Here is a 282623-nt window from a genome sequence, read left to right as displayed (position 1 = left end):
CTTAGCGAAGTCGGAGCCGTCGGCCTTCAGGTTCTGCAGGATTCCCTCCACGCTGCTGGAGCCGAACATCCTGGGAGGAGAACCAGTTCACACCAACCAGTGAGGGTTTCCACCAGTTCACCTACTGGTTCAATGCAACAGGTCAGTTTTCACACTGTAAAAAACTCACCTGTCAATATCAGAGGTATGTTTGTCCAAGACGAACGGTTTATCAGAGTCCAGATCACTCTGTGGACAAAAACACAACTTTAGATACAAAACTGCCTGATGGTAAAACATATTTTAAAATCCATTAAATAAATGTATTAATGACTGAAAACAGCATAACAGCATCTTTAACCCTCTGACCTGCGCCTGGAAGGACTCCAGCAGTCGGGACACGTCTGAGTCCGATGGAGACTTCAGGCCAACGAGTCGCTGCTCCAGCTCTGGGATCTACCACACAAAACTCCACATTTTACCTTGTTGCTGGAATGTGCTATGCAAATAAAATTTGACTGATTGATTTTTATTAGGACCTAATCTGATCGGGTGTTTCATAGAAGACGTACAGATGAAACCAGATATTTACATTAAGCAGAAAACAGAACTAGGCTAACAGCGCTGACATTAAAGTGTTTTAGCTCAGTTAGGATTAAGAAAATTTGATTTTTAAAAACTTTTAGACGTTTGCACCAAGGTTACCGTGACTTTAAACTGTTCTGGAGAATCTATGTCTAAGTGCAAACATCCTGGGAACGGGTCAGGACGGAGACCGGTGTAGCTGGTGTAGCTTTTAGTGTTAGCATTAGTGCTTTAGCCCTCTAATCTAAAGCACTAATCATCAACATTAGCGCCGCTAAAGTAAAAGCGCTACACCAACACAATATTTAGTCCTCAGAGACAAAGACCTGAATGTTCTGGTCTGATGAGACTAAAACTGTTTGGACTTTATGGCCATCAGAGACGCTGGTCTTGTACCATCCCAACTGTAACGGGTCCAAATGGGAGTCCAGATGGACGATGTCCCCCAACATTTAGCCAGGTGGTTCCAAGATGACTTCCAGACCTAAAACTTTCTCTGAATTATTATTCCAACATTTATCAAATAAAACTCACTCAGAGCTCAAACAGGAAGCGTTCAGTCTGGATAAAAATGTTCTTCTTATGGGATGTAAATATGAAGTGACAGAGTGGAGAGTCAGATCTGCTTCAACACTTCGTCCTGTGATTCATTTTAACAGGCTTGGTTCTGATCCAGAGCTCCAGCAGAACCATCCGGCGGATGGTGTGTCCTTTGCCGCCCGCTGCTCTGACCCACACCTGGCCGCCGGGCCTGTCAGGACCAGTCGGCACGACTAAAATAAAAATCCTGATTCACCCACTGACTCAACATCTGGCCCAAACCGCAGCAGCGCCGGTCCGACTCAGACCCGTTGGCCCTCGTTAGCTGGAGCTGCTTCACCTTCTTAGACTCTACGAAGTGAGTGGCGACGCCGGCGCGCTGGACGTCCCGTCCTTTGAGCCGGAAGCCCGTCAAGGCGAGGAACAGCCCCAGTTTCCCCCGCAGCCTCGGCAGGAAGTAGCCGCCTCCCACATCAGGGAAAAGCCCTGTCAAAATAAAACAACCACAGCTGAGGTGAGTCTGAGGTCATATCATAAGTTTATCAAACTCCTGATGATCCAACACATGGCGGGTTATTTATCCGTTTCCAGCTGTGTGTTGGTGTGTGTCGGTGTGTGTCGGTGTGTGTCGATGTGTGTCGGTGTGTGTCGATGTGTGTGTCGATGTGTGTCGGTGTGTGTCGGTGTGTGTCGGTGTGTGTCGGTGTGTGTCGATGTGTGTCGATGTGTGTCGATGTGTGTCGGTGTGTGTCGATGTGTGTCGGTGTGTGTCGATGTGTGTCGGTGTGTGTCGGTGGGATCTGGACCTTTCATGATGTCAAACAGTTTTCATTGTCTGAGACTCGTCCGTCAGCCGGACTCCGTTCAGCTCAGGAGGTCCAGTCCAGTGACTCCACTCAGCCAATCAGAGTCTCCTGGACTACTTCCTGTGGCTGGGCCACCGACTACTTCCTGTTGGTTGGTTGGATGTTTTCATGTTGACTGGTTGTTTTCCTTAATTAGCTGGATGTGCTGGTTGTTTTTTAGTTGGATGTTTGGGTTGTTTCTCAATGAGGTCTCTGATAATATTATACATTTTCTTTATTCATTTCAGTTGTTTTAAAGAACTAAAAACTGCTGAGCCTGCAGTTTGTGGTGGTTTCTACTTCCTGTTCTGTTTTCGTGGATGATGTTCAGGTTTGTATTCTTTACAGGATGGAGTTTCTCCTGGTCGCTCTTGGTTTTCACAGCCTTCGGCTCAGAAAGCGCCGGACATGGAAGGAAGCAGCATGGATTAGATGAGCTGACCCGATTTACGACTGGAATATTAGAAATGTGTCAGATTATAGCTTTTGTTCAGGATGCTGAAGGGGGTCAGAATAAATCTGATAATCCGGTTACAGGAAGACTTGATGTTTACACAAGAGGCCAACCGTTTGCAGCGTAATCGAGTGTAAATAAAGCGGAAACAGAGAGGAAGGCCTGAAAGGTTTGGTCTGTTAGTCTGGAGACGCTGCGGTGAGACTTTCAGGGTAATCAGGGAAAAACAAATTACATCGTCTGAACCAGCAGCAGATTCACCTCCGTTTCTATGACAACAGCCTGATCCACAGCAACCAGATCAAAGTCACATTTCCTCAGAAAAACTGAAGACAACAACCTGAAAACATCGACAAGTTCAACTGAGACGTTCAGCATTCAGCCACATTGTTGCTGAATGGAGCATTTAGCTGCAGGCCGGTTCTTAAGAGGTCCAGTCGGTCCGGTACCGGTACCAAGGTAAAAGTTTTAAGAGCTCTGGGTCTTTAAACCATGAAACGTTTCCATCATGATGATTAAAGTCGTCTTCTTGAAGTCCCAGACAACACGGGCTGCCTGAACTAAACACACTACAGCAACTAGTTGGTTTTCTTTAAATCCAGTTCGTCCAATGGGATTATAATCTAGATTAAATCACTGACTGACTGTAAATGTACCTGTTAATATGTCGGGACTGAACCGATTAATTGATTACTGGAAGCATCGTCTTCTAGTTTAGTAATCGATTAATCGTTAATTGGAGTATTCAGAATAAAAGTTCAGAGCAAAAATCAATCAAAACTGTAAAACAATATAAACATTTAAATTTAAGATCAAAAAACATCTTTGTCTGTAAATCTGTTCAACGCAGAACTCTGGTTCTGATTCACCTGGTTCTGATTCACCTGGTTCTGATTCACCTGGTTCTGATTCACCTGGTTCAGTGAATATCTTTAATAAATGTATTTTCCAGGTCTAATTGTCTCGATTTTCACTAATTCATCTCTGAATCATCTCCTTTTCTTTTAGGATTATTTTAGTAATCAATTATTCTGACGAATAATCGGATAAAAAATGTGCCATACTCTGCAGATGTTTTTCTTAAGCCTTTTTTACACATTAGAATTATAAATAGATGCAAATAAACAAATAATTAAATTCATTTTTTAAATATGAAAATGAAAATAGGCTTCCCTAAAATTGCCAAACGATCAATCATTTATTTAAAACGATGCGTCTGCAGCTCAGAAATAATCAACATGTGAAAATCTCAGACCTTCTGCTGGACTTCAGATCAATGCAGAGCAGAGATGAACTATGGAAACCAACTGTGGTGGAGAAAATCCACATTTTCCAAAAGTTTAATCTACAAAAACAAAAATGTAATAAATCTGAAAATCTTCTGGAATCTCCTCCGTAAGCGGTTGGTGGTGAGGCCGGGCTGCAGCGCGGCGTCTTACCGATGGCGGTCTCCGGCATGGCGAACAGCGTCTTCTCAGTGGCGACCCGAAAGCGTCCGTGGACCGACAGACCGACGCCCTGCAGGAGGAAAACAGAACCAATCAAAATGAAAAGCCAACCAGAGGCTCAGAGAACAGTCCAATAAAAACAGGACAAACTTTGACTAGACCAGAAAAACAGAAGCTTTCCTGGTGACAGAACCAGAACCACAGCTTCCACCAGGAAAACAGAACCGGAGCTGAACATCACCTCATCTGAACCAGGCAGGCTGAAACCCAAAGCCGGCCCAAGGCATAATCAAACTGAGCACAGATGAAGTTAAGCCCCGTCCAGCAGGGGGCAGCCAAGAGCACTGAGGCTTCATGCATGAAATGATCCAGACATGAAACTGTATTCGATTCTCAGCAAAAAAACTATTAAAAAATATGTTTTACACAAGTTTTAATGTTTCAATTTAGACATTTTAAGACAAATTTACTAATTGTGAACATTTGTAGAATAATTATCTTTGGTAAAAACAAGATATATCGTCAGTATCGGCTCATATGTAACATATCGTATCGGTTCGATTACTAAACCTGGATTGATACTAATAACTGATTTATTTCCATCTATTTCCTGTTTGTGTTTCTATAGATGAGTGGAGCGATGGGTTCCACAATATATTGGTAAATATCGGTTATCGGCTCACATATCGGTGCATTCCTAATCATCTTAGTTTGATATTTACGTTAATAGTTTTCAATTGACTTGTAAAGTTGTTTCCATTTCTTGCAGATAAAATCACATTCATATCCAGAATGTAAATGTTTTCAGATGAATTTGGAGAAAAAAACCTGAAATTTGCTTCAGTCTGTTAAAAGTTACCAACTGAACTCATCTGACTTCCGCAAGGATTCGATTTATTCAATAACGTGACGTTCAAGGAATTAGGGAAAAAATCTCTCAAAAGGTGCAAATAAAATTTTAAAATAAAACACCAGGGTTGCCATGGCAACCAAATTTCAAACCCAGGTGTGTCTCCAGCAAAGCAGGTTCAACATGAGATCCATGTTGATCCAAATGAGATTCAAATCAATCAGAGTATTGATCCCAGATCTGGAGTCTGAAAATGATCTGATTTGTTTGTTTTTGGGAATTTCTCCATGATTTTAAAAGTTTTTATGAAATAATATTTGAATATTTGAATAAAAACAGTTCCAGGTTTTCTGGGGGAGTTGTGAGTTAAACACCGGCGCCGAGCCAAGCAGCAGCAGCAGGACGTTCTGGTACCAAATAAGGCGTGTCTGGTCCGCCTGATGTAAACAGACAATCCTCCGATTTACAACCTGCAGGCTGGAAACCTGGAACAGAACCAGAACCAGAACCAGAACCAGGGAGCTGGGACATCTGCCTGAAAACTGCTTCCTCTCAGCAGGACTCAGACCGCAGCCGGCGGCGACCTCTCTGTCCCTCAGAGGTCAAAGTTCACAGCCCACCCTGTTATGTCAGAGGGAACAGGTCTGACTGAGACCCGGACTCCGATGACTCAGCCTCCGCTCTGACAGTCCACAGACCCGGAACTGATCCGGTTCTGATCCAGGACCTGGTCCAGAAAATAATCCAAGACCTGATCCAGGACCAGATCCAGAAAGGATCAGGATCCAGGACCTGATCCAAAAAGGATCAGGATCCTGATTCCTGATCCTGGACTTCACAGACTTCCTGATCTGTGAACAGGAAGTCTTTCCATATTTGGAGCCGGTCCGTTTCACCCTGCGGAGCGTTGCGTCATCATCATGGTCGGTTCTGCCCGACCTCAGGCTCAGAACCTCTGAACTACAAATAATAATCACTGCGGATGTTTCCAGAGCTTCGTCACATTCAGCAGATATAAATGTCTGCTGCCGCTTCGGACCAGTCAAAGTCCGAGTTCTAACAGTCCGGAACCCGTCTGGGTCAACGGTTCCGCTCCAGCAGCAGCTCAATCGCCTCAGGTTTCCTCCAATCAGAGGCCAGCTTCCAGGTACCACAGGAACAAAGCTCTCTACTGACACCTGCTGGCCCGTTTTATCATCGCAGCTCATTAAGAAAAAATAAAACATTTTAAGCCTGATATGAAACTAATCTATAATGGAGCATTATGGAAAAACTGAAAGGCTTTTTAGTATTAAAACTAACTCCAAATATTATCAGAAAAATGTTGTAAAATTAAGAAAAAAACAAAGTTGTTTTAATGAGAAAAAAATCTTCAATAAATTCAGCGAGGCCTGATTCTTTCTCCTAAACGTTCTGTTATTTCCACAATCATTTCAAAGCTCTGCTACTGATAATAATTTGATGTTTATGAGTTTAAAAATGAAGAATTTCTTTAAGATGCTCAACTCATTTTAATTTTTTTAAATTATTTTTAGTGTAGGAGTCTCAATAAAAATCCCACTTCATTTGTCTAGTATTACAATTTTATTCTAGTATTAATATGACTTTATTTTAGTATTATTAAACTTCATTGTTGTGTTATTATGTCTTTTGTGACTTTGTTCTGGTAATTAAACAGTTTTTTCTTAGCAGTAATACTCCATCATTTTAATCAGGATGAATTAAATTAAGCTGAATTATACAACGTTAATCTCACCCCTCCCATTGTTATTCCATCAATAATGGCGACATACGGCTTCCTGTAGGATCCTGGAAAGACAGAAAACCTCTTAGAGGCAGCAAATCACATTGAATCCCAATAAAACCCTGAATCTTGTGGTTTTGACGGGACATGGAGACGTTCAGCAGCTGGATGTAAACGTTAGTGGAACCTATGGAGTTGTTCAGCATGTATTCCTCCCGGAAAAAGTCCTGCGCGAGGGAATCCCCGACCTTCCCTGCTTCTGTCACGGCTGGGAACGAAAACAAACAGCAATGAAGGAGAAACCTGAGGAAGGAGCAGGAAGTGACCCTGAGGTTGACCTTTCACCTCTGATGTCGCCTCCAGCACAGAACGCTTTCCCTCCTGCTGCCTTGATGATCACCATGTCCGTCTCAGGGTCACTTTCCCATTTCTGGAAACAAAAGTAACTCAATAAATCATAAACATCCATCAGTTAATTACAAAGAACTGAATCAGTTCTAATTGGATCAAAACAACAAAATGAAAGTAATTTGAGTAAATTAGTCTGACAGCAACAGGAGCTGAATCAGCCAATCAGAAAGCTGCTCATGATATTAAATAAACTTTAATTTTACCTTCAGTGTGGAGCTGCAGGTCATGAACGGTTTAAACGTTACAAACATCTCAGTTTTCTCCAGAGCTGCACTGATGGATGTTTTCTGTCCGATCTGTAAAACCCTGACCTGTTGTGATCCGAGTTTCTCTGTGTCCCTGAGTCTCCATGTTGTCCCGTCTCCCCTTGATTATTCCCAGGTGTGTCTCATTCCCTGATTACCTCCTGTGTATTTAGTGTCACCTGTGTTTTTGTCGGGTCCTTGTCACACTTGGCGTCTAGTCGTCCGTTTCTGCATGCTCTGTCAGTCTGATCCTTGGTTTAACCGGTTTCTACCGGCGTCGAGCCCTGGTTTCTGCCCGGCATTTTGGATTATATTGGACTGAGTTATTTTCTGGATTTACTTTATTAAAACCATAATTTCTCCTCTCATCCTGAGCCTGCTGCGTTTTCCCTCACCACCACATGACCTGCTAACTTCACTTTGTTCATCTGAAAAGAGCTTCTGAGAGAATTGTTCAGTGTTTCGATTTGATTCTGATCTTTAGGGTCACGATTTGATTCAGACACGATTTTTCTATTCAAACATTTAATGATTCTGTTTAAATTATGAGTGTGAAAATAAAAAAATACAATGTAAACAAATAAAATGTGTTTAAATCACTTCCATCAGGTTGCATCAGTTTATATTTAAACAAAAATAGGTTTGTGCATAAAATTCTGTATCTTGAATCAGCAGCATCAGGTCAGCTTGGCTGCCTGTCGGAATAAAAACATGAAAGGATTCATCAAAATTCACGCGGTGGCGAGTGGGTGCAGGATGCGATAAGCAGTTATAACTTAAACGCGTTTTGAAATCGATATTTGATCATTTCCAGGAGTAGAAATTGTGATTTTCTCATTTTTCTCTACAGAAAAAAAAAGTTTTGCCAAGTTTTCAGGAATTTAGCAAAAACAGGATCAATTTTGTCTGATTTAATTCAGTGAGTAAAAAAGATGGACGTGTGTTTTTACTGGTGTGTGTTAACTTGTGGATCGGCAGAGTGGCTCCGCCCACCTGCAGCTGCGGGTGGATCCGCCGGATCATGCTCAGGTTGAGTGCGTTCAGGACTTTGGGTCGGTTCATGGTGATCACTGCGGCCCGGCCCGCTTTCTCCAGCAGAACCTCTGGTTCCACGTGACTCGACATCTGGGGGGGAAGCAGAAACATTTAGTGCTAAACAGAACTGATGAAAATATCAGAGGAAATAATTCAGTAATTATCATAAATCACTGAGGTCCAATAGCTGCAGAACTTTACATCTAAACTGATTATTTCACACGTTTAACTGACTCAGACGTTTTTCTCTTTAAGTGAATCTGTCGCATAAATCTCAGTGATGGAGGAAGAGCAGATTTATTAATATAATATCTGTGTAACTGAGCTCCATCCAGAGGCATCAGTGGTTTAATCAGCTGAACTTCACCGTCTGGATGGAAACTAAAACCTTCCAGACGCTGAAATTCTCAGTTCTGTTTCTGTCTTCAGTTTCTCACTGGTTCTGATCCTGATGGAGGTTTTTACTTCTGTTAAAGGAAACTTGTTCTTCTCTACTGTCGCCACATGCTTGCTCAGTGTGACGAGTCGCTGCAAACTCCACTGACTGGGCCTCCTTAAATCATTTTTAGCATTTTATATTTATGATAAAATGCTAAAATATAAATAGTAAATATATTTACTACTTATTATTTGTATCCCACTTGTTTTTATTCCTATTTTTTATTTTAATCTGTCATTTTATTTATTTTTATGCCTATTTTTAATTAATTTTTAAATTAATTTGTTTTTCTTTTTTCTATAATTATTTATTATCATACACAATTTAATTTTGACCAGTTATTATAAATAAATAAAGGTTGTGGGTTTGAATCCCAGCCTGGGGTCTTTCTGCATGGAGTTTGCATATTCTCCCTGTGGATGTGTGTGTGTGTGTGTGTGTGTGTGTGTGTGTGTGTGTGTGTGTGTGTGTGTGTGTGTGTGTGTGTTCTCTCCAGGTACTCTGGAGGTTAATGGTTTGTCTGAATTGTCTATAAATGTCTAAACAGTTTGTGTCCAGAATGTGTCTGATCTGCAGATGTCATCCTCCACCCAGCAGGGTGGTTATTGTTAAATTTAAATGGTGAATTAAGCTTTGAACAAATGAGAACCTTGAAAATCAATTTTTACAGAAATCTGGTAATCGGTTCAGTGAAGGTCAATCGGTACGTGGTCAGCTGATACTCACCAGGTGAGCCTGGATTCGCTCCAGTCTGCAGAGAGGCTTCAGTCTGAAAGACAATTAATGATAAACAAGCTGAACATAAATCATATTTAATGTTGTTTTATTTTATTACGTCGCCAGGCGGCGATATCAGGCCTGTCTGTGATTCTAACCTAACCTTTAACCTGGTCCTGAAATAAACTGGTTAACTTTATTATCTGTTACACTCCGTGATCAGCCAGAACATTATGACCTCTAATTATCTTCCAGCATCAACGCCTGGTGGTGATATTAATGGATAGTGAAGAGCATGTTAGCTTTGGTGTTAAAAAATGATGTTATTAGAAAAGAGAGAAGATTTGAGGCGGTTAGATCAGTCAGTTTGGGGGAATGACGTTTTGAATAACATTTTCAGTGGCTGTTGGCTCCACAATGACTCTAACTGACACAACCTACACGTTAAACTTTTAAAACAACAGTTTCTCTGTTGTTACAAGTAAAAATGTCTCGACTAACGGCTACAGCAGCTCCACTTCCTGTACAGTTACACCAGCTTCCGGTGACAACACATACCTGCAGGCAGAAGTTAGAACCGTTAGTGGCATTATTACTAATATTATAATAAAGATGATCTGATCAGCTCTCCGCAGAGCTCCCGGTTCCTGTTTACTTCCTGTTAGAAGGAAAAACTGCCGCTGATTGGCGGGTGCTCACTTCCGCGACACTGCCACCTACTGGTCAGCGGAAAGAATGCACCTGGCTTCAGAATAGTGGTGATAAGAGGTTTATATTATACTTTCCGTGGCATATGTGCTATTTACTTTATTAAAAATGTAACCCTTTCCATGCATAGTGGTCACTGCAGCGGACACCGAAGTGGACACACATCATGCAATACAATATCAACTACTGGTCATCCACTAAAGCGCAAAAATGTTTTTGTTAAATCTATTATTCCAGACAGACGGAAAAGCCTGCCGACCAGCCAGCCCCTCCTGTACAAAACTCTTGCAGATAAAAAAAAATATGATGACATCAAGTAACCTAAAGACCAATAATAGTGATATACTTTAAAAAATACCATCTTTGTATTTGGAGAAAATTACACTTAGAGTCACTTAGGAAAAGAAATCCTAGATTTTTATTTTATTTTATTTTCCCACCTTTTATTTTACCTTAAGGAAACACTTTGGAAAAAAATCCTGACATATAGGATCATAATTTATGCATGAAAGGGTTAAATATGTTTATAAAAGCGTATAACTTATTTAAAACCAGTTGAACTTTATTGACCCCCAAGGAAAATTAAATGTTGAGTAAAAAAAGTGTAAAAAAGCAAAAAAGGTGAAACAGCAGCTCAAGTACTGAGTAACTGATTAACAGATTAATCATCTAATATTTCAAAATTATGTAATTAAAAGGACAACATTTTAAAGTTTTCTGGAAATTTTGGTATTTTAAAGACTAAACTGAAAAATAATTTATATAAATAATAATTGCAAACATATTTAATCAATCAATCAATCAAATTTTATTTGTACAGCACATTTCAGCAGCAAGGCATTTCAAAGTGCTTTACATCATTACAAACACAGAAACACAATACAATATAGAATCAATAATCAAAACACGACATTAATTCAGGTTAAATTTGTAATTTATTACGTTTCCAATACAATCCTAACCAGGTGGGTTTTTAGTTGAGATTTAAAAGAAGTCAGTGTTTCAGCTGTTTTACAGTTTTCTGGAAGTTTGTTCCAAATTTGTGGTGCATAGATGCTGAAAGCTGCTTCTCCTCGTTTGGTTCTGGTTCTGGGGATGCAGAGCATTTAAAAGCAATTTACTTCATATAAACCTGTACAGTAGGTAATGTGTATAAATGTTAAGCAGGGTAAAGACAACACACACAGTCATCCTTTGGCCTCCAGGTGGCACAAAAGACTCAACAGAGACAAAATAACTTTAGAAAACTGAAACTTTTTTATTAACAGGTTGTCTCACAAAACCTGCAAGTGTTTTTCTGTCTGGTGATTTTAAATCAAGCTGAAGTTACTCACTGATTAAAGTGGGAAGAGGATCCAGAAATGTTATTCAAGTAAGAGAAATTATACTTTATAATAATATTACTCAAGTAACGTAAAAAGTACAGCAGAGTAAAACTCCTAAAAGGAATTGGTTCCAAAAAGTTACTCAAGTAAATGCAACTGAGTGACTGGGGGAACAGAACCTTGTGTCATTTGAACACTTTACAAACTGATTCCACTGTTGAAACTTTTCTCACTGAAAATCTGATTTGAGTCAGCAGTGAAACCTGCTCAGCCTTCAGAAACATTCCCATAATCAGGCGTTAACCGGAATAACAAAGACTTGAACTTTGCCACTTAAAGCATGACTGCAAAGGCATTTCATCAGAAAATGTTTGAACTGATTTGTGTTTCTGATAACATCATGGAAATGAGCCAAAAGAAGTTTGTCTAACAAGTTGCACCAGGTGGACGCTGTGAAGTGTTGATAGAAACGTGAAGTTAAGTGTTGCTTTATTCTGCAGCACAAACGTTCTGGGTTTGGATCCCGGTCCGGCTCTTCCTGCTGCAGTCAGCCTGCTCTCCCAGTGCATGTGAAGGTTTTCTCTGGGAACTCTGGTTTCCTCCCACAGTCCAACAACATGAAAGTTGGGTTTATTGGTTTCTCTCAACTGGCCTTAACAATGAGTGTGTCTGGCTGCCCTGACCCTCTGCTGTAGACCAAAAACAACGAGTTCCTGTAATTACAGTGATTTTAGAGCAACAAAGTCCAAATATTTCAGTTTTTTAAATTGTACCTCTTTGAAAACGCAGGAGCTTCGATGGAATAATGGATCATGATGCATTTCAAAGAAATGTGAAAGTTATGATGATGAAGTGACATGGAGTTGATGTTTTGTTTTGTGTTTGTTGTTTATTTTCTGTGTATTTGAAATATGTTTGTAACAGTGTTCTGAGATCAGAAGCTAATTTTATTTTTATTTTGAATAGGAAGAAAATATTATAAGTTTGTATCTTTTTCTGATTGTTTTCTGATTCTTATGTGTTTTTGAGTGAATGAAATAAAAATAAAACGAAGGTAAAACCAATTTTCCTGATGCAGTGAATGAAGATCTGCTGACTTTAAGGTGAACCAGGAAAGCTTCTTACTGCCAACTATTCACAGATTGTGAAAGTTATCAAAACAAGTTCATATCAGCAGGAACAGGGTGCGACTCTGGACAAACAGGATGGAGGAGCTTTAAGTAAATGACAGACAAGCTGTAGTTTGTGTATTCACATTTATTATGCACTGCAACCACTTTTTTCCACTCAGAAAGCAACAGGCATCAGGACTAACATCATGATAAAAGCTGACACAAGTTCTGACATTCAGGTTTTCTGACCGATTATTTGTGTTTACTGGGTTTAATTGTGCATTTACTGTTAAATGCAAAACAACTGAGATTAAAATCAGAAGGATTCCAAGAACTGATGGTAGTTCATTCAGTCGGAGTCGCTGCTGCTGCTGCTGCTGCTGCTGCTGCTGCTGCTGCTGCTGCAGGAGCTGCTGGACGCCTGAAAAAACACACAAAATAAGTTCAGGAACCAAGTTACTCATCTTTAAATGTTCTCAGGTCTGTTAGCTAGATCTTAAAACATTTTACTGAACATTTCTTGACATTTTGGTCTTAACTTTCTGCAAAACCTTTAAATTGACAGTGAGATTATTTATTTTGGGTCCAATCTGAGCAGCAGGACGATCGTCTCACCCCGTGGCTGTCCTTCCCTTTCTTGTGGCAGTGGCCGTGTTTGTGGCCTTGCTTGTGCTTGTGCTTGTCCTTATCCTTGTCCTTGTGCTTGTGCTTATCCTTGTCCTTGTGCATGTGCTTATCCTTGTCCTTGTGCATGTGCTTGTCCTTGTGCTTGTGTTTTTTCTTGTCTTTGTGTCCATGTCCATGGCACTGACCCTTGCACTGACCCTTGCACTGACCCTGGCACTGACCATGACCGTGTCCAGGACCGTGTGGATGTCCGGCGTGCCCTGGAGGTCCAGGTGCAGGAGGGCAGTTTGACATTGGTGGAGGGAAAGCAGGGTTACCTCCTGGGTTCCCTAAAGACAAAGGAAGCCCAGAGTTAGTCAATGAAAGCTACAAAATGAAATGATTTTCATCAGAGGGCGATGTACCTTGGTTCTGGCCGTACATTCTCAGAAATCCTCTGAAAGCTCTGAAAGAGAGAAAACGTTTCAATAAGCTCTGCAGAGTTTTCCATGCAGACGGGATCCAGTCAGAGTTTCATACCTGGTTCCAGAGGATCTCCTGATTCAGCTCAACCTGCAGCCTCTTTTATGCTCTGCTGCACCTTTAATCAAACTATCAATGTAGAGCTTTACTGCCCACATGACCTACATTAACCAGGCTGTAATAATTAACTCTAACTGTCTCTGAGGTGGATGTTGACACTCCTCTACTCTCTGTCCATTTTATTAGCGTTCCAAGCCTGCAGACATGAACCAAAGGGCCGATTGAGGCGTTGCCACAGCAGCGCAGAATTTTGCTCAGCTAAAAGATGTTGGGCAGACATTAGTACCTGAGAATGTTTTGGTAATTTGTTGATGAATCTTGGATTTTGATGATTTAACTGATTTGAGCGAATATCCCGTATAAACATCCTAAACATGAGAAACCGTTAAACCTGGAGTCACTTAGCCTGAGCGGGTTGAGTTGGTTCTGTTGGTTCTGTATTATGAAATACCTGTCAACTCGAAATTGATACAGAGACGCATGTGATTGAGAAAACATTTAATAAAACCTCAGTGGGAGTGTTAGTATGCACTTGAACCTGTAAGTATAATTTTGACCCTCTGTGGATTAAAGAATAAAAAAAATCAATCCATAAATCTATAAAATCTCCAAATTAACATGAAATTCCATATGAATCTGCAGACTCAGCAGTCAACGCCTTCAGTTAATGTTTAGTCCAACAGTTTTATGTTTCCAACCTAAAACATTGATCCACCCAGTTCTGATCCAGATCAAAGTTCTTAGATTAGGACTGAAGTGCAACGTTTTAAAATGCGTCTCTGCAACAGTTGCTCCTTATTCCTAGAAAATATGTTACCAATAAAAGATATAAAGGTGGTAAAAGCTTTAGTCAAGAGGTGAGCAGTAGGGTGTTTTGGTGTTTGGTGAACAAAGGTCACAGTTCAACCATCCATAGAAACCAAAACACCCAAAAAAAACATCAAACCTTCAGATAAGACAAACAGAGAAATCAGGATCAGACGAGATCAGAGGGAGTGAAGAGGGAATATTTCAGGAATCGGTGCTTTGTGTCATGAATTGTAGTGGAGTTGGTGAGGACAGAAGCGGAGGAACCAGGTTGCTGAATAATGACGATGGTTTTAATGAAGAAGAAAACACAATCCAGGCAGCACAGGTGAGCAGAAAGCTAGGAGCTCAGAAACCAGTAGCAACTGGAATAACTGGAAACACAGGCTGACAAACAAACAGCAGAAGAGACGAGGACCCGAAAGGAACCAAGAGACACGGGAGCTGGGTATCTCCACACCTACCAACAGAAAAACATTCAACTTTAAACACTGTTTAACAGAATAGATTCAAACAAAATACAACTGAAACTGATCATGTGTTTGAATTTCATATACTTTATTTGAAATCCAGTCAGTACAAAGCAGCAATTTCTCATCATACCTTTAGTTAAAATCAAAATTCCCAGAACCTCAGATGTATTTTTATTAAGCCTTTATTCATTTTGAGTTCAGCCTTTAATCGCTGAATGTAACTGATCACTGCCGGCTTTTAGAGATGAAGATCTGTGAGACGTCTCCAGAGTTGCTGCTGCAGGAGCTGCAGAGGAAACAGAAACGATTATCAGACATCTACTCTTCACTAACAGTATTTGTAATATTTAGCAAAAAAACATAGTGAAGACGTGAAAGTTTCCATTTTGAGCAGTTAAAGTGAGGAACAGGTTCTCCCCTTTCTTGTGGCCCCATGTGTTTGTGACCGTGTACGTGTCTGTGTCTCGGCGGAGAAAATCCTCTCCTCCTCCTCCAGGTCCAGGTCCTTCCCACCACAGCCTCCTTGTCCTTGTCCTCCTGAGAACAGATGTAAAATATAATTAAAAGCTACTTTTAGGGAGGTGGTAATTGGCACGTAAAAGCCCAAAATCTAAAATAATCTGAACCCAAACAGACATAATCTCCTAAACCAGGTGAAGAGAGAATCTGTCCTGCAACCTTTTAACTTTTTGATCCAGGTGATGCATTGAAACGTTGCTGGTCAGCGACACTGGAGAGCCGGAGCTGCAGACGTCTGTCATGAATCGTCCTGATCACCGATTCACTGAACTGGTTCATAGGAACTTAACTCTGCCTACAATCAAAACATAAACCATTTAGTTTCCTTCAGAGAGACATTGAGCTGCTTTGATAGATGGCTCTGGTTTGAACGAGAATCTGGTTCTTTGTAAAAAGTTGGAGATCAATATTTCAGATTTACCCTTTCCGTGTCGATCCATCTCACAGCTTCAGCCTCTGGCCGTTTCTCTTCAGAGAAATCTGTTTAAAAGAAGCAGCTGATCATCAAGCCTCAGAGGAACCAAAATAACACCCTGACCTGCTCTGATGTGCCGGTCTGACCTGTCAAGATGACGTTCTGGACCGTTGATTTGATTGATGTCAGTTGATAGAAGGCCGACTTTGGAACCGTCTTTATGTGTCTCTGAAGGTTCAGGTCAGAGGTCATCACCACACCCAGATTTCAGGCTTGACCTCTAGTTTATGATAACTGTTACGGCCCTGGGCCTTATGGGCTGGGTTGCAGGTGTCTTTGTGCTCCTCCCCTTTACAGGTGCTGCTGATTTTATTCATTTGGAGCACAGAGCATTTAAACCCGACTGTCTCCACCTTCTGGGTCGCCAGCGGCGTCCACTCTGCCTTGATGCTTGCAGTGTTTTGTTGCCAGGCCTCAACTCCCCTCCTTTTGGCACATTTGAGTTTGTCTTTGTTTTTGCACTTCAACACTTCCATATGCACTCATACATCACATCCAAGCATTTGCATTACACCACTGATACTGACATCCTCAATTCATTGTTGTTTGTGTTAATAAACATTTCTTTTTATGCACTTTAATCCCTGCATGGTCTCCCGTTATTGTTATGACCTTGAGCCAGTCGTAACAATAACTTCAGTTCTGTTTCTGTATACCATAATACATAACACTATAGCATTTATAGCCTAAGCTAATTTGCAATGCAAACACGGCGCAATGCAAATAAAACCGTATCAAACGCGCCGTGTTCTGACTGGATGTCGGACTCTCTTTGGTTTCTCCTCATGCTGGACTAGTAGCACTGACTGTCCAGACCCAGAACATCAGTGTGGATGAAATGAAAAACTGAACACAGTTATTTGTTTGGATTTCACATGCTTTATTTAAAATCGAACAAAGAAACAAATCCAGTATCTCAGTCCTCTGTTGGTTTTTATAGTGAGTACGGTGGAACAGGTTCTTGTTTTCTGGAGATGAAGATGTTTGAGGCGTCTCCATCTAATCAGAGTCGCTGCTGCAGGAGCTGCTGGAGGACTGAGAGGAAACAAAAACATGGTTAATGTTCAGTCTGACGGTGGAAATAATATTCAGGCAGAAAACATCGAGAAGATCAAGAAGTGGAGAACAGGCTCTCACCCCGTGGCAGCTCTTCCCTTTCTTGTGGCATTTCTTGTGTTTGTGACCAAGCTTGAACCTCCGTCTCTGCTTGTCCTTCCCACACCCACCATGTCCATGTCCATGTCCATGTTCGGGTCCATGTCCATGTCCATGTCCATGGTCTGTCTCACCGCAACCACCATGTCCATGTCCATGTTCGGGTCCATGTCCATGTCCATGGTCTGTCTCACCGCAACCACCATGACCATGTCCATGTCCATGTCCATGTCCATGTCCATGTCCATGTTCGGGTCCATGTCCATGTCCATGTCCATGTCCATGTCCATGTCCATGACCATGACCATGACCATGTTCGGGTCCATGTCCCTGTCCATGTCCATGTCCGTGTCCTCCTGAGAACATATATAAAAGACAATTAAAAGCTAGTTTTTTGGGTGGTAGTAAAGCCACAAATCTGGTTCTGAGAATTTGGTTCTTTGTAAAAAGTTGGAGATCAATATTTCAGATTTACCCTTTCCGTGTCGATCCATCTCACAGCTTCAGCCTCTGGCCGTTTCTCTTCAGAAAAATCTGTTTAAAAGAAGCAGCTGATCATCAAGCCTCAGAGGAACCAAAATAACACCCTGACCTGCTGTGATGTGCAGCTCTGACCTGTGGAGATGCAGAATCCTCAGCAGAGTTCTGTCCAGGTGAGCCGATCCTCTGATTCCTCTGTCACTCGTTGCTGTTTTTATGTGACTCCACGCCTCCAGCCTGAATCCTTTCTGCATCACTGAGTCTGAACTGCTGCCATCTTGTGTTTGGGTTAAAGAATTTCGTCACCAGTTTTAATCCGCTCCGTTCATCATCTTTATGTTCAAAGTCATGTCAGACCTGAGAAACTGTTGCTTTGTGTTGTTATTTCTAAAACACAGTTTAATCTGTGACTCAGCCTCCGTATCAATAAGTGAGTCTTTGTTTGATCTTTCTGCTCAGCGTGATGGATGGACTTCACTTGCCAACATGTTTGCACAGTTTGGACGCTCCAACCAGATCTTATTGCGCAAACAGACAGATCTTTCAGTATTTCAAAATTTACAGTTATGCTTTAAAAACTGAAGGCTATGTTACGGTAAGCTGTTACACAACTACAGAAAAATAATTCAACAACAAGCTTTGACTGATACTTGAGTCTGATGACAAACAGTTTCCAGTTTGGTCAGCTCTTCAGAAACCGAGAATGAAGGAATCTAAAAAACACAAAACCTTTCAAACATCTAGTTTAACTGCAGATTTTATTTTTTTATTTTTTGCCAAGTTGGTCCTCATGGGAATGTTTACAGGACAGGTATTTTGCCGTGGTTGAGTAAAACGCAGTTATTATTCCTGTATTCTTGCTGTTTGAGACTTGATTTGATCTCATTTTGACCTTATCAAGTTATTCCAACACATAGATATTTCCAAGCATATTTTCTGTTGCAGCGTTTTGCTCTTTGGGAATCCTTCGTGTCCCACTTTGTGTTTCCCCACATGGAAAAGACTCGTTAGCTCAGTTAGCTTAGCGCTTAGCGCTTAGCGCTAGCTTAGTATCGGCTCTACTGCGGCTTGTCCTCAAATGAAATAAAGATAAATACTCTGAACAGAAACATAAAATAATTACAGGCCCTTACTCATTTCTAGACGATATGAACATAAACATAATTTATTGCTAAATACTGACAAGGTGATAATGATGAGGGACTTTAACATTTATGTTAACACTGACAGTGAACGCATCAGTCCGGACTCAGTTGACTTTACTCAAAGTATCCAGTCCTGCTCTCCTCCTTTGACTTTAGACCTTGTTCAGCTCTGAGTCTGAAGAAATAACAGTTCCTTCCCTGCCCACCTGTCCAAAAACTCAAAATTCAAAAATCAAAAACTTAAGACTTCAAGGTGATCAAAGTAAAAGTGAATTAAACTCAAATAGCCACTTGATGCACCAGGTTTCTGGCTTTGTTGCTTTATTCACAGTTACAGGCAGTGATAGGATTCTGCTGCTTCTCCTGCTCTGATTCCTGCACCTGTTCACTGACTGACTGGTGGACTGACTGACTGACTGACTGACTGAGTGACTGACTGACTGACTGACTGACTGACTGACTGACTGACTGACTGAGTGACTGAGTGACTGACTGACTGACTGACTGACTGACTGACTGAATGAATGAATGACTGACTGAGTGACTGACTGACTGACTGACTGAGTGACTGAGTGACTGACTGACTGACTGACTGACTGACTGACTGACTGACTGACTGACTGACTGACTGGTACAAAACCATGCGACCACCCATGTGCATAAAGAGCTACCTAATCCCTACATATCTATATGTGAAACACTCATATCCCAAACTGAAATTAATTAACTAATTAAGTGAACTACTAGCCAAAAACTTATTCTAAATAACTAGAATTAAACAAAATTTCCAATTATAAATTAACCAGAAAATAAGGCAATAAAAATAAAGTAAATAATCTAAATTCTAAGATTTAACTCAGAATAGAGAAATAGCTCCTACAATTATTATTGATTTTATATCTTATATTATATTCTTAACTGGTTATTGACTGAACTTAAATGATTAAACTAGAATCAGCATTCTCTTGTTAGTCAGATTTAAAGTATTTTTTGAAAACGCCAACCATTAAGCAGGTCTTTAACACGTTTATTATTGAACCCAGTCTTCTGTATTGTTGTTTTTATTAGTCTCATGTAATATTCTAGTCCTAAATTCATTCAATGTAAACAGAATATAACTAAGAGACCTAAACGCTTTGATAATATGTTCATTTACAATATTAGACTGTACTTTGTGCCTTCATCGGGTCCACAATGAGCACATGTGTTGTGTTTACCTCACGAGGAATCCCATTGGTCAAACTCGACATAGTCCCGCCCTCTCTCCGCCCAGCCCGCCTGTGATTGGCCAGCTGCGTCTCTGCTCATGTCTCTCCACATTCACCAAGCAGCAAACGCCTCAGAGGCCGCTTCCCGCAGGGGTTCATGGGAAATGTGGTGTTAACTTGTGTTGATTGAACCAGTGAGCGGCGCTGTGGGAACTACAACTCCCACGAAACGAGCAACAGGTGGACTTTCAGCACCGGGTGACGAACTTCATTCACATCCTTCAGAAGAATCCAGTTTCTGAGTTTATCAGCAGAAATGTCTGAAGGAACGTGAGTATTTGTTTTACTTTCTGTTTAAATGAAGTTTGTGACTCTGGAGTTTAACTGTAACATAAAAAACTTAAAACCAAACAACTTACATCAGTTTCACCATAACGAGGTTAATTTGATAGATTATATTTAAAAATCTGTCCATAAAGTGTCAATATGTGACTTTATAAAGTGTAGTGATGCAGAAACTGTTAAGAGCTTAATCACCGGAGACAGGGAGGGCTTTGACTAGGCCATCAGAATTAGGCATGGGTCTGTTTCTGGTCCAGAACCTGTGAATAATCCAGGTAGAACAACTTCCTGGTTGTTCACTTTTCTCCATGAAAGTAGTGAGGCTGAAACGGGCCCACCGATGCTGAGTCCTAATCTGTCCTTTTAATTTGGACTTTTTGGAAAGTGGAGCCGGACAGATTCTGTTTTCTCCCATTTATAGATCCAGCATTAGTAACATATTTACCTGATAGTCAGATGCATTTCTGTTGCAACAAATCGGACCTATCATGTCACAAAGTTAAACATAACTTTGTATAAATGCTGTTTAAAAGCTGAAAGTTTTAAACTAAAGAGAAGACTGGCCCAGTCTTTAATGGGCCAGCTGGAATCAAAGGGACTGAATATCTTGTTAGCATGGAAAACATAGGACAACAGTCCCTTAATAATATCACACACATTATTCATGCACTGATGATACATAAGCAGTACCTGGAGCAGAACTATTTCCTGCTATTGTTAATGTTTCTGTAGAAACTCTTTATTTTCTGAGGTAAAATCTGACCTGCAGTTTGGTTGTTTCTGTGGCAGGCAGCTGCGGAGGCGAGGCGGGCCGTTTAAGACGGAGCCGGCCACAGACCTGAGCCGCTGGAGGCTGAGAAACGCAGAGGGCAGGCAGACCTGGAGCTACGTGGACGACCAGGAGACGCCCAGCAGGGAGCAGACCATGCTGGAAGCTCATTCTCTGGGTCTGGACATCGTAGGTCTTCAGTCTTTTTCTCTTTCTCCACATTTCACTCTATTAACTGTTCTGTAAAACTCAGGGCCTCGGTTGTCAATGCTTTAGGAAATTAGAGCTTAGTTTCTATCTCTGGTTCCTGAAAGTTTAGCTTTTTAACTGAGTGAAGGGAAACTGGACTGTTGATTGTAAATGCAACACAATCTAAATAAAACCCTGAGAAACCCAAAGAACTGGAGCAAGTCTGGCTGCTTTAGGTGTGTTGTAAAGAAATAAGGTCTGATCCTAATTTCTGTCCACAGAGTCAGTTTGTGTCAGACTCCTCGGCCTCTGAAACGGCTCTGGATGCTGCAGTTAAAGGTATGAACTTCTACAGACGGCTCCAGGCTGAGGACGGCCACTGGGCCGGGGACTACGGTGGACCCCTCTTCCTGCTCCCAGGTGAACCAGCTCACCTGGAGCCTAGCATTTACAGTTTCCACATCTGATAGTTCAGTAGACTCTGTTCGGTTGGGAACCAAAACTTCAACTTTACTACATTTCCAGCTGATACGGTTTGCTGTGTAAAACGATCCAAACCCTTTGAGCAACCTGTTCCCCTCCTAGCCTGTGGGGGCGCTGCACAACAAATTACTAAAGGAAAAAACATGAAAAACTGTGAAGGAGACATGAAAACAACTTCCTCCTTCACAAGCTAAACAAAAATGGAGGCGTCTGATTTTAGCGTTTGGAGAATTTCACTTTTGTCTTCGGCTAAAGACCACGAGCCATTTCTACTGCTAGCACCAGGCTAGCATGTTTGTTTTGGTTGTATTTACCCAGAATGCCCTGCGCTGCAATCCCCTTCCTGCTTTAATCCACATATCCATTCGAACCCAGACTGAGGGTTTAAGGCAGAACAGTTTGATTTTTTGGTTCGATCCTCATTCACAGGACAAACGAACCGGACTTTCTAAGCAAACTAAGTCCAGTTTGATAAAAGCAGATTAAACAGAGCTGATGTGAATGAAGCCTTAACTTCTGCCTGTGTTTGTTTCCCAGGTCTCCTTATCACATGTCATGTTGCTAAGATTCCTCTGCATGAGGCCTGGAAGAAGGAGATGGTGAGATACCTGCGCTCCGTTCAGCTGCCAGACGGAGGCTGGGGGCTGTGAGTCAACACCAGGCTTTTATCTTGGGAAACAGCGCCATCTAGTGGCCATTTAACTGCAGAACCGCCTAACAAAGGAAGTCAAAGTTTCAGAACTAAAGGCCATTCAGGCATTGAGGATGAAGAGACATAGAGTTATTTTGTCCTTTGAACTCAAAAAGTTTTTAAAAACTCGTGTTTCTGCCTCAGACACATTGAAGATAAATCCACAGTGTTTGGAACGGCGCTGAGCTACACGTCTCTGAGGATTCTGGGAGTTGATCCTGATGATCCAGATCTGGTTCGTGCTCGGAACAACCTGCACAGCAAAGGTTTGGATCAGATCCAGTCGCTCACAGTCGCTGCTTCCCTTGAACATGTGAACGTTGTAACGAACCGTTGGTGTTTTCCGTGTGTCTTTTTCAAGGCGGCGCCGTCGGGATCCCATCGTGGGGGAAGTTCTGGTTGGCTGTTCTGAACGTCTACAGCTGGGAGGGACTGAACACGTTGCTGCCAGAGATGTGGTGGGTCACACTCAGCTCTGGGTTTTAAAGGCAGACACAGTTTTACTTTGCATTTTGGCTGCTTGGTTGCTGATGTCTTCTCCAGTGTCGGGTCATTTTCAGTCGGTTCCTGCTTGTTTCAGGCTCTTCCCCGCCTGGATGCCAGCCCACCCATCCACCCTGTGGTGCCACTGCCGCCAGGTCTACCTGCCGATGAGCTACTGCTACGCTGTCAGGATGTCGGCAGAGGAAGACCCTCTAATTCTCAGCCTTCGACAGGTGACACCATATATTTTATTTGGACTACCTTAGATAGAGTCTTGTTTTGAACTGCAGCATTTGGAGACATTAAATCTGGGGTGAATTTTCATCATTCCTCTTTAAAACAGTTTGTGATTCATTAAACCTTTAATTTATCTCTCAAAACAAAAACAAAAACTTCAGTTTTTCCCCCAAAGTCCAAATTGAACTCATTAACATCCTAAACATGTGATTGTCATGTCTGAATTGAACTCCTTTCAGAGTTGAATAACTTGTTTCTAGTTATGCTTCTGGTAAAAAGTGACCAGGTGAAAATGTGCAACGAACGATGAAACGCTGCAGAAACATGAAAGATGCAAATTACAAAACACACAAAAACCAAAAAACACGGCAAGCAAAACTGCTCCACTACAACTAACAGAAGCAGGAGGGAAGATGCTGCAAACAGCAACAGGCGGTTAAATCGCTCCACAAACCGAATCTTCTGTTTGTCCTGCAGGAGCTTTTCGTCCAGGATTTCGCCTCCATTGACTGGATTGCTCAGCGGAACAACGTGGCCGCCTGCGACCTGTACACTCCTCACAGCTCGCTGCTCTCTGTCGCCTACAGTAAGAACCGTCTGACTATAACTCATAACCATGTGGAGTGGTACCGCTGAGGTTCTGGTTCTAGTAGAAAATCAGAATCCATCCTAAGAGTCACTGATGCGACACCAGGAAGTCTGGAGACGTTCTGACCAAAGCCGTGAACCAGCCTGAACCTGGCTTACTTGTCGTGCTAATCCGCTAACAGCAAAGCTAATTTTTATTAGTTTATAAATGTTTATCGCACTTAGCTTTCCCTAATAAACTTTAAAGGGCAAATTTACTTGGTTATTTTACAAACTTTCAGTTTAATAAAGTACAATATCTGTTTTAAAGTTAAAATTCTTCAAGTAGTTAAACGTTTATATTCATGCTTTTATTTTGAAGTGGGTAAAGAATCTTAAGCAGCAGTTCCACTTCCTCTCCTCACTTTCTCTCTATTTTAAAGAAATCTTATTGGGCAAATAGCAAAAATACAGCAAACGAACAAAAGAGGTTTGTGGAAGAATTCATCATGAACAACCAACCAGGGAGGCTAATAAAACAAATTCATGTAAAAATTCACATAAACTGTTTTAAGAGTCTCATCATGTTCGGGTGAAAGCAAATGACGTTGATTCTGTACCCAGAATGCAATGCTGCAGAATACAAACACTTTAAAATCTATGGCTGTTCTTCATGGCTGAAGCCCTTCAGTCGTCAGTTCGGCTAAAACAGCAACAGAGTTAACAAAACTGGAACTGAGTGAAAAGTTTGTCCAGAGAATCACTTCCTGAAGTGGAAACATGAAAGTCTGTCATGGAAAATTTGACCCTGTTGAGAGACATACTCTATGTTGGAACATATTTTGTCATTTATATATGGAGCGTGTAAACATTAGCGCTACATCATTAGCTCCCATTAAACACCATTAGTTTGGTGCTTTTCAGTTAGCGGTGCTGCTGCTTCTCATTAAAATGTCTTGTTTTTAAAATGTCTTGTTTTATCCTCATCTGTAAGTCACTGTGGATAAAATTATCTACCAAAACAGAAAATATAGAAACTGCTAGAAAGTGGGTATGTACAAATATCTGTCATTAGTTTGGGGAATCCAGGTGAACTAGCAGCAAGTTAGAGGTACAAAATATAAAAATAAAAAGGTAGAAATAAGGATCTAACAGTAACAGACTGGGAAAAAAGGGAAAAATATTAAATATCATCAGAAATTTGAACAAATTAATAGAAAGTCTACCAGCTGCTGGGAGGAAGGATCTGTGATTACGCTCCTTTGTGCACAGAGGATGCAGCAGCCTGCTACTGAAGGAGTTTCATGCATGGGAAGGAAATGTCCACATTATTATTATTATTTTAGCCAGAATCCATCTGTCTCCCACTTCCTGCATCGGGTCAAGGGTCATCCTGGCACTGAGCTGTTCCAGATGTTTCCTTCATAATGTCGTTTTTCTCCCAGCTGTTTGGACTCACGGTGTTCCTGTCTGCAGTGGTGCTGAACCTGTATGAAGCTCATCACAGCGTCGCGCTGAGGAAGATGGCCGTCAGAGAGCTGTATGACCACATCCAGGCCGACGACCGCTTCACCAAGTGCATCAGCATCGGGCCGGTGAGGACCAATCATTTCCCCAGGAACTCGTCGGACCTCTGAGGAAACGGTTTTCATGTTTCGGTGCAGATCTCGAAGACGATCAACATGCTGGTTCGCTGGTACGTGGACGGCCCCACGTCGGCCGTGTTTCAGGAACACGTCTCCAGGATCCCAGACTACCTGTGGTCAGTTGGAACCAGACTCACAGAAACGTTCTGATCAGGAACGTAGAACATAGAAAGTATGGAGGAGAACCGCCCAGTTCAGCAGCTGTTTGTGTTTCTTACAGGCTGGGACTGGATGGGATGAAAATGCAGGTGAGAATTTAGCCCTCAACAGTTTCTCCTGTTTTTATTTTCAGATCTTTCACTTTCATTTTGAGAAAATAAATAATTTACTTTAACATTCCTGCCTGGTTTTGGCAATTGTTTTAGTGATTTATTTTTTGCAGTCAGAATTACTGATTATTTGGTGCTACTTTAAAAATATTTACGAGAAATTTTGTGATTTTTTTTCACATCAGTGTAGTTAAAGAAATACTGCCACCTGCAGGTGGGAGTTAGCATCACTTCAACACAAGGTTTTTGTGCTGAAGTGATTATTTGTAATTTGTAATAAAATCACAATCATGCATCATCTCATTACTCACTGCTTTGGGTTCAACACAACTAAACTGAGAAATGTTGACGGGGTGTGAAAACTTACAGAGCAGTAAAATCTGTGGATTCAGTTCTGCAGAACATCAGACATTTAGCTTCTTTACTGCTGAAATCAATCCCTCCAGATTTTTGCAGTTCCACTAAAGAAGGAAATAAATTTTCCTTCTTCTTGTTGCTCAGTCACATCAATGACTCAATAAACTCACTGTAGTTTGTAGTTGGAACATAAATAAACCTGTGAAGCAGGAATGAGCTTCAGATGTTTCCTCTCATTGTGTTTGTCAGTAAAGTTTCTTCGTGTCGTTTCGTCCTCAGGGAACCAACGGCTCTCAGCTCTGGGACACGTGTTTCGCCGTTCAGGCTTTCCTGGAGGTGACATGAAAACGCGTCTCCATCTTTTCCCTCCATGTTTCTCTGCTGCTTGTTGACGTTGTTTCTGTGTGGAAACCCTCAGGCTGGAGCGCAGGACGACCCCAACCTGGTCGGATGTCTCCATGACGCCCATGACTTCCTCAGGGTCACGCAGGTTGTGGCTCGCTAGCGCCTCCTCCTGTAAGCTAACATGGACATCTGAACATGTTTTCTGATGGTTAGTCTCTTCCTCCACCTCAACAGATTCCTGAGAATCCACCTGAATACCAGAAATACTACAGACAGATGAACAAGGTGCAAGAAAAATCACATTACAACAGCAAATAGCTCAGAAATGATTCAAATTTACTCCAAACTCAAAGAAACAAACTTGGATATTTTTATCTGTGTGGAAATATTTACCATGAACGTCTCTGTGTGTGTGTCAGGGCGGCTTCCCGTTCAGCACGCGGGACTGTGGCTGGATCGTGGCCGACTGCACGGCGGAGGGCCTGAAGTCGGTGATGCTGCTGCAGGAGCTCTGTCCCTCCATCAGACAGCCAATCAGCTCGCAGCGTTTGTACGACGCCGTTAATGTGGTGAGTTGGATTATTATGGTGCTTTTATAGATTCTGTGATGCATGCTGGGAAATTTCCTCCATCTGACTAGATTCTGTGTGGATTCACCGTCCTGACAGTTTGTTGTCTCACTCTGATCGTCTGTCGTCATGTCGCATTTTATCTGAAACACGTTAAAATTCAGCAGCAGAAAAATCCAGACGGTAAATCTATGTCTCTATATCTATGTCTAAACAATGTCTGAAAATGACAACGAAAGCAGCTTGAGTCAGTGAACGCACCACCGCTCAACACTTCAGTCCAATCCAAACAGAACCGGGTCAGAACCAGATCAGAGCCAGATTAGAACCGGTTCAGAACTGGGTCAGAACCAGATCAGAGCCAGATTAGAACCGGGTCAGAACTGGGTCAGAATCGGATCAGAACCGGGTCAGAAGCTGCAGTTCCACTGAAGGCTGTTGCTGTTAGCCGTTAGCTTTCTGTTTATCAGCTTCTGTTTATTCATCTGCTGTCGCTCTCAATAACTTTACAATCCATCCAGAGATGGCGGCCATCTTTGCTACCGTAAACAGAGCGCTGCTGGTGGCGGCTACGTTTTTCGTCTGGACATGCAGAAAACCGTTCACACAGGAGTCGTAACATTTAGTAACAAAAATAAATCAGATTTCAGCAAAACCCAGAGCCGAGCATGAAGACCTGCAGTGAGCGAAGCCTGAATCTCTGGACCTTTGACCGTCCCAGTGGCTCCATGATGGCAGGACTGGGACGGCTGTGTCTCCACTCAGAGCTGCAGCTGAAGGCCTCTCTGCTCCGCCTGCTTTAATCTGAGTTTTTCCAGCCTGTTGCTGTCTTGTAGCTGCTGAGCCTGAGGAACAGAGACGGAGGATTTGCTACGTATGAAACTAAACGAGGAGGAAAACTCCTGGAGCTGCTCAACCCGTCTGAAGTGTTTGGTAAATGTCATCAAGCCTCAGAGCAAATCGCTGCTTCTAAAGATGTTTACAAATCTGACTGTTGCAGTAACATAAAATTAAATATAGTTTTATTTTCCCCTTCATGCAGTTTAGGCTCCATGAAAAGAGAATTGAATCTTCAGATTGTTCACAGGTTCAGGGCTGATGTGGTTTTCCAGTTTTTAACTCGGAGCTCTGCTCATCTGCACCAGGTGACATCATGATAGACTACACCTATGTGGAGTGCACGTCTGCAGCCATGCAGGCGCTGAGGCATTTCCTCCAGGTTCACCCCGATCACCGCGCCGCAGAGATCAGGTAGAGAAACATCCGTCTGCGTCACCGTCATCTGGCTTCACTACAACAGACTTTAAGACACGCAGGGCGCATGGTTTACTTTTCACTTACATTCAGGCTTCCAGGTCTCGGTAGTTACAATTATTACATATTTAAAATGAAGAAATGTTCATGGAAAAAATTATAATGCAGCTGAGTTTACAGTTGGGAGTTCAGCTGAACATTTCATATCAGTTTGTTCAGTGAGGATCAAAAACCAGCAGGACAGAGACCCAACAACCCAGCACTCCACTGCAGTTTTAAGAGCTCAGTGTACCTTAGTATTTAATTTGTATTTTGTATTCTTTTGCACTTTTGCTTACTGTGTGTTATCTTTGTTTTTTGCCTGGGAGCTGCTGGTAACTTCAATTTCCTGAGGGAGTCTTCCCAAGGGATCAATAAAGTACAAGTCTAAGTCTAAGTGTCACACATGCTCACTGTAACCCAGAGCTAACAGTGAAATTCAAATTCAAATGTTAAGAAGTCCTGAATTCTGCTCAGGTTCTGACCGGCATCTTTATTCTGATACAGAATCAGCCGGTTTCTCCCAAAAACAGTTGGAAGAGAAAACTTCCTGTTAGTGAGCCAATCAGTAACTGTTTAAAGGATGTGTGTAGTGAAAGGAAGCAGCTGAAAGTCTGACTTTCCTGCAGTATTTTACTCATGTAGTTTATCATCACTACATGCTGATCTTCTGTAGGACAAAGTTCAGAGAATGTTTTTGTTTTTGCATCATAAAAATGATTTTTCCTTTAAATTCTTGGATTTTACGTGTTTAGTTTGAGTTTTTGAAATGAGATTAAACTTTCACAGGTTTTTCACTCAGGTTTAATAACAGCAGGAAATCTGTGGAGTGTTTTTGAGGTTAGAATAAAATAATTTTATAAACAGATTATTATGAAGTGAAGGAGAAAGCAACTAAAACTCAGAGAGTTTCAGAAAGCTGAAGTTGTGCCTGTTGCTCAGATCCACCCTGAGAGACGGGCTGGAGTTCTGCCGGCGGGTTCAGAGGACCGACGGATCCTGGGAGGGGTGAGCCTGTTTTTCTCTCCTGGTGGATCCACCAGACGTAACTCGGTGTTGTTCTGCTTGTTCCTCAGATCCTGGGGAGTTTGCTTCACATATGGAACCTGGTTTGGTCTGGAAGCCTTCGCCTGCATGGGTCACACCTACCAGGCCGAGTAAGACGGACGAACTCACCTCTGCTGCCTCTTAGGGACTCTGACTCTAAACGTCGTCCTCTTTGTGACCAGAGACGTCCCGGTGGAGGTGCAGAAAGCGTGCCGGTTCCTGCTGCAGCAGCAGATGACTGACGGAGGCTGGGGGGAGGACTTTGAGTCGTGTGAGCAGCGGCGCTACGTCCAGAGCGCCGCGGCTCAGATCCACAACACCTGCTGGGCTTTGCTGGGACTCATGGCCGTCAGGTGAGGCACTGAGCTGGACTTCAGGGAAGAGCTCAGAAGGTTCCTGACGGTTTCCTGGTGTTTCTGCAGACATCCTGACCAGCAGGCCATCGAGAGAGGAGTCCAGCTGCTGGTCCAGAAGCAGCTTCTCAACGGAGACTGGCCTCAGGTGAATCGACGCCTCTTTGATTCTGATCATCGTTCTGCTAAAACCAAATCCAGCGACGGTGAGAAAACATTTGTTTTTGCGTTTCAGGAAAACATTTCTGGTGTGTTCAACAAGAGCTGCGCCATCAGCTACACCTGCTACAGAAACGTCTTCCCCATCTGGACCCTGGGCCGATTCTCCAGGCTCTATCCCAGCAGCCCGCTGGCCGGGAAGCTGAAGCTCTGACGTCCTGACCTCTGACCCCACTGACATGTTTTCTTTCTTATTCCATCAGCTGTAGCAGATACCACAGCAATCAGTCAGAGACACTAATATCAGTGAAAGAGGAGGAATCTTGTGCCACAAGCTGCTAAGTGGAATCACTGATGACTGAATCCTGAAGAGTTTATTGATCCATCATTTACTGAATATTAGAGTTTAGTTTCTGATTTTATCCCAGACCTGTAATGGTTTGCTCCACTGGTTAGGCTGCTTAGAAACATCATAAATGAAACATTGATCAACATATTTGATGTGTATTGATGATTTTGATAACGGTATTTGACAGAATATAAGGTTTGAATACGGTCTGATGTTTTTATGATGTAAAGCACATTTAACTGAAATGATGCTATACCAATAAACGTGACTTGACTATGAGTCGTACATAAAGTACAATCTGTATAAAATATGCATGTATTAACAAAAAAAGGAAAATGTTTGGGGTCCCAAACAAACCCTGGCTCTGGCCCAGTCCTTCCTAATCTGGCCCAGAGTGAAGGATTGTGGGAGTTTTAGTGAAGCTCGTCAGCAGTGTGGTAATTTTTTTATGACATGGAAAGCTTTGGGAAATACATAAGAAAATATTGGTTCTCAGCCATAACAGTAATGTAAATATTGGATGCTGATACCGGCCCAAACTGTTATGTTGGTGTATTAATAATTTCATTGTTTGTCTTGACATATTGTCCATTTTCAGGAAACAGTAAACAAACATGATCTCATTAGAGCTTGAGGAATCTGTTCAGTTCGTTTAAATCAAACTGCAAATGTTCAAATCAGTGGCATAAAATCTACATGTGTTTTAATAATGTATGTACAAGATTACATTTATGGAAATCAGATCAATTTAATCTGTTAGTGTAGTTATAAATCTATAGGATTCCCAAATATGAACAAGATTACTGAACAATAGCTCCATGTGATAAACAGTTTCATTAACCAGCTGATGAAACTGTAGGCGGTGAGCGTCAGTCATGTGAAGGTCAGGCTCATTCCAGGCACAGATCCACCGGGTTGATGAGGAACGGTTCGGACCTCAGGGCGAAGCTTCGCTGGCTCAATCAGAAACATCTAAACTTCTGTAGCTCTCAGATAAATAACCATTCAGTTTTAATTAACAGAAATCATTTTAATCCGGTATAAAGTAGAACAGCACAGTAGTGGCAATGTGGAGGAACAGATATCTAGGAACTGCTTAACAGGCCATTGTGTTGATTTTCCAGAATCAGTGATTAACTTATTGATTGATTTATTTTATGAAACCTCCATACTGGAAACCCCTGAACTAGACCCATAAAACCATTTTAGAAAGAAATAAATAGGGACTGGCTGAAGTTGTTTTTAAGATGAAACTAGTTTTATGAACATGAATCAGTTTTTTAACCTGATTGAGCCAAACTAGCTGTTAATGATCAACTGGTACAACACTGGCTGCAGGTCTACAAAATAAAGCTTTTTGTTACAAAGACTGAAAAAAAGAATTTATTTACCTTCCTGTCAAGCTGAATTAGTTTCCATTAAAATGTATTTATTTATTCTGGAAGAAAAGAAGTGTAAGCCAGTGGGTGTGACTCCTCTGTGTGGACTGGTTAGTCATGTACTGACCATAAAAGCTCTCCTCATGACTTCCTCATGTTCTCTCCTCTCCTCTCCTCTCTGCAGTTCAGCGTCTGGTTTCTGTCGTCAGTCTGACTTGTTGGTAAATCGCTCAGCATCAAACTCTGACCTTCTCTGAGTCGGTAAGTTATATAATTTTATGGAAACTAACTAAAAAACATGTTACCTGTTTCACAAAAAGATTCAAAATTTAATTCTCTTGACTCTCCTTTGTAACATTATGTGCTGAATGAACATGTCAGTCATTTCCTGGTTTCATAATGACCATATTAGGGCAGCAGACATTTTACTATTACCTGATAACTTTTACTGCTTTAACCAATTTAAACTAATTTAAAATAGTTTAAATTAGTAAATTCACTAGATTCACTTTAATTTTCATCATTGTGGATTAAAAGAAACTGTTGAAGAGTTGATGAAACCAGTGGGTGTGACTCCTCTGTGTGGACTGGTTAGGTTTCATTTACTGGGAACCACAAGAATGTTGACTAACATGATTTACAATCGCTGCCCTCTGTAAATTCCAGCAAAATCTCAGGCTTTGGTTTTCTTGTGTGAATGCCCCACATAAAAAACAGACATTGAGGAGTAATTTATTCATTACATGGCATCCCCAAATAATGCTTAATAGGAGTTTGAGAAAAGATGAATATAACCATATTTAATCTGGGGGGAAACTGCGTATATATAACACAAACGCATACATCAACACACACAGTGACTTATCTTGTGCCGAATCGCTGCCTCTGTTCTCGGCCTGTTCCCTTTGCAGTGAATTTCCTCCCGCATTATTTTCCTCCAACAAATTATTCCAGTGAACGAAGCACGAACATCTGTCCCTTTTAATGTCCGTCTTCCTATTTCTGACGCTGGATCTTCAATATCCTCAAGTTTGAAATACCAGGCAGCTACAAACCGTGTGTTAGCTTTAGTGGCTAAGTTTTGCTACGGTCCTCTGTCGCCTTGATATCAGCAGGAAAATGAAAAAACTAAGCACTGGAAGGTACAGGCTAATTACTGAACACAACGGCACACAACAAAACTCAGTTGTTGTACCAGTAGCTCGCAAATATTTTAACTTTTGCATCTTGTTCATGGTACAGCTCTTGCAGCTATGGTTAAAAACAATGGGAGTAAGAGGTACCTGGAAACAATCTTTGTGGAGAAAATTTTAATGTTAGTAGGCCTGTCGCGATAAACGATAAATCGATTAATCGTACAATAAATTAAAACTATGACGTAATTTTAATTATCGGCATTATCGTCTCTTCCAGCCTTTTTCTCTTTCTGTTAATGACACTGAATGAAAAAAGGCTCAACTCCGGTGCTCTCCGCTGACCCCCCCTTCCTCATTTCCTCAGTGTAAAGCCCAGCGCAGAGACACGATCTTAGAGCTGTAGGCTGATTGTGGCCCATTTTAAAAACCTGACAGATCACACATTAGCCGACAGAAATCCTAGGTATAACGGTTCCATCGGGTTCGGTCCTGCCGTGTGGTGTCCAACAATGGGCACAAAATAATGGCTACAAGTTCAGTTAACTAATTTTAAAACCAGGCATTAATCAATGCTTTACTACAATCTACCTGCAATGCATGTGGCTAGTGTCAGCGTAAAGTCCTGACTGAATGAAAATCATTAGAACCTGTTTACGTCACGTTAACGAAGAACAGCTGAAAAGTTACCGGGTTTATCAACTGCGGTAGCAATTTCGCTCCAACTCCTCCTCTTGTCATTTCTATATTCTTTGCATGTTGAATAAACATTAATGTTGTTTCCACATATCATCTCCAATGTCCGCTGGACTTCGGGTTGCGCCGTGTCAGCTGTTAGAGATTCCCCTCCGTAATTTACCCTCAGAAAACACTGAGGAGAATCCACGCTTTCTGATTGGCTGCCTGTCACATTCAACAGGTGTAGTTAAAGCTCCCAGTCGGGGAAAACCCTGATTTAGATCGGAGCGGCAACGAGGATCTACTGTAACACACCACACAATCTTAGAAAGACCAACATGCTAAGATTGTTGTAAGGGGAAAAATAGGAGCAAAAAATCATGTAGTGTGAATTATTGCATCAGGTAGGCGATGTGCCCATTTTCTCTATTTAAATCTAATTATTACTGAAGGGCAACATAATATACAGACTTCATAATCTTTTGGTTGAATGCAGTATTTATTTCCACTTTGGCTTTATGTTGTTTAGTTTTTTTTTCCAAGTGAGTTTTTTGTTAATGGAGACTGAGAATCCATTTTATTTTTGTTTTTGGTTGTTTTGTTTATTTTGTTTATCAGCTCCAGTGTTTAGTGTTCTTTTGAAAATAAAGTGTATCTAACTTTGGCAGGAAATCACATCATTATTACGTCATTTCCATTAAATCAGTGTAAAAAGATCTTCAAACAATATTATCGTTTATCGCAATAATTTTTGAGACAATTAATTGTTCAGCAAAATTTGTTATTGTGACAGGCCTAGTACGTCACCACTACTCATGGCATATTGTCCATGGACCTTATAACAGGGCCGCGTTTCATTGGCTGATGCCCATTCTACCTGGTCTCACAAACACCCTTAGCTTCCCGTTAGCTAAGTGCAGCATAAAGGCAGAACTGATACAACTTCTACACCCTGAAGCCTGTCTGCTACACAGTCTGATGTTAGCTAAACAGATCAACATGCAATGTGTCTGTATCTGACATACACTAAAGATTTTATTTTAGCAGAAAAGGCTTTGGACTAAACTGTTACTCCTGTTAGCCACGTTAGCACCAAGTACAGCTAGTCAGTCAACCATCGCTGTGTTCAGGGAAGCTCTGATTAATAATCGATAAATAAATATCAAGCCTGGAAACTTGATATCGTAACGAACTGAATGTTATGTTTTTAACTAATCTTTGCTCGTCTTGCGGGGTGCAGGCGGTTGCCATGGTAACAGGTGTGCTTAAACTACAAAGAGAGAGAGAGTAAAAAGGTAGGAGTGGTTTTGAGTTGATCACCTGTTCAGGTTATTTTACCTTTGTTTCCCTTTGCTGTGGCTCATTACAGCCGCTGTAGTTTCTAACCGTTGGACTAATTACCTCGTTGTTTGTGAGTTTACGTCATTCACAACAAACATCAAATAGAACAAATATATTTCATAAAATTTTAACAAACAAATGGCTTCTACCGCGGTAATTATGTGAAATTAAATGAATTATATCCCAACTTCAGAAGATTTGCCTTTACCTTTACAGAGCTCTTTGGTTCCTCCTATCAGTCTGTAGCTTCTCATATTGAGGTCAAAGTTCAGATCTACCATAACGGACTGACACCTGCTGGCCTCAGGTTTGCAACCAGTTTGTGACTGAGAAACCAGTAACCTCCTCCCAGATGATGACATGAACTTGTTAGTTCCTCTGTCCATTTAGTAGCTGATTTATTGTGAAAATCTGCTAGAAATGATTCACTAATCAGTCATGTTTACAGAGAAACAACCAGGCTTTGTTTGTGAGACTTGCGGTCAGGTGGGTCGATTGTGGGCGGAGCTTGGTAAGGTCCATTGTTTGACTCATGAGCTGAGGCGCGCAGAGCTTCATTTGCTCTCCTGCGACATCAAGTGGACAAAATATGTAAAACGGGCAACATGAAAACAATATGAAGCCTTCCAATGAATGTAAATGATGTTTGTTTTTTTGAGCACTAAGCGAAGCTCGACGTCAGCAACAGGTAATATATTAACTTGACATTAACAAAGACACAGCGGGACAGATCATCTGGGAAATGATGGAGAGGGAGAGCCTGACTAAAACTAACTGGATGTCAAATTCGGGGGTTTATGTCTACTTATTTCCAAGCCCAAAAACTGCAGCCCGCGACTCATTAAATGTGCAAGTGACTTTAGAAAAAACAAGCCGAAAGCTGCTTATAATAGTCGGACTTGGCGAGCGAAACTCAAAGTAGTTCCTGTTTTTCCAGTAACAAAATGCTCGTCTCCCTCCATTGTTCACGTTTCTGTCACTGCTGATACTGTCGCATAGAAACGGTGGTCACTCCCCAAGACGCGTAGAGGAAATAAAATTAAATTACAAAAGAAAATAGTAACGCAAAGTGATTTCGATAAGTAACTGTAGTCTGACTACTGGATTTGAAATAGTAACGCGTTAGATTACTGGTTACTGAAAAAAGTGATCTGACATCACTGGATGTAAACAATTTAACTTACTTTGAAAGTTTAAAACTAAAACGACAAATATTCAAATCAGTGATGTAAAATGTATCTTAGCTTCTATTAAGAGTCTAGAATAAAGACAAAAAACAAACCAAAAGAAAGACTAAAAGAAGAAAAAGCTAATAATGTTGATCCAAAGTAAATAAACTAGATACTCCCATTCAGGGTTGCTAAATAATATAAGTAAGTATCCTCTGGTCTAATTCCTTTTCTGGTTTAGGAGAAATGGAGTTTAAAAAGTAGTTGCTAAAGTAGTTTTTCTGGGTTCCAAGTTCTCATCCCTGTTCTGGGTTGCTAGAATGGAATGTCCTTGGGAGCGCTCAGCTCCACAGCTGCATGGATAACAGGAGGTGGGAAGGAGCGTTATGTTTACATATCTTCAAGGAGATTAGAAATCTGCAGCCCTGCCAAGGCAACACGGGGAAAGCCAATTCAGATATAGAATGTCTTAGGTTGGGTAGATTATAAATTTCAATCTTCCCTAAAGTCTCTCCGATACATCTCAGTTCCCAATTATCTAAATTAGTTTGGTTGTTCCACTGATCCAAAACTAGCAACTTTTCCTAGATGGATTCCTTTCCATTAGTGAGTTTTAGAGTCCTCAGCTGGGCTGCGAGTCTCAGACTCACATCCAACTTGCTTCTCTGTCCACACCAACAGTCTGAATGTTCACTAGTTCGGCCAAGAACGTCACAAATTTGTCAATAAGCCAGGAATCTGCAAACGGCAGAAATCCTGTTATCATGAATAAATCCAGGGTGAATCCCTGCAGGACAAGAGGGCTCTCCTGTGCCCAGACTTCTCATCGAGAAAATTTGATCAATTGCACTGAGAGACTAGTTAACCAGATCCATAATTTGTAGATTCGGAGGATGTGCAAAGAAAGTCTCCAAAAATATAGAAAAAGACAAAAAGATGTTGAATCTGAAGTACCACCAAAAACGGTGAGCTATTTGGAAAACAATACCTTTAAGCAAATATTGAAGGTTATTTTAAATTACACACATACAAGTATAAACCATTAAACTTCTAATTTTAAGAAGAAATACAGAATTCATGCATAATTAATAAATAATTAATTAATCTAGATTTATTTTAAAATGCAGAAATTTAATTTGGAGAACAGAAAGACTTAAGTTTTTATTTATATTTCAGGATGAAGATCTGCTCCTGGACATCGACAACTGGATTAAATTCAGACTGGGCCCTCAGACAGAAGGATGTGGACGACTGTTTGAAAAACAAATCTATGATTTTAGTCCTTTTTTTTAAGGTATCAGATTTAAGTGAACAGGTTGTGAAACTTGTACCAGGTGAAATTATTTATCTTATAAATCAGTTAATCATGTTAATAAGCGATGAGCAGACATTTTGCTCGATTGAGCCGTATCCATTCGGTAGATACCATGATCCTTACAGATACATAAAGGACAGCATTCTTAGTGTCCCAGAATCAGGCGCCTCAGACCTTATTGAACCCTGTCATGAATTTAAAGCTTTTATCAATACACCTGATGAAAATCAACTGGAGAAGTTCACCACTGAGGTCATTCGGTTTGCAGCTGCCTGCATGAATAGTCGTACCAATGGTACCATACATTTTGGAATAATAGACAAACCTCATGGTAAGATAGTGGGGGTCGCTGTTAATAGCAAAGAAAAGTACCTAAAAGCCCTAAAATTAGCCATTGATTATTACTTTGAAAACAAGAACAGAGATGCTGCTCATAAATGTATTAAAACTCCTCGATTTGTTGAGGTTCTAAACAGAAATACAGCATCTTCTGACAAGTTTGTGATTGAAGTGGACATTAAGCCTCAGTTTGCCATCTGTGGAGAAAACGAATACCAAACCGTTAACATGAAGCATCGCAAGACAAAGACTAGAGAGAAAAAGTTCTACATCAGAGATGGTGCTAGCTGTAGGAGCCTTTTTGCCCGAACTACATTTGCTAAGCCTATGGTTGAGTACAGGCGGTTTGTTAAGAAAATACCTGAACTAGCACAGCGACGTAAGAATGCAGAGGAGGAGCACTCTAAACCAATAAAAACCACAACTCAAGGCTCCAGCTTGATTAACATGATTACAGGTGGAGCCTTTTCAATGGATAAGTCCAATTTTGAACATTATGTCATCGTGACAAACAAATCTCATCCAAGCCGTAGAGAAGTGCTAAACAAGAGGTTCCTTGTCATTTTCTTACTTTTATCAACAGTCAGTGAAGTAATGGATCCCCTTGTTGAGACCTTCAGTATGTTCCTGCAGGAGCTCGGAGGGTCAGGACAAATCCTCTGTATATGTGACGATGAGAGCACATTTATTTCATGGAGGGATCTCATTCAGGCTAAGTGTGGAGTCGACATCTCTGACAGATGTATCTCTGAGCTCAGTTTTGCTGAAGTCAATGGAACCGTCCTCAGTCTCTGGTCAGAAAACCGCAGAGCCAAACGGTTCCTACCGTGTGGGGGTGAGAGCAAGGTTGGTCTTGAAAGAAAATTTGAGCAAACCTTGAATACTTTGGAGATCCTGTGTGTGAATCAGTGTGAAGGAGAAAACGAGGACAGAGTTGCCATAGAGGAGAACTTCTATAGAGGTGGGAAGGTATCATGGTGGAATTTCCATTTCTCTGAATTACCTGGATTAACACCATTCATTAAACGGGACCAGTTTGATTACATCATGAATACTGTTATACCTGATTTATGCTCCCGACCAACAGCTTGTGTCCTGTTCAATCTCCTCCACCTGCCTGGTTGTGGTGGGACGACCTTGGCCATGCATGTGCTGTGGGCCCTTAGGGACAAATATCGCTGTGCCGTCCTCAGGGAAAAGTCAGACTTTGTTAATGTGGCTGATCAGGTGATCAAATTATTAATGTATCAATATGATGAACAAACACCGAGGGTTCCTGTACTGCTGATGATTGATGACTTTGATGACATGGAGAAGGTTGAAGAATTACAGTTTGCAATTGAAACGCAGTTTATTGAAAAAGACCTCCAGGCTGCAAAGGTCATCCTTCTGAACTGTATGAGGTCAGAGTTCAATACAGTGACAGGACTAACTCCAGACACTGTGTTCATTGGGAACAACCTCTCTGACGAGGAATTAAGATCTAGAAAGAGGACACCAGAATAATAATCATGGTTAATAAAATAATTTTATTATTTTTAATTAAATTTAAATAATTAATTACATTTAAATAATTAATTAATTAGAAATTAATTAATAGTTAATAAAATAAAATGTATTTATTTATGTTTTAGCCACACTAATAAATAAATTAAATAATTTATTTAATTAATTATTTTGATTTGAAAATATATTTGTTATATTTGTCATGAATTGGTGCGGTGAGGGGTGGTGAGGCAGACGCTGTAGACCCAGGTAGGAGGAATAGTTGAATTTAATAAAGAAAAACACAGTCCAGCACGGCCGAGCAGAAGCGAGGGCTTGACGCTGGTAGCAACCGTTGACACGAATGACACGAATGGCAGCACGCACGTTAGACAACTGCAAGACAAGGACCCTACGAGGAACAAGGAACACAGGTGGAGTTAAATACACAGCGGGTAATCACAGAACGAGACACACCTGGGAACAATCAAGGGGAAGACAGGACAACAAGAAGACTCGGAGACACAGAAAACTCTAAATAAATACACAGAAAACACAGAACATGACAGTATTTTCAAATCAAAATCTTCGAACTGGTCTCAAGAACTTCAACGTAGAATATATTAAAAAGTTTTTCCGGGACTTCCGGTGGATGCGGAGCAAGATGGCAGCATAAGTTCGAGCTCTCTTGTCGAGGAAAAAAAAACCTCCCTAATCCAAGGAAATTAGTCAAAATACAACTTTAACCAGACACGAAATGAGTGGAGGACGCAAGCAGAGAAGCATAAGGAAGAAAATGGCAGAAGTATGCGACCCCGACGTTGAGCAAATGGAAGAAGAAAGCGGCAACTCGAGTCAGCTACAGGCCGTGTTGGAGGGGCTACATAACATCACGGCGGAAATCCGAGACTTTAAAAAGGAGGTGAAGGAGAATCTCACAAAATTCAAAGACGAATTCAAAGAGGAGGTGAAGCGAGAATTTATGGGCTTTAAAGAAGAAATTAAGAAAAAAGTGGCACAGAATGATGCGGAAATACAGAAACAACAAGAAGACATGACTGAGGCGCAGGGCCGCATAGCAGAGCTGGAAGAGCAACATGGAAGCGAAGGACGCCATTTTGAACCTTTTAAAACAGCAGAGAAAACTACAAGAGAAGCTAACGGAATTGGAAGGACACGGCAGGCGCTGCAACATGAGAATCTACAACGTGGCTGAACAAGACAACGAGTTAGTCCAAGAAAGGGTGGAGAAGCTGCTACACCGTGAGCTAGCCCTACCGGTCGGAACCGAGTTACAGATCCAGCGGGCTCATAGAAGCCTTGGAAAGAGACCTCCACCCGAAGCTAACCCAGGTCCATAGTGGTTAACTTTCTTAAATACAAAACCAAAGAAGAAATCCTGACAAAAGCATGGAAAAAGAAAATCCAAGTCGAGGGGAAGCGGATATTTTTCGACCATGATTACCGCACTGAGGTAATAGAAAAACGCAAATCCTACTCCGAGATTAAAAAGGCTCTGAAAGACCGAAAGATCCGCTTCCAGACGCCAATGACTAAAATACGGATTCACTGTAGTGATGTGTCGGTCGCTAACGATCCGGCTCTAAGAGCCGGCTCTTTGAAGTGAACGATTGGAACCGGCTCCACAATGGGAGCCGTTTTAGGATCCTATTTGGGAGCCGGTTTTTTTCTACAGTACATCGCTGTCTCTCCGCCTCCCTGTCGTTGTGCTTGTGCTCTGCAAGTGCCACAGCCGATAGTTTTTCCCCACATCGTTTTTTTTTTGTCCTGCGGTGCCTCGCTGTCTCTCCCCTCCTTCTCCCTCTCCTTGCGCGTTTTGCTCTTCTGCCAGTGCTACAGCGGAGAGTTTTTTTCCCTCGGTCGGTCCACTGCCCTCATGTCAAGCGTGTGCTCCACACATCTGACCAATCACACATAGTTTCAATTAATTATGTGGCGGGAAAACACTGAAAAAAAAGTTTATCTCCACTTTTTTTGTGGAAACGGCAGGCAGTTGGCCAAGCTGTATAGCGTTCGTCGGCAGGTGTTTATGTACAGACACTCACTGAGCGTCAAGAAGCACAGAAAGAAGGGGAGTCAGTGTGAGAACTGAATAGGTGAAAATAAATGAGTGACAGAAAACGGAGCAAGATTTGGACTCATTTTAATGCTACATCAAGCTCCAGGGCAGAGTGCAGACTGAGCAAAGTCAGCATTTTCTATCGTGCAGGCTCGACAGACAACCTGCACATGTGGACATCACACGCATCGGTATTGCTATAGCATTGTTATGCGGCATTTTTACTCATCGTAAGTGCTTAACAATGTCAATAATGAAACAAAGTATTATAAAATTAGGTTTAAGCTATTAATTAATTAATAATGTCAAAAATATATATGGGGAGCCGAAAGAGCCGGCTTTCCACAGTAAGAAGAGCCATTAGAGCCGCATCTCGAAAAGGAGCCGAAAATCCCATCACTAATTCACTGGTCAGACGGGATCAAGATTTACAACAACGCAGAGGAAGCTGCAATAGACATGAGGAGACGAGGACTGGAGATGGAGAACAAGAACGACACCGGACCTTCACCCGAGGAGAGGAGCCAGACGGCAGTATCCTGGCAGGAGGACAAGTTTGTTGCTAAATGGGAAAAATGGAGCGACTACAGACGCAAGGAGAATTCTTGTATCCAGCTAAATATGGACACGGTTGTCCAACATTGTATATGAAGTTGAATGTATTGATACCTCTCCACTGTATGTGTTCAGAAATGTTCAATAAAAAATAAGTATTAAAAAAAAAAGGTTTTTCCAGAACATGCTGAGTTTAACTGAATGATAAACTTTTCTTGATGCATCGTTTGATTAGGTTCAGTTGGAATGTATGTACGATTAGATTGAATTGACTTTTTTGTAAAGTGCCTTGAGATGACATGTCAATTGATTCTATATGAATAAACACAATTTCAACAATTGAATTGAATTTAATTAATCCAATGTTTGAAGGTTATACAAACACAGTTTACCACTTATGGAGGACCAAAATTGACATAATTAAATATAAAAGCAGAAATATAGATTTTTTATTTTGCCTGTTTGTTATAAATATACTTTGTCAAAATATGTATTTTTGTTTTTCCTATATAGATATATTTTTTGTTTCTGATTTATTTTCTCCAGGAAGTACTTTTTATTTCCATGGGTTGTTTTTTACATTTATTTGTCTTTTTACTTCCAGCCGCTTCGTCTAAACTATGAAAAACCTGACGGTCGACATCTGAAACAGTTTCTGAGTGTCTACAGAAAAAAAGTCAGGAGTTATATTATTATTTTCTAATAAAGTTGCTAGGCTTCAGCTCACTGATAAACTGGTCGTAGGCCGACATCTTTAATCTAAACGGCCAGCTTAGATGAAATTAGATTCAGCTGTGCAGTGCAACACCATCCAATGGGCAGAAGTTGAAGCTTTAAGACACCCACCACCCTTCTCATTTGCATACTGAGGCAGAAATGCATTCTATAAAATAAAAAGAGGAGACCAGGAAATATACACTGCTCAAAAAAATAAAGGGAACAGTGTGTCTACATGGTTGTTTCCCCTGTGTGTCTCTTTGTTGTTGTTTTTACACGAACCTGATCATTAATTCATGTATCTCTTCTTAATCCATAATTACTTCACCAATCGCTCACTTGGCTCATTTGATTTTTTGGCCCAAAAAAGTTTTGGTGATTTTTATTTTTTTTTGTAGCCAAAATCACTTTTGGTAAAAATATTACTGAGGGCATTATTTTTGGAAGGTCACCATTTTATTTTCAGCATAAAAAATATTTATGAATAATTTGTATAAGAAATATTTATTATTCTGAAAATAAAATGGTGACCTTCCAAAAATAATGCCCCAAGTAAATTTTTTACAAAAATTGTTTTTTGAAAAAAAAAAAAATCAGCCAAGTGAGCGATTGGTGACCTGTCCAGTGTGTACCCTTCCTCTTGCCCTTTGACCCCTGGAGATGGGAACCAGCACCCTCTGAACCTGAAGTGTTCTAGTTAAAGTATGGATGGAAATAAAAATCACTTTTGTTAAAAAGTGATTTCCTCTGCTGCTGCCAGCTGGAGAGGAACTGCTTTAGAGTCCAGCACAAAATATTAAAACGCCTGAAATAATTTAATAAAAACTGTAAATTGGAGGCTTCAGTTTTCTCTGCATTCATGTTATATAGTTAAGTTGAAATTGTTTTCCTCTGTCATCTTGAAGTTCTTGTTCAGCAATAAACCTTTACATTTCAACTCAGATTTGTTTTTCCTCTTTAAACTATACAGAGCCCTGATTGAAGTTATTAGATATTTATGAATTTAATTAAAAACAAATCGACAATAGATAAAGAGGAAAAAACTAATTAATGAGATGAAAGGCAGCAGAAAGAAGAAAAAAAATCTCATATCTGCCCTTTGAACCAGAAATATATTCAAACAATAAGGATTAACAAAAACAAAAACATGAACTCAAACTGTTTTTATGGATTCACATTATGCCATTTCATATTTCTTTAAAAAAAACTTTTGTCAATCTCTTAAATATGTATATGAATCTGTTTTGGCTGGAGGCAGATCGTTCCTTCAAACTGGAACAAAACAACCAAAACTGACTGGGATGTCAGAAAATAACATGTTTTATTGAGTCTTAAACATAAACAATAAAATATTAAAGTCAACGATGTCATAGACTTTAAATATTTTGAAATGATAAAATAATGTATTTAATGACTGTAATGTTTTCTAGTAATAATTATTACAGCTTTTTTCTGTAAAACAAAACAGGATCTCAGTCCAATAGATCAAGTTTTCCTTTTGTTGAACTAAAATATTTTAAATAACAATTAAAACCAAGTTTTAATTTAAATGGCTTTAAAACATTATTACAATATTCAGTCTTATGTCAAATCTGAATCATTTACATAAGATTATAGAAACAATATTTCTTCAAATTAAATTTACTTCCTGCCTGAGGGAACCACATGACCCGGTTCTGGTCCAGAACAGTCAAGTTCAGAGTAAAATGTGAAATACTCACTGCAGAACCGGACTCTCCAGAACCAGAACACCGGTCGGCTCCTGCTCTGCAGATGAAACCGCATCTCCCAGCAGCCTTCAGCTGCTCGGGGGCGGGGCTACAGCCGAGCCGTCCAATCAGATCCTCGACCTCCTCCAGGATTTAATCACAAACAAGCTGAAGGTTTTACATGAAAATATTTATTTAATATTTGAACAGAATGAAAATAAAACGATTCCAACACATTATTTATCATCGGAGTCCAAGACAAGAAGAACCCGACTCTACAAAACTAAATATTTATAAAAGTCCTGATTTTAGTTCTTCTGATAATAAAAATCCATCTTCATCATCTTCAGTCGTCCACGATGCTCAGCAGGGCGCTGAGCTTCAGCCTGCAGGTCTGTTCTTCTTCTCTGCTCGCCACAATCTGCTGCTGCAGCGCCTGCAGCCTCCGGGCCAGAGGGACGGGTGGCGTCGCGGACCGGGACGCTCCGGACCCGGACACCCCGGACCGGGACGCTCCGGACCCAGACGCTCTGGACCGGGACGTTCCGTCCACTCGCTCCTCCGTCTCCAGTTTCTGGGAAACCAAAACGACAACAAACTTAAAAATCAACCATGAAATATTAAAGATGTGTGCAACGTGACCAGAGAAGAAGAAGAGGGAACCTGCGCGGCGGCGGGCGCAGAAACCCGCATGGTGGACGGAGAGGACAGCAGGGTGGAGGACGGGATGAAGAGCGGGGTCGCCAGGTGGTCCAACGGGTCGCCGTCCAGCCAGCGCTGCAGCTGCTCCAGACTCCTGCGGAGAGAGAGCGTTACCATGACGACAGAACGGATAACATGGAGGAGATCAGAGGAAATACAGGAATAAACGTTTTAATCCACGGATCAATCCGACCAGATTAGAACCAGAAAACCCAAACAGAACCTCCTGGAAGGTCTCGCTGAAAACTAAAGAGTCAACCGAACCAGAACCAGAACCAGAGTGTCATCATGACTACCTCCTGCTCTCGGCCTTCTCCTCCTCCAGGTTCTGCAGAACTCTGTGGGCCAGCAGCTCCTCTGCGCTGGGAGTGTGTGTGATATCCAGGCGAGGCGCTGGGGCCCCGGGGTCCTCAGGGGCCCCAGGGGCCTCCACCTGGCTGTGGAACAACTTCTGCCTCAGGGCCGGAGCCGAACGCAGAGCGCTGGGGGCCGGAGCCCATCTGACAGCAAAAACACAGGAAAATTAAAGTTTAGCTTTAATTTTTATAAAAATAAAATCAATCAGCAGAATTAAAAACTTTTCTTTTCAGCAGCAGTGCTGTTCAAAAATGTTACTTTCTTTATTTTCTACCTAAACATTTAATATATTTACTTAATACTTTAATGAAATAAAGTCAGAAAGGGAAGCAGAAATCATAAATAAAAAGCTGAAGTTGTTTTGAGCTCAGTGAGAAATAAATATTTTTCCCAGCAGGATTTTGGTCTCAGGAAAATCATTTCCTGTTTCTTTACCAAGTTGAATCAAAACAGATTTTGGTGCTTCAGAGTTAAAGCCTGTTAAAAATGAATGGAATCATTTTCTACTGTAAGAAAATATTCATTTATAATTTAAAAATAAAACGTCTCCATCTGGACAAACGTTGACACTCCTGATGTTCAGAAACACTGAGGTCCAAACGACCGAGTCCAGATCAGATCAAACCAGCCGAGGAGTCAGGAGAGAAACCAGGAAACATCTTCCTCACCTCTCCTCTTCCTCCTGCTGCGTCTCCCTGTGGGTCCGATCCACGGCCAGAACCCACTCAGCTGGAGGCCGGAACCCGTCCAGGGAACCGCTGGGGAAGAAAACCAGAACCTCTCCGTCCACCGTCAGCGAGTCTGGAGCAGAGAGCAACAATTAGAGCAACAATTAGAGCAACAATTAGAGCAACAATTAGAGCAACAGTTAGAGCAACAGCAACAATTAGAGCAACAATTAGAGCAACAGTTAGAGCAACAGCAACAATTAGAGCAACAGTTAGAGCAACAGCAACAATTAGAGCAACAATTAGAGCAACAGCAACAATTAGAGCAACAATTAGAGCAACAGCAACAATTAGAGCAACAATTAGAGCAACAGTTAGAGCAACAGCAACAGTTAGAGCAACAATTAGAGCAACAGCAACAATTAGAGCAACAATTAGAGCAACAGCAACAATTAGAGCAACAATTAGAGCAACAGCAACAATTAGAGCAACAATTAGAGCAACAATTAGAGCAACAATTAGAGCAACAGCAACAATTAGAGCAACAATTAGAGCAACAATTAGAGCAACAGCAACAATTAGAGCAACAATTAGAGCAACAGCAACAATTAGAGCAACAATTAGAGCAACAGCAACAATTAGAGCAACAATTAGAGCAACAGCAACAATTAGAGCAACAGCAACAATTAGAGCAACAGTTAGAGCAACAATTAGAGCAACAGTTAGAGCAACAGCAACAATTAGAGCAACAATTAGAGCAACAGCAACAGTTAGAGCAACAGCAACAATTAGAGCAACAATTAGAGCAACAGCAACAGTTAGAGCAACAGCAACAATTAGAGCAACAGCAACAATTAGAGCAACAATTAGAGCAACAGCAACAATTAGAGCAACAATTAGAGCAACAGCAACAATTAGAGCAACAATTAGAGCAACAGCAACAATTAGAGCAACAATTAGAGCAACAGCAACAATTAGAGCAACAGCAACAGTTAGAGCAACAGTTAGAGCAACAGCAGAGGTTATGTTGGGAAACTCGCAGTAGGAAATATATCACTGATGAAACTTCCTGATTAATTTCTTGTCAGTTTAAGAGAGGAGGTGGGGTCAAAGGTCAGAGTTGAGGAGCATTAAAATATATTCCAGTAAAACCAGTTAACTCTGAAAGACCTTCAGAAAATCTGCAGGATTATTGATGAAGATGATGATGACTGGTTATTATCATTATTGATGGTTATTAGTGATGAAGACGATTGTGTCTAGAAGTAGAGTGGAGACAGAACCTCCAGGAGGTTCTGGTGGTTCTGGAAGTGGTACCTGGAGCAGCAGGCGGTCCAGTTGGCTGCCAGTCCTTCAGCTTGTGGTCGATGAAGATGAGGACGACGTCGTCCCAGGGAATCAGGCTGCAGGCCGCCCCCGGGCCGATGCCGCCCCGGGTCAGTCCGGGCCTGGGGCGCCGGCTGAGTGGAGGCGTCAGTCGGACCCGCTCCAGAAGGTTCTCCAGCCGGGACATGAGGAGCGGCTGACTGTGGCGTGAAGTTGGGATGTGAGCGGCGTAACGAAAGATGGAGGCGCAGAGATCAGGCCAGGAGTCTGACAGGAGGAGGAAGAGTTAGTGACCCTAAACCTGACCTCTGACCTCATCCACACTCTTCTGCAGATAATCATTATATTAGTAAACAATTAGACTATCAGTTATTCTGACAATCAATTGATTAATTGAATAAAAAAGCTGCCACATTCTGGAGATTTATCATGTAATTTTTTAAAATTATTTTATAGATACATAAGAATGTAAATAAAAATAAATGTTTATTTAAAGTCTAAAATCCTGAAACCAACATGTGAAACAGCAAACGGTTAATCTGGGATTATTGTTTATTAAGAGTTTGTATAATCCAGTTAACGATTCACTGATTACTGAACTAGTTGGCGATCACTTCAATAATCGATTAATCAGGATCAATGGTTCCAGTCTGGTCCCACCTGCAGCAGGAAGCTCCTCCCACTCCGGCAGCTGCAGGCCGAGCAGCGCCGTCCTCAGCCAGCCCAGCTGCAGCGGCGAGTTCCAGCCCAGGTGAGGGATGAACTCTCGGGTCTCCGGCTCGCTGAACTCGGCAGGCGGCCATGACAGGCAGCTCAGCTCCGGGGACGCCACTCTGTCCGCCACGTGGGTCAGGACGGCGTTGTACAGCCGGACCGCCGGCGCCGGGCCCTGGCAGGGCAGCCGGGCGGCGGCCCGGTTCTGCCGGTTGGAGTAAACTCTGGGGCAGAACTCCTGGCTCAGCGCGGCTTCGACCAGCTGGACCAGCGGCCGGCAGGACAGCGGCGGGGTCGGAGGGCGGCGGGCCAGCAGCCAGCGGACGGCCCGGGTCAGCTGCTCAGAGACAGAGAGAAGAACCGGTGGAGAAACGGTGCAGCCGGAGGTCCGGGTCCGAAACGCTGCAGGACTTTTAGGTTCTACCTGCTGGGATCCCTGCAGGTCGCTGGTGGAGTCTGGGATGAAGACGAGCAGGAAGTCTGAGATCAACTCTTCCTCCATCAGAGCCTGGAGCTGCAGGGCTGAGAGACACAGAACCGTGATGACAAGCAGGCAGGGACCGGACCGGACCGGACCAGAACCATGACGACAAGCAGGCCAATCAACCAGAACCGGACCAGAACAGGACCGGGACCAGAACCGGACCGGAACAGGACAGCAAACAAGCATTGATCTAGTTCAGGGGGTGCAAAGTGGGTCCTGGAGGCCCCTGAGGTTCTGGCGTCCTGCAGGTTCTAGTTCTCTCCCTGGTACCAACAACCTTTCAGCAGGTCCAAGTTCTCCTTCAGCCTCTAATGATCCATCATTGGATCCGGTGAGTTAAACCAGAGAGAGACCAGAACCTGCAGGATGCCGGGCCCTCAGGGGCCTCAGGGGCCTCAGGGCCCTCAGGGCCCTCAGGGGCCTCAGGGACCTCAGGGGCCTCAGGGACCTCAGGGCCCTCAGGGACCTCAGGGGCCTCAGGGACCTCAGGGGCCTCAGGGCCCTCAGGGACCTCAGGGACCCACGTTGGGGTCCACTGATTTAGTTATTAGTTTGACGAGAAAATAATTTCTCATTCTCCAAGTTTCTTTTTCACCACTTAACTTTTTTCCACACAATATTAGAAAAAACATTAAAAGACTAAAATAAATATTTAAATTCATTTTTTAAATAAGAAAATCAACATTTTATTGCCTAAAATGCAGCAACAGCCTCCTTTTATTAATTAATCATCAGAATAATTAATTAAATGTCAGAATTATTGATTATTCTGATAATGAGATAAAAAGATTCAAATGAATAAATAATTAATTTTCTTTAAACATTTAATGATCATCTGATCATTTGGAGAATCTGCAGTTAAAAAATCAACATGTGAAAAACAACAATACTGCAGGATTGATCTATTGATTATTTTTTGGATAAACTGATTAATAATTGATAATAAAAGGTGCCTAAAATTTTTTTAAGACAAATAATGTTTTTAAGTTTTGCTTATTGCTGCTCTCAGTGTTTTCATTTTTCCAGCAAAGTCTCCAATTAATTTATCGATTACTAAATTAGTTGATGATTATTTCAGTAACTGATTAATCACGATTAATCGTTTCAGCCCTGAACTGGACGGATCCCTGACTGTTGCAGACGGGTGAACAGATGGAGCGATGGCGGGTCATCTCCCAGGAATCACCTTCTTCCAGCCTCTCGGCGTCCGCAGCGCCCCGTTGCCATGGCACCAGGACCACCAGCGGCAGCGGGCAGTTCCAGCTGCTGATCTGCTGCAGCTGTTTGAGCTGCAGCAGGGCGGAGAGCAGAGGGACGTCCTGCTCCGCCTGCTCCGCCTGCAGGAGGGGCAGCAGCATCATGATGGCCGCGGCGCCGCGCAGCTCGCAGCGCTCCTCCGCTCCGGACAGGCCGGCATCGGTCAGCGGACCTCTGGATGCCTGGAGAGACGGAGGAAAGCTCAGCAGAGCCGGGTCGCTCCGATCACAGGAATCTGACACGACTACAATCTGCTGCTCTAAAGAGCAAAACCAGGTTTCATTCAGTTTTTCTTCTTTGGAATCAACTGAAAATAATCTATAAATCTAGAAAATGACTCTGGGAACAAAGTTGATCTCCACCTTCCAGCTCCTCCTCCCTGACCTTTAACCTGACCTTCACTGTGACGTGGACTTTGTGAGTTCTGTGTCCGTTGTCCTGCAGGCTGTTGGAGACACGCAGCGTCCTCAGCGTCCCGTCTCTCTGCTCCTCCGACTCCGAGTCGGCGCCGAGTTTCACCTCCAGCCAGTCCGACAGAACCCTGAGCACAGACAGCAGCAAACGGGTTCATTCAGAACGTCTGCTTTGATTTTAGCTTGATTTTAAAAACTGTTTGGATTGGTGGGATTTTTTCTCCTGTCTGGATAAACTGATGTTTTCAGTCCCAACACTGAAACACGGCGGTGGCAGCATTATGCTGAGGTTCTACAGCCTTAAGAGATTTTCTCTAAAGTATGTCACAATAAATGAATATTTAGACTATCGTGTACTGAAACAATCAATCATGATTAATGGATTCTTTAAATTATTGTCAAATAATTTAAGAAATTGATTAATTGTTGAGTTTACAGACGATACAAAAACAAGAACAGAGTCAGAGCAGCAATGAAACCAAATTATTCATCTTGATTAATCTTCATAATAATCGATTAATTAACAGAATACTTAATCATAATAAAAACTGATTGTCAGAATAATCAATAGAATATTAAATTTTAGCGACTGTCAAAACAATTGATAAAAAATCCATTAATTGTCTAAATAATCGATAGAATGATCATCGATTAATCATCAGAATTTAATAATCAATCATCAGAGTAATTGATAAAATAACCGATTAATCGTCCCGACTGATTGACAGATGAATCAATCACTAATCGGTCGGTTCCGCCTGGCCTGCTCACCGGTCCGCCGGGCCGGCCTCCCGTTCGCTGGGCAGCAGCAGCAGAACCTTCCAGAAGATCCGGTCCGTCGGGTTCGGGACGTTTTCCGTGGCCAGCGCCGGCAGATCCAACGGCTTCCAGCACGTCTCCCTGAGAGAAACACCAGAACCGGGTCAAAGTTCTGCTTCAGGACCCGACCCTCGGAGCGATTGGACCCGGACTCACTCCAGCAGCTGCTGGTAGAAAGACTGGACCCTCATCTGGTGGACGGCGCCGCGGCGCATCCGCAGCAACCTGAACAAACAGGAGACCCGTTTTAGCTTCGCCTCGCTCCGCGGCGCAGCAAGGCGAGGCCGGGACGGACCCACCTGGTGCTGGACACGGTCAACACGCCGGCGTTCCCCAGGTCCACCAGGCCCCGGGCCAGGTCTGCCATGGAGGGCCTCTGGGGGGCGCTGGGGGCCAGGGCCCGCAGCTTGAAGCGAGGATCCACGCAGCACGGCGCCGCAGGAAAACTCCTCATCTGACGCTTCAGCTGGCGGCGGACGGCGACCACATCGCTCCACCTGGAGGTTCACGCAAAACTTTAACTAGGCCCAAACTCATCCAGGTTCTACGCTGACGTTCTGATCCGTTTCAACCTTTTGATGAACTTATGGATCCGTTCCAGCTGAGCCTCCAGAACATCCTCTGCTAGCTGAGCGACGTCTGCAGCCAACGTCTCCTCGATCAGGCTGCTGCAGATCTGATCGCTGCATCGGGCCAGACGCTCGGCTTGCTCAGCCACAGCCACCCTGGAAAAACAAAACGGCTCAAAGATCCAACAAACGGAAAAGTGAAATCTGAGCGAGACGATTCTACCGCCGGTTCTAACGGCTCTAATCAGAACCTGATCAGTTATGATGGAAAGAAAGAAAATTTTGCATCTTTTAGGATCTAAATGGATGAAAACAAAGTTAAAAAGTGTAAAAAAAAAAAACTAAGTTGTACTAAAAGGAGTTAGCATATGAGCTAAGCTATTCAAGCCTGAAATAGCATCTCAACACGTAGCAGCTAACGCTAATGTGAGCCTCCACATTTCTACAGAAGCTCCATGAAGGACCAGAAAGATGAACGGATAGAAAAACTTTGATCCAATCTGATGGAGGAAGAACAGATAAAAACCTAGAAATATTCCTGCTGTTAATAATCCTCATATAACGTCGATTTATTCAGTCATTCAACAGAAAAACTGTTTTTGGATTGAAAATCCCACTGCTGGTCTTCAGATGTCCTAAAAACCTGAACTAAACCAGGGGTGTACTTCCTTTTCACCACGTCTTCAGTCTATCAAACGGGTTCAGGAAGTCTTACTGGATCTCGGCGGCGGCGGTTTCCCTCACGACTTCAGCAACGACCTGCTGGACGACCTCTGAGCAGAGAGAGCAGCTGAACTGGGCCAGGAAGGCTTGGCGCTCCTGACGGCGCCTGAGACGCAGAGGAAACGCAGAAACATGGACACAGAGCGGAAAACGTAGAAACATCCAGCGGGGTCCCCCTGTCCTGATGGAGGTCGGGTTGGGACCTGCAGTGCATTGTGGGAACCGACCTGGCCTCCTCCAGTCTGCGCCGCTCCTCAGCGAGCCGCTCCTGCTCCAGCTGGATCTCTGACGCTGAAACCTCCGTCATCATCTGCTCCAACACCTCCTGCACCACAACCTCCAGCTGCGCCTCGCTCTCCCTGCGTGAACACCATCACAGATCATCGAAGCGTCCGCCTGACGCGCAGAACCAAACGCTGAGCGCTAGCTTACCGCAGGGCTGCTCTGGCGTAGCTGGCGCCTCCGTCAGCGAGCGCTCTGACTTCGGCCTCCACCACTTCCTCCAGCAGCGCCTCCGCCGCCGCCAGGACATCCTGGAACACAACGCAGCAGAACGTCAGCACAGAACCAAGATGGCGGACGGCAGAGTCTGCCGGCTGCCTCCCACCTCCTCGCTGTAGAGCGGCTGGGGTTTGGGTGGAGGTGACGGAGGTTTGGTAGGTTCAGGCGGAGCGATCGGCTGGAAGATGGGAGCCGCCGGCGGGAACGGCTCTCCGGTCTCAGCCGGAGCGTCGGGAACGATGACCGGCGGTGGCGGCGGCACCTCGACGCGCGGCGGGGAGGAAACCACAACGCTGTCAGCTGGAACCAGAAAACATTCACGTGATTTACCGTTCTGAACCGATCAGCATTCATTTAATGCAGAATTATTTATGGAATTATGACAGAAAATATTAAACCGTCTTGAACTTATGAAGGTTTTCAAACTTTTTTTTTTTTTCCTGTTTCGTCCCAAAAAACTGATTTATTTGAAGAGGAAAAAAAAAACAAAAAAATGCTAAATTGTCTTAGACGAGCCATGAATCCAGTCGGATGGTGAACTTTCTTAAAGTCTTACTGGACTTCCTGACCCAGTTTCTGTTTCATCAGAAACACGAGCTGATAACGAATCGATGGGACCAAAACGGTGAATCAATAAATTAGAAAACCAAAATTAAAGAGCAAATCCTGGGAAAGTTCCATAGATGAACTTTTTGCCTGACTGAGATATTGATAATCAGAACCAGGAAGTGAGCAGGAAGTGAGCAGGAAGTACCAGTCTGTGCGGCCCCGGCGCCTCGGGGGTTAACGTATCCGTAGCCGGGCTCCGCCAGCAGCCCGTCTCCTCTGTATCTGTTGTAGGAGTCGAAGCTGCAGACGGGACGGTGCTGCGGCGGGTCGGGGACCCGACCTCCGTTTACCACCTCCCCGATCAGCGGCGCCTTCTTGGACAGGATGACCTCTGACCTCTTCAGGGACAGCGGGAGCTCCGGCTCCTGGAAGTTCCGACTCAGCTCCACCAGCCTGAGGAGAACCGCACAGAACGTTCCTCCGTCAAAGACTCACCGACCCGGACCGCGACCCAAACAGCCTCTGTGAAGGTCAAGCCGCCTCACCCGTCGTTGACGTTGAGGCCGTACTGCTGGACGAAGTCCGTTGCTTCAGACGCACTGCGGAACATCAACATGCGGACGATGTCGTCGACGGGGAACGGGGTGGATCGCGTGCCGAAGGTGTGAGCCGTGATCAGGGCCTTCAGGGCCTTCGATCGGACCTGCAAACAGAACCACAGCCCGGACGATTAAAACCCAAAAACCAGCACTGACTGAACGTCCTCTTGTCAGAGAATCAAACAGGAAGTGATGAGCAGCAGGTTTCCTGTTGGTTCCCCACCTGGTTGAAGTATCGGTGCAGCAGGCAGCTGGACAGGTAAGAAGCTCCTTTCACCAGCTTGAAGAAGCGCACAAAGTTGTTGCTGCTGACGGCCGCGAAGGCTTGAACCGCAAACTTCACCTCCGGAGATTTCCGGACCTCGTCGCGGAACTGCTGCACCTCCCTGTGGGGACAGGAAGTCGTCAAAACGCCGTGAGGAACGACGGCGTCCGGCCTGGACTTATCGGTCAGAATGGGGGGAAACCTGAAGGCGGTTCTGATCCAGTTGTTTCAGGAAACGATTAATTATGATTAATTAAATCATCAATTAAATTAGCAATCGATTAACAAAAACTAAAAAAGGCAATTTGGTGAAAAAACAACACAGAGCTTTAGTTATAAACATTATGGATTTAAGATTTAAAAAAGCTTTATAAATATTTTTTATTGAAGTTACAAAAAGTTTTTTAGCTGCGGATCCATCTTTGATTCAAAAGTTCAAGTGTTCACTAAAGGAGCGCTACTTAGGCAAAAAAAAATATTTTCTTATTTAAAAAAGAATTGTATTATTTGTTTATCTGAATCTTTAACGTATTTAAAATATTGCATAAAAAACACTGAAGTGGTTCAATAAAAACATGGCAGAAAATTTTTATAATCTTAATAGCCAATTAATCACCGTAGTAACTGATTGTCAGAATAACTGATTAATCCTAACCAACAGAGTAATGGATTACTAATATAACGGTTGGTTTCAGGCCGCGGCGCTGCAGCAGGCTGAGGTCTCAGAGCGACTGACCGCAGGATGTCGCCGTCGTTGAGCTTCAGCAGGACGCTGTACTGGCGGAACTCGGCCTCCAGGGGGCAGAACGTCTGCTGCGTCGCCAGATCCTCGTACATTTCCTTCAGACTCTGCAGACACTTGGTCATGTTCTCGTTGTTGATCTTGGCGTCGAAGGACGACATGTGCTGCTCGCAGAGGTGGTGGGCGCAGTGAACGTGGAACCTGGTGCATTTCTCGATCAGCGACACGGTGTGGGGGCAGCAGAGCCGCTGCTGGGTGATGTCCTGAGCACAGCGGGACCGTCAAACCGCCGCCGTGCGGGAATCTGCTGGACGTCGCCGCTCTGACGCTTACCTTGCGAATGCCTCGGGTTCGGTTCCACACAAAGTCGTACCAGTCTCTGTGGCTGTCCGGACCCCGGTCCATGATCTGGGTCACCAGGTAGTCCATGGTCATGCTGAGCACCGGGAGGGGCCGCAGCTCGTGAGGAAGAGGCTCCTCCTGGTCGGCCGAGGAGCGGCTGTACTCCTTTATAGCAGCTGCATGATCCACCTGGTGGGAGCAGAACAGACCAGTTCCTTCTGGATGAAGGTTTCCACAGGATCCCTGGACGTCTGGCTTCAACATCAACTCACATATGAATACAAACATTTCCATTACTGTGCAAATTAAACAGCTAAATGAGTCTGGAAACAAATGTTTAAGAGAAAGAGACAAAGTTCTTCACTGAAACATCTCCTGAATCTTCAAGAGATGATCAGAAACTATTTGGATCAGTTCGGACTGGGATCAGATGCCGGCCGGCAGAATGTTTCAGGTTCTTACCACCTCCGTGTTCTGGACCACCTCGTACACGCTGAGCTGGTTCCGTGTCTCCCTCATGTACCTCTCCTTCTCTGGACACATGTCCGGACACGTCCCCACAAACACCTTGGACAGGTCCAGGTCCGTCCTCTTGGGTCGTCCTGAGGGACACGAGGACGGGACGGTCAGGTTTTCAGAGGCGTTTGCAGCTGCAGCAGACAGACAGACATCGTCCTCACCTTGACGCAGGACTTTGTCTCTCTGCTCCAGGAGACGGTACTTGTCCTCTGCGGTCTCGGCGACCTGTCCGACCAGGTGGACCAGGGAGGACGGGACGAGACGCTCCGACCCCTGGGACTCGGCGACGTTCTCCTTATGAGGCTCCGAGTCAAACGGCAGCAGCTTGGCTGGAGACGGCCTCCTCACCGGAGAGCTGCAGGAGGCGAGACGCAGAGCTGCAGCCGAACCCAGACGGAACCGGTTCTGATCCGTTCAGACGAACCTACCTCTGCCTGAAGGAGGCGTGGCCGCCCAGCACCGGAGGCATCAGGGTCGGCCGTCTGAGAGGAGAACAACCCGGCTTCGGCTCCTCCGCTTTAGGACTTTCTGCTGCGGTTTGGTCGGGTTCTGCTGGCGCTCTGCTGCCTTTGTCTTCAGGACCTGAAGGAGACAAAAACTCTCCATAAACCCACTTTTATTCAAATTAATAACAATAATCTGATCTCTGAATGACCTCAATCCAAAACAAACCATCATCAAGGCCATTTTTAAATCGATGAAATTGAGCTCAACCATCAAACTAACAGATATTTTGGTGGAAAAGTTGTTAAAATGATGAATTAACAGACAGTTTTGTTCAGACCGAATAAATAAACAGCACAAGAATTTTAACAACCTAAAATTCAACGGATCATTAAATGGACTTTAAGCTTTAAATACTGAAGTTCTGCTCACTTTGTTTCTTCTTCTGCCAGAGCAGCAGCAGCTCGTGTCGGTGCAGAACCTTCCCTCTCCGCTTCGCTTTAGCAGCCGAAGCCTTAAAGACAAAACAAGATGAGATGAACTGCATGGCTGCTGTGGCTCGTCTTCACCACCAGGCTGCAGCACTGAGCAGTTTCCTGTTCCTGTCAGAAAACCATCACTACTCCCAACAAAACCAGTAAGATTTTTACTCAGTTTGTACAAAGAACGTTTAAAATAAATCATTAAGAGTAGGGCTACAACTAACGATTCTTCTATCGATTAATCACCAGAATAATCGATTAATCAATTGTTCTGGTGATTAATCTGTAAACATACCTGAAACATTCTGCAGATTTCTCATTTAATCATTTAAACTTATTTCATGCAATATTAGAAAAATATGACATGCAAATAAACAGAAAGTTAAACTCTTTTTTAAATAATAAACATGTTACTTCCTAGAATACAGAAACTATAAGCCTTTAGTGAACGTCTGAACGCCTGCAGCTCAGCAGGAACATCACAGTTTCTACTTTCTGCTTTGGCTTCATTACGGCTCTGAGTCTGTTGTTCTTTTAGAAATTGGCCTTTTTTAGAGTCAGTTAACAATTAATAAATCACTAATGTATTATTTCAACAATTGATTAATCATTTCTGTCCTAATTAAAACCCGATTCCACATACATGTCAGGAGGAAACGTCTGACTCGGATGTACGAGTCGACACAGAACCAGCTGAGACGAAGTGAGAGCAGCGACTCACGTGGTCGTCGAAGTGGACCACGGCCTGGTTCTTGTTGGGCCGGCAGACGATTTTACCCACTTTCCCGAAACGAGCGAAATGCTTCTGGATCACGTCCTTCTTGTTGAGGCTTGGAGGGACGTTCCTGACCATGATGGTGGTCAGATCGCTGGGAGACACTCCGCTCAGGCTGTCCATGCTGTCCCTGCGGGGCCCACGGCCCACAGGGGTCAACGCCTCGGAGGCTGAGGTCAAAGGGTCAGACGGGCCTGCAGAGGAGGGAGACGTTTTGTTTTAACTAGGCCACAGGAGACAGAGGAGCAGCAAAAGCAAAGGAGGTGGATGAGCAGCTTTATAAAGTACAGAACAGTAGAAAATATCGACAATAAAACAAAGAATTTGTTTTTAAATAACCAGGATTATTTCAATTGGTTAAAAACTGGACAGTTTTACAGAAAGAGCGTTTTAAATCCTGATTATTGTCTAAACATTATTATTGTTGTTGTTGTTGCTCATCCAACCAGGCGGTGGTTGGGAGGTAGAGCAGTTACTCATCCATTCATTAATCCATTCATTCATTCATCCATTCATTAATCCATTCATTCATTCATTCATTCATTCATTCATTCATCCATCCAGCGGTCTGTCGTGTGTTTGAGCTAAAAAATGTCTGAAGTTGACAGGAAATTTGAAAATATCACCGATAATTACAAAGTCTTAGAAAAAGTAAACATTTTAGAAAGATTTAAATAAATAAGTAACACTCAGCCTGGTGGCCCGCCAGGCTTATCCTGCCCTGAGGGAAAATCTGGAGTTATTGAGGCAGAAGTATTGATCCGTCCTATCAAGTATTGATCCGTCCTATCATGTATTGATCAATTCTGTTATTTTTATTAAATATTAATATTCTGACCTGAATCTTCTGGTTTCTCTGCAGTGTCTCTGCTCAGCGCCGGCGCTGTGAGAGTCTTGGCCGGCGGTTCGTCTCCCTGAGTTTCCTCTGACTCCTCCAGGACCAGGGACGGCCTCTCAACGGGGCCCCCAGCAGGGGGCCCCAGAGCGGCGGGGGGCCTCAGTGGCTCCTTCGGGGCCTCTCTCCTCACCGGGTTGCTCTGCTCCTTCCGGATCCCGATCATCGCCTGGCGAAACAGGCCCCCTGCGATGCCCCGGGCCCTCACCACCGGCCTCTTGGCGGGGTGTCTGGGCGAGTCGACGTCCGGCGGCACGGGGGCGTCGTCCTCGCCGCCCGGCTTCTCGGGGCCGCTGGCGGCCGGGTCGTCCTTCCTCTTGGCAGCTTTGCTGAGCCGAGCAAAGTTGGGCTCCGGGGCCACCTTATCTTCAGGGCCAAACTTGGACTTAGGGTTGCCGAAGGCGGGGGGGCTGATGAACGAGGGGAACGGCGAGGGCTGGGTCTGCATGGAGCTCGGGGTGAAGCTGAAGGAGGACGGCTCTGCCGTGGAGCTGGGGCCCGGCGGGGCCACCGGGTTGGTGAAGGAGAACCGAGGGCCGCCGCTGCCACCGCCTGATGGCGGGTTTGGGCCAGAGGGGGGTGCGGCCGGCTGGGAGAAGCCAGCAGAAGGGCCGGAGGGGGCCGGGCCCCGGCCACTGGGCGGCTCCGGGCTGCCGCTGAAGATGGGTTTGAACACGGCCTCGTTGGGCGGCTTGAAGCTAAACTCTGGAGGTCCAAACCCCCGGTTCTGGTTCACATTCTGAGGGGCGCTGAACAAGCTGGAGGCCGGCTGCACAAATGAGGGGTTGGAGGCGGTGGAGCTCGACGGTTTGAGAGGGCTCCCGAAAGCAGGAGGGGCCTTTCCCAAAGCTGAACGCTGACCGAACGCAGATGGTTGGACGAAGGAGGGGCTCTGTCCAAACACAGAGCTCTGGTTGAGTCCGAAAGCCGCAGCTGAGCTGCTGGTTACCACAGGAGGCTGCCCAAAGGCTGGAGCCTTGCTCATGGGAGGCTGGGTCTGGGCAGGCGGCTGTCCGAAAATGGAACCACTCTGAGTAGAAGGCTGATTAGTCGCGGATAGTTGTCCGAAAATGGAACCACTCTGAGTAGCAGGCTGGGTAGCCGTGGATGGCTGTCCGAAAATGGAACCACTCTGAGTAGCAGGCTGATTAGCCGCGGATAGTTGTCCGAAAATGGAACCACTCTGAGTAGCAGGCTGATTAGCCGCGGATAGTTGTCCGAAAATGGAACCACTCTGAGTAGCAGGCTGGGTAGCCGTGGATGGCTGTCCGAAAACGGAACCACTCTGATTAACAGGTTGCTGTCCGAAAACAGGACCAACCTGAGCTGCGGGCTGATTTGTTGCTGGTGGCTGTCCGAATATGGAACCACTCTGATTGCCGGGCTGATTAACAACAGACGTCTGTCCGAAAATGGATCCATTTGGAGCGGAAGGCTGATTTACCGTAGTCTGTCCGAAGATGGAACCACTTAGTCCTGAAGGATGATTAACAACAGAGTGCTGTCCGAAAACGGACCCACTCTGAGCTGATGCCTGATTCACCGCAGATGACTGTCCGAAGATGGAACCACTTTGCGCTGTTGGCTGATTTGATGGCTGTCCGAAGATGTAACCACCCTGACCTCCGGGCTGACTGACAACAGACGGCAGCCCAAAGATGGAGCCACCCTGAGGGGCAGGCTGGTTCACCACAGATTGTTGTCCGAAAATGGAACCACCCTGCACTGCAGGCTGAAGCGCAGCAGACTGCTGTCCGAAGGCAGGAGGTTGGAGAAAACTTTGTCCCTGGGATCCGCTGGGATTCTGCTGCCCGAATCCTTGGAACAGACCGGACTTCACGGAGCTGCTGGGGGCCTGGAAAGCTCCTCCATGCGGACTTCCAAACGGATTCATGGCGCAGATAAGCAACTTTATGGGATGTAACTGGATCCAACTGGTTCGATCTGAGCAACAGTTTGTAGCTCTACTGTTAGCATCGGCTAACTCCGACAAAAATCAATCTAAAAAAAAATGCCCCAGATGTTCATTTCTCCCGCTACTCCGGGTATCAGAAATACGAACCAAAGTCTTACATTTCATATGTATCCAATATATACAGGCTTGAAATAAAAATGATCCATCATTTTACTCGGGTTTATTGTGTTTTCGTTCAGGGTCCGCTCAAATAACTTCACACTTCCGGCTCCGGTCCGACGAAGTTTTCAGTCCCCGATTCTGCTGCCCTATACTCTGTTCCGTGACTCTAGAGCCAAAACAGCAAAGAGTAGAATATAACATATATATTTTTATTGTCCCACAATGTGAAAAGTGAGTGCTTTGTATCAAAAAATGAAGAAAATAGTTCTGTTTTTATTTAACATGTAAACTGAGAATTTTAAGCAATTAGAAAGCATGTTTAACCACACCGAAGTTTGCTTCAGATTCATTATATCTCATTTTGAAATCATAAAATAATAACTTTAACATATTGACCAACACAAATCAGTTAATGAGTAATATTGAAGTCTGTCAGATCTTGCATGATTCATTCTAATTTCTGTAGAATACTAAGATTCTGTACAATACTTTATTGAATTATCTAATAAATGTACTCAAACATTTAAAAATATGCAATTTAACTGTTTTTATGCCTGAAATCCTAAAGTCTTATAATGAAAACCAAAATATTTAGATGGATCAAACTTGAACTTTATCCCATTTTAGGCACAGATTCCTCCACGTACCATTTGAACCTTTAATGTAGCACCCTAAAGAATCATAAAACAGGGTTTATTCTGGTGTGGACAACCCGTGAGAACTGCGAAAGAATCTTATAAACTAGACAGACTTTGTGCTAAATAGAGGCTAAATAATCCTTATTGGTCTCACTCTCTTCTCCTCTATCGTTTCTCTGGAGTATTTCTCCTATTTATCTTCAGTTTTTACATTTCTATATGAGTCGCGTCTCTCAGCTCATATAGAGCTTAAATGTAAACAAATGTATCTTCTAACGACTCATATGAAACTTAAATACAAACAAATTCAACTGATAATTAACCACCAGGTGGTAGTTAATTATCTACCATGTATAGCTCAAAGGAACATTAAATCTAAAAATACTGTTACATTTAATGAAGTGCATTTTAAGACTAAATATTGTCAACATTTAGATTCTGAATTGGGGAAAATGTTGAACTAGCCCTTTAATCAAGTGTCAAACCGGAAGTTATAAGTCAGAAGCCAACTTCAGCACCGGCGTCACGGTGTCACCTTGAATTGTGTTCTGAATGACTGAATCTGAATGAGGCTGTTCTCTTTGACTGGGAGGCTCAGTGTTAGTTCCTATCAGAAGCTAAAGGCTCGGTTCGGGTTCGTCCATGCCGTGAGGCTCGGCGTCCGTCTCCTACTGGGTTTAAAATGGGAGTAGTCCTGCGGAACCTGCAGAAGGTGGTTCCTCTCCGCCGCGCCAGGCTGCGCAGGGACGTGGACACGCTGAGACACATCCTGGGCATCCAGAAGTTCGACCTGGGCATCATCTGCGTGGACAACCGCAGGATTCAGCAGATCAACAATCTTTACAGGAAGAAAAACGCGCCGACAGACGTCCTGTCCTTCCCTTTTTATGAGGTAACCGATTCCGTTAGTTATGAATATGACAGCAGTAACATTACCGATGGAGTTACTGTCAAACAAAGTCCATCTAATCTGGAATTAACTTTAAAATGATATTAACAACAATAATATATGACACAACCATAATTTAACTTTTGATTTTTTTAAATGAAATTTTAAGCCAACTTCCTGTGTGAGAGTTAAACCCGGAGTCTTCCGTTGCTACGATGATTCCCGCATTTTTCTGGGAAAAGGGATGAAGGAGCAACGGCCGTTAAAACCTTAAAAACTGTCGCTGCGTTTAAAACTCAAACTTTGTTGAACCAAGAGTGGCAGAACCTTGTAGCGACCACAGAAAGCAAAGTTTATGTGTGTGCGGTGTTTTATTCGAGATTAGCTTAAAGCTTAAATGAACGAAGTTGAAAAAAAAATAACACCTGAAATCAGTGGCGCTCCCAAAGGAGGGGCCCGGGGGCACACAGCCCTATTCTCATATGAAAACCCTTTAAAGACTCAAATACATAAAAATTTGTGTATTTTTGTGCCACTTTATATTTTTATGGGTGTGAGCTCACAGAATATGATACTGAATTGAAACACACTGTGGGAAAACAGACAAAAATCTGATTTCTATATCTGGATCATATGGAAGCCCATGTCTGCCTTGATATAAAACTATAAGAGCCTTACTAGAAGTTATCATTTCTAGCTGTAAAGACTTTTTTAAAGTTACGATTGTGTGATACTAGAGCAATACTCCTTAGAGAAATTATGTGACATTTTCTGTCAATTATGACTTTGAAAGTCAAAATTATGAAAGGACGAACCGACTCAGGTGCCAGGTAAAGGTTTTCCGTAGCGTTCAGGTGAAGTTATTTCCAGCTGTGTCCTTCCAGGACCTGAGGCCCGGTAAGCTGCCGTGTCCGCTGCACAGAGATGAGCTGAACCTGGGAGACGTCTTCCTGGGGGTCGAGTTCGTGATGAATCAGTGCCAAAAAGAATCACTAGACCTTCACGGTGCTCTTACTGTGAGTTATCAGTGTTTTCTATAGATTCATATGTTCAGCTGAAAAAATAATCTAAGAGCAAATTTACACCAATAAGCTGAGAAAATTAGAAACTAATTTCCCATATTTACAAGAAAAAAAACTGGAATTTTCTGACAAAAATTTATGGAGATTATAAAATCAGACATTTGTGGCAAACGATAGACTGAGGTGGTAAATCTATGAGACCAGCGTCTGGATATTTTCCAAACTGGAAGCGGTAATTCCGGGTTTTCTCCCGGATCAGAACATTTCTCAGGTTGAGACTTCAGCAGCTTCCTCCTCACAGCCTCAGGTGTTTTCTGGATCCAAGGTGAGTCCAGAGCTGGAAGATTTCGCTCAGCGCAGGAAAAGAGCCCAGATCTACCAACTACACTGGAAAATATCCAGATGTTAGAGGACTTTTGGCATTTCTCTTCACAAATGCACAAATTTATATTTTAGTAAATTTAAAGTGTTTTATTTCCTAATTTCTGACATTATAATGTCATAAATAATTCTACATTCAAGCTTTTAAGCTGAGAAAATGTTTTTTTCTTGCACATTTACATTCTTGTAATTATGTGAAATTAATGTAGAAATGTACTCGGCCAGTTTTCTTTTATCTATAAGACACTAATACTCTGCTGGTCCGCAGGCCGTCACTGCACACGGTATCTGCCACCTGCTGGGCTACCGACACGAGACGGAGGAGGAATGGGCCGAGGTGAGGCAGCAGCTTTAACCGCAACATCAGGCTTCACCAACCGGCGGCCATTTTGTTGTTTCCAGCCTTATTGATCGCTATAATCACTCCAGATCAGAAGTAAAGATCAGAACAGACGGTTCGGTTCTGTTCAGCTCAGAATTACATTCAAACTTTGATCCATATCATTTTTATTCAATTCAAAAATACTTTATTCCAAAGACAAGTTAAATATTATCTTCACAAAGTCGCTGTGAATGATGACGCAGTGAGCAGGAAGGATCTCCAGTAGCAGTCAGTCTTGCAACAAATGTGAAGAGGCCTCTGACTGAAGCCTGGTGCCAACAGCTCGCTGGATGAGACCAGCTCTGGTTCCAGAGATGCTGGAGTAGGAGATAAAATCCCATCAGGAGGAATGGAGGAGATGGGCTGAACTCTGCATCCTTTTCAACTCCTCTGGGATTTAGGGTCAAAGTTCAGCCGTTGCTTGAAATGGTAATGAACTGCTGAGTGATAAAAACGATACCTAGTTACCATGGTTACTCAGAAGTTCTGGAAGTTTCCAGAAGTTTTGGAACTTCTGTTTTAGTTCCAGAACCAAACTGAAACTAAAACAGAGAAATGTTTAAGGAGCGTGTTGCTTCCTGTGATCCGTGACAGAAATATTCCAGATGAGAATCTGTTCATTCCTGGATCTTCTTTAAGGAAGGAGAAATAATTAGGAATATTCTCCTAAATATGATTTTTAAATTGTTTTCATGTCCAAAATGTTTGTTTTTACCAACATTTTACGGGTAAATGCACCGATCAGCCGGCTGAAGGTTATTAATGATGATCTTTTGTTGCAGATGCTGCAGAGGGAGCGATACATCCTGAGCGAATACAACAGACTGACCGGCCGCCATCTTGAGCCGCTCATGAAGGCGTTCAGCCCAGAAACGTGACGGCTGCGGATCGGCGCCGCGGATCGGCGCCACGCTAAATGTTTTGCACCAATTCAACCACTGCTGATGTTTGATGGTTTTATGTAAAAACTGCTGGAAGGACATTTACAGCAGAACAAAAACTGAAACAGTTATTTAAAAAAGAACTAATCCAGTTTGTGTTTTGACTATAATTTTATTAAAATCTGCTTTCAGGAAGAATCAGTCGAGTATGAAGGGTAGAAAAAGCTTCTCACTCTCACTGCATAAATACATCTCAGCCTCTCGACGCCGCAGGGTTTCACTCAGACGGCAGGAAGTCCGGCTGGACTTCATCTCTGCCCAAACTGACAATATTAAAAAAAATCATCTGATCGGGTAAATTATGACCGTTTCATTTTACAGTGGATTAAAAACTATAAGCAAGGATTCTCCTCTAGATCGGGTCGATAAATACTGAAGAAACGGGAACAGTTTCTTCTGGGCCGCTACGCTGCAAACACCAGAACCATCTGCTAGCTTTATACAAACAAAGGTCCAAACATCCAGAACCAAACAAAGCTGTCAAGATAAAACTCATAAACACATTTAGAAAAGTTCTTTTAGGAGGCACAAGTTCAAAACCCAATAATGCCGAGTCCAACTCAGAAGCTCAGTAACTAACAGACAGAACCGAACACAAAGCAGCACAAAAGCAACGGAAAGCATCCGACCAGAACCGAGCCAGAACCTACGTATTGCACCAAACGGACCCGCTAAACACAGCAAGCCTCTAGCTCTGCCACAGATTTACTCCAACATAGAATTTCTTTATTTAGTAGAGAACTAAAGGATCTGCAAACATAGAACCAGAACCAGCAGCGTCTGCTGAAACCCGGACAAAAAAAACAACAAAAAACAGAAGAAAAAAACAAAATGGCCTCAGACATGGAGGCAAAGTTCAATCCGCTGAACGTTCCAGTCGTAACGCTTCCCCATCTGAGTAGAGGAACCAACGGAGGAGGACAGCGCCACCTAGCAGGAAGCAGCAGGACCTGCAGAGCTCAGAGCGGCTGCAGGACGTTCCTTCCTGCTTCAGAGGCGCCGCTGGATCCGGACCGCTCCATCTCTGACAGCTGCTCGAAAACATCCCTGAAACACAGACAGACGGACGGACGGCCTCTGATCAGCCCGGCTGACACGCAGCTGAGGAACAGCTGGAGGTTCTGGGTCAGTGACTGAGCCTCCCGGTTCTGGTCCAGCAGTTCTCCAGGGTTCTGAAGGTTTTGGACCGTTTTCAGTTTCTCGACCCGTTGCCTTTAAATAAACCGTTCCGAACTTCTCACAGTTTGAGTAGTTAAGTTTAGTGAATTTAAAGATAACTAAACTTTTTGTGAAGACTGTATTTCCTTAAAGGGCCGGCGTGTTTCCAGCCACACAGTGATATTTTACACCATCACTGTGACCTTCAGATGTTATAACAATGCTTTAAATATCAAATATGACTTGAAATAAAAGTTATTTAATAATTTAGGCCTGAAATCAGGCCTCAGTCTCTCTGAGGCGGAGCTGCGCCTTGAGGGCGGGGCTAGGTCCACTCAGGCGTTTTGCACGGTTGAATAGTTGCCATGGAGATGAAAGGATTTCTCAAATGCATGAAAGTGTCAAGGCAACTCCATGTATGTTTTATATGAGGGAATAAACTTCTAAGGCTAAAAAGAGAGTTGATTTTAGGAAACTACCCTTTAATCTGGAAGCATTTAACTGCCAGGGGTTGGAAATAAATCCTGTCTAATTAAAACAAACTTTCTCATCATCACATCCCAAAAATAAAAAAAGGTTCTTTTTAATACGATAAGCGGATTACAGCTTCTTAAAAACGTTCTCCCACTGACTCGCTCTTCACCGACCCGACAGACCTGAGGGGCGACGGACTGAATGACCCACTTGTGCATGTAGAAGAAGATGTATCCGCTGCGGTCGCGGTCCCGCTGGACGGCCGCCTCCTGCGTGCGCGACACGTCAAGGTCGTTGTAGGTCAACCACGACTGTTTCTTCATGTCGTAGACGTCGCTGATGTAATGTCCTGGGATGAGAACAGAACCCGGCTTTAATAGAGGAACAGCAGTGAGAACAGGGAGGAGGAGGAAGAGGAGCGCACCAGAAGAAGAGCTGCTCCCGATGTGGCTGACGACGCTGATGAGTCTGTAGGAGTTGGCCAGGTCTCCGGCCTGCGGATCGGAGACCAAACGCTCAGAATTTCAGATTTCAGGCAGATTTCCGGGGACGGCCGGACGCCCGTTACCTCGGCGTTCCTCTTCAGGGTCTCGGCCTCGGCCTCGGTGTACTCCATGTCCAGGACGTCCTCGTTCCCGGAGTCGTCGTCCGAACACAGCAGCTCCGGCAGCGAGTTGTTGAACTCTGTGGGGGCGACAGAAACGCTCCAGTTCCCTCTGAGCGCAGCGCAGACAGGCGTGGAGAAGTTCTGCCTACCTTGGAGGCTGAGCTCAGTGGCTCTCTTCAGGTCGTCGTCTTCCCTCATCTCCTGGGCTTCCTGCAGGAGAACGGCCGGGTTCAGAACGGGTCAGAACCGGCACCTGGAGGGTCACCTGAGTGAAGCTGACCCCCCCACATTCTTCAAGTCTAACAAAACTAGCGTCAATCAACTAGGCTGTTTTGCAGCAATTTGTTTAGTTTGTGCTGCTTCTGCTTTAAAATACCTCTGTACCTCTGTCTTCGTTCATATTTATTCATATTTATTTAGTGACAGCGGCACAAAGGAAAAGTTTTGCTTTGTTTTGTGTTGCTGGGGTCCAGCTGGTTCTGGTCTTACGTGTTCCTGCAGGCTCTGGGCCAGCGCCTGCTGCAGCTCCTGCTCCTCCCGCTCCTGGTCCAGGTTGTACTGCTGGACCCAGTCCAGCTCGCCCGGCTGCTGCGGGCCCTCAGGGGTCTGGTTCTCCTTGTTCTCATCCATGGTCAGATCCAGGGAGTCCAGAACGTCTGAACAGCACCAGAACATGCAGAGACAAACCCAGACATGTCGGTGTGAAGTTCTGCTGTTCTGGGCCGAAAACGACTTTTATTTCTTACTGGTTTCTCACTGAATGACGTCATTAGACTGACGTGGCTCTTTAAAGGGGCAGTTTGATGTTTTCCAGGCACAAGTTGCCGTTTCAAAGCAAAGTCAACTAACAATGTTAAAATGAGTTGCTATAAATTACTGTTCATATCAAACACGACTTAAAACAAATTCTGCTTTCTGCGTCTCCACCAGCTGGTTGCTAATTGCTGCTGGCTAGTCTGAAGGAGCTGAGTGGGGGAGGAGCTGAGCCTCGTAGGCGGGGCTAGGTCCATCCAGGCGTTTTGCTTAGTTGAACGGTTGCCATGGAGATTAAAAATTTTTTCAAACATACATTAAAGAATCAAAGCAACCCTCCAGGTTTGTGTTTGATAAGAGAATAACAGAACATAACGGAAAGATCAAAAAAGTGGATTTTACATGGTACTGCCCCTTTAAAGCAGAACCTGCTGCATTAAAGCTAGCGCCACCTGCAGGCTGCTTGCTGTCCGTTTCCAGCAGCTCCGTGTGATAAGCCAGGTCGTGAACGTCTGAGTCTCCGAACCCGGTGTCAGGGCTGCTGGTCGGTTCGTCCTCCAGCGGCGCCGCTGCAGGAAGCCCGGCTTCCTGTCGGCTCATCTCCAGCACGGCGGCTAACATCTCGTCGTCGTTTATGCCGCTGAATTCTGTCGAATCCATCGCCGCCGCCGCCGGCTTCTGAAAACACATCAAACTTCAAAGACGACACGACCAGAAGAAGAGAGCGAGACGAGCAGCGCTGAGGCGCCGAGCTGGACCCGACCTCCTCTGGACGGTCGTCCTCTTCAGGCAAGCAGATGCTGAGGCGCCGCCTGCGGCTCATGTTCACCTTCCTGGTGGGTTCGTCTTCGTAGTCTGAATCCAGCAGGGCGGAGCTGCAGCTGGAGGATTTCCCTCCAATCCGCCTTCACAGAAATCACAGAAACCTTTAAAACTCATCGCTTCCTGTTACAGCAGAAGTCGATCTCACGTTCCAAACACTTATTTGATATAATTTTAGTGATTGTGGCTTACAGAGAATAGAAACTTAAAATCCAGTGCATCAGAAAACTAGAATATTCAGAAATTGTTCTAGTATAGTAGTAGAAAGTTGAGTGGAAGGACAAAAAGTGCAAAAGCAAAAAGGATAACTGCAGAATCAATTCAAGACTGAGGCTGAGTCAGAATATCTAAGTCCGCTCCAACTGGACTTCAGTCATCTTATCTGGGCTGAGGAGAACCAGAACCGGGCTGGTGCTCAGAGGGGAAAGTAAAAATCAAGATACCAGATTCTGAAAAGAAACAGAACCTTCATCAGCAGACCAAGAACCTGGAGGTTCTGCTCTGTAGGCCCACTTTGTTTTATTGGCTTGATGAATCATTAAATCGGTTTTAACGCTTTGAAATCCTGACATAAGTTAGTACACCCTGGACCTCTGGTTCTGGTTCGGGTTCTGGTGAAACTCACCTCTGAGGAGTCGTGGAGGAGTTGATCGCCTGCGACGCTTTCAGGGTTCTGGACCTTTAGGAACGGAGCAGAAACATCATCAGCTGGTGAAACAGGAAGTGGAGGTGAAGCGGCGTGCAGCGGGTCGTACATGGCGGGTTGGGGGGTCCAGTTCAGGCTGACGGGGGGCCGGGTGCCGTCGGTGCAGTGGGACAGCAGCGTCAGGTACCGCGGGATCAGAACCTGCTGGCCCAGCTTGCTGTTCAGGGACAGCTGGGCGTTGAAGCTGTACCTCTTCAGGTGGAGGATGAGGACTCTGAGAGGAAGAGACGGGTCAGCTGGTTCTGTTCAGGTCCTTCACTGGGTCGGGTCAGACAGCGATATATACCACTGGACAGGACCGTGACGTTAGCCGCTGCGGCTAGCGTCCTAGTCGCTACATCTAGCAGCCGCCATTACCACATTACTATACACCCGTTACCGTGGCAACCGACTAACAGCTCCACAAGCCGACAGAAGAAATTACGTCTGAATGTATCAAACACCAAAAACATGCAAATGTTTCCCAGAAAGATCAGAACATTCAGTCTGTTAGTTTTATGTTTTCAGGCTTGATGTTTGTTTTGTGATCAATAAGTGATCGTCTGAACACAGTGCTGATTGATTAGATATTTAAACATCCACTGATGATCTTTTTACTGACCTGTTAAAAGTTACACATTGAGCCTTGTTATCTAGTTTTTGTAGTGCTGACAATGGACCTTACCAAGCTCCGCCCACAACCGACCCACCTGACCGCAAGTCTCACAAACAAAGCCTGGTTGTTTCTCTGTAAACATGACTGATTAGTGAATCATTTCTAGCAGATTTTCACAATAAATCAGCTACTAAATGGACAGAGGAACTAACAAGTTCATGTCATCATCTGGGAGGAGGTTACTGGTTTCTCAGTCACAAGCTGGTTGCAAACCTGAGGCCAGCAGGTGTCAGTCAGTTATGGTAGATCTGAACTTTGACCTCAATATGAGAAGCTACAGACTGATAGGAGGACTCTGAGTTCTGGACTCTGTGGTACCTGGGCAGTTTGCTGAACTTGTGAGTAACGGTTGCAGATTTCCCGCTGCACTTTTCACACGAATATTCAATCTCCTCCATCTGGAAACAAACAGAGCACCCAGCAGGCATTAGGTTGGGTCAAAGCTAACATGATAGCTAGCATCTTTAGCTAAAGAGATGAGGAAGAGGAGGAGGACTGACCCTGAAGAAGAGGTCCAGGGAGTCCTGGATGGAGCGCAGCGGCAGCGTTTTCTTCCTGCGCGGCAGGTCGATGGAAAGATCGTTGAACTGTTCACGTTTGTTCACCACCTCACCACAGCTGCAACACCAACGACAAGCATCACAGCCTCAGAACCGGCTGGCTAACGCAGAAACCAGGAGCAAGAGGAGGAAGAGGAGCAAGAGGAGCAAGAGGAGGAAGCGGTCTCACCATTTGCAGGTGATGGTGTGCTGCACCTCGAACTCCATGTTGACGGCCACGGGGCAGGTGTAGATGCGGGAGGTGTCGGCCTCATCGCCGGGCGTCGCCGCCGCCTCCGGAGGGCTGTCACACGTCACCGAGGAGGAAGAGGAAGCAGCCGTGTCGCTCGCCAGGCTTTTGTTCATCTTCTCTACATCGTCCTTCAGCTGATCCAAACACTGACTCAGGAACTCGTGAGCGTCCTGACCAACAGGACAGGTTCAGGTCACGGTTTGCTCATTTTCTGGTTGAATCGTTTGGACAATTATTGATGTATGTATGACCAATACATCAACGAGGTATTGGTTTTAAAACTGGGAGCAGCTGATTAACATTTCCAAACCCTCGAATTATCCCTGAACTACCTGACAGTCCATTAAACTCGGTTTGATTATTTCTCTGCTCTGACCCAAACCAACCTGTTCCCCTCCTGGCCTGCGGGGGCGCTGCACCAACAACCACTGAAGGAAACGACACAAAAACCTCTGACCTCCATTAGAAGACCTTTGGATATTGTAGTTTCCAGTTGGTTCAGCTGACTTCTCGGTGTGGGTCTAGTTAAAGTCTCTGCAGAAATGTGTTAACGCCACAGAAAGGAAGCAGGAAGTCTTACATTCTGCACGTTTCCAGAGAAGCGTTCGGCCGTGGAGGAGATGGCGTTCTTCACCTTCCTCAGCAGGTCCTTCTTGGTTTCTGGACAGGCCACATCCTTCTTCACCATCAGGTGGGCGAAGCGCCTGCAGACGGACACGTGGGGTCAAGAGATCAGGTCAAAGCTTCAGTGAAGCGGCCAGCGGGCGGCGTTAGGCCTCACCTGAGCAAGGCGTTGACAGGAACCTTCTTCCAGGTGATGCTCTGCTTCAGCATGTCGTTGGAGAACGAAGGGAGGCTGAACAGCGACTGCAGGATGGCGTTCATGTAGCAGGTGTTGCCCAGGTTGGAGAACCTGCAGAAAATCACAGTTATTTTGACGTTGGGTCAGGCTTGTGCTTCGGTTTGCTCCAGGACGGCAGGGTGCCTTACCCCTGCAGGGGCGGCTGCGGCTGCGCCAGGCTGGATGGCCTCTGCTTGTTCCAGCCGTAATCCAGAGACGGACGGACTTTCTTAAAGGGAGTGGAGTGGTTGGGCAGCATCAGGCTTCTCTTGGTGGTGGAGGTCTGAGCGGCGCCGGAGGCCCTGAGGACCGTCCATAAACGTCACGCTCTCCGCTAGCAGCTAGCCAAATCGTCTCACCTGAGAGCAACTCACCTGTCCAGGAACGAGTGGCTCTGAGCGTAGTCTTTGGTTCCAGATCGGCTGCCGTAGAACGACGTCGGCTGAAGAGGAGCGGAGGCCAGCGGGGCTGCAGACGGAGGAGAGGAGGAGGAGAGATGGAGGGAAACAGGAAGCCAGAGGAGAAACACAACTGAAGACGGGAACTTCTAAAGCAGCAGTTGGTTTAAAAAAGTCAGAGGATTTGTTGCTTGTTTGAAAAAACATTGCGAGATTTATCAATATCCGCTTAAAAAAAAAGAAAAATGTTTTTTGAAAGAAAGTCAAAAGATTTGTTGTTACTCGCTTATTTGGAAAAGAAAAAGTTGATTAATCTTTTATGCATCTTTAATATTGCATGACGTAACCTGAGGAGGTTACATGAAACATCTGTAGAACAAGCCAGCCTTTTTATTCAATTAATCTTCAGAATAATAATCATGAGCTGCAGACCGGCTGAAACACATTTGGGGCGTCATCATTAACGTGACTCACGGTCCTCACAGTGCTGCGGTTTAAACAGCAGGTGAGGCGTTGGGGGCGGAGTCTACCTGAGCTCCGGTTCTCCTCAGTCTGCTTCAGTTTTTCTTTGCAGCTCAGCAGAAACTTCCTGGACGGGTCCGAAGTGGCCTTGTTGTTGCTGAAATCACAAGTGATAAAGTGTTTTTGTTCACCTTCTGTTGGTAAAACATCAATGTGTCGACGCGTCTGCGGCGCAGCAGCAGCCGCCGCAGCATCGCCGCAGCTCTCACCTGGAGGAGTCGTTCTCCTTGGGGTAATCCTCCGTCAGGTCGCTTTCAGAGTTCAGCAGCCTCTTCCTCTTCTCCCCCCTGAAACAAGCAGCAACAACAAGCTGCACCAAACTGACCTGAACATGGCCGGGTTTTCAAAGGGACGTTGGCGCCCCTCCCCCACCTGTTTTCAGAGAGTCCGCTGCGTGTCGGCGTGGAGGCCGCTCTGCTCGGGCTGCTCAGAGGTTTCCGCGGGGTGGAGTCGTCCCGGCTGTCGGCGCTCTGCCGCCTCGGCGTCGTCTGAGTGTTTGAGTCAAACGTTCAGCCTTCGTCTCTCTGACTGAGCTCAGCGCTCAGGTAAACACCGATGCTCACCTGTCTGTCCCCAGACGGGCTGTTCTCGTTCTTCATGGGTCGGTTGCCGAGCACGCCGAAGTTGGCACTTCCATGGGACGATTTCAAGACTGAGGGACGACAGGAAGCACAGCTGCTCAAATTACAGAGCATTAAAAACAGATATTTCCATCATTTATTTATTTTTCTGCCTTCTCAACTTGCTGGATTTTACTCTTAATAAAACAAGTTTATTTAACTTCATTTTAAAATTTTTATTAAAACATCTTAATAAATTATTTGTTTAGAAAAAGTTATAATTATCTCCAGCAGCTTAAAACTGGTTGAACACTAATAAATGGAGAAACTCTGCCACCTGCTGGTAGAAACTGCACCTGCAGGCATCGTAAACATTGTTTACAATTAAAAACAAACATTTTTAGCTGTAAACAATCCAAGAACTGCATTAACTTTGTGATCAAAATTCAGCTGAATGTTTCAGAACCTTATGACTTGCAGCAGAGACGAGTCTTAACTTTCATACTGTCTGAAACTCCAAGTTCTCATTTATATCAAACAAAAAGTTTATCATTTTTAAGTTCCAAGTTCAACACCTTATTATTTGAAACTTATTGAGAAGACCCCAAACTGACCATCTAAGTTCTGGACATTGAAGTTATTCATTCGTTTGTTCTGTCAAATTAATTCTGTAATTTCACATTTTTAAAATGAAGCCATATTTTTTGCGAAACGTTTAAGTGGTAAATTCCATGTTTACTGAGTTTCCTGAGGGTCATGGCGTTCTCTCGCAGTAATGTCCTGATCAGTTCATGCGCCATAATTGAATCCTGTCTTACGGTGGCCATCGTACTGTCTGCTATAATCTGAGGCTTTAGGTTTTTCCAGGTATCTTAATATCTCACTGTGAAATATCTGAAGTTTTGTGTATTTTTCTTTAGGACAGAAATGAACCACAAACCTACAATATAAACAGAAACTTTATATAAATAGGAAAAGAAAAGAAAAATACATTAAAACTCTGTGGACTATTTCTGAGTTATTATCACAGGTAGGCCTGTCGCGATAAACGATAAATTGATTAATCATACGATAAATTAAAACTATCGACGTCATTTTAATTATCGGCATTATCGTCTCTTCTGACCTTTTTCTCTTTCTGTTGATGACACCAAATGACAAAAGGCTCAACTCCGGTGCTCTCCACTGACCTCTGACCTCATTTCCTCAGTGTAAAGCCCAGGCACACTACACGATCTTAGAGCTGTCGGCCGATTGTGGCCCATTTTCAAACCCTGACAGATCACACATTAGCCGACAGAAATCCTAGGTATAACGGTTCCATCGGGTTCGGTCCTGCCGTGTGGTGTCCAACAATGGGCACAAAATAATGGCTACAAGTTCAGTTAACTAATTTTAAAACCAGGCATTAATCAATGCTTTACTACAATCTACCTGCAATGCATGTGGCTAGTGTCAGAGTAAAGTCCTGACTGAATGAAAATCATTAGAACCTGTTTACGTCACGTTAACGAAGAACAGCTGAAAAGTTACCGGGTTTATCAACTGCGGTAGCAATTTCGCTCCAACTCCTCCTCTTGTCATTTCTATATTCTTTGCATGTTGAATAAACATTAATGTTGTTTCCACATATCATCTCCAATGTCCGCTGGACTTCGGGTTGCGCCGTGTCAGCTGTTAGAGATTCCCCTCCATAATTTCCCCTCAGAAAACACTGAGGAGAATCCACGCTTTCTGATTGGCTGCCTGTCACATTCAACAGGTGTAGTTAAAGCTCCCAGTCAGGGAAAACCCTGATTTAGATCGGAGCGGCAACGATGATCTACTGTAACACACCACACAATCTTAGAAAGACCAACATGCTAAGATTGTTGTAAGGGGAAAAATAGGAGCAAAAAATCATGTAGTGTGAATTATTGCATCAGGTAGGCGATGTGCCCATCTTCTCTATTTAAATCTAATTATTACTGAAGGGCAACATAATATACAGACTTCATAATCTTTTGGTTGAATGCAGTATTTATTTCCACTTTGGCTTTATGTTGTTTAGTTTTTTTTTCCAAGTGAGTTTTTTGTTAATGGAGACTGAGAATCCATTTTATTTTTGTTTTTGGTTGTTTTGTTTATTTTGTTTATCAGCTCCAGTGTTAAATGTTCTATTGAAAATAAAGTGTATCTAACTTTGGCAGGAAATCGCCTGCATTATTACATCATTTCCATTAAATCAGTGTAAAAAGATCTTCAAACAATATTATCGTTTATCGCAATAATTTTTGAGACAATTAATCGCTCAGCAAAATTTGCTATCGTGACAGGCCTAATCACAGGTAATCAGTCATCTGACAGTTTGATTGCGTCTCTGTTTTGTTGCTCTGAGTGGTTAAAGGGCCGTTTCCATCTCAGCCTTACACAAACAGACATAAACATGCAAGGAATAAATCGATTTTCAATCAGTTTTTTGCATCAAATAGTTAATAATAATAAACACGTTTCCACTGAGGCTCTTTAAATGTGTTTATATTTGAAATGTTAAATTGACATTCATGACTGTATACAAAATAGACCAACAAATATGACAGTGAACTTATTGTGAGGGAACGCAAAAGAAACATTTTTCCCCATGTCCCATTTGGGGCTCCGTAGATGTTACATGTAAAAAGAAATAATGGATAAAAACAGTTGCGAACCTTCACTGGAATTTCATTAAAACTAAGTTAACATGTTGATGCCCCCAACCCTGTAAACACAGTTTAACCTTTTATACGACTGATGTAAAGTCACCTGGATTTCCTGTGATGATGTAATAGATTTTACACAAACTTTTTCTGTTACTTTTTAAAACCTAATTTGCATTAGCATACCCCCCCCCCCCCCGAAAACTGGACTATTACAAATTATGCCTAATGTTGCTAATTTGCAACATACCTAGATTATATACACATCGTGTTGTTTGTGATATATGTAAATTTTGAATGTTTACTTAATTTTGACATTAAAATGATGTTTATTTTAAGATCGATAATAAAACCAACCAGTAGGGGGAGTTAGAGCTCAAAGTGTTTAAATTCAAGGTTCCCCTTGTCAGGGTTCCTGTGTGTGTGTGTAAGAAAGAAAGTGTGAGTAATGCATCTTTTCCAGCGAGGATCTTGGTGGAGAACCTGGGCAGCCTACACAGGTGGAGCTCATCATAGCAGCAGATCCTCCACTCAGTCCTGGATGATCAACGTTTACTGGTCGTCTCTCTGGCCTCCTGTTGTGGTTACCTGTCACAAGCTGTTCACTATCTCCTGTGCATTTGCTAGAAGTTGTTTAGTCCTTGTGTTTGCTGCCTCTAGGTTGTCTCATTGAATTTCCAAGAAGGATCAGTTCTGCTGTTTCCCCTCCTGTGGATTCACCTGCAAGTTACCTGCCTGCCTGTTCAGCCGTTCATCATTTCTCCACCCATCTCCATCAGACCCCTGGTTCTCTGTCTAACCATCCACCTCGCACTAATCTGAGGATTCACCATCAACCATTCTCCACATGGCCATCTTTCCTTCCTCGCCTCACTCTGAATCATTCTAAAGTAAGCTCTTTCTCTCTTATTTCACCCCTGATCAATCGTTTCTGGCCACCATTAACTCCACTCTCATTCCAGACGCCTGAAGGATCAGGATCTGACAGTTTATTTCTTTGAAAATAAAACCAATTCCTTATTTTAACTCTGATTCTGCATGTGGGTCAGAAGGTTAAATCTGAGCGTGACACCCGCAGAGGCTGAAGCACAACAAAAAGAACAAATCTGTAACTTAATGATTTCCTGCCATCATTCTGAGTTCAATTATTTAAAACATTTTGATTGAAGTTTTTCCAGATCTGACTGGATGAGCGGCGCAGTAATTACCCGGTTTTCCTTGCTTCAGCTTCTCCAGGTACTCCTTGGTCCTCTGAACCAGCTGGGCGGGCATTTTATCCAGGGTGATGACGCTGTTGTCCTTCAGGGTCAGCATGATCCGGTTCAGGTTCTGGGTAAAACTCTTCACGTTCTGATTCAGCTGCAGGCAGCAAAATAAATTCACTTCAGTCAAATTCATCCTCTGTTTCCACTCTCTGCATCACTTCACCATGAGCAAAGAAATCAATAAAAAACATGTAAAAAATTAATGAAAATAGATCAAAACAAATAGAAAAACATAAATACAATAATACATTTAAAATTATATAAAAGTAATTAAGGTAAAAAAAGTAAAAATATCTAAAAATAGATTAAAAACAGAAATAAGTGAATGAAAAAACAAAAAATTTGAATAAATAAAAAATTAATCAAAATAAAGCAAATAAACAAATCTAATAAGGAAAAAATATAAAAGAAAAAATTTAATAGTAAAAACATAACTAAATATAATAAAAACAAATGTAAAATATATGAATGATTTAAAAGAATAAATGTAAATAAACCCAGCAGTCTACCTGGAAGGTCCTGGTTGCTCCACCGCTGCTGTATCTCAAGCTCAGGCTGACTTTGTTGTCTTTCTCCAGGATCTCAAACGTTCCCTCTTTCCACTTGGTGGTGCCCAGGTCCATGCTGTTGAATCGGATCTTTACTGTACCACCACTGGAGAGTTTGGGCACGAAGGCTGCCATGGCTTATTGTCCCAACGCCGCACCGCCAGAAGGTTCCTAGAAGCAGAGGAAGGTTTGTGTCAGCATGAAGTTATTTATGACCAGCAGTCAGACTTGGCAACATGGTAAAAATCAAAGAATCTCGTTTCTAATGCCTGGATGCTGCGCTGTTAGCACGCCATGCCAGTCTGGAGGCTGTTATAAATATATACTCTGCAGTCAGAGGCTTCTTGAGCTTTGATGCAACAACAGATATGGATAACAGCATTTAACTTCCTTTGCAGTCAGGGATAGCGCGGTAGGTCCAATAACCCAGCGTTAAATTAAGGTTCTAGCAGGAGCTCTCTGCTTTATTCAATGACAACAAAGTCCATGTCGACCGGAACCAATCCAAGAGGTTACAACCCAAACATATTCTCCTCAGAGGAGACCCAATCAAAAAAGATGAGGAAATTCCTCCTGTTTTCTGTTTGCCCATCATTAGTTTAGCCTGCGGTTCGCTTCAGCTAACACAACTCTCTGCCGCTGCGTTTAATGGCGACGACTTGAATTAGTCTAACCGAACAGAACACAGAGGTTCCGGTCCGGACGAGCGCCGGGAAGAACAGCGAAGCCCAGTTAAACGTCTGGGAGGCAGGCTCCGTCTTATTCTCCGTGGGCGCTGAATGGATGGAGGAGGCCGACATTAGCAGAGCTGCTAGCAGCAGCCGCTAGCTGAGTGGCTAATTACTGCTTGTAACTTGGTGATGGAAACAGAGTCACGGCGACATTAACTCGTCGGTTCTTTACCTGAAGACGGCGGAGCACGCGCCTTCGGATGCGCAGAATGTGGTTCGGTGTATTGTCGGTTGTCCTCCGGGAACAGAAAGTTAGTTTCGCCGGCATTCACCTGCTCTCCGGTGGGTCTCTTGTTGACAGTGAACGCGACGCTTCGCAGCAACGCGCGATGATGGCGGGAATGTGAACGTTTACAACGGAAAGGAGATGGTGATGGGACTTCCGGCTCTCTTCCGGGATCCATGTCATTTTGCTTCATGTAGTAAGAATTTCTTGATTTTTTTAGTTAAACAGTTTGAACATTTGTACAAAATAACATGGCATGTAATAATAAAGAGAGAAAAATACGTCCGTTTGTAAAAGTTTCCAAGCTTTATTAAAGACACGGAATCCTGGTCCATGTAAATAAAAATAGTTTTTTGTTGTAGTTTTCTTATTATTCCTATTGTTATTATTAGGAAAAAGAGTTTACTAACAAAACAAGGCAACAGTGTATGGCCAGCCCTAGGTCGTTTGGGAGCTTATGACATGCATATGTTAAATACTAACCCATCCATCCATCCATCCATCCATCCATCTTCTTCCGCTTATCCGGGGTCGGGTCGCGGGGGTAGCAGCTTCAGAAGGGAGGCCCAGACTTCCCTCTCCCCGGCCACTTCTTCCAGCTCTTCCGGGGGAAGGCGTTCCCAGGCCAGCCGAGAGACATAGTCCCTCCAGCGTGTCCTGGGTCTTCCCCGGGGCCTCCTCCCGGTGGGACGTGCCCGGAACACCTCACCAGGGAGGCGTCCAGGAGGCATCCTGACCAGATGCTCCTCAACTGGCTCCTCTTGATGTGAAGGAGCAGCGGCTCTACTCTGAGTCTCTCCCAGATGACTGAGCTTCTCTCTCTAAGGGAGAGCCCAGACACCCTACGGAGAAAACCCATTTCGGCCGCTTGTATCCGCGATCTCGTTCTTTCGATCACGACCCAAAGCTCATGACCATAGATGAGGGTGGGAACGTAGATCGACCGGTAAATCGAGAGCTTCGCTTTTTGGCTCAGCTCTGTCTTCACCACAACAGACCGGTACAGCGCCGCTTCACGGCAGATGCTGCACCAATCCGCCTGTCGATCTCCCGCTCCCTTCTTCCCCCATTCGTGAACAAGATCCCGAGATACTTGAACTCCTCCACTTGGGGCAGGACACCCCCCCTGACCCGGAGAAGGCACTCTACCCTTTTCCGGCTCAAGACCATGGCCTCGGATTTGGAGGCACTGATCCCCATCCCGGCCGCTTCACACTTGGCTGTGAACCGCTCCAGCGAGAGCTGCAGATCACGACCTGATGAAGCCAAAAGGACCACATCGTCTGCAAAAAGCAGAGACGAGATCCTAAGGCCACCAAATCGGATCCCCTCAACACCTTGGCTGCGCCTAGAGATTCTGTCCATGAAAGTAATGAACAGAATCGGTGACAAAGGGCAGCCCTGGCGGAGTCCAACTCTCACCGGAAACGAGCCCGACTTACTGCCGGCAATGCGGACCAGACTCTGACACCGGTCATACAGGGACCTGACAGCCCGTATCAAAGGGCCCGGTACCCCATACACCCGGAGAACCCCCCACATTACGTTCGGCCTGTAAGCACAAACGACAGTCAGGACTCGTCTCCCCACCCATAGGCGGAGGGATGCTACCCTCTCGTTCACCGGGGTAAACCCCAACGTACAGGCGCCGAGATGGGGAGCAACAAGTATGCCCACTCCTGCCCGACGCCTCTCACCTTGGGCAACTCCAGAGTGGAAGTATGTCCAGCCCCTCTCAAGGAGGCTGGTTCCAGAACCAGAGCCGTGCGTCGAGGTGAGATAGACTATTTCTAGCCGGAACCTCTCGACCTCACACACTAGCTCCGGCTCCTTCCCCACCAGAGAGGTGACATTCCACGTCCCAAGAGCTTCTGCAACCGAGGATCGGACCGCCAAGGTCCCCTCCCTCGGCTGCCACCCATCACACAATGCACCCGACCCCTTTGGCCCCTCCCACGAGTGGTGGGCCCATGGGAGGGGGGACCCATGTTTCCTCTTTGGGCTGAGCCCGGCCGGGCTCCATGGGTAAAAGCCCGGCCACCAGACGCTCGCCATCGTGCTCCCCCTCCAGGCCTGGCTCCAGAGTGGGGCCCAGGTGACCCACATCCGGGCGAGGGAACACGAAGTCCAATGGTGCCGTTCATCATTGGGGTCTTCAGGCTGTGCTTTGTCTGGTCCCTCACCTAGGACCTGTCTGCATTGGGTGACCCTACCAGGGGCATGAAGCCCCAGACAGCATAGCTCCTAGGATCATTGGGGCCCTCAAACCCCTCCACCACGATAAGATGGCAGCCCAAGGAGAAAACCCAATTCTAGAAAATCATTTTTGATCAATCAACTGGCCAATTTTAACGTAATCTATCCCTGTTTTGACGAGTAGCATAGAATGCCTTTATTGCCCCTGAAGCGGAGCTTACTACAAAATGTGCGCCTTCATCCAGGTGCAAAGCCATTTAACTGTCACACATTTCCACCTGTACATATTTTATACAACTTATTTATTTACTACTGCAACTCCTCTTCCTTTCGACTTTTAAACAATTCTGGTTTGGCCTTGCTGTCAAATGATGTCTTCAAAATAAGAGCGAAACGGTTCGCAACAGTGAAGCGGAGTTGCACATAAATTTGTCAATGAACCGGCATTTTGAGCTGGATCGGTCACGATCAACACATCCACAACACGAGAACGGGGCTTTTCTGCCCTCTCGCGATATTTGTCACGTCCGCATCTCGTTAGCTTCCATTGCTGAACAAAAACAGAAAGATTGTGTTTACTGAACGAGGAGCAGACAGTTTAAAAGTGCATATCGTATTTGAAATAGATACAAGTGAAAAGTTTAGAGTTTTATTGTTTAGCTGATACGCAGAGTTTCAGAGTAATAAGTGGAAAACAGGGAGAGGTCCGGAGAATGCTGACGACGGGAGCGGTGAGTGTTTAACACGAGCGGGTTTTAACTCGCTGTTTTGCTCCAACAAACTCTCATTCTGGTGGATTAGCATCATTATAAACTCTGGTTGGACCCATTTTACACATAGGAAACGACTCTATGCTTGTGTTATGACTGATTTACTCTATCTGATGGAATCATAGCTCCACGTTTTATTTTTCATTTTAAAATAACGATTAATGCTTCAGGTAATTCGGGTCGGGTTTAATTTAAATAGGCAATAATTGGCAATAACACGTTGTTCTAATCATGTAAAAGTTAATGTGTAGTTTTTGAAGGGTTTACTCATTTTCACTTAACTGTTTTTGAACCAGTTTCAGAAAAAACCCCGCAAAGAATCTATTTTAGTTGGTATTACAGCATCTTGTACCAAAGACGATCTTTGTCATGTCCAATTAGGAGTGGTTTTTACTGAGGAAGAGAAGAAGAAGAAGAAATGGACACTTGGTTAAAACTGCTTCTAATAGACCAAAATAAAGCAATAAAGAGAAAGGTTTCTGTAAATGTGGAGGACTCTTAGCCATGGTTCTCAAGCTGTGGTCAGCGTGCCACTGGTGGTCCGTTCAGTGACAGATTCATTAAAAAGCAACAAGCCAGTTTATCAATTAACCAACTGTAAATGTGATTAAATAAGCAGAGATTTAAACCTTGGCTGTGTCTGGAATGAAGTTTGGCTGATTGAGTTTAATAAGTTGCCCTCATGGAGTGAATGGCAGCTTCAGCCGCACAAACTAAGTGGATCTGTCAACAACAAAAGCTGCAGAAATAGTAAGAACTTTTATTCAAATCTGGATTTATGTGCTGTGGGCCTGATGGAGACTGAACACTACAGTGACAACATTCGTCTCAGTGCATGAATGAAACCATCATTCCTAAAATGAAATATAGTGATCATCAGTGGACAAAGGCGTTGAGTTCTTTTTTTAAACGAAATAACTGGAAAAGACTAAAACTTTTAATTTATTCAGGAGTTTTCATTTGTTTTCAACAATTTTGTGTTAATATTTTAGCTTTTGCTTACTTCTAGTAAAGGGCAGTATTATGTAAAATCAACCTTTTTAAGTTTTACATCATTTTATCGTGTTATTCCCTCTTCAAAAACATACCTGAAGTGTTGCCTTAATTCTTTAATGCATGTTTGAGAAATCATTTAATCTCCATGGTAACCATTCAGCTGTGCAAAAACCGTGTTTGGACCTAGCTCCGCCTTCCAGGCGAAGCCCCTCCCCCATTCAGCTCCTTCAGACTAGCCAGCAGCAATTAGCAAACTGCTGAGCTCGTCATAGGAGCTGCTGCTCAGAACAACACTGTTAAAAATGTTAAAGGGTTAATAGAGGAGCCATATTGGGATGACGTCTTGGAGGCGGAACTTCAGAAACAGCAGAAGTTTTTAAAGAGACAGAGACCCAATTTCTTTTAAGTCATATTTGATATCTACAGCGTTTTTATGGCAACTGAATTTACATAGTTACTTGATTGTGCTGTGAGCGGCAGTATGGACCTGGAAGCAGAAAATAATACTGCTCTTTTCAAGACTTTTGCTAAATTTGCTGCCAAATTCAAGCAAAATTCTCTTCTGGTGGAGGATTGGAACACGAGGCTGTGAGGTGAGGACGATCCGGTAAATGTCTCTGTTTGGTTCCAGGCCGTCACCAACGTCACGGCGCTGGCCCAGGTGGACCGGGAGAAGATCTACCAGTGGATCAATGAGCTGTCCAGCCCAGAGACCAGGGAGAACGCCCTGCTGGAGCTGAGCAAGAAGCGGGAGTCGGTGCCGGACCTGGCCCCCATGCTCTGGCACTCCTTCGGCACCATCGCTGCGCTGCTGCAGGTCAGAGCCTCGGCCCGCTCCGGCCCGGTTCCGGTCCAGACTCTGGCTGATTTCTCTGTCTGGTTGCAGGAAATAGTGAACATCTACCCGTCCATCAACCCTCCCACCCTCACCGCTCACCAGTCCAACAGGGTGTGCAACGCGCTGGCGCTGCTGCAGTGCGTCGCCTCGCACCCTGAGACGCGGTAAAACCCAAACCAGCGCCGGGTTCAGTTTCTGCTCCTCAACCTCAGAAATGTTCTACAGAAACCAGACATTCTGAAAAGTTTAAAAAAGCTGAGCTGGAAAAGAATCAAATTTTTAGATTAAGCTCAAATATTTCTGAAATTCAAAAGTCAAAACTTTTCCCACCATCAGGTCGGCGTTCCTGGCGGCTCACATTCCCCTCTTCCTGTATCCGTTCCTGCACACCGTCAGCAAAACGCGGCCCTTCGAGTACCTGCGCCTCACCAGCCTGGGGGTCATCGGTGCGTCTCTTCAGGAGCTCTGCTGGTTTACCTCAGTGTTTACGAGCAGATCATGAAATGTTTGTCTTTATAGGAGCTTTGGTGAAAACAGACGAACAGGAAGTGATTAACTTCCTCCTAACGACTGAAATCATCCCGCTGTGTCTGCGCATCATGGAGTCAGGGAGCGAACTCTCCAAAACGGTGAAGTTTTTAAAACTTTGCAGTTCCCAAACCCTCAGAAATGAATTTGGAAACATTTGAGTCGGCCAGTTTATTAAACCTAACTACTAGCTGCGTTTCCTCCGGCCCAGTTTTGGTTCCAGTAGAACCGAGTCGACCGGACTGTCAGCTGTTGAACTGCCTGAAGCTCTCTAATGTCCAAGCTAATGGAAGAATGGTCGATTATGGCCTATTTCTTATTTTGATTTATTTACTGCAACAAAGACTGAAGATTCCCAGCATCACAATCCTACTTTTTTAATTGTTTTCATTATATTTTATACTAAGAAAGATACCTGGCAGTTTTGGATGTAAACAAGAAGTTTGTGTTGTTGAGGCTGGATCGATGTTTAGAACGTTTTTATTTCTCTAAAGTAACTTCTGGCTATTTTTCTGCCTGGTTACTTTGCTTTGAAATGATGAAACATTTCACAATTATTTTTGTATATTTTGTTCCAAATCGTGCTTCATGTTCCTCGATGTGGAGGAAAATCTTTCAGAAAGATCTAAAACTCATCTGATTTCAGTTTTTAGTGTTTTTATTATTATGTAAAAACTGCAGCAGCAGAATCAGACGTTCTCCATTTCAGAATCTAAACTGACTTTTAAAAAGACCCAAATGTTCTTTTAGTTGAGTAGTTCAGTTGAGTTTTCCTGACTTTATCCCATAATTCCCGTTTTCCTGTCAGGTCGCGACCTTCATCCTGCAGAAGATCCTGCTGGACGACACCGGCCTGGCTTACATCTGCCAGACCTACGAGCGTTTCTCCCATGTGGCCATGATTCTGGTGGGTTTCTCTGCCGGGATTTGGCCCGGGTGTTCGCACCGCTGCAGCGTTCCCATCATGCTCTCTGTCTCCTCAGGGGAAGATGGTGCTGCAGCTCTCCAAGGAGCCGTCGGCCCGGCTGCTGAAGCACGTCGTCCGCTGCTACCTGCGCCTCTCGGATAACCTCAGGTAGACGGGAGGAAAACTCAGCATTTCTGATCATTTCAGGTTGTGTTTATAGTGTGGGGTGAGTTGTCACCACTAGAGGGCGCCGTTCTGACTCCAGGATGCAGCCGGTAACAGCCGTTTATTTTCTCATCTTGACGTTTTTGTTGCTGTTTGGAAATGAAAACGACTAAATCAGACCCGCTCGGTGTTTAGAGAATCAGATTTCAGGATTTATTTGATGAATCTCAGCAGAGGAAAGCTTCTAGCTGCGTCTTTAAGGCCTGGAAACATTGAATTTAATCCAGAGATTTTCCTGTTTGGAAAAAGGAAACAAATTATTGATACGTTTTTGTATTTTCACATCATTTTCGTGTAAAGTTGTTTGTTTCTTCATCCATCCAGCAGCAGGAACTTTATTAAGTCTTTTGTATTCATAGCTAAATGATGAGCTTTGCTAACAGTCGGAGTCTCTAATTGTTGGAAAGGAGGAACATGGAGGAACCCTGGTTTAGTTTGTAACGCATAATATTTAGTAATGCCACCTTAAAAACCAGTTTCCAGCAGGGAACCCAGTTTGTTCTAAAGATTCTGACCAGTATGGTTCTGTTCCTGGACATTTCCTCTGGACGCATCTCAGTGGAATAGGTCAGGGGTTGAGATCGACGGCTGGCTCAGCGCCCCCTGCTGGGCTCTTCAGTCACTATTAAGCAGCGATTATTGTTTTCATTCACTCAGATATCTTTGTTTGGTTCTGCTTTTACTTCCTGAACCTCCTTCTGCACAAAATCCACAGTTTTCATACATAACGTAAAACAGTGTCCAATCTTCTGTTAAAATATCCAACATTAAAAATAAGATGAATAACTTCAAACTTTTGCACCTTTAATGTGACAAAAGAATCAGAGACAAAAGGTAACAGCTAAAATATTGTAATCCCTTATTGGATCATTTTCACCTCATCACAGTCGGATGTCATCCTTTGTAAATCTTTACTGCAGCTGCACTGATTCCTGTTTTCCAACCGATCACTAAAAGACAAAGTAACACAATTTATTATTATTTTTAATAACTGTCTAGTGGTGGGATTTGATTCAGAATTTTAATCACGTTAATTTTAGGGTCTGTAATGAATTAATCCAGGAATTTATTTATTTGCAGCCTTTTAGCTGAAGCCTTAGTTTTCAGTAGAGACGCACCAATCAGAAAATGTAGTATTAATACTGCTGTAATGGCCAATAAATGATATTTACCGACATTTTGTGCTGCATTGCCATCGCTGTCACAACCAACAGCAACAAAATGAGAATAAACATGGGTTCTTTACATCAGCCAGTTTTACATCTAGAAAAATTGTCTCTATCTGCCAATGCTGACATTAATGCAGATAAATTTCCCATCACCTGTTTGCAGAACATGATTAGTATCAGTCAGGAGCAGGATGCAATAAAAAGCTTCAAAAACAAAACAAACAAAGAAATTTGAAGAAACTGCAAAACATTTTTTAGGACATGATATGTCTGCATTCATACCGACTGATGTTTGTCATTTTTTAATTTAGTGGTGGGGAAAGTTATATAATATCTTCAAACATTGATTATTGCAGCAGTATTAATATCGGATATTGATATTTCCCAGATTTTTTATCAGTTCATTCTGAAAATGTTCATTTGAAGTTGGATGAAGTTCTGAGCCGTTCCAGATGAAACCGATCCGACACCTTCAGGTTTCCCCCAGGAAACTGAAAATATGAGTTGATGTTTGAAATGTTTCGGCCTCAGAGTCCAAACAAACGGATCAGCACTTTACGAGAGGAAAATGGACTGAAAGCCGAAATCAAACCGATGTGAACTTGTAGAAACTGCAAACTGAAGGAAGGTGGAAAATGGCTTCAGACTCAAACGGCCTGTTTCAACGTCGTGTTTCCGTCGGTCTCACCTGGTTCTGATTGTTTTGGATCGGTTCGTGTTTCACCGCCTCTCTGCAGACAGACTCCTCCTGTTTTATAGTCGGTTTCTCCATCAGAGCGTCAGGAATGCTTCCTCTGGAAGAACGGCTGCAACTGAACCAGCCGCTCCGATAAGACAGAACCGGAGATCAGCAGTGATTTTAGTTTCTCCTGTTCGTTTCACTGAAACATCCAGAAAGCTGCAGCTGAAGTTTTCATCCGGTCCAGTTTAGCTTTAGATTAGCAATGTTTGATATTAATACGTACAAGTCGTGGAAAAAGACACTTTTAAAGTATTTATTGGTGTCAAAACACACTTTTTATCTACTGGAGGATGTTTCTTCTAGTGATGGGCAGATGAGGCCTGACTGGATGTGCGGCTTCGTCCCAAACTGTCGACTTTGTGCTGAGACTGTTGCTTTGTCTGGATTTAGAAAGTCAAAATCCAGGCAGGCCAATCAAATAAAGTGGGGAGTTTTAACCGGTTCCTCCTCCTCATGCCGGGACGGTGATGCCTCAGCATTGTGGAGCAAATCTACGATGTATAAAAGTTAATCCATGGAAACTAACTCAAATATCCTATGGGAAGGAAATGGAATAATCCGAAACAAAAATAATCAAAAGTGGAAGTGAGAACAGAATAATTATTTTCCGTTATAAGACCAAAATGATCCCACATGGAAGAAAACTTCCTCTTCCTTGGTTGATCCATGCCGGTGAGTCAAATACGAGCCGAGACCCAAAGAACATAAAGTTTCTCCATCCAACAAAACCCAAACGTGTCGACACAGTTTTGGCGCGCTGACATCTAAACGACAGGAACTGCATCGGTCTCGTGGTTTTCCTTAAAGAGATCGACGCACCGACACAGGCTTTGCTCCGCGCATGTGCCGAGGTTTCTGTGTCATCTGGTTTCTTCCAATAAATAAATTTGGCATCAATATTACTTATTAATCAATAGATGTAAACAAGCCAAAGTTTTTTGTTGTTTTAGTTTTGCAGCATCGTATGACATCTGAGAGTGACATCGTCTTGCTCTTAGTTTGAGAATCTGCCTGATTTTTATCTCTTCATCATCAAAAGTCCTTTTTCTTCATCCTGGTTTCGTGTCGGTTCCTCAGAGCCAGAGAGGCGCTGCGTCAGTGTCTGCCGGACCAGCTGAAGGACAGCACCTTCGCCCAGGTGCTGAAGGACGACACCACCACCAAGCGCTGGCTCGCTCAGCTCGTCAAGAACCTGCAGGAGGGCCAGGTGACGGACGCCCGCGGCATCCCGCTCGCCCCGCAGTGACGCCCCGACTGCCACCAGCCCTGGTGCTAGAACTGTCCTCAGAGCGGCGAACCGACCACGGACAGACAGAGGGCTTTGGGGGTCTGGGGGTTTTTCGATTACGAACTCTTGAATTTCAGAAACGGTAGATTTTCAAACCTGGAAAGAATACGTCTTTTCCTGAGACATAATATTTTTTCTGAACTGTTTAGGTGAGACATTTCACAGATAAATGAACAAACAGGAACTACATCAGGTGAAGCGTTGCAAAAAATGAGAGAATGTGATGATCAACAATAACCAGAAGTTCATGATGACATCACTTCCCTCTGATGGTCTCATGAGTTGCTGCTGATACTTCCCTTAGCAACCTGTCGCCCCCAGCAACACGCTCTTGCTACGTCTGATGGGTGAACTGTGTTCTGTGTCGTAGGCAGCAGTTCCTGTCATGCAGTGGTTGGACTGGTCGACTCTTTTGTACAGAGATGATTTCCTGCCTCTGATGTTTCTAAATAAACAATTTTTCAACATATTCAGGAAATTATGACTTAATATGTTAATGAAGCTAATGAGATGCTAAGGGGGGAAAATGTTGACACATTCCTCTCATACTAAAGATACCATGAGAAATCCTTTGGTACCATCTAGTGGTCGGAGTGTGAACTGCACGTGGTTCATGTCTCCACCACATTCAATTTCGCCAATAAACTCAGTAAATCTTAACCTTGATGTTGTGCAATAAAAATAAACTGAGACTTACTAATGTCTCCTACATGTATTAAAATAGAAATGTAACCAAATTATTCTAATTTTAGGTGTGAAGCTCTTTAGCGACTCCAGTCAACTAAGGAATGGAAATGATTATTATTAACAAGCAATAAGGAAAGGTATAACTGTAGAATAATAAATTATGTGAATGTATGTCGATTATGCATCTTAATGAAAGAAAAATATAAATATATTGTTAATGTTTACCCCAATAAAATGTTTTATAGTCAAAGTGATAAAGAAGGCTAGTAAGTTATACAGTGAAATCATTTAAAAAATATATTTAACTATTTAAAAGACTAACAATAAAAACAGTATTTGCTGAAAAATACATGTTGAAATTTATTTTGTTAAACTGATTTCATGTTGCAAAAAAGAGCTAGGAGCTCCTGAGACAATAAAACAGCATAATGATAAAGAGTTATTCAAAAACATTTTGTCTCTAAAGTCTAAATAAATACTGAAATTGAACAGCATTTCATTCCTTAAGTGCCTGATGTTGCTAATTAGCATCACAGCAAAATTCTCACTAATGGTGCTGCAGTGTTCCAGTTTTTAATCTTTCCGTAAACAGCAAGAAAACTAGACCGCAACATTTATTTCTGTTACTTTTAGTGTTTTTGGTTTATGGAAATTTAATGCAGTGGCTTGAAAGTTCAAAACAAAAATCAGGTAAAATCTAAATGTGTTATCAGATTTATATTTAGTTTTGTCTTACGTTTTGGGGAAGGTAATGAGAGACACGGTGGAAAGTCCAGGTTGTGGTTGGGAAGCTCTGGAGCCTCACCGCCTTAACAGGCTCATTTCCTGCAGCATCAACACATCATGGACTCCATTAACGCCGCAGACCAGGATGGATGGACAGGAAGCATCACGGAGGAAAAACACCTGAGTCGAATCCCGGTGGGAGACGATCCGGCGTTTAAAAGCTGCAGCGGCTCAAATGGAGCAGAGCGATCAGGCCGAGTTTCCATCTGCGATCTGCTGAGGGAGACGGGTTCTTTACCCTGGGCTTCATCAACACGGCTCCACTTTAACACTTCATGAAGACATGAAGGAGAGTCAATTATTACTGTGGTGAAATGTCATTCAGAAAATAATGATATTTTAATGCAACTTTGAATTAAAAATGTCATTATTGGGGTGCTGTGGTGGCGCAGGGGCAAAGCATGACCCACGTTGAGGCCTTAGTCCTTGTAGCGGTGGTCGTAGGTTCGATTCCCGGCCTGGCGACTTTTGCCGCATGTCTTCCCCCTCTCTGATTACCCTGTTTCCTGTCAAACTACTTTCCAATAAAGGCCACTAGAGCCAACAAATCCTTTATAAAAAAAAAGTCATTATTTACAGAATGACAACAACAAAGTGTCACCATTTATTGATGACATCATCTCCTCGGTACAGCAACATATTAAGAACATTACAGATGAGGGGAAAAGCAGATTGTCAGATTTCTCACAAAAGAAAGTCAGAAATTTAGAGACTAATCTCAAATTTTCTAGAAAATCATAAAAAGTAAAAGATTTGTGACTTTTTGAGTTTTTCAAGAAAATTTCTGGTGTGTTGAATGAACCTGTGTGATCTGGAGAAGATGGTTTACTGGGAGGAAAATACAGATTTGCAGCCTGAGATCAGGACTCACTGTTTGGTTTGGTTAGATTTAAATGCAGTTTTATCAGGAAGATCTCTCTCTCTACAATCAGAGGAACTGCTTTAATGGAGCTTATTGTTCTCATGCATGGTTTAATGGCGGCTCAGTTTCCTATAATCAGGAAGCTGAAGTCCTGCAGCGCGGCGCTGATGCGAGAGGAGGGAGTGGCCGGGCAGGAAGGCAGCGGGACGAGGCGGTGCTGGAGGAGGGAGCGCTGCGGAGCCGCTGGGGAATCAGGTTTCTCACATCCAGCAGCAGCAGCATGACTGGAGGAAAGGGAAGGGAGGAGTCAGACTGGGACTCACTTCCCCTCCAGTACTCCCAGTTCTTAAAGCCTCAGACTCTCCTGGAGTCGCTCTGAATCCGAGGAGCACATCCTTCAGGTAAGCATCAGGCTGCCGTTTCCCTGAGTCATTCTGGCCTCTCTGAGCTGCACATGCATGAAAACTTTCTTTCTGCTTCTGCTTCTAATTTACTCTGAAAATCCTGCTGGAGTTTCACATTCCTGTCATAGATGCATTAAGGAAATCCAGGATTACAGCTCCAGCTCTGACTGGGGCTTCAGCATTCCTGAGCTGCATAAACTCCCAGAAAACTTGAGAGCCGTCAGATGCTGCTGGTCCTCATGGCGCCTCCGAGTCACGCGCGTGTGTTTGTGTGTGATCAGTGAACTCCCTCATGAAGTGACTCACTGCCCCCAAAATAAAGCAACGGCAGCAGCTGAAGGTCGGGCTGCTGGGAAGAGCAGAGTGATGCTGCCGCGCTGCAGCAGCGGCCGGGCGCTGATGATACACGCAAACGTGGCGATGCTCTGTGGAAAGTATGCATCACTGTGACCAGCTCCAAACTCAAACAGTTTGCTGAAGGAATCTGGAGCTTACAGACAATGAAAGGAAGAGATAGTTATTACACGGCAACCTGGGAAAGCGTTTGCTTTCCGGGTCGGTTTGTCAGCAGGCAGAATGCAGAGGCCAGGCTGGCGGTTCACCGGGTCGACTGTAACCTGGTCAGAGGGATTAAAGTCTTGATCGTTCTGCAGGTCATCAGTGACCAATGAACAGATTTGATGCAATGATTCCACCAAACGCCTGCTGGCAGCACCAGCGACGTACTGCGCTGATGCTGGGTTCTGCCTCCAGCAGGTTTGCTGCCTCTCAGTGTTTTGCAGATGAGCCTGGAGAGAATAAGATGTTTTTCCTCGTTGACTTTGCTCCCTTGCTTTACCTTCCTCCAACTCTCAGCAGACCGTTATCCAAAACTGGATCCAGTTTGTAGCTGGAACTTTGTCTGCTTACTGTTCCTGTTGTACAGTAAGCAGAGGAAATAGCAAGGAGGAAATGGTGTTTTCAAACTCTTGCTGCTGATAATAGCATCTGATGGCTAACTCTAGATAAACAGCTTTCTTTTAAAAATCACATAGCAAATTTGTTACAAACATTGAAAATGAAGATTGGGTTTTATTACTGAAATGGATCTTGTTTCTCTTAAAGCTGGAAGTAAATTGGTAGCAGCAACTTTCCTGCCACTCCTGGATTATGGAGACGTTTTATATATGAATGCTTTGACCAAAAGCCTTCAAGCATTGAATACTGTGTATCATTGAGCTTTAAGGTTTGTAAACGGTAGCAGACGTCTGAGTTGTATGCAGAAGCTGATTGGCTCCTTTAAGCGAACGGAGAAACAATCACCTGATGATCCTGATCTATAAATCTCTACTCGGCTCGGCTCCAGCATACTTTAGCTCTCTTACATAGATCTGTTATTTCCCATTCTTTACGCTCTAATAACATTTTTCTTTTGCATGTTCCACGTGTTCAAACTGAAAACAAACAGTCGGTGTTTTGGCTCCTATAGCCTGAATCAGCTCCAGTCTGAAGTCAAGATATCAGAACTGATTTCATTGGATTTATTTAGAGTTGTTCTTAAAAACAGGCAACGAGATCCTATTAACCAGTGTCACTGCTTTTAAATTGTTTTCTATTGTCTTACACTTGTGCATATGTATTAATTAGTTTGATTTTGTAACCAGGTTGCTGTATTGCAGACTTTCTGCTCAGGTCCCTCTTGAAAATGAGATCCAGATCTCAACGGGGTTTACCTGGTTAAATAAAGGAAATGAATAAAATAAAAACTCAGCTTCCAGAAACTCTTTGGGCTTTAGGGTTTCTGTGCTTCCACTAGCCCATCATTCAGATCAGGGTCCTGCAGACGATTTGCCTGTCGACTGAACTGCAGTAAATGTGTTTTCTGTCAGGATCTGTGTTTTTATCTGTGTTTATTTTGAGTTTTCTGTGTCCCTGAGTCTCCGTGCTGTCCTGTTCTCCCCTGGATCATTCCCAGGTGTGTCTCGTTTCTGTGATTACCCTCTGTGTATTTAATGCCACCTGTGTGTCTGCGTCCTGGTCGGGTCCTAGTCGTTTGTGCGTGCTGTCTCTGTCTTCATGTCCATTCGTGTAGCTAGTGCTACCTGTGTTGAGCCCTGGTCTCTGCTCTGCAGTGCTGCCTGGTTTTGGACTTTGTGTTGGCTTTTTCGTCATTAAATCATCATTATTCATCTAACCTGGTTCCATCGCGTCTGCCTCACCACTCATCCACACTGCACCGCATGACATTTTCAGCCTGAGAAACCAGGAAATCTTAAGTTTCCTCCATTCCGTGACAATCAGTGGCCTTGATTGAAACAGCAGCAGTGGAGTTCACCAGAACCTCCTTTGGATCACTGGAGTCCATCTTTTCATCAACAGGATTTTCTGGCCAGAATTCCTCAGACTTCCAAAGAAAACTTACAATCCAGCTGCGGTTTGAAGGAAAGCTGGTCACTTTCATTCCCCTCAGTGCAGAATCAGCCGGGTTGCTGTTGGAACCAACATGCCTCCACTGGAAGGGCTTGAAATCTCTCTAATGGTGCAGATCCGATTTGCCACAAACGTATGGAAACGTTTATCCTGATAGTTGATTCAGAACTGATGAACTGTCTGTCCGACTCATCCAGCTGCAGCTCTGCGTTTAGCATGGTGACCGCCCTGGCAGCCCAGGCTGCAGCTGGACGTTCCAGTCATCGGATCGTCGCAGCTTGTAAAGGCGTGACTGCGGCCAGGAAGAAAGCAAAGTGAATACGATCTCTGTTGTCTTTCAGCCAGATGCATGTTGCAGTACATAACAGCTTGTACTTTTATATCACCAAAAGTATATAAATGGCTTTAATCCAACTATCTTCATCTTTACTGTTTTGATTTAACCCACCTTTTCACATTTTCAATAAATTCATCAGTGAACATTATTTTTGCTTTAAACCATGTTTTATGTTTTTCTTTTTCCTCGACTTGCAATAAATCCATTCAGGGATCAAGCATGCGTCTTATTTTAATGAGACTGTTGTACTTCTGAAACCAAACCATTTTGGATTAAACCTCGGATCCTTTTCTTTAAACAGCTTCATTTAGTCTTTCTACCACTTTATTGACGCTGTAGAGGCCAACCCAAAGCCTTAACCCAAAGCTTTAACCCAAAGCTTTAACCCAAAGCCTTAACCCAAAGCCTTAACCCAAAGCTTTAACCCAAAGCCTTAACCCAAAGCTTTAACCCAAAGCTTTAACCCAAAGCTTTAACCCAAAGCAAAGACACATCTGGAGAAACACTAGCAGCAGCTACAGTGAAGCACGGTGGTGGCAGTGTGGTGATCTGGGACCTGGACGTCTCTGTAACTGTTGGAGCCATAATTACAACTGAAGGAGAGGATTTGACCAGCATTTTATCTCTGAAGGATTTGGAGTGTCCCAGTCAAAGTTTGGCCTTAAACCAGGCAGTTTACGCTGGGAAAACCGAACTTAAGCAATTCTGCCCAGCAGAGTGGGTCAGACATCTTCTGCAGTGACAGAAAACACTCACTGCCAGTTTTCAGCAAGTTTTCAAGTGAAGGTTGAGGTACTGGTTCCTACTGGATCAGGTTTGGTGGCTTTATTTTCTCTTAAGAAATTAAATCATTGAACAAAAAGGATTTAATTTATTTGATTAGAGAAAAAACTATAACAGAAGACTTTTTCCTTTTCAATCAAAACGTCTGGATTTGTTTAGAGAGAAAACTGCAATACAGGCAATAAATCAGAGGGAAGTCGTTCCGGTGCGGTCCGGTCCGGTCCGGTCCGGGTCGGTTCTGATTCCTCCTCGTCAGCACTGAGCTGCTCTCTGCTTCCAGATAAGCAAAGATTCAGAAAGTCTCCCATGCTGTTAAATGCCGTTTGTCCAGCGAACAAAGAGGAGCTGCTGCTTTCTTCACGCCGTGCTGGGAACGATGGTTTATTTCAACCAACAGACCAGTTCAGAAATGGCACCAGCCTGGTGGACAAACACAAATCTGAGCTGAGCTGTGAGGTCCAGAGAAAATCCTAAGAAAGTTTGAAAACCCTTCAGACAATCTGACTGAATGTGATTCTTTTTAGTTTGGATTTTCAGACCAGAGAAATTCACCAACATGTTTCTTTTACAGGAAAATATTCCCACTCATGTTCCAGAGATAAAGATGGAGCCTGAAGGTTCATGTGAGTATTTTACCTCCTCAAACTGAAGACTTTCAGTTTAATGAACACCGAGTCAAAATCATGAACTTTGACCTAATGGTTGTCATAACAACCAGAACCTCAGTAAATACAGTGAACCGTCGCTACATCGCGGTTCACCTGTCACGTCTCGCTGCTTCACGGATTTGCACCTGCATTGTGTTCTGCATTCTGATTGGCTAAACAGTCTCTCCGCTTCTTCTCTACCTGTGTGTCAACAACGTTGTGGTTTAATATGTACACGTATGTAAAACAGCTTTCCAGATTTAACATTATCGATGGTGGCATGTCGGTTTATAAGAATCTTTTTGCCCAGAAGAACAAAGAGCGACAACAACAACCGATAACTATGTTCTTCTGTCGATAAAACCCACCTGCACCGCGGGCTTTAGAAGAAAAACCGCTACAGAGCGGAGTCAGGATGCAGCGGCTCAGTCAGAAGAGCAGTGAAATACATGATAGTCACTATTTGTCCTACTGTACTTTGTTTTGTTTTTCATAATCATTTTTTATTTTCTCCCGTTCTAATCCAATGACTCGGGTCGCGGTGGGGCGGCGCTGATCTCCGCAATTTGAAGCGTTCAGTTCATATTGATGAATAAAATTATTATTTTACAGTACAGTAGTTATTTGTAAAAACAAAACGTTTATACAGTACTTTTATTTGTTAAACAAATGTTTGGGCCTGTAAAAAGGTTTTGTTCTTTGGTTTCAATGTATTATGGAGTATTTTATTGTATAATAATTGTAAAAACAATAAAGGTTCCTACTTCGCGGATTTCACCTGCGGGTTCTTTTCAGAATGTAACACCGCGAAAAATGAGGGTTCACTGCATCAGGTTTTTACTCATCAGCATCCTGTTTATGTCATCAAAACAAGAAAATCCCTTGGAAATATATTGGTTAAAGGTTAAATTGTGGGTTCAAGTTTGTATTAGAATTTGACATTTCCAATTTTGGAGTGAAAAAATTAATAAAAATGTTTCTAAAAGCAGAAACATTTAAACTTTTATAAAATGTTCTTGCTTTGCATCTTATCAAAGCACGAACACAGCAGCTCTGATAAAAATAAAATCTGTTTGTTCTGATACCTTTTATCTCGTTTCACCTTTCAGATAGAGGAGAGAAAACCTTCAGTGGTTTAAAGCACAAAACACAGAGAAACGTTAGCATAGCAAACGGTGTTAGCTTGTTTGCTAACAATTAGCTATAGCACGATTATTGTGGGTTGGATCCAACTCTGATCAAAGTTGGGACTTCAGAGAGCGACAGTCACCTCCAGCGCTTCTTCCTGGTTCCAGTTCATACTGGGAGTTCTCAAAATGTTGCTAACTGGTTCTATCTTTTGAGAAGTTCCTGATGAAGTGTTCCCACCACTATTGAAATCGATGGTTTGTAGTTTTGGTCCTGACTATGTCAATAATTCCCCTCAGACGTCCAGGACGACCCGCATGTCAGGCTGATGATGGCGGGTTCGACCCTGAGGAAGGTCAAGTCCCGCTCCTGGAAGAAGCAGCGTCATTTCCGCCTCCTGGAGGACGGCCTGACGATCTGGTACAAATCCAGATGGGCGGGGAAGGGCCACTCCACCTGTGAGTGCAGAAACACCGTCAGATCACATATGATCCGTCAGGAGGGAGAGGAAAACTCACATTATAGCCTTTGGCAGCATTTCTAACTAACTGGCGCCTGAAGGGAATGTAGCAACAAAAAGAAAATGTCCAACAGAACCAGGCCAGACGCTTAATGCAAGTAATGCATGAAGCTCCTTTGGTAATAAAAATTAATGTGATCCTGGAACTCTGAATACTTTCATCCTCATAAACATTGTCTTGATCTTGTTTCTCCTTTTTTGACATTTTTCAAAATGGCCACCAAGATGCGACATAAAGTTATGAAAATGGGTAACATTTTATGGCAATAATTGGTTCAAAAGGCTCAAAAACGGCGGCCATCTTGGAAAATGGTCATTATCCTGACTATTGGGAAATCTGAAAAACATACAACCTGAGGGGTTAGCATGCTAATCCTTATGCTTACCCACACTTGGAAGGTTTTTACAGGCGCAAGCTGCACCAGAAGAAATGACAGTTTAGCTGAGATATGTGCACCGCTTTTTAAAAACAATGGAGGTAAACTGGTTGTAGATCAGCGACTGGGAATCAGACAGTTTGATGCAGCAGAAGTAAAGGCGGTTGCCATTCAGACGAAGCTGTGTTGTGCAGAGGTGAAGGACCAGAGGTAGCCTGGGCTAGCTAACGGTGCTAACGACTGTCTCAGTCTCAGTGATGGACGTGGAGGTGGTGCGTGAGGGCCATCAGTCTGAGGTCATGCTGAGCATCGCCGAGGAGTTTCCTGCTGAGCTCTGCTTCACCCTGGTGTTTCACGGTCGCCAAGGAAACCTGGACCTGGTGGCCGACTCCCCAGAGGAGGCCCAGGCCTGGATCCAGGGGGTCCGGAAGCTGATCCACAAAGCCCAGACCATGGATGAGCAGGAGAGGCAGGACCAGTATCCCGCATCTGCCTTAACTCCCTCCAGCAGCTTCCCTTTCACTGTCTCCAAACCTCTGAGTAAAAAATACCAAATTAAAGTTTAAATATGAGAGTTGATTCTATGACTTGAGGTTTTCCTCAGCGTTTCTCAGATGGGTGCGAGACTGGTTCCAGAAAGCCGATAAGAACAAAGACGGGAAGATGAACTTCAAAGAAGTGAAGAAGCTGCTGAAGATGATGAACGTGGAGATGAACGAAGACAACGCTCTGCATCTGTTTACGGTACGGATCTGACCTGATCGCAGCAGAAACTGGAGACTATCAGCCAATAATGACTTTGTTTTAAGACCTGGGCTGATTAACTAACTGATTGCAGGTGTGAGGAGCGAGAGATGAGGGAGATGAATCTAACAGTAAAACAAACTAAACATAGGAAACATAATTAAACTAGAGAAAGAAAAACTAGACACAAGAAATAAGATAGATTCATTAAGAAAGAACTGAACTGCAGAAAACCAGGAACAAGACTGATCTAACCTAGAAACTATCACCGAATAATTATGAGACTCCAAAACAACCCAAGATCCCAACAGACGTTTTCTGTTGTTGTAAAGATATTTTCTAAAAACCAGTTCCTTTGTTTCCAGATGGCCGACAAGTGTGAAAGCGGCTCCCTGGAAATCGAGCAGTTTGTCCACTTCTACCAGATGCTGACCCAGAGAGACGAGGTGTGGAAGGTTTTCCAGGACTACTCTGGAGACGGAGAGCGGCTGACGCTGGAGGAGCTGGAGACCTTCCTGAGGCTGGAGCAGGGCGAAGGGGACCAGAGCTCCCAGCATGCCCAGCAGCTGATCCAGCGCTACGAACCCTCTGAGACGGGTAGCTGGATGCATGAGAATCCCCCGTTCAGATCAGGAGTTATTCACACATTCACAGGATCGTGTTCAGGGTTGTTTTACCAGTAAGACGACTATTTATAGAGCAGAAAAGGTTTCGTTGGACGTAACTCCATGCAGTGTCTCTACTGGTTTCACCAACTCAAATTTAAGACTTTTAAAGACCATTATGAATTAAATTTAAGACCTATATCACAACAGATTTGTACAATTAAAATTGCAGCCAAACTTTTTATGCAAAATGCACGTCGAGTTACGTCGTCCAGCCAACTGGAAATAAACTTATACTTAATCCTAACTACTAGGTAGCAAGAGCAAATTAGCAGCTAGCTTTAGCCTCGACTGCTTCAAGTCTCTGACTGCAATGAAGATGTCGAACTTTGCCTGACAGAAAAGTCCAGCAAAAAAACATGAACTACATAGATTATAAGAGATTAAATAATTATGCGTGGTGGGCAACATGGATTTAAAATTTTATTACAATATTTTGTGGTTCTATTGTGATAATAAAAGTGGCAATAAGAATTATTTAATACTTATTTTTTAGGCGACTGTGACTGCATGGCAGAGCAATCACAGACCCACAAACACAAATAATGTCCTGGGAAAACATTCCTATGTGTAAAACATTTATAGGACACCAGTCACACAAAACACTGTGATTTATTTCACTAAAATAAATCTGTGAATAAAATGCACATTAAATGTACATTTAATCACGTTTTCACCTCTACTGAACAAATATTGGAGAAAAATAGTAAATACATCCATGTCAACAATACAGACAACTTCAGGGTTTATTACAATATTTTGGAATTTATTGTGACAATAATAATAAAAATATTATTATGACAAGAAATGTATCATGATTAATGATAAGCAACATGATAAATCCTCGCCCTTATTCCTGCCACCACAAAATTTAAGACTTGTGATTCATGTATTTAAGGCCAATGTAAGAAATAATAAGGCCTTTATTTTAAATACATGAATTTAAGACTTTTTAAAGATGTACAGGAAAATAGAAACAATCATAAATTATTCTTATTTTCTAAATATGACGGGTTAGAGATTTAAACGTCGTCACTGAGCAGCAGAGTAAAAACCTGTGATGTGTTTCGTGTCTCTGCCTCCGTCCAGCCGTGAAGGAAAGCTCCATGTCGCTGGAGGGTTTCCAGATGTACCTGTGTTCCCAGGAGGGCTCCGTATTCAACCCGGCGCTCCTGGAGCTTCAGCAGGACATGAACCAGCCGCTCAGCCACTACTTCATCTCCTCCTCACACAACACCTACCTGCTGGAGGACCAGCTGAGAGGCCAGAGCAGCCTGGAGGCATACATCCAGTGAGCACTGCACCAACTGCACCAAAACCACGTTTTCATGCTAAAAAGGCAGAAAGGAAAATGTCTGACTGTCTTTATGACTCTTGAGTCAACCTTGAGTTGGTAATAATGTGTCTCTGACTGCAGGGCGCTGAAGAGAGGCTGCCGCTGTGTGGAGGTGGACTGCTGGGACGGCAGCGACGGGGAACCCGTTGTCTACCACGGCCACACGCTAACATCAAAAATCCTCTTCAGAGACATTATCTCAACTCTCAAAGAGTACGCCTTCAAGGTGAGCACCAAACTTTGAGTTTTTCCAGCTGCTGTGGTTCTTTTCCTCTCTGCTCTGAGTCAAACCAACCTGTTCCCCTCCTGGCCTGTGGGGGCGCTGCACCAAGAATCACTGAAGGAAACGACACAGAAACCTCTGAAGACACTGAGAGCAACTTCCTTCTTCACCAGGTGGAAACACAAATGAAGTAGCGCCAGATTTGAACTCTTTAGTCTTTGGCTAAAGACCACAGTCATTTCTCCCATGAGTTCTCCTGCTAGCGCTAAGCTAGCACATTTGTTTTGGTTGTATTTACCCAGAATGCCCTGCGCTGTAGTCCGCTTCCTGATTTTGGAGCAGTCTGCACTCCACTTGGCGTTCACAATGCATTCGAACTGAACCAGAGTTCACTTCAACTGAACCCAGACGGAGGTTTGGAGGACCGGAGTTTCTGGACAAACGGACTGGAGTTGGATTAAAGCGGACTGAACAGGGAATGCACCCTTAGATTTATGATGGTTTTTACAATTATTTAACATAGTTTTTATATTTTAAACTTTATCAATCAATCAAGGTTATTTGTATAACACATTTCAGCAACAATGCCATTCAAAATGCTTCACATCATAAAAATACAAAGTCATAGAAATGCAGTCAACACCTGAGCGTTTTGCCAAGTCCCATCATCATAACGTTTACTGCACATCAGTCACTTCAGCTGAACCTGCTGGGACTGGTCCTGAAACTCAGGAAGCGTCACCATGGGAACCGTTCTCCTGACGATGTGCCTATTTGTTGTCACGGGAAATGCCACTAATGAATTTGCAATAACCTCTAATATATTTGAGTGGCTGCAGAAGAGCCTTGACATAATTATCTTATAATGAACCCAAGTGAAAACAACTCAATCCGTCCTCAGAGGAGGCAGCGCGGTGAGAAGAGCTGAATGTTTTCATCACCGCAGGCAAAGCAGAGGCGTTTAACTGAGCTGAAATTGACCAAAAACAACAAGAACTGGTGTTAAAGCAACATCAATCTGGGAGGCAGATATGAGAATAAAGGTACAAGTTTATTAAAACAATTGCAATTGGAGAACGGTCATTTAACACACAGTGGTCATCAACACACATGAGTGTCAAAGGAGTCTCTCTGAGTCCGTCGCTTCAGGAGCCTCCTCTTATACAGACTCAAACACGTAGCCAGTGGAGAGATCATTAACCACACAAAGAAAGAAAAAAACAATAAAACAAGAAGTACAGACAGTTTCTTGACAAACAGGTCATCGTTGGAAACATCTGCAGTCTCGAAGCTTTGACACCTTAACCACAAACGGCTCTGCATATGACACTTTTATTGACCTTTTGTTGTACGTTTTTTACTGCAGAATCAACAAGTCTATTCTTAGACAGTTAAGTGGGAAAAAAACTATCTATTGTCCTTTTGTTCAACTCACAAGTCTTGCACTGGTGCAGCTCAGGGGCCCCAATTAACGGTCGGCCTTTGAGTGAGCTCAGTTGTGGTCAGGAAGTTCCCTGTTAAAACAAATCTCCGGAAAGCAGACAACTTATCACCCTTCAACTGCAACAGGTGTCAGAAACTGTGACCTTTAACACATTTAAACATACAATAAAATGAATGAGGAATAAAATGAGTAATAAGATGAGTAAAGCAATCAATAGTAAGGTAATCAATAAACTCAAATAATAAAACTAATCAATAAGAGTAAATAATAAAAGTAATTGATAATAAAAAGTATTCAAAACCTTTATGAAATAATAGTCATTAATAATTTACTTCAACACTGGTTACAATATTTGTGCTTAACGAGTTTTTCCCCTTCAGGTATCGGACTTCCCCGTCATCGTGTCCCTGGAGAATCACTGCGGCGTGGAGCAGCAGACCGTCATGGCAACACACCTTCGCCAAATTTTGGGCGAGATGCTGCTGACGGCCCCGCTGGACGGACAGATCCCCCACATGCTTCCCTCGCCTCAGGTCACAGGTTTCACTTTAAAGTTATTATGCTGTATAAACCCACGATGTTTAACTGTTTTGTTCAGAGTTTGTTCTTTCAACACTTGAATGATTAAAGATCTCAGACTTGAAAGGTTTCTGTAGGTTGTCCAGCGGTGCAGGGTTTTGAAAAAGTTTCTGTCTAAGGAAAACCAGCGGAGCATCAAGTCACTGACCTGCAGAACCAGAACCAGAAAACTGCAAAACAGCTGAAACACTGATCACTTTGGGACAAACGCCCATTTACATTTACAAGCGCCTGGTGCTGACCTCATTCAGAGACGGTTCTGTTCAGACGGATCGATATTCCGGGTCTTTGTTGGAAGAAATGGAGCAAATAGAAGCTGAGGTCAGCAGCCAGACTGAGACGATGCATCGCAGTTTAACCTGCAAGTTCAAGTTTCCCATTTAAGCAGCTGAAAGTGCTTCAAATATAAAAACACCAAACAGTCACCAACTGTGAATATTGATGAATGTTTCATGTAAAGTGAAGAAGGCTGATTTGTGACTGTGTTCATGTGGCTCCAGGATCGTTTAGTTCAGATGGGACTAGAGTTTCTGGAGTCGGCTTCTGGTCACTGTTTGCTTCTTATCTAGTTTTTTTCCAGACTCTTCAGGTATTTATCGTCATTCTGTCAATAAAAAAAGTTTTTTCCAGACGTTGACCTGAACAATAAACCCTTTAGATCCAAAAATCTCGTTTTAAAAATTAATCAGCCTCCCTGTTGTTCTCCATTTAGCACTAATACTAAAAGCAGTAGTAACTCTAACTTATGAACTCCTCTCCATTAGAGCACTCACAGCAATCAATGCTAAATGAAGTAATGGTGAGGAACGCCGTGAGAGGCTCCACTGAGGGTTTAGTCGATGCTTTGCTTCCTTCAGTTAGGAGACAATGCAGGGAAATAAAATCTGGTTCCTGCAGAGACAAACTTATTTTTGTGATTCTTCACTACAGGAGCTGAGAGGAAAGATTTTGCTGAAAGCCAAGAAAATTGGCGGGTTGGAAACTCACCTGGACGAAACGTTGACTGATGAAGTCAGCGACGAAGACGAGACGGCGAACGGTGACGCAGAGAGTCCGAGCGCAGAGGATCCACCGGCGGAAACGACAAACAAAGTGGGTCAGACGCATCGAACGCAAAAGTCAAGATAAAGATGATTTACTGTAGAGTTAGTTTCTAATCTTATTGGTTCTCTGAAGTTCAGTCAGAAAGTCATCAAGTATCCATAATTAAAATATTTCTCCTGGTTTTCTGAACCAAAACAGATTCTGGTTCCAACGGATGAAGTGCAGCGTTATGAACGCAAAAATAAAAATCTCAATATTTTCCACCTGAAGCTGTAAATTTGTTAGTGAGGACAGATCTGGCTCCCCCGGTGGTGGCTGAAAGACCAGCATGTCCACAGATGTATATGTTAAATTAAGGCCTTAAAATGTCTTAAATTCATAAAAAAAAATGTACGTTTGCCTTAAATACGTAAATCACAGCAGGACTATTTAGTTATTTATATTATATGTTTTCTGTCTTGCAGAAGGTTGAGTTGTATACAGACATCTTCACTTCGTTCTGTGACTTGAGGCGGTTGCAGCTATCGCTAACTAGCTGCTAATATACACCTGTTAGCTAGCTGGCTAGCTGTTTTGAATCTGTTATGGGTTAAGTCCAAATTTATCTCTGTTTGCTGGATGATGTTTGTCTTCAACATTGGCTAACGTAATAAAACTTAAGTTAGTTAATAAAACTTAATAATTAAATTTAAGTTGGTGAACCCTGAAGATGCAGCAATCTACGGGCTGGTTGACTTCAACCCTCCTTCTCCACATTGTTCCTTCATAAAAGCTCATGGAAACGGCTAAATGGCAAATTAATTATGAGACTACTGTTACCTAAGTTGTTTTTTGTTTCTAATTTTTGTAGATTGTTTTCCTCCAGAAATCTGAATAAAAGTGTGACCCAAAGATTGATTTAAAAAGTACAGCTGGAGCTAAATCCTAACTCGCTCTGATTTAAACTGCTGAAGCACAGATGAAGGAAAACAGTCGTTTTGTGTCTCTGAGGCGAAGGCTGCTTGAGGTTTAGACATGATTTGTTGTCTGTTTGCTCTGACAGGATGTTGATGATGAGTCAACAGTCCCAGTGTTCATATTTATCCACATTTATTAAAACTGTTTAGCAAACCAGCGAAATCTGACTTTCCTATCATTTACCAAGCCACTGCTGGTCTAACCGGATGTTTCTGTAACCCTGAAGAATCAGGCGTTCAAGCAGAAAATGCAACCATGAATCCAGTAGTTTGTTTTTTAAATATTTGATGTGTGTTTTGCAGAAGTCCAAACTGTCCAGGGAGCTGTCAGACCTGGTGGTCTACTGCAAGAGCGTCCACTTTCACGGCTTTGAGCACGCTCGCTCTCAGGCTAAGTGCTATGAGATGTCGTCCTTCTCTGAATCCAAAGCAAAGAAACTCGCTAAGGACGCAGGTAAAAAGGATTTATTGTGGAAGTTATGACTTTTTAGACAGAACGTAGCGCAGTCTGTGCAGGAGCTCAGTGTTCAGGCTACAGGAGCTGCTGTGTGTTCCTCTGTAGGGTCAGAGTTCGTTCGGTGCAACGCTCGGCAGCTGTGCAGGACTTACCCCAGCGGCCTGAGGACCGACTCGTCCAACTACAACCCTCAGGACATGTGGAACGTGGGCTGCCAGATCGGTATGAGAAACACCGCCGCCTGCTGATGTCAGATAAATACTGAACATTTCCTGTGTAATTTACATGAACATGACTTTGACTTTCAGCTGAAGGTTTGCATAATGCATCATTTAAATGTGCGTAAAGATTTTAAAAGCTAATCTTTGTTTGTGTGCCGTTTGAGAATCAGATTCACAAACTGTTTTGCACAGATTTCATCCTTCTGAGCTCTGCACAGATCGGCCATTTCTAACGCTGCAGTCCAAAACTCACAGCAAGAGTTTTGTTAATTCAGCATAATTAGCAAGTTAGCCGAGCAGCTAAATATTTAATTGGATAAATAAATATTTCGCATGCTAACTAAACATTAAGTTTACAAACTAAATATTTAGTTAGCAAGTTAAATATTTAACTTCTAAATAAATATTTAACTTACTAACTAAATAATTAATTAGGAAGTTTAATTTGTTGCTGCTAACAAGCTGAATATTTTGCTTCACACTAAATATTTAGTGAGCTAAATATTTATCTCTGTTTAATGTTTATCTAAATGTGACATTTATAAATGAATGAATTTATCTAAAAATGAACCACATTGTAGAAAGAATAATCCAAATTATTGCTGTTGATTTTTGACTTGCAGCTTTACAAACAGAACTGCTTAACAAACGATTGGTTCAGGATGTAAAACGTTGAAATGTTCAAAGAAAGTCAGACAGGGATAAAGCGGCGAGTGTTTATTGAGGAGATGGATCAAAATCATCTCGTCTCTTTCTGATTCATTTTTATGTCTGGAAAAATGAAAGTTAATGAATTTATTTTCCTCTCTGTCTCAAAGTGGCTCTGAACTTCCAGACGGCCGGCCTGGAAATGGACCTGAACGACGGACGCTTCAGGCAGAACGGTTGCTGCGGTTACGTCCTCAAGCCCGACTTCATGAGAGACGCCGACAGCAGCTTCAGCCCGGACCGACCCGAGGACCGGCCGGGCTACAAGCCGGCCCGCCTGTCCATCCAGGTCCAGCTGCCCTCCAGAGCGGGTCAGAGGGTGTTTGGTGGGGTCAGGTGAGTCTCCAGGTGAATGTGTGTGTGTGTGTGTGTCGCGGCAGGTGATCAGCGCGCAGCAGCTGCCCAAGGTCAACCAGAAGGAGGGATCCATCGTGGACCCGCTGGTCAGAGTGGAGATCTACGGCGTCCCTCAGGACCAAACCAAGGAGGAGACCGGCCACATCAACAACAACGGTACAAAACTGCAAAGCGGCGGGGTGTTCACCTGGCTGCTGACCTCTGACCTCTGACCTCCAGGGTTCAACCCCGTCTGGAACGAGACTCTGAACTTCATCGTCCACTCGCCTGAGCTGGCGCTGGTCCGCTTCGTGGTGGAGGACCACGACAAAACGTCCAGGAACGACTTCATCGGACAGTTCACGCTTCCCTTCACCTGCATCCAGCCAGGTGAGGCTACGGCAAGCCGATATCACATAAAATCAGTTTCATCTGGAACGTCGTTAGAGACGTTTTGACCAGACACATCCATAATTTACGCGCCATACAAAGAAAAAGTAAAATAAAATTACAAGAATAAACCTGTAAAGTCATAATATTAACAGAATAAAGTTATATTATGACATTATTCTCCTAATATTTCAACTTTATTCTCATAATTTTACAATTATTTTTTCTAAGTGTTGCCCTAATAATATGTTGTAACAGTTTGAACATCCTGCATAATAACTTAATATATCTGCATTCACATTCTGACTAAGAGGAAGAAGTCAAAATAAATGTAATCTCTCCTCATCTGAAGAGTCGACATCTGTAATTACAGTTCAATGTATCTCAAATGTAACTATAATTTGTCAAAATTTCATGTTTATGTATCTGAATGAAGAGCCTTTGTGTAAACTGGAGGTGCTGCCACTAAGCTGTCCAAATAGATGCCTGTAGACTTTTGGATTTTCTGCACAAAATAGTCAGATGATGCCACAATAGAGAAAGAAACCAGCTTTATGGGACATAAAGAGAATGCAAATGCAGAAATATGATAATAATTTCCCCTTTTATTCTCTTCCAAAACTTAAACAATTCACTTAAAACGGCTTTGAGGAGCTGCTGAAAATTAAGCTTTTCAAAATGTATTTTTTCTCCCCTTTTTTAAATTTTAATATCAAAATGCTACATAAATCTGGGATGTTTTGATAAACAGAATACTTATTAAAAAATATCAACGATGTCATTCGGACTTTCCGATATCTGGAGTGTGATTACACATACTCAGATGAAACCGATTTTATGTCAAAACTGTTTGCCGTAAATTTTGCAGCGTCATTATTTGCTTTCAAGATATCTGCAATTTAATTTAACTTTACTTGGCATCATTAATAACAGTCGGAATGTGATTTCAGATATCTGGAATGTAAATGTGTTGGAGCTGATTTTATGTTAAACCGGCCTGCCATACATTCATTTTGTCCATCCAGGCTACCGTCACATCCACCTGCTGTCTAAAGACGGGACGGCCATCCCTCCGTCCTCCGTCTTCGTTAACGTCAGCGTCTCAGAGCTCACATGAAGGTCACGGCGCCTCTGACCTCACAGCTTCACTCCACTGTTCATGTTTTAGTGTTTTAGTTGCTTCTAAACTCATAGAAAACTTTCGAATGTTTACTGATTCCAGGAACGTCGTTTTACATTTTTATCTGGACTCTAAAGAATCACCTGCTGGCCAAAATGAGATGAAGGAAAACTCCAGTGTTACTTATTATTTAAGAACAAACAGGAAAAGTGATGAGACTGAATCATTCCAGTCAGACTGAAGCTTAAATTTAGACTTTGACTAGGACATTGCAGCACTTTGGTCCTCATCTTTTTCTGCCATTTCATTGTAGATTGCTGAGGTGTAAAATGAACAACGAAGGACTCAACGTCTGCATTTTATTCTTTTTCTCTGAGAATATTTTGAAGCTTAAAGATCCACAGATTTTATTGTTTATTTCACATGTAAAAACCACAGGACAGATACTGTTTTTATCAATTTAAATGAAATATTGTTACAGGAACATTGCCATGTTGTTAACACTGCAATGCATGCTGGGTAGATTACGTATGCTAAGTGCTACAGCGCTAGCTCCGTCCAGCCAGAAAAGTTTTTTTTGTGACTTTAGTGACATTAAACTCTTTGAATTTGAACCTGAGCGCATTGAAATGTAAAGGGAATGAAGATGAGGAGGACCAAGCGGAGGAAGAGCAGAAAGTCGTCTGAAAAAACTGGAGTTTGTGCTGCTGCTGCTAGGAATGCTAACCAAGAAGGAGAGCGTTAGCTGCTGAGGTTCCTGGCTCAATCTGTTTACGGTTAGCATCAGGATCAAAACATTTTCTCAAGAATGATTTTTACAAAGTTTAACCATCCACTCATATTTCAATTTGTTTTGATTTAGAATTAGCATCTGCTAATGTTTTTAGCTCTTGCTAATGGTGTTAGCTCTAGCTAAAGTAATAAACAGTAGGTCACAAGCCATCTGGTGTTTAGTAGCAGTTTGTCTCAGTTTCGACGTTTCTGTGTTTTGACTATAAACTTTGCGTCACCGGCCCAGCATGCATTGCAGGTGGTAACAAAGATGTTCAATATTTTAATTCTGAGTTTTTATTCATCACAGTTTGTAGGTCAGTAGGAAAATGACTGTATATTCAGTGGTAGATGTCTGAACATGAAGGATTTCTGCATGTTAAACCTGCCTGAACTAACAGCAACATAACTGGACGACTGTTGGAAACAAACGTCCAAACTGCCAGATATCAGTATTATACATATAAAAACAGACCTTATTAAAAACAGTGTGAACTGATGATGTTCTACCTTATGGCTCATTTCTTTGTTCATAAACACGTTTACAGTTTTTTTCTCAAATGGAACCAAGAGTCCATAAATATTCATACATCTCAGAATCTTCACTGGGTTTCGGTGTTTTGTTTTGCTGCTGCGTCTCCTTCAGAAACAGCTTCTTCGTTCCTGGCTGGAGGACGCTGCTCCCTGACCGCCGCGGCGTGCGGCGCCCCCTGCAGGGCCTCCTTCAGGGTGAGGATGCTCCGGTCTGAGTCCCGCACCACGCCCTGCTCCGCCGACTCCTCGGGATGGTGCCGCCTCAGATGTTTGACCACCTGGAACCGCTGCTTGGCTCTGTAGGCGCAGTGGCGGCAGGAAAATGGCCGCCGCTCCGTGTGGGACAGGAAATGATGTCGGAGACCCGCCGGCCACCGGAACGATTTCTGGCACAGTCCGCAGGCGTACGCTCGGTCGTCCGTGTGCTTCTTCTGGTGGGTCTTCAGGATGAAGCTGGTCTTAAAGGCTTTGCCGCATTTCTCGCAGATGTAAGGTCGAAGGTCGCGGTGCTGCGTGTCCCGGTGTGCGCGCAGGGCGTCTGCTCGGTTGGTGCGGTACCCACACTCATCACAGGGGTATGGTTTCTCCCCTGGAGGATTAAAGAATTCAGCAGATAAGTCAGATTGCCACTTGATTCTGGTGTTATTGCTGCGTTCTGACGTTCGTGCCTGTGTGCCGCATCATGTGGTACTTCAGCTGCGTCGCCCATTTGCATTTGTAGCCGCACTCTGGGCAAAGGTACTTCTTCTCTTCTTGGTGAACTCTCATATGCAGCTTTGGTAGAAATGAATGGAAAGTTAGATGATTCTTATTTTATTTACAACAAAGCAAATAAATTCAGCTTAAACACACGGCTGACATATTAGTGAGGTGAAAACCCGAATGCTGACCTCAGGACAGCGAAGCAACCAGAGAAACTTCCACATATCATAATGCTAATGCTAACGTGCAACACCAAAATGCTAACTAGGTAACTAGGTTAGATACAACTCAAAGTACCCAGATTGCTGAGGTGATGCATTCTGGGTACAGAAAAAAACTGAAATTTCTAAACCACATCCTGCATGGAGAACGTGAGGAGAGGAAACAAGTGCTGCGTAAACCGTCTTCACCTACTTCAAAATAAGAGCGTGAATATTAATGTCTAACTACTTAAAGAAGAGTAGTGCTTTAGAATTTATCTGGAAGAATTAATTTATGAGAAGCTGAGTGCACTAAATGTTTTCAATGTTAGTAAAAATGCTAAAGCGTAAATTGATAAACTAGCTCCGTTATTGTCGTTTTAGCTCAGGGGTGTCCAAAGTGGGTCCTGGAGGACCAGCATCCTGCATGTTTTAGTTCTCTCACTATGGTACCAACAACCTTTTCAGCAGGTCAGTGTTCTTCTTAGGCCATTTGACGATCCATCATTTGATCCAGGTGCGTTAAACCAGGGAGAAAACTAAAACACGCAGGATGCCGGCCCTCCAGGGCCCACTTTGGACACTCCTGTTTTAGCGGATTGAGGACGCAGAGTGCAAATCAATGATGAGGGACAATTGGGCAGAACTTCAACCACTAGACAGCAGCAAACTGCTTCCAACATGATCCTTGGTATGTGTAGAATTTGCATCAGTAGGCATTAGCGTAACATAACCAACTCTGGCAGGATTAAGACCAGAAGTGGTTTGAGGAAATTTCACAATGACAATCTAAAACCTATACAACAAGAAAGTTGCATTAATTTTGATATCTGGGTTGGTCACCCAGGTGTCTACCTTCAGCCTGGACGGGTCTGAGCAGGCGTAGCTGCACTGCTCACAGCTGTACGGTTTCTCCCCGGTGTGAATGCGAATGTGCCACGTGATCTTCTGCTTGTTCCGGGTTGCGTACTCGCAGTCTGTGCATTTGTACATGCGCTTGGTCCCATGTGACCGGAGGTGCTGCTCCAACACCAGCTGATGCCGACAGGTGAACTCGCATGTGCTGCAGCGCAGAGGCTTGTCCTCTGATGACCCGTCCTCATGTTGGCTCAGAAGGTGCTGCGCCAGCAACGGCCTTGTTTTGGCTGCGAAGGGGCAGAGCTGACACGGGTGTGCCAGGTGAGTCCTCTGATGAAGGCCGAGGCTTTCTTTACTCTGAAACTCCTCCTGGCAGGTGCTGCATTTCACCTCAGGGTGTCTGCTCTGCTGGTGCTGCTTCAGTGTCCCTTCGCTGCTGCCTGTAAAGTCACATTTCTTACATGAAAAGCAGGCCTGAAGTTGATGCGCCCGTTTGCAGTGGTTCCTCAAGGCAATCTCAGAACTAAACCGAGCGTTGCAGTGACTGCAGATGTGCTGCAACTCCCCCGAGTGACACCGGCGGCCGTGACGTCTGACGTCGTCGAGGGCGTAGCCGGCAAAGTCGCACAGCGGGCAGAAGTGTGTGGGCTGTTTGTCGTGGATGCGTCGCTTATGCTGGCGCAGTTTGGACACTGAGCCGAAGGTTTTGTGGCAGGCGTCGCAGCTGTGACGGCCGACACCCGTGTGCAGAGACTCGTGCTCCTCCAGGCGATAGCGCCTGGAGGAGCTGAAGGAACAGTGGCTGCAGAAATACATCCGAGCGCCTTCACGCTGCTGGCAGTGAAACCGATCCTCTACTGGATCCTGAAGCTTTTCCTCCTTATGATCAGAAAGAATGTGACGGGATAGAGAACGTTTGGATCTGGTTGAATAAGGGCAGCTGGGAGACCGGACCTCAAATGGCTTCAGACGGCCTTTCTTTTCGGTCACAGCTTTTCTCTGACTACATCTTAATGCACAGTTTGGTCGGTTTTCTCCTGAACTACCATCATTGGTCTTTCCTACATGCTCCTCCATACTTTTGAGTTTTTCACTCCCTTCTTTGTCCGTTTCAGAAACGATCTGACCTGAAGTCTCTTGGCAGGCCTGGAGGTGTTTTTTAAAAGTTGCCAGCTTGGCTGAGGAAAAGCTGCACAGCTCACATTCAAATTTACCGTCTTTTTTAACATAAAGGGCTTTGCTCTGTGCTAATTTAGATGTTTTAGTTAACTCTTCCTTCGTATTTGCCATGATTTGACCAGCCTGAGGTTCTGACACGGTGGGTGTTTGGTTGTGGGCGGTGCATGGTTCTTGTTGTTGATGTTTCAGTTCTGTGGACGTCTCGTTTGCAGAGGACAGAAGTTCAGTCTGATGTGAACTTGTTTCTCTGTGTGATCGTCCGGATTCTGCCGGCGCAGCAGCAGGATTTTCTGGTGAAGCCTTGTTGGGTGGAGGAGCAGGATGCTGATGTTTAAGGTGGTGATCAAACCTTCGCCTCTGTTTGAATCGCTCCCCACACGACGGGCACTCGTGTCCCTTCGTCCTGCGGTGACACCGATTTCTGTAGTGCTGGTCCAAAGCCGTCTCCTTGCTGGTTACGTAGGAACATTTGTCACAACGGTAAACGGCTTCAGATGGCACCGCCAGCATCTGGACCCGTCCCTCTAGAACCATGGCGTCTGCTTGGTCCTTGTCGTGTTTCCTCAAAGCTTTCAGTCGGACCTCAGAGTGTGACGGGTCGGTTTCCTCGGTTGGGAAAGCAGAACCGATAGTTGAAACTTTATTTTCCCCCTCGGGTGTGAAGGTCCGACCGTCCATAGACTCAACGGATCGACTCGGGTTGGTCGGAGGCTCACTGGCATCTTCTACGTCACTTTGCTCACCAGGTCCGTCTTGCAGTCCCAGATTGTCTTCCTCCAATGAGCTGGCAGGTGTGGACGGGTCTGGCGCGGTTAAAGGCGGTGTGCTTCGGCAGATTTCGTTCTCATTTCTTAAAGCTGTGTTTTGGTCCTCGACGGTCGGTAGAGTGGTCAACAGCAGGGTACAGTACTGCTCCGGACTGCTGGCGGATCTTTCAGAAACTTCTTGGGCGAGAACCGAACCGTCGGCTTGAGAAGCGGCAGAGCTTTCTGTGCAGGCACCGGTTCCTGACTGGTTCTGCTGTGTACCGGCAGCTGGTGGTTTGGACTTCCTGTAAAAGTCCTCCATGAACTCTGCTGACTTCCTCTCCTGTTCCTTGGCTGCATAGTTCTCCAGCCAGGCTGCGTCTCCAGGGACGTAGCCGTGGACCTTCCTCTTGTGCAGGAAGAGGCTGATGCTGCTGTAGGACGAGTAGGAGCAGAGCGCACAGCGAAACTCCTTCAGCTTGGTATGTTTGCAGTTCTCGTGGTTCTGGAGTGCCTGCCGGTACCAGGTGGTGTATGAGCAGTACTTGCACTTATAAGCAGCAGATTTCTTCTCCTCTCCAGAATGTTTGGCCAGCATGTGGTTGCGGAGCTCATACTTGCGCTTGCAGGCGTAAGCGCAGATCTCACACATGAGCGATTTAGCTTGATGCCGTAATTTGTGACTCTTCAGCTGATCCATTCGGTGGCATCGGTAGGAGCATTGATCACAGGAATATCTAGGAGAGACAGGCGGGTCATTTGGGTCATCTGACCTTTTACCAGAGAAAAACAGGGTGGTTCGTTTTCCAAGTCATATTTTGAACATGCATTTATAATGCTACAGTTTCAAACTAAATACTTAAATTACAGCTAAATATTTACTTTACAAACTAAATATTTAGCTCCAAGCTAAATATTTAGCTTGGAGCTAAAGTCCAAGCTAAATATTTAGCCAGTCCTGTTATTTGCTAATAATTTAGTTAGCAAATAGTTTATTTGCAAACTAAATATCGCTAACTCATTATTTAGTTAGCAAGCTAAATATTTAGCTTCAAAATAAATATTTGCGAAAGGATATTTTTAGGTGGTTAAATGATTTTTGTTTCCACAATAAACACAGGGACCATTTGAAAAGTGTGTTTTGTACCTGAGCTCTCCGGCGTGTTTCCTCATGTGGACGGTGAGGTAATGCTTCCACTTGGTGACGTAGCCACACTCAGCACACATGAAGTTCTTGTGCTCAGTGTGAACCAGCATGTGTTTGGACAGGTAGGACTCGTCTCTGCACCTGAACTCACACAAGCTGCACTTGTGAGGTTTCTCACCTGGAGAGCAAACAGACGGTTCAGCCACAGCCAGAGAAACTCGTCAGTTGGTGAAGTTAGTCAGTCAGAAATGAACAGCAATAATTTGGATTATTCATTTATTATTCATTTTTCACCATGTTATTCATTCATTTATAAATGTCACAATTTCAAGCTATATAGTTACTTAAAAAACTAAATATTTAGCTTGATATTTTGGCCAGAGCTAAGTATTTAGTTCAGAGATAAACTTCAGCTGCAAAGTAAATATTTAGTTAGCAAGCTAAATGTTTAGCTCAAAGCTAATTTGAAGCTAAATATTTAGTTTGGTGACTAAATATTTAGTTTCAAATTGTGATATTTAGAGGTGAATGAGTAACACGGTGGCAGTGTGAATGAAAACCAGCCCAGGTTTAGTTTTTCTGAAGAACCCGGATCGTTTCTGTTCCTCCTCACCGCTGTGCATCAGGATGTGTCGCTTCAAGCCGCGTTTATGCGCCGTGACGTAGCTGCACCGAGAGCAGCGGTGGATCTTCTCGTTGGCGTGCAGACGCGCAACGTGCTGCTCGTGCTCCACGGGGTTAAAGGTCACAAAGGGGCAAAAGTCACAGCAGAGCTTTTGTTGGCCGGTGTGGCCGAGTCGCCGGTGCTGCAGGAAGACGTTCTTATTGGAGCAGGAGAAGCTGCAGTCTGAGCAGTGGTAGGCCAGGTGGGTCCGGTAGTGATCCTCCATGTCTGCAGCGCATTTGAAGACGGCGCTGCAGGCGTGATGACGACACTCCGCCGCTCTGACCCCGTGCTCCTCAGCGGCGTGTCTGAGCAGGTCTTTGCTCTGGGAACTCTGGAAGGAGCAGCCGTCCTGGAAGCAGGACACCAGCGCCCCGTCCCTCCGGATGTTGTGTGTCTTCATGTGAGCCTTCAGGGTCCGGCTGTGGTGGAAGCTCTGACTGCAGGCGGGACAGAGGAAGCTCTGGCTGCTGCCAGCGTCCTCTGGATGCACGCTGGCCAGGTGGCGCCGGACGGCGTTTCTCTCCACGGCTGAATAATCACACAGGTGGCAGCGGTGGGCCTTCTCCCCGGCCTCCCGGAGGCGGTGTATGCGCAGCTTGCTCTGGCTGGTGAAGAATCGGTCGCAGGTGGGGCACTGGAGGCTCGGGTCGGGGAAGTGCAACCGAAGGTGCTCCTGCAGGTGGGAGCGCATCTTGAAGCAGCGGCGACATTTGGGACAGGCGTGGGTCCGATAAACGTCCTCTGATCCCTCAGAAAGGTACGCTGGAGGACAAGAACAAACAACCCCTCCTTCTTAGAAAGCACGTGGCGACAGTGGAGAGAAACGACTCCTTTAAATGTGAAGACACCTCCAGCAGAACCAGGGTCAATATGAGTGACCCCACCTCCTGAGGTTTACCTGCAGGTGGCGCTGAAGTGTTGGGGTTGTTTTCTGGTTGTTTCCCTGCTGGTGACCGGCTCCGGCTCCCTAAACACACGGGACGTTTTCAGGATGAAGAAGAAGAAGAACAATCAGCTTCTGCTGTTCTACATTGGGTTCTGATGTCTCCTCCAGGTGTTTACCTGGACCCGTCCGGACCGGCAGCTTTGGACAGCGGTGGGAGACGGACATGTATGTGTTTGAGAAGTTCTGTCCACATTCACCACATGATGGTTGCACCGCCTCCATCATGCCTGAAAAATACAAGAAGCTTCAACAAATCCTGATTTCCTTACAATTTAACCTCCTGAGACCCGGGCTTTTATTTGATGTGCATTTTTTATGTCTCCTTACTATTTGGGATTAGTATGACCTAATTTTAGTTGAAATTAAATTTTAGCTTTCTATGTGCTCTTGAACTATGTCAAAACCAATGCCCTCATATGAGGACAATGGGTCTGTTTTTGCATATACATTTCTCCTTGTCATTTGGGATCATAAGGACCCAATTGGCCTAAAAATGAAATTTCAGCTTTCTACAATAAGTGGTTATCTCAAAACCCAATGTCCTCAGACGAGGACATTGGGTCTATCTGTGTGACGATAAGACCATTCAATCAATGTTATTATTTATATCTGTGTTTACAAAAATGTAATGTCCTCGTATGAGGATGCAGGGTCTCAGGAGGTTAAATTAATAATCTAAATTTGGAAAAATATCTTTGAATCTTTTTGAAAATGAATCTTTTTGATCCAGCTAATTTATCATTTATTTTCAGCACCGCCCCTGATGTCTTGTTTACTCCAGCCTTTTATCAGTGACAGAGAAGATTTGATGCTCTTTTTAACCAGGTTCATGAATCCACTTTAGCAGAAGAAAACTGGAAATTTGCCTCGGAGCAGTGATTCTCATGACCCAAAAGGGTATGGACTCAAAAAATAATAGACAAAAGTCCTAAAACATGATCTGCACAAAAAAAAAAACAGATTCCAGATTCTCCTTCTACTGTCTGATTGAAGTTTCATTTGAAATAAGAGGAAGTATGAAGGAAAGGGCCGAGACGTGACCAATCATCAGTAAAGCAAGGTGGAGGCTGCGTCATGCTTTGGGCAGACATTTTCAGCCAGTAGTGTGGGGTTTCTAGGAAACAACTGAAATTTTAGCATGAGAGGAATCCCAAACTGTCGTGAACTCCCAAAATAAAGCCGTGTTTTATTGATCATATAAAGTTTTCTGGTTGCATGTTTGAATAAATTTATGCTTTTTTCTCCAGTTTTCTCTCTGGAAAAGAATCGAGACTTTTGCAAAGTTCTGCGTCATTATGAGTTACAACCCGCTGATAAACAAGGAGCAGATCTGTGTCACGGTAACAGAGCTGCTGCAACAACAGGTAATAAACAGATTTATAATCAAATACGTCGCCAGCCAGACCTCCTGCCTGAGATCTCACCCTCAGTCCGCCTGACAAACAAAAGATCAACATTCAGGTTTCGGTTCTCATCGCCTCCTCTCGTTTCTGGACTCGTTTCTGTTGTTGTTCTTCATCTGAATCCCTGGTTACACGCAGACGGGCCTGCTGCGAGCCTCCATTTACTCATTAATGTTGAGAGAGCGGAATAGATCGACTGTTATCGCTAGCTTAGCTTAGGTTAGCTAACTGCTAATCAGACGGTGCTGAAGTTAGCTTCCGATTAGTAACTTCAGAAACAGTAAATGTTCACACAGCGGGACAAATATAAAAATCAACATTTTGATTTTAATGTATTTATTTACTTAATATAATTTCAGCTCATATAACCTTTATTTACTTGCACTGATTACTTTTTTTATTAATTAAATAATTGGTATTTGAGTGGGAATAAAAATAGGTATTTTGCGTGAGATTTTCTTTTTGTGTTTTCATAGTTAGCAGACATTCTGCACAGATTAGAAACAGAATAATCTGGAACCAGGTTCAGTCCAGGTTTAAATTGTGTAAAAAGTTTATTTAAAGTTGGGTAAAAACCCAAAATAAGAAGTGAAATTTATCTTTGTTATTTTCACAAATGGAATAAAAGTTTGACAAATAACAAGGAATCGTTAAATAATCCAGGTGTTGTACTAGAATTGAAAATAATCCCGATTACATACAAAAGTGTAATAATCATTTAATGTAGCTTCGAATCAGAAGCTAACTTCAGTGCCGATTATCTGAACACCGGAACATACAATGATAGGTATTGGTGGAGAGTCGGAATGTTTTTCCGGTAACACAGGAAGTGTAGTAAAGGTCGCTGCATCACGTGGATCCTCCAGCTGCCGTGGATTTTACATTCATTGAGTTAAAACTGGTTCTAGGAGGGGGCGCGGGGCCAGCATCATGCCGCTGTCGGACTTCCTGGACGGCCTGAAGGACAACCCGTACTTTGGTGCTGGGTTCGGACTGGTCGGGGTCGGGACGGCGCTGGCCGTGGCCAGAAAGGGAGCCCAGGTGGGCATGGTGTTCTTCCGAAGGAACTACATGATCACCCTGGAGGTTCCCAGCAGGGACAAGAGCTACCACTGGCTGCTGAGCTGGATCACCAAGCACGCCACCCACACGCAGCACCTCAGCGTGGAAACCTCCTACATGGCCCACGAGAGCGGACGGGTCCACACGCAGTTCGACTTCCACCCGAGTCCAGGGAACCACATCATCTGGTGAGGAAAACCTCCAGTTCCGTTCAGTTAAACTTTGTTGCGCATCTAAACCGGATTTTACGACTCCATGCTGCCTTTACGTACACCTCGTTAATTTAATCATCGTATCATTTTAGAAACGTCGCAGATATCTTGTTCATATAGTATGTTGATGTGTACTAATTGTAGTAGATTTCAAATAGCTATTTCAGTATATTATCCACAATATATTATTTATTATAGTACATTTTATATACAAAGTGTCCTTGAATGCAAGCGCGACCGTAACAACTGCTATAGAAGCGCAACGATTTTAAAAGATATGTTTCTGAATTGTTGATTGTGTGACCACAGTGTTTTAATATGTGGTCACACAATATTTATTGACAACTTTTGTGTAGTTAAATCATGTTGACCTTGTTTTGTATAACCTCTATTTCTTTTAGCATGAAAAAAATTCCTTATTTTCCTTATTGACCAGGGACAGCGGAGGAAAAATAGGGTTTTGGCTAATTCTGGCCCATTTACAAAAATGTTAATTACTATGCAAATAAATGAACAAATTTCAAATAAACACACGCACAATCAGTATTTGATATAAAGAAGTCAGCTGGATGTGGTCCACCTGGTCTCCAGGTACGGCAGGAAGTGGATCCGGGTGGAGCGGACCAGGGAGAAGCAGATGCTGAATCTGCAGACCGGGGCTCCGTGGGAGTCCATCACCTTCACCGCTCTGGGCAGAGACCGGCAGATCTTCTTCAACATCCTGCAGGAAGGTACACAGGAAAACGCTCAGCCTTTGATTAAGGTTGTTGAAAACGATAATCTTAGTTATCTACCAATTATTGATGAAGCTAATTATATACCTGACATATATATATATATGAAATGTGGATGTTGTGATGGTGTCGTGCAGCGCGGGAGCTGGCGCTGAAGCAGGAGGAGGGACGCACCGTCATGTACACGGCCATGGGCGGCGAGTGGAGGCCCTTCGGGTTTCCACGGCGACGCCGGCCCCTCAGCTCCGTGGTGCTGGAGGCCGGCGTGGCCGAGCGCTTGGTGGACGACGTGAAGGATTTCATCGGGAACCCGCGCTGGTACACGGACAGAGGTGAAGGACCGGTTCTGGTGTCAGGTGGTGCCGGCCCGTCCAGGTCGGGTTGCTGGTTCTGATCCCGTCTGTGTGTGTTCAGGGATTCCCTACAGGAGAGGGTACCTGCTGTTCGGGCCTCCAGGATGCGGGAAGAGCAGCTTCATGTGAGTCGTCCTGCCGCGGCGTGTCGGTCTGAGCGTTCCCGCGGTTCTGACCCGGTCCGGTTCTATTGCAGTACGGCGCTGGCCGGCGAGTTGGGCTACAGCATCTGCCTGATGAGCCTGAGCGACCGGACGCTGTCGGACGACCGGCTCAACCACCTGCTGAGCGTGGCGCCGCAGCAGAGCATCATCCTGCTGGAGGACGTGGACGCCGCCTTCGTCAGCCGGGAGCTGCTGCCCACCGAGAGTGAGAGCCGAGCAGAACAGAACCGGCTGACCCGACCAGAACTGGAACGCTGACCGGTTCTCCTCTTCTCTTCCAGACCCGCTGGCCTACCAGGGAATGGGCCGCCTGACCTTCAGCGGCCTGCTGAACTCGCTGGACGGAGTCGCTTCGTCTGAGGCCAGAATCGTCTTCATGACCACCAACTTCATCGACAGGTGCAATATTGATTATTGATCATTAATCATTGATTATTGTCTCATAATTTGTTGATTAAATGTTAATTTTTTTCCATTTTCACCACAAAAACTGCTTCAGACCTAAACATAAAATGACAATAAAATCTTTTATTTTCTGTGTTTTATATCGTTTTTTCATGAGAAAACTTTTTCTAAACTATTAGCTGCAAAGGAGAGAATATGCAATGAGTTTATTACAGATCTGATTGATTTTATGCATTTACTTTTTAACCTTAATTATTTACATATAAAGGATGTTACATGTAGCTTCACATTTTATTCTTTTCAAATCGGTGGCATTTAATTGAACTAATTTAGTTTAATGTAAATTTTTGTTTCTTGTGATCCTGTTTAGTTACAATAAAACGTTTCATGGATTTCTTTTATCACTCTTCTATGGCGGCCCAAATGGGTCAAAAAATGCTACAGCTACAATGCAACAACCAAAAGCTACACTGCAAAAACAAAAACCACAACAGCAGTAAATAAATAGGAATAAACCTGCTAGCATAGCTTTCAATGTTGCCTTTGCTTCCATTGACCCTTCTGGGCCACCGTTCTCCCCAATACTTGTCATTTAAGAGTCATTTAAACCTGTATCTTTTGGTCTATTTTGCATAATGTGTGTGTGAGTGATGCATTCAGGAACACCAAGAGAAAAATAGACTCCAGATTACATAGACAGGCAACAGTTGCTATATAATATATATAATTGGTCGTCATAATGTTATTTTATACATCATCTGTGTCATAAAAACATTTCAGATGTGTGAGACGTTCTACTGACAAATTTTATAATTTAAATTTTAAGGAGATATTTGTACTTTGAAAAATAAAAATATCATCAGCATAACCGGAAACTGTGACTTCAGTTTGACTTTTCCCGATGTTCTGAAGAAACTCAGATTTAAATTTTTATCATTTTGATCCATAGATGTGCATCTAAAAGTTTGTTCAGAACCTTTTGGAAGCTTTTTATTGTGCATCGGGCTTTGTTCTGATTTTTATAACTTAGCCGACAGCCTCCGCCTACAGTCTGCTGATATCTCTGCTAAACCGCCTCTCTTGCTCTCCCAGGTTGGACCCGGCGCTGGTCCGGCCCGGCCGGGTCGACCTGAAGCAGTACATCGGTCACTGCACCGCCTGGCAGCTGGCCCAGATGTTCCGGCGGTTCTACCCGGACCAGCCGCCGTCGGAAGGAGATCGCTTCGCTAAGCTAGCGTTAGCCGCGCACACGGAGATCAGCGCCGCTCAGGTCCAAGGACACTTCCTGCTGCACAAAACGGATCCAGCAGGATCCATAGACAATGTGGCCCAAATACGAGGATGATGGATCAGAACCGGACTCAGACTGAACAGAATAAAGACGTTATTTAACAGAAAACCTCTGGTTTATTGTTTATTAAGTACAACAATAAACCAGACAAAGTTGATTAGATATGCAGTTTATTTTATGCGGTAATATTTATTTGTAAAAAGCTGCTTGTTTCCTGACCTGAAGTTTCTAAATATTGGAGTATAAAAGATATTTTTTGGTTATCTGGGAATGTTTTATTCCACCTGCAGTTGTCTCATAAAATATTTTGAAAAAAAGTTACATATTTTAAGATGTTTTGCTGCAGATTCTGTGCTGAAATCTTTCTTTAAATGCAAACAATGTGAATCAAAATGAAAAACAGCCGGACTTCCGGTTTGAACGTCATCGTGATGGCCGCGCTGTGAACGGGCTCCCGAGAGAACCTAAGAAATTGAAAACCCAACCCCACTTAAACGACGAAAACATACCTATAAAGGTGAAAAAGAACTGGGGTGAGCGAAATACTTCAAAACCGATGCTTTATAACGCCAATAAGCGGACGTTTAAAGTCGAGAAAATATTGCTAGCATTTTAGCTAATGCCAACTGCTATTCATCTCAAACCTCCGGTTTGAAAAATTACCGCTGCACTTTTTGACTTGAACTAAACAAACAACAGTGATACTATGGCTGAATGGGAGACGGTATTGCAGGAATTAAGAGGCTTCCGACAGGAAAATAATGCGCATTTGGGGGAAATAAAAGAAGAAATTCGAAAGATGAACACCAGACTAGACGAGGCTGAGGACCGGATTGAAAAAGCGGAGGAGAGGATTTTAACCACGGAGGACGCCGTCACTGAAATAATAAAGCTACAGATAAAGCTGGAGGATAAACTAATGGACCTAGAAAGCCGTACACGAAGAGAGAACATACGCATTTATGGCGTACCCGAGGCGGCAGAACGGGACTCGGCATCAATGGGTGACTTTGTGGAGAAGTTGCTCCGTGAGGGCTTGGCGCTGTCCCAAGACGAGCTCGACATACACATTGAACGGGCTCACCGCTCTCTAGGCCCTCCGCCTCCAAGCGACGCTCCCCCGCGATCTATTGTTGTGAAATTCCTCAGTTTTAAAACCAAAGAACTTCTCCTTCGCAAGGCATGGCAGAAAAGAGGATTTACCTGGAACGGCAAGCAAGTGAATTTGGACCATGACTATCCCCCTCTGATTTTGAAAAAACGAAGAGAATACGCAGACGTGCGCAAGATTCTGAAGGAGCAGCAAATCCCCTTTCAGACTCTCTTTCCTGCCCGGCTGAGGGTGAAATATGGAGATGAAACAAAGATCTACAATACAGTGGTGGAAGCTACTGAAGACATGTCCAGTAGAGGCTACGCTGTGCGGGTCGTTAAGTCACCAGAAACGGCCCTGGAACATCTGAAGCAGCTGACCTGGAGCAGAGTACGCGGCGGACCGGGGAGTGGGCCAGCAAACAAGAGGCGGGACCCCGCAGCCGGCTACAAAGAAAAACTTAGAGCCTTCAAGAGGTCTTCTCCCACGCACAAGGAAAATTAAGGTTTATCCACTCTGTTACTAATAATCAGGACTTGTATTTGGTTTATGAAGTACAATAAGTAAATAAGGCAGGTTTCTCGCGGTGCTCTTTACACTGAGGCCATAGCCACCAAGGGCCCCTTCACTAACTGATGAAGAAGCTGCCTCTGGAGGTGAAGCAGGGTTCTCATTTGAGACCCCCACCTTGGAAGTCAAGAGTTCAGTTTGAGTTTTGTTTGTTCTTAATGTTAACTTTTTTATATGTTCTATGTTCAGCGTTTTTAAGAGTGAGCGGGGAGCCCAATAATCTTTGTGATATAATTAAGAAATGTAAGTTAGATGAGTAGCAGGTTGATAAAATTGGTGTCAAACAACATTAATGGTTTACATAGTCCAGTAAAAAGGCAGAAAGTCCTATCTAAATTTAAGAGAGACAAAACCCAAATTGTTTTATTGCAGGAAACACATCTACCGGATAGCGAGCATGTTAAATTAAACAAGATGGGTTTTAAACATGTGTTTTTTTCTTCCCACAGTTCTGGGAGGCGAAGGGGAGTGGCAATTTTGTTATCTGGAACTCTTAACTATGAACACATATCAGAGTACAAAGATAAAGAAGGTCGCTACATAATGATTACGGGCAGGATTGATGGTACCATGACCACCATCCTGAATATATACATTCCACCGGGCAGTGATTGGTCCCTGTATAGACAGGTTCTCGAAATTGCAACAACGAGGAGTCAGGGAACTTTAATATGCGGTGGTGACTTCAATATTTTATTAAACACCAAATTTGATTCTTCTAGTGGGAAAGGCGATGGACGAAATATTGGTAAGAGGATGGGACACCTCATGGACGATTTAGGATTAGTTGATGTATGGCGAGAACATCACCCAACTAATAGAGAATACACCCACTTCTCTCACCCTCATAACTTATATTCTAGGTTAGATTACATTCTTACGTTCAAGAATGATTTGTCTAAAATTAAAACCTGTGAAATCGGTCCATGTACAATCTCTGACCATAATCCAGTTTATGCTGATATTTGTCTGAACAGGAAAAATAGGTCTACAGTATGGAGGATGAACACAAATATTTTAAACTACCCAAACATTAAAGAGAATTTAAAAAAAGAAATAGAAAATTATTTAGCTCAAAATGATAATGAGGAGGTGTCACCAGGAATATTATGGGATGCAATGAAGGCAGTGATTAGAGGGAAAATAATTAGTATATCCACCCACTTAAAAAAAGAAAACATACAAAAACGTAAATACCTGGAAGATAAATTGTTAAAACTGCAACACGAACACTCTGTGACTATGAACGACAGCATTAAATCGGATATGGTAAAATTTAAAAAAGAATTAGATGACCTAAACATGGTTGAAGTACAGAAAAAAATAATTTTTAACAAACAGCAGTATTGTGATGTTGGCGGGAAATCATTAAAACTTCTTTCATATAAACTCAGAAAGCAGCAAGCAGAGAGGACTATACACAAAATAAGAAATCCTTTAGATGGCCAATTAGAAACCGAAGAGGAGAAAATTCAACAATGTTTTCAGAACTATTACAGAAAACTTTACTCCCAAACCCATGTAGATAATAATCAAGAAGTTAATACTTTTCTGTCTAAATTGGAGCTACCAACAGTGACGGAGGAACAAAATAAATTGTTAGTATCCACAATAACCAGTGAAGAAATTCACTCGGCAATTAAAAGACTAAAAGGGGGTAAAATGGCAGGGTCAGATGGATTTGGCCCAGAATGGTATAAAATAATGCAGGATCATTTGACTCCCACCTTGCAGAAAACATTTAATTGGGTAATGAAGGGAAAAATTGTACCCCCGTCATGGAAAGAAGCAATAATCTCTATAATTAAGAAAGAAGGAAAAGATAACCTAAATTGTAGTAACTACCGCCCAATCAGTGTATTAAATATTGATTATAAGCTGTTCACTTCCATCATCTCTAAGAGACTTGAAACTATCCTACCAGGACTAATACATAATGATCAAACAGGCTTTATTAAACATCGACAAACTCAAGATAACATTAGGAAAGTTTTACATATTATGAACCAGGTTCACAGACAAAAAATAGAGACTTTAGTGCTAAGTTTAGACGCCGAAAAGGCATTTGATTCTGTGAGGTGGTCCTTTTTATATCAGGTTCTTGAGAGATTTGGATTTGATAAATCTATAATAAATACTATATCTGGGTTGTATGATAAACCAACAGCCAAAATCAAAATTAATGGAGACCTTACTGAATCATTCATACTCGAGCGAGGTACTCGACAGGGTTGCTGTTTGTCGCCACTCCTCTTCGCCTTGTTTATAGAACCATTGAGCCAATGGATCAGACAAAGACGGGATATAATTGGAATAAGGACCATAGGAGGCGAGCAAAAATTGGCATTATTTGCTGATGACTTGTTGCTTGTTATGTCTCATCCTAATCTGGTTCTCCCCAAATTAATGAAAATCTTATCAGATTTCGGTTTATACTCAGGGTACAAGGTCAATGTGAACAAAACACAGGTACTAACGGTGAATTATGACCCACCAGCTGAAATTAAAAATTGCTATAAATGGGAATGGGAGGCAGATAGTATTAGGTATCTGGGGGTGGTGATCCATCGTGACCCTAATGAAATGTTTGAAGCCAATTATGCCCCCTTGAACATAGCCATAAAGTCAGATATCCAAAGATGGAACGCCATACCTTTCTTAGACCTACACTCCAGGATTGAGTCAGTTAAATTAAACATTCTCCCCCGATTTTTGTATTTATTTCAATCCCTACCAGTTCCCGTACCGTCAAAACAATTTGTAGAATGGGATAAGATGCTGTCCAAATACATTTGGAAAGGGAAAAAAGCCAGAGTCAAATACAAAACTCTACAATTAAAAAAGGAAAAAGGGGGTTGTGGGCTTCCATGTTTACGAGAATATTTTTGTGCAGCTCAGTTGAGACCTTTGATATGTTTGTGCTGTCCGGATTACACTGCAGGATGGAAAAATGTGGAAGGGGAAACGGTCAAAACAATGCCAATTAAAGCCATAATAGCTGACACAAAATTACAGAGTAAAATTAATTTGGCAGATGAACCTATATCACAAGTAATGATATCTGCATGGAATGAAGCAATTAGAATCTGTGGTTTAGAAAATGCCTCTAAACTCTTAAGATGGTGCGCTTATGATTCGGATTTCCTCCCAAATCAACATGACGATAGATTCAAGAAGTGGATTTCAAAAGGCCTAACTAATTACTATTCTTTTGTCCATAAAGGGACGTTCCAATGTTTTGAAACCCTGAAAAGAAAACATGATTTATGTGCAGATGACTTTTTTAGATTTTTACAGGTCAGAAATTATTTTAATAAAGAGCTAAAAGTACATTTACATAATTTGAGATTTGTGGAAACGTTTATATTACTAACTAAGTCAAAACCAGGTAAAACTATTTCCAGGTTATATGACGCCATCCTGCGGTGTAAGAAAGACAGCACTGATTATATTAAAGTGAAGTGGGAAAAAGAAGCCAGCCTGACAATCTCAGAAGATGATTGGGGCCACATCTGTAAGATACCATGGACAACAACAAGATCGAAGGTTTGGCGTGAATTCTGCTGGAAACATATTATAAGATTTTTCATAACCCCAAAGCAGAAACGATACCAGGGAAGGGGTTTTACTTGCTGGAGATGTGGAAGGGATGATGCCAATCATTTCCATATTTTCTGGGACTGCCAAACCATCCAGCAATATTGGTCTCAAATCCATAATCATTTACAGAACATCTTCACTGCTAATTTTCCTTTAACTTTTGAATGCATATTTTTATGTAACATACCGGTTGACAAACTGAACCACAACGATCAAAAACTTCTGTTCATTTTACTGGCCGGGAGCAAAAAGGCCCTTACAAGGAAATGGCTTAAACGGGAACCTCCAACAACTGATGACTGGATAAATGTAGTGAAAGAGATCTATGTACTGGAGAGACTATCTTTTTCCATTAATGTGCAGAGAGATACTTTCTACAAGATATGGTCAAAGTGGACAGAATATGTCAAACCTGTTGTGTCTGATTTTTCGTAAACCTTGCTGTCATTCAGATTTATGCTCTAATTTGATATGTCAATTATGGGTTGGTACTCAGGCCGCCCCGCCGCTCCCATTCAAGTTTTGGTTTTTTGTTTGTTTTTTTTTTTTTTTTTTTTTTTTTTTTTTTTTTTTTCTCTCTCTCTTGTCTAAATTAGAAAACAGAGGAAGCATGTAAAAATGTGAATGTAATCGGTGTAATTATATAATTGTATTGTAATGTGCTTTCTCAATAAAAATGTTAATATAAAAAAAAAAAAAGAAAAACAGCCAGTTACTTGAACGTTCAGTGGCTTAAAAACATTACATATTAAATGTGATGAGATTGGACCACTTTGTAATTTAAAGTTTCCTACGGAAACTATAATTACATAGGAATAATGTAATTGTACTAAAAGCCAGTTTTCTCTACCTAGATGTAATCTGAATTACTTTCACAACATTTCCACCAACTAGCTTGTCAGCAGTGAATTTAGCTTATAGAGGTGAAGCTATGAAGCTAAATATCCTAAATAAATATGTTGCTGCTCGGGAAATTGATAAACCTTTGGCCAATCAGCATCGCTGACCTTAATATTCGCTCCGCCATAGAAAACGCAGGATAGTCTTTGGTTGCCATGGTGATAAATTGATAATGGCGGTGGGCAGATAAGGAGAAGTAAAGACTGAATTCTCCATCTTGAATCGGAACAGAGGATTTTCAAGATGGCCGCTAGACTACAGGTGAGTTTTAGCTTCCATGTTGGCTCTGCTGCTACACCGACATGCTAACGCCGTTAGCCTAACGGTTAGCTCACTTCCTGCTTTCTTCTTACTTATTGCTCCTATATTAGTATTCATAGCTTAAGTATTAGGGATAAAATGGCTTGTTTTTTGAAAATATGCATTTTTAAAAGTTAACCACTTTTGAAAATGCAGATCTAAGAGCCAGAATCCCAATAAAGGAAAATGTTAATAGGCTAGTTTAGCTCTGTTGTTGAAATACTGTCCAGAAACAGCCAACATTTCATTTTACTGCGAAAAAGGATTAGAGCCTCTGAATAAAAAATAATTCTGACTTTTTCTCAAAAGATTTTAGTCAGAAAAAGTCAAATTTTTTGATTTTAAAAACTCAGTTTTTTTCTCATTAGTCCTAATCGTCCACCGTATTTCCATAAGCTTATTCTGAAGTCTGATTAAAAAGACAGTCTCTTAGAAAGAAGTAGTAATTTTGAGATTAAAGTCCAAATTATGTAAAACAAACAAAAAAACTTAATTCAAAGAAGAAAAATTCATTCTGTGAAAAAAGTGAATTTTTAGAAAAAAGAGATTTAAGTGAGCATTCTGTGAATTTTGTTTCCTCATTGGCCCTAATCTTCTGTATTTCCTTAAGCGTTGCTCAGTTTATTCTGAATTCTGACAAAGTCAGAAAAAAATCTGAATTTTATGAAAAGAAATCAAAATTTTGAGATTAAATTGAGAATCCAGAAAAATCCAAATCTGTATTTTTTTTCTCATTTCCTTAATGCTCTTCCATATCGCCTTAATCTTTGCTCTGTTTATCATGACTCCCCCTGCAGGTCTGGAGCCGCAGGTTGCAGCCCTCTGCCAGAGCTCTGGTTCTCCCTATCGACAGGTCGGTTCCGGTTCAGCGGTGAACTGTGGACTGAAGCGAGCGGCTTGGCTCCTCCCAGTGCTTGTTCACACTGAGCAGTAATGGCTGCCTGGTTGTCACGGAGCGCTGTGTGTGGGATCTGCAGCCCGCGCCGGCCGCTCTGCGGTGGCGCGCTGCGGTGGAGCTCCTCTGCCTTGCAGGAGAAGCTGCGGTCGGTGCAGGACCTGCCGCACGTCAGCGCCGTGGAGATGCTGTACCGGGTTCTGGTCCAGGGCTACTTCTCCTCTCTGCACATGCTGCAGGTCCGTCAGAACAGAGCTCTGGGTTAAATGTCCAGCTGTCAGTTACAAACCATCATATTTTCTGATTCATCTCTATTTTTTGGTGTAACTGACCAACCTGCACCTTATTTATTTAGGTCTGGGTGTTTTAAACAGAAAACATGACCTTTGATCTCACAGATAAGAGCTGAATTTCAGGAAAACATGGCTGCAAATGTATATTTCTTTATTAATATTACTGCTGCAGCAATTAGAGCAGCTCTGCTTTTTTATTGCGTGTTAATGCTGCATGTAACCATGTTGTGCTGTCTGAAGGTCTATGAGAAGCAGCTCTATGGACCCATTTATAAAAACGGACGCAACGCGGTGTCAGTGAGCAGCGCCGAGCTGCTGGAGGAGCTGGTCCGGAAGGACGACAAGTTTCCCACCAGAGGAGACATGGATCTGTGGACAGAGTACCGCGAGATGAGAGGCCTGGGCTACGGACCCCTCACAGAGTAAACACCATTCACTTCCTGTTCCTTCCCCTCCTGTTCCTTCCCCCAGTGGAACCGTGCAGACAGTCACTGTTCCATCTGGCATCAGTCTGGTCGATTACCAGACCGATCCTGATAGAACTGGTGGAGTTCATCTGAACTCGATGGTTTCCACTCAGAAACAAAACAAATTGCTTGTTGCAGCACCAAGTGATTAAGGGCACCGTCACACCTGATAGTCTCACTCAGTTCGATTGGGGACTTAAGGTCGAACATCTGAACTGTTTGAGCAACCTGTTCCCCTCCTCGCCTGTGGAGGCGCTGCAGCAGGAACCACTGAACCAAAAACCTCTGAAGAAGACAATGAGAGCAACTTCCTTTTCTAGAAACGTAAACAAAAATGGAGTGCCATCAAATTTTAGCGGTTGGAGGATTTCTTTTTTGTTGTAAAGGACCACCACTCATTTCCCCGCTAACGCTAGGGTAGCATGTTTGTTTTGGTTGTATTTGCCCAGAATGCCCTGCGTTGTAGTCCACTTCCTGTTTCTGGTCCACTTGGTGTGTACATACGCATTCACCAAAGAATAAAGCCTGCTGTAGAGATTGGAGCTTCATACACAGTGAAAAGGGAATGGGCCTTAAGACCCTGAGGTACCTCAGATATAAGTGGAAACGGGTCACTAATGAGGAAACTTGAAAAATACATATAAAAATGCCAAACTAGAAGCAACAGAGGTTTAAACTATGACACAATGCAGGCGCATAGAATATAAATAGCTTTCTGGTGTTGCAAAGGAACTGCAACAAAAGGATTGAACCTAAAAAGTCTAACCTAACCTGATCGATCAACCAGAAGGTCAGCTTCAAACCAAACATCTTCCTAAAAGCTCATGAAACTTTTCTGATGGAATGTGATGAGCTGTTTGTGCTGCCAGGGAAGGGGAGCGCTGGTACAAGCTGAGGGCGGTTCTCAACAAGCGGATGCTCCATCCCAGGGATTCAGCTCAGTACGACGGGGTGATCAACGCCGTGGTGACAGACTTCATCAAACGGATCAAACGTCTGCGTCTCTGCAGCCCAACAGGCGACCTGGTTCCTGACATCGCCAACAAGTTCTACCTGTTTTCACTGGAAGGTGTGTGCCATCAGTGTCCATAAGTAATGACTCTCTGAGAACAGATTTTATTTGCTTTTGAATATTTAGGTTTTCCCTCTCAGGTATTTCCTCCATACTGTTTGAGGCTCGGCTCGGCTGTCTGAGTGAGGAGATTCCTGCCGGTACCCAGGAGTTCATCACTTCCATCTCTCAGATGTTTTCCAACGCCATTTATGTGGCGATCTTCCCAAAGTGGAGCCGCAGCCTGCTTCCCTACTGGCAGCGCTACATCGCTAGCTGGGATGGCATCTTCAGCTTTGGTGAGCTGCTGAAGCTTTACAGAAGAGCCAGTGGCCTAAACCAACTGGTGATAAATTTGCACTGAAATATTATAGATGCAAAAAGCTAAGTAGCTAGCAAGAGTATGTTAGCAGCTAGTTAGCTTCAGCCGCAACCGCCTCCGGTCATGAAGATTTCTGTCCCAGACAGAAAAATCCTGTAAGGTTAACTTGCATTTTTTAAATGAATTTCAGACATTTTAAGACTTCTTAACTTTTGGTTTTGCTTCAGGTTGGTGCTACCTCATCCACCGTAACCGACCTTCCTGCTTTCAGCTTCACTGTTCCACCTGCTTCTGCTAATTGTCCCACTTCTGCTCCACAGAGCGTACCTCCATGTCTCTACTCTCACTGAAGAGCACAACGTCATCTGCAAACATCATGACTCCTGTGATAGCTCACCAGCTAAACTCTAGCCATCAGCACTGCTTTTGTATCTTTGATATAATCCCATCTCTACCTACCTACATCGGATTTACCAAAAATGCTAGAAGCTCTGTGACCAAATGGAAGATATTGCATCTTGTTTGAAGACGTTTGCTAAGCTAAGCGGGTGTTGGAGGCAACTGCAGCAAAATTAAACTGTTGGGTCGTCTCTATTTTATCCGACTTCTGTTGTTTAAGGTAAAACTTTGATTGACAAGAAGATGGAGGACATTCAGCAGCGAGTGGACAACGACCAGGATGTGGAGGATGAATATCTGACGTACCTCCTGTCAAACTCCCAGCTGAGCACCAGAGATATCTACGCCAGCGTGACGGAGCTGCTGTTAGCCGGAGTGGACACGGTACTCGACTCATTTCTACGACAATAAAACTCTGACCCGTTTGTATTCCAGGGTTTGGGATTCTGACTCTAACTGGATTCACAATCCAGTTAGATTCTGACTTATCTACACTGTGATTTAAATGTATCTGTGTCTTTGTCTCAAAGACCTCCAACACCCTGACCTGGGTTTTGTACCAGCTGTCCAGGAACCCAGAAACCCAGAACAGACTTTATGAGGAGGTTTCCTCTCTGGTACCGGCGGACCGGATCCCCAGCGCCGCAGAGGTCACTGCGATGCCGTTTTTACGAGCCGTGATCAAGGAAACTCTCAGGTCAGACAGCATGGAGACACTTTGGTGTTAACTACATGCAGCCTGTTTGTAATCTTGGCTCATGTTTTTACAGGATGTACCCTGTGGTTCCTATAAATTCAAGGATCATAAAAGAAAAGCCTGTTGCTGTTGGTGGATATCAGTTTCCAGAAAAAGTGGGTCTGATTTTTGTTTTGTAATCCAATAAAGTACATTTTCTCCAGATTTAGTTTTATAGAACAATAGAAAACAGGATTGTAATATTATTTCCTCTGTTGTTTTGCCAGACTTGTTTCACGCTCTGCCACTACGCCATCAGTCATGATGAGAACATTTTCCCAGAACCGTACCGGTTCAAGCCGGAGCGATGGCTCCGTGACGGCCGCCAGAGGCCCAACGCCTTCGGCTCCATCCCGTTTGGCTACGGCGTTCGAGGCTGCGTTGGTCGCAGGATCGCAGAACTCGAGATGTACTTGGTTCTGTTTCGGGTAGGTACAAAACCCAAACACAGCATCATGATAAAGAAGCGTTCACATCCGGATTCAAACCAAACCAGAGTTCACTTGAACCGGACCCAGACTGAGGAGGACCGGAGTTCAATTAGCATTTACCTGACTTCGAAGCAATGCAGCAATTATTTAATAAATCATTACATTTATTTCAAAATTGAAGTCAAATTCATAGATTAATTACACCCAGATTGATACTTTGAAAGCGTTTCCTTCCCATTAAGAACATTGGATTTCTGTATTAAAAATCTGTGTATTAGTTTTATATAATTAGGTTTTCATTATCTTGGAGACATAATCATTAAAATAAATACTTAAAGTTTATCTGTCAATGTCTTTTCTACAATATTCTAAATTATTATGTATTTTTGGCATTTCTTCTCAGCTTATTCGAGAGTTTGAAATCAAACCGAACCCCACTGCGGATGATCTAAAGATCGTCAGTCGGGCCGTTTTGGTGCCAAACAAGCAACTGGACCTGCACTTTGTGGAGCGACGATGAAGGAACAGTTTGATTTAACAGTTTAGCTAAACGTCCCAAAAGTGCTGCTTCTGTTTTGTTTTCATGTGAAAACTTCTGTTTAGCTAAAGCTAAAGTTATTGACAGTTAGCCTTTAGCTAGTTAGCATTAACCAGCCATTCTATGTGCAATCACAGCAGGAATGTATTTAGGTCTGGATGATAGAGTTAAACTTGCATGCATTTCCACTCTTTAATTATTAATAGGGAGAAAAACTACTGAAGCCCTTTCTGTATGCTAACGTCAAAGCTAGCTGCTGCTAACAGGCCAGGCCTTCCTTTTCCTGGAGAGTTTACATTGTTGATGAGCAGAAACAATCAGGAAGTTAACAAAACAGTTTTTTTGTTTTGCTAAATTCTAATGTTTGTAGTTTAGTGTGTATAATTTATAGATAAGATTTCTAAAATGTATGTCATTTGGCCAAAATTGTCAAGTAAAATACTAGGAGATATATATATGTATTTTGTAAACTAGAATAAAAAAAAGATCATTATGTACTGGTTCAAAAATAAGCTAAACAGGCAATATTTTAATTGAACAAATAGTCTGTTCTATTGTTGTTGGAAAGCATTGTATAAATCATCGTAGATTGACAACTTAAAAGAGGAATTTTTCAGGTTTGCCTTGTTAAAAGAAAGACATTTGTGTTATTAATTCTTTTGAATTGGTTGGAAAAAACAGAAAGCAGATCTGGGTGAACCGAAGTCTGAGCTCGACTGAAGGCCACTGGGAGATGTGGTTCTATTTACTGTGAAATTTAAAGAGAATACAGAAAGTGTGGCTATTAAAAGATGAATACTTTATTGTACTGAATACATTCCATTGTAAAAAGATTTAAATTCGTCTAATCATTTTTATCTAAATTATAATTTGAAATAAAAGGCTGTAGGTCAGATTAATGTGATTTTTGCAGTTCTTTATATTTGAGGTTATGTCTGTATGTGACTGTAGGTTTGAATATCTGATTACATGTTTGTCATAAACGCTAATTATGTTCAATTAATTTGCTTTTTATAATGTAATTAGTAATATAATGTTTTTACTGTTGTGGTATAATCTATATTTGTGTTCAGTTTTATTTTTCTAGTTACACAAATTAAAAAATTTTATCTCCATTTTATAAATGTAAAGTAATTAAACTATAACATATTTATCTAAAAATATTTGTTTCCTCTTTTCTGTTTGCTGAAGTCATCCATCCATCCATCCATCCATCCATCCATCCATCCATCCATCCATCCATCCATCCATCCATACATACATACATACATACATGTTTGCGCAGCTATCTTTGCGGGGGCTTTCCATTGACTTCCATTCATTTCTACAGTCTAAACCTAACCCTAATCCTAACCCTCTCCATTACATATCTAACCAACCAAAACTCAATTCACATCCTTGGTCCTAAATCTGACCCCTGACCCAAAAACCCACAATGTTTTTGGGTCAACGTTGTGGGGGGACAGCAGTGTCCCCCCACAACGTTGTATATATCAGGAAAATGGTTCCCACAAGGTATTGGAAACACACACACACACCCAGGTGTCATCTGCGTAGAGTTAGATACTCGCTTGCTGCTGTTGCCTGTTGGGAGCTGATAGACGGAGGAATAACGAATCTTTCTCTGTTCAGAACGTTGTGGAATGAAGCATCATAATCTGCATGAACAGTTTAGCTTTAGCTTCATGAAAATCTTTAAAATATTTTCAGAATTTGGTCAGGAAAAAGTCAGAAATCAAACATCCTGTTTGATAATCTCAGTTAGTCCAGAACTTCAGTTGCTGTGTTTCCATTGTTAGTGTCGAACACTTAACAGAAATGCAATTAAAATCACATATGAATAAGTTTGTTCATGCAGTAAGTCATTAAAAACATGCTCTGCCATCATCCTCCAACTACTTCCTGTCGTCTTCTTCATGGATTGTGACACTTTGCGAAAAAATTGTTTCCATTGCAGTTTTCTGAAGTAAACCAAAAAATTATATGATCAATGAAAACGTAGATATTGATTTCTACGTCGAGACGAACAGGGTAACCAGATCATCAAGTTACTTTAAATTACTCAGAGTTTTGTGCCTCTGGTAAGGCACAGACCTCCAGTGGCTGGGAAAGTTTGCAACATCAGAACTTATTTGGCAAATGTTTTCTAATGTGAATTAAAAAATGTTGATAGAAACACGGCTAGTGCACACCTGTGAAGGTCAACCATCAGGTCATCCTGAGCCTAATGAGGGAAATGACCAACAGGTGTGCAGGTGCCAACAGACTCCCCCACACACACCAACAGAGATCCTCTGAGCAGGAAGAGGAGTCACTCGCACTGCAGGACTGGTGCAGTTCCTTGAAGACATTACTCTGAAACATTTCAGCTTGGTATTCAGCATAAGGGCTTCTGAGTTCAGGAAAGTTCAGATTCTCTAAACAGTCGGACGTTTTGCTGTCAGCAGCTGGTGTTGCTTGCTCAGCCCCAGAGGTTGTGTAATCCAGAGCGAGGAGGTTTCACATGCTGGGCTGCTCCCTTAAAAGGGAAACCAAGCTTCATTGTTGGGAGCAGATCGGCTTATTAAGACGTTTCACAACAACTCCGTCCGGACAGATTACACAACTGAAAAGGCTTTAAACCAGAGAAAACTGAACATTTCCTCAGACTCCTTCCTTTGTGGTTTGGGTCTTCAGATCTGGACGGGTTAAATCGTGCTCCGGGCCGACCCCTCCCTACCACAGCAGCTTGGATGTAACAGGATCCGTGTGTTTTCCACTCGCCTCCTGCCATGGCTGCGTGGCTGTTGAGCAGAGTGCTGTCGGGGAGAAGCGGCGGTCTGCTGCCATGGAGCCGGGTCTGCTGCCGGGAGCGGTGCCGGATGGCTCCCTCCGTCCTGCCCGCCCTGCAGGACAAGCCTCGGAAGGCCTCGGACCTGCCCCGGGTCAGAGTCTGGGAGATGCTCTACAGGATGCTGGTCCAGGGCTACTACAACCGTCTGCATGAGCTGCAGGTACCTGACCGCTCTGCAGCTTTCACACCTGCAGCCAAAGCCTGAAGCGCTTCCACATCCTGGTGCCAACAAATCTAACGCTGACAGCGCGGTTCTGTTGGCGTTAGGTATGTTGCATGACCAAAACAAGGGCAGGGTTTGGTTATGCATTTGTTTTTCATGACCAAAGCAAATGCTGCTCAGGTAGCTTTACCTTTGTTTCTATTGGAGACGCACTGATCCGATTGCTAATGACGTAACTACTGGATGTTCGGAGAAACAGAACGGCGATATCTGAAGAGCGCGCAACGTTCCTGGAGATTTGTTTCCATATTCCTCCATGCAGAAGCTCAGTGTGGAGAAACCTAAACAATGGTTGAAATGCAGAAGCCTCAACGTGAGCAGAGAGAAAGCAGCGATGGCTACAGACACTGTTAGCTAGCGTTGCTAGCACTACTCTATCTGTGCTTAACGGGTTCCCGCCAAGTAATAAAATATGAAAATATTGACTCCTCAATGCCTTGCAGTTAATTTTTCCAATGAAATATCAGTTTGTAAAAGCCTGTGAATCAATTAGGCCTCCTGCTGCTACACCGGCTCTGTGTCAAACGAAACGATTCTGCAGCTGGAGTTTATTTGTAGTCATCAAAAAACGATTGGTGGGAATTAAACTGTGCATATTAATAACCTAAATCACCCAATCAGAAACAAAATCAACTGTTCAGACGTTTCCCCAAAACAGCTTACCGTTTGTCCGAAGCTAAAATGGCCGCCAGAGCACTGATCAGAATTTAGTAGTTTTACGTCATTTGCAATCGGCCCGACATAGAAAATAATTCTAGATATCAGTGCCGGTCTTTCTGCTATACAAGGGCTTTTCTATTCTGTCTAGTTCTATGCTTTATTATTTATTTTACATCATATTTAGATTCCTAATGGCACTTTCTGAAACATGTGGAAGAAACATTTGTTGCAGTTTATTTTTTATGCTTTTTGTTGTTTACTTTATAATTTATTTTACATTGTTATATCGCTCACCGCACTGACTGGACAGATTAAAGTTGTTTTTACGTTCGACCAAAGTTTGAAGCTGTTGGTGTTTTTAGTTGTTCTGTTCTGGTGCAAAACCAGTAAATGAAATTGTAATTCAGTCCATTTCTGTCTGTTTGGAAAAAAGAAACGGTTTAAATCAATTCAGATACTAAACCTCAGATATCAGTATGAGTATCGGACCGGAAAAAGTGGGTCGGTGCAGCCGTAGTTTCTATAGCAACCACCAGCTAAAGGAGGGCGTTCCTCTGCTGGGAGCGTCCAGCTGAGGTCAGGTTACAGGTTTTTATCAGGATTCTGATCAGGATTCTGATCAGGTCTGACCGGGTTTCCCTCTCTTCCTCTCAGCTGTATGAGAAGCAGCTATATGGACCCATATACTGGAGCGGGATGAAGTCGGTGTCGGTGAACACGGCCGAGCTGCTGGAGGAGCTGCTGAGGAAGGACGAGAAGTTTCCGTCCAGAGGAGACATGTCTCTCTGGACGGAGTACCGAGACATGAGGGGGTTGGGATACGGACCCTTCACAGAGTAAACCCACACTGCATCCAGTTTGTAAAAACCAAACTAAACTGTTGTGATGGATGTAAAACAGCTTTACAGGAATAAAGGATGAACTGAAAGAGGCTCAATGACCAGAATTTTGCAACATTTTTTCCTTCCAAAATCTAAAAAAAGAAAAAAATCAGGCAGACAAACATTTGAATATTTTTAAGAGAAGAGCTAGCTTAACACAGCCATCACAGATAACTTGACATCAGGTCAGGCTGAGGCAGCAGAGTGGTGAAAATAAGAAATACTGCCACCTGCAGGTCGGAGTTGGCATCAATACAAAGTTTTTGACAAAAATTTACAAAAATGTTTTTGAGAAAATTTACAATAAACACAAGTGATGAAGTCTGTCAAAGAAAAGATGGACAGCAGCGTTTTAGGCCAGCACTACCCAGGATCTTCCCTTAAATCTGGTTTAGTCGACATTATCGCCACCTGCAGGCAAAGCACAATTACTGCATTCGTGATTTAAGTGACTGCGTAGACCAGATTTTTATTTTTGAAACATATTTTAAAAAATAGCGACTCAGAACTTCCTATCACTGGTTGCCATGGTTATTCCCGCCATTTCCTGGATGCAGGGTGAAGGTGAAAACCCTGAAGATGACATGTTGTATTGAAATAATTTAATGAACTGTGGAAATATTAATATGTCTACACGTTTTTTTAAATGCAAAACTCATGTCTCAGCATTTCCACACTGAAAGAAAAGTATGTTGGATGTTTTTGTATCGTTTCCTTCATTTGCTCTTGATGCAGCGCCCCCACAGGCGAGGAGGGGAACAGGTTGCTCAGCTGAAAATGAAACAAATGTTGCAACTTTGGTCCCAATCGAAGGAGTTTATCACACTGTCAGGTGTGAAAACACCTAAAACTGGCAATTCTGTAAAAACGGTAAATTCTGTTTAAACTTCGGTTTAATCAAATAAGGACTAAAATGCATTTTTAAAATCTGTTTTCATCTTTTTGTCTGAGCTGTCCAAGCTTTGAATGGTGTTTCTGCTGTAAATGTAGCTGCGCTGCGGAGCTCCTCAGGGCGCTGTGTTCGCACCACTTTGACCAAAATATCCTTTTAGTGCGTAGGAAAACATTTCATATATTTTGACTTGCAAACCTAAACATCAAGATATGCATTGCAACCAAAAAACACAATTCACTCAACATCACCAACAGACTGTCAGCTTTGGGCTTGGTATTAATTTTCTCTCCATTGTTAGAAAATGTGATGAGCTGTTTGTGCTGCCAGGGAAGGGGAGCGCTGGTACAAGCTGAGGGCGGTTCTCAACAAGCGGATGCTCCATCCCAGGGATTCAGCTCAGTACGACGGGGTGATCAACGCCGTGGTGACAGACTTCATCAAACGGATCAAACGTCTGCGTCTCTGCAGCCCAACAGGCGACCGGGTTGTTGACATTTCCAATGACCTGTATCTGTTTTCTCTGGAAGGTATGCAGCAAACGTCATTCCCAAGAACCAGTACTCTGGTTTTTAATTTGGTGTTTAATTGGTTTTGTCACCCAGGAATCGCCTCCATACTGTTTGAGACTCGGCTCGGCTGCCTGGAAAAGGAAATTCCTGCCGGAACCCAAGAATTCATCAACTCCATCGCCCAGATGTTCTCCAACAGCATGGCTGTGGTGATAACGCCCAAGTGGAGCCGCAGTCTGCTGCCGTTCTGGGGGCGTTACATCGCCGGCTGGGAGGGCATCTTCAGCTTTGGTGAGTTGGAGAAACCAACTGGTGAGCATCGCAAGCCGCGAGTGCCATAAATCACCACGTTTTGCTGCCATGTGTCTGTGATAAAAAGTCACACAAGAGATGGAGGCTGTATAATATCACACTGCTTTCTGATTGCCGAAAAAAACCGGCGTTTATTCAGGCCATTAAACATTAAACAGTACGTTGAACACAAAAAGCAGCTTTCAGTTACCTGAATAAACACAGGTTGTTCTTCAGATGGTGTAAAAACAGCCTTCAGACTGGATTTACTGGTATTTATGGAATCCTAACTTGCTTGATTTTTTTTTAACCAAATGTGAAGGAAAGTGACAACTTGTGGCACTTTTGGGTTGCCGTAGGCGAGGATGAGTTTGTAAGAGTTGAGGATGCTCCAGAAACATCCTGAGTGAGACGCAGACACTCAGCTGAGGGTTTTTAACCATAACATAGTTGGAAAACATGAATACATGAATCATCATTCGTTTGCCTCGGAGCTGATTGGCTGAACTACTGAGAGCAGAAATGAGGAAGACTGTAAATGTTGTAAATGTCTACAATAATGCAAGACGGCTTCCACCATGTGCATTTCTTCATATTAAGGTATATGTGGTGTTTAAACAATTAAAACAGGCAGTTATAAGAATATTAACTGATTTTTGGTGTAACATCAGGGAACAGTAAACTCTGCCTGATCTCTTAGCTCAGTTAAATCCAACAGAAAGAGAATCTGATCAAACAAAACTAGCAATAAGAGATTGGAACAACACCAAGCTTCATTTGCTCTTCCTGTAGCTAAAACTTTGATAGACAAGAAGATGGAGGACATTCAGAAGCGACTGGACAACAACCAGGATGTGGAGGGTGAATATCTGACGTACCTCTTGTCCAACACCCAGATGAGCAGTAAGGACGTCTACGCCAGCGTGACGGAGCTGCTGTTAGCCGGCGTGGACACGGTACGCACACACAGTTCCTGAACAAGTCAGCAGACTCCTTCGGTCAAGTATTTCTGACGCACCAGATGCCTACAGCTCTTTCCAGGAACATTTTGGTGTTTATCAACTTTGTTGGTATTAATTTTTAAGCTACTTTCTGGTTGCATGTCTGTGTCTGTGTCTCAAAGACCTCCAACACCCTGACCTGGGTTTTGTACCAGCTGTCCAGGAACCCAGAAACCCAGAACAGACTTTATGAGGAGGTTTCCTCTCTGGTACCGGCGGACCGGATCCCCAGCGCCGCAGAGGTCACTGCGATGCCGTTTTTACGAGCCGTGATCAAGGAAACTCTCAGGTCAGACAGCATGGAGTGATGTTTGGTGTTTCTAACAAGAATCACTCTAATAACCACACACTGTTAACAATCTGCTGAACTGATCTTCAACAGGATGTACCCTGTGGTTCCTATGAACGCACGGATCATAACAGAAAAACCCATTTCTGTTGGTGGATATCAGTTTCCAAAGAAAGTGGGTCTGATTCTTCGTTATAAACCAGTATCATATATTTTGCACATATTTACTATGAACATCTATAACACCTTTGTAAGCCTCACTAGTGATGAGAAACATTATAATTAAAGGTTATTGGCTTCAAAAACAACTGATCCTTAATTTATAATTTAAATGTTTTAAAAGTCTTCTTTCCTGACCAGCTGGTTAGAATAAAAATAATCCACATGTGAATCTGCGGCGTCTTTTCGGGTTTTTGTCTTGGTCAGAATTTATGTAACCTTTTGTGACATCAGCAAGATGGTGTCCAGATCAGTCCGTTTGAGTAAAATGGAGACCAGTATTTACTGTCAGTGTAAAGGTTTAAGTTGGGTGGATGTCTTCTGGAAGGTTGAAATGGGTCGTGCTAACGTTCCTGAATCTGTTGACTCGTCTTTCTCCAGACTGGTTTCACGTTCTGCCACTACGCCATCAGTCATGATGAGAACACTTTCCCAGAACCGTACCGGTTCAAGCCGGAGCGATGGCTCCGTGACGGCCGCCAGAGGCCCAACGCCTTCGGCTCCATCCCGTTTGGCTACGGCGTTCGAGGCTGCGTTGGTCGCAGGATCGCAGAACTCGAGATGTACTTGGTTCTGTTTCAGGTAACAAACAATGCAACATTGTGATAAAGAAGCTTAAAAAGGTACTGATTCCAGAAAGATTAGAAATTCAGAATTGTATCATAAAACATTAAATAGTCCTAGCACACAACCCTGTGGAACGCCGTGACCAACTCTGGTGTGTGAGTGATGCTTCCAGCTAAGATAAGGAACACTGACTGATTCTTGATTCTGGGTTGGATTCAGATACAATCCAACCCTGGAATCTGTTATAAATAATGTTTTAACACTAAACATGAGTAGAGCGGAGTGTCGTCTGCATAGAGTTAGATTCTCATAAACTGTTACTGCCTGCTGGGAGAAATAAAGACCTTTTCTCAACACAGAACATTGTGAAATGAAGCAGCATAATCTGCATGACAATATTATCCTTATCTTCAGAAAAAACCCTGAATAAAATGTGAACGTTTGAGGCACAGTAAACAGACAATGGATCAAAATATGAACCAAAAAAGAAGCTTTAATTTAACATGGAACCAATGAGCTTCCATAGAAATTCACTGAGGCATGAAACATCACAAACAGAAACAGATAAACTGCAAGATCCACAGATCAGAACCAGGACCTTTCAACACCAGATGAGATCAAATTTGAATCTCTGAAATCAACGCTTCAACTTCCCACCAATCCATCCATTTCTGAATTTACATTAAATTATTACAATGAAGCTTCATTATCTTTATTTACTTTCTGTTTTTTGTCTTCAGCTGATTCATCACTTTGAAGTCAAGCCAGACCCGACGACCGGAGAGTTGAAAAGCATCAATCGAACAGTTCTGGTTCCAGACAAACAACTGGACCTGCACTTTGTGGACAGATGAAGAACCAGACCTGACTGAGTCCAACCGGGTCGACTGGGCCGTGGGATTATTGCATAACCACAGCTTTACGGGGGAGTGGCAGCAGATCTGAAACAAATGTGCAAAACAAAACGGCTCTTTCTCATTTATTACTGTAATGAGCACATTTAATGTTTTTACTATTATCAGTTCCAGCTTCTGTGGATGAACCATCAATTATCTGAGTTTTTATATATATATATTGTAAATAATATGTTTTGTTTGCTCACTTTATGTAAAACACAAAATAAATCTCTGTGCTTGTGGTTTTGCTCTAACCTTCATCGCAGCTGCAGCTGAGATCAGGCGGACGTCTTCCCGCATCGAGCAAAGTGCTGAGAGAAGCGCCGTTTATTATGACGGAGAGATCAAAAGACTAAAATATGTGGAACTGATTTGGAAGATTAAACAATCTTATCTGCCGTTACATAACCAAGCAGCTGTGGACCATGAGAGCAAGAATCTGCTTCTAGGAGGCTGCAGGCTTGATTAGTTAACCAACTAAATAATTAAATCCAAACTAAATATTTACTTAGCAAACCAAGTATTTAGTTTGAATCTAAATCTTTAGTTAGAAAGCTAAATATTTAGTTTTAAGTTAAATAGCTCCAAACTAAATATTTTGAGCTTGCTAAATATTGATACAAATACTGATTTTTAAGCTAAATATTTAGTTTTTAGCTAAACATTTGGAGCTAGTTAAATAATTTGAAATGAGATATTTAGCTCTTAGCATGATATTTAATTAGCTAAATAAATATTTAGGTTAGAGCTAAATATTTACATTCTTAACTAAATATTTTGCTTAGTTAATATTTAGTTTGGCTCTAAATATTTAATTAGCAAGCAAGATAATTGGTTAAGAAACAAAATATTTGTCTCGCTAATTAAAATTAAATATTTAGTTACTAATTATGGAACTTATATGAATATAAGTTCATATGGTGAAAGTATGACTTTGAAAAATGATGCCCATTCTTTCTCTAATGGCTAAATGATCCAGATTGTTGCCAAAGTTTGACTGTAACGTCAGTGGACTTGCTTTGCCTTGAAGCAAACAGCAGGGGGCGGTGTTGCTGCATCAAAAAGCAGTTGAACTTCAGGGCCAAATAATGTTCGGAGTAAATATTTGAGTCCAGACTAACAGATGCCGCTGAATTTAAAATATGAAAACAGGAAGGTGGTTTAGTTTTACAGCTGGTAGTTAAAGTAACCAGAAGCTTTTTAAAACTTCTCCAACATGTGCGCTTTGATCCTGAGCGGCAGCACGAAGAGCCAATCAGAGAGCGGCTTGTTGGGACACACGTGAAGGTGAGTGAGTGTCGCTTCAGCCTCAGTCTGCAGACTACCTGTTTGTTCCCTCAGACTGGCGGAGCAGCTGCGGAAACACCTGGAAACTTCCCCGCAGGGCTGATCGGGTTCTCCAGCGCAGTGATGCCGGGCGGGCCGCGGGCAGCTCGGCCGCAATGAGGTCCTGATTCCTGGCCGCCTACAGCCGCAGGGAGCCGCGGGGAGCCGGGCGAGAGGCCGGGAGGAAGCCGCTCTGCTGGATGGGTCTGTGGAGGAGCTCGGATGGGATGCACGGTGAGCTTCATCTGCTGCGAAGAGGATTTTCTGCAGATGCCCCTTTACCAGCATGAGGACGAGAAGAAGAAAGAGGTGAGGAAGCTGCGAAAGTCTCAGGAAAGCCATTTTTAATCTGCTCATTTGGTTTTTATCAAAAGTTTTCTTTAAGTTAAAAAGTGTAACTGCTTTTAAGTCCAATTCTTGAACCTTTAAGCAGAAACAATCATGTTCCCATGTGGCGGTGGGCATTTAACGTGATAAATTTGATCATAATGAGAATTTAGATTTATTGTTACCATAGGTTTCAATTAATGACGTTTAAAACCCCCAAACTGTCCCCGTTGTTAGGGTTGATACTTATACCTTTTCTCCAGTGGTTGTTCATTGAAAGGCTTAATAAATCCTAAATCCAGTCACCACGTGCAGTTTAGTGATATAAATAAAACGTCTTTATGTGACTGGTGTCCTAAAGAAACTCAGTAAAAATGGGAATTTAAGAGCATTAGTTCTGTTTGTAATAAATAGTTCTTATCATCACTTATCAGTATCATACTGCATAATATCATACCAAAACTTTAAATATGATGTATTAATAAGAATTCATGTTTTGTATGTTTTAATCTTCCATTTGGGAAATTAAAAAAGCAGCCAGTTGTTTTGGGCTATAAGTTAAAGAATTTCTGGTGTCTGGAAAAAGACCCCAATCTTTGAGTGGCACTGCTCTGTTACCTAGCAACCACAGGAGCTCCACCCGTTACTTAGCAACCCGGTCCGTTTGATCAATTGGTTTTCAGACTGTATGCGCTGCACAATGGCTGCTGGAAAACACAAGACAAGTGTTTTGTTGTTGTCTTGCCATCCAGAAATCACTTGCTGCATTCTGATTGGTTATGCAGGAGGCTCCACTATTGCTTTTCAAAGCTGTATGGTTGTATAATTGCTCATCTGTTTGTGGCCATTTTCACATGCAAGTATAAACCTTGAGGCCGACTAAAATCTCCGGACCTAAGAATGACTTTGAGCAGAAAATGAGATGAACCTGTTTTGTTTCGCCCATAAATTGATCCTAACCTGTTTGTGGAAGAATAATAAAACTTTAAGTCCATTTTGTCTCTGGTCCCCATCAAATCGTAGGTTTTTCTCCTCAGACTGTCTCCAGGTTCCTGAACTGAGTCGTGTTCCAGCTGGGGAACATCTGGAGGATCTAATGCCTCCATCTTAACTCTGGTTCTGTGTGGGAAGCAGGTAGACCAGGTAGACTGAGTGGACCTTTTACCTTAATGAAAGGAAGCTGGAAGAGTCCCACTTCCTGCTGCAGCTCTTAGCAGGCAACTGATCACAGATCCAGCTGATCACAGATCCAGCTGATCACAGCTGGAGGACCTGGGCTGGTTTGGGTTGTATCAGCTCCTCTCCTCCATCACAGACGTCTGTTGTGATTCTCTGATGTTTCTCCGTCTTCTCATGGCGTTCAGCTGCGTTGTCGTCCATCAGAGCAGCAGGAGGTGAAGCCGGTTCAGCTCAGAGCTGCTGTTTCCGTCCGGTTTGCGGGAAACCCGGCTGACGTCCCAGCAGGGATCCGGAGTCTGGCTGGGTTTGGTGGGAATGCCGCTCCGACCGGCGCCGCCGTGTTTCAGCTTGTTTTGACGTGGAAACATAAATATGTGGATGTTTGCGTGACAGACGATATCTGATCAACAATTTATCCAAAAACAACAAGAGAGACGAGCGAGTCCTGAACACATCAGGAGGAAAAGCTTTTGGCTGATTTTATTATAAATACACATCTAATCCCAGCAGGGATTATTGTGAAGAGTTGGAATAATTTTTCCTGTAGAAAATCTGCTGCCAGATTTCTCCTGAGACTCGATCCTTAAAGGGGCAGTATCCTGTGAAATGTTATTTTGTTAGTCCCTCATCATACACATACCTGGAGGGTTGCTTTGATTCTTACATGCTTGTTTGAGAAATCCTTTGATCTCCATGGTAACCATAGAGGTTGCCATGGAGCACACACAAAGCGCTGCCTGTCTCTTTAAGAACCTCCTACTCATTAAGAACAGGAGGTTCTTAAAGAGACAGAGACCCAATTTCAAATCACCAACTTTCATCTGAGCCGTCTTTCATGTATAGAGCATTTTATATCAACATAAAATAACATAATTATTTAATTGTGCTATAAAATGATCCTATGTGCCTGGATTATGCATAATACTTCCTCTTGATGCCTGGTTTTTATTGAGTTCTTGTTTTTTAAAATCTCTTGGCTGGTGGACTGTTTAATTAGTTTATCGTGAAACACTTATATCTTAAAATACCATACACATACAGGTTTACTTACTTGCTTTACTAGAAGCTACCAAAGAGTTATGATGTAACATTTTGAACACCAAACTTGTTGGGGTTTGATTCTGATGACATCACAACTCATTTTTTCCTGCAAAAATGTCTGTAATATTTTATAAAACGGAGTGATGGAGTGGTGGATGGAAGCAGCTGAAAGTCTATTTTCTCTACAGAAGTTTAAACGTTGCTCCACTCAGACTGCAGTTTTTTCTGAGTTTTACTGATTTTCAGAACAGAGAAGTATCGTAATTTCTGGACTATTTTAATGCGCCTGAATATGCGCAATTCGGGAACCAATCAGAAAATTCAACTGCAGTAACCACCGTTCAACCCAAAGAGGGCAGCACTGAGGCGGTTTCAGGGAAAAATATATCAGAATGGAGCAAATTTACACAAAAATGTCCGAATTTACAAAAACAAAGATGAAAAGGAAAAAATTATTTTAAAAAAAGTTAAATGTTGTTTTATGATATTTATACAATAAGGTTATTTCAGGTTTTTAATTTACTTCCTCCTCTTATAATTTATAAATAAACCCATTTACTGTTGCATTGTTCAGGATAAATAAATATTGAAGGTGGAAAAAAACATTTCAGTTTAAATACGGGAGTGAAAACTTGAGTCACTGAGTTAAGCAAAAATTATTCCAAACTTTAGTTTAGATTTCTAATAAGAAACAAATTAACCTCTAAGTTTGTTTTCCTGGGTAAAATGAGACAGGTGCCTCTAAAAGTTAATAAAACAATGTAAAAAAGTTTTAAAAGTAATTCCTAATTTGCTTTTTATTTTTCAATAATCAATTTAAAAAAGCAGATTAGCTTCCCAGCTGTTTGTTTTTCTCCTGCTGGACATGATGGACACACACTATGTCTCCAACAATGCACAGGTTGTTTTCGTGTGTGTTGGTGTGTGTAGCATTCCTCAGTGTGTTTCCTTCAGAGCTGTGAAGCTGTGAGGGTCCTGCATGCCGACCAACAGCTGGCTGAGGCCAACGGCAGCAGAGCTGGACTCTGCAGACGGCTTTTAGATCAGATCAATAAATCTGGGTTTGCTGTTGGATTTTAAGGCTCTAAATGGAGCTAACAGATGATGCTAACAGTTGCATATTGTTTCTTGTTTCTGCTCCATAGTAAACTTGAGGGAGCCGCTCCCAGCTCAGAATAGCAGATTGAAACTCTGGTGTCAAATGTTGAGCAGCTGATCGTTCAAATAAAAAGCGATCGCTGATCGGAGGACAAGCTGCTGCTGCTGCTCGCTTCCTGTCTGAGCAAAATGGACAATAACTTTTATTTATGGAGGTTATTTATATCGCATCAGTCATTTTCTGAAGGAGGTTTGATGCTCGGCATTTAAATATCTGCTTGAGGTGATTAAAATGCACCAGGCTGGAGTTTTTATTGTATTGTTTCTTGTTTTACAGCCAGAAAGTGAAGTCAGAATCCAGTTGAATGTTGATGGTCGAGCTGCATCCTGTTTAGATGGAGACTTAAACAATAAAAACAAACTTTCTGAAGGAAAACCTATAAAAATGTTTTACAGCTTAATTATTCTGTGTCATTGTATTATAACAACATTAAAACAATAAACTTGTCAAATGAAATCTTAAGACGACTGGATGGAACTGTAAATAAAATCCTGGAGAATTATTTCACCACCTCAACATTTTCTGGTTGTTTTATCATCAGATTCTGCTTGATTGGTCAAGATTGTGCAGAAATATATTTTATAAATCATAGAGGTGGATGGACGGTCTGAGGGATGAAACTGTGTCTGTGGCGCCGCCCTGCAGGTAAAAGTCCAAACAGTTCATGTCCAGCATGTGTGGGATCTGCAGAGATGTTATCTGCTCTTTTCCTCACCCTGGACCTTTCAATCAATCAGTTTGTTAGATTGATTGATTGATTGATTGACAGTCATAAAAGTCGCCATGCGGTCACCGTTTGATCTGGACAGAACTTTTACTGTGTGAAAATGAAACTTGAGAACTTCGGAAACGATGCTGATGGGTGGAGCCAAGCTGTGGCACGCCCTCTGGTACAGAGGTTGTGATTGGTCAGAAGGTTAATGGCTGTGTTTCATGCAGAAATGTTGATATTTCTCTTCAACTAGTCTGTTTCCACTGTCCTCATTCTGTAATTCTGTAAATTTTTATTGATTGTTCACTAAATAACTACAAACACTATCATGTAGTTAAAAACTCCTGGATGGAAATTACAACATCGTCGTCCACAGAGGAGTCTGTCTGCAGACAGGGGGCGCTCTCGCTGAACGCTTTGTTAAACCAAAATGGAGGATGACTTTAATGTCTCTGACTCGTAAAGAGGACTTTAGTAGATCCTGAGGATCCGATAGATGGAAGATGGAATCATTTTCAATAATCGTTTAGAACTGAAAATTGATTTTGAATCGAGTCGTGCCTCAAATATCAGAGCTCAGATCATGAGATGGTTGAAGAGGCTCCATCCTCCAGGACCTGAGCTCTGATTGGCTGGACCTGATGGAGGCACGTTATTGAACGGCTGAACGTAGTTTGATAATCAGGAGTAACAGCCTGAAACACCTGAAGGTTCTTGTGTTCATGTTTTCCATCAGTTTGAGTTTCCCACCGCGGTGTGAGGCGGCCGGCGGGCGGTTTGGGTTTTCCTGGGTTGAACATGAAGGTATGAAGTGAACTCGCAGTCACCTGCGGCCCTCGCTGCATTCCAGCGGATGTTTTACCGTTCGGGACACAGAGCTTCCTCTGTTAGCGTCCCTGGGAGGCCGGTGGTTCTGCTCGGCCCGGCGGCGCTGAGCGGCCGCGCGCCGCAGAACAACGCCGCCTCTGTTGGTCTGCTGGGGGGGGGGGGGGGGGGGGATTCAGAGGTCAAGTTTAACCAACCTGGAGAAATGTTTCAATTTTTGGTTTTAGATTTTTGATGTGTAGAAATGAGAGAACTAATTTCTCCAGGGTAATAAAAACGCTTCATTAATGGCCACCGAACATCCCAGTGTTTTACACTGAAGAGTCTCTTATGATGGACGATAAATTGTTGTTGCAATAAATAATAATATTGGCATTTTGAGATCATTTTATAATAATAATAATAATAATAACAATAATAACGTCTTCCTACAATCATAAAACAGCAGCTAATTTCAAAAACTCCAGACTCCCCCTAGTGGTTAGGAGGACTTCTATTTTGCTTTTTTTTTCCAGTGATTTGCATTTCTTTTGTTTTTGTTTTTTTCCTTTTGTTTGTCTGATTGCGCCTCTCTCTGAGATGCTGACCTCTTCAGCCAGCCAGTGTGTTTCAGCAAATGTACTTTGGCAGGAAAACTCAATGTTGTATTTTTATTCTTAAATTGAGTCTAAATACATTTTTAAAGAAGCATTCATATTATTTTTGTTGCCACTCGTGTGTTTATTCCAGATTTGATAAAGAAACTAATTTTTTTCCCTTTTTAAACATATATTTACTTTATTTTGACAGAAGGTTGACCTCCTCAGGTCAGACCTGTCCATGGTGGTGTGGAGGATGTGTGAAGATGGTGTGAAGGCTGTGTGGAGGCTGTGTGAAGATGGTGTGGAGGCTGTGTGAAGGCTGTGTGAAGGCTGTGTGGAGGCTGTGTGAAGATGGTGTGAAGGCTGTGTGAAGGCTGTGTGAAGGCTGTGTGGAGGCAGTAAACCTTTGCTACGTTTAGATGAGATGAATGAGTTCATTTCAGACCAACAGGAAGCGTCGATTCGATGAGTTTGGATTTACTCTCGGAGTCAAACTCGGCTGTTTTGCATTCATGGGATCGGAGAATCCGATTAAGGATTATTTGTTTGGTCGAGTCGTTGATGCGGAACATCGTCCAGGAAGTCTGTGGAATCAGGAATAAAGACGCTTCATTGAGCTGCTTAAAGTGACTCTGATTCAGCAAGCTGGAGGTCAGATGATGGATTAAGGCATGAAGTGACTGTATGCTCACTTCAGTCACAGTGATGTCTGCTTTTTAAAATGTAAATCAGAAGCTTCCTCCAGCCGTGTAGCATCGCTGCTACATCACACTCTCTGTTTGGCCCTCTACCAGCGGCTCCTATGGCTTTTGTTCCTCTGAAAGTGGCCTTTATCCTCCAGTTTTGTTGATTTTTCTCCATGTGTGGGAGGAATTTTCTTGTCTTCTCTCTGATACTTGGCAGGACGATGAAGCATTTGCTCTTGGCAACGTTGAAAAGCCCCCCAAAGACTCTCTCTGGGGGCTTTTGTAGCCTTTCAGTGCACTTCCCAGTGATGGACAGGCAGCTCTGCTCGCCCACATTTCAGCCTTTTTTCTCCAAAATGTCCTTTGTTGATTTTTCGTGGTTCCCTTTTCTTCCTTTCAGGACTTTTTCAGGAAAAGTCGGATGCTTCGGGGCCGTGAGGGTAATTGCTGTCACGGTGGAGCAGAAGTTAGTCGGGCTCCCACGTCTCCCAATCATGTTTTCATCATCAGGAGAAGTTTTTTCTTTGGGTACGTAATAAATCTCCCCTCTGACATGCTACATTTATTCTGAATGCAGGCGCGAAGAAAGACCCCAGGATTTATTTTCCTCTCTTTACTTGAACACCAAGCCTTGTAACAAGCTGAGGCAGATCATTGTTGCTGCTTCGCCCTCACTGGTCCTGCAGAGGAGCGGTTTGCACACCAACACATTCCGATGCTGCAGAGGAATTCCAGAGGTATTCACACCGGAATGACTTCACTCCGCGTCTTACTGGACTGAGAGGGAAACTGTGGCTGCGCTAACACTAATATGCTAATCGTAAAGAGTAGTTCGCTAATATTTATTTGCACTTTATATTTTATATTTAGATTTATATTCATATTTTATACTGTATTTTATTTTATTCTGGAGTAACCTCACAACATTGGAAGCTCAAAACATTGTCCTGAGCCGTATGCAACGAAGTTTCGTTCTGTATTCACCCTGTGCATGAAAATGACAATAAAGTCAGTCTAAGTCTAAAGCTAAAGCTAAAGCACTTCAAAACATCGTATTTAGCTGAAGTTGATGCTAAAGTGCTATAAAAATACTTTATGTAGCTGCAGATAATGCTAAAGTCCCATAAAAACATTTAGCAGACGCTAATGCTAAACTGCTAACTTCAAAATAACCATGCGCTAAGGATGCATAGCACTTCATTGACACATGATGGCTACCAACGTGGTTGAAATTGTTGCTTTGGCAGTATCTAATTACTATCGTGGTATAGGGCTTTAGCGTTAGCATGACTAATGTTTATGATTAGCACTTAGTACAATTAACGTTTTACTTAGTGGTGTGTGGAAAATGTATTTATGGGAAGCTAAGTGCGCTAGATGAAGAATTAGCTCTGCTATTAGCACATTAGCGGATTAGCAGTGTTTCAGTCAATGTTTTTATGCATATTTTGAAGTAGTTTGAGAAAATTTAAAATAACTTTCTAAATTTTTCATCAAAGTTAAAAGTTTTTCTGCGTGGCTGAGGTGATTTTTTTCTTTTCCAATAAAGAGTTATTGCTTAAAGCGAGAGATAAAAACTCAAGACGTTTGCTACATGCTAGTTTGCTACCTCTACTTCCTGTTTTCCAGCCGGTGTAGCATTAACATCTGGTTGACTTGCTTCAAGCTAGCAGACAGAAACACGCCTAATTCACATTTCCATTTTCCCAGCATTTAAAAGTTCACGTAACAATTGGACGAACACATAACTGCTAATGAAGGTAATAGATTCTCTGAGGCCAACATAATAATAATAATAATAATAATAATAATAATAATGATATTAATAATGATATTGTTCAGTCTGATGTACCGGCCTTTTACTGCTCCACAGAAACTGTTAATTTCCTAGGAAATAAAGTCTACAGCAGATAAATGCGTCTCTGTGACTGTAGCTGAGTCATTAGTTCCCTGATCCCTGTCTGTCGGCCTGGTGGTTTGTCAGCCTGTCTGTCGGTCTGGCGGCCTGACAGCCTGTCTGTCGGCCTGGTGGTTTGTCAGCCTGTCTGTCGGCCTGGCGGCCTGACAGCCTGTCTGTCGGCCTGGTGGTCTGTCAGCCTGTCTGTCGGCCTGGCGGCCTGACAGCCTGTCTGTCGGCCTGGTGGTCTGTCAGCCTGTCTGTCGGCCTGGTGGTCTGTCGTGACGTCAGCCTGTCTGTCGGCCTGGTGGTCTGTCAGCCTGTCTGTCGGCCTGGCGGTCTGTCAGCCTGTCTGTCGGCCTGGTGGTCTGTCATGACGTCAGCCTGTCTGTCGGCCTGGTGGTCTGTCGTGACGTCAGCCTCCTCCCCCTCCAGCCTGTGCAGTTCGTGTGTTTAACTCGCCAGGCGCTGCTCTGCCACGTTCAGCTGAAAACCAACTGATTCTTTCTGGGTTAAAGTTTCATGACTGGAATTTGTTGCGTCTGTTTTTCATTAGTTGGATGATTTAAAGTTGCTCAAACACTCATAAGTTCATCATGTTGTTGACATCAGAGCCTCCTCCCTTCAGGGTTTCATCTTCATGCAGCTTAATTTGTCCAGTTTGAAATATTCAGATATTTCACAGGGTTCTGGTTCTGGTTCTGGTCTCCATCACTTCTCCTCCTTTGGTCCAAATAATCACCTTTCTGTCTCATCTTCATCATTCAGGCTGCTCTGCAGGAGTTAAAATCCTGTTTTCTCAGGACTTTTCCTGATTATTGGTGAGAAAACAGATGGAAATATTTTAGTTTTTATTTATGTGCTTAAAGTGAATCTCTTGTTTGATGTCAGATGAAAAGAAACTAAAGATTCTTTCCCATTTTGGCTTTTTTATATTTTTCCCTTTCTCCCCTTTTTTCCGTTTTTCCATTTGTTTGTTTTATTTCCTATTTTTCTTCTTTTCTTTTTTCCCTTTTTTTTGCTTTTCTTTCTTGTTTTTTTTGGTCTTTTGAATTTTTAAAACTTTTTTGTTTTTTTTCCACTTTCTCCCTTTTTTCTTTTGCTTCATGTTTTTCTTCTTTCCTTCTTTTTTATTAATACATTTTTCTTTCAATCATTTTTGGTGATTATTTTACAGCCTTGTTTTTTGTTGTAATCATTTCTAGTTTTGTATCAGGTTGATTCTCAGTAACGATCATTTTCCTGCCATGTTTAAGTTGATTTTAGGATAGATTATCTTCCTCCGTTGATGCTGAACTCAACCTGCTCAGCTCCTCGTTCTTCATCCATTAAACTCATCCGTCCTGCGCAGCTGCTGCTCTGTGATTGGCGGCTCTGCAGTGACTTTTCTAAACGATGTAAGGACAGAAAAGTATTTTCCAGCGCCGTGTCCCATCAGAGCAGTGTGAGGAAACAGCCTGGATTTTGTTTTCTTTTTTTGTTTTGTTTTATCTGGAAACGAGACAAAATGATTCAGTCTTTGTTTCATAATCAAGTGCAGCTCTGCCTCAGTCTTTCTGTCTCTTAATGACATATTTTAAAATATTTTTATTATTTAATTTGGATAATAAAAGGTATATAATCCTGGAGAAGCTTTGGTTTAACGAAGAGACCAGCAGGTTTTTATCTCTGACCTCACAGTCTGGCAGAAACTATGGAGCAAACAGTTTAGATAAAGTGTTGGAACGAATGGAGCTCGTTACTTTAACAGAGCCGTTATCAGGAACAGCTTATCTACACCTGATTTCTCCTTCCTTTCTCCTTCCTTTCTCCTCTTTTTCTCCTTCTTTTCTCCTGCTCTTCCTCTTTTCTGCCGCGTTCCTCATCTGTTTGTCATTCGGTGTGTTTTTATTTTACTGCTGCTAATCCGCGGCGTGGCCATGCCTGAAACACAAGTGCAGATTAAAATTAGACCGTGAGATTAGAGTTTGGCATGTCGGTGTTTCTGTGGAGCCAACAGAGCCGGGAACGCACAGCCGCTCCAGATACTTTAATTAGGACAAGAAGAGGATATTTATAACTTTTTACCAGGAGTTTAACTCTTTAAACTTTGAGTTAAATTAAACCATGATTTGATAAAGTGCATAACTTTGTTTGGTCTGTCGTATGCCGGGAACAGCTGCGTTTTAGAGGATGAATGCAGATCGTCATGGTAACTGATTATGAATGTAGAGCTGCAGCTAATAATTATTTTAAATAAATTATTCTGTCGATTAATCAATTCAAAAAGAAATTGCCATATTCTGCAGATTTCAGGAGGAAAATCCTGCTGGAGGTCAAATATTTCCTGAAACAAAACCTGAAGAGTCTGGATGAACCAGCAGCAGCAGAGCGTTTTGTTCGGCCTTTATTTGGCCTCAGATCCTCCAGCAGCAGCTTTTGCTTCCAGTTCGGTCCGGTCAGTCTGGGAGTCCGCCCCGTCTTTTCCTGCCTCCTGCAGTCAGAAACCGAACCGCTGCAGCTCTTTCATCAGGAAGGAGGAAACAAACGTCAGGCTGTTTGTTTGGCGTCTGGGTGGGTCTGTGTCCGTCCAACGAGACACAGACAGACAGACAGACAGACAGATAGAGACACAGACACAGACAGACAGACAGATAGAGACACAGACAGACAGACAGACAGACAGACAGACAGACAGACAGACAGACAGACAGACAGACAGATAGAGACACAGACACAGACAGACAGACAGATAGAGACACAGACAGACAGACAGACAGACAGACAGAGACACAGACAGACAGACAGACAGACAGACAGACAGACAGACAGACAGACAGACAGACAGACAGACAGACAGACAGACAGACAGGACAGTCCTCGGTCCATCGGCGTCTCAGAGTGACAGTAAAGTGGATTCTCCAGACGCCTCATTCTGACCTTCTGTCTCGTGAACACAGAGCCACTGGGCTGGAAGAGAAAAGCAGTTGTTGCGTTACCTTGGAAACGGTTTCAGTGGATCTGATTTCCCTCTTGGTGCCAGATGTTGACAGATGTGCAGGAGCTCATCTGTCTGTTCAAGAACGTGGCAGCAAGAAGTTTTTGAACGAAAAAGTGATAGTTTTTGATTAATTGTGATTAATTGATCACAGAAGCTGAAATGTAATCATAATATTGGCTGAATAAAGACACAAATCACCAGAACAACGATTTTAAAATGTTGAGAAAAAAATGTTTTACTGAGAAAAAAGCTCCTGATCAGGACCTGACAGCTGCTTCTTTCTTCTTAATAAACTCAATCTTTTCAAACTCCTTTCAAATTACATCAGATATTGAACCATCGCCATGGTTACGGTGGCGATGATCGGTGGGTTCCTCAGCATCACCACTCGCAGACCTCAGACCGGTGGCCATCTTGTTTCAACCATTCAAACCAGCTGTACTGGTTGAGGGTCATGACCTTTGACCTTTCACCTTCTAACTGAGGGCTGTAGAGACAGAGATGAAACTCTGGTGTTGAGCTGAAACGATTAATCGGATTAATTGTGAAGAAGCGATTTTTGCAATAACCGGCTAATTTAGTAATCGATTAATCGTTAACTGGAATACACAGACGCAGTCAGAGCATTAACAAAACAAAACTACAAAACATAACAGGAAAAATGATCAAGGAATTGAATTATTGACATCTCTTAATGTATTTCTAGCCATATTAATCATTTGAAACAAATAAATGTATTTTTTCTCCCTTAAAGCTCCTGGATTCACCTGTTTGGTTTTGTTTTTTTTCTCCATGTCTGCATCGGATCATGTGTTAAATTAGTCAGAACATGTGAGAACCGGAGCGTGTGCAGCGTTAGATCTGATCTTTATTCACAGACTTCATAACTAATTTAGTCTGCTTATCAGGTATCAGTTATTTCTGTAAGAACAGCAGCTGCTTCCACCGCTGCTTGTAACCGAAACTCAGAGCCTGCAGTGTCTGAAGTGACCAGCAGGGGGCAGTGAGCGCTCTGAGCTCACAGAAAGCTCCTGTTTCTGGAGGCTTTCTGAGGAATGAATCCTGGATGAATCCTGGCAGGTTTTCAGATTGTTCAGGATCCATGAACACAAACCGCCTCCGTCAGCTCTTAGCTGCTCCTTCCTCTCTACAAACCGCCTCATGTCCGCCTGCGTTCCCCCTCTGGTTCTTATCTTGGTGATCAGATCGTATAGTAAATATCGTGGTAAATATGTTGGATGGTAAATATGCAGTTTCTGTGAGCAGAACAGAAACATGGCCACCATTTTGTCAGCCAGAGAAGAAGACGCCTCCTCTGCGTCTGAAACCTCGTGAGTCATGCTGAGACTGCGGCCATGTTGATGTCCCATGGATCCAACATGGCTTCCATTAACCGTCCCTCTGAAACCAGAGGGACGTCCTTGACCTTTGACCTCCCTGTACAGAGCGTTGCTTTGGTTGTCTGCAGCCATGAGGCGGGCGGCTTATTTTATTGGCTTAATAATAAAAATAGAAGTTTGAAGACGGTTTAAAGTTTGTTTTCTGATGGAAAAGTTGCAACAAAGAAAAAATGTTGTTGGAAACATTTGAATCTGCATCAGGCTGTTTCCAGTCTGGACTTAAAAAAACTGAGAAAACACAAGAAGTGCTGTTTCTGACTGATTTTTTCCTGTTAGCAAACCATGAGGATAATGACTGGATGTAAATGTTTTGGAGTCTGAACTTGATAAAATGCTATTTAACGGTTTGGACCTGCTGTCGTCTGGACCAACCTGTCAGACTTCTCTGGGTTCGTTTGGAGCAGATCAGAGAAAACAATCGACTCTGGTTGTTCCCACTTTCCATGCAGTGATCTCTTGACTCCAGCTTTCCACGGCGCTCACGTGTTTCCTTCTGCGCCGCTGGAACAATGCAGCTCAGGAAGCTGGTGGAACGGAGCCAGACTGCTGGGCTGGCGCTGGTCAGTGCGTCCCAACGCTCCCAGTCCATCGGCTCTGGATCTGTGGAGGGAGTAACGGCTCCTGGTTCTTCAGACCCAACTCGGCGATGTCCCTCTGGCTGGTGAGTCTGTCAGGGGTCAGGGGTCAAACCCGACAACACAGCGTCAGGACTGATGCTTTGGATTGTTTTGAAACTGCTTTTAGCAACGAGCATAAAAGATTTCTGGAATCGTTTTTCTTTACATTTAATCAAGAGCCTCCAAGAAAACAGGAAAAAGTTAGAAATGAACAATAATTTTGGTTATTTAGTTTGTCATGAGAAGAAAAGAAATGCAAAAGTTTATGTTTCAAAGTCAAATTTTCACTGTTATTCATTAATTTGTAATTGTCACAGATCCAAACTAAATATTCAGAGCTAAATATTTAGTCAGCAAACTATATATTTAGATGGGGGCTAAATAATTAGTTAGTAAGTTAGTTACTTAGTTTGAGGGTAAATATTTAGTTGATATGCTTTTTAGTTATCAAGCCAGATATATAACTTTTGGATAAATATTTAGTTTATTTCTAGTTTTAGCTTCAAACTAGAAATTTAGTTTGAATCTAAATAAACTAAACATTTAGTTTGAGGCTAATTGTTTAGTTTGAAGTTTGAAATGAATGAATATTGAGAAAACAGTTGGACTTCAGTCGAGTTTTCAGATGGACGGTTCTGATGTTCTGGTTCTGAAGGTCATTTTTATGGATGTTTTCTGACCGGATTGCCTGACGGAGTCGGTTCCCGTTCACCCGATGATGTCACCACCTGCAGACTCGCGTTCTGACAGCGTGACTGGTCACTTCCTGTTCTGAGGGGAACAATGACCCGTAACCCGGTGACCTCTGGTCTAACCAGGCTGAGCGCTCAGCCGGCCCGGTGTGACCCGGCCGAAACCGACCCATTGTTTGTCCTGCAGAGAACAGGAAGACAACAGTTTGGTTCCTTGTCTGTTTGCCAGGATTGTTTCAGTTCAGGAGCTGAGCAGTAACTGGTTACATTGACTGCAGTAACTGGTTACATTGACTGCAGTAACTGGTTACATTAACTGCAGTAACTGGTTACATTAACTGCAGTAACTGGTTACATTAACTGCAGTAACTGGTTACATTGACTGCAGTAACTGGTTACATTGACTGCAGTAACTGGTTACATTGACTGCAGTAACTGGTTACATTGACTGCAGTAACTCATAAGAGGGCCTTTAGCACAGTGATGGTCTTTTCCAGCGTCCAATCAGATCAGTTTGAAGCAGAAATTAACCCTTGGTTGGCTGAGAGAAGCTGCTGCTGTTAGCGGATGTTAGCGGATGTTAGCAGTTGTTAGCGGATGTAGCTGTGCGTCAGATTTACTGCCACACCCAAAGCGAGTTCATACTAAGGTTCTAGCTGGAGATGAACCGATCTGATCTGTATTGGTCCCGATGTTGACAATAATTTGGATATCTGTGACAATCTATTCAGTCTAGTTCTATGCTTTATTATTTATTTTACTTTATTTTTAGAATTCCTGATTAAACTTTCTGAACCATTTGAAAGAAGATATGTTTGTGCAGTTAAATTTTGTTACTTTGTTTCTTTATTTATTTTACATTGGCTGTTATTCTCCTGATTCCACTGACTGAATAAATTATATTTGTTTTTACATGTTTGGCCAAACTTAGACAACTATATTTAATTGCTCTGTAATGTTACCAAATTGATTTAGTTCATTTTTGTCTGTATTTGAAAAAAAAGGAAACATTTTAAATCAGTTCGGTTGTTTTTCTGTATCAACTGATACTCAGATATCGGTATCGGTATCGGAGGTGAAAAAACTGGATCGGTGCATCTATAGTTCCAGCTCTGGAATCTTGTGTGTAAAAAATATTTTAAAATTACACATATTAAATCTTTTCTCAGAACCTTGAACGGTTGGTTGTGGGTTCGGTGAGAAAGCGGTTCTGTATCATTTGTTCTGGTTCCATCAGGCGGGTTGGACCGATTCCAGATTAAAACGCTCCTTCGTTTCCCCGCGCCGTCGTTTCTACATTAAACTGCAGACGCCCCACTGCCCCCCCAGCCTTTTCCCATCATCCTAAGTGCCTGGCTCCATACCAGGCGGTTCTGCCCGACCCAACCCGCCCCGCCCATTTCTGTCCTTAATGTCGCTGCATCCAGAGACGGAAGGCTTGTTGGACGGAGGGATGGCACAGGAGAAGAGATGTGATTTTGCTTTAATTGGACAGAAAGTGTCCTGTTTTCGTCCCCGGTGAGACGAGCAGAGCCGGACGGGTCCAGGACGGGTCCAGGACAGGATGGGAGGACTTCACTGGTGCCTCCACATTGTCTTCAGTTGGGCGAAATTGTTCTTCTTCTGCATCTTTCCGTTTTGGAAGCTGAGGAGCGGCAGCAGCCAGGTACAGCGGTGCAGCACTGAGAGGCTGAAGGACGGCTGCCGGAAATGATTTCGGTTTTTATCCTCAGTTTGTTCAGATTTCTGGTTTCTAAAAGCAGCTGGAAAACATCGAGCCTCTCACTGGAGAACAGTTGCTTCTCTGAGGTCATTGCTAACGTCTTTCCACCCTGATGCTGTGCTAACACACACACACACACACACACACACACACACACGCACACACACACACACACACACACACATACACACACGTATGCAGACTCTACTGGACATCTGCCTGGAGTATTAGGAATAATGATGCTGTGTTAACTTCCTGTCTTGTTCTTGCTGAATATTGTGAGATTTTTGCTCATTTTGAGCTTCTGCATCTTAAAAATTCAGGAAATATCGTCTACTAAAAATCTCATCCAAGCAGTTGCTGCTGTAGCAGTCAGGAACTCAGTGTTTCAGCTGTTTTTCAGTTTTCTGGAAGTTTGTTCCAGATTTGTGGTGCATAGAAGCTGAATGCTGCGTCTCCAGGTTTGGTTCTGGTTCTGCTCTGCACCAGAACCAGATGACCTGAGAGGTCTGGAAGGTTGCTATGACAACAGCAGGTCCTGGAAATGTTCTTCAGCTGATGGAGGGCCGACTCTATGTGAAGGTTAACGTCAGAGTTCAGCCTGATCTCTAGTTTCCAGCTCTAGATCTATTTCTTGGCTAGGCTACTTAGTGGAAGCAGAAGCTAATGCTAAACCAATACTTTCACTATCATGCCTGCCCTTAAGCAACAATTTAATTTTGACATAAACATGTTCTATAACACCTTTAGTTACTGTGTTTATGTCTATATCTGGCTCTCTGCTGTCTGTCTTTTGTTTTTTTCTTGTATGAAATGATTATTGAGAAAAAAAGAGAGAAAACTTGAGAGGAAGAAGAACTGCTGTGTCCATATCACCTTCAAAATAAGAGCATGAATATTTGAAGTCGATAACCATCTGAAAGTTTACAAAACAGCCAAATCAATTAGCTCTTTAGAAACTATATGGAAAAATTTATCTGAAGTTAAGTTGGCGCTAAGAGATTATCAGATTATCAGATTAGTGTATTAGTGATATTGCTATGGAGTATTACACAGAGGAAGATGAGACACCAGAACCAAGGATGATGCAGGAATTCAATCAAATGAGCCACAACCAAACATTACATAAAAGTGAACATAATTCACAGAAACCAAATATTTCTCTTTAAAACATTCTTTGTATTGATTTGATATATTTGTGAGTCATAATAATCAACATTACAAGAAATTACGGCTTGAAACATTTCGGTCTATGTCCCTGATTTCATGATTTCAGAAAGGGACATTTGTATATTATATCCATCCACTTCACAAAGAATATTTAACGTTTCTCCTGTTTGTAGTTTCCTGCTCTGGTTGGTTTCCTTCATGCTGTGGCTGCAGGCGGCCTGCAGGGGGCGGCGTTGAGCTCTGTGCCGATTGGCTGCAGCTCCTTCAGAGGACAGAGAAACGTTTCAGCACATGTGAGCTGAGGGGGGCATTGTTTCAGCCCAGGGGAGTCAGAGCGGGGCAGGGTGTGTCCCTGGTGGGGGGTGGGGGGGGGGGTGGGGGGGGGGGGGGGGGGGGTTCTTCCTCTCTGTGTCAACAACCCCCCCCCCCCCCCCCCCCAGTCCCCCTCCAACCCATGTGAGGACACGCCCCCCTCTGTCATCACTGCTTCCTATTTCTGCTGCTCTATGGGCTCATTTTGCCTCGTGGCCACCAGAGGGCGCTGCAGGTACAGCTGGGAACAGCCTGAGGTCCTGCTGAGCTCGTCTTCATCATCTTCCTCTTCATGACGACCTCCAGATTCTGTCCGTCACCATGGTAACTAAAGCTGGTACCAAGGCCTGCTGGGAAATAAAGATTCTCCATGAGGATCATCAGCAGAAAGAAATCTGAAATGTTCTGGTAGACTGCTTTGCTCATTTATCTCTGTTGGTTATTTTTCTTCCACTCAACTTTCCATTAGAATTGTAGTCCTGCTACTGCTTTCTAACTCTCTCGACCTGCTTACCTGTTTCTCTCCTAGATGAAGCCACTAAAGGAGCTGTTACTACCACTGAAGTTTTACAGTAACAGTAGTTATGGTTTCATCCTGATCAAACTTTTAAAATGTCGTAAAAATGCAAAGTTTCTGTGTTTCCATGAACTGGTTCAGAGAATCATAAAGCGTGATGTCATCATGTTGATGCTACGCATGGCTGGAATAAACAGGAAGTAGAAGATGCTAACTAGCATGTAGCTCGAGGTTTGGTGCCTCTGGTCAGGCACAGAGCCACCAGTGGATGGCAGCGTTGAGTCATTAGAACATGTTTTCATCTCCACTTTAACTCTTCATTGTTCAAGAAAAGACAAAAAAACAAAAAAAAAATTGAGAAATTTATTCTGAATTTTGCCGTTTCTGTTAAGCTTTTCTAATGCGATACTTTGTAAAAAGTCAACGGAGTCACAGCTTTATGAAGTTCTCTTGGTTCAGTTCTTCTGTTTCCTCAAACCTCCAGTCGACTGGCAGATGGGTTCTGGTTCTGGTTCTGGTTCTGGTTCTGCTGGAGGTTTCTTCCTGTTAACGGGGAGTTTTTTCTCTCCACTGTCACCACATGCTGTGCAGGAACAGGTTAGCGATCAGCCGGTTGGTTCCAGTTATCGGAATCTGTTTTCATTTTATTTTATTTTACTGTAGATCAGTGGTTTATGGCAAGCCATTTTAACATAAAATCAGCTTCACTGCACTTTTATTCCAGAAATCTGAAACTGGTTTATAGACAGACATATTAGTTTATTAATATAATTAATAATCTAATTACATTCTGACTAGTCTTTAGTAATTAGACAGAGGCTTTTACAAATTTGCTGTAACACAGACTGCTACAGGAGATCTTTCCTGCAAACAGCCATCAGCTACAATAACTCTTTGAATTAATGAGTTAAAACAACATTGATTTTCTCTTTGGGAATCAATACAGTATTTTTCAATTGAATTGATATTAAATAAATTATGCCAGATTTATCATTAAGTTGTCTTTAATTATAAATATCTGCAATTAATTACTGACTTTCTGAAACATTTTCCAGGTATTAGCAACTAAATTATAACTAGTCATGCAGTAAATTTAAGAAGTTTTTTTTACTTATAATATTTCTAATTAAAGATGTATTAAAGATATAAGATTCAACTTTTGCAGAGATTTTGAGCAAATTATGACTCAGCAAAACTAAATTAGTGATTTCTACAACCGTTAGTTTGACTCCAAATGAATTAGAGATATAATGAAGTTTTAAAAAAATCCAGATTAATTTTTTATTTCAGATATTTCTATCAACATTTTGACCAGTCAGAATGACGTCACTGATACTTTGAATAATTATTCTGTCAGGTTGTCGTTTCTCTGAGCTTCACGCTAATGAGATTAGCTCATTAGCACCTGGATGCTAACTCTTCAGTTTCAGCTTTTATTTTGCTTTAACTTCAGCATCAAAGTTGAATTTGACTTAATTTCAGAGCCTCGTTTTGAAAGATGCCAGGTCTGAAGACGGAGTGGACTTTCTTTTTAGCCGGGCGTCTCAGTGTGGAGGAAATGCCAGCAGATTAACGCTGTGTGTGTGTGTGTGTGTGTGTGGGTGTGTGTGGGTGTGTGTGTGTGTGTGTGGGTGGGGCGCGTGTGTTTCTGGGTGTGTCTGGTTCTGTGTGTTTGAACAGAGTGTGAGAGACTGGCAGACCTGAATACAACACAGCGGCTGATTGTGAACCTGAGTGGGTGTGTGTTTACGGGTGTGTGTTTATGGGTGTGTGTTTATGGCAACCGAGGGTGTGTGTTTACAGTGATGGAGGGTGTGTGTTTGTTTGTGTTGCGTCATCAGGAGCTTCCAGTCCAGATCCAAACACCGGGCATGCTGGGAAAACCTCCGACTGGATGGAGAACATCTGAGAACGTCAGTCTATCTCAGATTTAAAAAAAATTAAAACTATTGATACTTTTCTCATTTTTCATCTTAGAACAAATAACTTTTATGTAATTTATGAACAACCTGAACTGAAGTAAAAAAAACAACCTTTCTTTTACAAATAAAATCTGAAAAGTGCGGCGTGCATCACCCTTCTCTGGTCTTCTAGTTTAGATTCCACCTATTTTGAAGAGACTGAAGGTGAAGTTTAGTCTGGGCTTTGACTAGGCCATTCTAGCCCATAAATCAGCTTTGATCTGAACCATAACATCTCAACTCTTCCTCTGCTGATTTAACTCCGTCCATCCACAGCATGGTGCTGCCACCACCATGTCTTCTTCTCATTAGATTCTCACACCTTTTGTTTTACATAATATTTTATAGAATTTATTTCCTGTATTGGTTTTGCTGAAATTTGTAAGAAAGAAATTAAAGTTTTTGTCCAGATTTACATTTGAAGCAGTAGTGTATGTAAACTTATGGACCGGACTGGATGAGAATCTGATTTTCCTTCCTGCACATATTAGATGATGCTACTTGTGTTTTTCTATCCTGCATTTGTTTTGTTGAAAGTTTTAATCGCTCTAAATTAAAGAAAGAAAAGTTTTTTTGTTTTTAATGCAGATTTTCCAACCAGGACTGAGACTAAATGTCGCGGCTGCATTTCCTGTTGTCAGGGGAAACGTGTTCATCTGAAGGGCAAACGAGGCAGAGCTGATGAAATATTAAAAAGGACGCAGAAACAGGAGGGGGAGGGGCAGAGGGGGCAATGAATGAAATGAAAGGCAGTGAGAGTCGGAGGTCTGAAGAGAGAGAGAGTGAGAAACGGGCGAGCGGAGCACCCCCTCCCCCAGCCGAACCCCCAGCTGGAGGAGAAACGCTTTGTGAAAGTTTCCCTCAGAGCGACGGAGCGGCTCAGAGAGGCAGCCTGGTTGTGATCCGGAGCGGACAGCGGAGCACGGTGCGGTCCAGAGGGGTCATGACCTTCCTGCGGCCGGCGGCTGGGCTCACCCTGAGGAAGCATCATGCCGTCTGTCTCCCTCAGCCTGCCTGCGGCTCGGACCTGGGTCTGCCTGTCCTGCATGTTCTGGGTGAGATCCGTCAGGGCCGAGCGGCGGCGCCGGGTCAGGAGATGCTCTGGGTGGTCCGACGTGTCGGGGGCTGGGTGCGGGGCGAGGGCCCGGCTGCGTGGGGCCTCTGAAATGAGCTGCTGCTTTCAGCTCAGGGAGAAAGTTTTAGATTCAGTGAGTTGGTTTCATGTGAAATGGTTTGGTTCTGATTTGTCTCAGAACGTTTGTTGGGTTTGGTCGTCATTAGACGTGTGAATCTTTTGCTCTCATGTTTTCATTCTGAGTTTTGGTGTAATGATTGTTTCTGCTTCAATCTGTCGCCAAGCAAAAGATCCTCATGATCTGATCCAGTCTGAACGACAGATGGAGACGTTAAACCACTTTTTCACTTTTATTCAGCTTTAAAGGGCAGTTTTATGTTTAAGTAACTATATTAGTAATTATATTACACTTTTATAACACTATGTTCTAAAAATCCCATATGTATCACATATGACTTAAAAGAACGTTTACTTTGTAATCTTATCACCTTGAAATTGGGTCTCTGTCTCTTTAAGAAGCTTCTGCTCTTTCTGAAGCTCCACCTCCTGGAAGTCATCCCAACATGGCTCCTCTATCAACCCTTTAATGTTTTTACCAGCATTTCACTGAGCAGCAGCTGCTGTCACGAGCTCAGCAGCTCCACCAGCTGTTTGCTAATTGCTGCTGGCTAGTCTGAAGGAGCTGAGTGGGGGAGGAGCTGTGCCTCCAAGGTGGAGCTAAGTCCACTCAGGCGTTTTCACAGCTGAATGGTTGCCATGGAGATGAAAGTATTTCTGAAACACGAAGGAATCAAGGCAACGCTCCAGAGAAAGACTTAACATGATGGAAAAACTAAAGTGGATTTTTTTTATGATACTGGCCAAAGACTTAGACTGTTCCTTTTTAATGAAATGAAATGTTTTACATTGTATCTTATATAAAACTCACAGGCCAATATGAAGATTATATACATTTTTATTAATGTATATAATCCTCAAATATGTGGCCAAATATCTTTTTGGGACCAACATGGAGCCAAATCACATGGGACATTTTCACCGCTGCATGTACTTTAATGTACATGAGTAAAATGCTTATTTTTATTCATTTGTCTTTTGGGATGGGGAACCAGAAGTTTCTCCATCCCAGGGGCCCTGGTTCTCCTGAATCCGGCCCTGGGAACGCCACTGGTCGTTATCCACTGGAAAAGCTGGAAAAATGTTTCCAATGCGACTTTAGGGAAGGAGTCCGAATGTTTCTTCTCCAGTGTGTCGGCGCTCAGAGCCGGGTTGTGTTTGCATTCTGATCCGGTCCGGTCTGTGCTCCGGTCCGGTCCCGCCCGCGCTCCCCATGTTTGGACCTCCGTCTGACATTCCGTCTTTAAGCGTTACGTTTGTGCGGGTGTGAAGCGGCGTTCCCGTCGCTGATCGCCGCTCTGAGATGAAAGCGGTCGGGTCTGAATGGACCTTTTCAGATCCGTCCCTCCTCATCGGGCCGCTCTCCTCCGGGACACGACCGCACCGCCGGCGCCCGGCGGGGGGGCCGGATAATCTCACTGAGCTCTTCATCAGTTAATTACCATTCTTCCTTTTGAGGAACGGTGGGCGAGGTGGAGGGGCCGGGGCTCCGGGTCGTAAAGGAGCTCAAAGCCCCCCAGCTAAGCCGCGGGTCACTGATTGACTGGATCAGAGCGCGGGGCGACAAAGCGGGCTCACTTAAAGGGGCGAGGTTCAATCTGAGCCCCGTGTTGAAGGCTGAGCTTTGTTTGGTGCTGAAGCCTCTTTAATTTGGACTCACCTTCCCTCCCCCTCCGGATCGCTTAATATCTCTGATTTAAAATCCTTTGTCAACTTAATCCTCAGCTATTTGCTTTTAGCTTCCTTTCCAAACATGATTCTACGTTTGCCAGGAACTTCTGGTCTTTTGCTTGAGCTGGAAAACAGTTTATATCTTTAAAGTGACACTTTGTTTGGTCCAGTTTCTGCAGAATAAACACAAAAACTGAGTCTCAGGGTTGAAAGTGTCCCAGGACAGGTTCAGGTTGGGAGTTGTTCTTGCTGAGCGTTTTAATTAATAATCAACTTCAGCTCAGTTTCTGTTCACTTTCACTGCAGTAGGATCTTAATGATTAATGTCTGTAGAAAATCCTCCATTTAAAATCATATTTGGTGGCTTTAAGCTGATTGTTCTGAGTAGATCAGCTCAATACGTCCATCCACAGTCTTCATTGTCGTGACCTTTCACCCCACAGCTTTAAAGGACCTCCCAGAATGTTGAAAGCCTCCATTAGGACCATAAAACACTAAAAAAGGACAATTAGCAACTTGCAGATCAGGGAATCTCAATGTTTTTATTACAATAAACTAGGATTAGTAGTTTATCATTAAACTACTAATGATAAACTATAAATATGTTTAGAACTACAAATGGACTTTATTAAATAATTTAACACTGTAAAGCTAATAATGTAAACACTTTGTCTGAAACTGTACAGTTTAAATCAGTTTTATATCATATTAAATGTTTCAGAGCTCATTGTAACCAGATTATTATTTAGACAATCAGGTCTGGAGCTCATGTTGACTCTACAGCTGATAACTCCGTCATGAAGAGGAAATCTCAGGATGAAAGTCTGGGTTCCCCGTCCAGGAAACGGGCCGCCTCGAAGAACCAGACAGGATCCGCTCCGCAACCTGGAGGTTCAGGAGAAAGTTTGCTCCTGGATAAACGCTGATTCCTCCTCCAGCAGAAAGAAAATCCAGAGGAAAGTCCTGGGAAATGGCCGAAACGACTTGAAGGAGGCAGGAAATGAAGCCAAGACGCTTGGGGCAAACAGTCGGCGCAAAATAAACACAAAGCCGTCAGAGGAGAGCTTCGACCCACCAAACACGCTGAATAATTAATGAAGGCCAAAAAGGAGTCCAGAGATTTTATCAGGTTTCTCAGAGACGACCTCAGAATAAAGCCAGAGTTTTCAAAGGTGTTGACATTCAGGAGTCGTTGTTATTCTGGATCAGATTGGTGCCAAGCGACTGGAAAAGGTGTCAGTCGGGGGGATTTGATCTCAGAAACTGCGGCTGCTGATCAGAGGTGTGGATCCGATCCGTCTGAGCTCAGCAGTCGTTTTTTAAAAAAGTCCAGCGCCACCTAGTGAGGGACTCAAGGTGGTTTACTGTCACAAGCTGAACATGATGACTTTCACATGATGCTGATTTCTATTTATTTAAAATTGAATGGACATGCAGAAAGAAAAGAAAATACATGAAGAAATAGAAGTAGAGGAGAGAAAGAATCCTGAGGAAACACTCCAGAAGTCACCTGCAGAAAGAGAGAAAACACTAAACTTTTCTACGTTAGTGATTTTCTGACCACATCTAAATGAGAGTATTTTGAAAAGCTGCGATGGAAACACTTTTTTTGCGTCACATGAATCATGTGATCCACAACCGGATGTTACTACTGGTGGAAAAGACAAAGCAGACGACAGGAAGAAAGAGGAGGAGGATTTTTAATGACTTTTTGTATGAACAAACTTAGTCGTGTGATTTAAATTGCGTTTCTCAGTTAACAGAAACGTCGCCATTGTAAAATAGTTTTTCGACTTTAGTGAAATATTGACATTTTTGGCCGTTTGTAATGGAAGCAGGTTGTGACTGTTTACAGCTTCCTGTTGTCATCAGGACCGTCTCCACCTCCTCCTTTCCCAGCTTCAACCTCGTTTAAATCCTCTTCTCTTTCTCTCTGGAGTTATTTTGATCCCCAGCCTGTTGTAAGACGAGCGCTCCACGTTTTAAATCCAACATCTGACCCATCTGGTTGCTCTTGTTGCGTTGTGGCGATCGGTGATTTTTTTAATCTGTGGCTGGTTTCATGTTTTAAACGTGTGAAGCAGCAGAATGATGGAAGTTAACACTTTGCTCCACTGATTTATGCAACTTGTGGAGCTTTGTTTCGTCCTCCCACCCACCACCAGCAGACCCCCCGCTTTGTGTTCGCTCCACTGGACACATTCGTCTCAACCCTCCCACGGCCTGAAGACTCAGGGATTCAGAATCAAACCGAGAGTCACTTCCACCTTTATCCTGTCAGAAAAATTACATCTTTTTTACTCCTATTTTAATGAAATAGTTGGGCTTTTTAACCCCCTTTCTTAACATGAAGGTTGTGTAATTTTATAGTTTGTTGCGTAAGAAGAGTCTAATTGCCATCATTCCCACAGCTCCACATGGTTTCATTGTCCTCTGAAAACCAGATCTGGTAATTGACCCTTTGACCTCTTGCAAGGTCCACAGACGTACCTAACGGACCTTTAAACCTGTGTGGATCATGGAAGACATGATGCTGTAGAACAAAGTGTGACAATAGCAACACACCTGGCATCGGGACACTGTGAATGCCACACTATTGATCCCAGTTTACCTGAACTATCCAGAACAACAAACTCCCTTTAAAGACAGAATATCAAGGATTTCTCATGAAGAACAACCTGAAAATCCAAAATGGCATCCATCCCAGATTAGCTGCTCTTTGCTGCTACAGTGCTGTGTAAAATGCTGAGTAATGGATAGGGGTTAGCTTGTTTCGCTAGCAGCAGTTGGCATACAATGAGCACTTCCAAACTGTTTTGTTTTCCCTCTCATTATCCATGAAAATACAATTGACCTTAGCTCACCTTAAGCCTTTGCTATCACAGTTAGCATGTGTCCAAAAGCTAATTATGATTTAGATTCATTTAAAAAATCCAGAAAATATTTTTTGCCTTCTGTAATCTAAAAGATTTAAGAAATTATGGGGAAATAATTTACATCAAGAATATTTAAAACCTTGTTTATCAAGGATCAGGGCAGCTAAAGTAGAAAGCTGATGGGACCGTCTATAGGTCACATTCTATACGCTGCGGTTCTATGCTGTCACTCAGGCACGTCAGGTTCATAAACTAACTTCTATGTTTCAGGGATGACATGTTACTGGTTCTAATGATTACCCTGGTAAAGAGTAGCATTCATATTTAGTTTTAAAGCTTGATAAAACTAAATATAATATTAAATTATGTTATTTAATATTAAAACAATATTGAGTTTATCAAAAAACGTCGAATGTTTTGTTGATGTTTATCTGGAAGGCAGTGAAACTACAGCAACCCGAGAGCATAAACTCATAAATGTAGCCGCACTTTGGTCCAGCCAGGCTCTTTATGCTGACTGCTAGCACAAGGAAGCTACATCCTCTCCTCCTGCAGCTGTTAGCGCCTAGCGGCTAATGCTACGTAAGTAAACATTCATGCTTGATTCAGATTGACCTGGTTTGGCTGTTTAACTTGTTCCCAGATTGTCAGGTTTACTGGGCTGCTTACACTCAGCAACACGTCCTGAATAATGATTTGCAACTTTCACAATAAAAGCCTTAGAAATGGTGAAAAAAAATCTGGACTGTCTGAAAGTTCAGATCTTATAGGAACTGGAATTAATGACTTAATGCCATGCAGAAAACCTGAAAGTGCTATAAACATCCTGGTACTAGTGAAAATGTAAAAAAACAAAAAATAACACTAATTTATCTGCAATGTTCTTACATAATTATGGCCTAACCGTCTCCAGCTTTTCCTTGAGTAAAAAAACAAAATTCTCCATCTGCCGCCATCATATTTGAAACATAATTTTTGCCTTTCTGCTATTATTATCTGACTTGTATCCGTTTTATTGATTAATGATGTTTTGGTTCAAATATTGCTTTTGGTTTATTTTGATCTTTGTAGATTTTCAGTTGTTCAGGTTTGTTTTTCCAAGTGGTTATATTCATATTCATATCCATGAAAGCTGCAAAACTCTAATATCCTGTCTGATTAAGATGGACAGAATATCAGGACATAAACGTCATTTTCTAATATTTAGAAATAATTTTGACCTTTCAGTCACCTTGACCCCGACATGTTGAAGTTATGAGTTTAATTAAAACGATAAGAAGCCCAAAGTGACTCCCAGCAACGAGCTGCTGCGTTGATCAACCTGACGTCTCGGGTTAAACTCTCCTTTCATGGGAATGTTTCAGCAGAGCTGCTGTTGGTGTGAAAACCCAGAACCGGTTCTGGTCCAGTCTGAGTTCTGCTGCCAGACGCAGAACGTAGCGGCCAAGTCAAACTGCTGTGAAATGTCCTGCGTTTGTTTCTGCACAGATAAAAACCACAAAGCTGACCCGGTCAGCTGCAGCCTGGTTCTTCCTGACCCGGCGGGTCCGATCCGCCGGCGGGTGACCTTGACCTCTTGACCTCTGCTGTGGTTCAGACCTCCTGCAGTGGTTCTGCTGACGGTCCAGATGGTTTCATGTTGAACTCCACTGTGTGGTTCTCAGTTCGCTCTCATTCATGTTCTGCAGGAATCGTTTGTTTTCTTTGGTTCTGAAAACGGTTCACTGCTTTGTTTTGTTTAAACAGAAATCTCCTCTGTGATTTTCTCTGAAAACAAATGAAACTGAAGCTTAATATCCTGCTTTATATGGATTTATGTAACGCATACCTGAGTCCAGGCCAGGATAGCAACATGAGAAACGGAGAGGAAACAAAGACAAAACATGGAAACATGAAGAAATGATTCTGTTTATGCTAATTTACTCGTTAACATGCAGTCGCCTCATAAATATTCATCAAATTTAATAAACTTATTGGTAGAAATGAACAGCTGAATAAATCCAGAATGATTACTGTCTCTTTAAGTGGTGAGGGAAACCAGATGATGATGTCATGGTTTTGGAGACTTCTGATTGGTTAACAGAACCAGTTGAGTTAATGGGAGCCAGAACTGTTGACAGGATGGGATAGTCAAAGGCCGCTCAGCCAGACTGTCTGAACCAACGTGTCGTTTTGTTTGTGTTTCCAAACTCATAAAAAATGAATCAACTTTCATTTCTGCTGCTAGATGAAATGAACTGGAACATTTCTAGAAAACCAGCCTAAATCAATAAATGTCCTCTATGAATTATGAATGAATTCATTGAATCAGAATCTGATCATAAATAAAAGTAACTGCTGGACTCTGTCCCCAGAAAGGATGCAGCCATATGGTCCCCATGGCAGCTAGCATGTTAGCATGCTAGCCTGTTAGCATGCTAGCTGGTAAGCGCAGATGACTGCAGGCATCTGATCGGTGGGCCGCTGCCTTCTCTCTCTCTGGGTCCAGATTGTTTTATTGTTCTGACTCGGTTCTGACCCGGGCCAACTTCCTGCTGCCGGTCCGATCCGTTAGCGACGACGTTTCTGTCCGCTGCCGGATCGATATGACCTTCAGCCACAAAAGTTTCCCAGAACTGGAAACAGATCGGATTTTAGCCGAGCTGCCACCAGAACCAGAACAGTGTGGATAATGTGCAGGTTGACAAATTGCACAAAGTTGTTGCTCCACTTGTTGCTGATGGCTTTTTGAAAAAGTTTTTGCTTGTTGAGTTTTTGGAAAACTGATGCTAGATTTGTTTCTCGTGGCTTTCTTGAAAAAGTTCAGGACGTCGCTAATCGATGTTCTGAGAAAAAGTCTCTAGACAATCTGAGAACTTAAACAGATAAAGTGGAAATGTCACTCATTGGCTGCAGTGTTCTTGGCCACGCCCCTCAGTGTCTCCTGACTCCGCCCACTCTGGTAGGATTGTTTGTCTGGGGGCGGGGCCTTTAGTTCCACACTGGCGGCTCTCTGTTATAACCAGAGATTTAAATTCAGATGAGCTTCAGTTTTTTAAAGTGAAAATAATCAACAACTGCTGCTGAGAGGCGTCTTAATTTATGTTTCTGAGTGATGTCATCCGCTGCCCCAGTCAACATGGCTGCCTCTCACTGAGGTCATGTTTGAAGTGTAATCAGAGGTGAGATCGCTCTCTGCTTGCTGACGTTATTCAGCTGGAATGTCTGGTACCGGTCCGGGTCTGGAACAGTTTAACATTACCTAACCGGACTTGGTTCTGGTCCAGGTTCTGGGCCTGGTTCTGGTCCAGGCGGACGGGTCAAACTGAACGTCCTTTAAAGGAGATGTAATGAGGCTCAGCTAAATAATCGGATTTTTTATCGTTTGTTAAATTTCTTCAGTTCTGATTCAGATCCAGAGAATCTCCACAGCAGAAAGGAAACCACAGTTCATGAATTAATACCTGATTGAAATTTTGTTTCACAATCGTGTCTCCTTAGTGCTAGTGACCTTTGACCTCTCTCACCTTCAGCTTCATGCATCATAACATTATTAAAATGATTTGGTCTAGTAGAAAAGGTTCTGTGTGAAAAACAAAGTTTCATTTTGTGGTGGAGACATTTTGATCCCATCTCAACCTGTCAGTTTAAGGTCTGGTCTTTGACTAGGCCATTGGAGAGCTTGTTTCTTTTCCTTCTGTGTTGTAGATCCATTGCTGTGTTTTGGATCTTTGACCTTTGACCTGCTGACTGAGGCCTGTGGAGTCAGGCGGCGCTCCGGGGCTTCATGCCGTGACGTTGGGCTGGATCTGGTTTCCTCTTGGGAAAAATCCTTTTTTTACTTTATTATTTACAACTTTTTGAATTTTTTCTTTAAAATCTTTGTAATAGTTTATTTTTCTTTCTCTGGAGGAGGATGGACTTCAGATAGCTTGGCGATGACCTTTGAACCCTTCCCAGGTTGACAAGGTTCCTGTTGCTGACGTGTTTCTGCCTCCTGATGTTAGTATGAAACATTAAACTGTAAATATGTCTAAAAGTAACAAAAGTCCAAATAAAAACATTATTGAAGGATCTTAAACTGTTTGAAATTAGACATAAAGATTCTTTCTGCAGGAGTAAATCAGAGATGTATCAGCGAATATTGATCATTGATCAGTTTTGACAGTGTGAACATGTTAATAGTTGGTAGGAGTGATGGCAGGGTGAGGGTGCGCCGTTGTCTCATTAATGCGCGTCCGTCCACACAGTTGCTGCCTGTTAGCGCCTGTGTGCTAATGAGCGCTAGGCAGGGATTAGCGTGCGTCTCTAAGGGAACGGGGGTCAGTTCCCAGGAGGGGGGGAGAGAGGGGCCTGTTCCCACCCTGACCCCGCCTCCTGGGTCCTCTCTGCCTGTCTGGAACCATTTCCTCCCTCTGTGACCCGATTCGTCCCAACGGGTCACAGCAGGCAGAAGAGTCAGAGGTTCTGGAGAACACTGAACCAGAAAATAACCAGAGTGGGTCCCACCGGGTGCCATGGCCTCTTAGCGGCGTCCTGGCTCAGCGCTGCATGTCAACTCGGTTCTCTGAGGTCAAACATCGTTTTGTTCAGGAAGCCATCTTTGTTTTATCTTCACCTTTCAGGAAGCGCTGCATCACCAGCAGGCTGCTGACTCTGCCGGTGATACGGGGAATTAGTGCCTGGAGGCCTGATGAGGAAAGGTGTTGCACCATATTTTGACTGTATGAGCCGCTGGTGCATTTTAACACTATGCTACGCTAAAAACATAGCAGTGGGGAGACAAATGCAAAAGGAAAAATAAAGAAAAAGACAAAAGTTTATATTTTTGGATGAACATGGTGTTAAAATGCAACAGCGCCTCCTACAGTCACAACGTAGGGTGCAACAGAATATTGGGCAACGCCTGTGTGTATCGGACATCCAGCATTTCCCCCAGTAAGCTAGATTATTGTTTGTTCACTAAGACAATTGCGTTCACATCAGTCTGAGTTTGCGCTCAGGTTATATGGTTCTAATGACATGCTAACATCCATGCTAGCTAGCACCCTCCCTAGATAATAGCAGAGAATCTTGTTTCTTACAAGAACTGATTAGAAAGACACAAATTGTTCTTTAAAGTAAACATTTTTGCTCTTGGATTTAGTAAAAGTTAGAGATAAAATGGTGTTCACCTTTTCAACCAATTTTCAAAGCTTATTCATAAGTTTTTAGATTGTGAATCTACTTAATTTTCAGAATATTTTACAACAATTAATCTTCTGCAACTGCTTAGTGTTTGCTCGCTCATCAAAATAATTAAATCCAGATATTACGACTTGTCCAACATCAGTGTCTGACCTCAGAGATGCTCAGAATCCCCACAAGCCTTTTCCTACATTTTGGGTAAATTCTTCCCAGAATTTTTCATGTGGATAAACTTCAGACAGTCGTATTGCTTCCCTTTCAGAGCTTTTTCCAGGAAAACCTGAACAGAAACAGAGAGAAGAAGCAGAAAAAGTGGAGAGAAAACTTTAAAATATTGAGGGAAAGTCCGACTCTGCTCTGCTCGACTTCCTGAAACAGAATAATTCAAACAAAAACAAAACCAGTGGAGGTTGTGACCCCCCACCTCGCATTCCCAGTGGGCCTGACTGGTTCAGTTTGAGTGTGAATGGGAGAACTGGGAGACCGGGGTTGGTGAGAATGTGGCTGAATAGACAGCTGAAGCTGAGGCTGATGTTTGTCTGGACTGGAAGGAAACGCTTTGCATTTTGTTAAAAGTTGTTTACTGACGGAATGTTTCACACGGTTTCTCTGAGTGGAACGTCTAGTTAGCAGAAAGACCAAGTTTAGTTTCTTTCTCAGTGTTTTTAGTGAAAGCTTAAAGCTGTAAAATGATTCCTAAATGTTAGAACAGAGTTTTCAAAGTGTGATGTGCGTCTCCACTAGAGGGCGCCAGAGTTCTTTATAAAGTAAACCAGAAACAGAAACTGCTAACATTTAAGCAACTTCACAGCCTCTGCCAGGATCAGAACGGATCGGTTTTTAGTAAAGTGAGTAAAGCTCACTTTACAGTTGATGGATTGAACTAGGCCATCTGCGCTCCAGCAGTTTGGCCTCATGGACTTGGTTGCACACCTCCAAATTCTTGTAACTCTGCACACATTGCGTTCGCCAACTTTCTCCTAAACTGGACGATGTAGAAGGTGCTCTTGCAGAGGAGGTTCACCTGTACCGGTAATTTTGTGATCTGCCCATTAGAGCTAGTTTGGAGAACACTGCAACAGGTACAGCTGGACCTCCTCTGCCAGAGTAATTCCAAATTGTCCAGTTTGGGTGAAAGGTGGCTAATCTGATCTTGGGGGCGGGCCAGCACTCCGGGCGATGAGCGTTGGCCCGGTTCAGCACATGAACTTTAACCCCGGCCCTAAGGAGACAGTCTGGGCTAGCTGGCTCTCACACACCTCGAAAACCCCTGAGTTAGAAAATAACTCGTCCTTCTTTCCAGTAGGTGCTGCTTGAAGCTTTCAGCATGTGGAGGTGAGTGAATCTTTATAAGTGCAGACAGAGAGTCTGCATAGAGTTACATGAGGTTAAATTACTTTATTATTATTGGACCTTTGCTGAGATATGTGAGTCACACTTGCTTACATTTTGTAGCAGTTGGTGCACAAATTTTCAAGTGGATTTAGGTCTGGACTTTGACTAGGCCATTTTAAGACATGAATCTGCTCTGATCTAATCCATCCCATATTTTCTCCATATATAACCTCCACTCCAGTTTCTGGGTTTTCTTCCTGGATTTAGTTTCATCCAACTCTGACCTGCTTCACTGCCCCCACAGCATGATGCTGCCACCACCATGCTTCACCAGGAGGGTGCAGTTTTAGTTTTCATGCAGGCTACACAGTGCCAGTCTCTCCTGAGCTGCATATTGACTGACTGAACTTCAGACCATTTTCCAGTAACAGCATATAATAATAACACAAGAACATTCTAATGAACATTTAAAACTGGAACTGGAAGACATTTTAAATAAACAAACAGATGAAATGAATAAAGAAACAAACTGAGAGCAAAGCTCCAGACTGAAAACTTTTATCATCCAGGTTTTGTTAAATAGAGAAAAACAATAAATCATGCAAACGGAAATTGAGTTTGTTTTAATTTATCACGTGGTTAATAAATTAATAGATTATTGCATCAGGTCTATTTTGCTATCAGTTCATGTTTTTGACGCTGAAACTCTCTGAAGTCTCCATGGATACGAAAGCAGTCAGAGACTCCCTCGCCCCCCATGTTGTAGTTAATTCATCTGGAATCTGGAAAATGTGTTTCATGCATAAATCATCCCTAATGGCACTGAAACTTGTCACTCCCCCAACATCGTAACTCTAACTACATTCATTCCCTGCTGGGAAGGAATATATTAAATTATCTCATATATTAGATTATCTGGGTTTAGGGAGCCTTTTCCCAGAGCCTGACTGCGCCCCCTGCTGGCGGCGCTCGGCGCTGCAGCCCTGTCTCCTGCCAACATGGCGCATCCTGCACAGCCACGGTCATTATTCCAGCCTGAGCAGATTAAGCTAATCGCGTTATGTCGTAGTGAAGCGTAGCCGGCGGCGGAGAAGAGGTCCGGCTCTTCTGCTGTTACCATGACAACCCCAATAAAACAAACACTGGGCTGTCTCCAGACCTGGTAAAAGAGAAAAAAACATGATGCAGCAGTTAGAAACTTCACATGAGGAAAACTTAGCAATAACAACCAAAGAGCTTCATTTGCTCTGCAGCTTAAAGATGAAGCTCAACTTTATGTCCAAACGGCTGATTTATCACCAAACTGCAGATCTGATGATCCAGCCTCATCATAAATTACATTAAGAAGAACTTACAGGAATCTCTGGAAAAACCCTGGCGTTAGTCCAGTTTGTAGTTATCATTTAATCTCGTTAGCTCATAATGTTGCAAAAGTCAGTGTTATTCTTCACTCCCTGTAATAACCAGTTCATTCATTCATGTGAACAGATGGAAGTTTGTTCCCGGTAAACCATCATGTGACAAATGAGGAAAAAATCTGAATTAAAAAGAATTTTCAACAGATTTAGTTCTGAGTCAAACCAACCAAATCCTTTGAGCAACCTGTTCCCCTCCTGGCCTGTGGGGGCGCTGCTCCAAGAACCACTGAAGGAAACAACACAAAACAAGACACTGAGAAAACTTCCTTTTTCGCCAAATGGAAACAACAAAGGAGTGTCTGTAAGATTTCTTTTTTGTGTTTGACTAAAAACCACGACGAATTTCCCCAGCTAGCGCTAGGCTAGCATGTTTGTTTTGGTTGTATTTACCCAGAATGCCCTGCGCTGTAGTCCACTTCCTGTTTTTGGAGCGGTATCCCAAAAAATTGTGTATTTAGTGGATTTTACATTTATGTCTTGAGTGAAGGAAATGACTCTGAATGCCTATGTATGAATTAAACCTGATTGTTTTTGGGGCCATGGCCCCCCGCTAGCTCCATGTTTTTGGGGCCACAGCCCCCCGCTAGCTCCATGTTTTTGGGGCCATGGCCCCCCGCTAGCTCCATGTTTTTGGGGCCACGGCCCCCCACTAGCTCCATGTTTTTGGGGCCACGGCCGCCGCTAGCTCCATGTTTTGGGGCCACGGCGCCCGCTAGCTCCATGTTTTGGGGCCGCGGCCCCCGCTAGCTCCATGTTTTTGGGGCCACGGTGCCCGCTAGCTCCATGTTTTTGGGGCCATGGCCCCCCGCTAGCTCCATGTTTTTGGGGCCACGGCCGCTGCTAGCTCCATGTTTTTGGGGCCACGGTGCCCGCTAGCTCCATGTTTTGGGGCCACGGCGCCCGCTAGCTCCATGCTTTGGGGCCACGGCGCCCGCTAGCTCCATGTTTTTGGGGCCGCGGTGCCCGCTAGCTCCATGTTTTGGGGCCACGGCGCCCGCTAGCTCCATGTTTTGGGGCCACGGCGCCCGCTAGCTCCATGTTTTTGGGGCCACGGCCCCCGCTAGCTCCACTCTTGGAAACGGGGCTAGCGTCTGGAAAGTCTGTGATCAATTGTTTTGACAACACAATTTGTTGATTTATTTTTGACTTTCTCAGGGTTTAGTTGTTAAGTTGATCATATGCCTGCCATCACCACTAGATGTCCTCGGTTGCCATAACTACCACCTGTTTTCTCACTGAAGCTTCAGCTCCTCAGTTGAATTCACAAAGACTCTTTAAAAATGTAAAGTCTTGTTTCTGTCTCCCCGTCCTGCAGCCAGAAGAGTTGGAGGCGCTCCACTCTCACACGTTCCGGGTGAAAACGTTCAAGAAGACGAAGCACTGCGGCGTCTGCAGACAGAACATCGCGCAGGACGGACTCGTCTGCAGAGGTGAGTCAAACCCTGAATGCTAAAGCGCTACATCACCGTGGTATCTAGACAAAGCTAATTCTAACGTGATTGTACCAACATGGTATATAGCAGGAGCTAATTTAGGGCAAGCTAAGTGCACTAAACCTTTTCCAGGTCAGTAGAAACACTAAGTGAATAATTAATTCTCCTACTAGCGTGTTAGCACATTAGCGGACCACACATGCCCTCCACTCTTGATTACCAAAACTTACACTTTATTCAACTTAATGTTTACAAAACAGCCAATTAAATTTACACTTTCATAATTTATCCATAAAAGCAGAAGAGCTAAATAATTGGCTTCACTCTTATGGGCATTAGTGGAAGTGTGCCCCCTGCTGGTGATTACTGTCTCACATGGGACAGGGTTGGTCTGGAGATTTTTCGTCCCTGTAATAAATCATGTTTCATCTTTAATGGGGGTGAAAACTTTTCGCTTGCTGCCGTTGTGGAGGAGGAAGTGTCTTCCCCTGATGTTTGGTTCTGCAGAAAGCAGAGACCCGATAACTCGCTGCTGTAGTTTTCCACGCTCCGGCCGGACCGCCGCTCCATCTGCTTCCTGCCTTTCATCCCAGATCAGCAGAAATAAAACGGTGTTGACGTTCCATCCGACTCTCTGCTGAAGGAGCCCAAGGTTTTCCTTCAGTTTGGATCTTCTCAGATCACATGTCCTGGAAGAACACGAGCACTTCCTGTTTGGCTCTGCAGCTGCAGGTCATGATGATGATGATGATGATGATGATCTGGCTCCCAGCCAAACTGCTCAGATCTCCTGGAGTCAAGAAATCAAACTGGAGGAGCAAGTGAGCCCCCTGCTGGATGGGCTGAGATACTACAGCTGTTCAAAATGTTACATATTTATGAAGATAATCAAAGATTTTAGTTTCTAAATGAAGACCTTTAGTCTAGTATCAGAAGCTCTTCTTCTCTTCCTGCCGTTCTGCTTTAGTTTTCTGATCTGTATTCATAATTTATCGTGTTTCTGGAAAAAAAAATGTTCAAAGATAATATGACCAGATGGTTCTGTGTGATTGGTAGACAGCGTTGGTGATATTTAAACACCAAATATAGACTTAAAACAATAAACACACACAAAATATAATTTTCAGTGAAGCTATTGTAATGTTGATTAAAAGTAAAATAATTGACCTAAAACGGATAATAATTAGTCAGTATTTGTTTGAGTAACTTAATATTCTGAGGCTTTAAATGTTTCATTTTAATAGGTTTTATTTTCCTAACTCTGACCGTTTAGTTTAATTCCTGAGGTTTGGTTCAGGATTTTAATTTTCTGTTATTGGTTTTTATTTATTCAAGTGAATGCAGATGTAGGAATTACACTGCAAAAACAGAAAGTCTTTTTTAGTGCAAATAGGTTAGTGCACCTGAAATAAAACCAAACTAACTCAGAAGTAACTTTTCAGCAAGAAATATTAGCTTATTTTAAGTAAATTTTTGAATATTGACAAGTTGTTCCACTGGCAGATTTTTTCATTTATGGGAAAAATGTCTTATTGGTAGAAAAACAAACACCAAAAAAAAAATACTCCAGAAGAATATTTTCTAATATGAGATGAATGAATCATATTTTTAGGATTTGATTGAGATAAAAATGCTTTTATCTCTTTTGATCTTCAGTTTATGATTCCCATTTGGTGGTTACCTTGGTTACCATGGTTACCACGGAGTCAGATGAATAAAGTACATCCTGACCACCAGGAGGCAGCAGAGATGCATGAACTTGTTTCTGGTTTTCACTGTAAATTTCCCAAAAACTCCATCCTGATTGTTTAACCAGTGTGTCAGTTTTGTTGTATTAACATGAGGTGTGTGTGTGTGTGTGTGTGTGTGTGTGTGTGTGTGTGTGTGTGTGGGTGAGAAAGCAGCTGTTTAAACAAACGCAGTGACACACACAGTAAGGCGACAGAAACGGTAAACAAACAGGAGTCGCTGTCTGTTTTTGTCAGGAAGATCCGAACATGAAGCGAATCGTCAGCAGAGATTTTCTCTTCCATGTCGGGAAAACAGCAGCAGCAGCAGCTGGATGAAGGCGAGTCGTTTCCTGCTGTACTCCCACCCGGACCGGGCCGGCCGGGGGGTGGAGGGGATCCGGGGGGGCGTGGCCTGGGAGATGACGGGCGCTGTATGAGTCAGATGAAAGCTGATAATTTCTGACATTAATACCAAGGAACACAGGAAGCAACTGGACCGTCTGTCATCATCTGCACATTACAGCAGCTAATCTGCAACTAAATGGCCTAGTCAAAGTCCAGAGCTCAGTTTAGGATTCTCAGATCAGAACCCTGAGGATCAGAAGATTGGGCCAAAATTCCTCCTCATCGACCCGTCGGATTTTTTCACAGGATTGTTTTTCCATAAAAAGTTAAAAAATTAAGCGGAGCGGTTTAAGACTTATGCACAGTGAAACTGCCAGGACAGTGTGTGTGTGTTCACGGTGTGTGTGTTCACGGTGTGTGTGTGTTCACGGTGTGTGTTCATGGTGTGTGTGTTCACGGTGTCAACAGAACGGGGAAAGTGGGCGGGGAGGAAGAGCCCCGCCCTTGGATTGTGTTCGGCGGTCCGAAGTGGACCCGCCCGGACCCGAGGGGGAAACGGTCCGAGGAGAACCAGGGAACACCGCCCCCCTCTTCCTCCTCCTCTTCCTCTCTGCTCTCCCTGCCTAAGAAGGGAAAGTCGGACCGGCTCGGTCCGCTCTGTAGTGCCGCTCTGCTCTCACCCAATAAGGAAGTTCTGGCCGTCCTCCATGCGGGCCTGGACCGAGCCTCACCGGGGAGTTCTGGCCCGGCTGACCGGTCCTGCTGCTTATCGGGCCGACAGACCAGAGGAGGCTGAAATCACAGAACCATCAGAACCAAACCAAATCAAGCTGACCGGAAACAGACACAGAACCGGGCCCAGAACAGAACTGGTACTGCAGTTTTTAGTGAATAAAATCACAGTAATAAAATAAAGTTGTAAGTTTATAAGGAAGTCGTTTTGATCAGAATCTGATTATTTCTGCTGCTGATAATAATTTGATCCTGATGTTTTCAAGATTAATTATCTCATTATTTGTAAAACCAATAATTATCAGGTAAAAACCTGAAAATTAGTTTTTCTTTTCAATGCTGAATGTTCACTGAGTGAATAAATAAAAATAAAAGCTTCTGCATTTTAAAAAATGGATTTTTAATGGGAGTTTGTCACCAAAGAAAAATATCATTTGGAAAAGAAAAGCAATTAAAAGTTTAATTTGCATTGATGCAAAAATAAAACGTCCAGAAACTAAATGGAATAAATGGAGGATCAGAAAAATAGAAGAAAAGCAGGAAATCTAATTCAAAGTCTTTATTTATTCTGTTATTCAAAACAATTAAAATCAGTTATTTAATCTGAGCTTTGATTGAATCATGATAATCAGCTCATGTTTCTGCTGTGACTCTGATATTCCTGTCGCCATGGCGAAGACGGCGCTGGGAACCCGGCGGGTCGCGGTGCCACCCGCGCGCCGAGGCCTGTAATCAGGAGTTTCTGACCCGACATGCCAGGCGGTTCTGAAATAGAACCCAAACGGGCCGTGATGTAATTACACATCAGCTTCCCACCGTCTCCACAGCAGCCGGTTGACACGCCTGAAATCTGTATTCGCACCGCTTCAACAGGAAGTACTCGCACCGCTTCAACAGGAAGTACTCGCACCGCTTCAACAGGAAGTACTCGCACCGCTTCAACAGGAAGTACTCGCACCGCTTCAACAGGAAGTACTCGCACCGCTTCAACAGGAAGTACTCGCACCGTTTCAACAGGAAGTACTCGCACCGCTTCAACAGGAAGTACTCGCACCGCTTCAACAGGAAGTACTCGCACCGCTTCAACAGGAAGTACTCGCACCGCTTCAACAGGAAGTACTCGCACCGCTTCAACAGGAAGTACTCGCACCGCTTCAACAGGAAGTACTCGCACCGCTTCAACAGGAAGTACTCGCACCGCTTCAACAGGAAGTACTCGCACCGCTTCAACAGGAAGTACTCGCACCGCTTCAACAGGAAGTACTCGCACCGTTTCAACAGGAAGTACTCGCACCGCTTCAACAGGAAGTACTCGCACCGCTTCAACAGGAAGTACTCGCACCGCTTCAACAGGAAGTACTCGCACCGCTTCAACAGGAAGTACTCGCACCGCTTCAACAGGAAGTACTCGCACCGTTTCAACAGGAAGTACTCGCACCGCTTCAACAGGAAGTACTCGCACCGTTTCAACTTTTCCACATCGTCACGGTTCATCAAACGTTGCAGTTTTTAATATTATTTTATGCGTAAAGTCAGTTTATAAGTTACTTGAAATAACTGCAATTACTTCCAGAAGTAGAAGAGTCAGAATGGCCTAGTCAAAGTTTAGACCTTCATTCAATCACTCTGGCTGAGCTTGACTTTCAGCTTGTTGGTGCTCAACAAATTTAATAGAACTGCCACTAGGTGAGGTTCTGTACAGAATATAAATGCACGCCCCACTTTTCAGATTTTTAATTTGTGAAAAAAATAATTTCTCTTCAGTTTTGTTCCGTAACATAAAATCATAATAAAAAAAACTTCGAATTTTGTGGAAAAATTGTCAATATTTACACTTAAAGTTCATCATTTGATGCTTTTATATTAACTTTTTGTCCTATTATTACAGCGTTGTCCAAAGTGTGGCCCGGGGGCCGTTTCTGGCCGTTGGACTGCAATAATGGGGCCCCCAACCTCAATTTAAAAATGCTTAATAAGAGTAAAATTTCTAAATATTTCCAATGTAATTTTATTGCAATAGAAAATATCAAATAAGTTTTATAATAAACGAAAAGCCGACTGTTCTGGACCCAAATCAGCTTTTATTTAATGTCTTAAAACTTGACTAAAAGTTAGCAAGTGACAAATCCTGTTTTTATAACAAAGTAAATTTCAGTTAGTTGAGCTAAAAAAATCAAACCTAGATTTCTTTCTTTTAACACAACAAAATCATTTTTAAATTTTGCATTTGCAATAAAAAACATCCGTTTCCTACAAAAATAAAAATAAAAACTTTTTTTGGCCACCAAGTGACAGAAAGTTTGGACACGCCTGTATTAGTCGATCAGTAACTTGACTCTGTGAGTGTTCATCCGGATCAATATTAGTTTCATAAAACAAACATATTTTGTTGCAGATTATTGAGTCTGACTTCAGAACCAGAACCGGGCCGTGTTCTCGTTGGTATCGGATGTTTACGCGCGGCTCGGCGGTCTGACGGCCGGCCGGAGGAATGCGTCTGGCCTCAGGAAGAATAACTCATTACAGGAGGAGGAAAGCCTTCCAGGAAAAGCACACGGCGCTCCGCTTTGTTTGGAAAGCCGACACCTCTGCCGTGTTTGGGTTCCTGGTTCTTCCTGAGGTTCTGACGGTTTACGAGCTGCTGGTCCAGGTGCTCCAGTCGGCCCAGTCTCTGGTCCCGGCCTGGTGGGAGTCCACAGAGGGGACATGGAGACGGAGGGCCAACACGTCCAAATGGATGAAAAACAAAATACATTTACCCTGATTTGTTATTTTAGATTTGAATTCTCGGTTTCGGACCTTTTAAGGTTCGTTCTTATGTAATCGGAATGAATCCTGAAACAGAATCAGGAGGGAAACTTTTTATGGGTATGAAAATTAATCCAACACAGTTATGAAAGCTTGTTTTTGGTTTGGTTGTTTTCCAGTTGAATTCATTTCTGAACATCTTTGAAATCCATTTAGATCCATGAAGCTTTCACTGAAAACCAGCTAACTGGTGAGCGCACAGCCGCTATAGCTGAGCCAATTTTATCTTGGCTCTCTAGCTAATTTTGAAAACATTCAGCACACTTGGTTCCTCTAAATACATTTTTCCAGGTAGAAGCTGAAGTGCTATTTTACCGTATTGTTTTGGAAACATTCAGTTTAATAAAGTTCAGCATCTGTTTTGAAGTTAAAGTTTTAATAATCGACTGTTAAGAATTCATCAATGTTAGCCGCTACTGTGTTGGTAGGTGAGCAGTTACCAATTCTGCCCTGTGGAGGGCGATATAACACACCATCGATGTAAGGGTATCAACAGGATTTAAATTAGTGCCTTAGCATTAGCTTCCACTAATTATTATGTAGGAAAATCACATTAGCATAGCATACTAATGTTTAAAATCAGTGCTTTAGGGTTAGCATAGCTAACTCTTTGGTTAGCGGTGCCCAGCATAGCAGTTGTTGTTCAGGAAGTGATTCTTTGGACCGACTGTTCTCTCATGGTTTCAGTTTTGTAGCTGCTGAGTGTTGCTAACTCTGCTGCTGATTTAGCCTGGATGGAGAACGCGAGGAGTGCATAAATATAAATGGCTAACTAATTGAATAATCCTTAACAGTCGATAACCAAAACATGAACACAGATATTTAACTTTATTCAACTGAAAGTTTACAAAACAGCCACATAAATTAGAGCTTTAGGATTTATCCAAAAATTAATTCAGGAGAAGAGCGCTAAATGTTAAAGTGCTAAAGAGCTAAGCTAAAAAGTAGCTTCGATATTAGCATATTAGCGGACGTTTGCTCACCACTGTTAACCGGTTTCCGGACAAAGCTTCATGAGTTCAAATGGATCAGAAATGATAAATTAAAGCTAAGTGTGCTAAACATTTTTCAAAGTCAGCAAAAGAGCTAAGTAGAAAATTAGCTCGGCTATTTTTAGCCCATTTTCAGCACTTTAGCTGATTTTTCATCCTTCTGCTCGTGTTGAGATGCTGGGCAGGTCCAGCTGCACAGAAAAGCCTGTTGGGGCGTTTTCATCTTAAGTGTCTGTGGAGTTAATCTTGTTTCTCTCTGTGTTTTCTCCAGTGTGCCGAACGGCGTGCCACAAGAAATGTGAAGCCAAGGTAAGAAGCAGGTCGTTCTTCACCTCCAGACTCCAAAGGGAAGCAAGTGTCTTGATGAAAAGCTGACTTTGGGCTGGAGTCGGCTTCCTTTTAGGGCCTGTAGATGTGGAGAGGAGGGGGGGTCTCTGGAGAGTTTATGGTTCAGGAGGAGAAAAAGAAATGCTAAGAATGTCTAAACAAGCTCTGAATGTACCAGAATATGTTTACATTGGATGAGCTTCTGCGTGTAGGAGATCGCCTCAGGTCTAAAAATAAAGCCCTCTGGATGGAGCCGTTTGATCCTCTGAATCATCTTCCTGTTAGAGAAAGATGCCATTTAGCTTTACAGCTAAATCCGGCCCAAACGCATCACCCTCCTCATCCAGCAAGAAATCATTTCTTAAGAAAGATGGCTGGGTGCCATTTAACCTAAACCTTACTGCAGCGTTTGAGCTCAAACTCACAAAGACGACTGCATTAAGTCATCGGTTCTGATTCTGTCCGACCCGCTCCGGTCTTTATGCAGATGAAGATCACAGTGTGCTGAACAAACGCGGCTCACAGTCGATGATAGCGTTCAGGAAGCCGCAGGCGACGCAGACGTCCAGAACGAACAAATCAGCCACTTTCCATCTCCAAACCCGCAGCATTATTTCCTTTTCTAAACATTTTGGCTGATATTTGTCATCACTTTGGACAGGAAGTAATTTGCTAACAAGCCTGAGATGAAAAACAAGGGAGTGACTGCGACAGGGTCAGGCGTGATCGCTATCGGCTCTCAGTCCAGACTGAAGCAGAGGATTGTTTTTAAAAGCAGAACCAAAACTGGTTCCATAAACCACCTTGTGGATAATATTAGCTTCATATTTAACCTCCAAACAAATGGTCATCAGACCTGTTTGTTCACAGCTGGATGTAAAATATGTGTTCAGTCTTGTTTGCAAAACTTCTCATCAAGGTGACGACGGAAAGGAGCCAAAAACAGCAGCGAAGGGAAGCAGAGCGCGATTAGAAACGGCAGGAATTTCCTCTAAAAGTCTGAATCCTTCGGCTTTTCCTCCATTTTGTTTGGAAAATGTTTTCAAAAGGCTGAAGCTTCATTCTGCCAGAGGTGCATTTCCATTTTCAGTAAAAAAAAACAACAGATAAACATATTAATTTCCACAAGAAATGAGAACAAAACAGGCTAATTAAATCCTGCTAACTGATGTTAGCACAAGGTTTTAAGGCCTGATGTTGATATGAGTCATAAACAATCAAGATGCAAAGAAAATGTTTTGTAGGTTTAGTTTGTTGTAGAGAGGTTAATATGCAGCTTTTTGAGAATAGTGTTTGATACTTAGTTATTTTAACTAGTAGTCGACACATTTCTGCTAATTTGCTAATAGCCGAGCTAATTCTTTATGTGCATTTTTGCTAATGTTGAAAAATATTTAGCGTAAGTGCTTTACTTGGCTGTTTTGTAACCTTTCACAGTTTGACTTCTGTGTTGAAGCTTAAGACGTTTATATTCATACTTTTATTTTGAAGAGGGTGAAAATTGTTCCATTTAAATTCTAGTGAATGTTTAACACTGGAACTGAAAGACGTAGAAAGAAAGTAACCATAAATCAAGCAAATGGAAATTATTGATCTCATCTTGATTTATCACGTGATTAATTGGTTTATTGCTTATTGTATAAACACTTTCTGCTGATACTCAAGGCTAAAGATTTGATTTCCAGACATGAGGCTCAGATGTTGCAGAGTGAAGAGAAAACACAACTTTTGATGTTTAGCACGACGTCATCAGCATACAGCTGGACATGAGAACTGCCAGCAGCTTAGACTCCATCATTAATGTAGACAGAAAAAGGTTTGGCCAGAAATGGAGCCCTGAGGCATACCTGTGGATGTTTTACATGGTTCTGATGAGATGTTTTCAATCGTCAGCTGTTGGATAATAGATGAAGTCAAACTCTCCACCCAGAACTTTATGACGTCAGATGGCATCAAACCATGAAGAAGCTCTGTGGTTCGTTTCGGTTCAGTAAAATATAGAACAAGATAACTGCTATGATTAATGTCCTGATATTTTGTTTGTTAAATTATTGACAGCAAATTCACCAAATCATCCCGAGATGGAAACTAAGACTTTGTTTTTCTAGAGCAGTAATGACATCTATCTGTTGAGAGGGAAACGGTTTTGATCCTCCGTTCAGAAGGAAAAATGTCCATAAAGCAACGTGCAGTGACACGCCCACCTGCTTCCTCATGTTTTTCATTCCTTACTTCAGGATAATGAAGCACTTGTTTTCAATTTTCCAGCTCTTTAAATTCTCCAGATGAATGTTTTGACAAAGTGGAGTCTGGATGACTTTGTTATTTCAGATTTGTTGTTTGTGACCCTTCAGTTCTTTCAGCGGGTTCAGGGTCCTGTTAAAGGCCTCTGGCGCGCTGATGAATGTGTTCCCCTTCATTCCCACCTTTGTGCCAAAGGAAACGCTCATATCTCCTTCTGAGGAGCTAATTATGAAAACATTTCCAGTCATAGTTGAGCTTTTTCTTCATGCTGAGCAGGTGTGAGACTCTCTACTGGAACTTTTAGAGGACAAATCAATTTATGCAGCAATAAATAACAATCACAGTGATTGGTTGAGTCACTGCCCTGTCCTACAGAAAGTTTTATGGCTATTTTGGTAATGGGTGCAAATCAGGAGCTAATATTTCTGAGGTATTTGAGTGGAAAAACATTCAGTGGTGCAGCCAGCAATCATTTCAAACAGCTTAATGTTACCAAGTCAGGGTCCTTAAAACACTTAAAAAAATCTGTTTCTGCCTTTTACTGGTGAAAAGCTATTTTGGACTTGAGGTGTTGAAGACAGGCAAGTCAGACGTTTTTCCAACATTTTTCACATATTTGAACGATCATCTGAAGATATAAATTTCCTGCTTCAGCCAGGAAAACAACACTCCACCTTTCCTTTGTTATTTATTACCTCCAAACCGTTCAAACACCTGCAGGCACACATGTGAGGAGATTTAAAAATATATACAATCAGATAAATATTGGTTAGCTCAACCCAAATGAAAGGGTTTGTCTAAGTATCCACATATTAATATTAAATTATTGGTAATATAAACGCATTTACTTCACAACTGTATAAAGTATTTTAATTAAAAGTTCTAGAACAACATACATCATTACTTTCTCCTTTTAAACCTTTAGTACCAGTTATAATACAGTTTTACAGCAGGCTGGGCTAAAGGGGGGTAGCTGTTAATGTCAAGCTAGCATGCTATGTAGCGGCTAGCTAGCATGTTGATAGCCATAATGCTACAGCCAAAAACAAAGCATTTTTGTTTGCGTAGCAGCATAGATTATTAGATTGAAATAATTTTCCTCTGAAACTTTTCTAGGAACCCGACAAATGTTGTTAAAAGAAGCCCAAATTTTACCAACCCGCAAAAAGTTGTTTTTTCCATCTGAATGTTTTGGAAAGTAGAAATGGTCCCTCAAATCGGTGCAGGTGAACCTGCTCTGCCAGAGCGCCTTCCAGGTCGGCCATTTTGAGAGCAAGGTGTTCTGGTAGAAGTGTCGGTCATATCAGTGGGACGATCTGTTCATACGGAGCCACAGTAGCTGCAGAAAGAGACTGATTAAAGACAGGCGCAGCCAGCAGCTATCATGCTAACTCAATTAGCAGTCAGCGGACAGAACACATGCTCAGCAGCCTGCTCTCCAAAACATCAAGAGGCTCAGCACGCTGATTTCCCAGCAGAGAACATCTTAAACATCCACTAAGAGGTGTTGAAAAGTGTCAAACTAGAACGTTTCTGGTATTTAAAGCAGTGAGTTTAGCGTTAAATGAGCCGTTTGAGCTCAGGTATGCTAATAACAGGGCAGCTAGCTGCACTGATCTGTAGCAAGAGCAACAATCTGTCATGTTCTCAGCTGCAGCAGCAAACAGCTTTCACAACCAGCACTGGCTGCCGGCCATGAGTTTGGTAAGAGTACAGTAGTGAAATGTGCTTAGATACAGCGGAGAAAACAAACAGGAACGCCCAGCGCTGCACGCCATGGAGTAATCAGGAGTTTAGGGAAGGAATGCCAACAATAGGCCAAGTGAACGACGGAGACAGTGATGGAGGAGCCGGGATTTAAAACGCCACTCCCCAGATCTGCCTGCAGCATCAGAACGTTCTGCGTTTCTGTTTACACACATGAACGTTTCACCTCCTCTTTTGGCTGAAGACGACCCCATCGCTTCGGTTTGGCCCTTTCTCCTTCAGATCCCCACCCAGAAATCTGCTACATGCTCGTTGCTGCCAGGCGCAGGATTTTCCTGATGCAGCAGGAGCGGAGGCGCTCTGATGCTGTCTGGGAAAGCCTGAGTCAGACTCTGGAACCGGACCGGACCGGACCGCTCTCTCTCTCTCTCTCTCTCTCATTAACTTTTCATCTTTCTGTCTGGATATCGAGAAGTGAAACAATCCTGGAGAAACATGGATTTTATGTTGTGTATTGATTTCATGCTTCAGTTTTAGAGATTTTTCACAGATTTTTTTACTTAAGTTTTTATAATTTTCAAAGGTTTTTATTGAGAAATATGTGAATCTAATCTGCGACAGACTGGTGACCTGCCCAGGTGACCCCGCCTCTCGATCGGAACGTTAGCTGGAGTGGCAGCAGCTCCTCCAGACCCGACTGGGGATCAGGTGTTAGAAAATGGATGGATGTGAATCTAATTCAGTCGACTGTCAGTGTGATGATCTGGAAACATTAAAGAGTAGCTAACGCCAAATAAACTAATAAACTGTTTTTGTGTATAAATTGACTAAATATGTTCTTTAGGGCTCTATCTTTATGTTTCTGTGAAAATTGTGACTCTAATACCAAACTGTGTGTGCTGCCCTCTGTGGGTAGAAGTTAGCTACTGCAGTTGATTTTTAAATTTTTTTAAAGTCTCAATTTATTGTTAGTTTCTCCTTTCAAAACAAGTTGCTAGATTTGGCACTAATCAATTTTTGTCAAAATTTGTCACTAGTTGCTTTTTAAAATAAGCCATAGATTTGAGGCTAGTCAATTTTTTCAATATTGTTGCTAGTTTTTTTAAAGATCTGACGATATTCCCTTTTTTGAAAACTTTGCTCATTTATTGCGAGTCACTTTTCCAAATAAGTCTAAGTTGTCGCTTGTCGATCTTCTTTTTTAAATAAATTGCGAGATTCGTCACGTTTTAAAACATTTGCTAGATACGTAGCTTGTTGATTTGTTACTAGTTACTTTGTCAAAAGAGTTGCTAAATATGTGACAGCTAAATAGTTGTCAGGTTGGGTACCTGACCCCTGACCCCTCCACTCATCCAGACTCTTGGCCACGCCCCTCTATGTCTCTCGGCTCCGCCCTCTTTGGTCGAATTTTTCCAGAATTGTCTGGGGGCGGGGCTAAACCTTTACATCGGGTTTACTTCCACTTTAGAGTTTGTGAAACCAGAATCTTCTGGTTAGAACAGATAAAGGAATATGAACATCCCCACATCATAACACCTGAGCCGCCGTGCTTCACAGTTGGATTCAGTGTTTGCGGATCAGGTAACAAACTCTGGACCCAAACGCAACAATGTTGCCGTTTCGGCTCTTCCATCCGTTTGAATCGTCGTTTTCTGTTTCCCCAAAATTGGAGGTAATTAAAACTCTGCAGCCTCAGTTTGATTCTACGTTTTTCACAGTATTCTCCTTAAAATCATTTGCAGTGAAACATTTGACTCCATTTCAGTCAAAAATCCAACCAACCAACATCTGCTGCCTTCGTCTTCGCCTGCTGGAGGAGCTGCGTCACCGACTGAACAAGACAGTCTTATTATTTTAATACTTATAATTAATGATTCATTTACACAGAATCATCAGCTGCTGTTCAACACTGTTGGGTTTCTGTTACTGAACTACAGCTCATAGTAAATTGATTGGCGACTGATCAGATGGCATCCTGCTGTGACGTAAAGCGTCCATGAAGCTCCAGGTCTGGAGGGAAGAGGCGCTCCGTTATTCTGGCCTGAAAAGTGAAAGAGAAACTTTAGTTCAGTCAGAGGTTTGAGTTACACCTCAGGAGCTGGAGACATAATCCCAGCGATGCTTTTTTCTGATGGTTCAGGTATAAAACCAGCCGTCTGTCCTTCCTTCCTTCCTTCTTTGTCATTAATAGCGAATGAAATGTCCCGACATCTGGGAGCGAGACTGCAGTTAAAGGTGCTGCCTTCCATGTAATTACCTCCTGCCAGCATCAAAGCGAAACGGCGGCCATGTTTTCCATGTCAACGTATAATTTTTAATGTGCAGCAAATTTGCAGCAAACATTCCTGAGTCTGTTTGTTACTGGGAAACAGCAGAGGAGGCTCTGAAAGCAGCTGCTGCCATCGGCTCTGAGCGGATTCAACTTTTAAAGGTTATAAAGGTTCCCTTTAGGTGTTCTGGTGTCACTGGTTTCACTGGTTTTCCCCAGCCTCGCGGCTCGTTTGCAGAAATCCCACAGCCTGGGATGATGGAGAGAAATCCACTGAAACGCTTCTGATTGCTGTAATTACTCCGCGTCTTTATACTCGACGTTCAGCCGCTTTACATCAGAAACTTTCCACTTCAAAGCCAAACTCTCAGCAATTTCCATGTTTTGGTTTCTGCCAGGCTGATTAGCAGGATATTATACACATTTAACTGTTAGTTTTACGGTTCTGCTCACCTTTCCAAGGCGAGGCAGAGAGCAGCAGCAAACCTTAACAAAAATATGTGATTTCCTTTGAAAAATGTCTCATAATGGAGCGAATTTCAATAATATGAAGTCATAGTTTTAATTTTCTATGTGAGTTTTTATGGAAAAGAAAGTAACTCACTGTTAAATAAAAATGACTAAAGTGTCTAACAGGTACTGAAGAGTTCATAAACACACCACATTTCATATAAAGTAATATTTATTAATCCCAAAGAGAAACATTAAATATAATATTATCTTCAGAGAGTTGTTGTGGATGTTTATGCTGCAGCAGCAGTCAGTGTTACAGTGAATCTGAAAAGGCCTCTGACTGAAAAACAGTCAACATGCTAACAGCTCAACATCCAGGTGACGTGTTGCCATGGTAACATGTCCTGGTTGTAGGGACCGGTTATTATAATCGTACAGTTTATCGTTATCATTACGAGAAACAATATTGTTTATTTTCATTACGAAAAAAGTTAGCATGATAAAAATTCAGATTTACTTCCCCGATAAACTGAGAATTTTATAAATCAAAAACCTGCCGACATGTTTAGATTTCTTTCAGATTTATGAAATTAATTGTTAAATGTGTGAAACTTGTGAACTTTTCTGAAAATATTAATAATTTTCTTCCATCCGTGTCTCATTGAACCGGCGTCTCCAAACCGTTAGCTTAGCTCTGCACTGCCTCCAGTCAAAAGCCTCTTTCATGCCAGTTCCTCTCATGTGGCAGATGTGCAGAAAGTGAGAGTTACGGTCTGTGTGTGTGTGTGTGTGTGTGTGTTGCAGGAGGGCGACTCATATTTAACCTGTAACCTGAGAAGCTGATAACAAGCAGAGAATGAGGAATGAGCTTATGAGAACATCAGAGTCAGAAAAGTTTCTGTTCCTCTGCTTTCCTTCTCTTATGTGGGAAATTAAATTTCTTTCTCTCTTATTTCATGTCTGGGTTTGGATCTAGATTTGTAGGTCTAGGTTTGGGGGTAATTTTTGTTTGGGTTTGTTTGAATTTGGGTCTAGATTTGGGGGTTTGGGGGTCTAGTTCGGAGTTTGGGGATGTTGGGTCTTTTTTTGGGGGTTTTGAGATTCTGGGTCTGGTTTGGTTCTGTTCTGGGTCCGGCTGTGGGAGGAGGTGGATCGGTCGGAACCAGAGGGCGGAGGAAGCCTCCCAGTGCTGCACTGCGCCGCCTCTCTCTCCTCTGGCTGCTCTCTGCTCCTCTCGCACATTACGACTCCTGAGGAATTTTTATGCTCATTTTCTTGGAGGAGGGCTGAGAGAGGGGCACACACACACACACACACACTCCTCCCTCCCTGAAACACACACACACACACACTCCTCCCTCCATGAAACACACACACACACACACACACTCCTCCTTCCCTGAAACACACACACACACACTCCTCCTTCCCTGAAACACACACACACACACTCCGGGCTCCGCGCTGCGCCACGGTATCGCAGTGGATCTGTGCTCAGCCGTCCGGCGCAGGCGGGAGGAGGTGAAGGCGATGCAGCAGTGAGACCCGGAGAGACGCAGCGATCCGGACGGGATGGCCACGGCCGTGTTCCAGGTGAGGAGGGCCGTTTGCTCCGGTCCGGTCCTCATCAAGTTCTCTGTGTTGGTGTGAAGGACCGGTTCGGATGTGAGAGCGAGCCTTCAGGAGTTTCACGCCGTGTTACTGTAATCTGAGTGTTTTCTGTGTAAAGCCGGGCTGGTTTCTCTCCGTGTGTGGTCTCCACTGGAAGGACTTTTCCCGGTTCGGCGGGACGAACCGCCCCGCGGTGAGAAACCCGGCGGCGCTGGGGAAATCTCTGCCCAGGCTTCCAGCTGCCTCCTTTTTATTCCTGCTGAAGGGAAAAGTTAAAGTCAGATTCCTGCAGAGATTTGCAAGGCCAGCTGTTCAGAGACAGCTGTGAGAGCGGAGCAGCTTTTGGGTTTTTAACATCAGATTAATTCATCTCCATGGATTCATGGGGTTTTGTTCCTACAGTATGAAACAAAACTGCTGTTTTGTGTTAGACCAACTTCTAAACGCTTCATTCATATAATTGTGCGTCATTTCTGATTCTCCTCGCTGTAATTCATACAGGTGACATTATTATTATTACTATCTATCATGTGATTGAGAGAATGAAAACCAACAGCACAGACTTTAAGGTCAACTGGGGTTTAGTGCAGCTGTCTAAAAGCTGGAACAATACTCAATATGAGTATCGCTGCTGGCGCCGATATTTACCGATATGTTTCCAAACCTCATCGCTGACGACACAAAAACCCTGAAGACACAGAGGCAACTTCCTTCCTCACCAAATGGAAACAAAATGGAAAATGGAGTGATGTCAGATTTTAGCGGCTGTAGGATTTCTGTTTTGTTTCTGGCTAGAAGCTAGCAGGTTTGTTTTGGCTGTATTTACCCAGAATGCCTTGCATTAAAGTGGACTAAGCACACCGGTGCGAATGTAAAGACATCTAACGTAAACTCTGAGTAAGAATTTTGGATAACCTGATAAAATAAATCGTTTCATAATTTTAAGCCTAAGATAACCAAACTGTATGCTGATGATGTGTTTTTTTATTTACCCGTATGCAAATCCAATCCAGTGACTGTCTGATAAAACGGCAGAAACCGGTCCGACTAGATGAACGTCTAGATCTGGTAGACAGAACCAGGATCCAGCTTCACCTTGAATCAGAGCAGAACTGGATTTTGTTTCTGCTGCAGCATTTCTAGCTAAAGTTAATATCACTAAGAAACTTGTTTTCTGCTGTTTAGAATTCAGCAATTAAAATTTTCTTGTTTGAGCGACAGAAGCATCGAAAGAGCCTCCATTTTGAAAGAGTTTATCATGCTAACGATTAGCTGCTAACAATGCTAAAGCTAGCATGTGCAGCCTGACTAAGCTACGCTGCGTTCCAGCTAACGTAGCCGGAGATGTCGGGATTCCAACATGGCGGCGCCCAACAAGCCGTTGTTCCTGATCTCTGCCGACGTTTTCAGCGTCACTTTCCATCAGCAAACACTTTGAGCTGCAGCCGTTTATGTAACATTGATCTTAGACACACCCTCACTGTGTCTTATTAAATAAACATGTTTTCTCCACAGATTACTAGTGTTGATACAAGGAGTGGCCATATTGAAACTGTCAGAATTATGAACTTTACTGTATTTTATGAAATAAACATCAGAAAGTAAATTGGCAACTGGGATCAAACTAAAGTTCTTATTTTGGTTGGAGGCCATCCTGCTGTAAGATAATGTTCAAATAAAACCTGAATCCCCCCAACCCCCTACATGTGTTTTGGGGGGTAACCTTCTGAAATAAGTGGCTGGGTGTGTGTGGGAACGGGACTTCAGCGTGTGGACTCTTCATCAGGCGGAGGAAGACGAGGAGCGGGGCCGTTTAGGAAGGTGTGAGTGGATTGACCGCCTGTCTGGGATTTGGGATAAAGCAGCGGTTCATGGACCGTTTCAAAACCAAAAAAAACACACCAGCGTGGAGTTTCATGCTCCTCTGCTGATGTAATGCTTCTGCGCTCGATGTGTGTGTGTGTGTGTGTGTTTCAGTCCTTGCAGACACAGATTAACTGCTTGCATCACTGTCTGTTAAGCTAAGCTTTTTGTTTTTCAGCCTCCATCGTCTCATTGACTGAGCAGCTTCTGTTAATGAATAATTAGGTTTAAATGCATGTTTTTAATGAGCTAATTATAATTTTTGTGCGTTGACACTGTACTGTGCGCTGAGGTCCGTTCCACCCGCCGTCCTCTGGGCTCCATGTTGGCAACCTGCAGGACTTTGCTCACATAAATAAGCTGCAGCGATGCCAGAGCTCCAGCTTTTAGTGTAATTAATAGCATCCAGTCAACAGAGGGAAGTTTTGTGTTTATGGCGACGGGCTGCAGCAGGAAGCTGCTGTCCCAGCACTGTATGGACCAGACAGAACCAAAGGTTCTGACCATTTATTGGTACTATTGTGATGACAACAAAAATGACAAAAATAACAGTTTATAATAAAGCTTTTAGGCAACTTTATGGCTCCACAAACATAAATACAGCTTTCCAAAGAGCTTCTTTAGGACACCAGTCATATAAAAAGAGAGATCTGTGTCACTAAGCTGCATATTTACTGACATGCTTATTGAACAAAGAAAATAGGAACGCTAACAATTCAACAATACAAGGAGTTTGGGACGTTTTAAACATTAAAACATTTTGCCATTTGTCCTACAAAAGCTGGGCGAGCTTGTTTGTTTTGGTTAATTTTGTTTGAGTAATTTGTTAGTGAGAAGATAAAGGTTTCATGTATTCCCTTGAAGTTAATCAAACAGTTAAATGTCATTATTATCAGTTTATAAATTAACAATCAATGATGATGGGATTTTTTTGACTCTCAGTCATAATGACAAGCAGCAGAACTACTAGCGCCCCCTGTAGGAATCAGTGAGACGATTATCTGTCTCCTTCCTTCAGGTTGTTGAATATCCTGCCAGACTGATACTTGGACTGGTCCGTTTCTCCTCCATGTGAACGCTATGTGAAGCATGCGGCCGGCGGCTCTTGCTGGAGAACAGAACCTGTTTTCTTTCTTCTCTTATCAGGACTGGAGCGTCGGGGGAAAGCAGTCTGGTTTCCGTGCTTTTAGCCGCCATATTGTTTGGGTTTTTATGGCTGATTGATTGGGTTTGCCGGCAGGAAGACGGGAAACCGAGCTGAAAGTTCTGCATTGTTAAAGCAGCCTGGATGCCGATGTTTTCTCTTCATCAGATGTTTGAAATCAGACCATAATGCTCCTCCAGCCTGTCCGGACCTGCAAACAGCAGCTGTGGTCCTGCTCTTCACGATGGATTATTAATATTTTTGGCAGTGATGTTTGTTCTGGAAACGCAGAGCAGCGCTGATTAATTGGAGAGAAAGATAGAATCAGAACATCTGGTACCAGAAGTCAGGAGGAAACTCCTCATGCATCAGGAAAACAGGGAGTCTGTCTGTTTAATTAGCCTGAGGTTCAGTGAAGATGCATCCATCAGAACAGAGACCAACGAGCAAAAAATAGATTTAAGGGCTGCAGAGTCGGTGCTGTAGCCTCACAACTATCCGGGTTTAAATTTATTTTTTTTTTTCTTATGATCGTTTATCTTCTATGGTGGTTCACAGGTGTAGACACGATGTAAAACACATGAATGATTCAAACTCTACAACACAAAAACAAATGAAACAAAAAATGCACCACAAACAGGAAGTATAAGACGGAAGTCCTCCCGGCCACCAGGGGGAGTCGACCACCAAATCAAATGAGATCAGACTTCCAGTAAAGACAGGGTGTCCAAAAGAAAGCTGGATTAGGGCTGATCGATATGGCTGAAAAGCTTTTCAGATATCAGTCTACTGATGATTATTGATTAGTTTTAAATATCTGAAATGTTGACAAACTGATGATGCGTTTCCTGTTTTCTCCGCTTCCCCTCAGTCCGTGTTTTTATATTAAGCAGTTATGAGGCGCGGTGGTAAACCTGAAAATGCTGCTGCTAAGTTACCCAACAGGCTGTTGCTAGGCAACCAAAGAGTGCGTGAAGCCTTTCCTCTGCCTACTACCCCCAGAATGCTTTGCGGTTCTGGATTGGAGTTCACTGAAATCATTCAACATTCTGTCAGACATATTATCTCTTGATGTTTGTCACAATTTGGCGTATTCCTGAATATCTCAGACTGTAGACTCCCCCTGGTGGGCAGGAGGGCTTCCGGTTTGTGGAGGGGTTTTACACTCGCTGATGTTTTTGCTATTTGCAGCATTTTATCTTCCATCTCCTGCAGTCGAAGCATTTTCAGTTGCATTAGTTGTTTTGTTTGCGAACATTGTAATTCTAACCAGCTAGTAAAAAGGTCCATGTTGGGTAACTGGTGCATGAACTCTGACCTGTGTGAGGTTCCCTCCAACCACTGACCGGAGGACACAGGAACCAGTTGTTGGTCCAGTTAAAGGACAGTTTCAAGCTCAGATTGAAGATGAATTGCGTCATTGCAGTGACTTCAGTAATAATCACAAACCTTCAAGTACAGCTGGAGGACGCTATGTGTGACCTCCTGACCCCTGACTCGCCACGCCACTCGGTTAAACCTGTTGTTCTTAACGAATGAATCGGCTGCTGGAAGTCTGACTCTCAGCTGTAATATGGCTGCTGAAGCAGAACAGGACCTTCTCTACAGGTGTGGACCCAAAGAACCAGTCCACCTCCAGTAGAACCGGGTGTCTGTCGGTTCAGGACCGCTCAGTCTGGCTCCAGTTTCCAGAAGCAAGACGCCACAAAGACACAGTTTAGACCAATTTAATGAATTAAACCAATAAAAATACCAAATAGCTTGGATTTAAGGATGGCTGATATGAACAAAAAGTTTATCACCATTTTTGTAAATGATGCTCTAAACCAGGGGTCTCAAACTCCAGGCCTGGAGGGTCACAGTCCTGCAGGTTTTAGATGTGCCACAGGTACAAAACACTGGAATGAAACGGCTTAATGACCTAATTATTCTGTTCAGGTGGTGCAGCAGAGGCTCATCTAAAAGTTGCAGGACCGGGCCCTCCAGGCCTGGAGTTTGAGACCCCTGCTCTAAACTGTAAACCTGGAGGTTCTGTTAGGAACATTTGGACCAATCAGATCTTTAAGGGCTTCAAGTAGACAAATTAACTTAAAAAAACTGGGATTATAATAAAAAAGTGTCTCTTCTAATAAATTTACCCAGAACATTCCTGCAAGTGTCTTGATGGTTTATTTATTTCAGTCTTTCTGCTCTAATGGCTTTTACCGAATCAATGCAAATCTCTGGAAACAAACTGGAGTTGACTGGTGCTGTAAACACATCCCAGTAAGGCAGCGGCCATCATGACCAAAACGAAGATAAAAGAGAAACAAACGCAAACACACAAGAGCTCCGTTTAGGGACGTAAATCACTCCCTCAGACAGGGGAACAGTGTTTGGACTCCGTCGCTTTCATGCCCTCTGCTCCATTACGCTCAATAAATCTGAGGCTTTCCAAAAGTTTCCCTTCAGGGACTCGGAGAAGCCGTAAGTTTCCCACAGACCGATCAGCTCCGGAGGAAAAACGCCGTTTAAAGAGGCAGGAACTGACGGATGGTGAAACGCGATCTGGACAACTGAGATTACATGTAGAAGCTTTAAGACTCCTAAAGCAGTGGTTGCCAGAGATGGCACTTACTTTCAGCGCTGTGTCAGGTTCTGATGATATAAGAACCGGCGCTGGCACAGTCAGCCGTGACGGGCCCAGAGGAGCCTCTGGTACCAGTTACACTTCACAAATTGAATTTACACACCGAATACTTGAGCTGGGCTTTGCCAGATGCAAAGATCTGGATAAACATGAAAGCTCTCAGGGCAGCGATGTGTTTGTGCTGCCAGAGTTCAGATCCAGGAAGGTTTTTTCTTTTAGCCTCCTGGCATCACTCTCCTTTCCTCAGTGAAACCAGCTAACCTGCACGCTAACCGTTTCTCTAACCTGCACGCTAACCGTTTCTCTAACCTGCACGCTAACCGTTTCTCTAACCTGCACGCTAACCGTTTCTCTAACCTGCACGCTAACTGTTTCTCTGCTCACAGCAAAGCTCTCCAGCATTAACTAACTAATGAGTCAGTTCATCATCGATGCTTTACGGGTTTCTGGAACAAAGCACATCATTAGCGGGGGGTTTTAAACGTATTTAGACCTGCAGAATGACATAAATCCCATTAGCCGACTGTATCTGGAGTGTGTTAGCGGCTAACAGGAAACTTGCTGCATGTGAGCGCTGAACACGACTGACATGGACGTTTGTCTACAGGAAATGGGGCCTTGTTTAACATTGTTAACATAAGTATGTATGGTATGCAACAACACAATTATCCCTTATTATATTACACTCATTTGAATACAGCCGATAAGCATCAGCATGCGTTCCTCCTCCCAACGCACCACAGCGCCGGGACAAAGACCCTGTGTGGGTTTCATCTGGACACATTCACTGTAATTTACTTCCTTTGGCTTCGTAGCTGTAATGTATGCTAATAAACCCCAACATATTTAATGGGAGTAATAAACAAGGAGCCTAAAATGGCGACCATTTACTGGTACTTGGAGCATAAAGCTAACATGCTAACGCTTTCTGATTGACTGTAGTCTAAACAGTTTTATAACTGTAGCTAAGGGAGGTTTTACTTCTGTTAAATGTAAATTAGAAGTAGTATTCTCTAGTTGTAAATATTTATTTTATTTACTCCTGGTTGTATAGAAAAGCAACATTATCAACATTTGGAGCATGAAGCTAACATGCTAACTCTGTCTAAAAGACTGTAGCCTAAGTACAGTTTGTAGCTGTTTGTAGTTTGTATCTGTAGCTAAAGGAAGTTTTACTTCTACTAAAAACAAAACATTTTAGGACGTCTTTCCTGTTACTCAGCAAAACCTCCGGAAAATTTCAAGTGGAAACCAGAAAAAAAGTAAAATTTCAAGCTGATAACTTCCAACCGGTTGAAAACGCTCCGTGAGCAGCGAGCCAGTGAAACCTTGATCCTATCATCACAGAATCTCATAACTTCTTTTCCTCATTAAATCTATTTTCCAATGACTTGAAGATTAGATGTGCACCTTTGAAGCTGCTGAGGGATCGTCCTGCTGCTGCCATGAATCATGAGTTGGTCATGGGTGACTCACATGCTTTAATTTAAATCTGATTGGTTGTGTCTACCAGCAGATTTCTCAGATTAGATTAGCTGAAGGTTTTAGTCTGGAGTCTTTTTCACACTTTGGTTTCCTCCGGTGGGGTCGCGGTTCAGACTCTCTGGGTTTGATCCTGGTTAAATCGTCCAACATATCGAAATGCTTCATTACATTAAAAAAACAGGAACGACATTTACATTTTAAGAGAGTTAAAGCTCAGAAATAATTTAGTAAACGTTGAATAAATGTATTATTGATTTAAAATTTTACTTCCTTTTTTTGTTGCAAAAATAGATAGTAAATTGTTCTACTTAGTTTGTATTTTATTTAATTAATTTAGATAAAAATTCACTAATAATAAACATTCATTAAGTTTTAGGTCAGTGAACTAATCGGGGGGTTGCATTAACCAAATATTTTCCAGCATTTTTCTAAACTTTGATGGAACACTTTGATGTCATTTTGACAGTTTACTCCCCCTGGTGGCCTGGAGGGCGTTCACTTTGTGGAATGAGTTTGCAGCGTTTTATACTGGCTGTTTTACTGTTGCATTTGTTTTATTTATTGCAGGTTTTTCTTTAATTTTCTGGGCTTTGCAGCGTCGTTTTGTTTAGATTTTGTGTGTGTGTGTGTGTGTGTGTTTTGGAGAGTTTTGGATCAGTTGGTTGCAGTTGGGTCTTGGACTCAGGCTGGTTGTGTTCAACCCCCTGTTTGCCATCTTGGATTCTGTTATAGAAAACCTGAAATGTTTGATGAGAGGAACAAAGGACTGTTAGTGGTGAGCGATTGGGTGAATGTTGACATAAATACAAACTATTTACATGAAGGTTACAGTTCCAGTAACCTTCATGTTTTCCTTAAGCGTCGCTTCAGTCCCAGCTGCTGCTTGGTTTTCCTGGTTCTGCTCCAACGTTTCTTCTCTTTGTTTCATGTGGATTCTTAGATTTCTCTGCTTCAGGGAGACTTTTAGTTTGTCAAAACAACTCCTAGTTCTGTTGTCTCTGCTTTTTGTCCCGTCACCTCAGCCTGTTGTCTTGCAGGCGTGTAAGCAGATACTGTAAATATTTTGTCGGTATCTCGGCCTGTGATGGTTTGCTTTCTGCAGGTGGATGGGCTGTCAGCGGCGCGCCGTGCAAACATGGAAACACAGAGCAGACCTGCTGAGTCCGCTGCGATAAGAGCCGACTTATTCAGGAATAACTTTAAGATGGACGTAAACACTGCGTCCATTGCACATGCATGCCATCATCTGCTGATCAGAGCTCATGATGGAAGGAGACGATGTTTCCACGTCGCAGTCTCAAACCGAAGCGCAGCGGCTCCTCCAGCAGAAACACAGAATGTGATTAGGGTCATTTCCTGTTTAGAGAGAGCATTCCTGTAATCCAGACGGAGGAGCAGCCATAAAGACACGCAGAAGTGACTCACGTGTTTCTGTGTCGTGGTTTTCCAGCTGCTTTAGCATCACCTGCTGCCCGTTTCCACCTGGTTTCCTTTAAGCGCTGCTGATCCATAACCCTGATCAACTCTTAAAGGTTTCCTTTGGATCATCATTTAACGTTTAAACATTTAAAGAAAAACTGTCATCAGATGAAAATATCAGTCATGACTTTTTAAATTTTATTTTAAATACCTTGATTTCCATCACCCTGCTGTAAATCATCCGCTGTAACCAGATGATTATTTGATACAAACATTCAGTCAGAAACTGGTTACAGGTTGGCCTGTCGCATGACAAATTATTCTGGATGATAAAGTTATCGTGATAAATGATAATGTTGCTTTGAGACCCTTTTCCAGTAATATAATTGTAATGTCATAAAAATAATGCAAGAAGGCATTCTATAATCAAAACAGCAAAAACAGCAAATAAAAGTAATTACGAAGTAGACAACGTTCATCATCCAGTTTGGGTTGAAAGAGAAAAACGGTAAACCATAAAAATGGGACTCAGCTTGTTTTAATTGATCAATAAAAAGTTTAAAACTGAAAGTTTTCTGACCCAACAGTGGTAATCTGGTTAGTTAAACAGATTTATTTGAGTTTAAAAAGCCGAAGGCCAAAAGAAAACGTCATAAACCTGGAAAACTGTAGAAGTTACCAGGAACTGGACTCCGGGTCCAGCTCTGGTTCTGGTGAACACCTCTCGGTTCGGACGGTTTTCAGACTTCATCCGTCTCAGCAGGATTGCGCCGCAGCAACACTAAGCAGACACGTCGCTATCTGCAGCCGTGCGTTCATGCAGCGGCGTGATTAGTGTTGGATGGAGGAGATGAGAGCCGGCCTGGTGAAAGCTGCAGGTCCGACCTGCTGTAGTCATGGAAACGGTTCCAAAGGAGCATCAAACCGTCGACTCCTATCAGCCGCCGCTGATAAAACCTCCAACTGCTGGAAATGAAGTTTACAGGATATTTTTCTTCCAGTGTTTGACGGGAAAGAAACATCCTGTTTGCTTGGATCCTCATCAGGATGGATCCCAACTTTTTCTATGATTTCAATCCTGGTTAAATGCTATTATTGTTGAGTTCTTCCTGTTTATGGCGGCGCTGAGCTCATGGGACGACCTGGACCGCAGCCGGGTGCTAATCGGATCAACTGGGCCATCATGAGTCCTTCTGGCTCGGTGTCATGTAGGTCTGTCAGAAAAAACACGAACGGAGACGGAAAACCGGAAGAAAGGAAATAAACAGGAAGAGAAAAACTGACGGAAAATGAAAACATCAGAGCTGCGGTTTTTGACCACCGGAGGGCGCCAGGCCAGGCTTTTAAAGATGCATCAACGCATTTCGGCTCCAAAATATAAGACAAACATTTTCACCTGTATTTATTTGTTATCATGTTGTTGGCTGTTCCTGACCAGACGTTTACATACATCCAATATAAAGGCACAGCCACCTTTTTCCCTCCATCTGAAGTGAAATCAGAACAAACTTCTCTTGTTTTTGGTTTGTTAGAATCACCAGAATTAATCATATCTTCATTTTTTAAGACATATATTTTTTGTAACTTTATTTGATTATCATTGTTTAAACTGGATGATTGGGTCAAACCTTTTCCAGAAGATTCTCCCAGCAGTTTGCTGGAGTTCTGGTCGGTTCCTCCTGACAGAACCGCTGGAACTGGGCTAATGTTCCTCACAACCTCTCCAATCTGAAGTGACGCAGACCGAGACTTTGAGGCGGCCACCAAAACATCGACTCTGTCACCAGTTTGGGTCGGAGCTTGGACCGTTTGGAAGACCAACCTGTGCCCAAGCTTTAACTTCCTGGCTGTTGTTTCAATATTTTCGCATAACATTATTTCCTCATGATGCTGTCAAGTTTATGAAGTGCACCAGTGAAACATCCCCACAGCATGATGCTGCCACCACCATACTTCACAGTGAGGATAGTTTCGTTACGTCAGCCATCAGACCAGGACGTCTCTAAAAACAAAGATAATGGCTTCCTCCTCGCTGAGCCTTTCAGCTCATGTTGGTGCAGGACACGGTTCGGTTCAGTCCAGTTTACTCAGAACCAGAACAGCAAATATCTTCTAAAGACTCTTAAGGTCATTTCAAGTCAATCATCCAAACGTTCCAACTGATCCTAGTCATCAAGCATTTTGCTCGATTAATTATTGACCAGCATCTTCACAGGGCCTTTGTCTTTTGTTCGGGAGACGATTTGGACATTTTGGACCAGAACCGTCTCGTTCCTGAGCGGTACGATGGTAGAACGTTCCCATCATGTCTGTACCTGACCAGAGGAACGCGACTCCTTCACGCATCAATAAAATTATCGAAAGGACGAACTAGACTGAAATGGACTGGACTGGACTGGACTGGACCGGACCGGACTGGACCAGACTGGACTGGGCCAGACTGGAGCAGACTGGTTCATCTGATTTCCTTTGACTTTCCCATTGGGTCGAACCAGAACGTGCAGCAGTAAAACAGTTTCTGTTCAACCCAAACATCAGTTAAAGTTTTGGTTGATCTACCAGAAGCTGAAAGTTTTGCAGCCTGATTCTGACCAAATGTAAGTAAAGTTCTGATTCTGAAGAAAGTTGGATTAAATCTTTAAGAAATGTTGTCGCTTTACCATGAGAAGTAAGTTTAGTGATTCTGACCTGAAACGAGACGTTTGATGAACTGCAGACATTTTGAACCACTCTGCTTGTTTCTCATTCATCTGGTCTGACCAATGGGCTTTCTGTTTGTTTCCAGGTGTCTTCTTCTTGTGTTCCAGCTACAAACTACGAGCTGGTGAGTCTGAACTTTGACTGTTCCTCATTTTGTTGATGTTTTCTGTTGCCAAAGCATGAATTCAGCCTGAGTGTGTTGTGTGATGTAGCGTCAGTAGAAGCGGAGCGTGTTTGGAGAGGAGGACTCGGGCTGCGTTGCCTTTTTTGGTATGGCTTTAAGAAGCCGTGTTGGGCTTGGATGGGATTCCTCACATGTTGTGTGTTTAAGTGGTTTTGGGTGCCTGACAAACCAAAGCAAATATCCCCTGCACTTTACTGCCCTTACAGAGAAAACGTCTGGGTTTTCTTTCAATAAAAGCTGCCATAATTAATCAGGAACATGCTGTTATCCTCACAGATGCTTTTTGCTCGAGATGTTTTCTGCATGAAGACATCTGGTTGAGATGTGCACAGGGAGGTGGGGGTGAAATTCACTTCTACCTTTCTGAGCTCACTCTCCCACAACCAAACCGGCAATATTCTCTGTTCATCGTGGATCCTGAAGGAAACGGGAACCATAAACCGCTCTGCCAGGAATCTGCTGACTAATCATAACGTTTTGTCCCTAAACTTAACAATAAAGCTCATGAGTAACCCTCAAGTCGTTTTCACACCAAACCAGACCAGGAACGTTTGTAGAAAATTGGTGTTTCATCACAGTTAAATAGCTTTTGGACCAAACCAAGCCCGGTTATTTTCATCCACACTGAAAGTCGTTGCTTGACCTTAAACTTGTGTTTTAGTGCTGAAACCCAACAAAGATTAACTTCTCATCCCTAAATCTTCCCATAAATCTGTTGTCTAACGCTAATGTTGCTGGTTAGTGATGACTAAACCAGACCCAGGCTTTCCGTGCCAAAACTGAACAACTGTGGTCTAAACCCAACCATGAAACCGTTGCCTCACCAGGAAGCACTTTCTAACTCCAAACAAGTTTTTCTTCATGCCAAAACGTAAACAGCTGCTTCATCATTAATCTGTTTCTGTCACATTTGTTTTGTGTAAATCCTAACAAGGAGGGCATTGACAAAGTTAGTAACCAGGAAATTGTTGCCTGAACCTAACCTGTAATATTTAATGTCTGAGACTGACCTGCATGTTTTATTTCCTAAATCTAAAAAAACAGATTCCTGAATAATGGAAGACCTGATATGTTGCCAGTTTGATGAATCCTAACCAGACAGATTTAGTTCTTCAATCTCTTCTGGACTCGGTTGCTCGTGTTAGTTGCCTTGTCCCAACTTAACAGTTTGTTTTACAATTTAACTGGAAAACTGTCTATTGTCACCTAGTGACCTTAGTCCTTAAAACAAACCAAAAAACTGCTGCCCAGACCTACACAAGCAGTTTTAGTCTTTAAACCAAACAAGAAAATCATCAAAACTTCACCTAGTCTTAACCAAGTGATTTAGGTCCTCAAACCTATTCAAAAACCAATTGCCAGGTTATAGTCTATCAAATTAACTAAAATATGGCACCTAGTGCTAACCAAGCAGTTTTATTTCTCAAACCTAGCAAAGATACTTTGGCTAGTCCTTAGTTATAGTCACCAAATCTAACCAAAAATCCGTGGCCTAGAACTAACTAAGTAGTTTTAGTCCTCAAACATCACCAAGTCCATCACCAAGTCCATCACCAAGTCCTAACCAAGTCCATCACCAAGTCCATCACCAAGTCCATCACCAAGTCTATCACCAAGTCTATCACCAAGTCCATCACCAAGTCCATCACCAAGTCTATCACCAAGTCCTAACCAAGTCCATCACCAAGTCTATCACCAAGTCCTAACCAATTGGTTTTAGTCTTTAAATCTAACAAAAAAACTGTGGCCTAGTCCTGATTTAGTAGTTTTAGTCCTTAAACCCAAACAGAAACTTCCAGAACCAGGACGGGTCGTACAGAACCAGGACGGGTCGTACAGAACCAGGACGGGTCATACAGAACCAGGACGGGTCGTACAGAACCAGGACAGGTCATACAGAACCAGGACGGGTCGTACAGAACCAGGACGGGTCGTACAGAAACTGAACATGTTACATGTAGTCTGGATGATGAGAACAGCTGGGAATTTCTCAGTTTGGTGTTTTTATGTGTAATGTAGGTGAGTAAGACATTCCTGGTGCTTTTACAGTATCTGCCACTTCCCAGCATGCAACAGGAGCTGGATGATGCGCTGCGTCTCCACGGCGTTCCCACCGCTCCTTGTTTGGCAGATTCCTGCTCTCACTGCCAGAGCAGAGATGATTTAGTGATGCGTTCAGGTGCCATCTGATTACAGCCGCCATATTTTACCTTCCTGAAGGGAAAATGTTGGCAGCAAATTTGATTCTTTTCTCCTCTAAATCCTCAAAATTCCAGGGATTTGGATGAGCTGCATCTGGACACAAAGTAACTTTAATATCAGAAGATTCTGCTGATCATGAAAGAAATTAAATATGTTCTTTTTTTTCTTGTGTTAGCCACAAAAGTTATTTATCTGCAGCGTTTTCCAGGTCAGCCTGATCCCAGCGGTATTCACAGCAGCCATGGTGGGAATTCCTGCCATCCTGGACAAAATGCAGCCTGATGTTCAGAATGACTGTAAAACCAACCACAGCCCAGCTGTCCTGCTTTAGAGGCGGGGAGATTAAAAATGAGTCTTCAGAAGAGAATCTGGGCCGTCGTGTTGAAGGGTGGCGCTAAAACGAAGAGCAGCAGGAATGATGGGGCGTCAGTGCTGCAGATGAAACCAGGGAAGAATAATCTGGTTCTGGTTCTGGTTCTGGATTTGGGCTTCTACAGTTCATTACATTTTAAACTCCTTAAGGATGAGAATGTCGCCATGGTGGTTTATAAATACCACAGATGTTGGTTGATACTTTTACCGCTCACACTAATGACACTAATAGAAGCGCTTTGCCGCCATCTGGTGGTCAGAATGTGAACTACAGCTGGTTAAAGGAAGTAGAACCATAACAATAGATTTACTTATTAACCTTTGTGCCATAATAACATTCTATGTGCTATGGGTAAAAAATGACCCGCCCTAATAAAAGCCCCAAAATAAAGCAAATTAATTGAATTTTAAATCCATAATCTATTTTGCATGATGAAATAATCTGTTATTTATCAATTTGACTCAATTTAATTATTTTTTTATCTAATACAAATTGTGTTTGGGAGTTTGTTACATAATACAAAAAGATGATCAACAGTATTACACCCTTTTTTCTTTTCAAGTGTTGCAACAGTTTCCTTTTACACAGTAAGGTTTTATTATTGTAATTATATAAATGTGAAATTATTACTTCTGAATTAATTAGACTGAAAGGGAACAAAAAGTCAACTATTTGAAACTTTTTAGTCAACGGTTCATTCCTTTATATATTTTTAGGAAGTGAATTATAAAAATAACACGTAATGCAATAAAATAAAATGTTGCTTGATTTTGTGAACATCAGCTCTTATATTGTGTCTCATAATTATATGAGATGTTCAACACAAGAACATCTTCTGCTCACCAAAAGGTGTTTTTATGCTGAACATTCTCAACACAAGATAAAAGACATTTTATGTTCAACATAAGATGTTGAACTTATAAGATGTTCTTATGTTGAGCATCTTCATCATAAGCCGAAGAACATCCTGTCCTTCCTTCCCCACGTTGAACTTAAGATGAAGATCATTCCACTTTGAACACAAAATGTTCAACACGAGATGTTTCAGAAAATCTTCATAGCACGAAGATGTTCTTCACCGTATGAAGACGCTCCTACGTTGAACATCTTCAGCACAAGAACTTTTAGTGAAACATCTACTCATGGCGTCAGCAAGGAACCAACAAGCAGAACTCAGATTCAGCGTACCTTCATGACCTCTATACCTAGTTTATGTTTCCTGTTGTGTTTGGGAGTTTGTATGATGTGGGAGGGCAGGTGCAGATTGAGAGGGCAGGTGCAGATTGAGAGGGCAGGTGCAGATTGAGAGGGCAGGTGCAGATTGAGAGGGCAGGTGCAGATTGAGAGGGCAGGTGCAGATTGAGAGGTCAGCTGCAGGTCAAATGCCAGTTGAATTCGTACATCAAGCCAGTTTCTATGATATGTGTGTATAGATGTGTGTGTGCGTGTAGGAGGGGGCGGGGAGGTGTGTGTGGGGTGGTGTGTGTGTGTATTAGAGAGAGTTTGTGTGGCCTTTGAACTCTTTTTCTGGTGTTTAAATGGTTTTATAATTCGCGGGTCCAGAATGACCCACAAGACAATCCTTCCTTATGTACAGCTCACATGGAAATATAAACAAAAACAAAATCACTTTTCTAATGACAGGGTCAAATTAGGAAATGTCATCAAATTTCAAGTCGGAAGCCGGCTGGTTTACGGTATTATTTCTACAGCTAAACGTGGTAATGGGTCACTTCTGACCCGCAAGACAACACAAGGGTTAATACTTTACTGTAGTAAACATGTGACCAAAACGATAAAAGTTATCTCTAAGTTTAGGTATGCATCTTTTTTGCAACACTAGGCACCTAAGGAATGGAAATTAATAATAAAATGTATTTTTGTAGAAATAGTATATTCTGTGCTTTTACTTCCATTATTAAACTTTGAATCAAATCATTACTTTAGATGAATAAATGTGTAGTTACATAAGAAGATACCACAATAACAGAGTACTAACTATAGATGTTTACTCAGTTAGCAGGCTGGAGCTAACCATTATTTTACTAATTGATTATTCTGATTCTAATCAGAATAATCAATTGACCTCTTCAGCTTATTTTATACAATATAAGAAATACATTAAAATATGCAAATTAACAAATAATTTAATTCTTTTAAATCAGATAATCAAAATTTTCTTGCCAAAATTGCAATAACAGGATTCCTTTAGCGAACTCATCAGCAGCTAGAACCAGAACCAGAACCAGAATGATGAACAGGTCCATTTAGGATCTGCAGTCAGATGTTCTGGTTCTGGTTAAATGAACCCAAAAGGTTAAAGAGACGAGAATCATTTCTACTGCCTGGAAAAAAGAGGAAAGTTTAGAGTCAGAGATTTCTGGAAAAAGAAAATAAGAGGGAAGGAAAACATCTGTTCTTCGGCCTTCCTTCCTTCCTTCCTTCCTTCCTTCCTTCCTTCCTTCCTTCCTTCCTTCCTTCCTTCCTTCCTTCCTTCCTTCCTTCCTTCCTTCCTTCCTTCCTTCCTTCCTTCCCTCCCTCCCCTTGTCCCCTCTTTCTTTTTCCTGTCCTTTCCTCTGTCTTTTCATCCTTCCTTGTTTGTTTCCTCTCTTCCTTCTGTCCCATTTTCTTGTCTTCTTTTCTCTACCTCCTTTGTCTCATTCTGTTCTTTTCTTCCTTCTTTTTCCTTTCTTCTTTCTTTGTCTTTACACTTCCTTTCTACCTTTTGTCCTCTTTCTTTTCCTTTTGTTCTTTCTTCTTCCCTTACCTCCTTTCTTCTGACCTCTCCTTTTCTTGTTTCCTCCCGTCCTTGTTTCCTTGCTTCCTCTCTTCCCTCTATCCTTCTTTTATCCTTTCTTCTCTTGTCCATTCTCTCTCTCTCTTTCCTCCCTCCCTCCAGCTGCAGTACTTTTGGCCGTATCTCCCTGCTGAGCTTCATTGTTTCTAAACAAAGCAGGGAATTCTGGGAAGTTGAGTCTGTTGAGTTTTTCCCTGCGGTTTGAACCAAACGCTTTAATCAGAGAATTAAACCAGTGAAGTTTTTCTGTTGCTTCATTTTGGAAACATTTACAACCTGTTTGGTTTTTTTAACCCTTTGTGTCCCACGCTGCCTCTGAAGCCAACATGCAGTTCCTTCATGTCTCCAGCAGAGGGCGCAGTGTGCCTCTCTGGTTTCCTGTTTCCAGCACCAGACTGGTTATGGAGTTTCTTTTTCTTCCTGCAGTTTTAAATATCTGGAGACCCGCCCATCAGATTTGTTGCCATGGTTACAGGTGCTGTCACTTTAAACACATTTTAGTTCATTAAATGGCCAAAAAACAGGATTTGACATGAACCGGGTTTAAAAGATGGACTCTGCTGGGTTGGGGCGCAATATGGAGGCAGTGCGCCGCGCTCATTAAGCAGATTATTACTGTAAAAATCTGTTTAGTATGAACACAAACATAAACATTCAGGTCATATGTTTATCATATTTCCCATTAGCATTTCAAGATGACTGCCATTTTTTTAAGATGGCCGCCCTTTTTCACCCTTTTAAACCAATTACCACCATAAAATGTCACATGATAACAAATGTGTGAAAGTAAAACAAACCAGAGGGAATAATTATCCAAACATCGTTTACTCCGAACTATAAACATCATAAAGACTTTATTTATCTCTGCAATCCAAATCATAAATTCAGCTTAATGTTGTGGGGAACACACAACATTAAGCTAGGAATGCTCATGGAAAGTTGAGTGGAAGGAAAAAGTGTTACCTGCATCACAGCAGCTGAAGAATCCTTCCAGCAGGAAGTGAAGTTGGTTTCCTCCTCAGAAGCTTTTATTATTTATCAGAGCTTATCTGAATGTTTTGATCTGATCCGGCGGTTTGAATCTCCCGATTTGGTTCTGGAAACTCGGAGCGGAACCGGGTCGGCCTGACAGAGATGTTTCTGTTCTCAGCCGTTTCCCTCAGAGGAGATAAAAACCCATGTTTTCTGTTGGCTGAGTCGTTATTTTTAGTGTCTGACATGAGAAGCTGACGCTCAGCTGACTTGGCTTACGGCCGCGGCGTGACTCCAGAGAATCGGACCGGACCGGCCCGTTAAAGGAGCAGCCACACATTTTAGGGGCTTTGCTTATGATTTCTGCTCTGCTGCAGTAAAAATCACATTTTTCCCAATTTTCAGATTTAAAATCGGCTTCAGAACCAGATATAGAGGAAACTTGTTTTAACCAGAAACTAAAATCAGTTTTAAAGTGAAAATCAGTCGACTCGGGGGTTTGGATGAATACGACTGACTGGGACCGGACCGGACCGGACCGGACTGCCAGCAGGTGCAAACAGAAGATGGCGCCCTCAGATCTGAACCGTTTCCACATCATCCTTTGTTATAATGAAGCAAATCAGTGGAGAATCTATTTAAAATAAATAAAATTATGTCTTTATTATAACTTTATTCTGCAGAGAATCTGAATTTCTAGTCTTAGTGATAATGAATCAAGTCAAAATGATCAAAGTCAATTTTAGTCTGCTTAATGTTTTGTTAAATTATGTTTTGAATAATTCTTTAAAAAATGTTTTATTTAAGAAAGCGCCAGGCTAACCGAACAAAAGTGATTTAAGTTGAAAGATTTTATGCAGAAACCTATTTTTGCTTAAATGTAAACTGATGGAACTTTATAAATTGCTTAAATCAAATGTTTTTTGTTTAAATTGTCTTTTCCCTTGTCAGTCGAATAATTTAAACAGAATCTTGAGACTGCACAGAAAAATCATTTCTGAATCAAATCGATAAACACTGAAAGATTTACGTCTTTAATCAGTGATGTTTCTGTTGAGGACAGGAAGTAACTGTGGTGCTAACGCAGCATTTTAGAGCTAACGCAACATTTTAGAGCGAACGCAGCATTTTAGCGCTAACGCAACATTTTAGAGCGAACGCAGCATTTTAGCGCTAACGCAACATTTTAGAGCGAACGCAGCATTTTAGCGCTAACGCAACATTTTAGAGCGAACGCAGCATTTTAGCGCTAACGCAACATTTTAGAGCGAACGCAGCATTTTAGCGCTAACGCAACATTTTAGAGCGAACGCAACATTTTAGCGCTAATGGAACATTCTATTGCTAACGCAGCATTTTAGCACTAATGCAACATTCTAGCGCTAACGCAGCATTTTAGAGCGAACGCAGCATTTTAGCGCTAACGCAACATTTTAGTGCTAACGCAACATTTTAGCGCTAATGGAACATTCTAGCGCTAACGCAGCATTTTAGCACTAATGCAACATTCTAGCGCTAACGCAGCATTTTAGCACTAACGCAGCATTTTAGTGGTAATGCAACATTTTAGCGCTAATGCAATGTTTTATTCTCATTTGGTGTCATTCTATAAAATGAGGTGTTTCCAGCTTTGATCTCTTCATCGTTTGAACCCGATGAAAGTTGGTTCTGAAACAAGTCATTTAATACAGCGTTCAATTGGCTGTTACTAAGGAGCTAAAGCTAACATGAACAGGTTGCTATGAGCCGATAGCATCCTATAAACATCCCCCAACATCACTAATAATCAATATCATCCCTTCACAGACCAGCTTCATTTCACTGAGAGTCTGGAGTCTCAGAGCTCAGGTCCGAGTCAAGCCTCCAGTTTTTAGTTTTTCTGATTTGAGCCGTTTTCATCGACTGACTGAAACCTAAACGTTCAGATGTTTAAACTAGAATATTCTGAACGATTCGACTCTGAAGACGTGAACTAAAGCTTCCTGGGTTTTCCTCCAAATGTGGACCAAACAAAGTTTTTCTGCTGTCGGCTCCAACGTGCTCACGCTTCCTCCTGCCATCTGGCTGCAATTACACAAAGAGGAAACGCACGTTGAAGCACCCGGCTGGTCCTGCTGCATAAACACACAACAGGCTGTGTGTGTGTGTGTGTGTGTGTGTGTGTGTGTGTGTGTGTGTGTGTGTGTGTGTGTGTGTGTGTGTGTGTGTGTGTGTGTGTGTGAGATGCCTGTGGCTGCGCGCCGCAGGCTGCATTTAGCGCCGCTAACAGCAGCCCGCTGCGTCCTGCAGGCACGGCGGCTCTTTCCAGGACTGAAGGGACGAAGGCCGGCGGTTTCATCTGGGCGTTCGGCGGGTATTCTCGGCCGTTGGGTCAGACTATAATTTACCCCCTGACTTCTGTCTGTTTATGCTGCGGCTCCCTGCAGAGGCAGGTCATGCTGCGGGCCGACGCGGGACGGCTGCTCTGCTGCCTGCGACAAACCAAACATGTTCGAAACTTCCAGAAAATTTACGGATAATCAAGTGGCTGCTGCCGACTCTTCAGATGATTTGGCTGTAAATGTTGGTGAAATGAAAAGAGCAGCAACTAAAATGTAAGGCAACTTCCTGTTTGCGTCCCGGTTGCTGTGGTAACCGTATGACGGTTCCACCACTCCCAATGTTGGAACAAAACAAACATTTCTTCATCTGGAGATGATGATGTTGCTCATCCAATCACAGCCTCTGTCACAGGCTCCGCCCAGATCTAACACCTAGATCTACTGATGCGTGAAACGTATGGAGCTACATTGAGGACAATGTTTCTTTAAAAAAGAAATGTTGAAAAAAAATTTATATGAAACTGAAATAAAACTTGAACTTGAAAATGTTTTACATTTTTTCAGTTTCAAATGTTTTTTTGCCAAAAACATTCTTCAGTTCCAACATTTCCTCTTCAGTTTGAAAACTATTGCAAATCTTTTTTCAGTTTTACTTTTTTTCAGTTTGAATGTTTTTTTATTTAAATTTTTACATTTTTGTTCAGTTTCAGATCTTTTTTGTGGCTTCAGAATAGTTTTGAAACAGTTTTTTCCCCCCAGTTTTATTAATTTTTTAAAACAAACTTTTTGGCCATAATGTAGCTCCATAGTTGGTTAAGGTTAGCAGCTGCTGGCTTTAGCTTCACATCTGATCCGATATTGACATCATGCCATGGTCAGATACAGATATCGGATCGATCTGGTTCTGGTTCTGGAAGGCCGAGTTCAGCCCAAAGGTGGAAGCTGATTCTGAAGGATAATCTAAACCCTGATGACCCGTTTTAGTCCAAAAACCCAAAAGTTGGTCAGAATTCAGGCAGCATGACGATCAGGAAGCTTTTACTCTCTCTCTCTCTCGTCCCTCTCTCTCCCTCTCTCGTCCCTCTCTCTCCCTCTCTCGTCCCTCTCTCTCCCTCTCTCTCCCTCTCTCGTCCCTCTCTCTCCCTCTCTCGTCCCTCTCTCTCTGTCCGTTGCTGTATAAGGCAGTGGATTTTCTGCTCTTGGCTGATTTGGTTGGTTTTGTCTCTGTGTAAATATTTGTCCAGTTGGGAGATTAATGAGTCACTGAGCGACATCATGGCCGCCGGCGGCTCTTAAATATGAGCTAATGAAAGATTGCTGTAGTTTTACTGGTTGCTGTAGTTTTCCTGGTTGCTGTAGTTTACTGGTTGCTGTAGTTTACTGGTTGCTGTAGTTTACTGGTTGCTGTAGTTTTACTGGTTGCTGTAGTTTTCCTGGTTGCTGTAGTTTTACTGGTTGCTGTAGTTTACTGGTTGCTGTAGTTTTACTGGTTGCTGTAGTTTTACTGGTTGCTGTAGTTTTCCTGGTTGCTGTAGTTTTCCTGGTTGCTGTAGTTTTACTGGTTGCTGTAGTTTTCCTGGTTGCTGTAGTTTACTGGTTGCTGTGGTTTTACTGGTTGCTGTAGTTTTACTGGTTGCTGTAGTTTACTGGTTGCTGTAGTTTTACTGGTTGCTGTAGTTTTACTGGTTGCTGTAGTTTTACTGGTTGCTGTAGTTTTACTGGTTGCTGTAGTTTTACTGGTTGCTGTAGGTTTCCTGGTTGCTGTAGTTTTACTGGTTGCTGTAGTTTTACTGGTTGCTGTAGTTTTCCTGGTTGCTGTAGTTTTACTGGTTGCTGTAGTTTTACTGATTGCTGTAGTTTTACTGGTTGCTGTAGTTTTCCTGGTTGCTGTAGTTTTACTGGTTGCTGTAGTTTACTGGTTGCTGTAGTTTTACTGGTTGCTGTAGTTGTCCTGGTTGCTGTAGTTTACTGGTTGCTGTAGTTTACTGGTTGCTGTAGTTTTACTGGTTGCTGTAGTTTTACTGGTTGCTGTAGTTTTCCTGGTTGCTGTAGTTTTACTGGTTGCTGTAGTTTTCCTGGTTGCTGTAGTTTTCCTGGTTGCTGTAGTTTACTGGTTGCTGTAGTTTACTGGTTGCTGTAGTTTTACTGGTTGCTGTAGTTTTCCTGGTTGCTGTAGTTTTACTGGTTGCTGTAGTTTACTGGTTGCTGTAGTTTTACTGGTTGCTGTAGTTTTACTGGTTGCTGTAGTTTTCCTGGTTGCTGTAGTTTTCCTGGTTGCTGTAGTTTTACTGGTTGCTGTAGTTTTCCTGGTTGCTGTAGTTTACTGGTTGCTGTGGTTTTACTGGTTGCTGTAGTTTTACTGGTTGCTGTAGTTTACTGGTTGCTGTAGTTTTACTGGTTGCTGTAGTTTTACTGGTTGCTGTAGTTTTACTGGTTGCTGTAGTTTTACTGGTTGCTGTAGTTTTACTGGTTGCTGTAGGTTTCCTGGTTGCTGTAGTTTTACTGGTTGCTGTAGTTTTACTGGTTGCTGTAGTTTTCCTGGTTGCTGTAGTTTTACTGGTTGCTGTAGTTTTACTGGTTGCTGTAGTTTTACTGGTTGCTGTAGTTTTGTAGTTTTTGTGTGTTGATCATTTTCCGTGTTTTGCTTCTCCACAGGTTCCGAGCAGCAGCCTCGCTCTCAAGCATGTAGACACCATGGTGAGTCCAGACGCGCCGTCACTGACTCTGTGTTCATGCTGTCATCCAATCTTTACTTGGATTAGACCGTCCAGGAAACAAATGTAGGAATCCTGCAGCTGAGATCTTTCCCAGCTTCAATTTTTTAAATGATTTGTATTAATTTTTATTATTTTATATTTATATTATTATTTTATGACTTTTTAATCTATTAAATATAAAGTTCTATATTGCTAAAATCATTATAATAAATGTATTATTTATCATTTACTTTATGATTATTTAATATTTAATTTTTATGGATTTTATTTTTCCTGAAACTATCATAAGTATCATTTATTATTACCTATTTATTACTGTTATTTGTTTTCACTAATAGAATTGTTATTTCTTATAACTATTTTAGTATTAACATTAACATGGTTTATAATTATTATTTTTATATTAGTTATTGTAATTATTTTTCATTATTTTGTATTGTATTTCTTGCTACTTTTATTAGTTATTTCAGTTGTTTTTATGTCTTTTTTGGCTCTATTTTTTTTAGTTAAAAATATTTTCGTCTTTATTCATAAGCGTGAAGCAGCGATGTGAAGTTTTAGATGATTGTTATTATCGTTAAAGTCTCTGATCCTCGTTAATCCAGAAATGTGCAGCAGATGAACTTCATAATCCGACATCAAAACCTGGACCAGTAAAATCAGATAATATGAAAAGAATAAATCCTGGATCCCGCTGTGATCTGTAGGAACTCTTCAGTTCTGGGTTTCTCACATCCTGGATCCTCCGACTCTGTTTAGTTTGGACTCGTTTTCCTCTGGCGGTTTCTTTCCAAAGCAGAGTCCCACGGTTTGTCTTTGTTTGTGTGTGTGGTCGCTTTTATCGGCATTTCCGAACTTCGCCCAGACTGGAGCGCCAGCTCAGTTTCTAAACAAGGTTTTCTACTTTTAGCCTCGTTCCAAACTGGGAGCAGAAAACACGACCAGAGGTTCTGCTTGCGATGCTTCCTGCAGGACGGCGGCGGCGAGTTCGGGTCGCTCCGCCGCTGATGTCAGGCGGACGCCGGCTTCGCTTTGCCTCGCAGCAACAAACGCTTGTCTCATGACTCCACTGATCCCCAGATTCATGGAGAGAAAATGATGTTGATGTGAACAAACACGCTTCAGTCCCACATGGGGGGAAGCTTTGGAGGCGGGGAGGCTGAGCATCAGGGCAGAGCTGGCTGGAGGGGGAGGGAGGCCGGAGCGCGAGGGGCGGAGGAGTTCTGCTTGGCCCGGCTGGCCTAAAATTAGAACTTTTTTCTGCTGGGCTGAGAGGGAAAAGGGAGAGGTCTCCGGAGGAAAGTTCAGTGCTGCGCCGGAGATGAACCACGGCGGCTCTCTGCGGCGGCGGCTGTCCTCCCTGAGGGGGGCATGGCGCTGGAGCACGGGTCACCTCTTCAGGAAGGTAGGATGCAGGCGGTCCGCGGCTCGGCTCGGTTTGAAACTCCTCCATCCTCCGGCTCTGTCTCTGATGTGTATTTTGTTGGGCTGGTTGTGAAGTCGGCCTCCAGATGGTTCTCATCTGGTCCCACCTCCTCCGCCTCTCCAGGATTCACGCGGGGCGTCTGTCCCTCTGCCGGGCCGGGTCGACCTGGAGGCGGATTTAACCGCCACAGGTTCAGGATTTAAGGGAGCGCCGATGGTTTCTGCTGCTGCTGCTTCACGTTTTTACAACCCAGACAGTGAAAGTTTGATTTCCTTTACTTACCCACATGGCTGCACTTTGATTGAAACGTTGTGGCTCATAAAAAGCTCCACTCAGAGGAAAGCAGAGCTGCTCTCCATGCTGGAAGCCTGAGGCTAACGATCGGGTTGCTCTGTGCCTGCCTGGTTCGGCTGCAGCTTCGTGGGAACTGCAGGAGCAAACCCAAACAGTCCGAAGCATCTAAAAATGCCTGTTTTATGCTGTGGCTCGGACTGCAGGAATGTCCTCATTAGAGCGTATCGCCTGGATCTCCAGATTCCCATGAATCCCCCGGGAGTTTTCCTGTAATCATCAGAACAGAGGAATGCTGCTTTCCTGACGTTCCTCTGCAGAAGGTCAGGATCTACTGGCTGCTTCTCATGGGAAACCTTCTGCTCTACGGGCCTTTATTTAAGAAGACCTGATCGCTATGGAAACAGTGGATCAGGTTCTGGGTAGAGCGGTGGGGTAGTCATGATGTGGGAACAGCAATTTGTGCAGCTCATTGAACCAGCAGCTGCTTCTGAGTTACAACAATTTTACAAATAAACGTTGGATGTAAAATCAGTCAAGAGTCTGAGGGGATTTCAGAGTTTTGACACAGAATCATGTTTCTCTCTTTTCGTGGTGAAGCTGGTAGCCAAACTGGGAGTTTTATCTGGTTATCTGAGGAAGCGGACTGGTTAGTCGTCATGGTCTCCATGGTAACCAGCTCCTCATTCGGATCGTTTTTCACTCTGAGATCTTCCTGCTGCTGCAGATGGGTTCAGTTTGCTGGAGGAGCACAGGGGGTTAAACCCCCCACCTCTGAGGGTCATGTGACCCCGCCCCCCCACCAGGAGGAGGGGGGGTTGGGCTTCCCGGGCCTCCGTCCCTGTCGGGTTCAGTGGAGCCAAACAGAGTCAGGCACCTCCAGATCTAAACCTCCCTGCTGCTGCAGAAACACGTCATGTGAACCAGAAACCACACACGCGCGCGCACGCACAGAGATACACACACACACACACACACACACACACACACACACACACACACACACACACACACACACACACACACACACACACACACACACACACACACACACACACACACACACACACACAGGCTCATGGTCTCCGTCATGTTGAGGGTTTTGCTGCAGCAGAGTTTCACTCTAATCTGCTGACTGAACCATGAAGGAGAACCGTAAAGATCAGAGCAACTTCCTGTAGAAACAGGAAGTTCATCTGTTAGATGGTTCTACTGTTTTAAACTGCAAAACTTTACTGAGTAAGAGAAGAAGAGATCTGAGTCCGAATAAAGATCAGGATGGATGGATGGTTGGATGATTGGTTGGATGATTTTCCAGACTTTTCCAGACTCTGTAGAAACTAAGCTCTACAGAAATCCTGGAAAATCCTTGAATTGAACTGTTTGTCCTTCAAGGTTTGAGTTGTGTAAATCCCGTGGTTAAACATGACGGGGTTGTGGGTTCAAATCCCAGCTGTGTTTCCTCCAGTCCCAGTTGGTCGGGTTTCCCTCCCAGTAGATCAGACCGATCTGATCAGAACTCCCGGTTCTGGTTCTGGTGAAGCTCGGATCTCTGACATGTTTTCTACAGATTCTGTGTTTCTCTCCCATCAGGTTTCAGTTCATCACAGTTTAGATCGAAGCGTTTGTCTCAAATTTCTGATGTTTGTTGGTTTTCTGTCATTTTCAGGGTTCAACAAAATCCTCGAAGAGCGTGGAGTCACGGAGACGACCGTCCAGGTCGGCTTGCTCTCCTTCTGCCTCATTTCTGCTTCATTTCATCAACATTTGCAAACGGGCACAGTTCCACTCATCAGTCTGTTCAATAAGTAGTGATAAAAATAGAGAAATAAAGATCAGGAAGTGATGTTTGATGGAATAAAGTTGACTTTCAGACATTCTGTTTTTCCAAAAACTAGTTGTGACAAATCGAGAAAATTTTTACAAAAAGCAACTACTGACTCGTTTAGCAACTTTTTAAGAAAAAAAACCTAGAAAAGTTTCTAAGTTTCAACCTTTCAACAAACGTGACTAGCGACAAATCTGGCGACTCTTTTCAAAGCAGCAGCCGACCAACCAGAGAGGCGACCCGTTCTACTCACAGAGCGTCCACATTAGAAATGAATCACATGCAAAGTTTGGTAATGCTAACAATCAATGCTAGCATTGATTGTTAGCTGCTACTCCACCTCCTGACCCGCCACCAGGGGGCGTGTGACTGGTGTCTGGTTTTATACCAGAATGGGGCTGAGTGTCGCCGGACCGCTGGAACCAAAAGGAAAATTCAACTGCAGTACCAACGTTCAACCCAATGAGGGCAGCACTGAGGCCTTTTCAGGTCAAATATTGCAGAATTCAACATGAAAATGTCACAGAAACATTAAGTTATAACCATTTGGGACCAATTTAGACACTGAATCCGTAAAAACAGGTTTAGGTTTCGTTACTCTGTTGAGTTCTGGCAGATTAATTCAAACTAAACGATCCGGTTAGTCAGTTCTGGTTCTCTTCTCCTCTGACTCGTGTTAACTGACCCAATCTGACTCCGAGCCGTCCCGTCAGAATCCTTCCCTTCATCACATGATGAACTTGTGAGGCGCTCACATTTCTCTGAATCCCTCTCGCTGTGCGGCCGCACGGCGCGTCAGCGATCAGCTGCAGGAAGTGACTGATGTCGCCGTAGATTCAGCGTTTATGCTGCAGGCTCTGCCGTCTCCATATTAGGATGTTTGAGGTGAAGGAATGTGAGCGAGCGGCAGAGCTGCTAACCTCTGATCTGTGCTGTTTGCCTGCAGGAGTGCGAGTCTCCTCCAGGCGCTGGACGAAGGCTACGAACTGGACCTGATCTACATCACAGAGCGGATCATCTCCGTGTCGTTCCCCAGCAGCGTGGAGGAGCAGAACTACGCCGCCAACCTGAGGGAGGTGGCCTCCATGCTGCGCTCCAAACACGGACACAGCTACCTGGTACCAGAACTCACTCGTGCTTCAGCTTCACGTCCTGCTGCCATCATGGACAGTTTCTGTCCAAACAGTGGAAACTTTTTCTGAGACTCAGCTAATGCTAAAGTCCAGCAAACTACACGTCTACGTTTGTGATGGTAGAACAGAAAAGGCTTTTTTCAAGCAGCAGTTAGCCTGTAGGTAGCATCAGATGGTTGTCATGGAGATCCATGCTACTTGTTCATTAATTGTAGCTTTGGAGATGTTTTCACCTTCTGCTAATTACAAAGCTAATTTTTAGCTTAGCGCTTTAGCATTTACATTACCAACCAAGAGAGTTACTTAGAGAAATACTTGCAAAAATTTAAATTTCTTAATTGTTTTGAAGGGCCTAGTCACGTTTTCTTTGTGACACACGTGTTAGCATTAGCTTCTGATAAATGCCATGTTCATGTAGCGCTTTAGCATTAGCTTCTGATAAATGCCATGTTCATGTAGCGCTTTAGCATTAGCTTCTGATAAATGCCATGTTCATGTAGCGCTTTAGCATTAGCTTCTGATAAATGCCATGTTCATGTAGCGCTTTAATTTTATCTATATCTTCCACTAAACTAAGCAGCTGCTTTTGATTTTTTTTAAAGATTTTAACACAACTAGGATATAAAAAATCTAAACTTAACTAAATGAATTTGTCTCTAATGTGTCAAAACTCCTCTGTTAATATTTTCTCTGTTTATTTTCAGCTCTTCAATCTCAGTGAGAAACGTTATGACATCAGTCAGCTCAATCCGAAGGTGAGTTTCTGCTCTCCACTCGTCGCTCCCACATCCTGATTGCTCTTCATCTAATCTTCCTCTTCCTCCCTCCCAGGTGTTGGACTTCGGCTGGCCTGACCACCACGCTCCGGCTCTGGATAAGATCTGCAGCATCTGTAAGGCCATGGACACGTGGCTGAGCGCGGACAGCCACAACGTGGTGGTGATCCACAACAAGGTGAGGCTGGGAGGGTGCAGTTCCCTCTGCAGACAGCAGGGGGGGCTGTGGGCTGCTCTCTGGGGCTCCAGCTGTGGCTCTGATGCCCGTCCTGGTGGAACAGGGTGGTGTGTTTGTTTGGGTCAGGTTCCACTCGCAGGCTTAGGAAAACTCAATCAGAACGTCATCATGGCTGCTCGGCTTTATTTACTCTTTCGCCCTCAACAGTACCATAAAATCTCAACTTGACCAATATTTCCCTGTTGTTGCTTCACGTTAAACTTTTGTGGCGAGCCGCACTCATCTGGCGGCAATAAAAACGACATCCAAGAGCAATTACCGCGCTGATGCCCCAAAATCTCCCAACGCCTGGATGTTTCCTGTCAGACCCGCTGCGCTTCTCGTTTTCAGGCTTCGTTCCAGCGCGTTCCCACTGGGAAGTTGCCATGACGACTGCAGCTTTTTTATATTTATTATTATTTTGCTCGAAAAGTTGGGAAATGTAGCTCAGAGGAACCGGGCCATGTTGGGTTTCAGCAGATCAACAAATCATTTCCACTGGCTCGGTGCGGTTCGAGCAGCTGCAGTTTATAAGGCAGAAACGCTTCGAGTCGCCGCGATCTGCTGCAGACAGAAACAGGAGGAAAGTCTCTCCAACCGATCTGCTGCAGACAGAAACAGGAGGAAAGTCTCTCCAACCGATCTGCTGCAGACAGAAACAGGAGGAAAGTCTCTCCAACTGGAAACAAGAGAAAGCAGCAGGCTTCACTTCAAACCGCTTCACTGTCATAACATCCGTCCGTCGTCTGTTTTCAGGTTTTAGGTTCAGAAACTTCTTGGCTGAAAAAGTTAACAAGTGATTTTAAATTCCAGTTTCTAATGAAATTTAACCCGATCCATTCAGCCCCGTTGGTTCCAGTTAGTTGTTTCTAACTGGTCAACTGGGTCGGTTCTTGTCCGGGAACCTCCTGAGGTTTGCAGATGACGCGGCTGTTATTGGTCTGACCCGGGATGGAGATGAGTCCGGTCCACCGGTGCGGACAAACCTGCCCGGAACAGTACCGGGTCCAGACTTGGAGCGGGCTTCTGCAGGTCTGGGGTTCTTCTGGGCGGCGCTCTCCTTACTGATGCCTCTCTGGTCTGTTTTCAGGGGAACCGGGGCAGAACCGGCGTGGTGGTGGCAGCCTACATGCACTACAGCAACATATCTGCCAGGTGGGTCCAGAGTCTTCGATCAGGCGCCATGTTGATGGCCGGACCATGTGATGCTTTCAGTTCACACATCTTCCTCAGGAGCAGCAACCTCCAAGTTATCAAAAACAATGAGATACGCTCCATGTAATTATGAGCAGAAAGCAGCAAGTTAGCTAAAACTGTCTCTGCATCATAAGACTCGGATTATGCCAGATGGTCTCTGCTCTTTTTTTTCATGGGTTTGTTTTTAGGATCAAATGGTAACAATGAGACGAACACATGATGTTTTCAGATCGGCTCCCTTCACAAGCTTCACTTTCTGCCTTAATCTGATTATCCTGGAAGCTTTTCTGAAGCTGACAGTGAGCAACCTGAGAGCCTTTGTTAGCAGCAAGCTGCCTGAATGTGATGAATCTGATGGATTATGGGTAAATCATATTTACAAATACAAGACGGACACTTTGGAAACAGTAACGGTTGCTATGTTGATCATGAAGGTGATGGTGGTTACGGTAAGCGGCGTGCTAACCTCGCCTCTGTCTGCTCCAGCGCTGACCAGGCTCTGGACCGCTTCGCCATGAAGCGCTTCTACGAAGACAAAGTTCTTCCTGTGGGCCAGCCGTCTCAGAAAAGGTCAGTGACCCAATGACCTTGTGATCTTGCTTGTTTAGACGTCCAGCATGTAACTAGTTGTTGGATTAGGAACAACGACTATAGATCATCTGTGATCTGTGGTCCCGGTTCTCTGATCCTTCAGGTATGTGGAGTACTTCAGCGGCTTACTCTCCGGCCAGATCAAGATCAACAACAAACCGCTGTTCCTTCATCACGTCATCATGCACGGCATCCCAGACTTCGAGTCCAAAGGAGGTCTGTGTCCCGCGCGGCTCTCCACCTCCGTCTGACGCCTCCGGCCGTTTTCTAACAGCTGTTTCTGCCGCAGGTTGCCGTCCCTTCCTGAAAATCTACCAGGCCATGCAGCCCGTCTACACATCTGGGATCTAGTAAGTCCTAACAGAGGCTCACACTCAAACAATTTACAAGATTCCAGGGATGGAGAACTCTTAAGGGCTGGATAATAAAGCCCCTGATTTTCCTTTATTGCCCTGTAGAATCCCCTCCTCTCTTGTATAAGAGGTATAGGATATTAATTTGTGACTAGAGACCCAATGAAAGAGCCAGTCAGGCATCCATGTGGACGCCCTCAAGGTTGTTCCTACGTGAGGACCCTTCAGGGTTCCAACAGTCAGAGGGGAAACACAACTTCCTTTCAATTGAGGGGACGATTCAGCTCTTCTTCTATGGTACCCCAGCTGAAGAAACGCTTTGAAACAATGATTCTACAGGAAGATTTCCCAACTTTTGTAAATCTCAGATCTTCACTGAGCTCCTTGGTCATTTTACATCCAAAACACCTTAACCCCTGTGAGGTTAGAAAACCTTCCAGACCTTTCTGCACCATGCGGTCACTCCTGAAGAACAAATGGGCTCATATCCACCCGGCAGTGGGACGGCGTTGGCTGTTTCCACCACTGAAACCAGGAAGATGATGTCATCATCTGACATTTTGTCTCTTCTTCCTGCAGCAACGTTCAAGGCGACAGCCAGACCAGCATCTGCATCACCATTGAGCCTGGTCTTCTTCTGAAAGGAGACATCCTGGTAAGAACCGAGCCGAGCCACAGAGCAGGTGGTTCCTGGGAAGGAGGGCAGGGTTCCAACTGGTTCCAGTAAATGTCCAGGAACCTCTCAGGAACTTTCCTTTAGGAATCCATGGGAATGTTTGGACCTAAATCAATAAATGTTTAGTCATGGGAAGCCATACATGGGATGTTTAATGGATAATAATATGTAAAAATATCAGTTACAAGCCCAAATGTTCATATCTGTGTCCTCATTATGCATGAAATATATGTAGCTGGTAATTTCTTTAAACTTACCTTTCTGTTGTCCACAAGCTCAGATGTGCAGCTCAATATTTACTTTCAATCTAAATATTTAGTTTGAAACTGTGGCATTTAATAATGAATGAATGAATAACATGGTGAAAATATGAATCCCCTCTTTATTTACTTATAATAAGCTAAATAACCCAAATTGCTGCAGTGTATCATCAGCCTGGCGGGCCACCAGGCTTTACTTGGACCCCCACCAGGTTAAGCATTGTTTGTTTATTTTAGGGTTTTTTAATGTTCACCTTTAAGACTTTAGCTGGTGCTTTGGTATTGTTAATAGTGTCATCCGATAACATAAATACCTAGTGATATTTTCACATTTTTAACTCAAAACCACAGTGGGCTGCCGGATCCCTGCCCCAGCACCGGTACCGCCGGGCTCAGGGAAACCCTGCTGCTGTTAATACTTCACTCTGTAACTTTACAATGGAACCCCATAAAACCTCTTCCGGACCAGAAACAGTTTAAAGTTCTATATTTTCCTCAGTAATGATCATTTTAGATCCCGTAAAAAAGCGGCATGCCCAGCAGGCGGAGTGATTCTGGGTTCTGGGGAATCTTGTTGGTTTTTTCCCAACAGGACGGCCGTGAAGAGCCGGCTCTGTTCGAACGCTCTGCAGCGGTTTATGGGGATTATTGACAGAAGCAGTAAAACGAGGAGAACGACTGCCGGACTGGATCCTGCAGGCCTGTTTATAGAACCTCATTAGCATACAATGTGTTTCTGGAAACCGCGATGCAGCAGTGGACCGCTGCGGACTGTTAACTCTGACATCCGGTTCTTTGGGAGAACCGATCCGGCAGTCGTGTTATTGGTTTTATTTCCATCCTGTCGCTGAAACCATAAAGTTCTCCAAGAGCCGAGTCCTCCGGGTCCATCAGAACAACCACTCTGCGGTTCTGCTTCTGGCCACAGACCCAAACCCGTATCTCATCCCGTGTTTAAGGCAGACTAATGGATTCTACTGAATTAATGATCAGATTGAGCACCGCGCTGATGCTTGTTGTTGTTGTGATTACAGGAACGGAGATGATGTCATTGTGGGCCGGGGGCCAACCCGACGGGGCCCGGGGTTCTCTGATTTATCTTTAGGACTTAAATTTATCCTGAACATTGATGCTGATTCATTTTCAGGATGTACAATGTGAATGAATTTCTTTACATTTAAGTGAATTTCTTATTTCTAACAATCATCAAACAACAAAAAGAAAAATAGCTTCTGGTTTTCCATCCGGTAGAAAGCAGAGGGACGAAATTAATGCATCAAATCATCTGATCTGAGCATTTATCTGATTTTTACTGAACTCAGTTTGGTCACTGATGAGTTTAAAGAGCAAGAAGAAAAATCTGATTTGTCAGTATTTGAGCTGCTGCTGGTCATCCAGAGGAAACTGGCTGATTATAAAACTGAATCCAGAAAAAGAATCGTTCGACGTTGTGACTGAATCATTCCTGAATGTGAACACAGATCCAGATCTTGTGTTTACAGTGGAAACAGGAAACATTAAGAAGCTGCTTCTGGTTCAGAGCTGTTAGGAAATAATAACAGAAACATCCCACCATGTTCCTTCAGGTTTGGAAAAACTGAATTTGTTCATATTTTTGTTTTTGGTTCCTTCTGGAGAGAAATGTGAACATTTGGTTGTTTGAAATCGACCAGTTTTGTCTTTATTAAAGGTTTTCTTCCTGATCTGTCTGGAGCCAAATCTCTAAAAACGAGCATCATGCTGCCACTTCTGTGCTTTAGCATAAGGATGATAACAGGGAGAGATAAACTTCATATTCCTTCAGATTTTCCAGACGTGTTAAAAGAAGCTGCTTCTTCCACCAGAGAAAATTTTCTTTGTTGAGTTTGAGGTTTGACTCGGGGTTCTGGTGGTACCTCTGGACTCAGAACCAACTCACATTGAGGCTCTAATCTTGTATCCAGGGGTGTGCAGACATTCTGGGGGCTTGGTGTACATGTGGGGAAAAGGGCCACCCTGTGCGGCACATAGGCCTGATTCAAACCATTAGCCACATGCTAACAAGCTTGAATCAAGCACCACTACATAAATGTGAGAGATAGTTAATGTAGCCCAGAAATGCTACTTTGGGTCACACAATATAAAAAACATTTAAAATATTGTTCTCAGAAGGGCACTTCCTTTGTCCAGGGGTTAAAGGTCATGTGCTCCAGCACCACATAGCCTCTCTGTGCTCATTCCTGCCAACAGCTGTTAGAACCCAGACGAGCTCCTGGGTCAGAGGTATCAGGACATGTGTTGCTGTAGCAGTCTGTGAACCATCCAGCGGTCTGACGGTGACCTCTGTCTGCACTGTTTGACCCCCAGCTGAAGTGCTACCACAAACGCTACCGCAGCCCCTGCAGAGACGTGATCTTCCGGGTCCAGTTCCACACCTGCGCCGTCCATGACCTGGGAATCGTGTTTGGGAAGGACGAGCTGGATGAGACGTTTAAAGGTAACAGGGAGCTTTTCCTCTGGGTTTCACCTGTTTGATGTAAAAATGATTCATACGTTAAAATGCTTCCTTTGTTCAGATGACAGGTTTCCAGAATATGGAAAAGTCGAGTTTATTTTCTCCTTTGGACCAGAGAAAATCCATGGTAAGCATCAGAGAGTTCAAACCTCTGTCTTTACCTGTCAGTCACTGTAAAGTCCAAGCGTCTGATGTAAAGACATTCACGTCTTCTGCTCCGTCTCTTTGTACTTCTGGTCAAGGTATGGACCACCTGGAAAACGGGCCGACCGTCTCGGTTGACTACAACACCCAGGATCCTCTGATTCGCTGGGATTCCTATGAAAACTTCAACCAGCTGTGCGAGGACACCACAGATGGTGAGAACAAGAGTCTTTGATTCAGTCTAAATATTCAAGAGGAATAAAGCTCTGCAAACATTGTTCAGGTTTAACAGGTGATTAAATGCCGGTTCTTCTATGCCTCGTTCTTACTGAGCGGTATGGGTCGGTACCGACTCTCCTCCATGGGCTCAACCAGTTCTTCCCCAGTCCACCAGATTTGTCTCCAGTGGCAGATCCAGTGTGGTCCTTCTTCTTTTTTGGAACCACCTCAGCGTTGGTACCAGCCGGTCCAAGCTGGATACTGTCCACACATTCATTGATTGGCCCGTAGATTTATTCCAACCTCCCCACCATCGTTTTCAATCCATGATGAGACTCTAGTAGTTAAATGGGTAATTCCCTGGTCAAACCTTGAGGTTTAAATAGAGGAGGAAGAGTTCACACAATGCCAACTGGACGGCCCAACCTGGAACGAACAAGTAGACTGAGATTTTGGAGAAACTGGTTTGGAGACGCACACAATGACATCATCAGCGCGGCAACCACATCTCCCACTCACACACTGGAGACACACCCGACTTGGCTATACCAGACATCAACCACTGAGAGTGAGGCTAGAGAGTGAAGAGGCCCAGTGAGAAGCTGGACTCTCACTGGGCAGGCAGTTAAACCCAAAACGCCAAACATCATCCTAGAGCGACAACAAGTGTGGCTGACACAAGCAACGGTGTTGTGTGATGCCTGTAGCGCCACCCTAACCGAACCGTTGTCCTATGAACCTATAACTGAAGGAATGATGCAGAAACAGTCAGAATGCTGAACTGTGTCGACCCGTTCTGAAGGTGTATAAACCTGTGGTTGGATCCAACTCTAAGGTCTAGTACAAGGCCTGAGAGTTTTACTGACTGCTGGACCTGGTAGTTTGTCTAAATAGATTTGTGTTTCGTGGACTTGGAGATTCGCTGTGGTGTGCTGGGTGAAGGTCGTCTCAGCTCTTGGGTTTTGTGCAGCCATCTGGTTCCTGTAGGACCAGACTGAGAGCTTGATCCATATTGGGACTCGATCCCACCAGGTCTTGGTGCTGAGCAGCTGGATGGAGACAGATCCATCTGCTCTAGATTTCACAGTGTGAACACGTTTCTGTGTTTGACAGGACTGTGCTATCATTGGCACAAAGACCTCTGAACCAAAGCTGCTCTTGTTTTCTTGTGGGCCGAGACGGAGCGTACCGTTCCCGACAATCTGCTCTGCATCAAAAATATCCTCACATCGTAAACTTGTTGTGTTTTATTATCTCCTGAAAATCTCCCCACCCTGGTATAAATGACGGCCGATGGTGAAGGGAGACGGTTTTATGGCCCAAATCTATCTGCGGTGAAATGATCACAACAGAGAAGCCAACCGGGCCCAGGAGACCCGGGTCTGCAGACATTCCTGGGCCGAGCCACAGGCATGGAGCGAGGTTCCCCTGAGGCGGCCGCGGTCGCTCTGAGACCGGAGCGCCGCTTTCTGTGCCACCCAAAAAAGGAAGCGACGCCACGCCCTGAGCGGCACCGAGGAGCCGACCCGGCCCGGACCCGAGCCGCTCAACAAACACTCTAACAGGAAGTGTGTGTGTGTTATGGGAGGGGTCAGGCTGCTGTCCTCACATCCCCTCCCCCACCTGTTTTTATTAGGCTCCCAGTTAGTCAAAGGTCAGAGGTCATTTGGCTTCCCTTTATCACAGCTCATAAAGTGTTGCAGCCTGAAATAGATGTTGCTAAAATAGAGCAGGTGAAAGTCTCACCTCATCCTGCGGAGGTGTGTGTGTGTGTGTGTGCGTGTGTGTGTGTGTGTGTCACATCATCCTGAACTAGTGGGATCAAAACAAGACAAACCTTTTATAAAACCAGCAGCCATTTTAATACATTTTATTAATTCTTCTTAAATTCGGTTGTTTAAAATATGAATTTAATTGATTTTATATTAAACTTTAATTTATTACAGTTTTTCTGTATTATGAATTATATTATATGTATATAAAATATTCAACATGATGAGACTGAACTGGCTGCATGTTGCGATGATGATGTGATTTATGTAGCAGAACCGTTTAGATCCACTTCAGACTCATGAACAGAACCAGTTTGACCCAGAGCCGTTCGGCCGGCGCTCTGGCCCGGAACCATCAACCTCTCTGGTTCTGGGTATCATCAAAACTCATCTGTTTCACACGGTTCTGCTCAAAAACTGAGCTTCTGGTGGTTCTGCTGAAAATTCAGCCAAACCTGCAAAGAGATGGTTCAGATCCGACCAGATTCATGTGGCAGCGTGGCCTAGTCAAAGTTCAGATCTTAATTTGAGTGAGCATCTGTGGAAGACTTGAAAATTGATGTTGGAAACGTTAATGAATAATGGAGAGAAGTTTCAGCTCTGAGTTCGTCCTTCCAGATGACTTTCGGTGGATTCCTGTCAGAGAAGTGAACACTCAGCGTCTCAGACAGAAACATGCTGGATACTTTCTGTTTTTCCCATATTTATCAGAGTTTGGAGGCAGGTTGTTGTGTTTTTGTTTTTTCTCGGCTGCAGGATCAAACTCAGCTGGTTTTTATTCCCCGGTTCGGCTGCGCCTGCCGCTGCTCTGAGGAGCTGCAGGAGTTAACGCAGACTCCTGGTCCAGCGGCGGGGTGACGCAGCGGGGCGGCGACTCTGTGCTGCTCTGCTTCAGACTGCTGTCTGCAGCCCAGGGTTCGGCTGTGCTGCTGTTTTTCCTCTGTGACGCTGCGGGAAGAAAAGCTGGGAGGACATGTGAGTCGGACCCTCCGGACGCAGCGGAGCCACAGCCTCTGATTCACCAAGTAACATCAGGTTCTGCATTATCCTGCTGTCTGGATGTTTGAACTGTGTGAATGTTGATGTTGGTCCGGTGCTTCTGTCCGTTTCGTCTCCATATTTTGATCATTTCTGGAATCTTCCTGGAATGACAGAAATGGAGAAAAACCTCCAGAGGTTTAAATCGTCTGCTTGAGTTTCAGTGGTTTAGAGACCCATCAGCCTGAAGGTTCAGATGTTCTCCTGGCTCAGCTGTGGTCGGGTTACCTGAGGTTCTGTTACCAGAGTGCAGCGGTGACTTCATTAGAGGAGTAACGTCTCCAGGACAAGCTCAAACCTCCAGTGACCTTGATTTCTCTGTAAACAGATTTTCTCCTGCCACAAAGTTGCTGTTTCACCTCTTCCAGCAATTCCTCAATGGCCTCATGCAAGTTAGCTCCGGGTCGTGGTTGTTTTCCCAGCCGAGCCCGGTCCGTCTGTCCGGTTGAGCTCCTGCAGTCCAAACAGCAGAACTGGACTTCAGGAAGGCAAACTGAAACTCTGAGCCCAGAAGGATTCAGATTAGGATTGGAGCCAGGACTTTGTTTTCAGCTGTAATGTGAAGCTTGTTTGTGGATAAGATGGAGTTGGATCATTGAAAAGATCTTTAACTGAGACTTTAAAATCAACTTCACTCATTTTTAGCATTTTGTAGCTATTAATCTGTAAACAACAACAATTTAAACTAGCTTTGACCCGGATGTAAGAAACGTACGGCAAACTAAACGGCTAGATTCCCAACATCTGTCATCAGTTACATTTAAATATTTATTTGATTGAAATTATTAAAATAAAAGTGGATAAAGTTAAAATAAGATGTTGTTTTTTAAAATATTGTTTCAAAAGGAAACCATGAAAAGAATAACTGGGCCGAAAGCAGAACCCTGAGGAACTCCTACAAGTTACGGCTCCGGATCTGATTCATGTAAACAGTTGGTTGAAAGGCAGCGTGTGAACCGTGTAAAATGGATCCCAGGAAAATCATTTCTCCATGTGAAGACGATGCTGACCCGTTCCACCGCCGGGTGACCTTCAGTGGTTCGCTGAAGGTCACGTTCCATCATGGAATAAAACCCAAACCTGACAGTTTGAGACACTTGTTGTCGTTCATCTGAAAGTTTCCCTGAGGTTTGTTGGTCGTCCCTCCAGCAGGACGCTGACGTCTCGGCCTTTGTGTTGGCAACAAGCTGCCGCGCTGTCGACCCGAGTCTGGTCCCAGACTTTGGCAGATTATTCTGCTTTGACTCCAAACAGCTCTGGTTGCGTAACGACCAAGATGGAGAACCAAAGGTCCTCTAGTCGAGGCTGCATGGGACACAGAGACAACAAGTGCCTTGTGCTGTGGAGTGTCCCTGTTTGGCCATGAAGGGGCCACAGAGGCAGAGGGCCTCTGCAGGGCGACGGGGGATACGGAGCTTCGTTAACAACCAAATGCTTTGTTAAGGACTTCCAGGAGAATTAATGGTGTATCTGCCTGCTTTCTTGTAGTCTGTGAGCTCCAGAGCGGTGCTGGTTATCTGCTGTCCATTATGTGTTGGAATGAATGGGAGGTCTGTTATCGTCTAATGGAAACAGCTTTATTCCAGCTGTTAGCAGTCAACAGCGCGGCTTTATACAGCTGATTCGGCTGAACGAGCCAAACACGACCAAAGATGTCATTAATTATGGGCCTTTATCCATCTGGATAAAAACCATACATGGACAGAGGAAAACAAGGTAACAGCAGATGATGCAACCCCAGATATCCGTACGTTAGCTGCTTCCTTCTGGCCAAAGCTCCTCCCTTTCTTCTTGTTGCTAAGTACTTTCCTTGTGTTTGTTAGCTAGCTAGCTAGCTAGCTAGCTAGCTAGCTAAGAATCTCAGCTTCCAAAAGAATCTGAAATGTTTGAAGCCAAATTAAGAGCCTGAACCACCAACCTTTGGTTTCCAGTCGTCCTCCCAGCATTCCCAAAAACATCATGAACACATGACTTCTGTGGTTCTGCTGCCTTATTTATTGTCCTGCGGCCCGTGGGACCTGTTAATGTGGGTCGTTTATCTTCCCGTTCTCAGCCGAGCTTTGAGACGACGAGGCCTCGGCTTCTCCATCAACTCATTCTGGTTCCACTGGGAAACTGGCTTCTCTTTGGTTACCGTCTTTCTTTTGATACTCCTGCTCCTTGTCATAACATGATACTCCTCGTTCCACATGGAGCCGTGTTTTATTATCATGAAGAGACTACAGTACAGACCAAAAGTTTGGACACACCTTTTAATTCAATGAGTTTCCTTTATTTTCATGACTATTGACATTGTAGATTCACACTGAAGGCATCAAAACTATGAATAACACATGTGGAAATATGCACTAAACAAAAAAGTGTAAAACAACTGAAAATAGCCCTTATATTCTAGTTTCTTCAAAGTAGCAACCTTTAGCTGTGATTACTGCTTTGCACACACTCTGCATTTTATTGATGAGCTTCAAGAGGTCGTCACCTGAAATGGTTTTCACTTCATAGGTCAACCTGCCCTGTCAGGTTAATAAGTGGGATTTATTGCCTTATAAATAGTCATGAAAATAAAGAAAACCCATTGAATTAGAAGGTGTGTCCAAACGTTTGGTCTGTACTGTATGTTGGCACATCCTACATCAGTGGCTGGTCGCATTAGATTTTGGTTTATCGTTTCATCAACAGCCTTTCTATCCAACCTGGGGAAAAGGAATCACCCCTAAACCCAAAAGAACTCAAAACGATTGAGATTGAGGTCAAGAACTGATGAACAGAGTCGGAGGATGTTGAGTCGTTTCCTTCAGTGGTTCTTGGTGCAGCGCCCCCACAGGTGAGGAGGGGAACAGGTTGCTCAGAGGATGTAGTTGGTTTGACACGGAGCAGTGAGAAAGAGAACCGCAGAACCAAAGTTGCAACTTTTCAATTTGTTTCCCAACCAAACCAAAGTCTACCAGACTAACAGGTGTGGAAACACGACTGGATCTTTGTGGTAATGTGGCCACAAGGTGGAGCTGTTTTGACTCTGGTGCTATATGTCAGTGTGGACGGTGTTAGCTGTTGCTACTTTCTTATTTGTGGTTTCTTTAAAATTGCTGACATCATGATGGAAAATCAATGACCTTGTTTGTTCCATTATCTTGTCCTTTATTTTCCAGTCTTAAACATTTTGCACTTCCAGATATCGACTCACCGCAGCTTCTGATGAATATTGGATGAGCTGCAACACAAGTGTTTACTGGGACTAGTGTTTTGGGGAGGGAGGGGTTATGCACTTTGCCAGTTTCACTCAGATTCAGCTATGCTTTACTGCATATTGTTGCAGATCTTGTGTAAGTATTTCCAAACCCTCTGCATTACTGTAAGTAAGAATCATTGAGCTCCGGTTTACAGTAAAGTCAGCCTTTGTTGGCAAATCAATCGTTCAGCCATTACGTTTGTCCAAATACGGCCGCAGACTAAACTTACATACGATTACAGCATCGTGCGCCTCTGGGGCGTATTAAATGTAAATACATGTAGAGCTATTCTGGTCCTGCTATGAGTCGCCGTGGGGAACATTCCCAGAACGTGTTTCATGATTTCTTTTTATTAATGCAGCCTTCAAACGCAGAGAGAGACCAACGGGAGCCGCACACATGTGCGTTTGTGTACGGACGCCGCAGGAGTAACATGCTATTTCCGTTGTAACGGGGGTATCTACTGCCACTGGGGTGAGAGGCCAAAGTTCAAAGATGAAGAGGTCAAACAGTTGCACCATATGGCTCACAGAACCTTAAAATATCTGGCACCACCTAAACGCGCCTTAGATTACAGCCGTAAAAAGTTTGAGTTTATCAGCTGCTGTTCTTGTTGATGAGGATCTGAGAATGAAATCAACTTGCGTTTCCCTCCACACCAGCTCAACACATGCTGCGTCTTATCACAGGGACGGCTCTGTCAAAGGTTATTTGTAGAGGCTTATGTGGATTCATTTCAAGCAAATGAAAACAGCAGCAGACGCATCAACATAAATAGTCGTTCGGACCGCAGACGAAAGTGTAACGTGACGGATTAGATGTCCTGTAGTACAAGAGGAGATGCTGTTCGTTCGTCACATCAGTTTTAGGGCGGATGACTAAAGTCCTGGAATCGTCAGTTAACTTCCTCATCAGGGGCAGAACAGAGGCGTAGGACACCGAGACGGTTGGGGGAAATTTGTTGGACATTTTTAGACTAATTAAAAATATTTTTCATATTGTTATAGACTCTTTATAAACCTGTTTTGAATTGGTGTAAAATATGTTTATGAATTTTAAAAAATGTGATCCAGAGTTTGGAGTCGTCTGACAAAATGCAATAAAGGAACTGAATGGTTCATATCTTCAAACAGTTCAGAAAGAATGATTCTTTCATGGCAATAAATCAACAGAAAACAGAGTTAGGGGTTCTCGTTCTTCTGTTTGGTCCATCTGCCTGCAGCAGGGTGGAGCGCCTCCAGCAGCAGGGTGGAGCTCCTCCTGCAGCAGGGTGGAGCTCCTCCTGCAGCAGGGTGGAGCTCCTCCTGCAGCAGGGTGGAGCTCCTCCTGCTGCAGGGTGGAGCTCCTCCTGCAGCAGGGTGGAGCTCCTCCTGCTCTCCAGCTTGTTAAATGTTGGATGAAGTTCTTCTTTCCATTACAGCCATGATTTTAACTCCAGCAAGCAAACTGAGCAGCATCCAGGCGCAGGGAGAATAGGTTCTGAATTATTTAATGTGTTAGTATAATAAAGGCCTTTTTGCAGTTTTCATCAAAATTGGTGTGTAAAGGAAGGATGTGTGTGTAATAGAGTTGGATGAGGCTCCATCAAACCCCGGTCTGTGGAATTCGGTGGCCCCTTAGCCTCCACCTACACGCACCATCACACACGCTGTTGTGACAGACCTCCCACATGCCCAAACAGAACAGGGTCAGCCTGTGGAGCAGAGCGGACCTCAGCAGCCTCAGAGCAACACCAGCAGCTCCAACTCAGACACAAAGTGGCTCCGCAGAGGGAGGAGGAGCCAGGATCCGACTTTCAGCCTCTGCTGATCCGACTTTCTGCCGCAGGGCTTTCCCTCCGTAGTTTGGGGATGAATGGTTGTCTGTCGCTCACACAGGTAGGAGACCTGCTGGCTTCCCGCTGTTTCCCTGGACCAGGCTGCAGCGCAGCGTGTTGAGGTATTAAATCTGGGAGTGTCGACTGCAGGACAGGTGATAAAAAAGGTGCTGAAATTAGAGCAGAGAGCGCGAAAGGCTCTTCTTTCATGAGCAATGTCTATGTTTATCTGCAGGACTGTGTGCACAGCTTGATATCAGAGTGTTTTTATGAGCTTTACAAATATGCAGTGATGACTTGTTCAGACCAGCTGGCCATTCAGGGACACCTAATAAAAACCCCAAAATGGACAAACTTGGTCCCATTTGGGTTTGAACTGTGTGATAGTTGGTATCACTGCTGCCTTGCAGTAAGAACTCGGATCCCGGCCTGAGCTCTTTCAGCATGGAGTCTGCATGTTCTTCCTGTGCATGTGTGGGTTCTGCCCAGGTACTCCAGGTTGCACCCAAAGTCCAAAAACGTGACTATAGGTCGATCGAGTTGGAATATGTTGGCGAGTGGAATGGCTATTTTCACCTGGTTGTTGACTGAAGTTGGTTGTGGTCCTGCAGCTCTGGTAGAGCCAGAAACCTGGCTGGTTCACCTGAACAGTCAGTGAAGGAGAAAACAAAGCTGGTAAACAGTTTGACTCACTAAGCAACATGCAGTTTTTGGTTTAAGTACCGTTTACTTAGCAACCAGAATCTGATGCAGGACATCAGCACCACCTGCTGCCACGGCTCCACCTGGAGGTAGCTTCTTGTCCTTCAGGCTGAGTGGGACCCTGAGGCTCAGCCAGCAGGTTAGATCTCTGATTGGCCAGGGCACGACGGTCACAATAACCGCCTCTTCTGATCCTCCTTTACCAAGGTTTAGAAACTGCTGCCTGACATTTCCACATAGGAAGAGATCCCAGAACTCACCAGATCACCTTGGTATCCAGGAGTCAGACGGGAAGGGATGCTTGGGTTTCTTCCTGAGGTTGTTACCATGGCAACCCACCACTTAGATGAGTAAAGACGGATGAATGAATCACATGGTCACTGCCCATTTCTCCTCTGCTGTGTTTGCTTTTGTCTAAAATGAAATGAATCCAGCAGATGAATAAAAATCAGTTTTAAAAACTCATAATTACATATTTATTCAACTGTAGGACTTGAACCTTTATAAGTTGTGTTTAAAGCTATATTGAGTGTCTTTTCTTGATCATCTATGCATCACGTCAAACATGAACACGTTTATATTCTATGCCCTCCCTTCCCTTGGCAGTCTGCCTGGGTCGGCCCCGGGAGGCTCCGCGGTGCCACTGGGCCTCTGAGAGCCCCGTATTCACTACCACCAAGATGAAGGTTTCTATAGGCTGCAGAGACACAGGCAGCGTCTTTGTGCAGCTCCTTTCTCAGCTGGACAATCAGAAAAGGATACATGTCCATGCTTTGATATAGGTTTCTTAGAACGTTTTGTGGAGGAGGAAAGAACCAGGTATTGCTTTTATCTGAACTCTTACCCATGTATGACGAGCAGAAAGTTTTAAATCTTTAGTCCGACAAGTTGACTGCTTGTTCACCAATGACAGAAAAGAACTGGGCTTTGTTTGTGGTTCTGTTTTAACTTTCTAAGTGCCTCTCCTGGTATGTTGTACTTGTTTTTTAAACACAGGAGAACCCTCCTGGCCTTTCTTTGTCAGAGGAAGGAAAATTTCCAGTGATGACTAAATCTTTCTGACTGGGACACCCTATATCCTTACAAGCCTTGGCTGCAGCTGTAGGCTGTAAATACAAGAAAAATCTTTGTCTGATTGACCAGTATTAGTCAGATGGCACATATTTATATGGTTAGCTAAAAAAAGAGGGGCAAACCCTGGTGGTTTCATATTTTCCACAGCACAATCTGCAGTAAATGTTCATTTCCTGAAGCTGGTAGAAAAGTGGAAATAAGCCAGCAGCGCCGTTGGCTGGATAGCCTTTCTTCATAGCTGCACACACTTTTCTTCTTAATGTCTTGATTTATTTTTAGTAGTTTGCACAGTTGTATCGGTAGTTGCCGAGTCACTGTGGCTATGGGAATGTGTGGGCAGCTGAATATAAATGGGTTCTGAAGAACAGACACATTGTTGATCAGACTCTAAACAGACTTCATTCTATTTGTTTCAGACGTCATTCACACCCAGGGGCCTCTGGACGGGAGTCTCTATGCCAAAGTTCGTAAAAAGGAGTCAGGTGAAGGAACGGTCACGTCAAATGGCCTTCCAGCCACAGCTGTTGAACACGCTCTACCTGCTGGTGACCACGCCCTGTCAGTGAGCAGTGATTCAGGAAACTCCACTGCCTCTATCAAAACTGACCGAACGGATGAAGCCACATCAGCACCGCAGGCTTCCACTGTGAGTCAGACACACGTCACCGTGGACGAGGTGGTACCTTCAGTCCGTCAACAAGCTCCACCAGCACAACAACCAATAAGTCCCAAGGAGAAGAAGGAATTAGAGCAACTACTGAGTGGACTGGAGGGGCCCTTGCACAGACAGGCCTACGTGTCCACGCCAACATCTGCTGCCGCTGCAGGAATGCTTCACCTGGTGCCCGCCCAGGTCCATGTAAATGGGCACAGTGGTATTGATCGTGAAACGGACATCCTGGACGATGAACTGCCCACCAGTCAAGAGGGCAACAGTGTGGACAGTCTGGGGACGTTTTCCTCCACAGATGGACGAGCTACACCGGCTGATCTTTACTACCAGTCTGAACCGCTTATCAACGGCCAGGAATCTGTGCCGTATCTGGAGCGCAACATCCCAGAGAAACCTCTGGAAACCATTCAGCCACATGTTGGCAGATCTGATAAACCTGTTGCTCTGATCCAAAGTGATTTAACCCCATCATTGGAAAATTACATGGCTACCCAGAACGGCAACTTGTTTCGTTCTCGTTCCTTTGGTGCCGAGCCAAAGTCCATGCCACAGGCTCCCACCCGCACCACCAGCAGCAGGGACGCCGTCCAACGTGGTCTCAATGTCTGGCAGCGATTTGGAGTTCCAGAGGAGCCAGTAACTGAAGGAATCACATTCAGTCCACTCCCATCTGTGTCAATGTCCACTCACCACAGCCTGCCGCAGTTCCCACAACGCCACAGCGCTTCTCAGGAAGAGATCGAGCAATCTATCGAAACCCTTAACCTACTCATGTCGAACCTGGAGCCCAGCCGTTCAGTCGTATCAAAATCCCAAAGTGCTCCACTGAGGGAAATGGTGGTGACCACGCAACCGTCCTTCTCCCAGAGCCAAACCAGACCGTCCCTTCAGACTGATGCTGCTCCAGTGCCCAGCCTGGCTAGCAATCTATCAATAGCTCACACATCATCTGGGAAGCCAGGTTCACCAGAGCCCTCACCTTTCAATCGATCTCCAAATTACTCCTCTGCAACCAGTGGTTCATCACAAATCCCTCCCTCTTTAAGCCCCCACCTTCAGCTCAAACCTATCGCCAGATTCCCAACAAGTATCCAGCCCTCAGACGTCTTAGAGCCCCAAAGAAGCCCAAGTTCTGCCTCAGCATCATCTCAGCCAAGAGACGGTGAGCCAGAGGAAGTCTTCAATGTAGAAGGTCTGGTGGCCCAGAGAGTGGCAGGTAAGACCTTTTTATCTGTTGTGTTAGAGCAGGAGTCTCAAACTCCAGTCCTCGGGGGCCGGTGTCCTGCAACCTTTAGATGAGCCTCTGCTGCACCACCTGAATACAATAATTAGGTCATTATGGCTCTGGAGAACTGATCTACACAAGGAGGAGGTAATTAAGCCGTTTCCTTCCAGGGTTTTGTACCTGAGGCAGATCTAAAACCTGCAGGACAGCGGCCCTTGAGGACTGGAGTTTGACACCTGTGTGTTAGAAAATAATGTCCTACCTTTTTTTATTCTTTTTTTTTGGCCACTAAACATGTACACAGCCCAGTTTGGCCCTACTGGGTTCTCATCTGCCATCAATCTGAAGAAATTAAATAATCTGGAATAAAGTTGGGCTGCAGTTTCTTGACACGTTCTAATCTGCAAACATCGCCAATGCCAGATTTTGCAGAGGTTAGAGAGCATACTAATAATGTTACTATTCAAAGGTAACAGTCAGGAGAAGGGTACAAAATGAGATCTACAGCAGTATGTCAACTTTCTATAGCACAGTTAAGCCATTCATGTTTAGAAACAAAATAGGATGACTGACAGAAAATATTTGCATTTCAAAAATTACACAGAAAAAGTGTGGCTGTCCAGCGGTCCACCACCGAAGGGTCAGCAGAAAGTACTGGTCATTTCCAACATTATGTCTGGACTTGGTTGAAAAACAGATTCATTCAGGGAAAACATCCAGGCTTGGCTAAAATCTCCTAAATCCTTGTGGGAGAGCGTGTTCTGTATTCTGGTTTGTAGGAAACCAACTGGAATGTTTGGGCCACAATTCCAGAAGTTCTGATCGGCACAAAAACAACACGGGTCATCACTGACAGAAAACAAGCCCTGTTGTGAAATGTGGTGGTGGCAGTATCTGTGGTTAGTTTTCTTCAGATGGAGCTGAGGTTTCGTTTAGGCGGATGAAGTTAAGAGTAGTTCTTCGTCAGTTTTGACCAGTAATGTGAAGCTGACTGCCAGAACGCTACACACTCGCCTTCAGGCAGCCTGAATGCAAACCCAAAACAAAACCTTACCAGAAGAAAATATATGTTTTGGTGGTCCAGAGATAAATCTGATCAAATATGTGGGGTCGCCTGAAGAGATTGGCTCCCAATTTGAAACGTGAAAAACTTTTACAAGGTGGGGAGAGTCAACATTACGCCTCGTTTCCACTGAAGATACCGGATGGGTCAGGACAGTAGTTTCTGTTTCCACTGTAAAATGGAAACAGAAAATAGCAGCTTGTACTGCATCATTCCTTCAGCTGTTTGTCCTTACGGTAAAGGTTCGGTCCGTTTAGGGCGGAGCTGCTAACATTTTGTCCATTGCTTGGGAGACGAAAAAATTGATTGCTTGCAACAAGCACAAGACATAACAGTACGCCACACTCGTCGTTGTAACGTCATGATGCCATGTTAGGTGACTGGGTCTAACCCCGCCTGCCCAGTCAGAGTCCAGCCGCCAGTGGAAACCAGGGATCATCTACCCAGCTTTTAGCTTCTCTGCCCTGTTCTTCTCCCTGGTAGATCAGTTTTTGGGGGGTCTAATTGTACAGAACTTAAGTCTCATTAAATGTGCAAACAAAAAAAAATTTTGATTTAAAAACCTGGAGTTTTTATTTCATAAAGTCCACACAGCTTGCCCTCATTTGGTCTTTATCTTCTGAGCGGCAGGACAGAGACCAGAGCAGAAAAATGGCCGAAGCCGTTAGCTGAAACATAAACATGCTCTGCCTTTATCTGGTTTCCTGGCCGTCTCCATCACTCAGCCTTAAACAGGAAGAGGTTTCCAGTCCGGCAGGTTGACAGTGTCCAGATAAAAGCATCTGACATCCTGCAGATGGGTTAGCACAGGGACATGAAGCACAGCGACAGAGAGAAGGCATTCTGGAATCAGAAACAAGCTTCAGTTCGTTTTAGTGCTATTCAAATGTTTAACTGTTGCTGTTTTATTTGAGTTTTCATGTGAGAGAACGGTGTGTGTCCTGAACAGGAGCACATGATGTCTGTTATCTTCCTCTTCTTCTGCTGTTATTTTCAGATGACCTCATCCTCCCTCTGCTCGTCTTTCTTCCAGTTTATCATAATCTCCTTTCTTTCATCGTTCATCTGTTTGTCCAGAGTACTCGGCTCGAGTCCAAAACATCAACCCCAGCATGACCTCTTCTCAGTCTGAGCACCGCCGCTCTCACTCCCTCTCGGGTTGGTTCTCCCAGCCGGTCTGAAGGAACGCTTCAGGAAAACAGGACATGGTTTTCCTTTTGTCTGAGCGTTCCTTCAGTCTGACTTCAAATCTCTTTCTGCTTTGCCTTTTCAGTGTGGTGGGCTTTTGTTGGCATTGAATCGTCTTTGTTTCACCTCTTCTTCCTCAATAAAAACTCTTTCCGTCATTCTCCAGCTTGAGAAACATCAAACTTTCTCACCACTCGTGTTTGTTCTGAGCTGCAGTTTCCTCTCTGAAGGTGAAGGAGTGGTCCGAACAGACCAGAGGGGATAACTTTAAAGTTTCACAACAACGGGACAGAGGAGGAACAAAGGAGGCTCTGTGTCCTGCCAGGAGAGAGCGTGTCACAAGATCTGTTTTGCCAAAGTTGGGGAACAATGCTGCAGCCAGGATACACTGGCCTCATTCAAAACCACTTTTATCACTTGAACCGTTTTCAAGATTTACAAAAGCAGACAAAGTAAATGCAGACCACAGTTGTCCTAGTTGGAAGCATCAGTGGACTTGTGTTTGTCCTCCGGAAGCTGGTGGCCCAAACTTCACCATGGAGGAAGATTCAAACCATAGAGGTGGAATTAGGTAACGATGGGATTCACATTTCATCAGAGCTGCCTTTACTTTAGTAGTTAGTTTTAGTTAACAGGAGCAGGTGTGACGATCAGAGGAAGCCACATGGATCGATCTCAGACTCGCCGTCATGCTGCGTCCACAGAATGATCGGAGAAAAGGCCTCATGGTTCTGGGATCGGCAGCTGTTAACCATTAGCCGTTACCATGGTAACAGCATACTGTAACAGGGAGGTGTGTGTTTTTGGACACATCTGGGCCTCAGTTTTAGAGCTCTGTCTCTCAGTGGGTGTTTCAGTTTTAAAACCAGGAAAAAAACTGATTTTTTCTGAGTAAGAGGCGCAGTAGAACAGCTGTTCTCATGTCCTCCATCTTTTCCATTCTGCCTGACTTCGTTTACAGCTGAGACCAGGCATCCGTCCAGCACAGCTCTGCCTTCAGTGCCTGCAGACCAAAGTACAGCAGCAGAGTAAATTGCATTTCCACTTGAGCTCAGAAGCCAGAGGTTTCCCACACTGCCCAGAGTCTCAATCCAATATGGCCACCTCATGTGAAACTGTTATAAAAGTTGAAGAAATAAAATGTTTATTGGCGCTTCTGATAGTTTGTATTGGATTAGACCAGCAGTGTAAACAGTGTTGTAAGCCTGTAAACTGGACGGCTAGGATCTGTCCTCCCAGCTGTTAAACTAAACATTTAGCGTTGTAACTAAATATGTGGCTTCCTAAATAAATATTTAACATTTTACACATTTTAAATGATTTCCGTCAGTAATAAAGAGGGAGAAAATGAAATACTTTATTTGGATGTAAAGCATCTGTTCGAATGTCTTGGTAATTCTTCCTCCTGGTGAAACTTTAAAACTGCCTCAGAACAAACACAATAAACTAAAATGTTCTTTGTCTTAAACTTATTTTTTTTCTGCCTTCCTCCAATAAGAACAAATCTTGATGCAAAATGTGATGATCTAACACACTGATTCTGTTTGTGCCGTCATTTTTCCAACCCTCCACTTTACACTTTGTTGCCTATTTGCATAAAAATCTTAACTCCAGTCCTGTTTGTTGTTGTAATGCTGCTAGCTTTCTGCCTGGCTCTCCAAGTTGAAGCAGATTAATGAAAATCAGCTTAACTCAGCGCTTTGCAGAGCCGCCAGAGTTTGATTTTATGAAAAAAGGAGCCTGTTTATTTACCCAGGTTGAGAATTTAACAGCATTTATTGGATATGATGCTAAAATGTTGGTGTGCGTTTGCTCCTTTAGCAACTTTCTCCAGCGTGCATGTGGAATATGAAAGGATGCTTTGCTTGGACCAACAAGCATTTGTTATCTCTGACCTTTGACCCTCATTTATACATCACCTCAGGGGTCCAGGCCCGTTCAGCACCTCCAGATGAACCGACAATCCTTCCCCGACGTCGCATCACCAGTGAGGGACACTCTGATGACGCGCTGTCCCCAGATGTCCCTGTTCGTTCTCCAGTGCGGTGCGTTTCTCCAGAGTTTGTCAGCGCCATAGCCATGAACCCTGGGGGACGGCCCAAGGAGGTAAAAAAGTCGCTCTGGATGCATCAAAACATTTAAAGTGATTGTTTTCTGATTGGATTTTTTCCGCCTCTACAGAAAAACATGCACAGCTACCGGGAGGCCTTTGAGGAGATGGAGGGAGGCCCCATCAGTCCTACACCCACAGCTGGTGGTGAGGCGTTACCCCAAACCCCCGCCTTCCCCGTCTCACCGCAAACCCCTTACTTCAATCTGTGTAAGTGCCCCCCCTCCGGCTGACAGATGGCACTGTGGAGCTTTGACTTAGATACTCATGTAATTCATACATAATTGATCATTTTAAAAATACAAGTTAAATTACAACCAACTCCTCTTCCTGTTTGAGATTTTCCCCCATATGAAAAAACAGGAAAGAAGGTTTGAAGGATTATAACCCTGATAAAAATGTGACCATTCAATCTAGATGTTTAACTCTTCTTTCTATTAGTGTCGTATAGGTCATGTTGTCTTACTAACTTTTTCAGTTTATTAAGTTCTGTTCCAGTTAACCTTTTGCCAAGATGACCTCTAAAAAACATGCAGAAATAATGTTCCTTCGTTGGCTTTCAGACGTCTCAGGCTACGTTCACACAGCAGATCTTGATGCTCCGTTATGACTTTGTTACGTGGTTGTTCATTCATTGAATGTGACTGTAATCAGACTTCTGTTTATGGAAGCAACAATGGACACTGCAGTCTATGAAATGATTTTCCAATTTGGATCGAATTGTTACTCTAAATAATTAAAGTAGCTCACTGTCTTTCTGTTGATTAGCTCCATCCAGAGTCAGCACTGCTTGTTTCAGCCATTGTTTGTGTTCAGATTTATTGTGTCTGGATTCTTCTATTGTAGTTTGACAATGCATGTAACACGTCAGCAACATAAGCGTCAGATAAAATGAAAAAATGACCATTCAGACTCTTTAAAAACTATCAGATAGGTATCTGATTTGTACCGCATATAAAAGTGTCATAAATCAGATTTTTTTTAGGGTTAATAGATTTGAATTGGGTCATTCAGAGTACCAGGCAAAGATGGAATATGGGTGACCTTCACCTGTTATATGAATGTAGCCTAGTAAAGCACACCGCATCCGTTTTGGTCCCTGATCCAACAGGAAATCAGATTGGATGATGTAGGCATCAATTAACACGGGGTCAACAGGGTCTCACAGACCGTTGGTGATTCCTCCATGACTGCATCTCCAAGGGACCAAGATAGCCCTGGGTCTATTTTGGTCACACAGCAAAGTGAGGGGAATGTCATGAGTGAGACAGTGGCAAAGTAAAACAGGGGGATATACAAACTTAAATCTTTTACTCGCTGAAAAAAATCTGTGTACTTAGACATGGTCGGAACTCAGAATTACCAAAATAAATTAAAAAGTGACACGGCGATCTTCTTCAAGCAGCTGGCGGGATTTTCCAGTTCTCTCTCGCAAATACTCGATCTCGCACGTCCAGTGGTCCGTAGAGAGACGGCTGTGTTGGAGTCTTCGTCAGGGAAAAATTGCCGAGTCGGATGCAAGTGATGTGTTTTGGACCCGAGTTAGCTTCCTTATAACTACATGCCTAGTTTTTAGTTACACAGCTCAGTTCCTCTGCTGTCGTCTTTAGGTCCTCATTAACAGGTAACGCTGTTCTTAAGAACACTAGTTTTCTCAGCTTGGCACAAAATGCAGTGTAGAAGTAAAAATGACCAATTCCCCAGCCAATCTTGTTGAAAATGCATGTTTGAGGATCAGTGCAGTCTGTTCTCAGTAGAAGGTGCTTCAGTCTTCATGTCTCTCCCACTCGTACCATCTATGACCAAAAGGTGCGGTTTCAAAGAATTGATTGCGATTCTTTGGTAAGTGGAGGGAGTCCCACCGTCCCAACCCGTCAGCCATACTGATCCCTGATCCCTGTTCTGTGCCTGAGTGTCTCTCTGCCCATCACTTATCACAGCCCTGCACGGCTTTGGCGTGAAAACCACACTGAAGAGCAGCACTGTGATGAGACTGCAGAGCAGTCAAAGCTTCAAATGAAAACTTGTCTTTACAAACCAAACTCTCAGCAGCTGCTGCTCTTCCTGCTCCTGTGACTGAGTTCCCATTGCTGCCCTGTTTCCCTGCCACAACCTGCTTCTTTCATTGTTACATTTTCTTGTTGTTCAGAATAATTACTTTTTGGCATGAAAAATGATAAATCATCTCAGTGATTCAGCAGGAATAAAACCTTTTCCCAGATACATGATTTCACCAGTGTTTAGTCGAGTCTCTTCCATACTTCATTCAAAGCTGAACAGTCGATGTGCCGTCACATGGTAGCAGGATGTTCGTATTACTCACACCTTACATACATATAAGACGCAGGTGACCACCTGGGGTCACCTGGTGCTTCCAGGAGTCAACGCCATGGAGAGAGAGCCACACCTTTCTTCTCTTCCACTGACAGTGACTTTACTATTCAGGAGTTTTTAGCCATTTTGACAATCTTTATAGGTATTGTGTGAATATCCATACAAATTACCGTAATTTCTCACCATGTCTGATAAACGGTCCTCAAAACTAGTCATGTCGCCTGCAGCCACAAAAACCGGATAGTTGAAGAGAAGCAGTGGAAGCGAAATATTAACACTGCCATCGGGGCAAATATCTGCGTAAAACATGGCAACAAGCTTCTGGACAAATTCCACAACATTTTGCACAGAGCTGTGTGCAAAATAGTTTGACTCAAGTCTGGTGACGAGAAGGAAAGGAAGACGCATCCTAATTTCAACGCTTTGGATGAAGTATGGGAGAGCCTTTAGTTTCATACATCTTCATAAAAGATTAAAAGTTGTTTAACTGATAATGTATGAGCCTGTAAATCATATTTCTTAGTTTTAACTGGTAGGAAAAAAGTGTCAGTTAAAAGGAGTAAGCAGGTATTAGTCCAATAAACTCTTTTATGATTAGAGGTTAGGGCATAAAGACCTTTGACTTTATTTCAGTTTAAACTTAGATGTGTTTACGTATCTTTAATGTTTAATGCCTGATTTGCTTCATGGTCCAGACAGGCAAAGACCCCAAAACCTTTAATCAGAGGTTCTTCATCGGTTCAACTCAGCTCTGCTTTAATGCACCTTGTTCTACTAGGAGTCAGGTTGGGTCAGAGTTTGACTGAGATTGGTCACATGCATGTTTTGATCCTCCATCAGAGCATGAAGCATGGGAACACCCAACTGAATATGTCCGTCTTTGTACCACCCAGACATGCTGATGGTTCCTTACCTGGTTGGTTGTTCAAATCACATTTCTAAGAGTTGACAGAAATAAAAATAGCATCCTAAATGGAACCACAGTTTGTAAGTCAGATGGTCAACAGGTAACCGCTGTCAGCATGGCTGTAAGTCTCTGTCTTTGTGTGGTGCTAACTGCCCCGTTTCCCTCCAGGTCGGTCTCCTCCTGGTCTTACCAAGACTCCTCTGTCAGCCCTGGGCTTGAAGCCTCACAACCCGGCAGAAATACTCCTCAACCAAACAGGCTCAGGTTGGTCCTGAAACCATGAAGATGTCTTTATGGTCATAGGTCAGGGATTACTGTGCAGTGACCTCCTAGTCACTGTAACAAGACCTTCAGGTCATCTGAAGAAACAACAATGAAAATAATGTTTAAATCAAAAGGATGGGATGTTGATTTGCTTAGAGCTGTAAGCTCCAAGGAAGACGCCGCCATTACTAAGACTGTGAATTCCTACATCATGTTGTTCTTTACAATATGTTGTTTCTGCGTTATCTCCAATGATGCCAAACAGATGATGAGAGCAGTGAAAGGGAGGAAGGTAAGAATTGGAGATTGTTGCAGTAGCCACCTCATTTATCTTAAAGGGCGATTATCATCATTTTTATAACTTCTGTTCAGGCTAATAGCTCAGGACAGGTTCCTTCCCTCCCACCAAAGACCTGTTTAAATTGAAACACACAAGGCATTCAGGAACACAAAGTTGAAAGTTGGCACAGAGTGTTGACATTAATTTTAAAACATAAAACTTGGGCATGAATGCAAAAAAAGAAAAAACACCCAACCAGGTCAAAAGTAGTCATAGTCAGCACTTTGAATGGGAGTGAAGGTTAATATGGTGATTCATTCCATGGGGAGGAAGAAGTCAAAAGAGACAAAACAGAAACACCTTACCCAGAGATTTAGGATGTTTTCACAGTCAGACTCAGTTTTATTGGGGACCAAAACTGCAATATTTGTTCCATTTTTTAGCTGCTGTGGTTCTCTTTCATACTGCACTGAGTCAAACCAACCAAATCCTCTAAGCAACCCGTTTACCCACTCACCTGTGGTGGTGCTGCACCAAGAACCACTGAAGGAAACGACGCGGAAATAACAGTTTCTGGTCTGCTTGGCATTCACATATGCCTTAGAATTGCATTAGTTCACTTCCACTGAGTCAAGAGCTAGGTTTGTAGGTGGACCAGAGTTTGCCTTTTTGGTTCCTTATCAGAGTTTGATTGCACATTCACACCTCCCCAAACAAACAAATCTAGCTCAGTCACAGAAACATGCTGTAACAGCTAATTTTTAGCAAGGATGTTTTTTCCAGCTAAACTTAATTCTCGTGAATAGCTGCCTCCGCCTCTACATCTGATGTAGCTGCATTGTGTAGCATTTTTATCCCTCAAGCTTTGGTTTGTTCCTTCCTAGGAATTCCCATTGTCCACTTCCCCACCTTTAGGGTTAGGCTTTACTTCCACAGAGCTCCTCCTCATTTCCTGGATGTGCTCACTCTATCCTTTCACTTTCTCCAATAAGCGGGCACACCTCCATTTGATCCCAGCTTTGAGAAAGTTTTCTCGTCTACAGAGAAATTTGTGTGGTACTGTTCAGTTCCAGGAAATGAATCATTGTTGATATACAGTATATAGTAATGCCATTTTGTTTTAGTGGGCATCTATCAAAAGGCTAATTGTGTTTCAAAAACTTGACTGGATTTTTAAAACCCCTTTATTTGTCTTATTTTAAAGGGTTTGTAGGTTTTCTGACTGGTGATGATGGTGATACGCCCTTTAAGATCCGTCTCACTTATCCTTGTCAGCATCATCAGCTACTCATTTTATTTTATTTTTTTAAAGGAGCATTCACTATTAGTTCCTTCTCCTTTGACTTGATTGTTCCATTGTATCTCTTGCTCAAGGGGAAAAAAACACAATTCAGAAACCAATCATCAAAAATGTACAGCATGAGGCTATACATTTAAATCTTACACTCTTTTTTTTTTTTAATCAAGGCCCAAGAAGCTATGTGGAGTCTGTGGCGAGGTCGGCAGTGGTAGGCGGACAGCCACCAACATCACCTCGGAGCCTTAGTCCTCCTGGAGACATCAAGCAGCGAGGTCCAAGCCCAACCACTCATACACTGAACCCACCTTTATCCAGCAGCAGTCCCATCCAGGACTCACAGGGGTGAGTCAGTTACATAGTGCCAAGTCCTGGTCCTCAAACTAAGGCTACATTCATACACTAGGCAAATGCGATCCATACAACCCAACTAATAGATTTCTTCCCTCAATTGTAGAGATCATCTCCAAGCAGAAAGCAGCATTAGCACTCCATCCCAACCGACTTTTGATTCTGGGTTCCACTCACACCCCCCAGAGAGTTCGTACCCTACTCGCACGCCATCAAATCAAGACCTAAATCCATCCACTTCTCCTTACCTGGACTCCAGCTCTCCAACCTCTTCCTACTTTGGATCTACAACCCCAACACTGTCCTATCTTGGTCCTAGCAGCCTACTGGGAAGCTATCCAGGCTCTGAACCCAGCCCACCTCTCTCAGAGCCCTCAAAGACCACACATGGCAATGAAAGTCTCCAGCTACAACCAAACATCCACTGCTCCAACTATAAGCCCGTCCTCCAGCAGAACTTCAGTGTCAAACAAGATGGATCCATCCAGACAGGTCAAACCCCCCCATCTAACGGCTTTGAGATAGTAATGGCAGATCTTGGTGGCAGTCCGATCCTTGGTCGTCATCTGCCTCAGGGAGCACAGAGCAGTCCAGTTCTCAGCAGACAGACTTCTCAACACAGCCCGATTCTCAGCCGGCAGCCGTCCCTGGGTCAGGCCATTCAGAGCAGTCCTGTGCTTAGCCGACAGCCATCTATCACACACCCTCAAGGAAGCCCAGTGTTGGGCTGTCATTCATCTGTTACACAAATGTCCCAGAGAAGCCCCAGTTTAGATCGTCACCCCATGCACAGTGGTTACACCACACCAGATGAAAGACATGGAAACTTGTCGAGGCAGAGTAGCTCTTCGGGATATCAGGGGCCACCCACTCCCTCCTTTCCCATTTCCCCTGCTGGCTACTCGGATGGGGGGATGAGTGTAGGTTTCAGGCAAGGTAGCCCAGCCCCTGGCTTCCAGCCACAGCTCCCAGAGAAGAGACGCATGTCAAGTGGCGATAGACCAAATGGAGCACTGTCCTATGGGACGCTAAATGGGAAGATCATGTCCCCAGTGAGTGGAGGGAGTACTCCTGGCTACTTCCACACCCTCTCAGACTTCTCACGGTTCAATATGAATGGTAAGAACATACATTTTGAGAACACATACTTATTCAGATGTTCAGAGGGTTCTTCCAAGCTATCTCTAGCAGAATTAATAAATATCTGAATTCAGATTTGTCATGTCCTCAAGACAAGATTTATAATGTGATAAAAGAGCCTTGAAGCATTTTTCTATAACTGTATATCATATCTCATTTTTCACAAACAAAGGTTCTCATCGTAGTTTTATTTTTACTGCAGATGGAACCCCGGAGACCAAGCTGAATGTTAAATTTGTTCAGGACACTACCAAGTTCTGGTACAAGCCAGACATCTCCAGGGAGCAAGGTACGCTGCTTTTAGACTGTCGAGTTCACGTTTTCAGCCTCTGTGGGGTAACTTTGTTTTAGTTGTTGGAAAAGAGGCTCCTCACATTCAGAAGGAGCAGTGTGGATTTTAATCCTGGCTGGGGGATATTGGACCAGATCTTTAACTTAAATAAATCATTGTTTTGTTGTCTTAACCATGTGTACTTTGTGGATCTGGATGAGGATCACTAAACAGTCCCCTTGAGGTATTTTGTGTGAAAACAATTTCTTTCAAGGGCTATTCTCTCTTTGTATTCCCAAAGTCAATGCTTTGTACAAAGTTTTCAGAACAAATTTGTCTTGTTCTGGGGTTGGAGTGTTTTATGTTCATGAAACATATCTGAAAGTGTAGTTACGAATGAAGGGAGTGTCTGCTATGCTTCTGTTGTCATCAGCATCTGAGGGGAACAAAAAGTAGAGCCACTGCTCCTCCCAATGAAAAGTAATCAGTCCAAGTAATTCAGGCATTGATCAGGATGCCTCCTTCATGAATTCTTTCATAGAAGCAGTGAGGAACTGGCTCTAGCACCAGCCCCGGTTAAGAAGTTGAACCTCAGCGGTGGAAAAGCCCTTTTTGATATGAGCCTACCTTTTGGGGTGTTTCTAAGCCTGATTGTCTAGTGGACTGTTTGTTGACCAAAATTGCAACATGTATTGAAATTTCAGCAGGTATGGTTCACTTTCACACTGCACTGTATCAAACGAACGTCATTGAGCGCAACCTCCTTCTTTACTAACTTAATAAAAATGGAGTGGCGTCAGATTTTATTGATTGTAGGATTTTGCTTTTGTCTTTGGTACAAGAACACAAGCCATTTCTCCTGCTGGCGCTCGATACACATGTCTGTTTTGGTTGTATTTAGCCATTCTGTACTGCACTGTAGTCCGCTTCCTGCTGTTGGGGCAATCCCTAGTCCACTTGGCATTGCATTCGAACAGCACCAGAGTTCACTTCAACTGGGCCAAGGGCTGCTGTGAATGCACCCTTGGCTTCCCCCACCCAGCATAAGTCTGGACACTGGCTGGGTCTCTTCAAAATTCCTTTTTTTTGTTTTGCATTATGAATCAAGTAAGGAATCATTTACAGTTTATCTTGTGTTCTTTAGGCTTGGTTAATGGTGGGATATGCACATACTTTTAGAAGGTGTGTTATGTTTTCATTTAATGCTGCACAGATGGTTAAATATTCATGGTTTTCACTCTGAGATGATGGACATAAAATCAGTGACCCTGTAACATCATTTTGTAGAAATAATGAATATGCATGTGGTCTTTGGTTTGGGTCAGTTGCCACCAGCCATCCTGCATGCATTTTCTCCCTTGCGTTATATTGCATCATCTTGAAATCATGCACAACTGCAATGACATCAGGCGCATGCAGTTTATATTTAGTGCAGTCCCAAAGAGTGAAAACCACAGCATATGTAGAGAATTACTGAATATCTCATTCATCTCTCTTAAACTGTCACATGTGCAGCAGTAAGGACTAAAGCTTGTCTCCTGAGTGTCTGAAGCAAGTCGTCATGCTGGAGACTAAGCTCATGGTTTACTTCTTAATTTTTTTTAATTTGCATCATTTTAGAGCTTTATTGCTTCTTCCTATATTTAAATGTTAGCACTCAAATCTAGTTAGTGTCACCGCTTTGCTATGGCTAAGAGGTTAAATTGAAAAATTACAACAATCTATATTTGTTTTGTTAAAAAACAAACAGTAATGTGACCCTAGTATTGTAATGTTCTTGTTACTCTATCTGCTGGAACAAAGCTCTTCTTTTTGCCCATTATTCTTTTAACATCCATGCAAATCAATATCTAGACATTAATCTCATGATACTCATGTTTTAAAAGATTTATACCAGAATAGTGTCTGGAAACTGAATAATCAGAGATTATCTTGTATAAAAGTATCAGTGCTCTACAGAGGCACAGTGATTGGCTGGTTGACCGTCTGAAGGCGGTCCACCTTCAGACGACAAAATGTTGCTCTCAACATCCACACTTCCTCTGATGTATTCATAAATATGTTGTGTGATTACAGCCATCAACCTGCTGAAAGACAGAGAGCCGGGAGCCTTCGTCATCAGAGACAGCCACTCGTTCAGAGGGGCGTACGGCTTGGCCATGAAGGTGGCGTCCCCTCCACCCTCTGTGCATCAGAGCAAGAAAGGTAGGAGGCTTCTGTACTGCAGCCACTGTTGATTTGGCCCCAGTTAAGGTTGAGATAATGTGAGTGAGAGGTGGTGTAATCCCGGCCATGTTAACATGAAGGAACAGATTTGTAGCCCGGACATTGAACTTCTGGCTGTGGGAATGCGGCCGTGTTATTTACCGAGGGAGTTTACGTCCGCCATTTTGATCGCTGTTTACATTCCCCCATCAGCTGATGCAGCGGTGGCCTGTGACGTCATCAGCTCTACCGCAGCCAAACTCCAGACTAAACACCCGGACGTTGTTATTGTGTCTTGTCTTGTCTCTATGCTGTAACTGCGAAGTAATTTCCCTGCTGGGATGAATAAAGTACTTCTATTCTATTCTATTCTATATCATGGCAACAAAGAACTGAGAACTGGTCCGATGTTAATCGGTTGTTCTGTGCCATGCAGGTGACATCACCAACGAGCTGGTGAGGCACTTCCTGATTGAGAGCAGTCCTAAAGGAGTGAAGCTGAAAGGCTGTCCCAATGAGCCTTATTTTGGTAAGCAGAACATCAGCAGCCATCTTTGTACAATTAGACAAGTCAAACATAAGCATATATCTGCTTTTCTCTAACTTATTAAAATGATGTCTTTATAATCTACATTAACACTGTGGACTGTTTTCAATGGGTTCAGGTCATTAGAGCAAGGGAGCCATGTTAGCAGTTTTATCTATAATACCTCTACTGGCTACTTGGATACATGTGATGGAAAACTGTCCTGCATGAAACCAATGTCTATGTTTTCCTGAACCACTGTTTGAAGAAAATGTCTTCTAGAAACTAGCAGCAGGTTCTGAAGTTAATTTTGAGGCATTCTTCAATCCAAAAAGGCCCAATCAGCTCTTTACAGTACCCCACCTCACCCTTCCTAGCAGGAAGTGAACCTCTGTACCTGGTACTGATCCACCAACAGGATCATCCATCTGGTCCTTCAAGAGTCACTCTCATTTCATCCATAAAGCCTTTGTAGAATCTGTCTTCAGACATTTCTTGGCCCAGTCTAGATGCTTCAGATTCTTGTTCAGCAGTGGTTGGGTGAGCTCTGAACTTCTTGTACTCTAGTTCCTCCAAGTAGGTGGCAGTTAGAGTCTATGACAGATGGATTCCTGGTAGCTTCAGGATTGATTCTTCTCAAATCCTTGGCAAGTCATTGGTGTCTTTTTCTCTCAACCCGCTTCTTGCAACCCAAAACATTTGATGGTTCTGTGAACACACCTTGACATCTTAGCTATTTCAAGAGTGCTGCAACCTTTTGAGAGACTTTTGGTGATTATTGACTAAATGTCTCCTTATTTTCTCTCACAAGTTGAGGCTACTTTGAGTATGAAAGATTAATTGAAAGAGTTGTTTTTCTGTTTGGCAGGTTGTCTCTCTGCTTTGGTCTACCAGCATGCCATCACACCTCTGGCGCTCCCCTGCAAACTCCTCATCCCTACCACAGGTATTGATTGACCTTCCACTCTGTTTTTAGAAGCATTGCTTTAGGTTTTTTTTAAGGTTGTAAATGTGCTTTCTGTAGATCTGATGGAAGAAGCTCCAGAGGTCACAGCTACAAACCCGCTGGCTGAAAGGCTGAAACAAGGAGCAGGTAACACATCAGAAACATCTAATCCTGCTGTTGAAAGTTCAGTTATCTGGTGTCAGAGGCAGCGTTTAGATTCTCACAACTTGACTCCTTGTTATCTCAGTGCAGAGGGCCCCAGCTGAGTCCCATGGTAAAACCACTTTCACATCTGGAATGTGCATCTTACATGTTGGTCTATGTTCTTAACAGCAGCGTCCAGCATCTCCTCAGTAACCTTTCTGTGGAATGATTTTCCTCCTAAAACTCCCAGATTCCTTCCTGAAGCATGAGCCACGTTAAAACGTTTTCTGCATGAACAGAGGTGATCCTGCTCAACACGTTTGATCCATCTGGGGTGATTTCTCTCTCCTCCCAGCATGCAACGTTCTCTATATCAATTCGGTGGAGATGGAGTCCCTGACGGGTCCCCAGGCTGTTGCCAAGGCGATTTCTGAGACGCTGGCTGCGGCTTCGCCCCCCACCGCCACCGTTGTGCACTTCAAGGTGTCTTCCCAGGGCATCACGCTCACTGACAACCAGAGGAAGTAAGTCGGAAACATCCTCCCCGTTCTGACACCAGTCAGAATAACACAAGGTTTCGGTTTTATCTTTAGGCATGTCCTTACCAGAGATACATGACGCTGCAAAATGAACTAAATTCAGACTACCTAACCACACACTCTCAGACACAAACTGAGTGTTGTTTAGATAACATCATGTAACTGGTGAATAAACTCAAAATGACCAAAACATTCTGGTAGAAACTTTCCACAGCAACATTTGTAAGCAGTTCCATGAAAAAACTAATCCAGCAACATGATTTTTTCCTCTTTTCCAGGCTTTTTTTCCGACGCCACTATCCTGCTAACACCGTCACCTTCTGCAATACAGACCCTCAGGACAGGAAGTAAGTCAGACAGAAATCTAGACTCATGATTTCTTTTGTGTTCAACCCTTCCCTTGTTGAATGTATCAAAAAACAAAATGTGAAACAAAACTAAACCAGCTACAGTAACCAGCTTTCTCTCTAAAAACTGGATTGGTGGAGAATTTCCAACAAATCTGACATGCACTGATGGGCTAACTAAAACGTTAGCTGTGCTAATCATATAGCATGAATCATTAACATTAGTTTCACTAACCCTAAATCGCTATATCATAAACTTCAATGCAAATTATATTTACCCTTGAAAGACTACAACCCTCAAGCATCAATTATGTATAATTACATAATAATTGACATGTTGTATGACACCTTTAGATATAGTATTTATGTTTATATCTTGTTCTCTACTGTCCATGTTAAAACTTGAGGAAACAAAAAATGCTGTGTAAACAGACTTCAAAATAAGAGCGTGAAGAAATGTCTAACAGATTTTAAACTTTACTCACATGAAAGTTCATAAAACAGCCAAGTAAATTACTGCTTTAGAATTTATTTTGAAAAATATTTTGCAAAAGCGAAGTGTGCTCAACGTTTTCAAAGTTAGCAAACATGCGGAATGAAAAATTAGCTCACTATTAGTGAATTAGAGGAAATGTGCCCTCCACAATTTTCTTTTGCAACAAAAATATTTAGGCCAAGATGACTAACAATTTTAAATAAGGTGTTAATTACAATCTAGTTGTGAATCTGTTAGAAAATGAAGGGATTACAGATTTGGAAGCATTTTTGGGAGTAAAACCTTTGAAAGATCAGAAGGATTTTAAAATTACAATTTAGTTTCCTTAGAGGCATGTAAAGAAGCTGTAGTTGTGACTGGAGGTCCATTTTTCATCCTTACTATGCATTTGAACAGTTCTCTGTGTCCAGGGAAAACATGAGAAAAAGAAATCCCTAACTTGTGTATTTTTTACCCTTCCAGATGGAGCAACCCTGAGGGCGGCCCAGCCAAGTGAGTGGCTGCTCCATCAGCAGCGTTTCCTGCTGAATCCGACCTTCCTCCTCTTTAAATCTCTCGTTTCTTTTCAGGCTCTTCGGATTCGTGGCGCGGAAGCAGGGAAGCACAACGGACAACATTGGCCACATTTTCGCGGAGCTGGACCCGGACCAGCCGGCCAGCGCCATTGTCAACTTTGTGTCGAAGATAATCGCCTCGCAGCCCCGATGAGGAGCGGGCTCAACCCCGTCCCTCTTGGCCCGGTTCCTTTAAAACCTTTGGTTGCTTTTCATTTCTTCTTCGATGTCGCCCTTTTTTCTTGCTCTGTCTCCTTTAAGACGTGTGGTTGTTCTCAGTCGGGCTTCAGAACAGAGCAGAGGAAGTGACGGATGGGGGGTAGCTGTGTTTGACGGGGGGGTAATTAAGCCTCCAGGGAAGAAGGAATGATTGTGTGCAAATGTGAACATTTTTATGTTGTTTTTTAAGGAGGAAGTGAAGTTGTGTGAAAGTGGATTGTTTATCTTTCAGACTGCTCAACCAAAGATTTAACAAAGGTAGTCCAGGGTGTGAACCGCGCACGGCCGAGGAAGGGTCACAAGTACTCTTTTGTAAAACAGATATGGCTGCTTGATCCAAAAACAAAAAACAAGTTTCTGTCTGTATGTACTGATACTGCAGGTCAATCCTGCACCACTGCTGTCTTACATGAAACACTGTTGGACATTTTGCAGCTGGTGGGGGTCTGTAAATATTCTGAATGGCTTTTATTTTGGAGTAGGAATAGTAGACGACATCTGGCGTTTGTTTTCTAAAGCTTTGGAAAAAAAAAATCCACGATGTCTTAAAGATGCAGGACTGAAGCTGATGACCGTCACTGTGCCCTCACTTCATGTCCGCCACCATCGCAGCAGTTTAACTCACGACTCAAAGGCTCAGAGCTGATCGTTCTTTACGGCTCTCGGGTTTTTGTCTGTGGAAACGAGTCAGATCACTCACCCTACTCAAAAGTAAGCTATACCTATAAATATATATGAGTTCTATATATAAACTTCCATTGGTTTAAGATATTTATTTTTTTGCTTCATTTTAACTTGTATACCTGTATTATAAAGTATACATTACTAAAAACAGAGAAGATGGCTGAGAAGTTGTAAAGCGTGTGCTTTTAAAGTGCATCACTGTTGTTTTGAATGTTTTCCACGTTTTGTTTTCTTTTAACACTTTTGTTTTATGTTTTATTGGGGAAATATTTTGTATCAAAGAATATTATCAAAGTCCAAATTGGAGTTGATCTAAAGTGATGCCAGAAACAAATGATTTGTTGCCTTGAACCTACCTAGAAAATACATCATCCACATTCAGTACCTGAAGTATGTGGGATGGTATCGAGGTCCGGTCCAATACGGTTTTCATTCTGATCCCTCAGAGTCGGTTTCATTTCTTAAAACCCAACGAAAGCAGCAGCTGTGATGATGAACAGGTCAGAATCTCTTTACCTGTAATGTACAACTGGGTCCACTCACTGACCACAACGGATCACCACAACCTTAACCATCCAGGAGGAACAGTCTGACCTGGATGCAGACCATTTAAGGAGACGGAAACGTCTAGAATTGTTTCATGGAGTTTAGCGACACAAAAGCCCACTGCTGACCGTCCAGAACCCTCAAAGTAAGCCTCTACAAAGCAAAGACAGGACAAAGATGTGCAAGGTTGTGAAAATTAATGCACTTACATCTACACCAGAACATGTAGGACATAGAGATGCTAAAGCGGGTCGTCCAGAGCTCACACACTCCAATAACACAATGCAGACCACAATGCAGACCGCAGTCCTAATAGGGCTCAGCCCCCTATTAGGACTGAGGCCTATACAAGCACTGTGCCTAATGCAAACCCAAAATTTCAACCCAATTCAGCTCCATTGATGCATTACCTAACAAATGTAAACCTCCTCATATTCCCAAAAGACAGGAAAGATTTCAGGATGAGAACCGATTCAACCGGACTCTTTGTCTGCAGGTGCAACGTTGAAAACCCAAATCCTCCCAGTCAGGTGAAATGAGACACTACTGCCCTCCTGTGGTGCAGTAGAAGAACTACAACAGATTCTAATTCAGTGTTTTAACTGTATTGGATGAGAAATCAAATCTGAAAAATTAAGAACTGGTTGGCAGCAGGATGATTGATTAGACATATTTGGAGCCTTATGATAAATTTTTAAAAATGCAGCACTTACAGGGTTTTTGTATCTAGAATGTATTTATTAGCTGGGGGGCTTGCACGCTCAACTGTAACCGTAATGCTGCTGACTAATCTCTACACAGCATCCAGTTTTACTCAAACCAGGCCCGTCGGTAGTTTATAGATGCTCTTGACTCGGCTTATGTAACAACAAAAAAAAATTTAAAACGTCAGTTTTTGCTTCCAAAACAATTACTGAAGTAAAATGACTTTGAGCTAAGAGTCTGGACTGTAGAGTGTATGAATGAGCTGCGATTTCTGTAAAGAGCTTTGTTGATTTTGGTTTGCTACATGGTATGCATTTTATCATTTCAGATTGATAAAAACATTAAAAAGCAGTACAAATCAACATGTTGGAGTTTTATTTGTACTTATGAAGAGTCAGTTTCTTTTGTTGACTGGAGGAAAATCCCTAAAGAATCTAACTTTATATGCTTCTTTGGGTGGCTATTACTGGGATCATAGGAAAGTGATGTGAAGATTATTATACAATACAAACAGAAAAGATTTAAGATACAATTTCTGCATAGACAATGTAAAGTTTTAACTCTGGTTCGTATTAGAGGCAAACAATCTTTAATCAGTTGCTATATTTGATATTTGATATGGTTTCCTGAGCTGACCTCCACTTTAATAAAAGGGTTAACATTTTAAAAAATATTTGTTTTTATATTATATTAATTCATTGTGCAATAACTCAGTTAGGGTTCATCAGTCATTTTAAATTTGAACCTGTATGAATTAGTCTACAACCATCTAATCCTCCGAAATGATAAAAAGTTTCACAAATCACAAAGTTAGGTAAACATAAGTAAATAAATAAAGTAAATAAAGCAATTTAGGAAAATTAGTCCACGTCTATTATGTTAAATGGGATTTTGAGCTGCATTATTGAGGCATTTAATGTAATATAGGGTTTCTATTAAAAAAAACATGGAATCTGGAATAAGTCTGACAAGCTCTTAACGTTTGAGATTAGACTAAAGCTAATGAATACAATATAAATAAATACATAGCATAACGTTTTAAAAAAGCGGTCAAATCTTCTATTTGTAGAAGTGATTAATCGCAACCTACTCCAGTAATTAGACGGCACTCGAAGGTGCGCATTTACTCTATTTAGCTAGCAATAGCGGCCCCTTTAACTGCAGTTAGTTTACAATTATTTTAATCATTTTATTATCTAAAATAAATTAGGACAAAAGAAAGACGTTTACATTTTTTTTTTAAAAAGAGCATTTCACAAGAAGAACAGCTAGCATTGCTGCTAACTGACAAACGGCTGGTTTAGAAATACGAATAAACCTAAAACGAACGTTAGATGTTTAAATAACATTAAAATGACTAAAACTGTAAAAAAAACAAAACAAAAAACATCGAACTCACCAGCGGTGAAAACTTCTTGTTTCAAAGCCAGATGATCTGCTTTATCCACCGGGAGAAACTTTCAGGCGCGCCACGGACACCACAGGTCAGAGACGCGACATTTTGTTTAAAGGTACAGTTCATTTATTCAAACAAACAGCCCTCAGTAAAAACATACATATCAATAATGGCGGCTCTAAGGCGGACCACTGCAGCATGGGAACAAAAAGGTTATTAGATGTTCTGACCCAATCATTTTGCTGTCACAATTTATTTTCATTTTAAAACTATAGAGAAAAAAGTCAAAATAAATTTGAATACGTGATCATTTTTATTCTGAACATTTTTTTTTTACCATAAAAGTGGTTTAGAATAATACAGATAATTGAATCGTGGTTAAATCAGTTCTTTACATGTAACTAAAGGCTCACCTGTAATAATGCGCCTAGCCACTTGGTGTCACTGTTTCCTTTTCAGACACACAGTTGCCCTCTGGGCTACGTCTACCCTGTAATATCGCTGCTTTTGGGGACTTTAATTTCATGTTTTCCAATTTAATCTCAATATTTGCTTTTCTTGCACATACAGCCTTAAAATAATGATAAAAACAACCAATTTCTGGATAAATCTGAATAATAAACATCGTATTTTAGAGATTTCAGCAGGTCAGGTGCTTTGTTTCCCTATATGAAATCTTCACACAGTGCAAAGCCTCATTCTTCACAGCCTGTAAAGGTTCTTTTACAAGTAAATGAAGTTCAACCCTAGTTCATGGGAAAATGTAACATCACCACTGGAAGTCCTGCATAATGCTTCCTGAGAGGAAGCATTATGCAGGACTTTAATCCTTTCATCTCCTTTACAGCATGGGATTGAATTGTGATTCTGGAAAATGGTAATTTGTGCCTCCACAGGGAGTCCAGATGATGAGTTGGGGGTCTTAGATTGTGGTTTTGGGCAGAAGAAACGTTGTGTGGGGGGGAAATCTGCATTTGGGTCAGTCTCCTTTTGGATTCTGACACATTTTTCACTCCAAGCCCAACTATTGCCTTGCATCATACATTAACTGGCCTGGGTAGGTCTTATTGTAAGTGTAAATTTCAGCAACATAAACATATTTTCTCTCTTTGCTGTGATTTTTAGGGTCGGTTTCAGCAGAAAGAGATGCTGCATTTCCTCTCAAGACCCTGAGAGTTTTCTGAGCGTCTCTGAGCTGCGGAGACCGAATCCGGTTTTATGAGGACAGAAATGGGTAATTTAGGTTTTGTGTCTCCAGTCGCTGTAAACATTGACTTCATATTTCATCTACCAGGTTCCACTGAGGTGCTTCAAGCTGCCTGATTGTTGCTGTTGTTTATGAATGAGAGACCGTAAGGGCCCTCCTGGGCTCCCACCTCGCATCCCTGACTCAGAGAGAGGCTAAAAATATAAAAATCAGGATGTGATGCCAAAACACACGACAGCCTGAGAAGGTCCTCTGAATCTGGAGCTTCATGTTTGTCTTGTTTCCATAAATAAAGATAAAATGACTCAGACTCTTCAGATAGGAGACATGATGGAGTCACACATCTTAGAAATCATGCCAACACTTTCTGTAAAATTGTTTCTTGAAGTTTGGAATGTTTTCATAGAAGAAATGCTGACTTTTGTGGCCTCTGCAACACTTTTAAGAAAAAACTTAGGCTGTTTAAAATATGCAAATTTCACACAAACTTTATCTGGTGTTCTTGAGGAAATCCAACCAAATGTTGAATACAACTCCAAGCAGCTCGTCATGGAAGCATGTAAAATCCAGAACAGAATCTAGGTTTGGATTAATCTGCTTTAATCCAACTCCAGTCCGTTTGCCTAGAAAGTCCGGTTCGTTTGGGGTGTGAATGTAATCAAACTTCTCCAAACCTCGATCTGGGTTCGGTTGAAGTGAACTCTGGTTCAGTTTGAATGCATATGCGAACACCAAGTGGACCGGAAACTGCTCCAAAAGCTGGAAGTGGACTACAGTGCAGGGCATTCTGGGTAAATACACCCAAAACAAACGTGTTAGAATAGCGCTAGCAGCAGAAATGGCTCATAGTGTTTAGCCAAAGACTAAAGAGAAATCATCCAACTGCTAAAATCTGACGCTTCCATTTAGTTTCCATTCGGTGAAGGAAGTTGCTCTCAGTGTCTTCAGAGATTTCATGTCATTTCCTTTAGTAGTTCTTGGTACAGCGCCCCCACAGGTGAGGAGGTTTTCCGCCCCACTGTCGCCCCCTGCTGGCCAGGAGGAGTTGATGCTTCAGGTCAACGACTCGATGCTCTGATCAACTTTATGCCATGAGGGCCAAAATCGTTGCACTTGGTGGTTGTAAAAAGTATATGAAGACAAACCTTTTGTGATTTTTTTCTTTAAATCTGATTTGCTGAATCACTGTTGATACAAAACATAAAAAAAGGTTTGCACAGTTGCATAATGATTGGCCAACAGCTTCAGACTTTGATTGTTTTCTGATTTGGGCTGAGCGCTTTGTGTTGTTTATCTGTAAAATTTTGCTCTACAAGAAAAAGAAGTGTTTATTTGCATCAACCACCTGTGTCTGCATTGAGGTTGGGGGCCATGAATAACAAACTGATCTGTTTGATAATTAGGATCAGTTGGAATGAATGTGTGGCTGAATTGATTTGAGGTGTTTGTTGTGAATCGGCGCTGTGGAAACAGAGTTGACCCATCCTTATGCTGCATTTTCAAGCGTTTTGTGAGGCCCATCAGGTGGGCCCAGTTGTTTCTCCTCACAGCGCCGCTGGCTTTGGGGACGAATAAATTATCAGCTTGGATTCCTGCTGCTGTGTTTGGCTCCAAGCGCTTCATCTGTTGTGCATTAAACTGTGGAAAGCAGCATTATTGGGAAGCTTTATTAACTCCATCCATTTTCCAGTTCATGCTGTTTTCTATCATAATCTTTACATATGAAGTGGAAAAGTGAGCGAACGGGGCCAGGTTTTAAAACCCGGCTGCTGCTGAAGGTTGGGATGAGAAGAGCTCCAGGTCAGATTAACAGACTCACACTGATGGAGAAAATATGAAACTTCAGACCAGAATCTGGTCCATTAGGACCTCAGACTTCCTCTGTTTTTCATTTTTGTTACGCTTAAACATCAGAGGCAAGCTGAATAAATACAAAAATTATTTTAATTTTAAGATTTCTTCATGAAAAAATGCTAACCAACCTTTGTCCCCAATGTTAAAACATAAATTAAGTGTGATGAGTGGAGTCAGAGTTTAGCGGTTGGAGGATTTTTGTTTTGTCTTTGGAAAAAGATGCGTTTGATTTGGTTGTTTTTACCCAGAATGCCCTGGTTTTAGAGCGGTGTCTGGTCTTGATGTGGATGGTGCTGCTGTGTGAACCTCAGCCGGCCGATCATGGTGGAAAAGCCTCCAGAGCGTCTGACTTAAATACTTGCCAGAAGTGGAGGAAGCAGTTTTTAGGTTTAAGGGCTGATTACTTTCCAGGCTGGTTTGATTAGTTTGTTCCTTCACTAAATGAAATCGTTGCTTGAAACCAGCTGCTTGTTTGTCTTCGTCTGACGAGCTGCAACATTTTAGGGTGACATAAAATAAAAGGAACCAGAGGAAACGGTCAAATACAACATGTAGTCTGACGACTATCTAAAAATATCAAGTTTTTTATGGGTTGATCAAATCTTTCTGTGTAAAATCTGTAACGGGGATAGAAACTATCAGCGCTCAACTTCAGCCTCTGTTCTCCTGACATTCCCCTCCCTGCAGCCAATCAGCACGCCTCAGAGGCCTGAAGCAGATGGCTGCAGAGGTCACCAGGGGTCAGCTGGGGTCAGGTGAGGTCAGGTCGGAGCGCCGAGGTGTTGGAGGTCGTTGCAGGATGTAGGTGGGTGAGACGCATGTCTCACACAGATGTGCCGGAGTCAGAGCTGTGAATCATGAAATGGAGGTTTAATGATAATAAATACAAACACAAAGCAGCTCAAGCCTCCAACATGGCCGCCGCAGGTAAGAAGGAAATAAAATAAAAATGAGTGAAAGGACGTTCCCTGGTTCCAGCTTCACTTCATGCAGATGATGTGAGTTTATTGATGTTGATGATGCGTCCATCTGGTTTTGCTGATACAAAGATCTGAAAACCAATGCATGTTGATTTTATTCCAAAAAGGGTTGACAGCAGGGCATTCTGGGTAAATACAACCAAAACAAAACAAGCTAGCTTGTAGTCTTTAGCCAAAGACCAAAGAGTTAAAATCTGACGCCTGAATTTTTGTTTCCATCTGGTGAAGAAGGAAGTTGCTCTCAGTGTCTTCAGAGGTTTTTGTGTCGTTTCCTTCAGTGGTTCTTGGTGCAGCGCCCCCACAGGCCAGGAGGGGAACAGGTTGCTCTAACGGTTTGGCTGCTTTGACTCAGACAGAAATGCAGCAGCTGGAAATCAAACCGAGTCCACTGGAGTATCAGGTGTGAAAACGCCCTTAGATTCAACATAATGTCTAAAACCTATAAAGGAAGCCTTGTTAGGTTTGGCTCATGTGGTTAAAAGTGTAAGAACCAAGAAAGTGAGAGGAAGATCTTCACACGCCGTGTGAAAGAGAACCGCAGCAGCTGGAAATTAAACAAACGTCGCAATTTTGGTCCCCAAACGAACCGAGTCTACCGGACCATCACGGGTGGAAACATCGTCATTTTTCATTCAAATAAATCAAGCCGTAAATGAGATCCAGCTGACTGACCTCCGATTGTCGCCCAGACTCCCTGCTGTGAGCGGATCATGGCGTCTTCCATCGTGTTTTCACCTCTGTCCAACGAGCCGCCGGCCTCCATGATTTACCGAAGCACAGCGGCGTCCCCGAGGACGCAGACTGAGGAAACACAGGGCAGCGACTGACACATCAAGCTGTGTGTGTGTGTGTGTGTGTGTGTGTGTGTGGGTGTGTGTGTGTCTGCACGTCACTGATATCTCTGGGAAAGTCTTCTGCCGCTCAGACCGGATCTTGGCTGGCAGATGCATTCGCCTGGTGGGACCGACAGAAAGCCAGCGCCTCTGTGTGTGTGTGTGGGTGTGTGTGTTGGGAGGGGACGTAATGCTGTAACCGTGGCAACAGTAAACAATCACAGGTATCGAGTTCGTCCCTGATTTCTCTGTGTTTTCCCCACTCGTTGCCTTTTGCAGGATGGGAGTCAATTCTTTGAAATTTATGATATTTTTAAGCGCTAAACCAGTTCTGGTGTTCTGGACGGTCTGCTCATATGGGTTTGGATCGCAGTGGGGGCCTGAGGTCGCTCATTTATCCTACTTTGTCCAGTCGAGCCCTCCGGAGGGAGCGCGGCGCTGAAGCGCTTTAACAGACGTGCTCCGGATTCATTTGCTCACCGAATATTAAAGAGGAAAACTGATCCTGACAAGAGGTTTCCCGCCACATGGTCCAGAAAGTGCTCCGTATCCTGTCGTCATGGCGACAGCTCCCTGCCACACCTGTTGTTATGGCAGCTCCCATGTGAGGAGTCGCTGGTTTAATCACCAAAACCCATTCTACATTAAATTTAAGCTTTCATTTTGTTTTGCATTAAATGTTGCATCATCTTTTAAAAAAGATGATGCAACATTTAGAATCGTCACTTTATTTCTGTTTTCAGATTTTAAAATAAAGACAACCAATATTTTTGCAATAAAGCAGCAGCAATGGATCCATTTTGTTCTATGAGATGATAGTTGTGGAAAATTACATGAACATTTCTTTATTTCTTTTCCTCTAAAGTTTAGTTATGTAAACTTATTGTCTGCACTGTGAAAACAGAAAGTTTCCAAACTAATCACAAAACAGGTCAGAAAGGAACATTATTGATTCTTTTCTTGAGGAAATTTACTGCAGTTACTCCAACAAGTCTGTAAAATCTGCAGTTTTATCTATATTTTAAAACCTTTTTACTTTTTATAAACAGCAGATAGATAGATAGATAGATAGATAGATAGATAGATAGATAGATAGATAGATAGATAGATAGATAGATAGATAGATAGATAGATAGATAGATAGATAGATAGATAGATAGATAGATAGATAGATAGATAGATAGATAGATAGATAGATAGATAGATAGATAGATAGATAGATAGATAGTTTACGACTCGGCGATCCAAAGCATTAAGCAGCTTTACGGATGGTGAAAACGAGCCGCCACACCTGCTGGAACAGAAACAGAGCAAGGTCAAAGGTCGTCCCCGACCTCCACCGGCTCAGCGCACAGCTGAGTGTAATTGGGTTCAGGGGTCAAGGTCAGGGAGCAGACAGGCTGGGGGTCGCGACCTCGTGTGGCCCGGCTTGATTGAGCGGTCTCTGGCCCGACCCTTGAAGCACCTGCCTCTGCAGTCGCTCTCTATGTTTCCATAGCAACGCCGCTGTCGGGGTCAAAGGTCCTAGAAACACTGAGTAAGCATCGTTCAGCAGAGATAACCTGAGGAAAAGTATTCACACCCCCACAGACTTCAACCCAAACAGAACCTGTTCATGTTCAACAGGAAGAGAGACCCAGACAACACAGAGGCCCGCCAAAATAAAAGAGAAACATAATTACAACACTACAGTAAACATGGTGGTGGCAGTGTGATGATCTGGGACTAGTCAAAGTATGGGCTTAATTCCAACAGAGATCCTGTAATGTGACTTTAAAGAGGCTGATCCTGCTGGAAAAGGCTCAACTATACCAATTCAGCAAAGAGGATGGGGTCAAAGTTCATCCACAGACATGGAAAACATCCAGGTGTTTCCAGGAGCTGGCAGCAGCTGGTTTCCTGCTTCGTTTAAAATTTATTCAGCCGATTTTTGATATGAAACAGTTCAGCTGAACAAAAACCTCTTTTTTCACAGAACTACAACCAAATGAAGCGGCTGGTTGACGTTTAGCGGACGGTTTAAAGCTGCTGGGACAGAACATGAGTCTGCTTTAGCTGAGCGGAGGAGATGGAGCTCAGAGGAAGGCGTGTTTGTTGGGCTGGCTGCGTGTTAATGAGCGGCAGATGGCCATGCAGGGCTGCAGCCTGCAGCTCCAGGCGGCCTGGCAGGAGGCTCTGGCTCCTGGCTGACCTCTGCCTCCACCAGGCTGCCCTCTCTCACCCTCCTCATTAGCCTGGCTGCGGCGGCCAAATGCGGCCGGGCCGGCGGCGAGCGCCCCGCTCCTCCATGGGAACATGCTGCCTCTCATTCCTTCGCTCCCCGCCCTACAGGCTCCGTGGTACCGACACACCGCCAACCGGGTCGCTGCTGCTGCTGTAGGTCGGATTTACAGTAAAGTCCCAAACAATCCTAATTATTTAAAGAGGCCAAAAACTAACAGAAACTGGTTTACTGATTTGCTGATGAGCTCAGCTGTGGTTCAGGGACGAAACCAACAGGGAGTTTTTGGCCCAGCTGATATCAGTCCATTCTGTTGGGCAGAACGGACTGATATCGGACCCTAACTCTTTAAAAACTGCTTCAAATCAAACAGTGGTGCCGACAGATCCGCTAATCTGCTCATAGCAGATCAAATCTTTTGCTTGGTACTTTAGCATTTTGCAACAAATGTTTTAGCATTAGTCTAGTTAATTTCAGCTGCTTTCAATCCTCATAAACATTTCCACTAATCCACTAATAGCAGAGTTAATTTTCCATTTAACGCTTCAGCATTTTTGTGAACTTTGAGAACATTTAGGCCACTTAGCTTCCAGGATGCTAATTAAACAAATACATGCAAAAATTCACACATTTGACATGGTTTGTTGCATAAGGTCATCTGGATGGATTCTAACAATTATTCCCGTGAGAACAAGATAATGATGGAAATTCAAAGTAAAAGCCATGAATCGACTCACTGAGCAGGAACTTTGAAGAATGACCTTCTCATAGCTGCAGCCTTTGGTCTTTATTGCAGACAGAAGGTTCAGGCTGAACTTCAGGCCGAACAGGAGGCAGTGAAATAAGACACAGGTGGAGTTAAAGAGGTGCTAAAGAGACAGGAGGAGCGTTCAAGAAGCCAATTTGTTCAACAAGTTGAACTCTGTCATCTCTCACCTTCATTCTTCTCTGGCAGTTTTGAGTCACGACCACATGGAGCAGCTTTCAGCTCATTGTTTTAATTTCATGGCCTGAACTTTGAATGAGCCGTTGACTCTCTCGCTCATCATCAACCCCCCTCCGATAGCATCCAGACAGCTGCCACACGGGTTCAGAGCAAACGAGCAGCTGGTGGAGCTGGACAACGGTTTGAACAGATGTGTCTCCGAGAAGACATCCAGACAGTTCATTTACCGAGCCAGAGATCCTTCAGACGGGCCGAGTGAGCAGAACCTGGGAGAAACGTCCAGAGAAACGTCAGAGAGACATTCAGCCACTGTTGAGGGAAGCTCTCTCTGCTCGTGTCTTCAACAGCTGTGTTTCTATTAACCATAAAATTTTGCAAATTGAAATTATGAAAATAAATTAGCTTAATGGAAACACCAAGTTTGAAAAAAACTCATGTTTTTCAGTAAAGATTTTGCACTAGGATGATGGAGTTTCAGTGACATGATCAACAGCCCGATGTTACTGCTGGCAAAAACGCCAAAGAAGACGACAGGAAGTGGTTGGAGGATGATGACTTGTTTATGTTTTTTCTGGCTCCATCAACATCACAGTTGATAAAAAGTTGTGCATCGTTCCAACACGTTGAATCCATATCTCTTCTGTAAAATGGAAAGACTTCAAAACAGAACATCTACAACAAACTACTGTCCATCCAGCTCAAAGTGGTTCTTATATTTTTGGAAGCTGGAAGACCTTTAGATTATTAGTGATCATTCAGATAGAAAAACTTAATTTAGGGGTGACCTCTGACCCCTAAGTTCTCTCTGACGTGAAGCCTGGCAGCTTGGGTTTGGTTCAGCTAACTTTTCCACTTTTCCTTGCAGAACCACATCTGGCAGAAGAAAAGACTCCTGAAACAACCCCAGGTTTAAGATTTAAAGTTTCTGTCTGACCTAAAATTCAGCTTTAGCTGATATTTTTGTTTCCCAGATCCAGCTCTTGTGCCCAGAGTTTCTGTCAGACATTTGGCTTATGTAACATACGACCATGTAAACACACACCCTGTGCCTGATGGTGCTGACATCGATCCCCGCTAAATCATTCCACGGCATGCGATGGGCGTTCACCTTCAGTCTCGTTAAAAGTATTTTTAGCTTCGGTCTCAAGGTCCACACGGCCCGTCCTTCTGAACATCTTCCTGATAAAAAGGGATGAAATATGATGTGTTTTTAATGTGAAACATGCTCCTGCACGTTCTGTTCTCGAAGTGTAAATACAGCTCCAACCTCCGAATGAGCAGCCTCATCCGTCGGTGTCAGGGAGCGATGTTCCCAGAGTGGATCTGAGGTTTAATCGACAGGCCACAGAGTATTTTAGCCACATCTGGGATCCTCATTACAGGCCTGAAGCTGCAGCACAGAAGGGAAGAGGACGTGTTTTAGTGGTGAGGACGGTCCAGCGAACAAAACGGAGGAAGGAAACCAAAAGTGGGAGGAAGAAAATTAAGGAGAATGCTTTCCTCTTGGTGCAATGGACTGGCGACCTGTCCGGGTGACCCCGTATCTCACCTGTTGACCGCTGGAGGTCGGCACCAGCACCCCCACTAACCGCACTAGGGATAAACATGTTAGATAACAGATGGATGGATGGATGGATGGATGGATGGATGGATGGATGGATGGATGGATGGATTTCCTCTTGATTCTGTGATAATATCTGCCTTTCTGCTGCAAAAATGACCTCAGTTTGTAAACTAAAGTCCAGTCCTGGAGAGAAACCTGCTTAATCCACTTCAGTCCAGCTCCAGTCCGTTTGTTGAGAAAGTCTGGTTTGTTTGGGGAGGTGTGAATGCTAACCGAACTCTGATGCAGACCGATAAACAAACACTGGTCCTCCAAACCTCAGTCTGGGTTCAGTTGAGGTGAACTCTGGCTCAGTTTGAATGCATATGAGAACGCCAAGCGGACTGAAGACCAGTCCAAAAGCCGGAAGTGTAACAACGTGCAAAGGATTCTGGGTAAATACAACCAAAACAAACGAGCTAGGCTAGCGCTAGCAGGAGAAATGGCTCGTGATTTTTATCCAAAGACTAAAAAGAAATCCTGACGCCTCCATTTTAGTTTCCATTTGGTGAAGAAGGAAGTTGCTCTCAGTATCTTCAGAGGTTTTCATGCTGTTTCCTTCAGTGGTTCTTGGTGCAGCGCCCCCACAGGCCAGGAGGGGAACAGGTTGGTTTGAGCAGAGAGAAAGAGAACCACAGCAGCTGGAGATGGAGCCGATGGTGAAGTTCCCAAATCAAACTGAGTCTACTGGACAATCAGGTGTGAAAACATTCTTTGATTCAACCCAACTTATAAAATCTTTAAGAAAGTCCTGTAGAGGTGGGCAAACCAAGAGACCTACACCTACAACTAGCACTTACACGAGTTACCTTATGTTGGGAGAAATCCAGTTTGGTTTGGTAATAAATTCACTTTGACGATTCCAGTTGTCTTCTGTTTCCAGTTTGTAAATCATCCCGTTACCCTCAATTCACAGATGGAAAGCTAAAGCACCTTCAGGAACCAAGACAGAAACGTTCGTTGGCCCGGCCTTGTGGAAAAAGAGTCGACGAGGAATGGAAGTCGTCTTGGTTTTGATTCAGGCACTCACAGCGTTTTCACATCTGTCGTTCGTTTGCTTTGGTCCAACTCAGTTGATGGGTTTGATAACGTAACTTTTTCCACTGGTTTGGTTTCTTTTCACACAGAGAAAACTCAACAAGAGCCAGAATCTATCACCTCAAATGGAAGTAATTCATCCATACATCGTTTATACCTGCCTGACCTGACCTGACCTGGCAGGGCTGAGGTGGAGCTGTGCCTAACTCCAGCAGCTGTTGGGTGAGGGTCAGAGGTCACTAAATCCTATTATGAGTGAAGTACATTGACTGATTGAGAAGTCTTGAAAGTTATGTGTGACTTTACGCTTTAGGAAAAAGAAGGACAATATTTATTTACCAGTTTCTTTACCACATCCCACAATGCAATGCAGACCTGGTTGAGGTGTTTGGATCAAGCTGGTATCTGTGTCCTTTCACTCTGAGCCGCTCTAGTTTTGTTTGCGTCCGAGATGAATTGGAGAAGATTTTCTTGGTTCGGTTGTTTTGGTTGTTTCTATGCAAGTGAACGGCACCGGGGGAACCGAGCCAGCGCTGCCGTTAAACCGACCTCGGTCTTTAAGAACCACCTTTTTAAGATGATCATGACCCGGTTAGGGCTGAACCCAAACTGACATTCCTACCTTTACACAGAGGAACACACTGACAACTGGAATAAGATATAGTGGTCACCAGAACAGAACCAAAACAGCCAAGAAGGTTTTATGGTTCCCCAGAGCTCAGCCACCAAACCCAAACTATTTCCCTGTGATCTTGTTCTTCTCTATGAAACGCAGCTTTTTCCTTTCTATGTGCCGATTTTAGTGAGTCCTGTTCTTTCCCTGTAGTCTGGATCCAGTTGAAAGGTGGTGAGCTTCCTGTGCTGGGTCCACTCCAAGGCCCCACTGAGCATATGAAAGGTCTGCAGAGGAAAAGCCTAAATCAGCTGCTGAGGCTGAAACTCATTAATTCCTGAACAGAGTTGGTGGTTTGGGATGACCGGAAGATCAGCAAAAGGGATTTTTGTTTTATGAAACAGAGAGCTCTGCCATCGACCTGAATCCGGAGATGAGGGGAAAAAGGTGGAGAAGTGAGAAAACATCCCAGATCTACAGCGAAGAGGCTGGCTTCTCAAAACATGAGAGACGGATGATGGAAAAACACACGACTACTTTTTCCAACGCTGTCCTCCAACAACAGCTCGCTCTTCCATCCAGCGCCGGAGCAGCTGTATCTGCTCGACTGCAGCCAGGTGATGTAGGAGGAGCACAGTCTGCAGTCGGTCGGCAGTCGGTAGAATTTGATTTTATTTAAAATCTGGTGGAATATTTAAAATGTAAATCATCTGATCGCCGGCGTCCAGCAGAGATGAGGCCGGATTGTTTCTGATCACGGCGGCTCTTTAACTGCTGGAAACAAAACAAGCTTCATTCCTGTGATGTCACAAAGTTCATGCATCGCTTGTCCTTTAAACGTATTTCTAATTTATTTCATCGCGTTGTGAAGACTTCCTCCCATAAATGTTACAACTAATAAATAAAAACATTTATCTCAGAAACTGCAAACGTTTATAAATGTTATTTCCAAGTCAAAATTCTTCTTTTATTTCTTCTAGGTTGACTTTAGATGAGAAGGAAAACAACATTTACAGGTTTTGTACTTTCAGTTGCACTTTTTAATTATGTTAAAATGATTTTAGCAAAATACATATGAAGAATAAAAATAAATCATGACAATTAGCATATTAAAAACTAAATATTTAGCTACTGATATGCTAAATAGCATTTGCGCATTGCTAGCTAGCATAAAATATAAACTAGTATACAACTAATATGCATTACATACAACTAACATTAACCTTATTAGTAGCTGATTTACTAGCTAATGATATGCTAACTAGCATGTCGTTAGCTTTAGCTAGCTAACATTGACTAACTTATTAGCTAGTTAGGAGCTACTAAATAGCTAAGTAATATTATTGTTGGTCGGCATGACAACAGTTAAATAATTCAGCAGCCACGTCACACAAACAATTTCTAAACAACCACAGCAATTAAATATGACATCAATATATTTAGAATAATGAAAACTTAGCAACATCACTGCAACAATGGTGTAGAACCAACATAAATGGTTTTATATTTTGGTTTTCTGAGTTAAAATGTTTATGAGTTATGGTTATTTTCCCAGATTTCCTGTAAATTCCTGAGCCTTTGTGAAGTTAGCGTATCTTCATCATGTTTGAGCAGCTCTGCCTCAGAACCGCCAGGTACTTGCAGGCTTGTGTTTGTTAAAGCGACGTGCTTTGAACAATGGCTTCACTGAGTCTTTGAACTCTGTCACATTGGAAAGCTGGTGGCCATGCTGGCGCCTCCATCAACATGGCCACCTGAACGTACTTAATACGCCGCTGCTTACAGAAGCTTTATCTGCAGGAATAACTTCTACAGCTGATTACAGAGCAGTTTGAAGCCTTTCTTTATATCTGTCAGGGTTTCAGACTCTGAGGTATGAATACTGACAGACGACGAAACTAATGTGAATTTGAAGAAAACTATTCCTGCTTCTCTGTCTTGGCTTCTTGATCCCAATCAAACTAATTTTATTTTTAGACAATCGGTAAATGCAAACCAACCCAAACGGATCTGGTCCTGGTTCTACAGAACCACAGTGTGAACCAACATCCACAAACGGAGAACTTGAAACAGCGGGAAACCTTCCCAGGAACCCAAATTACTCGTCAGTCGTGGGTTAGGCTGCAGCACATCAGCAGTAAGATAAAGTCGATGCTTTTACCTGAATTCAGGTAACTGAGTTGGTTTGAACCTTAACAGGTTCAGTTTGAAAGCAGCAGGAATCGTCCATGTTTGTGGTCTGAAGGTCCCTCAGCTCCACTAAAACTTCTCCCTGTTTTGAATCTTTCTGTTGACTCTGACTCAGGTATTATTTAGTGACTGGTATGGAGTCTGAGGGGCGTTGCTTCCCTGACCTTTAAAAACCTATAAACCTATGAATCATGCACCAAAACAATTTTACCACTTTGAAAGGTGACTTCAATAATTCAAGGTACACAACTTCTGTAAAATTTTATATGTTTTGCAAAAGATTAATAAAATATTAAAACAATCAGATTGGATCTTTTGGAAAATGGCTTTATTTATTTTTTTTATTTTATTTTATAATTACGCCTGGAAATAAGGGATGATCTCACCTGTTTTCGACAAAACACTTTTCAGTAAATGAAATAATTTTTTGTAATGACTCTGTTTGTTGAATGTTGAAGTTTTATGATGATTGGGAACCAGGAAAGGTTTTTCCCAGCGCCCGCAGCTGTAGTTATTTTTATCCCTCGATCAGCAGGCGCAGCGCTTTGTTCGACCCGCTTCATGAAAACCAGGAAGAGCAAGAGACTGGCCATAAAACGCGGATGGCTGCAGGACGGATCTCTGCAGGGACCGCACTCATCTTCGCAGTCTATGTCAGAGCGCCAAAGTTCCCGTCTGAAAAAGTCGAGATCAGTCTCACTTTCTCCCAGCGTGAGCGCCGAGCCGAACGAAACGTGACAAAATAACCGCCCTGAGCAACCGCCGCCATGCGCTAAATCACAGCAGCCGGTCCGCAGCTTTTTTTAACATGGGACCAAAAGCTAACAGTAATGAGATGTAACTGGAGCGAGCCTGCAGGAGAAAAAAGTAATTTAGTTCAAGTCAGAAACTGCAGCAGGGTGTTAACCGTTCTTCTCACAGATCTCAAACACAACCACATCATAATGAGAAATTGATGAAGCTGTAAAACTGTTGGCTCATGTTTGGTCCTAAAACTCTTTGGTTGTTGTACAAGAAGTTCTGTTGTCTAAAGTTTTCCTGCCTTCACAGATGTTTCTTTATGTGGTCCTATTGGGAAAATTAGTTCGTTAAAAAGAGCAACCAAGGCCGAACTCCAAAGTTGGAGAGTCTCTTTTCAGATGATTTACCTGAACGCCAGTTAGGAGAAAATGCAACGAGTTACTAAATCTGTAACGTGTCGCATTTCCTGACAAACACAGCAAATGGTCTCGATAACTTGCCTGTGCCTGGAATTAGTGTCCTGAAACAAAACCAGCCGGAAACGACGGCTCCTCCACAGGAAACGACGGCTCCTCGACAGGAAACGACGGCTCCTCGACAGGAAACCACGGCTCCTCCACAGGAAACGACGGCTCCTCGACAGGAAACCACAGCTCCTCCACAGGAAACGACGGCTCCTCGACAGGAAACGACGGCTCCTCCACAGGAAACGACGGCTCCTCCACAGGAAACCACAGCTCCTCCACAGGAAACGACGGCTCCTCGACAGGAAACGACGGCTCCTCCACAGGAAACGACGGCTCCTCCACAGGAAACGACGGCTCCTCCACAGGAAACGACGGCTCCTCGACAGGAAACCACGGCTCCTCCACAGGAAACGACGGCTCCTCGACAGGAAACCACAGCTCCTCCACAGGAAACGACGGCTCCTCGACAGGAAACGACGGCTCCTCCACAGGAAACGACGGCTCCTCCACAGGAAACCACAGCTCCTCCACAGGAAACGACGGCTCCTCGACAGGAAACGACGGCTCCTCCACAGGAAACGACGGCTCCTCCACAGGAAACGACGGCTCCTCCACAGGAAACGACGGCTCCTCCACAGGAAACGACGGCTCCTCCACAGGAAACGACGGCTCCTCCACAGGAAACGACGGCTCCTCGACAGGAAACCACAGCTCCTCGACAGGAAACGACGGCTCCTCGACAGGAAACGACGGCTCCTCCACAGGAAACGACGGCTCCTCGACAGGAAACGACGGCTCCTCGACAGGAAACGACGGCTCCTCGACAGGAAACCACAGCTCCTCCACAGGAAACGACGGCTCCTCGACAGGAAACGACGGCTCCTCCACAGGAAACGACGGCTCCTCGACAGGAAACCACAGCTCCTCCACAGGAAACGACGGCTCCTCGACAGGAAACCACAGCTCCTCCACAGGAAACGACGGCTCCTCCACAGGAAACGACGGCTCCTCGACAGGAAACGACGGCTCCTCCACAGGAAACGACGGCTCCTCCACAGGAAACGACGGTTCCTCCACAGGAAACGACGGCTCCTCCACAGGAAACGACGGCTCCTCGACAGGAAACGACGGCTCCTCGACAGGAAACGACGGCTCCTCGACAGGAAACGACGGCTCCTCGACAGGAAACAACGGCTCCTCGACAGGAAACGACGGCTCCTCGACAGGAAACGACGGCTCCTCCACAGGAAACGACGGCTCCTCGACAGGAAACGACGGCTCCTCGACAGGAAACGACGGCTCCTCGACAGGAAACGACGGCTCCTCGACAGGAAACCACAGCTCCTCCACAGGAAACGACGGCTCCTCGACAGGAAACGACGGCTCCTCCACAGGAAACGACGGCTCCTCGACAGGAAACCACAGCTCCTCCACAGGAAACGACGGCTCCTCGACAGGAAACCACAGCTCCTCCACAGGAAACGACGGCTCCTCCACAGGAAACGACGGCTCCTCCACAGGAAACGACGGTTCCTCCACAGGAAACGACGGCTCCTCCACAGGAAACGACGGCTCCTCGACAGGAAACGACGGCTCCTCGACAGGAAACGACGGCTCCTCGACAGGAAACAACGGCTCCTCGACAGGAAACAACGGCTCCTCGACAGGAAACGACGGCTCCTCGACAGGAAACGACGGCTCCTCGACAGGAAACAACGGCTCCTCCACAGGAAACGACGGCTCCTCGACAGGAAACGACGGCTCCTCGACAGGAAACGACGGCTCCTCCACAGGAAACGACGGCTCCTCCACAGGAAACGACGGCTCCTCGACAGGAAACGACGGCTCCTCGACAGGAAACGACGGCTCCTCGACAGGAAACAACGGCTCCTCGACAGGAAACAACGGCTCCTCGACAGGAAACGACGGCTCCTCGACAGGAAACGACGGCTCCTCGACAGGAAACGACGGCTCCTCGACAGGAAACAACGGCTCCTCGACAGGAAACAACGGCTCCTCGACAGGAAACGACGGCTCCTCGACAGGAAACAACGGCTCCTCGACAGGAAACAACGGCTCCTCGACAGGAAACGACGGCTCCTCGACAGGAAACGACGGCTCCTCCACAGGAAACGACGGCTCCTCGACAGGAAACGACGGCTCCTCGACAGGAAACGACGGCTCCTCGACAGGAAACGACGGCTCCTCGACAGGAAACGACGGCTCCTCGACAGGAAACGACGGCTCCTCGACAGGAAACAACGGCTCCTCGACAGGAAACCACGGCTCCTCGACAGGAAACCACGGCTCCTCGACAGGAAACCACAGCTCCTCCGCAGGAAACGACGGCTCCTCGACAGGAAACCACGGCTCCTCTATGGATCAGGAAGTGATTATTATAAGGAATTATTCCTCTGCCCTGCGAATCCTTTCTACCAGGAACCCTCTGACCATAACAAGTACACTGACCCCCACTGGACCGACCTCTGACCTCTCCATGACCCCGTCATGCTGCTCTGAGCAGCAGCTGAAGCCGGACGATCTCAGCAGAGGCTTCAGGAATGTTTTAAAAACACGGCGGGCTTCCCATTACTGCCAGACGAGGTTTATGGGAAATCTGGAGCCAGCGTTACCATGACAACAAGACAATTAATTACAATGTGTTACAATTTTTAACATATTTAACTTATATTTTCTCCTAGCCGGGAACCTTTGTATCTGCTCGTTTCTGGTAATTGAAAATGTTGCTTATTTTGTCAATAGTTTATATTTTAACAGAGGGAGAAACGAGGCAAAAGCAAAGGAGGAGGATTAGCAGAGCTGGCTAACAACTGATGATGTCATCCACCATGTTGCTGTGGAACATCGTCTCTGCTGCCTTGACGTTGAGCTGTTAGCATGTCAGCATGATGCAGCAACAGTCTTCAGTCAGAGGCCTCTTCAGATTCACTGAAGCACAGACTGCTACAGCATCACCTTTAAAACCAACTGAGGATGTTTTTGATGAATGAAATATTTTTGACTTTTAAACCAGAGAAAGTCCAGCTGGGAGGAGAAATGAGGGAAAAGTGCAGAGTTCCTCAGATGCTGCTTTCAGGGAATAATTTGGGATTTGATTCTTGGATTAAACTTCACTTTTATAACTTATTTCTCTAATTTTTTGCTTCTGTTCTTTTCACACATCGCTAGCGATGTGGAAACACCAGCTGGATGAGTTCATGTTTGATTTGTTGGGAAGCAAGCAGCTCATTTCTCCCGGTTGGAGGGAGCGCTGTGACTGGGCCGGGCCCGGCAGCGCTCCTCGTGCATGTCCGGGTTCTGTCTGCGCCGCGTGGCGGGCCGCGCCCCGCCATCTGATTTGCACCCCGCCGTTCGCTGGCAGCCGGCCGTCCGGCTCCTGCAGCGGCTCAACCAGCGACCCGCTGGGCTTCCTCTCGGTTGCCACTGTACCACACCTAGCGTGAGCCGGGCTTGAAGAGAACCAGTGTGTTCAGATTACAGCAGGAATCTATAAAAGCCAAGGCAGCGGAACCGTCTGTCGGCGTGGGCAGCAGTCCGGTCCGGCTCACTGGTGCAGAAACTCTAATCAACGCTCGGGTTTTATAGCCAGGAGCCATGTTCACTCTGCAGGCAGAAACATCCTGGTCTGCTGCAGACCTATGGAGCGCTATCAGCGCCAAAATTAGGACGGTCACACACCCAGGAAGCTGCATCCACTCAGAAACCAGCTACTGGTCTGATTAACCATCGACCAGCAGCGCTAAATGAGCCCTGGGTGCTGGCTAATGAGCAGGATAGCACTAGCTAGTATTAGCTGTGGACAGGCTAACAACTAGCATGCTAGGCTGGTCACCCACTGTATTGCATTCTTGCTCTGTTGGCCATTAGCACGGATAGCCTAGCATATACTGTGGATTGTATATATATATTCTAACAACTAGCATAACTGACTAGTCACCTGCATATAATGTCTGTTCATTAGACCAAATATAAACATGGCTGAAGTTGGCTTCTGATTCAGCTGATGGCTAAAGGTCAATTTCACATAATTTTTCACTACACTGAGCATCTTTAATTAGTTTTAAATACTTTATGGTACCTATTTTTATGGATTTTTTCTGTTTAACAGGAAAAATTTGGAATCAAATTGAAATCCTCAATCGCAAGCCAACTTCAGCTCTGTACGTACGTTACAGTGTTTTTATGCTTGATGCCATGTTGGATTACAATAAACTGACAAAAAACATGCAATGCATCAAATGTATGACGCTTATTTTTCTTGATGAAGTTTATTTTAAAGAACAAAATAGGCTATGCTAGTTGTTAGCCTATTCAAAGCTAAGGCTAGCTAGTAGTCCTTCTCTTTTGCTAGCGCCGGTTGCTCAGTTAGTGATGCCATTCAATCAGTAGCTAGCTTCAGCATGGATATAGCATTAAGCTAAAAGGAAGTAGCCACTGCTTGGTGCGTCATTGTCTTAATTTAGCGCTGAAACTGAGTGACGAGATGATTTAAATATTCACTCATTTAGACAAACCACGTCTTACAGGAGTCTGAATTCAAATGAGTGAAGCAGCAGCAGCAGGTCTGAGGTGTAGGTCTGTAATTCCTGCAAACAGGCGGAGAGCTTACAGGGCAGAGAGTTACAGCAAGAGAACCATCCAAACATCTGGTCCCGGCCGGCTCCAGGAAACTAGAACATTATGATGCACGCATTCAACACGGCCAGCACAGATTACATGAGCTCACTCTGCACGCGCTCAGTCCAAAGCAAACATCCTGAACGGCCGATGGCTCACCTGATCGGCCAGAAGCAGCGAAATGAAACTCCGAGGTGAAAAGAGGAAGACAGGAAGAGACGGAGGACAGAGGAGAGCAACAAGATTCAGGAAAGGAGAGAGGAAGGAAGAAAGGTTGGCCCCTGGTCTTAGTGCCTTGCTCAGTGGCTCTGTGGCCTGTAGGGATGGAAGGTAGCGAACCAGCAGCCATCAGTTTTCAGACGGTGATCACCAACAGAAGCGACCATGCTGGTGTCGGCAGCCATGTTTATCTTGTTGCAGCGGCGTCAGAACCGAGGAGTCTGGTTCTGAAGATCCCGCTGTCCCACCTGCAGCCGCGGTCCGAAACCAAACAACCAGAACATCTCCAGGGTGATTCCAGGAAAACCGTCTACGCCGTGATTTAACTCCCAACTGATGGAACCACGGCGGCAAAGGAAGTGGAGAAGGAAACAAAAGGAAATGTCCTGCCGCTCCAAGTTTGTCTGGACTCTCCTCTCTTCCTGTGATTGGAGGAAACCAATCCGGCGCTCGACGCCTCCGCGAGGCCACTGGCTCAAAGTTCAGCAGAAAAACTCACAGCTGAAGTTCAGCTAGCACAGGAGCAACTTTCTGGCAGCGGATCAAAGCAGCTGCACCTGATTATGAGACGCCATCTTGTCCCTTCTGATGCGTGTGACAGCCATTTGACCCCAACAGCTGGCCCTCAGAGGAATCTATTTATAGGCCAGCTCAATGGGAGCCAGGTGCTTCCAAAACGCCGACCAACCCGCCGACTCCGAACCGCATGGCTGGAAAAACACCAGCGGGATCGAGAAGCCGCGCGATCAGGGGGATTATCCCAACCTATGAACCCTCCGGTCAGAAAACTGGATGAAAACATGCAGGGCGTGAAAACTTCTGCCATTACAATTTGTTAACTGTTCGGATTAGATCTGCTGGTTCTGTGGGCCACAGGATGCATGACGACTTGTATTTGTGTTTTGGGTTTGTGCTAACTTTGTGCGATTTGTGCAACAAGCACGATGCGCGTTAGCAGATGTGATCAGTGGCGCTTTCTGATATGCGCAGACAGACCCCTACAAAAACCGGAGCCTGTTAAGACACACAGCAGGCTGGAGAAAACAGCTTCTGGGTTTTGGTTTCAACATATATTTTTAAATATGGTATCCCAAAAATGCCATGTCTGCTGTTAGGGTCAATATTGAAATTTATATTGTTTTTCAAAATGACATTTTTAAAGAATCTTCATTTTAAAGTAAGTTATCTATACTGTGCATTTTCATGTTTTGCAATATGATTTATATTTCTTAGAATAATGTCTAAAGCCGTTGGACATAATGGCTGAAACTTTTTCTGCTCTTTTCTGGTAAAACATTTAATAGAAAAATGCATTTAGAGGACTAAAACTGTAAAGAAAAAAAAAGACTGCCGGTACCTATTTAAAGTCAGTGGAGATAATATTTAGGGTTAATGCTTCACATAGCATAGCTAACCTTTTAGCTAGCATAGCTAGCCTTTTAGCTAGCCTAGCTAACCTTTTAGCTACCACTGTCCACCACTAATTTGTCCTGATGCCAAATGTTAGGACAGGATTGGTTTAGAACTGCTTAATTTCCTGTCACTGCTCAGCTCTGGAGGGCTGGACTTTGAGTAGGCCATTTCAGGGCCTTAATCATTCTTCTTTTTTAGGCATTCTGTTGTATTTCTGCTGCTGTGTTTGGGATCTTTGTTTGGTTGGTGACCCAGTTCGGTTATTCTGGTCTAAAAAGGCGATCCTTGTCCGCTCTGTGGCTGATAGGAACCAAACGAGCTCAGACCATCAGGTTTCCTCCATTTTGGTTCAACGTCTACAATCTGGTCTCATCCGTTTGGAGGACGTTGTCCCAAAAGTCTCATCCTTCATACGCAGCTCTGCCGACCTCAGTCCTGCCACCATCTTGTTTCTAGAGAGACTAGGCTTCCTCCTTCAACCCTTCCAAGCAGCTATGCTGCATCATATTCATGACCTTTGACCTTTGACCTGCTAACTGAGGCCTGTCGAGTCTGCAGTTCATTTCTCTGTTCTCTGACTTTGGGCTGAATCTGCTGGGACATCCAGTACTGGGAAGGTTGGCAGCCATCTTGGGAATAATCTTCCTCTCTGGAGATTGAGGGACTTCAGATGATTTGGAGATGACCTTTGACCCTTCCCAGGTCGACGCTAAAGAACGAATCATTTTACCTCGTCCTGATAAGTAGGGACTGTAGTTTGAACAGGGTGAACTGTGGTGACTGCTGCTGTACTTCCAGAGGTTTAGAAATGTACGTTTTCTGAGAATGAGGCATGAAAGGTGAACTTATGGAAGTATTTAACAAATCCAACTTTCCTCGGTTCGGAGCTGCCAAACATAGCTTGGGAACCGGCCACCTCTGAACCCAGGAAATCCAGACAAGGCCTTCCTGACCGCAGATACCATCCGCTCCTCGGCCTGCCAGCCTCCTGATCTTCTCTCCATTACTTTAAACCTGATCCTTTAAGTTTGCATTGAAAGAACAGATTAGTCAGTATTTTAGGGTTTAATGCACCACAACCAGGCACAGTTCTGGTGTTTGGCTCTGGGTTTAGAAAGAAACAGGAATGCTGAAGAACAAATGTGGAAAAATGTTTTCTCCTTCATGAAGTAAAGCTGCTAGAGGATGAGAGAACTCTGTCCGGTCTCCGGTCAGGGCTTTGGAAACGGTGGCATGCTGCAGTCCAGAGGGTTCAACGGAAAACATTTCATTATCTACAACTCAAAGCGCTTCATCTGAGCGTCCTGGACGGCTCTGGATGTTTTCACTTCGAAGACATCCAGAACCGGGACCACCGCTTCCTGGACCCACACAAACTGAAGCTGCTGCTCACCAATCAAAGTTCGGGCCAGAAACGGCTTTGGCTGGTTGTTCCAGATTATTGCGAATGGTTCCAGTTTTCATCGAGCTGATCTATCGTTTTGAAACAAAGTGGCCCAAATCCTCTTCTTATTACTGAAAATAAATGTATTTAATCAAACTGAAAACTAAATTTCTTTCTTTTAATACAAAGCAGCATATCAGGGTCTCTGCAGAGAACAAAAGGAGAAATTTCCCCCCAAAAAAACTAATAAATTTTGACATTTATCCCAGAAATTTTCTACATAAATTTCTGAGAGTCAAATGTTTTGACTTTGAAACCTGGAAAATTTCCAAGTTTTTTCTAGAAAATGACTGAGATTAATTACTAAATTTCTGAAGTCTTTGGTTGGAAATCTCCTCCCCATTTTATTTGTTTTTATTTACAACGGCCCTGATACTCTGTAGCAGCAGGTTTTGTTTTTCTAAATCCATTTCAGGTTTTGGATCTTCAGTAAAAATCCATTTAGAAAAATCTAAAAATCAAAACAATGGCTCCTATATCTGCTTTATTTTAGGTTGGGGGTTTTTGGCCTGCGATTACGTTTGAGGCGACAGTTTTGTCCCAAATGATAAAAAGTTTGGACTGCTGCAGGTGGCTTAGAGGTGACCTTTGACCCTTCCAGATAGATGGAAAGCAGAACTTCTCTAACGTGGTTTTGTTGGACAGATCTGCGTTTCCAGAAGTGATCAAACTGCTTCCATAAAGTCTCACTCCCTCAGCCACTTTCACGCTTATGAAACATTTCTCAATCCTCCGAACTTAATCCAAGCTAATCCAGGCTAATCCCGCGCAGTAAAACATGGCAGCATCGAGATTTCTGCTCTGCAATAAACATGGCCGCAAACATTATTGTAAGGAAATATTTCACTTGATTAAAACTTATGGTTGAGTAAAGAAAACTTTCAACAAGCTCATCTGAATAACTGAAATGTTTTTAGCTTGTAAATGTAGCAGCAGGTTTTGTTTTTCTGAGAAGCTTTGATTTTATTTCTATATTTACATTTTGATTCTGAGAATGTTTTTTACACATATCTCCACATCGAGGCCCAAAATGCTCAAATGTTCGCAGCCTGCCAGTAGGTGTGAAGAAAGTCTGAGTAAAAGTACAAAATATTTAAAATATCACATCCACAATAACATAAAATTAATGAGTTTCTAGCTTAATGCTGCAGTTTTGTCTCAGTTTCTTCACTGCAGAAAAAAGTTTC

General features: G+C 43.3%; 15 protein-coding genes and 1 long non-coding RNA gene across 27 annotated transcripts in view; 10 read left to right on the top strand and 6 right to left on the bottom strand.

Annotated features, from left to right (window-relative positions):
- hibch (3-hydroxyisobutyryl-CoA hydrolase) overlaps positions 1–9969 on the bottom strand; it is an 11803-nt gene extending 1834 nt beyond the window's left edge. The window contains exons 1-11 of the mRNA XM_005798139.3: positions 9851–9969; positions 9302–9344; positions 8095–8226; positions 6791–6875; positions 6633–6713; positions 6458–6510; positions 3843–3921; positions 1445–1590; positions 349–435; positions 170–228; positions 1–70 (exon numbers count right to left, since the gene is read on the bottom strand). The exon at positions 1–70 is cut by the window's left edge and continues 12 nt beyond it. Of these exons, the coding sequence (XP_005798196.1) occupies positions 1–70; positions 170–228; positions 349–435; positions 1445–1590; positions 3843–3921; positions 6458–6510; positions 6633–6713; positions 6791–6875; positions 8095–8226; positions 9302–9344; positions 9851–9882 (867 nt within the window). The 5' untranslated portion in view covers positions 9883–9969. The remainder of the gene's footprint in view (positions 71–169; positions 229–348; positions 436–1444; positions 1591–3842; positions 3922–6457; positions 6511–6632; positions 6714–6790; positions 6876–8094; positions 8227–9301; positions 9345–9850) is intronic.
- A 2595-nt stretch (positions 9970–12564) lies between these two features.
- Positions 12565–13653, bottom strand: LOC102228960 (DNA topoisomerase 1-like). Its single transcript, XM_005798140.2, has 4 exons — positions 13584–13653; positions 13469–13509; positions 13053–13393; positions 12565–12858 (listed from the first exon to the last, which is right to left on the bottom strand). Exons 2-4 carry the CDS (start codon positions 13485–13487, stop codon positions 12787–12789), a joined length of 432 nt encoding a protein of 143 aa, XP_005798197.1. The 5' UTR covers positions 13488–13509; positions 13584–13653; the 3' UTR covers positions 12565–12786.
- A 992-nt stretch (positions 13654–14645) lies between these two features.
- On the bottom strand, positions 14646–16297 carry LOC111609298. Of its 2 annotated transcripts, XR_002753043.1 has the most exons (4): positions 15947–16297; positions 15807–15865; positions 15545–15680; positions 14646–15403 (listed from the first exon to the last, which is right to left on the bottom strand). It is a non-coding gene; the product is annotated as an uncharacterized LOC111609298 (long non-coding RNA). The 2 variants fall into 2 exon arrangements; XR_002753042.1 differs by having other exon boundaries at positions 14646–15680.
- A 3286-nt stretch (positions 16298–19583) lies between these two features.
- Positions 19584–30619, top strand: lss (lanosterol synthase). Its single transcript, XM_005798141.2, has 22 exons — positions 19584–20178; positions 20980–21148; positions 21430–21568; positions 22169–22277; positions 22467–22588; positions 22684–22780; positions 22903–23038; positions 23520–23628; positions 25086–25204; positions 25274–25371; positions 25476–25503; positions 26161–26217; positions 26300–26371; positions 26461–26511; positions 26646–26795; positions 27632–27728; positions 27941–28046; positions 29031–29096; positions 29165–29245; positions 29318–29488; positions 29558–29636; positions 29724–30619. The coding sequence occupies exons 1-22, from the start codon at positions 20165–20167 to the stop codon at positions 29859–29861; spliced, it is 2208 nt and encodes a 735-aa protein (XP_005798198.1). The 5' UTR covers positions 19584–20164; the 3' UTR covers positions 29862–30619.
- An 885-nt stretch (positions 30620–31504) lies between these two features.
- On the top strand, positions 31505–38921 carry LOC102216476 (sterile alpha motif domain-containing protein 9-like). The gene is made up of 2 exons (XM_023336719.1): positions 31505–31636; positions 36873–38921. The coding sequence occupies exon 2, from the start codon at positions 36874–36876 to the stop codon at positions 38854–38856; it is 1983 nt and encodes a 660-aa protein (XP_023192487.1). The 5' UTR covers positions 31505–31636; position 36873; the 3' UTR covers positions 38857–38921.
- A 424-nt stretch (positions 38922–39345) lies between these two features.
- On the top strand, positions 39346–40483 carry LOC111609296 (uncharacterized protein PF11_0207-like). Its single transcript, XM_023336737.1, is given in 2 exon segments — positions 39346–39925; positions 39927–40483. Coding segments are annotated over 2 exon segments (603 nt in total). The 5' UTR covers positions 39346–39592; the 3' UTR covers positions 40197–40483.
- Positions 40484–43925: 3442 nt separating this feature from the next.
- On the bottom strand, positions 43926–60228 carry mcm3ap (minichromosome maintenance complex component 3 associated protein). The gene is made up of 28 exons (XM_023336678.1): positions 57985–60228; positions 57093–57340; positions 56322–56403; positions 55874–56027; positions 55607–55800; positions 55389–55528; positions 54918–55115; positions 54579–54847; positions 53801–53963; positions 53524–53681; positions 53184–53431; positions 52536–52729; positions 52361–52461; positions 52156–52287; positions 51921–52034; positions 51209–51361; positions 50936–51133; positions 50793–50861; positions 50589–50717; positions 49801–49945; positions 49334–49586; positions 48088–48185; positions 47610–48000; positions 46941–47216; positions 45624–45756; positions 44895–45098; positions 44560–44692; positions 43926–44470 (listed from the first exon to the last, which is right to left on the bottom strand). Exons 1-28 carry the CDS (start codon positions 59933–59935, stop codon positions 44243–44245), a joined length of 6756 nt encoding a protein of 2251 aa, XP_023192446.1. The 5' UTR covers positions 59936–60228; the 3' UTR covers positions 43926–44242.
- A 1049-nt stretch (positions 60229–61277) lies between these two features.
- ybey (ybeY metallopeptidase (putative)) lies at positions 61278–65185 on the top strand. The gene is made up of 4 exons (XM_005816115.3): positions 61278–61648; positions 62530–62661; positions 63317–63385; positions 64213–65185. The coding sequence occupies exons 1-4, from the start codon at positions 61439–61441 to the stop codon at positions 64306–64308; spliced, it is 507 nt and encodes a 168-aa protein (XP_005816172.1). The 5' UTR covers positions 61278–61438; the 3' UTR covers positions 64309–65185.
- Positions 64464–78240, bottom strand: usp37 (ubiquitin specific peptidase 37). The gene is made up of 24 exons (XM_023337205.1): positions 78051–78240; positions 77109–77318; positions 76543–76693; positions 72663–72751; positions 72472–72587; positions 72309–72386; positions 72108–72196; positions 71554–71647; positions 71329–71481; positions 71120–71251; positions 70919–71042; positions 70276–70508; positions 70047–70164; positions 69865–69944; positions 68941–69105; positions 68811–68864; positions 68127–68268; positions 67816–68041; positions 67100–67266; positions 66760–66820; positions 66572–66687; positions 66428–66497; positions 66214–66352; positions 64464–65418 (listed from the first exon to the last, which is right to left on the bottom strand). The coding sequence occupies exons 2-24, from the start codon at positions 77280–77282 to the stop codon at positions 65331–65333; spliced, it is 2859 nt and encodes a 952-aa protein (XP_023192973.1). The 5' UTR covers positions 77283–77318; positions 78051–78240; the 3' UTR covers positions 64464–65330.
- Positions 78241–80807: 2567 nt separating this feature from the next.
- cnot9 (CCR4-NOT transcription complex subunit 9) lies at positions 80808–88241 on the top strand. Its single transcript, XM_005798142.3, has 8 exons — positions 80808–81031; positions 82698–82883; positions 82953–83068; positions 83241–83350; positions 83424–83533; positions 84241–84339; positions 84416–84507; positions 87553–88241. The coding sequence occupies exons 1-8, from the start codon at positions 81014–81016 to the stop codon at positions 87719–87721; spliced, it is 900 nt and encodes a 299-aa protein (XP_005798199.1). The 5' UTR covers positions 80808–81013; the 3' UTR covers positions 87722–88241.
- A 2125-nt stretch (positions 88242–90366) lies between these two features.
- plcd4 (phospholipase C delta 4) lies at positions 90367–108196 on the top strand. Its single transcript, XM_023336766.1, has 16 exons — positions 90367–90499; positions 94603–94654; positions 96106–96264; positions 96953–97181; positions 97318–97447; positions 97813–98044; positions 99202–99403; positions 99530–99674; positions 101496–101648; positions 102625–102786; positions 103998–104148; positions 104257–104373; positions 105191–105369; positions 105461–105593; positions 105657–105806; positions 106832–108196. Exons 2-16 carry the CDS (start codon positions 94636–94638, stop codon positions 106921–106923), a joined length of 2253 nt encoding a protein of 750 aa, XP_023192534.1. The 5' UTR covers positions 90367–90499; positions 94603–94635; the 3' UTR covers positions 106924–108196.
- An 84-nt stretch (positions 108197–108280) lies between these two features.
- On the bottom strand, positions 108281–116581 carry znf142 (zinc finger protein 142). Of its 2 annotated transcripts, XM_023336765.1 has the most exons (8): positions 116101–116581; positions 114793–114903; positions 114629–114697; positions 113677–114492; positions 113064–113241; positions 109989–112653; positions 108900–109005; positions 108281–108820 (listed from the first exon to the last, which is right to left on the bottom strand). In XM_023336765.1, the coding sequence occupies exons 2-8, from the start codon at positions 114899–114901 to the stop codon at positions 108300–108302; spliced, it is 4464 nt and encodes a 1487-aa protein (XP_023192533.1). In that variant the 5' UTR covers positions 114902–114903; positions 116101–116581; the 3' UTR covers positions 108281–108299. The 2 variants fall into 2 exon arrangements, with proteins under 2 accessions (XP_023192533.1, XP_005798216.2); XM_005798159.3 differs by lacking the exon at positions 116101–116581 and having other exon boundaries at positions 114793–114963.
- Positions 116582–116896: 315 nt separating this feature from the next.
- Positions 116897–120610, top strand: LOC102234420 (mitochondrial chaperone BCS1). Its single transcript, XM_005798160.2, has 7 exons — positions 116897–117329; positions 117945–118084; positions 118225–118419; positions 118502–118565; positions 118637–118809; positions 118886–119003; positions 120102–120610. Exons 1-7 carry the CDS (start codon positions 117010–117012, stop codon positions 120352–120354), a joined length of 1263 nt encoding a protein of 420 aa, XP_005798217.1. The 5' UTR covers positions 116897–117009; the 3' UTR covers positions 120355–120610.
- A 7023-nt stretch (positions 120611–127633) lies between these two features.
- Positions 127634–132963, top strand: LOC102234678 (sterol 26-hydroxylase, mitochondrial-like). The gene is made up of 9 exons (XM_014468470.2): positions 127634–127897; positions 128192–128373; positions 129288–129487; positions 129571–129768; positions 130411–130574; positions 130721–130887; positions 130961–131042; positions 131154–131354; positions 131761–132963. The coding sequence occupies exons 1-9, from the start codon at positions 127697–127699 to the stop codon at positions 131875–131877; spliced, it is 1512 nt and encodes a 503-aa protein (XP_014323956.1). The 5' UTR covers positions 127634–127696; the 3' UTR covers positions 131878–132963.
- Positions 132964–134358: 1395 nt separating this feature from the next.
- On the top strand, positions 134359–141414 carry LOC102234938 (sterol 26-hydroxylase, mitochondrial-like). Its single transcript, XM_005798162.3, has 9 exons — positions 134359–134888; positions 136266–136447; positions 137715–137914; positions 137990–138187; positions 138980–139143; positions 139311–139477; positions 139571–139652; positions 140078–140278; positions 141004–141414. Exons 1-9 carry the CDS (start codon positions 134667–134669, stop codon positions 141115–141117), a joined length of 1530 nt encoding a protein of 509 aa, XP_005798219.1. The 5' UTR covers positions 134359–134666; the 3' UTR covers positions 141118–141414.
- Positions 141415–142465: 1051 nt separating this feature from the next.
- On the top strand, positions 142466–257995 carry LOC102224286 (tensin-1-like). Of its 10 annotated transcripts, none has more exons than XM_023336789.1 (34): positions 142466–142794; positions 177238–177352; positions 184234–184271; positions 203902–203940; positions 215321–215362; positions 218769–218818; positions 219874–220045; positions 220765–220815; positions 220892–221014; positions 222144–222208; positions 222737–222820; positions 222945–223057; positions 223131–223191; positions 223774–223849; positions 226477–226606; positions 226686–226751; positions 226867–226983; positions 237036–238508; positions 240658–240738; positions 242693–242874; positions 242950–243088; positions 246288–246383; positions 248131–248305; positions 248418–249430; positions 249654–249740; positions 251799–251927; positions 252364–252456; positions 253322–253399; positions 253478–253546; positions 253647–253673; positions 253899–254067; positions 254361–254429; positions 255388–255417; positions 255495–257995. In XM_023336789.1, exons 1-34 carry the CDS (start codon positions 142708–142710, stop codon positions 255631–255633), a joined length of 5478 nt encoding a protein of 1825 aa, XP_023192557.1. In that variant the 5' UTR covers positions 142466–142707; the 3' UTR covers positions 255634–257995. The 10 variants fall into 10 exon arrangements, with proteins under 10 accessions (XP_023192557.1, XP_023192560.1, XP_023192556.1 ...); XM_023336792.1 differs by having other exon boundaries at positions 226861–226983; positions 242950–243025; XM_023336788.1 differs by having other exon boundaries at positions 226861–226983.
- The last annotated feature ends 24628 nt before the right edge of the window (positions 257996–282623 follow it).

Source organism: Xiphophorus maculatus, chromosome 7 (genome assembly GCF_002775205.1).
Source record: "Xiphophorus maculatus strain JP 163 A chromosome 7, X_maculatus-5.0-male, whole genome shotgun sequence".
NCBI classification, from domain to species: domain Eukaryota; kingdom Metazoa; phylum Chordata; class Actinopteri; order Cyprinodontiformes; family Poeciliidae; genus Xiphophorus; species Xiphophorus maculatus.
Note: the sequence above shows the minus strand (reverse complement) of the source record. Positions and strands in the feature narration are given on the sequence as shown.

Coding starts and splice junctions, on each gene's coding strand:
- LOC102228960 (XM_005798140.2), bottom strand. Junction 12,859..13,052: donor AAGGGAAGGACAGCCACGGG/GTGAGACGATCG, acceptor GTGTTTTTTCAG/GCGTCCAGCAGCTCCTGCAG.
- lss (XM_005798141.2), top strand. Junction 22,589..22,683: donor GAACAACCTGCACAGCAAAG/GTTTGGATCAGA, acceptor GTCTTTTTCAAG/GCGGCGCCGTCGGGATCCCA. Junction 23,039..23,519: donor TAATTCTCAGCCTTCGACAG/GTGACACCATAT, acceptor TTTGTCCTGCAG/GAGCTTTTCGTCCAGGATTT.
- LOC102216476 (XM_023336719.1), top strand. CDS start 36,874: ATGAAGATCTGCTCCTGGACATCGACAACTGGATTAAATTCAGACTGG.
- mcm3ap (XM_023336678.1), bottom strand. CDS start 59,935: ATGAATCCGTTTGGAAGTCCGCATGGAGGAGCTTTCCAGGCCCCCAGC. Junction 54,848..54,917: donor GAACCCGAGGCATTCGCAAG/GTAAGCGTCAGA, acceptor CGCTGTGCTCAG/GACATCACCCAGCAGCGGCT. Junction 45,757..46,940: donor TGGACCGCCTGCTGCTCCAG/GTACCACTTCCA, acceptor TCTCTGCTCCAG/ACTCGCTGACGGTGGACGGA.
- ybey (XM_005816115.3), top strand. CDS start 61,439: ATGGGAGTAGTCCTGCGGAACCTGCAGAAGGTGGTTCCTCTCCGCCGC. Junction 61,649..62,529: donor TGTCCTTCCCTTTTTATGAG/GTAACCGATTCC, acceptor GTGTCCTTCCAG/GACCTGAGGCCCGGTAAGCT. Junction 63,386..64,212: donor CGGAGGAGGAATGGGCCGAG/GTGAGGCAGCAG, acceptor CTTTTGTTGCAG/ATGCTGCAGAGGGAGCGATA.
- usp37 (XM_023337205.1), bottom strand. CDS start 77,282: ATGGCAGCCTTCGTGCCCAAACTCTCCAGTGGTGGTACAGTAAAGATC. Junction 68,865..68,940: donor TGGACCCCCCAACCCGCCAT/GTACGACCCGCT, acceptor CCGTTCCTAAAG/GTCCAGAACCCTGAAAGCGT. Junction 65,419..66,213: donor ATCTTCTTCTACATGCACAA/GTGGGTCATTCA, acceptor TCTGTGTTTCAG/GGATGTTTTCGAGCAGCTGT.
- cnot9 (XM_005798142.3), top strand. Junction 83,069..83,240: donor GCCTCGCACCCTGAGACGCG/GTAAAACCCAAA, acceptor TCCCACCATCAG/GTCGGCGTTCCTGGCGGCTC. Junction 83,534..84,240: donor GGAGCGAACTCTCCAAAACG/GTGAAGTTTTTA, acceptor TTTTCCTGTCAG/GTCGCGACCTTCATCCTGCA.
- plcd4 (XM_023336766.1), top strand. Junction 97,182..97,317: donor GAGCAGGAGAGGCAGGACCA/GTATCCCGCATC, acceptor AGCGTTTCTCAG/ATGGGTGCGAGACTGGTTCC. Junction 102,787..103,997: donor CGGCGGAAACGACAAACAAA/GTGGGTCAGACG, acceptor TGTGTTTTGCAG/AAGTCCAAACTGTCCAGGGA.
- znf142 (XM_023336765.1), bottom strand. CDS start 114,901: ATGATGGAGGCGGTGCAACCATCATGTGGTGAATGTGGACAGAACTTC. Junction 114,698..114,792: donor GCCGGTCCGGACGGGTCCAG/GTAAACACCTGG, acceptor CCGTGTGTTTAG/GGAGCCGGAGCCGGTCACCA. Junction 114,493..114,628: donor CACTTCAGCGCCACCTGCAG/GTAAACCTCAGG, acceptor CTTGTCCTCCAG/CGTACCTTTCTGAGGGATCA.
- LOC102234420 (XM_005798160.2), top strand. CDS start 117,010: ATGCCGCTGTCGGACTTCCTGGACGGCCTGAAGGACAACCCGTACTTT. Junction 118,566..118,636: donor TGCGGGAAGAGCAGCTTCAT/GTGAGTCGTCCT, acceptor GTTCTATTGCAG/TACGGCGCTGGCCGGCGAGT. Junction 118,810..118,885: donor GGAGCTGCTGCCCACCGAGA/GTGAGAGCCGAG, acceptor CTTCTCTTCCAG/ACCCGCTGGCCTACCAGGGA.
- LOC102234678 (XM_014468470.2), top strand. CDS start 127,697: ATGGCTGCCTGGTTGTCACGGAGCGCTGTGTGTGGGATCTGCAGCCCG. Junction 129,488..129,570: donor CTACCTGTTTTCACTGGAAG/GTGTGTGCCATC, acceptor TTTCCCTCTCAG/GTATTTCCTCCATACTGTTT. Junction 131,043..131,153: donor GATATCAGTTTCCAGAAAAA/GTGGGTCTGATT, acceptor TTGTTTTGCCAG/ACTTGTTTCACGCTCTGCCA.
- LOC102234938 (XM_005798162.3), top strand. CDS start 134,667: ATGGCTGCGTGGCTGTTGAGCAGAGTGCTGTCGGGGAGAAGCGGCGGT. Junction 134,889..136,265: donor ACCGTCTGCATGAGCTGCAG/GTACCTGACCGC, acceptor TCTTCCTCTCAG/CTGTATGAGAAGCAGCTATA. Junction 137,915..137,989: donor GTATCTGTTTTCTCTGGAAG/GTATGCAGCAAA, acceptor TTTGTCACCCAG/GAATCGCCTCCATACTGTTT.
- LOC102224286 (XM_023336788.1), top strand. CDS start 142,708: ATGGGATGCACGGTGAGCTTCATCTGCTGCGAAGAGGATTTTCTGCAG. Junction 218,819..219,873: donor TCACGGAGACGACCGTCCAG/GTCGGCTTGCTC, acceptor GTTTGCCTGCAG/GAGTGCGAGTCTCCTCCAGG. Junction 226,984..237,035: donor GTGCGAGGACACCACAGATG/GTGAGAACAAGA, acceptor TATTTGTTTCAG/ACGTCATTCACACCCAGGGG.